The 288,358-nt window shown below is 41.7% G+C and overlaps 1 protein-coding gene, 1 long non-coding RNA gene and 1 pseudogene across 3 annotated transcripts; 1 reads left to right on the forward strand and 2 right to left on the reverse strand.

Moving 5' to 3' along the window:
• Window positions 1-5,969: 5,969 nt before the first annotated feature.
• ammecr1 (AMMECR nuclear protein 1) lies at window positions 5,970-119,337 on the reverse strand. Of its 2 annotated transcripts, XM_080187938.1 has the most exons (6): window positions 119,051-119,337; window positions 54,574-54,684; window positions 32,831-32,945; window positions 28,857-28,947; window positions 28,521-28,617; window positions 5,970-10,520 (listed from the first exon to the last, which is right to left on the reverse strand). In XM_080187938.1, exons 1-6 carry the CDS (start codon window positions 119,335-119,337, stop codon window positions 10,406-10,408), a joined length of 816 nt encoding a protein of 271 aa, XP_080044064.1. In that variant the 3' UTR covers window positions 5,970-10,405. The 2 variants fall into 2 exon arrangements, with proteins under 2 accessions (XP_080044064.1, XP_080044065.1); XM_080187939.1 differs by lacking the exon at window positions 54,574-54,684 and having other exon boundaries at window positions 119,051-119,301.
• A 238-nt stretch (window positions 119,338-119,575) lies between these two features.
• LOC145342719 (uncharacterized) lies at window positions 119,576-127,972 on the forward strand. The gene is made up of 3 exons (XR_013886593.1): window positions 119,576-119,706; window positions 123,438-123,559; window positions 127,647-127,972. It is a non-coding gene; the product is annotated as an uncharacterized LOC145342719 (long non-coding RNA).
• Window positions 127,973-286,345: 158,373 nt separating this feature from the next.
• On the reverse strand, window positions 286,346-286,519 carry LOC145342788 (U2 spliceosomal RNA; annotated as a pseudogene).
• Between the last annotated feature and the right edge of the window lie 1,839 nt (window positions 286,520-288,358).

Here is a 288,358-nt window from a genome sequence, read left to right on the forward strand (position 1 = left end):
AATCTTAAATGTTTCAATAATAACTCTCATTTTTCTAAACACTAACTATCTGTCCAGCCTGCATAACATTTCCTTGCAAGACAACCACCTTCATCCCAGAAATCAACTTGAACCTTCTCTGAACTACCTCCAATGCAAGTATATCCTTTAAATAGTATGACTAAACTGGACCCAGTACCCAAGATATGATCTCACCAATGCTCTATACAGGTTATATTCCAGTTGCCTTCCTAATTACTTGCTGTACCTGAATGCTAACTTTGATTCATGTATAAAGACCCTCAGATCCCTCTGTACCTCAGATTTCTGTAATCTTTATTGAAACAAAATTCTGTTTTTCTATTCTTCCCAAAGTGGACAACCTCACATTTTCCAACACTGTACTCCATCTGCCTAATTTTTGACTGCTCACTTAACCTATCTACATCCCTTTGCAGACTCTGAAACCAACTATCCTTTTTAATCAGTAAATTTGATTACTATACACTCGGTTCCTTCATCCAAGTCATTAATACAGATTGTAAACAGTTAAGGATGCGCAGCGATTCCCTGTAGCACCACATTTCTTAAATTGCCAAACTGAAAATGACCCAATTATCTCTGTTAGTTAGCTAATCCTCTATCCATGTTACTGTCACCCCAATACTGAGATCTTATATAGTGACTTATACACCACTTTACTGAATGCCTTTTGGAAAGCCAACAGCACTGCTTCTACAGGTTCCCTTCTCTTGTAACTACAGTAACCATATGACACAACAATGCTACTCCAGCTGTTAATAGGGGGCAATTCAACAATAGTAATCTGTTGAATGTCAACAAAGGTGCTTAAAATCTCTATGGCAATAAAGATGGACATTGGCAGATGCCTGTGGGGCATGAATGTTGCTCGAATGCCTTTGCATTCATACTCCAGCCTGACACCACCAAACACATCATTCCCTCACCTCCCCTGCCAGCATTCCATAGGGAATCGCTCTGTGACACTCCGGTCCATTCATCTATCACCGCAATACTCCAGCCCCTTCCCATACAAATACTTCCTGCAATTGCATGGGAAGGTGCTAACGCCTTTATCTCCTCCCTGTCCAAGGCCAAAGACACCCCTTGCAGGTGCAGTTGGAATTCACTTACATTTCTTTTAATTTAGTTCACTACTCACACTACACAGTCTTCTCCACAGACTAGAGATTGCTTTCACCAAACAATTTCACTCAGTCCACAAATATGACCTCACTGTCTCTTGTTATTTCAATTCACAATTTTGCTTTCATGTTCACATTTCTGTCCTTGGCCAGTTATAATGGACCAGTGAAGACCAGTGCAATTTGGAGGAACAGCAACTTAGGCATTTTACAGCCATCTGGATTTAACATCGAGTTCAACAACCTGAAAGCATGAACACTCCGTTTTATTACATTTCTCCCCCACCCCCGTGCCAACCCCTCGCCCAACAGGATTAATCTATAACTTATGCTGTGCTATCAGAGAACACTGACCTTTATTCAACTGTTAACACACTACTATATGACCTGTATGCCACTATTTGCACTTACCTTAGTCTTTAACACTATCTTTACCATTTTGTCTTGTGTCCATGATATTTTTTCAATCACTCCTGAGCTCCCACCATTTTGCTCCACCTCTTCTCTTCAGCTGCATAAACCCATCACATTTCCACCTCGCTTTGGCTCTGAAGTCAAATGAACTCAAAAGTTCATTCTGTTTCTCGCTCCACTGTGGAGAATACCACCATCAGCTTTTGTACTAGGCTGAAGTAAGTGATCTTGCCTGTTAAAAACTTATTTTTATATTCATTCGTGGGATATGGGCACTGCTGGCTGGCCAGCATTTATTGCCCATCCCTAGTTGCCTTCTCAAGAGCAGTGATGAGCTTCCATTGAGTCAGACGTTTAAGTATGGAAAAAAGGCTCTTGTCTATATCACACTTTTTTTCCACCACTGCCTGTCCCAATTGCCTGTGTTTGGCCCATATCCCTCTATATCTATCTTACCCATGCAATTGCTTAAATGCTTTTTGAAAGGCAAAATTGTACCCCCCTCTACTACTGCCTTTGACAGCTTGTTCCAGACACTCTCACCATCCTGTATGTGAAAAAATTGCCCCTCTGGACCCGTTTGTATCTCTTACTTCTCGTCTTAAACCCATGCCCTCTGGTTTAGACTCTCCTACCTTTGGAAAAATATGTTGACCAGCTACTTGCATAACATGAAGGCCCTAAATATCTAATTTGGGAGTCACTAACTGAGCACAGGAACATACTAACACATCATGGGCTGGTATCCAGCATATGGCAACAGACACCAGCACTGGAATTATACCAAATAATTGTGATAGAACCTGCCTCTAAGGATTAGCCTCTTCAGCCTTCAGTAAAGGTGTGCAGTATGAAGACATCTTGTCCGAAATGGATTGTGCGTCCATCATCTTTTGTAGGTGGAAGGATGCAGCCGATGTCAATATATTTTAAGTGCACAAAGGCAAACTACATTGTAATAGTGCAGTGGAACTAGGAAATGAATACAAACAATGTCTTTTTTTTGCTTTAAAAAGTTCTGGCATGCTACTTTTCCTAAGGCAAAATGCAGCAATATCTGACTTTGGTCTAAACAATTGTGAACAAGCAAATGGCCACATTTCCAAAACATTCACCTCAAAATAGATGATAGATTTAATATAAAACATATGTTCAAACATGACTGCAGCCAACTTTGTGTTGTTTCTGTAATAACTTGAAGGCGACTCATTGTGGCTCGAAGTTATACAAGGGCTGATTACCCATGATAAAAGGATATACAAACAAGATCAGCCAGAATTAAACACGCGACTGTTCTCCACTCCTCCTTGACCCTGAACATGCACCCCTGCACCCAATTTGCTCAGCTTCCCATGCTGCCACTCCAACCTGATCACATGCACCTCAGGGTATTGCCCCCTTTAAAGAAGCCACACTACCACATTCCTCCTCCCTGCTAACTCTTGAGCTCACCTATGGATGAAACAAAATTAACATTGTAACTTGCATGCCAATAGACATCAGGAATACCCAAGGAAAAAAATCATAAGTTGGTCCAGGGACTTCCAGATCCTAGTAGAATGTCTCAATTCTGTCAGGGCTCTTCAGAACGTGAAGAATCGGTTTGGAAGGATGGATGCAAAGACAAACTCACCAATCTGGACTTGAGATCCTCCTCTGTAGCTGCTGTCTCCTCAGTGACAAACTGCTGGTTGCTCCGGTTCTACATTTATAATAGGGGTCCCTGTAACCATCACTGGTGTACCTGACCCTAGAACCATAGAAAATTTACAGTACAGGAGGCTATTCAACTCATCTTGTCCACACCAGGCAAGGTCTGTCACCTTCAATTACCCAGACATGTGTTACTCCTCATTCAATCTCATTAAGAGTTTAGAAGGATGAAGGGGGATCTTATTGAGACATGTAAGATGATGAAGGGGATAGATAGGGTAGAGGTGGAGAGGTTCTTCCCACTCAAAGGACAGCAGGACTAGAGGGCACAGCCTCAAGATAAGGTTGGGGGGGGGCGGGGGGGGGGAGAGACAGTTTAGAACAGAGTTGAGGAGGAACTTCTTCACTCAAAGGGTGGTGAATCTCTGGAATTCTCTGCCTGTTGAAGTGGTGGAGGCTACCTCACCAAATATATTTAAGATGTGGGTAGATAGGTTTTTGGTAGGCAAGGGGATTAAGGGTTATGGGGAGAAAGCGGGAAAGTGGAACTGAGCCACTTCAGATCAGCCATGATTTTATTGAATGGCGGGGCAGGCTCAAAGGCCTACTCCTGTTCCTATTTCTTGTGTTCTTAATCTCAATGGTTGGAGGCCTTTTTGAAGATAACAAAATGCCTGCTCCCCTTACTGTGACTGCAGCTCACAAAAGTTGACTTCTGCTTTTAGAAATCTGCTATGCGTCATCAAGACTCTCTCTGTCAGGGCACTTAATTAAGTTGGACCTGGATTAAGCTATACGGCTGGGGTCTCTTGTCAGGGCTCCTCAAACAAACCTTTTTTTGTCCTGCAATGTCCTGACTGCTTCACTCTGCACACTTATAAAAATAACTTTTCCTGTTACATCTGTTACATGATTTCTGCATCAGCAAGTTTCTTGAGTGCCCCCAACCCCCCCACCCTCCTCCCAACCACATTGAAAAGAGGCCTCCACCCTCATTTGTTGTACTTCCCCTTCTCAGGCTCTGCTGACTGCATCCAGGCTGTTCTTTCCCACCACCAGTGGTTCATCTTGCAACTCACACTCACCCTGCACTTAATCACCTGGGCCACTGCCACAGACTTTTCTGGAGATATTTCGGTCTCAGCCTGTAACATCAGCTGTGTGACAAGGCTGCTTATACTACAGACCAAATGATCTCCTAAAACTGTGCCTAATTCACAGTACTCTGCTAACGCTCTCAATCTGCTCACAAAACCGCACTCTCCTAGCTACCAAGTGAAATTTATACCTCAACATAATGATTGAGGGTGGGGTGGGGGTAGAAGAGGGTAAAATAATTTTTGACCAATTCAAATAGCTGGTCAAAAGACTGTCTGGAGTGTTAGACAAAATTAACTTCTCACTAAGCTGTACATTTGTGGGCCGGACCGTGAGCAGTTTAACCTTTCACTTTTCCTCTGCTGTAATCTCATTCACTACAAAGAAATGTCTTTTGATATTATGTCCCCAGTTTTCCAATCAAGTCAAATGGTTCACTCTTTCCGATCAAAGGCATTTTTAAGTGCGCAGGTACCTTGCTTCTTCATTGTTTCAATACAACTCTCCTCCCCTCTAGCTGCACGCTGCAATCCCAGACAACCATCTAAAGATTTTCCTTCTCGCCAGTGGCCAGTATCATAACTTGGTGACTTGTAGCTTTAAAGAAGGGTTTATTATAAACAAGGGTCTGACAGAACTAAAATTCAGAATGAATATTCCTGATGGTGGGGGGCGGGGGGAGAGAAAGAGTCTTGAACTAGGGGTCATATTTGAGGATAATGGATAAACCTTTTAGGATTGAGGTGAAGAGAAATTTCCTCAAGAAGATGGTGGATGTGTGGAATTCACTACCACAAAGTAGCTGAGGCCAAAACATTGAGATTGCAAGAAGAAATTAGATATAGATCTTGAGATTAAAGTGATCAAGGGATATTGATTGGGGCGGGTGGGGGCAGGCAGGAGGAAGGAGGAGGAGGAGGAGGAGGAGGAGGAGGAGGAGGAGGAGGAGGAAATCAGAATATTGACTTTGATCAGCCATGATCAAAATGAATGGCAGATCAGGCTCGAAAGGCCTATTCCTGCTTTTAGTTTCTGTATTTCTAAATACATGGCTATTCTCCACTCCTTTCCAGCTTCAAGTGAGGATCCTCCAACCTTGGACAGGGGGCTCTTACACCCAACTGGCTCAGCTTCCCGTGCTGCCATACCATAGGATGTGGCTCAAATTACGTGGCCCTCAGGGATCACTCCCTTAAAAGGAGCCACACCACCACAGTTTAATTTCAGTCATTAACTGGAAGGTCTCAGATTTGATGACTGGTTAGTTTTGTCACCTGATCTTAGTCTGGACAGCAGTGATCAATTAGTGATCCCTAATTGAAAAAAAATTTTCAGAGACACAATAAACATCAGCTGTAATGCACCCCCAAAGCCGACATACTCTCCCTACACGTGGAGAGTTCAATCAATTGAACTACACTCTACCATGAATCAATACAGTGGTACTGAAATTAGGAATTATTTTCCAGAAGCAGTGGGTTACAAAAAAAGTTTGAAAGAATACTTGCACATTTAATAGCTTATGAGACTATTCAATAAAAGGAGTCATTTGTTTCAACACTTACATGTGCTTTTATTGATAAAAAACATTGTGGGGAAAATGCCCCACATATTTCACTAAATATTTTTATAGATTTCACCCCCCCACCCCACCCCCCATCCAATAATCTCAAGAGTTTAGAAAAAGTCACTGTAGATTTCTGCAGGTTGGAATTCACGTTCTGATTGTAGGTGGACTTGCTTCACAGAGCATCAGTAGGTGGATTCCCCTTGCTGTAAGTCCATTTGGATCCACTGGTACTGTTCATACTTTGTGAAATGGTATCATTCGCGACTTGAGTGGAAATACTTTTCAGTGCCTGCTACCTCCACCATCACCTACGGTACAACATTTAAAAATAAAGTCCATTCCATCAAATAAATCTCATTTCTAATCCACTAAACTCACAATATTTAGCCATTGTGAGATTTTCCTTGAATCTGTTCGTAACTAGTATAATATACATAGGCACATGAAACACTCATTTCATCCTGTGTACCAACATAGAGACCAATTAAGTATTAATTTTAATATTTTATTGGGTAAATGCTTTAAAATGTAACAATAGTGTTAAAACTACTACATTGTTCCACAATCCATGTCTCACAGACCCACTGATCATTTTTATTATAAAGTCCCTCCCCCCACTTTTTGACTTACAACCATACTATAAATGCCCATTTCAACAATCATCACACTAATAGCAATTGTAAAATTTTCAATGTGGAAGGAGGATCTAGTCATAATGGAAGGGGTTCTTCACATATATTGTGGTGCCATTATTCAACAGTTACTAACAAGAAAAAAAACATTTTTGGGCATGAGCTACTCCAGGTAGCTGTTAAACCCAACATCACTGTAGCATCAGTAGGTAAATCAGTCTGCTGGTGACAGTGTTAACTCATCTCATCTTTAACATATAAAAAAAACACTAAAATAACTTAGAAACTAGATCCAAAAAATTCTGAAAAGAATTGATTTCAATGTACAAAAACCGTCATACATGTGTTATTACAAAAGTTTGAAACACAACTCTCTCGCTCTCTCAGTGCGATTGACAGCCAGTGCAGTTACTGGGTCCAGAGTAAAATTAAGAAACAAGAGTTCAAACAACAATGGTAAAAATAATTAAACACATCTTTAGTATAAAGATTTCCTGCTGGTCTCTAAGATACATATTAAAGAAACCCTTAGGTCTGAGAGGCACACTATGGGGCTTCTTCGATACAGCCACTGCATGGCAAAGTTACCAGTCACCAATGTTCAACAGTGCTCATTGAGAATCTTCAAATTAAACTTAATTGAATCAATGCTACTAGCAAAACCAGTTAGAAATTGTACAAAAATAAAAAACAAATTGTTAAAACCTCCTGCAGTAGCCTTGAAGGACTGGAAAGCAGGCTTAATTCACAGCAGCATTAGATCATGGCTGGAGGCATCTTTGGTTCGGTCTGAATAACAACGTGATGTAACCTCTACTGCACAACAGTATATAAAAATTGAACATGTTCAAGAGGTGGCAGGTAATGTAACAGCCCCATAAAAATATTAAATATCTAATGCTTCAGTTTAAACTATTTTTCTCAAAGGAAAAAAATGACCAGCATGGACACACTGTCATGCTTCTATAGCTACACACGACGAGATATGTCCCGTTCCACCACGCCATGCAGGGAAGTATTGCTGACCTCGTCCTTGCAAGGCTGCAGGATTTTATTTATTTGTTTTCATCATTATTACACTGGTAGCAAAGTTTTGTATAATATCTGCATATATCAAGATTATTCCGATATGATTTCGGAGTCAGCATGACCAGTCACGTGACCCATTCAGAGTCATATAGCACCATTTTTTTCTCCCCCCACTAGTGGTGAGCTCAAGGAAAGGATGAGCATGCCGAGATGAGGGACATGATGTTCAGAAAAATTCAGTAAACTAAGTTCCACTTGGCAGCCAACAAGATTGTTCAGTTTGTGCTATTTTTTTTGTCAAAATTAAGGCAACACAAGTGAAATATAAACCATCTTTTTTGGACAATTACTGTGGATACACAACTCAAATTCTTTCAATGTGAATAATGGAAGGAGTCCTCTCAAGCTGTAAATTCATACACTGAACTGGCTCTCTCAAGATGAAGGCAAAATCTTACCAAGTCTATGGACCAACTTTAGTCATAATTTCATCTGGGCATTTGAGGATATTCAAAAGAACAATTAATGGCCATCTTCCAAATGACATTAAATTTATAAATCTGAACATATCCAATAAAATAAAACATTAATGCATATTTGATACAGATTCTTTATGAAGACCGTTTTTTTAACTACATGATCTCAAACTTAGCCAATCTTACTTGCAAGTTAGAGTTTTAATAAAATTGCCTTCAAGTGAAAACTGAAGTTACAACTGACCTGAAGGTCCAAATATATAATTAAAGTTGGTGTATACTTAATTTCAAAATTATATAGCCATATCCATGGCTAAAAATTTAGAGGTTCAAAGTTAATGAAATAATAGGTGGAAATGCTATTGAGGTATTGCCTCCGATTTAATTCAACTGTGTTTTAATAACCATCTAAAACAGCTCAATCTAGTCTTCAAACCTCTATAAAGAAACCGTGTCCTTCAACATCGATTGTACAATAATCCAATGTACATGTAATCTAAATTCTCAATTTAGAAAGTCACCTGCAGTCTTCTGTTTCCTGATGCAGCGCTTTCTTTTCAAAAAGAGCAGCAGACAAAAGTAGAGGTCAACAAATAAAACCATGATGTTAAACTTTGTATTTCTATTTTACCATACTAAACCAGAATTTGCTGATCTGAAGTCTGAACGTTCCAGGTTTAACTGCTGGATTTGTGGCAACTGAGAGCAGACATGTAAATTAACCCACACCTGATCTGATTTCCTGTTAATTAGAAAATTTATACCACCATAAAAATAACTTTGCTTATTTAAATTTCAAAGTGGCTGAGCAAAATAGATTTGTTGGGAGCCTCAGGTTGCACAGGTACTGTGCTTGAATATTTCCTGAGTTATAGCACCATGTTTGCCCAGTCACCTTGAGTCTCAACTTCCTCTTTTCCAATATACTTAACAGTCTCTTACTTTGGCTAATGCAATCATATTGAAGCTCTAAATATTGAAAACAGAAGTTGGTATAGCTAATCTATAAACTAAGCATCTTAACTCAAAAATATATTTTTGTTTTACCAAAGACTACAGGTATATAAGTAAGTAATAGAACCAAAGAATCACAAAGTCTAGCAAATAACTGGAAGTCAATGTTTACAGAAATCCACATCTGTAATGTTTTCTATACTAATGCAGTCAAAATTTGAGCTGGGAGAATTTTTTTTTAGGAAATGTACTGCTAAAGCTAAACTGAAATTTAACAAGCCATGAAAGATGTTTCTGATAATTCAAGGGTGTGTATATTGGGTATACCCATTTGCATGGAAAGAAATTATGAATGTTATCCCAAAGGAATATATATTGCCTCCAAGATGGTCTTATTCTACCTTTCTTTAAATAAAAAGCTTCCCCCATTACTCCTGGGGAAAACAGCAAGTAGATTCAGACCAAGGTTACACAAATACAATTATAGTGTTGTGCAACCTTGATTTGAAATGGTATATTCATGCACTTTAGCCCATATATCTAATTGTTAAATTTATTTTCACTTCATGCAAGTTTCTGAAAAAAAAACTTGACAAATTTGTCTCCAGCCTCACAATGGAGAATCTTTCCCCACAAGGGAAAAAATAAAACTGCATATATATTACATATATGCATATATACACATATAATACACACTACTCTAGGGTATGAGGCGATTTTGATTAACTTCCACTTGACAAGTATACCCAATAACAATTCTATGGTGGAAAGTTTTGAAAAATATCAATCGCGAGAAGCTAAGTACCTATTTGAGAACCACACTTAACACTTTGATACTTGAGTAATTCAATGTAGCCCTTTTCATAAATTCTTTGTTGTATTCTGAAAACTGCATTTTAAAACAAAGTTAAAATCATTTATATAAATTGTTGAGTATGAAAAAGGGTTTTTACTTGAATCAAAAGCAGCAAAGCAGCAATGATTTGCATCTCCTTTACAGCATTTGAAATTACTTTATAGTGTACTGACTTTTATGAAAAAGTATCCAATCACTGAAGAAATGTAGATCTAATATCTGCTCAAGAAGATAATATTTGAAAAAACCTGTTCTTGCAACTTACAGCCTAACTCATTTCAACTCTCCTTCCATTCATCCACAGATTTAGGATATTTTGGGAATGCAAAAACAAAATATGACAATTTCATTGGAACTTATTTTAAAAAGGGCATGCTGAAAGAAAATGTATTGATTCATAATTGAGATGTTACCACCCGTTGCCAAATTGACACCAGCTAACAGCTGCATGCCACTATGGCAACGGAAACTATCATCATAAAATGGTACAGTAATAGAGATAGCTAGACCAGGAAGGGGAAGGGTCCCCTGGGAAGAGGTCTGCTGAAAGATCAAGTGACTGGTCATGCAAGTCATTGTCAGGAATAATGGTTGTACGGTGGTAGAGGGTGTGCAATGCCATTCTGGTAGTGGTGATGCTGGCGGTGAGCTAGATAATCTGAGTAACTCAGTGTCATCTTTTCACTATGGTACCTGTAGAGAACAGAAAAAAAGTTAATTAGAGACAATCAAAAAAGCGCTTTGTAAAGGCACTCATTCAACATTACGTGGATTTATACTGCAAGATTATCCTGGGCTGCAGGATTCCTCTTCTATACGACAAGCCAAAAAAACTAGATTCTGGATTCTTTGAAAAAAAGAAATATGCAAATACACAGGCATAAAGATACCTCCATAAATAAAACTACAAGTTTGATTTTAGGAAAAGCAAATAATGATTGGCACTTACCTCAAATTCTTAGACCAAGACAGCAGTTAACGGCTCTATATTCCAGGTACTGTACTCAGGTGCATTCAAGCAATTTGATTCTCTTTTCTGCATCCTCAGTACCACATCCAAATGTTCTCAAAGTCTACTCTGGGACTCTAACCTGACTGGCTCGGTTTTGAGTGTTAGGTTGGTGCTGTTGAAAACTTTTGAATGAAATGGTAAACTGAGATCTGAAGTGTAGGGAGGTCCCCTTGTCATATTTAGCCGTCAGCCAGCACCACTAAAAACATATTAAGCCACTGTTTATTGCACAGTCAGGCTTGTTGTGCATGAATGAAATACCATCACAGATTACAGCACATCTAAAGTGGTGATGGATAAATATTTGATAGATCGAGGAATAAAAGAACGATGGGGAAATGGCACAGAAAAGGAGTTGAGGCCAGCATGGATCAGCCATGCTCGTATTGAATGATGGGGCAGGCTTGAGGGGCTTGGAGATCTACTCCTGCTTCTGTTTCTTGTGTTCTTGTATTGACTGAACTGTTTGGGGAATCCTGAGGGCATGGGAAGTGTTATATAAATACAAGCTCTATTTATAGAAAGCTGGAATTAAGCACTGAAGCATAACTTTAACCTCAAAAGATTGGAGGATGTTTAAAATGAAGGATAATTCCCCAAACACATCCAGGTCTATTTTACTCATCACAATCATCCTTGACGTAATCAACCTTTACTTTATCAAGTGTCTAACCTTTGCAGTTCTGATAAAAGATCTGATAAAATTTAACTGCTTCCTTTTCCAAAGCTGCTACCCAACCTGCTGAGTACGTTTAACATTCACTTTTTATTTTATATGCAAGTATTGTAAATCAGTAAAAAGATTTTAAAATCTGTTCAAAACAGCACTAAAATTATATCAAGGACAAAGAACTACTGTGAATTTGATGCTCCAAACTCACTGTACAGTCCCTGTCACTCTGGAACTAGAAAGGAAAATTTCAATTCAGAAATTACTACAGCCAATTAGTATTTATGTCAACACTTACAAAAGACAGGAAACAAAAATACATGAGTTAGATTATTTGAAACCCCTACATAGTTCTTAATGTAATCTAATGAGGGCAAACCTCAGGCTAAAAGGATGATTCTTTCAAACAAAGACAAGGAGGAATTTCTTTAGCCACACAGAGTGGTGAATCTGTGGAACACTTTGCTGCAGAATGCTGTGGAGGCCAGGTCATTGAGTGTCTTTAAGACAGAGATAGATAGGTTCTTGATTAATAAGGGATCAGGGGTTATGGGGAAAAGGCAGGAGAATGGGGATGAGAAAAATATCAGCCATGATGGAATGGCAGAGCAGATTTGAGGGGTTGAGTGGCCTAATTCTGCTCCTATGTTTTATGGTCTTAGATCCCTCTATCCACAGCCTCACCCTGCCCCCATCTCCATGTCAGTGCAAAGGAAAGGCTGAAGAATTTTGCAACCATCTTCAGTCAGAGAGGCTGAATGGATGATCCATCTTGGCCTGCTCCCTAGGGCTCAAGCATTACAGATGCCAGTCTTCAACCAATTCAATTCATTCTGTGTGACATCAAGCAAAGGCTAAAAGTATTGGATGATGTACAGGCCATGGACCCTGAAAATATTCTGGCAATAATACTGAAGATGTGATTTACAGAGCTTGCTGCTCCCCTAGCCAAGCTGTTCCAGCACAGCTACAACACTGGCATCTACCCGACAATGCAGAAAATTGCCAAAATACATCCTATACACAAAATGCAGGTCAAACCCAAGCCAGCCAATAATAGTCCCATCAACCTACACTCAATTAACAGTAATAGGTGGTAGTCAGTATCAAGCAGCACTTGCTTAACAAGAACCTGCTCACTGATGCTCAGTTTGGGTTCTGCCAGGGCGACTCAGCTCCTGATCTCTGGTTCAAACAGACACGATGACCTGAACTTCAGAAGTGAGGGGAGTGTGACATCAAGGCAGCATTTGACCGAGTATGGCATCAAGGATCCTTTGCAAAACTGGAGACAATGGAAATCAGGGGAAAAAGACTTTCCGTTGGTTGGAGTTCCTGGTGCAAAAGAAGATGGTTATGGCCATTGGAGGTCAATCATCTCAGTTCCAAGACATCAGTACAGGAGTTCCTCAGGGTAAAGTCCTTCGTCCAGCTATCTTCAGCTGCTTCATCGATAACTCCCTTTCCATCATGAGAGAAGTAGGACATTTGCTGACGATTGCACAACATTCAGCACCATTTGAGATACTGAAGGAATCCATATTCAAGACCTAGCCAATATCCTGGCTTGGGTTGACAAGCAGCAGAAACATTTTGCCCACATCTGGCCATAAACTGGATTAGCCATATAAATACTGTGGCTACAAGAGCAGGTCAGACAATAGGAGTCCTGCAGTGAATACTCCTCAAAGCCTGTCCACAATTTACAAGACACAAGTCTTGCAATATCCTCCACTTGCCTGGAAGAATACAGCTCCAACAATACTCAAGAAGCTTGAGACTCGCAAGGATAAAGCAACCTGCTTTATTGGCACCCCATCCACAAACATTCACTCCCTTCACTGACAGAAATGGCATCAGTGTGTGACATCTACAAAATGTACTGCTCCTTAGGCAGCAGCACCAATTCCACAATCAGTACCATCTAGAAGGACGAGGGAAGCAGACAAACATGGATGCACTGGTAGTCACCTTCCGAGATTCTATAGACTCTAACCGCTCCTACAGATCGGAGGGTAGCTAATGTAACCCCACATTTAAAAAGGGAAGTACAGAGAAAATCAGCAAGTCTGATGTCATTAGGGGGGAAATTCTAGAATTCATTATCAAAGATTTTATAGAAAAACATTTGGAAAGCAGTGGCGGGATTGGACAGAATAAGCATGGATTTATGAAAGAAATCATGCTTGACAAATCTGCTGGAATTCTTGGATGTAACTACTAGACTTGATGAGGTGGAGCCAGTGGATGCGATTTATTTAGAATTTCAGGCAGCTTTCAACAAAGATTAGTGTGTAAAATTAAAGCACATAGGACTGAGGATAGTGTATTGAGATGGATAGAACATTAGTTGGCAGACAAGAAACAAAAAGAATAGGAATAAATGTATCTTTTTCCAAATAGCAGGCAGTCATCAACAGGGTGCTGCAGGGATCAGTGCTGAGACCCCAGCAACTCACTATGTAGAAATGATTTAGATGAGGAAATTAAATGTACTATCCCCAAATTTGCAGAAGACACGAGGCTGGGTGGGAGAGCAAGCTGTGAGGAGGATGTAGAAATCCTCCAGTTTGATTTGGACAAGTTGAGTGACTGGCAGATGCAGTACAATTTGGATAAATGAGGTTATCCACTTTGGTAGCAAGAACAGAAAGACATTACTATCTGGATCACTGAAGGTAAGCATACAGGTGCAGCAAGCAGTTAAAAAAGGCAAATGGTGTGTTGCCTTCATAGCTAGAACATTTGAGTGCAGGAGCAGGATTCTTAGTGCAATTATACAAGGCCTTGGAGAGGCCACACCTGGACTATCGTGTACAGTTTTGGTCTCATCTGTGGAAAGATGTTCTAAGCTTTAGAGGGAGTGCAGTGAAAGTTTACTAGACTGATTTTTGGGATGGTGGGACTGAAATGCGAGGAGAGATAGAGTTGGTTAGCATTATATTCACTAGTTTTGGAAGGATCTCACAGTAATCTATAAAATTCTAACAGGACTAGGCAGGATAGATGCAAAGCGTAAATTCTCAATGGTGGGGGTGTCCAGAACAAGGGGTCACAGTCTGATGATATCTCCACAATCTCTTCTCTCCAACTCCCCCCACTTCCACAATCTCTGTTCTCCAAATCCCCTCACCTCCACAATCTCTGGGTGGGTGGAGGGGATATTCAGGATAACAGGAGAACAGGAGTTAAGAAATACACCAAAAATCAATTCAAGATCAGTGGGTTGACAGTGTGCTCACATACACATGGAAGAAGCCACAGGTAGTCACACAGGACAGTGTCCTTTACATAGGACACTACAGCACAAACAGGCCCTTCGGCCCACAAGTTGTGCCGATCATATCCATACCTACCAGGCCATAGAACTACCTATAACCCTCAATCCCATTAAACCCCATGTACTCATCCAGAAGTCTTTTAAAAGACCGCAGCGAGTTTGCCTCTACCACCACCGAAGGCAGCTGATTCCACCCACTCACCACCCTCTGCGTGAGAAACTTACTCCTGACATCTCCTCTGTACTTGCTCCCCAGCACCTTAAACCTGTGTCCTCTCGTAGCGACCATTTCAGCCCTGGGAAATAGCCTCCGAGAATCCACCTTATCTATACCTCTCAACATTTTATAAACCTCTATCAGGTCGCCTCTCAACCTTCATCTCTCCAGGGAGGAGACCTAGCTCCCTCAACCTATCTTCATAAGGCATGCCTCCCAATCCAGGCAACATCCTTGTAAATCTCCTCTGCACCCTCTCAATAGCTTCCACATCCTTCTTGTAGTGAGGCGACCAGAACTGTGCACAGTACTCCAAGTGGGGTCTGACAAGGGTCATGTAAAGTTGCAGCATTACCTCTCAGCTCCTAAACTCAATCCCTCAATTAATGAAGGCCAGTACATCATGCGCCTTCGTGACCACATCCTCCGCCTGCGAGGCCGATTTAAGAGTCCTGTGGACCCGGACCCCAAGGTCATTCTGCTCCTCAACACTGCTAAGACTCCTACCCTTGATATTGTACTCCTTCATCCCATTGGTCCTGCCAAAATGAGACAGAAGAAGCAGGTTCAGACATTGCACCTTTTCCAACTAAATAAAATCTTGGGGGACAACCATTCCCTTGTTCAGGTACACTGAGGGAGAAGTTAGCATGGCCAGTGCACTTAACCAGCATGCCTTTCAACTGTGGGAGGAAACCAGAGCACCTGGAGCAAACCCACACAGACATGGGGAGAACATGCAGACTCCGCACAGACAATTAACCAAGCCCAAAATCAAGCCCGGGTCACTGACGCTCAGGCAGCAGTGTTAAACACTGTGCCACCCATGAAAGAAAGTTCCAGACATTGGAACGAGACTTCAATTTCCAAAAATACCCAAATTGTCAGTGTTAATAAGGGAGATCATTTTATTGAAAATTAAACAAAGGGATGTATTTTAGTGATTAAAACTGAAGAGAAAGTTCTTCCAATGAATATGGTAGGTTGCCTGAAGAATATGTAATGGCAGGTTAAACAAATTCAAGAATTGCTGCACCATTGATAACTGGTAGACTGTCAGGCTCTGAATACAGCAGTCTCGTAGAAATGAAAAAAGGGCTAATAGTCTAGGCCTGCATACAGTAAGTCCTAAACAACATTCAGGTTTGGGCTAAGTGACAAGTAACATTCATACCACACAAATGCCATGACCATTTCCACTGGACATGACCATTTCCAATGAGAATATAACTACCTCTCCCTTGATATTCAATAGCATTACCATTACTATGCTCCTCGTCAACATTCTAGGGATCACCACTAACCACATACTATGGTTAAAATGTATGTTAGAGGCAGAGGATTTTGCAGCAGCTGGCTTGCCACTTGATTTCACAAAGCCTTTAATTTTATATGTACAAGGCACAACTTAGGAAATGCGATGGAATAATCTCCATTTGCAAAGATAAGTTCTGTTCCAACAATCATGTAGCTCAGCATCATCCAGGGCAAAGCAACATGTTTTATAGGCATCCCATTAATTCAACAGTAAACATTTATACCTTCCACCACTGGCACAAGTGGCTGCAAAGTATACCATTTACAAGATGCACTTCAACTCACCAAGTTTTTTCGAAGCACCTTCCAAACCCGTGGCCTTAAAACACCTAGAATGGCAGTAGGTGCTTGAGAACCACCACCTCCAAGATCCCAACAACTGCATGATGGCAAAGCAGGCCAGGACTAGGAGAGTTATCCCAATAAAATGGAGACCAAGTTAAAGTTTAGGCTGGAAAACAACAAGTACAATGGAAGCGCTCAGAAAGGTGGATTTTCAAGGGAGGGAGCAGGGTGAGATTCTCAAAATCAGTCTGGCCAGCACTGTTAAAAGGACAAAGAATAGATGAACATTTTTAGTAATATTTTATACAGAGTACAAAAGCCATGCACAGCACGAGGGAATGACACCAATGTGTGCAACAATGGAAACAATGATTAAAAGGAGAGCAGAAAAAAATTACTGATGATTAAAGCTACAAATAGCAAAGTGAACCAATAAAAAAAAGTTAAGAGGTCAAAAGATTAGTTAGGACACCTAAAATAGAAAATGAACTTAGGATCGTGCAACTACAAAAATAAATTAACATTTCTAAAAATATATCTGCAACAGGAAATGGTGTGACCATACAGTGACCCCAACATTAGAAAATATATTTCATTCTTTTTTGCGCAGATCTTAAATTTATGGGACTGATGGAAAAAGACACTCACTAAAAGGAAACAAACTTCAGATATGGCTGTCACAAATTAAAGTAAGACATTATTCTTTCCTGGTGGACTTCTTACATGGACAAAGTGACAGCTGGAAAAATCAAATCACGTCCTTGTCAACACCCCTTGGAAATCATTAGCGAAAACAGCTAACTCAAAAGGTGGGAAAATATTTAAGGTTAGCGCAATCTTTAAAAGGGAAAATACGGACAATTTAGGAATATGGACATTACAGCAGGATGTTGAAGTATTAAAAGATCCCAAAAATATAAAATAGGTAACAAATCCGTGGTTAAAAACAAAATCTGTAGCATTTTTTTGGGAAGGGAGACTTGCCCAACAAATTTACTGGATTTATTTTTGAGGAAATGACCAGCCTTCCTGACAATGGAAACTGCATGGAAGTAAGGTATTTATATTTGAGCAAGACTGTTGATATCATGCCAGGAGATCAGACCACAAGCTAGAAGGCCTAGAATATAAAACAGACTTCTGAGGTACATTAAAGAAGGTCTAAAACAACAACAAAAAGCTGATGTGAATGGAGCTGCAATGAGGGGACAGTTGTTCAACTTACTAATCTGATCCGTGCTGGAGTCATTACTCTTTAGATTATATACATGCAATTGGGAACTGGGGACAGAAACAAAATTGCTGAATTTAAAAAAGTGCCATAAAATTTGGTGTTTGAAGGCATGAGAGGTAAAGGAGATGGTAGAAACTGGGAAACAAAATAATCTGGATTGATGAGAGAGATAGGCTGGCAAATGCAAATGGCATTGAATCTGGGCAATGCAGAGTAATGGTCTTAAAACTGAAATAAACTGTAGGAATTTAAACAAAAACAGAAAATGTTGGAAAATCTCAGCAGGTGTGACAGAAGACAATAGAGCCAACGTTGAGTCAGGATGATCCTTTGTCATCCAGCTCTGACGAAGGGCCATTGTGACTTGAAACATTGGCTTTATTCTCCTTCCACAGACGCAGTCAGAACTGCTGAGATTTTCTGTTTTTGTTTCAGATTTCAGCATACACAGCATTTTGCCTTTATCTGGGAATTTAAACTAAACAGTCCTCGGTTACAGTACATGAAACAGGATCAATTTGGAGTGTTGATGTACAGCTCAATGGAACCAGCAGTGGAGTTTGGAGCAGAATAAAGGAAAACCATCTGGATTTGCAAAAGGACTGTCTTACTGAATGTGGATGTGTTTGCAATTAGTCCAAACTCTAGAACCAGGGAATGTAGACTTAACCCTAGAAGAGGGCAACCACACACAAGTGGTTTAGATAAAGTTTACACAAAGGATAATGATTATGGGGGGATGGATTGTCAAGGGTGACAGTATAGAAAACTTTAATGGCAAATTAGATAGATATTTGAAGGAGGGCCCAATTGATAAATCAAGTTTTACAGTCTGGCCAGATGGTCTCATGGAGTTTATGTGAGAAAATAGAGAAAAAAATAAAAAAAAACAAGAAGGATCTCTAATACAGCAACTCTGAAGACAGAAGCGGCAAAGATATAAAATGTTCTCATTAGCTCAGCAAGTACATTATTTGGAGCCACATGAATCAGGAAGGTCCCAAATATACTCCCTAGTCTTTTCTAAATTAGTATCAGTAGTTGGAGCATTACAATTGTCTCCAATGTTTCAAGGCCACACAAGGGAATTCTAATAGATTCAAGCTAAGCCGGAATGGCTGCTGCAGTCAAATAACTTGCTAACATGAATAATACCCACTTGGGTGACTGCCACCTGCAGATCTGTAGTTCAGGGAGCAAAAACCCAATGGAGAAGATGACAAAGGAAATAAGCAAGAATGCTGCAAAGAAATCGTGTCACATTAAATTCAATGAATCGTGAAAATTTTTCTTGGTGTTACATATTCTGTGAAAATTTTGGCTCAAGAAACTAGGAAAGGGTGTTTTCAAGAGGGTTCAACTTGCTTAATGCCAATGATATTGACTGCATACTGTAATTATAGTTATTAATTTTCAAGATAAATAAAAACAGCTTCATTTTGGCATTGCGCAAATATGTTGCAGGAGTCAATATGGCAGAATGTTTGGAGGGGCCTTACTCAAATTTCTACATTTGGGCAATTTTGCTTTAAATCTTAAAATTTCCATATGAAGTACATTATAGAAGTTACGAAAGTATTGAAAAGCAGTTTAAAATTACAACTGAATAGAAATATTGTACAGAAAATTTAACAGTTGCTTTCTACTGAAATCCAAGAGCAAGCTGAAAAGTTTTGATAGCTAGTTGAAGCCACAATATGTAGAACACATTTTCGCAGAGAAAAACAAAATTTTGCACAATGTCAACAAGTAATGAGTGCTCATAATGGTACCTGTACTCCAACAGTACAGTCACTCCTTTGATTTCAAAACTTATTCTACTTTAGCTACTGTGAACATTTCACCAGCTTCATATTTTTCTGATCGAGGTGCTTCAAACCTTATTTACTCAGGTAATCCAAGTTGCTTGCAAGTGAGACATGCACTTGAGTGCTGCTGCAAAGTTCGCAGGGGTTAAAAAAAGTTGGAAACACACCAACAGATCTCTTATGACATTGGAAGCGTGGATAGTCAGGTAGAACAGAGTGCACAGAAGAATGGAATTATCAGAACGGAAAACAAGGATGCCAGTGCTTTGGTTAGGAAAACAGGATCCAGGCATCCAGCTCTGAAGTGCTTTGAGTGGCCAGATTTAGCAGTAATCCAAACTCTTTGTACACCCTGAACTTGCTGTTGAAAGTTTCCAAATCTTTATCCCTTCAACTGCATTTTGAAAGTAATCCCTCACCAAGCGACAAAAGCACATTTTGCCACTACTGTCGGCTAATAAAACTGGCTGTGGCATCAGTGGCAAGTACTTAAAAACTATTTGCCCTTTTACGTAAGGGGAGAAACTTCAAACACACAAAAGGTTCATTAAGCAATGAGCAAGATTAACAATTCAGATCTCTTTTTTCAGTCATAGGTCCAAATTTTAATTTTATACTTCAACCTTATAATCCAAAATGCATCTTAAGAAAATAAGTTATTTCAATGACTTTCATTATCAGAAAGGAGGCAATGCACAAAATACTAGAGACACAGGAGGGAGAGCTATTGCAAAGGTGAAGATAGGGGCAAAGTCATCAAGGGGTTGAAACACAAGGATGAAAATTTTAAACTGGTGGCACTTAGGCTTGGAACCAAACCACAGCCAGAACAGAAGGTTGGTACTAGGTACAGAATGGAATACATGCAGTAGCGATTTTGATAATTAGATGCTTAAGGGTAGAGAATGGTTGAGGCTGGAGGTAGCAAAGGTATGAAGGAAGAGACAGACCACTAATTTTGGAACTTTAGTGTACAGAATCAGGGCAGGTTGATTAGTAATTATGAACAGCATGGCAATGCTGTGGGAAAGCCTCAGGCAAAACCACCTTGTACTCTAGGTCAAGCAGAAGACTAGGTATGGATTTCGTAGAAGCAATATATGGCAGCGAAAGAGATACACAGTTAGTGGATAAGTCAATTCTGCTCCAGCAAACTTGAAGATAAGACTCCCTCCCTTTTTCCTCCTCCCGAAAGCCAAGGTGGATAAGGCATATGAAATTTGGTAGTGTTGCTGAAAATAGAGACATGCTGTTGAAGCTTTTGTATTCCACTTATCAGGACAGATGCAAGAATACCCAATTTCAAAGGAAGACAACAATTTATACAGCATGAAATAAAAGGGTGCTGATTGGTTGAGGCATTGCCATGGGGAACGCACTAGGGACCTGAATTCCATATTGTCTTTCTTTAATTGAAAGCAGCAATGCTTGGACAATTTATCTGCGTGAAAAGAATAGGGCTGTGTATATGACGAGTTCTGAATTTTGCAAGCACCAGCTGATTGTGTGGTCACTACTCTGCCTGCAGCGAACAACCAAAGAGGCATGCTGTTTGATATGATCCACCAGGCCTACATACCTGGTATCATACTAGCACTAAAGTTCATATACACATTACTCATTTGTGTGGTAAACAGAACATCTTTTGGGCTCGACAGCAGCATCCTGTTGGTGGAGAATACCACTCATGTTAATACTGCACAGTGGCTGCATGAAAGAGTTAGCTTCACCTGTTGCTCAAAGATTCAAAGCATTTACCTTGGATTACCCTGTAAGGGGTTAAGACTAGGCAAACTACAGTACCGAAAGTGGCAACTTTTGCCTTAATCATGAATTTGCGTGCAGTAATCTAATAGGGATAGCTGTCTTTCCACAGGATGGCTTCACTGCACCCCATTTCAGCATCAAGCTTACATGGTGACCAAGTGGCTCTGGCCATTTACAAGGCTGCCAATAATGTGAATCAAGCATGTGGAGCTATACAGATCCCAAAGAATATACTGACTCGTGACAGGTGGGTTTGTGGTAGAAGTAGAGAACCTATTAGTAGATTTTTCAACTAGCACATTTTAAAGTTGAATTCCCTTAAGTGTGATGTTCTTCTATCTGTCCTGATGTGTGCAAGACGAAAAGCTTCAACATCATATCTTTTTTTCCAGCAATAATCATACAAAACTTCTAAAATAAGGATGAACACAAATTCCAAATGCAAAGGACTAAAATGTTACACTTACATGAAATGTGGGTAAGCATTCACTAAGCATAGAATAAACATTCCTCGCATTTAGCAGAGAATTGAAAATAGAGGAAATGTGCAATATTCATTACAACGGCTAATGACACTGGGATGTGATTACAGAAATTGGATATAATTTGTGCACCTAAAAATAGGACTGATATAGAATATTAATATGCAAGAAAACATTCAGGACAAGACTAGTGTGTGGGGATTGAAGGCAGATACCTTGCACTGGTAATTGAGTGATAGGCATGATACTGAGAGAATTTTAGCAAGATCCAAGACTTCTGTAATGAAGGCCAGTGATTTTGTTATGGACCTGATTTATTAGATGTTGGTCTGTGTTTCTGAACCTTTAACTAAAACTTCTCAAACAAACTGATCAGGATGGCTGTCCTAATGTATTCAGCACCATGATGAAAGTATTTACATATACTTGTACCAAAAATATCACAGAAAAATCAAATAAAGCTTTCTACATTTTAGTTAGTAGATTGCTGCCCAGAACTGCAGTTTTCAGGGTTTTCATTGAAGAAACTGTTGGATTTTGCAGAACAATTTCAAATGAAGTTATGTGTATAGATGATTCAGTTGTGCTGAAAGTCATTCATGAAAATAACTGGGAGGATAAGAACACTTTAAAAGTCTAGTGAGAACAGTGCCTGCTTTTACTCAATTGCTTTCTACTTAAAATGGAGGTTATAGCAACCAGTCTGTTTCTAAAACAGATAAGTTATTTTGGCTCGTTTTTCCAGAGGTTCCAAATGACTGTTACTACATACACAAGTTTTGCCTGCTTGAAGTCCTGCATAGATGTGGGATTTGAATAGGGTTAAATTACCCAACTTGATTCTACTGACAGCTAGCCTTCAGTCCTAATTCTGTGCAGACAGTTATTAGCCTTCACGTGGCTGCTTTACAATAATTTTTGTTCTTATACTCCTTTGTTGAGATTGCAGACTGGATAAACTAGTATGGAATCAAGGTTTGATTAGCTTCAGATGTCAGATAAAGAATGAGCATTATGTTTCCAAACTTTGAACAATGGGTCCATTTTGTTTGTTTAAGACTGTAGGCAATCGGCAATGCTTACCTTTCATCCAGGAAAATTTGTTAAAAATCCAGCTTTCATAGCCATAATCAGCAGTGGTTAGCACTGCTGCTTCACAGCTCCAGGGACCTGGGTTCAATTCCCAGCTTGGGTCACTTTGTGGAGTTTGCACGTTCTCCTCGTGACTGAGAGAGTTTCCTCCGGGTGCTCTGGTTTCCTCCCACAGTCCAAAGATGTGCGGGTTAGGTTGATTGGCCATGCTAAAAATTGCCCTTAGTGTTCTGAGGTGCGTAGGTTAGGGGGATTAGTGGGTAAATGTGTAGGGATATGGGGGTAGGGCCTGGATGGGATTGTGGTCGGTGCAGGCTGGATGGGCTAAATGGCCTCTTTCTGCACTGTAGGATTTCTATGAATTTGTGATACCTTAAGAATATCTTTCCAATCAACCAAGATTGTGCGTCAGGAAGGATCTGACAGAAGCAATCCCTGACCACATTCATGGAGATCAAAGTATGCTGGTGCACTTGGCTTATGCCATGTAGGTAGCTACAAATCAAAAATCATTGCTGCAAAATGTCGAGTGGAAATTCAACTCCCACAATGTTGCTTTCCAGTATACATTTGAAGTGCCTTCATCCTCTTCAATCTTAAAAGTTCCTGCTGAAGCAACACCTGTGCCTCAGATAAGTTACTACTTTTTAAAAAAAAATCAACACAACATTTCTGCTTCACTGTCACGAGCTTCTACAGGATATTTAAGTATGCCCAATATGGTTAACAAACCGATCCCTCTATCAGATGTTTTCTCAAGAGCTAATCCATTCTTAAGTGTTTAAATAATCAATGAGGTTATACTTAAAAGGCACAAGAGATTTTTTTATTCCCAACTGCAAAGACACAACAATCCTATTAATTTTAACGCATACATTGTTAAATATAAGCCCCAGTTTCTTTCCTTGAACCCTATCATCTATCAAGCGCAGGCAATGGTATAGTGGTACTAGCAACGGACAAAGAATCCAGAGACTCAGGCCAATGCTCTGGTTTGTATCAACCTGGGTTTGGATCAATGAATCAAATGTGAACTGAATAAAAAATTGGAATTAAAAGTCTAATGATGACCAGAGGTTCATTGATGTCCTTTAGGGAAGGAAAAATGCCATCCAGCCAACTGTGACTCCAGATCCACAGCAATATGGTAAACTCTTAAAAGCCCTCTGAAATGCATCAAACCATTAAAAAGAATGAAACCAGATGCACTACTTGGCTTTGACCTCAGCCTTTGCAGGCCTGTCCATTGTGCAACTTCCCCTTTGCATCTAGCATGGGGATAGTGTGAAAACTGGGAGAGCTGGCCCCCAGTTCAGTCAAACAACAGCCTGACAGTCACACTCACTGAGTCGTACCTCATGTCTCAGACATCACCATTTCTGGGTATGTCATGTCACATCGGCAGGACAGACCCAGTAAATGGTAAACCCAACAGTGGCACAGCGGCATAGTCAGGAAATTACTCTGGGAATCCTCAACACTGACTCCCGACTCCGTGAAGTCTCATGCCACCAGGTCAAAGCTACTAGACTGAGTCTGCAGCAGACAGTGAGGGAACCAAGAAGGAAAAACATATTGGCATCATGGACACTATGCCTGCCACTAATGCATCTATGATGGTGCCAGTCGGAGTGACTACCATACAGACTTTTTGGAGACAAAGTCCCATCTTCACATTGAGTGGTGTTGCATGACAACATAGGACAGATTTCAAATAGATCTAGCAGCTCAAGATTGGGCAACCATGAGGCATATAGATCCCAGCAGCAGCAGAATTATACTCAAACACAATCTTGTAAAGTTGGGCCCAGTCCAACTTTACCAGTATCATCAAGTCAGGAGATCAAACCTGAGTCAAAGAAGAGTGCAGCAAGGCATGCCAGGAGTAGCCCCAGACATGCCAAATAATGAGGTGCCAACCTGGTGAAGCTACAACACAGGACTACTTACGTGCCAAACAGCATAAGCAGCAAGTGATGGAGCCAAGCAATTCCACACCCAATGGATCAGTCCTGCCACATCTAGTCATGAATGATGGTGAACAATTAAACAACCTCGCTGGAGGAGGAAGTTCCAAAAATACCACCACCCTCAATGGCGCAGAGCTCAACACATCAGCTGAAAGGGTAAGCTAGAAGTGTTGAGAGGATGATCCAGCTAGGTCTCCTCTGGAGATCCCCAGCACAGATGTCAGTCTTCAGCCAATTCGATTCACTCCATGTTTTTTTTTAGTTCCATTCGTGGAACATATGCGTCACTGGCTGGCCAGCATTTACTGCTCATCCCTAGTTGAGCTTGATGGTGAGTTGCCTTCTTGAATGCTGCAGTCCACATGCTGTGGGTTGACCCACAATGGTGTTTTTGATAGGATTGTGTGATAGCATTGTGGGTTGACAATGCTATCACACAATCTTCCCCATGCAAGACTTCTTGAGAAGGTGAGAGGGCATGGGATCCAGGGAGCTTTGGCCTTGGGGATCCAGACTGGCTTGCCTGCAGAAGACAGAGTGTGGTTGTGGATGGGTCTTTTCCTGCATGGGAGGTCAGTCACCAGTGGAGTGCCCCAGGGATCTGTTCTAGGACCCTTGCTGTTTGTCATTTTCATAAATGACCTGGATGAGGAAGTGGAGGGATGGGTTAGTAAATTCGCAGACAATACGAAGGTTGGTGGTGTTGTGGATGGTCTGGAGGGGTGTCAGAAGTTGCAGCAGGACATAGATAGGATGCAAGACTGGGCGGAGAAGTGGCAGATGGACTTCAACGCAGGTAAATGCGTAGTGGTCCATTTTGGCAGGACCAATGGGACGAAGGAATACAATATCAAGGGTAGGAGTCTTGGCTGTGTTGAAAGGCAGAGGGATCTTGGGTCTGGGTCCTTAGGACTCAAATCGGCCTTGCAGGTGGAGGATGTGGTCAAGAAGGCGTATGGCGTACTGGCCTTCATTAATCGAGGGATTGAGTTTAGGAGTCGGGAGGTAATGCTGCAACTTTATAAGACCCTTGTCAGACCCCACTTGGAGTACTGTGCGCAGTTCTTGCCGCCTCACTACAGGAAGGACGTGGAAGCTATTGAAAGGGTACAGAGGAGATTTACAAGGATGTTGCCTGGACTGGGAGGCATGCCTTATGAAGTTAGGTTGAGGGAGCTGGGACTCTTCTCCCTGGAGAGACGAAGGTTGAGAGGCGACCTGATAGAAGTTTATAAAATGTTGAGAGGAATAGATAGGGTGGATTCTCAGAGGCTATTTCCCCGGGTTGAAATGGTCGCTACGAGAGGACACAGATTTAAGGTGCGGGGAGGAAAGTACAGAAGTGATGTTAGGGGTAAGTTTTTCACTCAGAGGGTGGTGAGTGAATGGAATCGGCTGCCGTCAGTGGTGGTGGAGGCGAACTCGCTGGGGTCTTTTAAAAGACTTCTGGATGAGTATATGGGGTTTAATGGGATTGGGGGTTATAGATAGGTTTATAGATTGGTAGGTGTTGATGTGATCGGCGCAACTCGTGGGCCGAAGGGCCTGTTTGTGCTGTAGTGTTGTATGTTCTATTCCATGTGATAGTAAGCAATGGCTAAAAGAACTAGATAATATAAAAGACTATGGGCCCTGACAATATTCTGGCATTAATACTGAACACTTGTGCTCCAGGGCTTGTCGTGCCTTGTCAAATCCACCACAGCTACAGTGATGGCATCTATTCAGCAATACGGAAAATTGCCCAGGTACAGCCTATATACAATGAACAGGACAAATCCAACTAGGCTAATTAGTGCCCCAGTCTACTGGATAATCAGGAAAGCGATGGAAGGACTCACCAACAGTGCTACCAAACAGCACTTGCTAAACAATACCCTGCTCACTGGTGCTCAGTTTGGATTCCACCAGGGCCATTTAACTCCTGACCTCATTTCAGCCTTGGTTCAAACATGGACAAAGGAGCTGAACTCCAGGGGTGAGGAGAGAGTGACTGCCCTTGACAACAAGGCATATTTGACTGAGTATGGCATCAAGGATCCCTAGCAAAACTGGAGATAAATGGAAAGGAAAGCTCTCTCATATCTTGCACAAACTGAGATGGTTGTGGTTGTTGGAGGCCAGTCATTTCAGTTCTAGGACATCATTGCTGGTCTTCCTCAGGGTAAGTTCCTAGACCCAACCATCTTCAGCTGCTTCATCAATCACCTTCTGTCCATCATAACATCAGAAATAGGTATATTCACTGATGATTCACACAATGTTGAGCACCATTTATGACTCCTCAGATTTTGAAGCACCGCATGTCCAATTGCATCAAGATCATAGAATCCCTACAGTGCACAAGGAGGCCATTTGACCCACTGAGTCTGTACCAACTCTCTGGAAGAGCATCTTAGAGTCAGAGGTTTATAGCATGGAAACAGGTCTTCAGCCCAACTGGTCAATACTGCCCATTTTTCTAAAGCCCGTAAGCTAATCCCAATTGCCCACATCCCTCTATGCCCATGTAACTATCTAAATGCTTTTTAAAAGACATTTGTACCTGCCTCTACCACCACCTCTGGCAGCTTGTTCCAGACACTCACCACCCTGTGCGAAAAAATCGTCCCTCTGGACACTTTTGTATCTCCCCCCTCTCACCTTAAACCTATGCCTTCTAGTTTTAGACTCCCCTACCTTTGGGAAAAAATTTTGACTAGCTGATCTGTGCCCCTCATTATTTTATAGACCTCTATAAGATCACCTCTCAGCCTCCTATGCTCCAGAGAAAAGTCCCAGTCTATCCAGCCTCTCCTTATAACTCAATCCATCAAGTCACAGTAGCATCCTAGTAAATCTTTTCTGCACTTTTCTAGTTAATAATATCCTTCTATAACAGGGTGACCAGAACTATACACAGTATTCCAAGCGTGGCCTTACCAATGTCTTGTACAACTTCAACAAGGCATTCCAACTCCTGTATTCAACGTTCTGACCGATGAAACCAAGCATGCTGAATGCCTTCTTCACCACTGTCCACCTGTGATTCCACTTTCAAGGAGTATGAACATGTGCCCCTAGATTTCTTTGTTCTGTAACTCTCCCCAGTGCCCTACCATTAACTAAGTCCTGCCCTGGTTCAATCTACCAAAATTCATCACCTCGCATTTATCTAAATTAAACTCCATCTGCCATTTGTCAGCCCATTTTAAAAAAGCAGGCAGCACACCACTTTCTCAAGGGCAATTAGAGATGGACAATAAATGCTGACCAAGCCAATGATGCTATATCCCTTGAATAAGTAATTCGGTATTTTTTTGTGAAAGTATGGCAACTCCATTAATTGTTCTGGGCAGGGTTTACATAGGAATTGCAGAACAAACGTGACCCAACTTAGCAGTTTAACATTAATGGAATTGTTTGAATCAGGATCCAAGTAGCAAGCCTAATGTAATAGCAATAAAACTGTTGAACAGTTTTTGGAAAATATGCAGCATATTAACATTGTTCTGCATTTAGCAATCTAACAAATCTATATGGAAAATTTTAGGGCAGATATAGTTAGGAGTGTACTTACCTGGTCAGCTTAATGGTTTTCCTGAAGTCATTAGTGATGGGAGGTTTGTAGCCTCCCTTTCGCAACAAGGAATCTATGGTTTGAATGTGGTCCCAACCTGTAGAAAAGTACAAGGCAGGCCAGATCTTAAAACATGGCGTAAAGTTACCTCCCTCAGAAACAAACTGAACAGTCATAGGAGCATCAGGTCACAGGTTGGAATCCAATCACTATTTTATAATAAGCATATGGAGTACAGCAGTATGGTTAAATGCAGAAAAAGCTACTAAAAATGTTACTTTAAAATTGGGAAAGAGGGAAATCTGTGTTATACTGTACATAAAGCACAACATTGACCTTGCTCCTTCGCAACCTCCGGCAGGTATGTGGCGGTGCGTTTTGATCCTTTTTCATTGATGAATTCTATTCTAATGCCATGTACACCCACCTGGAAGAAATTGGCAGCTTCATTAGAATGAGATATGTAAAAATTAAACTATGAGGTTTTAGTACTTTATTTAGACTTGACCTTCCCCGGGGTATTTTTTTCCTCAAGAGATTATATGGCTTTGCTCAATACAAATTATACCTCCAAAGTAGCACCAATGAGTAGTACAACACTACACGAGGAAAGGTGATTCAAGAATGAAATATAAAGGCAAGTCAAATCCTGATGGAGGAAATTCAATAAAGATTTGAAGATAAATACCAAACTGTGTGGAATAGAACAGGGAAATAGAATTAGAGTAGAAAGCACAGATGTGGCGGGAAGACTGACACTATTATGTGGAAGAATGTCATTGGTAAATTGAAATAAGCAACAATAATACTTTGCTATACCCTTGAGCTGAGTGGAGACATAAAAAATCTTTATGGAGCAACTGGAAAATAATAACGATTACTGATGTTTGCTCAAAATGGATCACAATGGTTACAGCACACAGCTTGTCCATTCAGCCTTCCTGTGTTGGCTCTCTGAAGGAGCAATTCCCTTGCAGCCCTACATATTCTTCAGTTTCAAAACTAATCCAATTTCCTCTTGGATGCTACCATTAAAGCTGGCTCCACCACACTGAAGCAGTTGAAATCCTAACCTCACACTGCATGAAGATGATTTTATGTCTCCACACTGCTTTTATTTTGCCAATCACCTCAAATCCTTCTCCCCTGGCTCTCAGTTCTTTAAAAGGGAGGTTTCTTTCTATCTACTTTGTCCAGATTTCTCATGTCCAGATTTTGAATACCTCCATCAAATCTCCTCCCAACCATCTCTAATCCAAGGAAAACAATACAACTTCTCCAATCTATCTGCATAACTGAAGTTCTTCTTCCCTAGAAGCATTCTTACAAACATTTTCTGAACTCCCTCTAGAATCTTAACATCTTTCCTAAAATATGACACCCTGAACTGGGCACAATAATCCAGGTTGAACCAGTGACTTTAACACAACTTCCTTGTTTTTGTACTCTTTGCCTCTATAAAAATGGAAAGTTAATCCTAATTAATTTGTAGGAAATAGCTGTACATTGATCTAAAAGATTATACAAGTGCCAATGCAGATTCAAGCTTTGCCTGGATAATACAAGTAGTATAATATTGCCAAACTAAGTGGTATACACATTTTTAAATGTGCTTTAAAATTTATGGAATATTTCATGACCAACATTTTTGATAATAAATAATCATTAGAGGAATGATGAGAGCTTAAGTTAGTAAATTTATAGGGACTAGATATTAAACTAAGCTTCATTCTCATTGCTTTAACCACTCTGAACCCCAAAATATCAAACTTTTACTCACTCTAGACATCTTTTCTAATAGCATTCAGAGGTCATTTTATTTTTCTATTTTATTGATGTTGCACAATGTAGGAGAATTAAAGATGTACTCATTGCCTTTCAGAATGGGCAAAAGTCGATTTCTTGCCTTAAAATTAAACAGCAAAGTTCAATTACATTAGCATGATTTAAAAAAAATCCATTTATATAGTACAATAAAAACAATCTTTCAGAACACATTAAGGGAACAGCAATGGGAACTGAGCAAGAAATGGGAGGAGGGGAACAGATTGAGGCAGAGGTAACATGACAGATGAGGTTGCAGGTGAGATATCCAAAGCGCTGGAGCATAATTTTCAAAGGCTTGGGTAATAATGCACCAATGATGTAATGCAATCAAGAGAGGGGCAGAAACAGTCAACCGTAGTTGGATGAGCAAAGACTATGTTGAGTTGGAGGGTTGGAGAAAGTAATAAAAGCAAAACAGTGAGGCAAATGAATGGATTTGAAGATCAGAGTTTGGAAGTTAAGACTATGGGGAGCAAATGACAATGGAGAACAATCAGTTGTGGGACAAACTGCAGATCTATGCTCAGCTGAAGTGGTTGCTTTTGTACAACATGCCGCCCTCATAAAACCCTAAATGTAACTTGCCTTTATTACTTTTCCTTCATACACAAGCACTTAAATGATGTATTTGCAACGCTGGGTGCCTGTTACTCAAGTTCCTCATACTTTTCTTGGAGTATCAGCTCATACCTATCTATTAAATTCTATTTCTCAGCTGTCATTCCATCATTTACAGTCCTCCTGAAATCCAATACAACTGTCCTTGCTTGGTTTATTTGTTATCTACCAGAGTGCAGTCTACATATCTCCAGCAATGGTTCTCTTTCCTCTGTCATCACTGTCATTCCTTAAAGATTTAATGTTGCCCTTTTTTATCCACATGCTCATCTTTGGGCACATTCTAAATAATTATTTCATGGCATGTGAGCATCATTAGCAAGACCAGCACTTATTGCACATCCATAACTGGGCTCAAGAAGGGCATCTGGAGGCACGGGCAGAAATATTGCCAGGTACACAAATGATATCCAGTTCTATCTTTGTACTGATAGGTTGTTTGACGTACACCAAAGCCTAAGATGAGTCACAAATTCAAAGCTTAACACTGAAGCAATTGGTTTCGGCCCTTACCATACATCCCACTCATTTTCACTGATCCTCACCTGTTTGCAGTCTTGGTGCTTTGTGAAACCCTGAGCTGAGCTTTAAAGCTACTTTAAAAGACACCTCACACTGTGCTCAGTGTCTACCTCAACTATTCAACAAAAATGTTTTACACATGCATTTTTCAACTCCAAATTCTATGGTTCTAACTTGGGTGTGATCATGCCAGCCATTCACATCTGCTGCTGCAAGTGAGGCAATAGAATTTGGTGCTCAACAAATCTCCTTTCATTGCAAAGGGACCAGAAAATCCTGCCAGTGTGAATGGCTGGAAGATTCTGCCCCTTGCCTTTTACATCCTATAATTTTCACAAACTCCTAATTTTCCAAAACTTCCACAACATGGATTCTATCGTGCACCAGATCTCTCTTGCATCACCTCCCACGTTTATTGGATTACACTAGCTCTCAGATCAACAATACAGTTCAAAAATCCTATATAGAAGTCCTACCCAATATCTCCGCGACTTCCTCTGGCTCAATTTCTTTTCAAACACTTAATTTCCGTCTATAAAGCTTCTAATCATCCATCTTAATATTTCCTTTGTCAATCGTTACCTATTCATGCTCCTCTGAAACATCTTAGGATGTTAAATTTACATCACAAACACAAGCTGCTGTTGTAATCATTACTGCTTCAAGAACCTCAATGTGACAACTTTAAAATTAGACTCAACTCAGTCTATAGTGAAATCAGGAAGTGTATTTTTCTTGCACAAAAGATAGGGGAAAGGTGGGACTCTCCTCAAATACAGCATGCAAGCTGGATCAACTGAAATATGGGATATGGAGCAGCATGGATTAATGGCACTAATGATCCAACAAATGGTGGGATTTGCCCAAACAGCTGTTTGACTGTTCCAATGGTGTACATTTTCCAACCTTTACTGCAACATTTTTTAAACTCCCATGACGGGAAGTGGAGATAGCAATACCAACTATCTGAGATAAGGCACCACGACAGTAGTGTACAAAACCTCCTGCACTCAGCAATATACAATAAATGCTGACCAGCCAGAAAGCACTAAGATACTACATGAAATGCTGCATAATGTGGATGCAAAAAGGGGAAGGTCATGGGGCATGTCAAGTATGCATCCAGTGTACGTCCATCCCTCTTTATTCCCCTGCCCAGGTGGGCTACAGTGGCTTCAAATTATTGAAAAACCACCCCAAAATTTCCACTAAACAAACAAATTACTTTTTGAAAATTGCTGCCACAACCTCAGGAGAATGCAATTCGAACTTATTTTGAACTACATTAGTACAAATTTGAGTTAGTTTTTCTAGGATATACAGATTCAGTAACAATTACTTACCTCCCAATCTAAATAATCTCCAACATCTTCAAAGTTGGTAAGAAGGGACACTGAGCAGAAAAGCCGTGGTAACTCTTCCCTCGTCATTGGAGGGAAGCGACTGTCTTTAAGGGCACTACAACAGACAGAAAAAAATCCTCAATGAATTTGAAATTCAGACCATTACAAAATCATGGATTTATTGACTGGGATTTTGAAGTTGGTAGTGGAAATGACCTGAAAGAAAGCTGAGAGATCTGTCTCTTTCCTGACATTGCTAAAGTCAAGGGATCTCCAGGTGATGAGCAATATTGATGTCAAATGGGTAGGCAGCTAATCACATTGAAGTATTTGCATAAATAGTGAACCAGGAGTAAAATGCACCAATTCTGCTTTGTTTTGAATTACATTTTACAGAAATTCACGATTAGGACATATATATGGGATTAAGGCAGAGGCTGAAATAACTAAAAATATGGTATTTATCATTAATGGAGAAAATTGATAAAGTTTTACCAGAGAGGTTTTTCAGCTATAATTATGAACCCAACTTCCATTTAAGAATCCAGTTATACTTCATTCAACAAGGTGCAACTTGTGTTTTTACAGTAAGGCTAACAGTATAAAAGAGCAAGTTACATCAGTTTAGCAATTTCTATTTGATTGCAGTCTGCAGGGCAGAGGATACCCAATGGAGAAGTGCAGAGCAATTTCTGGATTTGAGCACTCAACTGCACATGTGCAAGCTCCAAAAGTTGCTGTCAGTTTCAGAGGAGAAATGATGGTAAGTGATGCAATACTACCAGAAAATCTGGTCCTTCCTTAGAGTTTATGTAGCATAATGGATCAAAGTGGGAAATGCAATCCATACTAGAATTATCAAGCTTGGTGAATAAACCAAGTTACAGTAGCATGATACAACATTTCACTCTCAACTTTTCAGAATATTGTTCCTACAAGATCAAACTGCACAGCTCTTGCAAAATTCTGCATTCAAGCATGGGCAAAACAGGTACAGTACCCCAAATTCAGCTATCTGAAAATTGGCAGTGTCCAAAACCTTTTTCAAAAGCGGGCAATGCATTAATTTAATAGCTGTTAAAATTCTTGCAGAAAACATACTGGCTTGTTCGGGAAGTTGCATGGTGGTGTGCCCAATAGTTACTTGCTTTGTGAACCTGCTAGATCCTCCACTCAGAGGTCAGAGAGAACCGAGCTCCCATACTCGGCTCAGAAATATTCAGAGTTGTATTTCTTTGCACAACTTCCATCTTGAATGTTTCTCTAGTGGTGCTGTGACCCAAGGTGAACATTACTTTTTAAGATTGTGGCCTTAAAGCACTATCCAGCTTCAGTGTGGCTGCCTTAGATTTAGGCTTGATCTCTAAATCTTTATCTAGTTACACTACGGGTACTGTAAAATGCTTCAGGATGTTTTACTGAAAACTAGCAAGATCCAAAATCCAACAGACTGAAGTTGCTGGTTGAGACTCTATCTGATCCTACTTTCATAGAATTCTTTTAAATTTCCCACACAACCTTTGGGAACTTGAACCAGGAAATCTGAACAGTATGTAAAACTGATTTGTTTCTGTAAGTCTCTTTATATAATATTAAATATTTATCCTATTAAATGAAATTGTTGCACTGCCATTGTGTCAAAATAGCAGACCATAGAATTAAAATAAATCAATGTAATACATTATAAACGCACACAAAGTAGCAACCATCGTAGGTTAAAAACACAGATCATGAGTTTCAATCATTTCTAGTATTCCAATGTGCCACATATAGAATGTGCAGAGAATCATATGCTAATTGCTATGCTTACTTAAGGAATAGTATGGATTTGTACTCTGATTTGCAATGAACATCAAGAAATAAATGAAACCCACAATGCTTTTTTTAAATGACAAAAGATTGTCAGAGTTGGTAGCTAACCTCTTGGTATGTTTCTGGCAGGTGAAGTGTCATGTCTGGAGCACAATTTTGCAAAATTATCCCTCCATTATTATTAATGTATAGTCATTTGACTTTTGGCTATTCATAAAAGATCAGATCAGAACAGGAGCGAGAAATGATCTTGGTATGGAAGATCAAGATGTAGACTCAGTTTTGGTGGAGATAAAAGATAATAAACAAAGTCATTACTGGTGGGAATAGTTGAGAGGCTAGCTATTCCATAGCACAGGAATACAAATCAAATGACAAGGCAGCACAATCATGGGAGATTTTAATCTTTATAAGGATTGGACAAATCAAATTGGCAAAGGTAGCTTGGAGAACAGGTTCATAGAACGTATTTAGATGGTTCCTTCGAACAATACATTCTGCAACCAAAGGATCAGGGTATTTTAGATCTACCAATGTGTACTAGGATGGGATTAATTAATGACCTCAGGAGGAATGCACTCTCTTGGTAACAGTAATCATAACATGCTAGAATTTCACATTCAATTTGAGGGCAAGAAACGTGAGACTAAAATTTGAGTCTTAACAAATAAAAACAATTACAAGGTATGAAGACAGATTCACCAAAAGTGGAAAAGAAAAATTAGTGAAATTGTAGGGCAGTAGAGAATCAATGACAGATATTTAAGGAAACATTACAAAAAACTCTCAAAATTATTCTCCATTGAGAAAGAAAGACTTTGCAACAAAGGTTCACCTATCATTGCATCCTTAACTTAGTTAGCCAATGAAATTGAAAGAAAAGGCATACAATGCTGCCTAGGTTAGTGGCAAGTCAGATGGGGCAAATTTTAGAAACCAACAAAGGATGTCTAAAAAAAAGAGGAGAAATTGGAGTACGAGAGAAGGCTAGAAATAAATGTAAAACAATCAGTAAAAACTTTGACAGATATATAAAAATTAAAGAATAGCTAAGTGAGCATTGATCCCTGAGAAGGTAACAGTGGGGGAATTAATGGGAAACAAATGAAATGGCAGAATCTTTGAACAAGTGTTTTGTATCTGTCTCTGTAGTAGACAACATTAAAAGCAACCCATGAATAGTGGGAAATCATGGAAAAAAAACCCCAAGACAGGAACTTAAAACTGTCACAATCTCCAGAGAAAACGTACTACGAAAACAAGCAGACAAAGACTGACAAATCCCCTAGACCGAACGGCCCGCATTCTAGGATCTTAAATGAATTGGCTGCATTTAAAGTTTATTTATTAGTCACAAGTAAGGCTTACATTAACACTGCAATGAAGGTACTGTGAAATTCCCCCAGTCATCATCGTCTGACGCCTGTTTGGGTACATACACCTAACTAGCACGTCTTTCAAAATGAGGGAGGAAACTGGACCACCCAAGGGAAACCCATGCAGACATGGGGAGAACATGTAAATTCCACACAGTGACCCAAGCCGGGAATTGAACCAGGTTCCTTGCGCTGTGAAGCAGCAGTACTAACCATTGTGCCACCCTTATTGAATTTAATGAATGCATTAATTGCAACCTTCCAAATTCTGTCATTGGGAAATGCTAGGATTCATTATGGAAAAAGTAACAGTAGGACATCAGAAAATCATAATACAAACAGACAGTCAGCATAGTTTAGTGAAAGAGAAATCCTGTTTGACAAACTTATTGGAGGTCTTTGAGGATGCAACAAACGGGGTGGAGAATGGGGTGCTAATAAATATGGCGTATATGATGTTCAAAAGACATTCGATACAGTGACAAGTAAAACGCTACTGCACAAGGTGACATCATGGTGTTGGGGGTGTTTTATTAGCATGGACAGAGGATTGGTTAAAGAACAGGAAACAGCCAAGATAGATGGTCATTTGAGAGAAGTGCTGGGGCATCAACCACATATCACCCAATTCATAGACAAAGGGACCAAATGTATTGTAGCCAAATTAGATGATACACACACAGGTAGGAAAGTCAACTGAAGAGGATATAGATAGGTTAAACAAGTAGGCAAAAATCTGGCAGTTGGAGTGTAACATGGGAATATGAGAGATTGTCCACTTTGACAAGAACACAAATGCAGAATATTATTTGAATGGAGAAAGGTTATAGACTAAACTGAAAAATCTGGATGTGTTTGTACATGAATTTATGACATGCAGGGACAGCATGTAATGAGGAAGGCAAATGAAAGTTGGCCTTTATCTCAAGGGTGATGGTGTATAAAAGTATGCATGTCTGCTACAATTGTACAGGATATTTATGAGCATGTATCTGTTGTACTGTGCGTAGTTTTAGTCTTCTTGAGGAAATACTTGCAGTTCAGAGAAGGATCACTAGGCTGACTCCTGGGATGAAGGAGTTGGCTTACGAGGAAAGGCTGAACAGGTTGGGCCTATACTAATTGCAGTTTAAAGGAATGAGAGTGATCTTACTTAAACATAAAAGATCTCAAGGAGACCGGACAGGATAGATGCTGTAGGGAGCAAAGGTTCAAAATAAAGGGTCTCACATTTAAGACAGATGAGGAGGGAATTCTTCACTCAAACTTCTTTCCACAGAGCACAGTGGAGGGTGGATCACTAAATATATTCAAGATTGAAGTTACAATTGTTATTATTGAAGTTTTCTTCAGACTTTATACAAGTTATTTCTCTAAATGAAAAAACTGACCGAATATTAAACAAATAATCACAATATATTTTTACCTAAAATTGAATAAAATTACAAATTTTTTTACATTCACAGCTCACAGCACACATTGGAAAGGAACAGCTTGCATTGTCTGTAGTCATTTAGTGCGCTTCAGGAGATTGGAGGGTGCACATATAGCATAGCTAATCACCTGAATCACCATGGCTCTTTGTAATGGGCATTAAGGTTCAGTCATGCTGGCCTCTGGCTACATGGGAAGCATGTTGTCTGTCTGGCATCAGCACGTGCTCTCCCTTTAGTGTTAACTGTTCTGTTCAGAACAGAAGGACAATGCAGAAGTACTTTTATAGGTCTAAGGGAAGGTTATATCCTCACCAACTGCCCATTCATTACACAGGTACTTATTTGCAAAGAGATAGGGTTTAGCTCCAGTCAATGCACATTTGAGTTATGCATTATGAGTGAACTCTGTGCCCCAAGGATAGACGTAACATAAGTGGTCTGGAATTTATAAAAAATTAGTATCATGCCAAACTAGTTTATCAGGTGTCATCTGTAGAGATTCAAGTTGGAATCTTGTTATCAAATGGATTATAATTTGTCTGAAAGTTAGGATCAACAAATGGAAAAAGAGAATGATCTGGAATAAACAAGAATTCACTATTCTGAGTCATGTTGGTTTGGGAACATTAATTCTGTTTCTCTCTCCACAGATACTGCTCGACCTGAGTTTTTCCAGCACTTTCTTTTTATTTCTGATCTCCAGTATTCACAATACTTTGCTTTCATTTCAGAAGTCACTTGATCAATTTCAAGTTTGCATGTAATATTCCAGTAAGCTTGAAGTCAAAACGCTGCTGTCCATGTCTTAACTCATAGGAAGTCCTGTTCCCCCCTCACTTCTATGCTCATTGACCTACACTGGCTCCCAAACAATATCTTGGTTTTAAAATTCCCACCATTATCTTCAAATCCTTGCATGGCCTCAATCTCCCACTAATGTAATCCCCTCCAGGCCCACAGCCCTCCATATGTGCACTCCTCTAATTCTGGACTCTTCTGCATATCCAAATGCAATGACTTCACCACTGAAAGGTATGCCTCAAGTTACCTAGGCCCCAAGCCTGTAAATAGCCTGCCCACGTCATTGCTTCATTCTGTGTTGGACTAAAGAGAGGAGTCTTTATCTCCTTCTGACTTTGATTCAAAATCATTGCTCTTGTATCCACTCCCAAGCTATTCCCTCTCTCTGGGAATAGAGGGCGAGATTTCTCAAACTCTGCAGTGATATTCCACCGTTATAATCCAAATTGCTGATAATACTGGACCAGTCAGGTCTGAAACCCAACTTAATGCATCTTAATTTTTAAGAAACCTTGGAGGAAAGAGATAATGCTGCAGCTGTACAAGACCCTGGTCAGACCCCACTTGGAGTACTGTGCTCAGTTCTGGTCAACTCATTACAGGAGGAATGTGGAAGCCATAGAAAGGGTGCAGAGGAGATTTATAAGGATGTTGCCTGGATTAGATGGCTAGCCTTATGAGGACAGGTTGAGAGAGCTCAGTCTTTTCTCCTTAGAGAGACGAAGGATGAGAGGTGATCTGATAGAGGTGTATGAGATGTTGAGATGTACTGATGAGTAGATCTCAGAGGCTTTTTATGAGGGCTGAAATGGCTGCCACAAGAGGACACAGGTTTAGGGTGCTGGGGAGTAGGTACAGAGGGGATGTCAGGGATAGTTTTTCACTCAAGAGGGTGGTGGGTGCGTGGAATCGGCTGCTGGCAGTGGTGGTGGTGGAGGTAGATTCAATAGGGTGTTTTAAGAGACTTTTGGATAAGTACATGGGACTTAGTAAGATAGAGAGTTATAGGTAAGCCTAGTAGGTGGGGACATGTTCGGTGCAACTTGTGGGCCGAAGGGCCTGTTTGTGCTGTAGTTTTTCTATGTTTTATGTTTGAAAGTTTCTGAACAAATTTACTCAAGTCTGATGGAACAGTTAGTACAAAGAATAAAATATTTTATTAAAACAATAGAAGTGAATTATATTACACCAGACCAAAAAAATTTGGAGATTGTTATATGAACATAGGAAGGCAATTTAAATTCCCACTACTCCTTTGCCCCAGCAATACCCATACAGATGCTTAAACTAGAGAAGAGTTACCACTAGCTTGACACAAAGGCTTCTCTCTTGGGACTAGGACTATTGCTAGTTTTCTTCCAGTGAGTTCACAATGCTTCACATCCATCTCTTCTCAAGACAACCAAAATCACCCTCTAAACCTACTATTCTTCAACTTCAATCAGTTCCCTAAACTCAAGAGTGAGCTATTTTAGCAGAGGTACTACTACAAAAATTGGACATAGCTTAACTACTGTTCCAATAGCTTCTCAGAGTTTGAAAATCCCTGTCTGCAATCTGACACATTCCCTCTCTCTCAAATTGTCTTTTTCTCCTGGTGTCCTTGGCACAGGCACACACTCCTATCGAAACTCATCTCAATCCTGATTTTAAGTCCCAAGCCAGGGAGCTGACAGTGGGAAAGATGACAACAGCTTTGCAAAGGGATCCAAGCACAAACTCAGCAGCATGCTGTGCTTCCAGCAACTTTAAAACCCAGTAGAACATACTTCAACTAAATGTAGCCAACATCAAGTCTAATGGTAAAGTCAATGTAAGTCACTTAAAAAAAAATCCCATTTCTTCATTGGTGCATTTCTGATACTTAAAAAATGCACACATTATTATTACACCTTACTAAGCTGATTATTTTACTCAAAAAACTACGCAACAGGCCATTGTCCTTTGATATCACAGATCAAGCATTACAAAGGCCAATCTTGCTAATCTAGCTAAAAGATAAAGTAGCAGAAGGCAAGAAAATTGGTATCTCAATGTTGGAATGGAGATGGAAAAGTTATGCCGGAGCCTCCAGATCTGGACGAATAATTGGGCTGAATTTTGGTTCTAGCAAGCTAGGTTTGAAGTTGGGGAAGCTGAAGTCAGAGGCCTCAAAGCCTCAGATGGACAAAACCAGTGTTTAGACCTGGGTAACCAAAGTACAATACAACAAATTTATATAGTGCCTTTAACAAAATTAAACATTTGAAAGGAGGATTATGAAAAGGTGTGACACTGTCACCTGAGGAGATTAGGTCAAAAGATCAAAAACTTCGAGAAAGGTAGTTTTTAGTGATTGGCTTAAGGGGGGAGTTGGAGAAGTGGAGAGGTGTAGGAGTGTTTGCCTGACTTAGCTTCGGGGCAATAGGTCACCAGTGGAGGAGTGATTTTAAAAAAAAAATCGGGATGCACAAGAGACCTGAATTAGATATTGCAGAGGAGATTGCATGGATAGACAGGGATGAGGCTATGGGGCGGGTAAGGAAACAACGACTTTGAAAACATGCTTGAGAATTTTCAAATCATGTTGCTGCTTGAGCAGGAGCCAACACAGATTAGCTAGTATAGGTGTGATAGGGGAACAGGATTTGCTGATAGTTAAGACACAAGCAGCAAAGCTTTGGACAATTAGTTTTGATTTTGTTCCATGCTCCTTGCAAGTTGTTGCAGTGCATCTTGTAGATGATGCACACTGCTGCCACTGTCCGGTGCTAAGGAAAATGAATGTTTACAGTACTGGATGGAGTGGTGGTCAAATTGGCTGCTTTGTCTTCAAAAATGCCTCAAAGGAAATTTTCACGTGTTTAATTGGGACCTTGACTTGTTTATTTGCCTAAACCAAGGTAATTTGCCATTCTAAGTGGTAATGGTTAAAAAGATTTTTAAAAAATTGATCAACTGGACTTCTGCGAATATTCTCACTGGTTGTTTACATGATCGTTAAACAAAAGGAGCAACGAAAAGGAGACTATTTAATTACCAATTAAGCTAAATACAATTAAATGCTTGAAAATGTCCTGTGACACTTAAGCAGCCCATTTGATTGGCACCCAATCCACTAATTTAAATATTCACTCCTTCCACCACCAACATAATGAATGCCATTGTGTGCCATCTACAAGATGCAGTGCAAATTACCAAGGTTTCTTTCGCAGACCCTGTCAGAGTCGTGATCTCAACCACCTAGGACAAAGACAGTAGATCCATGGGGACATAAGTTCCCCTCCAAGTCACACACCATCCTGACTTGGAACGGTATCACTGACCCCTCATTCTTGCAGAGTCACAAAAGGATGAACAGCAAATAGCAGATAACAGTGAATCAAGGTTCTATTCTCAAAACTTTTATGGTGCAACTTTTACAGATGCATTCTTTCTGGTTGTATCACAAGTTGGTATGGCTCCTGCTCTGCTCGAGACCGCAAGAAACTACAAAATGTTGTGAATGGAGCCCAATACATCACGCAAACCAGCTTCCCATCCACCGACTGTTGACACTTCCTGCTGCCTTGGAAAAGCAGCCAGCATAATCAAGAACCCCACGTATTCCGGACATTCTCCCTTCCACCTTCTTCCATTAGGAAAAGGATACAAAAGTCTGAAGTCACGTACCAATCGACTCAAGAGCAGTTTCTTCCCTGCTGCCATCAGACTTTTGACTAGACCTATCTCACATTAAGTCAATCTTCTCAACATCCTAGCTAATGACTGCAACACTACATTCTGCCTTCTCTCCTTTTCTTCTCTATGAACGGTATGCTTTGACTGTAGAGCACAAGAAATAATACTTTTCACTGTATACTGATGTGACAATAGTAAATCAAATTCAAATCAAAATTAAAAAATGAAGGCATTGTAGGCTCTCTCTAAACATTGCCTTTCAAAGATAAGCTTAGCATTTGCACTATGGAATAGGTTTCTATTTAAAGTTAATTTTTTTTGTGCTGGTCAGCACAAAATATTAGTACAATACCTAATACAGACTGAAACATGAAGTATGCATGAAGCTCAATATAAAAACATAATGGAGACATCACTGGTCACTAAGCTGTACGTCAGAGAACTGCAACCACTGATCCTGCCTCTCTCAAAAGGTCTTGGTCAATCAAATCCAATAAGCCCTTCATGTGTATCAAGGTGGTTTGAGACTTTCAATGCAAACCATGCAAATCCATTATATGCAGTAGCATAAATGGATCGCTTTCTCAAAAACTATTCATTGATCCCAACAGGAAAACATAACTGGGCTCAACACTGCCCAGTGTATGTTGTCCAGGGCCTCTAGCTACATAAAATGCCAAAAAACCTTACAATGCAAAATAATACATAATGAACAACCATTTGGACAAGGTACAAAGAATCAATTACTTGTGGAATTGTACTCTAATGTGCAATGGGCAGAAAATTAAAAAGGAATAAATAAAATTGTTCAGATGAGAATGTATGTGATACAGATCCGCAGAGTGCCCCAACAGCATATTTTAAACGTATAAAATCCACGTTTGTGTTTGTAAGACACTCACTCAAGTTTAATGTTAAAATATCCAAATCAAAACTCAACATGAAAGTGAAAAGTTTAACATCAAGGTGAAATTTGGTTCCCCATTACCTTATTACGGCAATAATCATTTCTATAAAATTTTATTACAGGGCCATTTGTTTCACACCAAAAGAAAACAGAAAGGGGATAGATCATTGTACTTTACTCAAAGTTGTATTCAATATTCCATGTGGAGGCAAAAGGAAAACCACTCAAGTTATTTGGCAAAGTGCAAGGATAGCTAGACAGAACAATTCACTTCTGATTAGTAAAAAAATGTAAATAAGCATGATGTTTCTGATAAGCAGCAAAGATAAAATACATTTCAGGCAGTTTTGTTTACAGAACTTAAAATATACAAGTAATTTTCATTGCAAAGCTGTTTTTCATTAATTAGTTTTAATGTAATAACATTCAAGAATCAGAGAACCACTTTTTTTAAAAAAACAGGCTATCTTGGAAATAATGAAAAATGTTTATTCCCTAGTTGATCTTGTAATTATGCTCATTGTCTTCACTTGTCTACATCTGTCTTTCATCTATTTCCTTCCTCTGCAAGTCCTTCTTCCTGTGGTCATATGCATTTCACAACTTTTACTGATATTGAAAATTACATTTTTCATATTTTTAAAGGCTAAGTGGTACAGTAAGACAAGCAACAAAAATAGCATTTACTTGAACAGAAATAAGAATGGAGTAGTAAGGGATGAGGATGGATTGATTGTACTGGTACCAAGAGAAACTTTGATGCTAACCTGATTTGTAATCGAGTTCCAAGAAGGAGTGCGTGCCAAATCACTGATGGGAACAGGAGAATCTCAAAGCTTGCTACTTCTCAACGTTAAATTTTTAACGACGTACAAGAATAGCATCTATTAGAGTAACTTATCTTGATATTGAATGCAGTGGTTTGTCACTCAGGACAGGCACTGCAATATGCAGCACCCTACCATTCAATTTTGATGCTGAACCACTTTTAAAACCTCAGAGGAAGGAAATAGGATTAGAATACTGGGTCTCGACGTCAAGATGATGAACATAATCAGTAAGATGCTCGGATTGAAGAAAAAAAATGATAGGCAAAATAAAAAATCTCAAATGTATTCCAGTGTGATGCAACTTGTCCCAGTTAACTCCAGCCCTTACTTATCAACCAAACATCGCTTCAGTTTCAGTATATCACAAAAATACAGAGAAAGCACAATTCTTTGCTACACCAAAAAGACAACAGCCCAATAAAACTCTGCTTTCAATAGGTCACAAATAAATTCTACAAGTCCAGTAATTAAGTAATCTGTAGGGCCAAGCTAAGTAACTTTGTACAAATGCAATATTTTGATACAGTAAATTCATGTGCTCAAACAAGGGAGCAGCCAACAAGATATTACCACTTGACCAAACCAGATCAATTAATGAAAATTAAACATTTTTACAGAAAGTTACGTTGAGTAACCTACAACATTTGATCATGAAAATTCATTGTTTAAAGATAGTAAAGTTACCATAGTCCCAGATGACCATTGGCATTGACTGGTGGTTATTTAACCTGAGAATCATCACACCTTAGACAAGGGGCAAGGTTGAAAAGGCAGGCCTTCATGAATAACCTCAGTTGGTACAGGAAAATAGTTTAAAGATATGCTTTACGCAATTAAGAACTGCTGACACAGTTCAATAATGTAATTGCTAGTTTGCTCTTCATCTCTAATTCGCTTGAACCAAGTGTAAACTTGTTCTTCTATGTCAGCATTCGGTTTGAAGATGACTTTAATAAAAGCAGGTATGGCTTGACCAAAAGCTGCTTCTGTCCATTATCCGCTTATTGTATGAGAAAAGGTTGAGGACTCTGGTTCTGTACTCATTGGAGTTTAGAAGGATGAACTTACAGGATACTGAGAGTCCTGGATAGAGTGGGCATGGAGAGGAGGTTTCCACTAGTAGAAAAGCCTAGAACCAGAGGGCACAATTTCAGGCTAAAGGGATGATCCTTTAAAAACAGAGATGAGGAGAAATTTCTTCAGCCAGAGAGTGGTGAATCTGTGGAACACTGCTGCATAAGGTAAGGTCATCGAGTGTCTTTAAGACAGAGATAGATAGGTTCTTGATTAATAAGGGGCTACGGGGAAAAAGGCAGGGGAATGGGGATGAGAAAAATATCAGCCATGATTGAACAGCGGAGCAGACTTGATAGGAGCAGAATTAGGCTATGTTTTATGGCGATAAAGATGGGAAGCATTGCAGTCTAAAGTGACTTTTGTTTAAAGATTTTAATCAGCTGCAGTTTTCCATTATGTTAAGAACAATTTTAAAAGGTAAAGTGACATGTCTGACAGGCCCATAAACAGACAGCCAGTTCTAGAAGTGAAATGGCAATATAATTTGTGTTAGTAAATTAATAAGAACTTCAGTATATGGCCCAGGAAGCCTGCTCTGCCATTCACAGCTGTCTGATCTTGGCCCCAACTTCACTTTCCTGCCTATTCCACATAACCCTCAATCTATCATGGTTTAAAAATATGCATCTCAGCCTTGAACATATTCAAGAACTTGGGTCTCCACTCTAGCTCTGTGGTAGAGAATTTCAAGTTTAAATGATTCTGAAGAAATTCTTCCTCATTGCCATCTTAAATAGGAGTCTTCTTTGTTGAGACCCAGGCTAGAAACTCCAAGTTATTTTGAGAAAATTACCTTGATCCCAAGTTCTACATTTAATTCTGGCACGGTTGAGCAAAGGTGTTGCACTTCAGGTATGATTCAAGTGACCCACTAGGAAGCTTTCATCAAAAAAATTAAGAGTACGGTTAAAAGATAAAGATTTAGCATTACTTTTATCAATTACAAGAATTAAACACGGCACAGTATAAATCCTAATAGCTAGTTATCTATGTTGTTCCAAGTCAACACCACCCCACAGACTTGGCACAAAACGTATGCTCACGTGATGCTAGATTTTCAGCTTTTTTTTTAAAACACCTGCTGGGAATTGGTCCTTTGAACGTTGGATGAAATCTGAAGCTTCCTAGTCCTGGAATTTTCAGAAAGCCTCTCGGTGGAGACAGAGGCACTGCCTTTTTCCACCAGCTTCTAGCAGCAACTGAGAAAATGAAACTAAAACTGGACTTTTCTATGGAAAAACTGTCCCCATATCACCTGTCCCGTCAATCATCCCCAAATCAAGCTTCACTTGGCAATCCCCAAAAGACCATTAAACCACAGAACACTGCATCAGTTCAGATTAAAACCTACATGTTCATTATATTGCTTCAGTCACAGACATCATGGCACCAATAAAATGATAAAGGAACGTGATTAAAATACATTTCTTAAAGGCACAGTATTGTCACACTGTATTCTGAAACTATGCCACCCCCATTCTAAATTCCACATGGGAGAAATATTCTGACCATCTACCTTATCAAGCCTCAAAATCTTGTAGGTCAATTCTCATTTCTCTAAACTCCGACGAGGAAAGGCTCAAGCTGCTCAACCTTCCCTCATAAGAAAACCCCTTCATCTCAGGAAGCAACCCGAGTGAAATTTCGACAGCCTCACGTGCAAATATATCCCTCCTTAAATAAGGAAACTAAAATTGGATGCGGTATTCTTGTGGTCTCATCAGCATCCTGTACAGTTGTAGCAAGACTTCCCAGCTTTTATATTTTATACTCCATTCTAAATTAGTTGATGAATGACTAATCAATCATTAATAAAGCACTTAGAGTATACATTTCAATTAGAAGCTTAAAGAAATTGCTGCAGTGGTTGGAAAAATTGTATATCACCGAAACAGGAGGGAGATAAAGCTGGAACGTAACAAACTCTATTCAATGAGCACATTATAAAATCAATTTCCATTTCAAAGTCCTGGTTTTGCTATCATGCAAGTGGTATTGAAGCTGACAGGGCTGGGGAAAAAAAGCACATGGAGCTATGGTAATATTTATGAAAATTAGATCTGCTTGTGGCTCATTTCAATTATGTGCACTAATTGTAATTAAGTGCAATTACGTAGAATCACAGAATCCCTTCTGTACAAAAAGAAGCCATTCAGCCCATCGAGTCTGCACCGACAATAATCCCCCAAGGTCCTGTCCCCGTAACCCCACATAACTACACTACTAATCTCCTTGACATCAAGGGTCAATTTAGCATGGCCAATCCACCTAACCTTATTTGCTGTTAAACAAACCACAAATACTCACTCAAGAGTAGGAATCAAATCAACAATTCATTGAAAATAATCCAAGAAAACGGAGTAAATCGTACCAAAACTGCTGCAGGTATGTCCTGATATACATGAGCTGATTTAACTTGGGTACAATTTAAAAGCTTTTCTCTAATATCCCTAATTCAAAGATTTCCCTTCCCTAGCCCTTACAGCCAAACCTTTGCTTTATTTTGCCCTTTGGAGCCTGAATTGCAGACAATGTTTACACTGCTGCTGGTTCTACTTCTGAGTCGGCATGTGAAGTCAGCATGACATTGCAAATGCTCACAAGATCATCTTTAGCACTGCATCAAAGTGGAAACTGCTATGCTGCAGTGCTGACTACATGAAAATACACCTTAAATCGCATCACTTTGCAATACACACCTTGGTGTTTCAAGCAAGAAACCACTAATATGCTTACGGTGTTCACAGAGGTATAATTTGTGGTTTGCTATTTCTCTATATAATTAGTTGAGAGCCTATATAACTGGTAGAATGGTGATGATAAAGCTACTTCATGCAGCAAGTGTGGAGCTGCTGCAGTTGAGTAAAATCAAAGAGAGAAAAACCCCAGAAACTGAATGGCATGCATCCATACCATAATCCTGAATGGTTAAACGAACCAATGTGGTTAAATGTTATCACTCCGTCTGTTAAATATCTTTGCAGTTAGGATGTCAAAACTGGTACCTAACTAGCCTACTGACATTTAGGGATTATGTTATTGAATGGAAATAAAAACACCATGTGTGCATGTGCATCCTAATTTGTATCCTAAACATTCACAAACCCCCAGCACTGGATAGCGTGGCTGCAGTGTATACTATCAACAGTGTATTACTGCAACTCAATATACTTGGGCAGAACTCTGACATCTTAAAAAGAGCAGCAAGTGTGCAAAAACAGCATTTGTTCAAAGGTGACCTGGATGTTACACATCATCCTGACTTGCATAATGTTGATATTGCTTCATTACCACAAAGTCAAAACCCCAGAACTCCCAAACATCATTACCATCACCATATGGATAGTAGCCGATTTAAAAAGGTGGCCCATCAGCATTGTCTCAGAGCAAACGAGGATCAGCAATATTAAGGTATCCTTGTTTACCTTGAGTGAATGAAATGAAAATAGAAAATGCCATCAAATACAAAAGCTTTTGTTTCCATTGTAGCAAGGGGCAAAATGAAGTTTTGAATTGGAGAAAAGAGTTTTCAAATCCCATTCAGTTCAGTGCTTAAAGCTACAATGTCCCTTCTACTCCCTGCACTTTCTCCCTAGAAATTCAAAGTTATATGATACAATAAAAAAGGTTGAAGTTATGCAATCTCTTGCTCTTCATTTAATCTGGCCACTCCTCTTTTTAAAAAGGCATATTTACAACTGCAGTAATGTTACCTAGTCCCAAGAGGTCAGTAATGCAGTCCTAGAACCATTTAGTGGAAACTAAATACCAAAATGAGACATACTTAAAGACATTAATTTATATAGCACACGCTTCATGACCTCGAAAGTGTCCCACAGTGCTTGACAGACAATGATGTTTACAGTCAATGAAGTAACCTTTGAATTGCAGTCACCAGCCTGCAGCATTATCTTTTACTTCCAGTGACAATTTGAAAACAAAATTTACAGAGACCATTAAAAAATGCTAGTACTGACCAGAATACCTCATTTTGGTTCTTAATGACCAAAAACAGTACATCACTTACACTGGTACTGGCAAGTTTGACTGCTTTTAATCTCCATGACTCCGTGCTAGGTCACTCAGGTAAATTCTAACTACTCATTTTTGCAGTAACCTTTAAAACAGGACATTGGCCAAGGTACTTCACAGGAGTATAATCAGGAAAAAAAAATTATAAAGTTACAAGAGATGGGTGACTCACAAATCTAGAGACAGGTTTTAAGGAAGGTCCAAAAATGGAGTTAAGGATGGAGTGGCAGAAAGGTTTTAGGGAGGGGATGCCGGAGGTTAGAACCATGGTAGAGGATGGCACAGCAAACAACGGCAGGATAAAATAAGTGGGAGGAAAGAGAACAAAAAAAAAACATTTGGAGGAATGGAGAGTTCCAAGAGGTTAAAGAGATAGACAGATGAGGATACTGAAGGATTGGACTAGGAGGATGAGAATTTTAAAAATCACAGCATTGGTGGATCAGGGCTAATGTAGGTCAATGTGTACAAGTGTGATGGATAGATTTGGTACAAATTGGGATACAAAGGCAGCAAAGTTTAAATGTAAAATGAGTGACATTGTTTTTTTTCCACCAAGAAAGATTCTTCTAAAAATAATTATTCATCAGAAACATTCAGGCTTTTACTGGGGCCAAGAATATTCAATGTTATATTTTTAACCTACAAAAGCAAATTGGAAAAAAGACACCTCGACATTAATTTTTGGCCTCTGATATCCAACAAATTAACTCAATTAATGCCATCAGCAGCATTTTTTTTTCCAAAAAACAAGAAAAAAATGGAGCAACACAATAAATTCCAGTTTATCAATTTCCTTCATGCCAAAGAATTTTTAACTTGTTTAATACAAAACTGTTTAAAAAGACTGGAAATGAGGGAGACTGTGGAAAGCAGTGCCTTTGTTAGACCTAATGTATAGAACTCAAATCAGAGAAAGTCCAATACAAACTGTCCTTATCACGAGGTCACTGTACGCAGAAGGATGATCTTGATTCACCCATCCAAACACTGTAGAGTTTCCCCACATAGTCACAATTGTTTTGTTTTATTTATTCCTTTTTTTTTTAACCTTTATTATTCTGCAAGTTTACTTTAGTATTTATGACATATTTTCTGATTCAGTCCTGAAATTTCCTTTTAGCAACTGAACCAGTTTCTACAATTTTATTGCTGATTTTAAATTTAATGTAATATTTGTTTTTTTTAAAAAAATTACTTTATAATTGGATATACCTCATGCAAGGTCATTTTCTCAGGTGCCTGTTTTATAGGATGAAATAACCAAGTTTCTCTAGTCTCTTTTCAATTCAGATCCATAACACCAGATATCAGCATCTTCCTCACACTGCTTCCAGCACTTTAAAGTCCCTGGTTTCTTATCAACCTAACTGAACGCTGTACTCGAGCTGAAGTCTGACAATAGAACCATCAAAGCTTGATTATTACCATCTCCAACGTATTGTGCTGCATTCTTGAGTCTCTTTCAACTTCATCCTTAACTATTTCGTCAGTCATGGCGTGTACGTTGTCAGATTTTCCTTCCTATGTGAAGGCTTTACAGTAGTCTGCATGAAATTGCATCCAACGTTATCAGCTGACTTGCTTTGCTCAACTTCTGTACTTTCTAAACTGCCTCCTCCAATTGTATGCACACTTCTGATTTGAAATCAAGTGAAAATTTAACCACAGTACATCAAATTCTTAAATCCAAATAATTTTTATAGTTTAAAAAAACAGGAGTCCCAGCAGCAAGCTAAGCTCTTACAACCGTTCTAAAGAGCATTCATTACGCGTGCGCCATAATAATTGCAGTATATTACACACGGGAAGTCGCAAGGCATGCTCAAAATTTCATATGATAGAAATACCATGCCAGCAGATAAGTGAATTTTACAGCAAGGAAGATAATGGTCAATGTCTGTGCTGGTTAGTTGCTGAAACAATTCAGAAAGAATTCTATTGTTCTCTTCCTCCCCCCCACAAACACGGAATGCATAAAGATTTCACTAACTTGACAGTGTACTTGCAAGTTAAATACACAAGAGCCACATAACAACAAGACATTAAAACAGCCCAACTTGAGTATAAAATTGGATCACGTCTACAAAAGGTAGGATTGATTTTTGGCTGGATGGATGGATTTTTAAGAAATATTTTACCAGAATGCAGCAGGTCAAATTCAGGGAACATTAGGTTTGTATGGATGAAGTTCAAAAGTGGCCTTCTCTTTATGACTTAAGCAGTAGGACAATTAAGTGAAAAAGTCCTTCACAGATTAATCATTTTTTTTTTAAACGTATTATGCAAATTTCCTGAACCTTTGTATATCTTTCCACAACTAAAAATGCCGTTTGTATATTTTGCCATAACTAAAAATGAGGGGGAGAATTCCAATTTTTAAATATAGTTTTAAGAGTCTCCACCTACAGTTCTACATGCTAAAGAACAATTTATAATGACTTATCTTTTGCCAAGGCCCCAACAATTAACAATTCAATTTGCACCTAAAAAGAAAGCACATGCTTCAGTTTCACATCAGTTAAATGACATCAGCTTCAAATCACAAGTACACCCATGTGACAGTCCATATAGAATATGCTCAAGAATAGCTGCAGGACTCTTGGACTCTGACAATGTAAATATGCATCTTCTGCTTTAAGACCACTGAAGACACAAACTAATAAAATACTCTTCCTCTTTCCACTCAGTGCTCCAAGTGTCTCTTGGTCAGCAATCCCCAAGGGAATGAGTATAAAAAATTTGCTCCAAGTAACATCACACAGATGTCAGGTGCCTTCCAAACTTACTCATTATGTGGAGAGTGGGTTATGTGGGAAGTAGAATGATCTAGCCTTCATACATGCAAGGTCTTCTATCTGCTATTCATGGTGACAAAGCAAAATATATCCCAGTAGTCAATTCATGTAATTGTTCCAATGAAGCAAAATTCAAGTATGAAATACATTGGGCATAAAAATGACTAACCTAGGAAGCAAATTTTATTCCACTAATATGGAACTGAATCTGATCATTCTGGAGTTTAGGTAGAAAGGAGTATGATACCAGTACAATTAACGCCGGTTATAATTTCAGCTCTAATACATTTGATTTCCATTCCAAAAATGGTAGTTGGCGACAGTCAACTGGAGATCAAAAACTCCAGGTACTGCCAAGACTATTAACAATGCAGTCTTACCAGATACCAGAATGCAGGTCAAATTGAGGGAACATTAGGTTTGTATACATGTGCTTCGAACAAACTTTGAAAAATTGTGCATTATATGATAATGGATGTTATCTGAGGTCATGATCTTATAAAATGTTCCTAATTCACAATAAAGTCATTCTGTAACCTGTAACAAGGATCTACGATTGCCATTAATATTTTAATTAACTTTACTTTTAATTTTTGTAAAAGGAAGAAAATAGTGCAATTTCAAACATTGGGAAAACTAGATGGAGGAGATGAGCAATGAACAAATAAGTATGAGGGGATTTTCTCAAAGGCTTTTTTTTAAAACAAATTACTGAACAGCACTGGCATTCTTTGATTATTATTTGCAATAGGGTCCAAAATGTTCAAGGATTGACTCATGCAAGTTAATATTCTTTCACTGGCATACCTGTGAATTACCAAGCTACAAGATTATACTACCAGAACTACTGGCGGTTTTTTTAAAAATCTGAATCTTTGCATTAACTCTGCACTTGATAGTAAACTTCTCTCTTCTTTTTGGCACTGTTCTAGCTATCCACGCTCTATACCAGCCATCACACTCTATACCAGCAGCCATTTACAAATTCTGCACCAAAACAAGCTATAAAGCCTGCACAACAACTGAGTTGTTGGGGATGAGACTAAAGAGAAAGAAAAGTACTGTTAATAAAATGAGAGAAGTGCACGTATTGCTCTGTTAACTCAAGACTTAACAATACAGACAATGGAGCAAACTGCTGTCAAAAACTACTGTAAGCTACTAGACAGTGGATCAGAGAGGCAGACAGGAAGGGAAAGGAGGAAACTGTGTGGCTGTATTTACATCTGGGTCACAATTGAGTCTCAGGTACAAGTGAGCTACCTAAGCATCTCAAAAAAGAGGGTATTAATAGCTTTGGTGGAAATATAAATATCTATTTTAAAGCAGAATGTCACACTAAGCTAGCTTTCAAAGAAAGGCTTCTACTTTAGAACCGGACACCATTTTTCAACTTCCCATCAATTTTTAAAAATTCATTCTCTGGATATGGGTATCACCTGCAAGTTCAACATTTATATTGCGCATCCCCCGTTACATTGACATGGCAGTAGTTTCATTGATTGTATCTTTTTGGGAGAAGTTTTTTTGGGAAAAAAGTGCTGGCAAAAAGGTCCAGTCGCTTCCTACTTCCCACTGCTAACCCCAATTTAGGTCCTTACATTATGACCTGCCAATGTCTGCAGAATGTTTAGTTTATTTACTAGTGTCACAAGTAGGCTTACAACAACACTGCAAAATTACTGTGAAAATCCTCCAGTCGCCACACTCTGTGCCTGTCCGGGTACATAGAGGGAGAATTTAGCATGACCAATGCATCTAACCAGCACATTTTTCCGACTGTGGGAGGAAACCAGAGCACGTGGAGGAAACCCATGCAGAAATGGGGACAATGTGCAGAGTCTACAGTCAGTAACCCAAGCCGGAATTGAACCCAGGTCCCTGGTGCTGTGAGGCAGCAGTGCTAACCACTGTCACCATGCCGCCCACGAGCTTCAGAATGGAAGATTTACATTGTTGCTGAACATTTAGAGCAATATTTACAGCTGATAGCTGGGCACAATAGATTTCAGTAATCAATGCAAATGCTGTTCCTCCAATGCATCTAATTCAGATATTAAACAAATAATTTTCAAACTATAGCATTTAAGGATATCATTTATAGCATTTTGCCTCTTTCTTCTCCCAGTAGCAACATAGTCACTTATATACAAAAGTATAGAGTCCCAGAGAAGGTAGTGATTTGTGATCAACTAACATTTTAAGAATAAGCCAGTTCAGTATTTGTTCTGCAGAGTGAATATTAGAAATATAAATAGCTCTGATTTCCTGTACCTTCAAGGGAAGTAACAGGTGCCTCTGAAGTAATTGACCAAGTGGTGATTACAAAAGTACACAGACAATATTGAGAAACTAAGTGGGTTTCTTCTGGGTGTGGATTTAAGCCTTCAAGATGTACCATGGCCAAATTCCTTAGAAGCCTTGCTTGCACTTTAGTATTAAGCTTATCTGCATGAATCCAATCTGATTCTATTAAAAAATCTATTCCTTTCCTTCCCAAAATTGAAAACATAGGCAATGGTACATAATGCACCCTCTGAAATGAATTAGCATTATACAATTGCAGAAAGCAAATATGCTATGATTATTGAACTAAATAGACAGTATCTATGTGCAGAACTGTACCATAGCTTACTGTATTTAGCCTACTAGAGATTTCCAACTATATAAGTGACAATCAGCACCTTAAGTATTAGGGATATTTTAAGAAACTCTTGTAAATCACACATTTCCATATGCTTACCCAGTAGTTTCACGCTCAAATTCTAACAGTGGCAGAGCCGTTCCAAAACAACAAACTAGGTTAACTTAATTAGGTTTGTATACAGCCCCATATATTATCCAGACCACTTATTACACTAATTACCCATTTAATTTCCTTCTTGCTCTTTAGACAGAAAGCAGAGGGCTTCAAGTAAATATATCAGTGTATGTAGCGTTGGGAGTAACTGGCAAACAAGTGGCATTATACGAGTGCTGAAACAATACAAGAAAACAAAGCCTCAAAAGCTCACCTGGTAAGAGTGTACTCCCTGAGTCCTGAATGTAGGTTCATGGCAGAAAAAGTACCTATGCATCCTCGCAGCCGTTTATCACGGCCAATCTTCCATGTCACAAATAATGGGCTGGAAAATAAATTAAGCACATAAGCACTAGAGTAATAAATGCTTTTTGCACAAGTTTCATATCTCAAGTAAAGTACACACGTTTTGCCCTGATTCAAAAATTTGAAGCATCGCAGATAATCTGACTGTTCTTTTAATAAACTATTTGTTCAACTGTTATACTTCACTTTTAAATTTCAAAACACTACCACCAATTGTACTTACGAACATCAGCTACATTATGTTACCATTTAAGTTTTGCCATTAACACACTTGTCACCTGACTTAGGTACAATCAACACCTTTAGTCTTTAACACCATCATCAACACTTCCTTTGTTTTGTGACTATGTCATCATTGTCAAATCTCTCCTGAGCATCTACCTATCTGACGTTTGATTTTGCTCCACCTGTTCCACAGTATAGAATCCATCACATTCCTAACTCCCTTCAGCTCCGAGTCATCTTTTATAGTTAGTTGGCTAAAATAATCACCTCAAAGTTTAGTGCTTCCGGATAAAAAAAGACGCAAAAAAATGAAAATTAGTTTACTTTCCACAAGGTACTTAACACATACCAATTTATGCTGGGTAGTATGCAAGTCTTGAAAAGCAGCATGAGGGAGCAAAAGAGAGAGACCCTACGAGAGTTGAGAAAATGGCAGGAGGGGGAGGTCCAGCAAGATCTGAAAAGGGGCAGGACGAGGAGAGGCTTCATGAAGTAAGCCTTATAGGCAAGCCTAGTAGGTAGGGACTTGTTCAGCACAACTTGTGGGCCGAAAAGCCCGTTTGTGCTGTAGTTTTTCTATGTTCTAACAGCAGAACTGCAAGGTGGATGAGCAAACCAACTATGGCACTGGTCAGCAATCTATTCTTGCAGGAGAGTTAAGTGGAATGCAATGATAGTAAAGTCAGAGGGATAGGCATAGTTCTCTGCACTCAAGAACAAGATTCAGGAGGCCACGTCACCTGCCCAGGACATAGGTTTGAGGCACTTGCTCAGGACTGGACAGAAACTTGCAGTGGGAGAAGATTCAATTCTCAGGGTCCATGTTCATATTAATGACATAAATAGGACTAGGAAAGAGGTTTTGAGGGAGTATGAGCAGCCAAATTAAAAAGCAGAAGTTCAAGGATAATAATCATCTCTGGATTATTATTTGAGCCACAAGCAAACTGGTAGAGAGTAAACAAGGTTAGAGAGTTAAATGCATGGTTCAAAGACTCTGTGGGAGAAATGGTTCTTGATTCATGGCACCTGTACTGGGGAAGTGGGAGCTGATCGTCACCTTAACCATGCTGCAACCTCTGGCATGTCATATAGTTAAGGCAGTAGAGAGAGCTTTAAACTAAATATTGGGAGCAAGGGATCAAGTGTGGGAAAACGTGATAAGTTAAAAACAGATAAGAAACTAGGAATACAGGTCAATTAGTTGAATGTCAGAGAAAATGCTGGAACCTATTTATTAAAAAAGTTACAGCAGGGCACTTGAATAAGCTCAAGGCAATCAGGCAGAGTCAACATGGTATTGTGAAACGGAAATAGTGTATAATTAATAACTGGTGGATGTGCTATGCTTTGATTTCCAGGAGACATCTGACAAGGTGCCTCAAAGGTTCCTATACAAAGCAAATACTCATGGTGTAGGGGGTCACATATTAACACAGATAGATGATTAGTTCGCCAGCAGGAGACAGTCAGCAGAAATGGGTCATTTCATTACTATGAAACAGTACCACATGGATCAGTGCAGGGGCCTCAACTACCTTTATATTCATTGAGGGGATGCAGGGTCACTGCCAAGACCAGCATTAACTCCCCATTTGTAGTAACCCTCGAGAATGTTGCATTGCTTGCTTGAACCATTGCAGACCTTATTGTAGGGACAATCACAATGCTGTAAGGTAGAGAGTACCAGGATTTTGAATGAAGAAATGGCAATATATTTCCAAGTCAGGATGGTGGGAGGCTTGGAGGGGTATTTGATGGTAGTGTTCCCATACATCTGCTGAACTTGTCCTCTTAGTAGTAAAGGTAACAGGTTTGGAAATTGCTGTCAAAGGAGTCTCGAGTTGCTTGGTGCATCTCATAGATGCGCCATGGTTTGTTGGTGCTGGAGGGAATTAATTTTGAAGGTGGTAGATGGGGCATCAGGATTGCTTTGTTCTGGGTGTCATTTTTTGTTGTTGGAATCACATATCTGTGAAAATGGACAGTACTATTTTCATCATACTCCTGACTTGTGCCTTACAATTGGTGGATAGGCTTTGGGCAAATCAGGAGAGTTACTCACCACAGAATTCCCAGACTGCTGTTGCAGCCACAGTATTCATATGGCTAGTCCCGTTCAGTTTCTATTCAATGGTAATACTCAGGTTGTTGGTAGTGAGGAATTAATCCCATTTTCCAGCCCTTGGCTTAGGTGGGCAGGTCAGGACCTTTCATGCATTGGGTGTAGACTCAGTGGGTCAAAGGGCCACATCTGCAATGTAGTATTGAGAGATTCAGCAATGGCATTGCCACTGAATGTCATTGACAGATGGTTAGATTCTCTCTTGTTGGAGATGGCACTTAAGTGACAATTAACATTCACGCCATTAAACAGCCTGAATATTGCCTGCATCTTGTTGCAAGTGGGCACTGAGATTCAGTATCCAAGGAACTGCAAATTGTGTAATCATGACCAAACATTATAACTTTTGACCTTATAATGGAAGGAAGATCATTGATGAAGCAACAAATTTACAATCGATATCAATTGGCTAGCTATAGTTGCCAATTTCGCTGATGGCCTGAAATAGGTAGGAAAACAAGTTGTGAAGAGAGTGCAAGGGGGATCTGCAAACAGATATTGATAAGTTAAGCGAGTCTGCAAATACAAAAAGACAGGTGTAGCATAATGTGGAAAAACGTGAACTTGTTCATTTTGGTAGGAAGAATAGAGAAGCAGCATATTTAAATGGAGAGAGATTGCAGAAGCCTGAGGTACAAAAGCCTGGGTATTCTAGTGCATGAACAGCAGAAGGCTAGTATGCAGGTACAGTAAGTGATTAGAAAGGCGAATGGAATGCAATTGTTTATGGAGGAGAGTGGAATACAAAAATGGGAGATCACATCTGGAGTACTGTGTAGAGTTTTGGTTTCCTTATTTAAGGAAGGATATAATTGTATTAGAAGTCATTCACGAAGATTCACTCAACTGATTCCTGGAGTGAGCAGTTACGTTATGAGTAAAAGTTGGACAGACTGAGCCTGTATCCATTGGAGTTTAAAAGAATGAGAAGTGTTGATTTGATTTATTATTGTCATGTGTATTAATAGTAAAAGTATTGTTTCTTGCGTGTTATATAGACAAAGCATACCGTTCATAGAGAAGGAAATGAGTGTAGAATGTAGTGCTACAGTCATAGTGAGCGTGTAGAGAAAGATCAACTTAATTCAAGGCAGGTCCATTCAAAAGTCTGATGGCAGCAGGAAGAAGCTGTTCTTGAGTCAGTTGGTACGTGACCTCAGTCTTATACCTATTTCCAGATGGAAGGTGGTGGGAGAGAGAATGTCTGGGGTACATGGTGTCCTTAATTATGCTGGCTGTTTTGCTGAGGCAGTGGAAAATGTAGACGGAGTCAATGGATGGGACGCTGGTTCGAGAGATGGATTGGGCTACATTCCACAACCTTTTATAGTTTGCAGTCTTGGGCAGAGCAAGAGCCATACCAAGCTGTGATACAACCAGAAAAAAATGCTATGGGGCATCTATAAAACTTGGTGAGAATCGTAGCTGTCATACCAAATTTCCTTAGTCTTCTAAAGTAGAGGCATTGGTAGACTTTAAGTCTAGTGTTGGCATTGTGGGGTGGAGGGGGACAACCAGTCAGGTTGTTGGTGATCTGGACACCTATAAACTTGAAGCTCTCAACTTTTCCACTTTGTCCTCATTGATGTAGACAGAGGCATGTTCTCCTCTATGCTTCCTGAAGTCAATCACAATGTCCTTTGTCACCACACCAGTTCACCAGATTCTCTCTCTCTCTCATTCCTGTACTCTGTCTTGTCATTGTTTTGATATCTGTCCCACTGCAGTGGTGTTGTCAGCAAACTTGAAAATCGAATCAGAAGGGAATTTGGCCGCACAGTCAAAGGTGTATAAGGAGTATAGAAGAGGGCTGAGAATTCATCCTTATGTGGCAGTGTTGAGGCTGATCATGGGAGGTGTTGTTGCTTATTCTTACTGATTGTGGTCTGTGATATTATCTAGGTGATTATTAGATTTATTAGGTGATATTATTGAAATATAAAAAGACCAAGGGGGCTTGACAGGGTAAATGCTGCAAGGACATTTCCCCTTGGACAGATCAGAATCAGGTGACAGTTTAAAAATAAGGGGTCTTAAGAGATGACAAGAAATGTTGTGGGGGATATTGGCCTGTGCATCTCTCTTCCCCAAAGAGTGATTGATGCAGATTGAATATTTTTAATAACTGCATAACCTCAAACAGGTCACTGTCCGCAGCAAACTACCCAACCTTCAGGAAAACAGTGACCACGACACCACACAACCTTGCCACAGCAACCTCTGCAAAACGTGTGGATCATCGACACAGATGCCATCATCTCACGTGAAAACACCATCCACCAAGTACACGGTACATACTCATGTGACTTGGCTAACATTGTCTACCTGATAAGCTGCAAGAAAGGATATCCCAAGGCATGGTACACTGGGGAGACCATGCAGACACCATGACAAATGAATGAACACCGCTCGACAATCACCAAGCAAGAGTGTTCCCCTCCAGTCGGGGAAGACTTCAGCAGTCACGGGCATTCACCTCTGATCTTTGGGTAAGCGTTCCCGGCACACGATAATGCAGAGTCGCTGAGCAGAAACAGATTGCCAAGTTCCGCACACGAGGATGGCCTCAACTGGGATCTTGGGTTCATGTCACACTATCTGCAACTCCCACGACTTGCCTGGGCTTGCAAAATCTTACTAACTGTCCTGGCTGGAGACCATACACACCTCTTTAAACTATGCTTAGCTCTCTTTCCACTCATTGTCTGTATCTTTAAGACTTGATTACCTGTAAAGACTCGCATTCCAACCATTATCTTGTAAATTGAGTTTGTGTCTTATATGCCCTGTCTGTGAACACAAGTCCTCACTCACCTGATGAAGGAGCTTGAGGCTCCGAAAGCAAGTGCTGCCAAATAAATCTGGTGTTGAGACACTTCTTACTGTGCTTACCCTAATCCAATGCCGACATCTCCACATCATAGAACATAGAACATAGAACACTACAGCACAAACAGGCCCTTCGGCCCACAAGTTGCGCCGACCACATCACCTACCAACCTACAGACCTATCTATAACCCTCAATCTCATTAAACCCCATATACTCATCCAGAAGTCTTTTAAAAGACCCCAGCGAGTTCGCCTCCACCACCACTGACGGCAGCCGATTCCATTCACTCACCACCCTCTGAGTGAAAAACTTACCCCTAACATCACTTCTGAACCTCCCTCCCCGCACCTTAAATCTGTGTCCTCTCGTAGCGACCATTTCAAACCGGGGAAATAGCCTCTGAGAGTCCACCCTATCTATCCCTCTCAACATTTTGTAAACTTCTATCAGGTCGCCTCTCAACCTTCGTCTCTCCAGGGAAAAGAGTCCCAGCTCCCTCAACCTAACTTCATAAGGCATGCCTCCCAGTCCAGGCAACATCCTTGTAAATCTCCTCTGCACCCTTTCAATAGCTTCTACATCTTTCCTATAGTGAGGCGACCAGAACTGCGCACAATACTCCAAATGAGGCCTGACAAGGGTCTTATAAAGTTCCAGCATTACCTCCCGACTCCTAAACTCAATCCCTCGATTAATGAAGGCCAGTACACCATACGCCTTCTTGACCACCTATCATGAATATTTTTAATGCAGAGGTAGATAAATTCTTGACCAAGGTAGTCAAAACAGTATCATAAGGTAGGATAATGGTATTGAGGCCGCAATCAGATCAGCAGTGATTCTACTGAATGAGGGGTCAGACTTGAGGGACCGAATGGCTTACTCCTGCACCTAATTAGTATGTTTCCAAGTTGAGAGAAAACGTATTCTACCTTAATTTAGAAATTGAACTACAAACACAAAATAACAAATGAAAACACAGCCAAATTTAATGGTTACATCTGGCAATGACAGGAAATGGAACAATTACACTGAAGAACAAATGAACATTATCCACATTTAGCTGCTCTTTTCTGCAATTGACAAGTGGGCTCTGTAGCAGGGGATACAGATACTCCTGTTTTTTGAAGACTATTAAAAATAAAGTAGAGTGGTTAAAAATAGGAGCCACAACATGCCTTATATATATCAAAGGCATCACAATGTGCCTCACATATATTATACAAAATATTGTCTATATAAGCATCTAAGCAATCATTTTTGAACAAAGTATTACAGATTTAAATTTTTGTATTTTCTTGTGAGCTTTGGCCAAGCAACTTACTCCTAGGCATAATGCAATACAAGCTTAATTAGACAGACCACATTCTTCTGAAACAATGAAGCAAACAGCATGGATTCTATTATTAGGGGCTGGCCAGGCAGCTACAGGCTACCAGGGTTTTTGAAAATGAATAGGAGGATTCCACTGCTAGCTACAAGGAATAACGTACTCAGCCTCCACTGGTGAGGGGATTGAAAACAGGTAAGGTAGATAACTCTCTTATGAGCAAAGAACAGTACAGGAATAGGCCCTTCAGCCCTCCAAGCCTGCACCGCTCATGCGCCCAACTTGACCATTCGTTTGTATCCCTCTATTCCCAGTCTGTTCATGTGGCTATCTAGATAAGTCTCAATGATCCCAGCATGTCCGCCTCAACCACCTTGCTTGGTAGTGCATTCCAGGCCCCCACCACCCTCTGTAAAATACATTCCCCTGACATCTGTGTTGAGGACTGCAGGTATTAGGAGAAACTCCTTGAACCTACTGGATTTGCATAGTTAAGGTTACGAGGCAATTGGGGATGGTGGAGGGGAGGGGGAGTAGAAGAATTTCTGGGTTTGGTTGCCCAATGAATTCCTAATTTTGCTGGAAGGTAGAATGCTATTAGCTAAAGTAAATAAAAAATGTATTAATGTAATTGGACCATCCAGCTTGGGTGGGAAATTCAAATCTTCAAAAATGTATCTGTTGTGCTCACATGATGTAATGAGAAAAGTTGGGATCCTCTGACTCTCTCCTAATATATGTTGGTCAAATAAAGAACATCTTTAACTCCATACTGTCTTTCGCCAGTCTATGTATTAGCTGAAATCAGCTGAACACAAACCCTGCCCCCCCCCAAATTCCCCAGAGGGATGCCCCGAGTAAATCCCTGTACGAGCTTGCAAGGACCAAACCAATTCTCATTTTTGATAAAATATAAACTGACTTGAAAATGGAAAATCTATGCATTTAAATGACAGACAAAAGCTTGTTATTTATAAAGAGATATGCAAGTAAGCAATGGTCTAAAGATCATTATGGTACAGTTCCATAATTAGGTGATGGGTTATTTTTAGAAAAGTAATGTTCAGATTAAGATTTCACATCATTTAGATTTGGTAAATGAGTTTGAACAAGGACAAAATCAGGTTTCTTGAGGGAGCTAGCAGCAAGATTCCACTACCAAAAAGAACTACAGAGTGCAATCATCTATTGAATGATGCTAATTGGCAAACAATGAATCATTAGAAAAGCTTGCTCGAATGACAAATTTCACAACTTAGTGAATATGCAATACTGAAAAAATGCAAATATTAAAAAACTTCAAGGGGTTTGAGTATTGCGGGCGGAGACATCATTTGTTGCCCATCCCCAATTGCCTTTGAGAAGATGCTGTTGTGTTCTTGAACCTCGACAGTCCATGTGATACAGCTATACTCAATTCTGTTAGGGTGGCAGTTCTAGCATTCTGACCAAGCAACAGTGAAGGAGCATAGCTCCAGGTCAGAAGGGTTTTGATTTGGAGGGGAACCATATGTACTGATTCCTCGAAATGAATTATAGTCCCAAGCAAATAAATATTGTATTTGGGGAAAAAGTGCTGCGTAATTTTTGAAACATTGTGGTATGGTTGTTGAGAATCCCAACTTTTAAATAGGAGAGAAGGAATTTGAAATTGAATCATCAATTGCTGGATGTTTCTCAAATTCTCTACAATGGCTGGCCCCACTTCACTGCAACACAGTTGAAATCAGGAAGATCTAATGTGGCCCACACAAACAGGTAATTTGATATCCTAATAACATTGAACTATTTGAATATTGCCATAGTACAGGAATGAGTACTGCTGAAGGAAAGAGAAACATGCTGTTGAAGCTTTGTGTCTTGACTGAAATTCTCTGGTTGTTCCCACCAGCAGAATTTTGCTGGCCAATGGTGGGCTGCTTCTGTCACTGTATATTTCGCAGCAGGTTGCGTGGAAAATTTCATCTTTTATAATGATAGACGCAAGAATTTCAAATGAATAACGTGGTATTATCAATTTTAGTGTTGATGCGATGCCAGTGTATCTCAACGACTGGAGGATGGTAACAGTGCTTGCTTGCAGAACTCGGACATAACGTCTAACGTTAGATGTGATTCATTGATTGGACAGCACTTGCTCAACAATTCTGTGCGTGCCAAAAATTACACTAACAACCAATTTATGATCAACAGTTTGGCTTGCATTCTGATTCATATACACTTGCTAGTAGCGACATATTCACATGTAGGAGCTTGTTCTCTGAAGGCTAAAGACACCTACACAGGCATTGCATTTCTTCTGAATTAATCAGAGGTATGGAAGACCAACTCCCCGGTGCACTCTCCTTGGCAATGCCTTGACCACAGTTGATTTGCCACCAGTCAGCACCCTTTTTGCATTCAGAAGAATTGATGTTCCCTTGCTTCTGTCCTGTTGAGTACAAGACAAAAAGCTGCAACAGCATGTTTCTTTTCTCAGCAAAATAATTAAGAGTTCTTCAAAATGAAACCCATAAATTCTTAAGAACACTACCTATTCTACCTATCCATCTAACTCAAAATCAACTGTGTTAAAAGAATGAAATGTCACGCAAGAGCATGAGAACGAGAGAAAGGGAGCAAAAAAAACTTTGAAAGTCAGTAAAAGTAACAAAGTTCAAAGTTTTGATTCAGCCCTTTGAAGCAATTTTAGCCTATTCAGATCATTCACAGTTCTAATTAACTTGTGTGTCTTAAGTCCAAGACTGCCTAGGCTCAATTTCAGCTGAGACCTTCAACTTGTGAAATAAACAGCAATCTTTTAACATTGTAGAGTGGTGATAACTGCATGCCTGCAAGGATGTTAGTCAGGAGGTTACAACTCTTGGTACCAATTTTTGATAAAGAGCATTTTTTTTGGAGTTGGAGCTGTAGAAGCTCTGTGCCGCCATGTCCAGCATTTCCTGAATATCACCTGCAGGACAGACTACTTTGTGTATTTCACAACCTATAAGACCAGTTGCCTAGAAAAAAAGAGACAAAATGGGATCCACCAGAAAAATCGCAAATGATAACCATACAAAACAATTACAATGTCAGTGCAGGGGGAGAAATAAACTGACAGCTTGGAACTGAATCCAGGTCAGGAATGTCATTGATATACATCGTTTTGCATGGTATGAAGCTCTGATATGAACACATTACCCAGATGATTCGGCTATACATTGGGTTTCTGTTATACATTGAAAGAGCGCCTTATTTCAGGAAAATATTGGGAGTAATTACATACGTGGAAACCAAAAGACTTGTGAACGCAAGGTCACTGGTCAATTTTTAACATGCTCCCCATCATTTAGTTCAAAAATGTTCTCCCACTTTATTGATCAAACATTCACATCAAATATACTCAGTAATATCTTTTAAAAAAAACAACTTTATGAAAAGATCAAGAACTGTGTGTTTTTTTGCAATGCAATATATCAGTAATCTGCCAAATATAAACAGGCTGCATGTCACTAACTTCAAACTTTAACACCTCTTTACAAGCATTTTGGTCATTTGATTCTTTTCAAAACAAAGAGCAATGCTGAGAATACATCACTACTTTCCTGAGCCAGCTGCCTAAATCTGACTACATAGTAGTGGATTAATCCAGGTCAAACAGTTGGGGTTAATAACTTCAGATCTTAGTTGAAAAATAAAGGACATTTGAAAATAAAATCCTTTGTTTTGAAGTTACAAAAACAAAATGGAATGAGACCAACATTTCAAACAGGTATCAGTGAGGGTTTAAAAACCCTGGGTTTGGTAGTCCCAAATATTCTTGTGTCAGCTTCACAATTTTGAAACGGTTCGGCATTCTTGTTTCTTGCATATTTTAATGCTTTGATATTTCTAAACACACTGCAACATTAGCGAAACAAGATCTGCAATATGAATATAAATTGACAATTAGAATAGTCAATTATACATACAAGACAAAACTGTTCCAGTTTGTAGATCAGCACCTGCATTTCTATTACTGTGTAGGATTGCTAGCTTCATACATAAAAGGAAATTTCATGTGTATTTCTGTTTGACTTCAATGAAGATTTACCCATTCTGACAGAAATGCAGATCAGTGAAAATCCACTTAAACATAGCTATGTCAGACACTGCAATGTGCACCTATTATGCTGATAAATTTATTCTTTCCACCCACACAATGATCACCCTTCCCAAACACTTCACAAAGTGGCTCCAGCTATCATCTCCATTTTTGACCAGGCTGAATATGTATTCATAGGGCAGCATGGTGGCAAGTGGTTAGCACTGCTGCCTTACAGCGCCAGGAACCTGAGTTCGATTCCCATCTTGGGTCACTGTGTGTGGAGTTTGCACACCCTCCGTGTTTGCGTGCGTTTCCCCCAGTTTCCTCCCACAACCTGAAAGACGTGCTGGTTAGGTGCATTGACCCGAACAGGCGCCAGAATGTGGCGATTAGGGGAATTTCACAGTAACTTCATTGCAGTGTTAATGTAAGCCTTACTTGTGATTAATAAATAAACTTTGCAGCACCAAAGAGACTAAAATCATTGAAACTTATGTTTTAGATATCTCTGCAACAAGCTTCCTTTCAGAGGCCTACCAGTTCCGTTCCAGACCCATGAATGGAAATCTCACACCAAGTCTTAGGTGCTGGGGATATCCAGTCCATAGACAAAAATGATTTATCGTTTTTACCTTGTTCCTGTGGAGCCAGAATACCCAGAGCATAACACTTCCAGTCACTTACGACCAGGTAGGTAGAACACTTATAAATCAGCTAAGTGCAAATAGCTGGGATAATGGTTGGGGATGGAGCAGAGAACACATTAAAAATATCTATGATGATCAAACCAGGACAGACAATTCCTGGTTTGAAGGGCTTAGTCAATGAAGAAAAGTTGAACAGGTCAGGCTAACACCTGTTGGAGTTTAGAAGAATGGAGAGATATACTTGTTGAAACAAAAGGATCCTTTGGGGATTTGATAGGGTGGAAACTGGCATGGGTTTCCATTTGTGGGCGGAGGCTAGAATAGCAGGGGGGGGTGGGGAGGAGAAGAGTTTGAGTTTAGAGATCTCCTTAACACCATGATTAATTTTTTTATAAGGGGTCATTAGAATGTTGAATTTTCTTCCCCAAAAAGCAGTGAAGCCTGGGTCACTGGATTTATTCAAGGCAGTGTTAGACAGATTTTGGATTAATAAGGGAGTCAAGGATTATCATAGAATCACTACAGCACAGAGAGAGGCCATTCAGCCCATCAAGTCTGCACTGACCACAATCCCACGCAGGCCCTACCTCATAACCCTACATATTTACCCACTAATCCCTCTAACCTACACATCTCAGGACACTAACAGCAATTTTAGCATGGCCAATCAACCTAACCTGCGCATCTTTGGACTATGGGAGGAAACCGGAGCACCTGGAGGAAACCCATGCAGACACGAGGAGAATGTGCAAACTCCACACAGTGACCTGAGCCAGGAATTGAAACCAGGTCCCTGGAGCTGTGAAGCAACAGTGCTAACCACCGCGCCATGATTATGGGGAAGGCAAGGAAGTGGAGTTGAAATTGCAAACAGATCAGCCATAATCTCATTGAATGTCAGACCAGGATTGAATGGGAAATGGCTTTCTGCTGAGTCCTATAATATTCCTTCTACCGGATCTGAATTTTGATCCAAGTCAATTGGTGACTTCATTTGGTGGTCACAGCCTAGTGCAAGGACACATGGAGCATTGGAGCACATGACACATGCGACTGCCAACAGTTGCTGGTGGCGATGACTATTGTTGTGGTGAGAGTGTTGGAGGAGAACAAAACCAACAGAAGGCAAGGGGAACTAAAGAACAAAGCTTTTGTAGTTGGAGAAATGGGGTTGGCAAGAACTGGGATGGGTGGTAACAATGATGAGGGAGCTGTTTTCTTCAATAATAGGTGTTGAAATCATTGCAGAAAGGTTTCAAGCAAATGAGTGTTTATTCCTTGAATAATAGAGCCCATCAGATGCAAGTCTTCCTTTTAAACATGATAAAGAGTTCCCAATTATATTTTCATATTTAGGACTAGAAACATATCACAAAGCCAGATTCTTGATAAAGTTTGTATTCATCTTCCCTTGGCCCATTCTTATTCATAGACAACTTCATGTAGCTTCTTCAGAGTGAGAAGTTTTGATTACTTCTTTTTTTAAAACAATCTGTATTTAAATTAGTATTGTTGCAATAAGATACTTACTCGACAGCAAATGTGTTGCCAGTCTGTGCTGTTTGAAAATGAATTCTTAGCTGAGATTTTTGGTGTTGTGGGAAGGTAGCAAATCAATAAGGATGGAAAGTGAAAGAATTGGTCTTGAAAATAGACAAAAGGAACTGTTCTAGAAAACAGACAATAAAACAGGAATTGCTCAGTGACTAGTCGTACATATTTGCATGCAAAGAGACCATTGAATAAGGCAGATGAACTGAGGGTACAGACAGATATTTTGGAAATGTATCAATTATTACTTGCACTAGGCTGTGCCCACCAGATGAAGTCACCAATTGACTTGGATCAATTATTAAACATGGTTTACAGAAAAGTAGGAGTGGAAGCTCAACTTTCTTGGTCGCAAGGCTTTCAGGCCAGAGGGATGATTATAAAGGAGGGCTCATCAAGAAATAAATCACAGCATTGAAGAGGCATGATATGCTGGAAGGATCAAACAAATGTTGGAACAGAGAAACAATGAAAGGAACAACCACACTGAGGATTTCAGCTATCCTTTTATGAAGTGCAAAGATACATACGGAACAAATCCTTAAATGCAATCAGAAGAATTTTTGTTAGCCAACGTGCAATATGCCTAAAAGGGAAGCAACAGTTCTGAACTTAGTTTCAGGGAACGAAGATGCGCCAAGGGGCATCAGTGATAGCATATTTTGGTGGTAGTGATTGAAATCTCAATCCATTTAGTGTAGTAATGGAGAAAAATAAATAGTTCAAAAATAAACATTTAAAATTGGAGAAACATCAATTTTCCTAAAGAACAAAGAAAATTACAGCACAGGAACAGGCCCTTCAGCCCTCCAAGCCTGCACCAACCACGCTGCCTGACTTAACTAAAACCTCCTATGCTTCTGGTGGCCATACCCCTCGATTCCCATCTCATTCACGTACTTGTCAAGATGCCCCTTAAAAGTCATTACTGTATCCACTTTCACTATGCCCCCCAGCAACAAATTTGAGGTACCCACCACTCCATGTAAAAAATCTGAGAAAACTTTAAAAAACCTTATTCGCACCTTAAGTGAATTTCTAAAGTGGTAGGCAAGTATGATTAATTTGTTCACAGCAGGCATCCTTCAATATTAGTACAGAACTTAAAAACCATGCAGCCATCCAAATATATTTTTCATTTATGTTTGCTGTGAACAAGTCTTTAGGTTACCACAGGCAAGGTGTAGTCATCAGAAATTAATACCAATATTGTTGAACACAAAATAAAATAATTCTAATTTAAATCTGTGTACTCGGTGAAAGCACAAAATGAATTTACTGTAGATTTATTGGTCATTTGTTCCATCATGCTGGCATTGGCTATTTGGTCAAACTATGCAATCGGACCCACTCCCCTGCTCTTTGCCCACAAGCACGGCAATATTTTTCCTCAGAATTATCCCAGTTTTCTTTCAAAATGGGACTACTGAAAGTGCTTTCACCGCCACTGAATTCTGGATGATAACTTACCATGTGAAAGTCACCACCTCTGCGCTTGCCTTAAATCTATGCCCTTAGTTACCAACTCATGTGACACCAGAATCAATTCATTTGCATCTGCTCTTCATAAATATGAACATCGCTATGAATTCTTCACAAAACCACACTCTACTCCAGAGTTTCAACAAAACTGATTTCCCTCTTCTCTTGAACCACTCCATTTCAGCACCCTGAGGCCCTGACATTCTTCCTGACATGTGGGGGCCCAGAACTGAACATATCACTAATGGGGCCCAGCTAAAATTTAAAAAGGGTTTAGCAAAACTTTCTTGCTTTTGTAATCTCGGCCTTTTGGCTAAGATCAAGTGTAGTATTGACACTTGGTTGAAGTCATTAGGTTACATTTCAGCTTCATTTCAAGCAAATTTTTAAAGCTGCATCTTGGCCTTCTGGCTAAGATGCAAATAAGATCAGCCTTGGAGGAGGAGCTATGCCTACTCCAATCAGCTTGGATCACGTAGATCAAGCCCAAGACAAGAGGTGAGATCCCTGTCTTGTCAGCTTGGATCGGGAATGTCCCAACTTGTTGGGACTCTGAATTGGATTTAATTTGATTGGATTGGAATAAAGTTTAAAAAAGGCTTTCTTACAAATGTACATGGAATCCTTGGCTTTAGTAACAAACTTGCCAAGCCATCTTCAAAGACTATACATTTACACCCATTGTTCTTGCCTTCTACACACGCTTGAAAGATGCAATTTGTATTGCTCTCCTTGTTCATCCTAATGTGTTGTCACTTCTAGTTCTGTGTCCAGCTGGCAGAAGTAATCTTGGCACATAGGCTCTTTTGTACCGATTTTCCACAAGACCCAGCCACTTGTCAACCCCATTCTCATTTGGGATGTGAGCCACCCAACTTCTCTTCCTAGCCCCATGGTTCCCATTCTTCAATTACTGTACTCACCCTTTTCAAAACTGCCATCACCTGCCTCTAAAAATTCTGCTCCAACTCCTTTATCTATGCAGTTTTTTAAACACATCAGTAATTTGTCTTCAATTATTCTGCAAATAAAACTTTTGTTCTCAAATCCTGAGTATGCTGTCACCTAAATCCAAGCCCATCCAAGTTTTGATCTCGTTAACCATGTTTACCGTGGTAAACCACTGCTCCAACTGAACACTGGAAAGACCAATACTATTTTTGGCCATCACTATAAACTCTAGACCTTTTCCACTGATAGGTCAACACATGAGACTGAACCAGAGAACAGAATGTTGAGAATCTAGCCTCCCAGGCTGCAAAATTTCAGTTCATCTAAAATTATGTGCCAAGTGCCACTCAACCATAATTCCTCCCTTTTTTCCACCTCCCTGTTGTCCTTTGAAGCCTTCCTTAAAATTAATCTCATTAAACTTTGTCAACCCTTCGACAACTCCTCCCTTGCCTCAGTTTTGTTTCATTATACTGATGTGAGCACCTTGGGGTATTTTTCCATGTTAAAGATGCTATACAAATCCAAGTTATTGCTGCTCATCTCCTGTGGCTTTATAACAAATAAGCAAAGGCTAGCAAAACTTCCTGAAGCAACAAATGAGATGCAAACAAGACACTTAAGCTTTTAGTCAACTGACAATTGCAGGCATTTATCTGGATTAAATGAGCTTTTGTGCTTAATGGCTCAAAGAAAACAAGAATACATAAAAGCTATCACGCTTCAAAATAATATGTTAACTAAAGTTGAAGTCCATGCAATTGAAGGCAAATTACTGACTTGGTTAGAAAATTGGCTGAGTGTTAGAAACAGTTGATAGGAATAACGGACAGGTACACTAATTGGCAGGCTGTGGCAAGTAGTGTTCTGCAAGGATCTGTGGGAAGTCAACTAATCACCGCATTAATGAATGTTACTTATGAGGAAATAGAAACTCCCATGTCTGAATTTGCCAATGACAAAGATAAGTAGCATTGTAAGCAGTGTAGATGGAATAATAGAATTGGAAACAATGATAGATTAAATGGGCAAAATTTTGGCAAATGGATTTCACTGTAGGCAAATTGGAGGACACCCAGAGATAGAAGTCACGCTTAGCTAATCATGCCCTGGTTAGACAACACTTTAGTACTTAGGGGTACCAACACCTTGGGAAGGTGATATGCAGCCTTGGAGGAAGTGCAGCACAAGTTTAATAGAACAGAATCTCAACATTAAGGGTGAAACTAAAAAGGTGAAACAAACTCAGATGCATTCTTGAAAATTAGAAGATTAAAAGTGTGATTTAATCAATGCTTCCAAGATACTGAAGGAGTTAATAGAGCCAAGAACGAGAAATTTTTGGTGGTTGGAGCATCTTGGACCACACGGCATAGCTTAAAACCTGGGTCTATCCTTTTCAGAAGTGTACATAGGATGGTCGAAATCTGGTTCTCTTCTACAAATGGAATTGATACCACATCAGTTATTTTAAAACAGATTTATTAAGTGATATGGAGCTAAGGCAGCTACACAGGTCCCATATCAGCCCTGGCTTAATTTAACAGCAGAATCAATTTGGGGAACTAAATGCCCTATTCTTATTATGTTCACAATAAATGCTACACACAGTGAAGCACAGAACAACTAGGAAAAAAGGAACTTCTTTGATGTAGCATTGAAATATCTTTTATGGTCTGAAACATCCCAAAGCACACCACCGTCAATTAAATATGAACAAAGGGAAATGCAGAAGACAATTTGTGCATAACAAGGAGATAGCTAAATCTTGATGACTAAAACAGGTTAAGATATTAAAGGGCCATGACAATTTGCTAATACCCATCAGCAAATAACGAAGGCTCCAAAAGAGACACATCTTAGAACCTTGAAATTATACGCGAACTTTCCTAAAGTTTGCAAAAGTTTTATTTACACCAGTCGATGACCATCTGGAATGAAGAGCTACTATAGCTTTTGAAATTTTAGGACAAGGTAAAACGGCCAGGATGCGCAGAGACAATCGGATTTCCATTTTAAAGATGTTTCTTCTGCTCACATTTTTCATACAATACTTTGACAAAATTTACTGCCATTTGGAAAATAACTACTCTCAGCACAAGTTTCTTTCAACACTGTTCGATAATCTCTCATTCTATTTTTCCTATCTAGATTGAGGGAAGCTGTTAAATGTTACTGGTGTTCAGAGAGATTTGAATGTCCCAGGGGCAAATGCAATTAGGAAGGCATGGCATGTTGGCCTTAATGGCAAAGGGGGAGCTAGTGGAACACAATAATGAAGAGCCAAATCTGGAAAATCATGTACAGTTTTAGTCTTCATTCCCAAGGAAAGATATGCTGATCTTAAAAGGAGGTGCAAAGGTTCGCTGGATGAATTCCTCAATTGAGAAGATTGTCCTATGAGGGGAATTTGAGCAGAATGGGCCACTTTGGTAGGAAGAATGGTAGGAAGGACTATTACTTACGTGGCGAAAAACTGCAGCAGGCGACGGTGCAGAGGGACCTCGGGGTCCTTGTGCATGAGTCGCAAAAACCCAGCCTGCAGGTGCAGCAGGTGGTCAGGAAGGCAAATGGGATGCTGGCCTTCATAGCGAGGGGGATTGAATATAAAAGTAGGGAGGTCTTGCTGCAGCTGTATAGGGCATTGGTGAGGCCGCAGCTGGAGCACTGTGTGCAGTTTTGGGCGCCGCACCTGCGCAAGGATATTTTGGCCTTGGAGGGAGTGCAGAGGAGGTTTACTAGGCTGATACCGGAGTTGAGGGGGTTGAGCTATGAGGAGAGGCTGAATAAACTAGGCTTGTACTCGTTAGAGTTTAGAAGAATGAGGGGAGATCTCATTGAGACGTATAAGATGATGAATGGGATGGATAGGATAGAGGTGGAGAGACTCTTCCCGCTCAAAAAAGACAGTAGGACTAGGGGGCACAGCCTCAAGATAAAGGGGGGGCGTTTTAGAACGGAGTTGAGGAGGAACTTCGTCACTCAAAGGGTGGTGAATATCTGGAATTCTCTGCCCGTTGAAGTGGTGGAGGCTGCCTCGCTAAATATTTTTAAGAAGCGGGTTGATGGGTTTTTGATAAGAGAGGGGATTAAGGGTTATGGGGAGAGGGCGGGAAAGTGGAACTGAGCCACGACAGATCAGCCATGGTCTTATTGAATGGCGGGGCAGGCTCGAAGGGCCAGATGGCCTACTCCTGCTCCTATTTCTTATGTTCTTATGTTCTTAAATGGACAGCACGGTAGCAGAGTGGTTAGCACTGCTGCTTCACAGCACCAGGCACCCAGGTTCGATTCCTGGCTTGGGTCACTGTGTGGAGTTTGCACAGTGTCTGCGAGGGTTTCCTCCAGGTGCTCCGGTTTCTCCCACATTCTGAAAAACATACTGGTTAAGTGCATGGACCTGAACAGGCACTGGACTGTGGCGACTAGGGTATTTTTACAGTAACTTCATTGCAGTGTTAATTTAAGCCTTATTTGTGACTAATAAATAAACTAAAACTCCCAAGAAATATAGAGGAATGATAGGTGATCTCATTGAAACCCAAGATTCTGTGGATGAGAGGGTAAAATGCTGAGATGCAGTTTCTGCTGACTACAGGATTCGGAACAAGGGTTATAGCCTCAGTCTAAGGGGTTGGACATGGAGAAATATCTTCATACAGAAGATTGAGAATTTTTGGAATGCTGTAACCCAAAAAGGTTGAGATCGATAGGCTTGAGAATCATAGCTGAAAATCAGCCATGAACTTATTGAATGGCACAGCAAGCTTTCAGGAGGGGGTAACTGAAGGTAATAATTCATAACGGTTTTCACTACCAGTAACAGAAGGCAATAAATAATAACTTGCACATCTAAAGTCAGACTCTGCCAGCAGATTAGCTTCGTAAAGGTAATGCATTCTGACTTGAATAAAACCTGAATGATGGATTGAACAGGAATTATTCAAATACATTTGGATTCAGCACATTTGACAGAGATCAGATTGTTATTTATAGGCCAAAGATTTCCACTTAAACTGTCAAGTATAGTTAGTGAGTTGGGTTCTGCACCAATGCTAGATATCTGAAGGCTTGGATCAGAGGTGCACAGCCACTGCACAGGAGTATACTGGAGGCATAAGGCATATCAGTAATTGAAATCCAGATGCTGCAAGTGAACGTTTGCTTGGTATGAGCAAGAAAGTAATTTTCTTAAAGTTAACTCCAACTGCTGGCTTTGTACACTTCAAACTGCAAACAAATTTCTTTAAGCACAGAACTAAATAAATAGTTTTGCACAAACATTAAAGCTGCCATACCAGGGTATCTTCAATGTAAAAAGATGGAATGCCAAGAGGATGCAAACAACTCTAGATACAATGTTGGTACTACAACAACAAAACAAATCAAGAAATAAGCAGTTTTTGGTAATCAAAGATGCCAGAATTAATGCTGGATAAAATATTCTATACTGTATCAGTTACATTCTTAAGTCTCTTCTAACCTTCTTACCCTAAATTGTTTTGGCTCATTCTATTTTAGATCATTCGCCTGGCCAAGTCCCAGCTCCACAAATTTTTGAGTCTCTATCCTTGTCTGGAGCTCTAGGTAAGCTTGCGATATCATGCCTGGGAAACGAATAACTCTGTCCGGCAATTGCTTTTTGTTACTGAACTTAAGCCTTCATAAGATCACATTCTGACCTTTGGAAAAGCAAGAGCATTACATCAGATTTAATTTTTACATTTAAAATATCCAACAAGAAACAATCAAAATATCTATTACACCTACATGCACCCCACACACTTCTTTCATCACAAAGAAATTAGACCACAGAAATTAGTTTCAGGGCCAGGCAAGTTGCTTATTAGTAATTACAAATTAGAATGCCCATTATTTCACAGTAACTTCATTGCAGTGTGAAAGACTTGCTTGTAACTAAACTTTAAAATTACATCTCGTTCAAAAAAGTGCAGCTTTTTAAAAGATGTGTGTCAAGGCCAATAGCTTAAAACTAAAATTTTGCAGTTCAATGATTTCTGATTATTACAAATTAGGGCCATTACAACTGTGTCCCATAAAGGAGCGCAGAATGACTGAAAGCAACTTTTGGATTTCCTTGTTTAACTGGGGACGTGCAGGCTCAAAACGTTGTCAGTTTCAGCAGTAATGATCCTGAATGACATTTCTGGTAGACAGACTTGAGAAAAAAGTTATATCTCATTGAATTAAAGGGACAGTAGCAACTGGGATATAAAATTGGCTGAAAAATAGGCAGCAGAATGTAATGGTCAATGGGTATTTTTCAGGCTGGAGGAAAGTTTACAGTGGTGTCCCCAGGGAGGAACCTTTTCCTGATATGATCTAGATCTGTGTGTGCAGGGGACAATTTCAAAGTTTGAGGACAGCACGAAACTTGGAAGCATTGTAAACTGTGAAAAGGACAGTGTAGAATCACAGAAGGACATAAACAAGTTGGTGGAATTAACAGGTAGTAGATGCTAATGTGGGAAAGTGTGAGGTGATTTTTTTTTGGTAGGCAGAACAAAAAAAGAGGAAAATTCTTAAAGGGGTTCAGGAGTAGAAGAAGGGGCTGGGTGTATATGTGCATAGATCATTGAAGTACAGGTGGAGCGAGAGAGAGAGAGAGAGAGAGAGAGATCAGTATCCTGAGCTTTATTAATAGGGGTACCGTACATAAGAACATGGAGGTTATACTGAATTTATACAAGACACTAGTTAGACCTTAGCTGGAATATTGTGTACAGTTCTGGGCAACACACTATCGGAAGGAAGTGAACACATTGGAGACAGTACAGAAGAAATTTACAAGCATGGTTCCAAGGATGAGTAATCACTTGATGATAGATTGGAACTGTTCTCTGAAGAAAATAAAGCTAATCACAAAGGCTGGACAGAGTAGATATTGTGAAAATGCCACTCCCCTGCCTTAAGCTACGGTGTTTTCTTGGAAAGCTTGTGCAGACATGGGCCAAACAGCTTCCTTCTGTGCTGTAGCAATTCTGTGATTCGTTATCATAAAGTCCAGCCCATTTCATTTTTTTTTTAAAAAAAAATCAAATATCTTGTTAGCACTGATGCTTCACAGCTCCAGATACCTGGGTTCGATTCCCAGCTTGGGTCACTGTGTGGAGTTTGCACATTCTCCTCGTGTCTGCGTGAGTTTCCTCTGGATGCTCCGGTTTCCTCCCACAGTCCAAAGATGCACGGGATAGATTGATGGGCCATGCTAAAATTGCCCCTTAGTGTTCTGAGATGTGTAGGTTAGAGGGATTAGCGGCTAAATATGTAGGGAATGGGTGGGATTGTGGTTGATGCAGACTCGATGGGCCAAATGGCCTCTTTCTGCACTGTAGGGTTTCTGTGATTCTATAATGTGACTGGTCATTTCTCAAGATTTTAGATAGTTTTCTAAAATACAAATAGTTTTATTTATATCCCTGCAATGAAGTATCAGGATTTAACCAATTAAAATCACAAACAGAATTTGCTGGTTTTGTACAGATTGAGCCACAGAAGTGGTGAAATTTGTAATAAATTTTGCTACAGGTGAATTTCTCTCCAATCCTGCAACAAGATTAACATTTTATGACAGTGTCTTGGTAAAATATTCAGATTTAGCTAACTTTTAAACTCCTTGGGATATAAAAGGACAGTCACCAATTGGATAATGTTTTCATCACAACCAGAATAATAAATAAATCACAAGGTGAAGAAAGAATGAGACAAAGATGATCATGTTTCTGGCATTATACTTGGGACTCTTCATGCTCTGGCATCAAGTCAATGAAGGGTTACTTTCCAGGAGCAAAGCACATGGTTACATCTCCATGCTGCCAGCTAAATCTGTCTGAATAGGGAAAAGACCTAATCGTTGACCCTCAGGTGATATTATCTTTGCATGCTAGTCAGAATCCAAATTGCAGCAACCTAGTTATTCAATACAACGTCATATTGGGGTGAGTCTTGAAAATGTCATTCTGAAAGTCAGGTTTTGCACAAGAGAAAAAAGGATAGCTTACACCATTCTTACTTGAAAAATAGTGCAACTTCTGTTCCAAAGTCTTGAAAATACATTTATATGGGGAATCAAATCAGCAATGACCTCAGTTAACTCCCGTGCTGCAAGTTTTTAATTTCAATAATGCAAACAATACTGTGAATTCAAAGGGCAAAGTAAAAACCACCTTTGAAACCAGTCATGCAGACCTGTACTAAATATTAAAAATGCAAATAAAACATCAAAATACTGATATTTTTAGAAGCAAAAGAAAACATCTGTAGTGGGTACAAAATAAGCTAAAAAACTGAAACAATGCTCTCCAATGTCTATGCAAGCTGTTCAGCCAAACATCCCAATGTCTCGTACTGCATCGTCTGAGGCACAGCCTTTTGGGCGTTAACTGAGGCCACATTTGCCTCAGATGGACATAAAGATTGCATGGTGCCACTATTCAAAGGGCAAGAGGGAAGTCCCCATACTGGAATGGTCAATACCCATCCTGAAACACAATTAAAAACTGGTCAGTCTTATTGCTGCTTTTGGAACCTTAACTGTGCACAAATTAGCTGCCACATTTCCTACATTTACAGAAGCGAGTATTCATCAAACTTTCCACTGGTTGTAACATGCTTAGGGATATTTTGAAAGGTGCTATAATAAGATTCCTTTTAAAAAATACTTCAAATTGGATTCACAAATTTTTGAAGTACGTGGGCACATTCTTGGGGATATGGCAATGTGCGAGATATAATGGAATTTGCTTCCGGTCAGTTGGTCATAATGGAATCTCGCGTCAAGTTTTCCAGTGGATCCTGGAATAAGAACTTCATAGTGAGGCAAGGTTGAGTGCGCTAAAATTCATGCACTGCATTTTCCACTTCCAACTCCTGCAACTGCACAGTGCTATTCCAGCTAATAAATTCTGAGAAATAGCTTAAACTTTATATTCTAATCTTGGGAGTGAGCTTGCACTCACCACTCCTAATCTACCACCAATGCTTCTTCTAATTTAAAAAATCTCCTGCACAAGTTTTAAATGTGATAATATATCTTTACAGTGCAAGACGGAGCAGAATACAGATCAGGAGCTGAGTAGCTCAGGAATTAAGGTCTGACAGCAGCAATGGAGATGGAACAGAGCTAGTGTTTCAAATTTAGCTCTGTTCTCTTCCCACAGATGCTGTCAGACCTGCTGAGATTTAAGCATTTTCTGTTTTTGTTTCAGTTTCCAGCATTCGCAGTAATTTGCTTTTAGTGTAGAAATTTAACTTTGGATAGCAAGAAAAAACACAAAACTGGAAGAAACAAATTAAAGTGACCTGATCACACTTGCATCTGCAGATAGTAAATCCCACCATCTTAAGGACTGGGGGGGAGAGGTAACTAAATGATAATGTGAAATACTGTATGACTAAAAGGCTTCAATATGAAAACAAGGGCAAAGGGAAGCCACTGAGTCTTACAATAGGTAATGAAACTTGCTAATTTTGTGGCAAAGTGTTTATATTACAGAAGTAAAGTTAAATTTTAATATGCAAGGGGGTTTGTTTAGTTTTAACATCGTTGTCCAAATGGCCAGAATTTCAATTCCCTAGGATAAATAGAGGCCCAAGGATTGATAGCTGAATATCGGTACTAAGAGTTACAATCGTTGGGTGTTGGTAATATTTATTGAAGACAACAGTCAAAGTAGATCTCATCTTTTTGAAATCATCCACCAAATGACAATGAGTTAGATGTATTATGGAAAGCTCTAGAAGTTAAAATAAAGTCTATCACAAATTTGTAATTCCAGCCATTGTAGACTTAGGACCTACTGCCTTTATGATCCCCATAAAGACCAATAACTTTCAGAGAGATACCAGAGGGGTGAGTCATGTGATATAAGGGCAAAAATAGCTGTTTCCAAGTGCTCTGGCACCACTATTCTTTAATCCTTTCATTTATTGTGCTCATGCAGCCCATACTTACCTAAGTCAAGGAACGAGAAGTCCGTATTACGTCCCTGGAAGATTCCTGTCATCAGCTAAACACTGGTGACGGAATACAGAGAAAATATTAGGAAAATCATCGACAAAAGGGTGTAGTCAGAAGCAATTGGGTGGAGCAGAATCCTCAACAGGATGACTTAGTGAACAGGCTCTCAATCCACTCTAAGGCATTACAGTTGATGACCACTAATGTTACGCGGGTCACTGATGAAGAATTCAGCTTATTAGCACAGAATATCAGCGCTCATACGATAGAGTTGCAGAATACTAGTAAAAGGCTTGAAGAGGAGAACCTTTACTGTCGCAAAGGTAACTTCCTCAAGTGAGGCCTGCTTACAATCCTTGGAAAAGCAGATACAGGATGGGAATTTGTGCAATGATGTTAGGAAGCTACTAAATATTATTCAGGTTTTTCAGAAGCAGACAAAGATGGATTAGTGGTCTCTTTGGGTGCAGAGGAAACTTTTGACTGGGTGGAACAGAATTACTTATTCTACATGTGGCTGAAGTTTGAATTGTGAAGGGGGGGCTCACAAATACTTTACAAGAACCCACTGGCAGCAGTCCTTACTAACAGTTATGGATCTGATAAATTTTAGTCTTCAGAGAGGGACTATATAGGGCTGCCCAATATCCTTGTTTACAATAGCTATTGAACATCTAGGAGGAAGCAATTAGACATGACCCCCTTGGTACTTGGGCTGCTCAGTGAAGGAAAGCAACATAAAATTAAGCTATATGTGGAAGATGTGTTGCTATTTATATTTAAGCAGGTTGGCTCTGTCCCTGCTATTATTGCTGTGGCAAGTGGATTCAGCTTCTTGGGCTATGAAATCAACTTTACGAAGTCCAAGGCTATGTCTTTGGGAAGGCTCAGAGGTTCACTTGTTGAGTTTGTGTTTTATAAGCACTTAAACAAGACAAATTCCACACCACCTCCCCTCCCCCCCCTGCCATTTTGCTATGTTTTCATGGCTTTTTTTTAATCCCTCAGTTGCTTTGCAATTGGGAATGCTGATTAAAATGAGTAATCTGAACAAACTATGTTACTGTTCTCCTGTCTTTTTCTATACTTGTGGAAAAATGTACTGTACCAGTTTTGACGGTTTGTTGTGTTATTTGTAAAAGGGAAAAATCTTAACATTTAAAATATACCGTAATTTCTAATGACTGACTGGAAGGATTACAAAGAGGTTTCAAATTAAGACTTTTACTGCACCAAAAACAAAATTAAAAGCAATGTTGGTTAATTATTATTTAGTAGGCAACATTTAGAATTTACAGAAAAGTTCCCCCATCTAACTTTTTAAAGTGACAAAAAAATCCCCCTTTATGGTTATACATTAGTCTGTACCTTCAGTAGACACTATTCTCCAGGAACTAGTCCAAAGCCATTCTCAGCTCTCACTGGCTGACTTCCTTTTTCAGTTGATCAATTTCTACTCCTCAAACTGATTTTCAAAGTGAGGGTTACCCTGGTGATAGCTCCCTCTAGCCAAAGCTAGGTGAATCTTCCAATTTCGTCAAAGTTCTGACAACTTGGGCTCTTAAACCCAAGCATGGATGATAGACTTAGCTGCCTCTATCTCTGCTCTCTTCCTCTTTCAGATTCTTGGAGACTGATACGTTTGAGGTGTTTGCGGGTCTTTTAAGAAATATTCCTGTAACACAATAGTATAATGTTTTACTATGATCTCTTGCCTTCTCAAAACCCATCTCCATGGCAATGTGAATCAAAGGCCTCACACTCTGGTAGAAATGCCAATCGGCTACCCTCTAGATATCCAATGCCATTCTATTCTGGAATTAAATAGACGGTTTAATACCTGACACTCCTAACACCATCCTGGGACTTGAAGACTAACCATCTACCCATAATCAACACAACTGCTCTTAGCCTTGTCTGCAGATGTGCATATCTTCCACTTTTATCTTAGTAAGGCACCCGAGCTTATTACTTGGCAGAATTCAGAACAAGTCAATGACCCCTTTATTCTTCCATTTTAGCCTAAATTAGAAGAGCAGTTCCAATAAACTTTGCATTTGTAATATCTTGCCTGTAAATGGGAGGCAATGGCAAACCTAACAAAAGCTTTTAATAAAATGATTCAGGATGAAACATCAGCAGACAATGAGCCAATGACTTGCTTTCAGCAGATCACACATGACATAGCCAAGAGCAATCTTTATTTCCTCATCTCATTCAAACTCCCAAACTTACTGTAATGCCTGAAGTTTTGACCAAAACTGTATTCATTAGGTTTTTCCCTTCCGTTCATTCTTAACCTCTCTACAATGCAGCCAACATTAGATTTTCACCACTTCAACATAGCCATTTCAAAGTTAGGAAGTTGTCTTACTTCACACAAGCTTTATGAATTTATTCACTGATATGCTTGCTGAACACCAAATCTTTGTATAAGTAAGCTATTTTAGCACCATTCCTCAATGCAATATTACTGGGTTTTTGACTATCCTATAGATTCAGTAATTTGCTAGAAAGTTGCAAACTTGGCAAAATTATCTACAAATCATTGGTCAAAATGCCTACACATTTCTGTAAACATTTGAAACTTAATGTTTTCAAGTTAATTCCAAGAACTCAATTGTATGGCAAATACTAAATGGGACATATTTGCTTGAATCAAGTCATCATTCATCCAATGCAATAACCACAGAGGACAGAAACTTCAAATGAATTCAGAACTATTCTATTCAGGATTCCTTCACTATGAATGACATGGACATAAAATAGTCTAGTTTAAAATAAACTAGGCACTATTTGAGAAACAAGCACAGACCAGACTTTGTTCTTCCCGATTTCTTGTACAATTTATGGCTAGGAATTAATCATATGGCAATGGTCTTTTTGCACAAGCGATTTTGACATTACTCTGGCTAAAGTTTACCATTCCTGGCTACAATTGTAATTCAACTGGGTCACTGGTCTGGACCTCAGCTTTGTTAACAACTTTTGCTCCATACCCCCCAGTGCCATTATCCAACAGAAATCTATTGATTGTAGTCTTAAAATGTCCCAACATTTCAACTTTTCAGAGCAGCATTTTCAGATTTCTATCATCCTCATATGAAAAAGGCTTTCTGGATATCATTCCAAAGTGATACATCTCCAATTTTATTATGCATTTTATTCTGGATTCTCCCCATCAGAATAAATAATTTCTCTGCATAAAACCCACTGAATCTATCATTTAGAAACTATTCAATACTTCAACCTTAAGCTCAATAAAACAAGTCAATTTTTAGCAACCAAATAAAATCATTTAACTTGAAACTTGACCAAAAGAAAACTACCTCCAAAAGTCAATACTATGCATTAAAATAACAGGGTGCACTATATAGCTAAAAAGTTTTCTTCTAAGAGTTCTGCCTAAAGGAAGGTTGGATCCAAAGTGCCACAACCTCCACAACAGCTAGGGCCCAGAGGCAGTTCCCAAATCTATACACGACACAACAGGGATCAAACCGTGTGCTATTGGCAACAATCTGACCCAGAATCCATTTCGGTAGGAATAACAGATGTGTTGAGTATAGGGCTAACGGGAGGACTTTGAATAGAGTGGAGGAGCAGAGGGATCTAGGTGTATGTGTACATAGATCCCTGAAAGTTGGGAATCAAGTAGATAAGGTTGTTAAGAAGGCGTACGGTGTCTTGGCGTTTATTGGTAGGGGGATTGAATTTAGGAGTCGCAGCGTCATGTTGCAACCGTACACAACTCTGGTGCGGCCGCACTTGGAGTACTGTGTGCAGTTCTGGTCCCCACATTACAGGAAGGATGTGGAGGCTTTGGAGAGGGTGCAGAGGAGGTTTACCAGGATGTTGCCTGGTATGCAGGGGAGGTCCTATGGAGGAGAGACTGAGGGATTTGGGGTTGTTTTCACTGGAAAGAAGGCGGCTAAGAGGGGATCTTATAGAAACATATAAGATGATTAGAGGTTTAGATAGGGTGGATGGTGATAGCCTGTTTCCTCGGATGGAGAAATCTAGCACGAGGGGACATGGCTTTAAATTAAGGGGGGGTAGTTATAGGACGGATGTCAGGGGCAGGTTCTTTACCCAGAGGGTGGTGAGGGACTGGAATGCCCTGCCTGCTGCAGTTGTAAATGCGCCTAGTTTGGGGGCGTTTAAGAGATTGGTGGATAGGTTTATGGACGAAAAGGGATTGGTTTAGATTAGTAGGTCAATGTTTTTTTTAAAAAATAAGACTGGTCGGCGCAACATTGTGGGCCGAAGGGCCTGTTCCGCGCTGTAATGTTCTATGTTCTATGTTCTAGACCAGCCATACAACTCAGGTATCTGGAGTTGCTCAGGCAACATGCATACTGTCGTGAAGAGTTATGAATAATAGTAGAAGCTCCAATTTTTTTCCCCCAATCACACGGCATCTCTCCTGCTCTTACCACCTGCCATTGACATAGCATGGATTTACAAGTTTATTCAGCTTGTTTTGGCTTCCTTTCCATCAACTCCGGCAGTGGGACTTGAACCCAGAGCTTTTGGCTGAGGGGCTGGGAGATTACCCACTGTGCCACAGGTCCCCCACTAAGAAGCTACTTATTTTATTTAACAAGTCTAGAAACTGTGACTAGAATTGACCTATATCCACACATTTAGGAGTACTAGTAAATTAGGACAAAGTGACTAACCTTTGGCCAATTTTAACATCTTGATACCAACTTCCAAGTTACGGAGTGCCTCATTCGGAAAGTTACCTCTAATAATATTAAAAGTAAAGGAACTTTGAAAATACTTGATTATAACAAATAGTTGCATCAGCTAAGAATTTTAAACAAATCAGCTGAATAACAAGTGCCATTTTTGCTACTATTATGCTGATGATCCAAACTTGAAATTTGAACAGTAAACTATGATATTCCTGAAGAAATTAATCTTATCCACAATAGCTGTCATCTAGTGTTTGAGAAACGTTCTCAATTAACTCAATCTATATTTTATTAACACAATGAGTGCAATTTAAATAAGTCTAATTCTTTCAGAAAGCCTGGTTTTATTATGCTCCCACTTACATATTGATTTCCAGCCATCTCCTCTCCATTCTCCCCCCCCCCCCCGCCAAAAGCCAATGTGAATTCAATTAATTCCTATGGTGCCTCAAAAGCCAAATTCCATGAATTGAGACCACGATTAGATATTTAATTAATTTTGGCTGCCCCGATGCCAAGTTAATGCTGAGGTTGTATCAATTTAATTAATTCATGGTTGCCTGCCTTTACCAAAGCCTAATTTAATATTAGGAAGTCCCATTGTTTCATTCATTTGAAGCTGGCCGTAAAAAGTTCCGATAACTATAATATTCAAAAAACGTTTTGCAGTAGTGACAGGGGTGCTGACCATGGCTGGGGAGGGGAGTTGAGGTAAAACAGGACCAGCTAAGGTAGCAGGACTGCAGTTAGTGTGGTATGAATGGATTAAAATTTTTATATGTAGGCAATGCTCATTAATAGGAAGATTCATTTTTCATAAGTACACAATACAAAGAACAGCAATATCAGAGATTAGTAATATATGGTGGAATAAAGCTTTAGTGTGGTCTTCAGATGAAGTGAGGACAGAGAAAGGTGTGCATGCGTAGACACAGTAAAAAGTCTGACAACACCAGGTTTAAGTCCAACCAATTTATTTGATAGTACACTCACTAGCTTTCGGGGTTAGTCCCTTCATCAGGTGAATGGAGTGTTCTGGCCTCAGACGGAGCATATAAAGCACAGACAGTTTACAGATTACTGATTAGATTAGGTGTAAAGATTCACATTCTAATCAGTAATCTGTAAACTGTTTGTGCTTTATATCTGGCCTCTGTCTGAGGCCAGAACTCTCCATTCACCTGACGAAAGGACGAACCCCAAAAGCTAGTGAGTGTACTATCAAATAAATCGGTTGGACTTAAACCTGGTGTTGTCAGACTTATTACTGTGTTTACCCCAGTCCAACACCAGCATATCCACATCATGCATGCGTAGATACAGGTTAGCCCACATTTGATGTCATTCTTCGATATTTTTAGATAATGCTTTGGCTTTACATAGCAAAATTAATCTAAATTGAGGAGCAGAGCCTGCAGCCATAGGAGGTTTCCTTGCAATTCAAGAGGAGCTGGAAGATGCAAAGCAGACGTTATGATGTCACCAACAGCAGGGAGCCAGAACTGGGGCAACAAGTTTACACAAAGAGTTCAAAGAAAACTGTCATAAAAAAGTTGCAGAATGTTGATCACAAATTGTAATTTTACGCAGCTGTAGAAATTAAATTTATTCAACAAAATCAACAAAAGTGAACAAGTTTGAACCAAATATGACAGATTAAGTGCAAAACCAGTTCAAGATGCATTAAAAAAACTACAGGCAAGAATTTTCTAAAGAACTTTGCAGTGTTTGACTGAGCTCACTACAGCCAACACAATTATTATAACATCATATTTATAAAGCTGTCGATTGATAATTTTCATGAAACTGGAGTGTCTCAGAAGCAATCTTGTAGGTCATCACCAACAGGATTATGGAGCTTTGGTACAGTTTGCTTTGAGAAACAAGCTTAGCTTAATGTGATGCTGAGCAGAAAGATTCCACCAGATGCGGAAACGATGCATGATCAGATTAGAAAGATGTAGCTCAAGTATCAATTTTCCCTTTCCAAAGCAAGTTGATTAACATACATATCTTGTTGCATGAGAAGGAAACAGCAGTATTCACACATTTAGTATTGGTTCAACAATTCAACTTCCAGATCTAGGGCAACTTCAGTTTGCCAGAAACACATTTAAATTAAAATCAAATAAATCAGGATATCAAAGGTAGTAAAATCACAATATTTTAGCTTAATCTGATTCTCAATTTACACGAGCACAAAGCATTAGTTAACTGTAAATTCCTTGCACATCTAGTCTATTTTCATTCACGTGCAACATATCAGATTATACTATAGAGCAAAGAAAATTACAACATAGGAACAGGCTCTTCGGCCCTCCAAGCCTGCACCAACCAGGCTACCCAACTTAACTAAAATCCCCTACCCGCCCGGGGATCATACCCCTCCGTTCCCATCCTATTCATGCATGTGTCAAGACGTCCCTTAAATTCTACAGAACAGTATAGCACAAGAGGCAGTCACTTGGTTCAAAGGTGTGCCATCTCTTTCAAAGACTAATGCAGCTTATTCCCATTCCCCTGCTCTTTCCCCATGCCTACTTTTTTCCTTCCTCCTTTAAATAGTTACATATTAGCCAGTGTTACCAGTCCTGATGCAAGGCCCCCCAGTTTATGATTTTGGATGAAGTACCCCTAAATTGCAATGCTCCTGGCTGAGGTGGTGGGGGGTGGTGGTTGGGGGGGGGGGGGGGGGGGGGGGGGGGGGGGGTAAACTGGCTCACCTTCTACATTCAACCCCCTTGATTAGTCCCAACAAGCAAAGGATCCCTTTCCTCATGGATACCCTTTCCTAGTCCAAACAATTGTTTTAAAAGGAATCAATTTAAAATCAGGCTTTGAGTTAGAGTTTTAGCTATTGCAGCACGAGTAGAAATTAAAGTGCAACATACATACAGATTAGAAATGACAAGCTAATCAAAGAATTACAAAAGATATATGAATCAGTTCTAGATGTGTATGTGAGTAAATGTTGAAATGCTGCAAATGTTATGTTGGACGATTCCTGCAGTGCTGTCTTTTTCAAAAAGATACGTCAAGATGTCCATACGTAATTCAGAGCTTCAATTCATTTGTCACAACAAAGGCCATTATAAAATATGTACCATAATGTAGTGTATTCAAAATCTTATTTCTTGTGTAAAAAAGCTTTTCTTCATGTTGTCTCTGATTCTTTTGCCAACCACCTTAAATCTGTGCCCCCTGGTTATCAACCTTTCTGGACACCTAGAAACTAGAAGCGTGCGACCATTTCCACCATCAGAAACAGAGGTGTGCCCTCCACTATGCTTCCTGATGTCGATTACTATTTCCTTCATTTTACTGACATTGAGGGAGAGATTGTATCACACCAATTCACCAGATTTGTTTCCTGTACTCTGTCTCAAATGTTTGAGTGGCATCAGGAAACTTAAAAGTGGAGTTGGAGTGAAATTTAGCCATAGGTGCGAGAGTAGAAGGAGAATAGTAAGGGGCTGTGGGGATAGCCTCATGGGGTACCGGTGATGTCATGGAGATTGAACTAGGCAGAGTCACTAAAACTGCCTATGCATGACAAAACATATTTTTCACATCAAAAATGGCAGAGGTTACAAAGTTCTGGATGAGCCTCAAACAGTTGCCAGGGAGAGGGATGGAGTTGGTGGCAAAGAAGCAAAGCTAGTAGTGGAACTAAAGGTAATGGCCTAAATCTCCCCAGTATTTAATTGGAAGAATTTTTTTTTAAAAACAGGTTTCCTCTAAACTACTGAAAAGAATTTTAAGTGGACTGAAGAAACTATGCAATCCAAATATGAAATGCGGAGGAATGGGCCATTAGCCCCTCAATCCTGGTCCACTATTTGCTAAGATTGTAGAACTGAGATGGGGGGAAATATGAAAAGTAGTATGAAACAGAAAATAGGAGTAGGCCATTCAGCCCGTCAAGCCTGCTCCACCATTTGTGATGGTCACGGCTGATCCAATTCAGTAACCCCATATCCTTTGATTTTGTTAGCCCCAAGAGTTACATCTAACCCCTTCTTGAAAACATACAATGTTTCGGCCACAACTGCTTTCTGTGGTAGAGTTCCACAGGACCACCACTATGGAAAAATAAATTTTCCCTCATCTCAATTCTAAATGGTCTACCCTATATACTCAAGACTGTGACCCCTGGTTTTGAACTCCCTGCCACTGAGAACATCCTTCCTGCATCTAACCTACCTAGTACTGTTAGAATTTTATTCAGTTTCCACAAGGCCTCCCCACCCTCCCATGCAGTCTTCTAAATTCCAGTGAATATAATCCTAATCAACTCAATCTCTCTCCATGTGTCAGTCCTGCCATCCCAGGAATCAATCTGGTAAACTTTTGCTACGTTCCCTTTGCAGCAAGAACATCATTCCTCAGATGAGGAGATCAAAGTGGCACACTGTATTTCAGATTTGGTCTCATCAAGGTCCTGTGCAACTGCAGCAAGCTATCCCTGCTCCAGTACCTAAATCCTCTATGAAGACCAACGTACCATTTGCCTTTTTCACTACCTACTGTGCACTTACTTTCAACTGATGTACAAGGTGTTACACATTGTATGGGGCTAGCCTCTGGAATTGTCAAGAGGCTTCAGAATTCATTAGGAACAAAGTGTATTTATTGATAAAAGAAACAGGAGATTTGCAGCTTTAGGGTGCCCTGGAGCAGAGCTTTACATGCTTACTCCAAGGCTGCTCAATGATTCTGCCTGAAAGAGGATTCCATTCTCTGATGTGATCACTCTCAGATTCCATTGGTCCCTCAGTTCTGCTGTACTGTCAGACACCTAGGGGATTTTCAGTAACTTCACTGCAGTGTTAATGTAAGCCTACTTGTGACAGTAATAAACAAAAACAACCTCATACAAAAAGACACCCAGGTCTCATTGTACATTCCGCTCTTGATAATCTGCCTTCTAGTTTTTGCTACCTCACTTACCTACAATACACTGCATCTGCCATGTATTTGCCTATTCACTCCACTTGTCCAAGTCGTACTGCAGCATCTCTGCTTTTTCCTAAACTCACTCTCCCACCCAGCTTTGTGTCATCTGCAAATTGAGATATTACATGTTCCAACCAAACTTAGAAATATGCAAAGATGAATTAATTGCGCTAACAATAGCGTTCAGATCTCAAGGACATATTCAAGTTTGGTTTAAACCAAAATGCCGCTTTGGCAGGGTAAAGTTGGCTGGTGCCACACATGTACTGTGTTTAATGAAACAGCAATTCAAAATTGCTTAAAAAATGCTAGAACTACTCATCAGATCAGGCAGCATCTGTGGACAGAAAATTAGTCTCAGAACTGCATACATTTCCAGTTTTTATTTTAGGTTTCCAGCAGTATTTTGCTTCCCTATTACTAACAAATTGTCATACAAGTACAAATGAACACGAGTTCACTTCAAAAAAAAAATGGGTTTATTTAATAAGTACAAAAACAAAGAACATAAGAACATAAGAAATAGGAGCAGGAGTAGGCCATCTGGCCCCTCGAGCCTGCCCCGCCATTCAATAAGATCATGGCTGATCTGTCGTGGCTCAGTTCCACATTCCCGCCCTCTCCCCATAACCCTTAATCCCCTCTCTTATCAAAAACCCATCAACCCGCGTCTTAAAAATATTTAGCAAGGTAGCCTCCACCACTTCAACGGGCACAGAATTCCAGAGATTCACCACCCTTTGAGTGAAGAAGTTCTTCCTCAACTCCGTTCTAAACCGCACCCCCCCCCGCCCTTTATCTTGAGGCTGCGTTACCAACTTAACAGCATTCATTGATCTTCTTTCGCATACAATAGGCCAAAAAGGTTTATGACGTAATTTGGGGATCTTGATATTACAATATTTACAACGTTTTTGTTTTGAATATACATCCTTGGCTGATAAGTTGCCCTTCCCTTATTCTTTTCACACATGCAATGTCATCCTATGACCTTGCGATGTGAATCATTTTTATTGGGGCTAAGTTTAGATGTTTGGAATACTAACATTGTTCAACCGGAAGCATTGAATTTCCAATCCACAAAGAGCTATTTTAGTGATCATGTTTTTATTGCAGCAGCTTTGCCATTAGTCACAAGTTCATGCACTTGCACCAGGTTTTTCCAAGATGGCGCTGGAGCAGGGCCGCTTCTTGCAAGCTGTGTCCAGCATACCCTCTAACTCTTATCTTTTACTCTTGTTCTGTGCTTCTAAAACTTTATTCCAACTCTTAACACTACATTCTGTACTCTCCTTTCCTTTTCTATGTACGATATGCTTTGTGTAGTGCGAAAGAAACAATACTTTTCACTGTATCCCAATACATATGACAGTAACAAATCAAATCCTTTGCCCGTTCTATTCTTTTTTGCCTATTCTCCATAATGATGAAATGCAAAGAAATCAGATGTCACATTTGCAGAGTACCACTGATTTTTGTTTGTATAAAGAAACAAGAGTTAGTTGTATGAATACATGTTCATTGAGTTTAAATTTATGGCAAAACTGAGCCCAAGAGTTTTCCTCTGTCAGCAGTGAACAGACTGGGCTTCCAAACCAAACGTTGCTACAAAAAAAGGTTCTGGTCTTTTCCCCATAATTTGCTATGTGTAAAAATCACTGCTACTGATAACATGACAACAATGATTTAGATATTCTGAAAAGCATCTACATCTTGTTAATGCAGCAAGACACAGAATCACAATTTACTCCTAAACACAGTCACCAAACTCCTGGAAAGAGTATACACCACGCTACTGATATGTGGTTCTTGGGGAAGAAAACAAATTAAGAACATAAGAACATAAGAAATAGGAGCAGGAGTAGGCCATCCAGCCCTTCGAGCCTGCCCCGCCATTCAATAAGATCATGGCTGACCTGTCGCTGCTCAGTTCCACTTTCCCACCCTCTCCCCATAACCCTTAATCCCCTCTCCTATCAAAAACCCATCAACCCGCGTCTTAAAAATATTTAGCGAGGCAGCCTCCACCACTTCAACGGGCAGAGAATTCCAGAGATTCACCACCCTTTGAGTGAAGAAGTTCCTCCTCAACTCCGTTCTAAACCGCCCCCCTTTTATCTTGAGGCTGTGTCCCCTAGTCCTATTGTCTTTTTTGAGCGGGAAGAGTCTTTCCACCTCTATCCTATCCATCCCATTCATCATCTTATACGTCTCAATGAGATCTCCTCTCATTCTTCTAAACTCTAACGAGTACAAGCCCAGTTTATTCAGCCTCTCCTCATAGCTCAACCCCCTCAACTCCGGTATCAGCCTAGTAAACCTCCTCTGCACTCCCTCCAAGGCCAAAATATCTTTGCGCAGGTGCGGCGCCCAAAAATGCACACAGTACTCCAGTTGCGGCCTCACCAATGCCCTATACAGCTGCAGCAAGACCTCCCTACTTTTATATTCAATCCCCTTCGCTATGAAGGCCAGCATCCCATTCGCCTTCCTGACCACCTGCTGCACCTGCAAGCTGGGTTTTTGCGACTCATGCACAAGGACCCCGAGGTCCCTCTGCACCGTTGCCTGCTGCAGTTTTTCGCCTCGTAAGTAATAGTCCTTCCTACCATTTTTCCTACCAAAGTGGACCACCTCACACTTGCCAACATTAAATTCCATTTGCCATTTCCTGGCCCATTCGCCCAGCCTATCTAGATCCTTCTGCAGACTCTCCACACCCTCCGCACAATTTGCCGTTCCCCCAATCTTGGTGTCATCAGCAAATTTCGACACTCTACACTCGGTTCCCTCCTCCAGATCATCTATATAAATGGTAAAAAGCTGAGGCCCCAGCACCGACCCCTGGGGCACTCCACTAGTCACCATCCGCCAATCCGAATAGCACCCGTTGACCCCCACTCTCTGCCTCCTATTTGACAACCAATCCTCTATCCACGCTAACACCCTACCCCCAACTCCATGTCCCTCGACCTTCTGCAATAACCTCTTGTGAGGCACTTTGTCAAACGCTTTCTGAAAATCTAGAAAGACCACATCCACCGGCTCTCCTCTATCCACCGCCCTAGACACATCCTCATAGAACTCTAGTAAATTTGTCAGACACGACTTCCCTTTAATGAAACCGTGCTGCGTCTGCTCTATCAAGCAATTCCCTTCAAGATGCCTCGCAATTTCCTCCTTAATGACAGATTCTAACATTTTACCTACCACAGATGTTAAACTAACCGGCCTATAATTCCCCGCCTTTTGCCTGGCACCCTTCTTAAACAACGGCGTAACATTAGCCGTTTTCCAATCATCCGGCACTTCCCCGGAATCCAGCGACGTTTGGAAAATAACCACCAAGGCATCCATTATCACCTCCGCCATTTCTTTCAGAACCCTCGGATGCATTCCATCCGGTCCTGGGGACTTGTCCACAATCAGCCCCTCCAGTCTGTCGAGCACCGCCTTTCTAGTAACAGTAATGTCATTAAGACCCTCCAGTCCTACCACCTTTCTATCGCTAACACCCGGCAAATTATTCATGTCCTCCTCCGTGAAGACAGAAACAAAAAAGTTATTCAATACCTTAGCCATATCCCCATCCCCTACCACTAGGTCCCCTTTCTCATCCTCTAAAGGACCAACATTCACCCTAGCCAGCCTCTTCCTTTCTATATATTTATAAAAACTCTTGCTATCTTTTTTATATTAAGCGCTAGCCCAGCTTCATAGTTTCTCCTACCCTTCCTTATCAACTTCTTTGTCAATCTTTGTTGACATTTAAACCTCTCCCAATCCTCTTCTCGCCCACTACTCCTAGCTACTCTAAATTCCTCCGCTTTTAGTTTAACACTTTCCTTCACCTCCTTCGTTATCCATGGCTTATTACCTCTCCTCCTACTATCCTTTTTGACCATCGGAATAAATTTCCGTTGAGCACCAAGAAAGATTAAATTAAAATTAAAAATTAAATCTGAAAATATACAAAGAACTATCAGTTAACAATTCAAGAAAAGATCCACTGGACTTCACCATCACAGTAATTCTGGCCATAAGTACCAAAAGCATCAAATGTAATTTACAAATATGCTGCATTTAAAGCTACAATACTTTGTTCTATATAGTTGAACTTTTCATACAAGTGAAAACACTAATAATATTGTCCAACAGATTAACACCATACTGGAAGCAAATTGATCCTTTAAACTTGAAATAGAGAGGAAGCAGAAACCAATTACCAAGCAATAAGATTTCAGAAATTAATTATGGGACAAGCAAAGCTGGAACCTGTAAGTGCAAGTTCTTCAGAGGACGAGGAAGACCATAAAAGTAGATGATTAATCAATGTCTCAAGACCTGGCAAGTGCTCAAGTGCACTTTTTCAGTGCAATACACTTGATTATTTGGCGTAATAAAATTCTGTGGTGCTTTGCTAAAGTGCAAATTGCTTTTAGTGCAAAGTTTCCATGAACTTTTGCACTGGTTTGAACACATTCTTAGAAACAGGTCACTTGCGCAAAAACTACCACTGGGAGTGCCATTAACCACCACTGGGAGTTGCTGCTGATTGAAAACCTATAAATGAGCCCAAGGAGTAAAATGACGTGAAGTGTTTCATTTTGGTAAGAACAACATGGAGCAACAATGTAAAAGAGATCTAAAGAGGATGTAAGAGCAGATCAACCTATGGATTTTTGTGCAACAAATTATTGAAAAGGACTCTGACTACACTTCCCACTGCCTTGGGAAAGCAGCCAACATAATCAAGGACCCCTGCACCCTGGACATACTCTCTTCCACCGGAAAAGATACAAAAGTCTGAGGACACGTATCAACTGACTCAAGAGCAGCTTCTTTCCTGCTGCCATCAGACTTTTGAATGGGCCTACCTCACATTAAGTTGATCTTTCTATGCACCCTAGCTGTGACTAACACTACATTCTGCACCCTCTCCTTTCCTTCCAAATGTATGGTATGCTTTATCTGTATAGCACGCAAGAAACAATACTTTTCATTGTATCCCAATACATGTGACAACAACAAAAAGACAGACTGAGAAGAGTTAAAGTAAATGGGATCCATTGATGTATAGATAGTAAAAAAGCAAGGAAGTTATGATAAACCTATGTAAAACACTGGCTTGGCTATGAGTTCAGTTTGGTTCTGGAGACCACACGATAAGGGGCGCAAAAAAGATTGATATAAATGAGCGTGCTTGTGGCACAACAGTAGCACGTCTGACTCCAAATCAGAAGATTGTGTTCAAATCATGTCAGGCTCACAGTTTTTTGTGTTGTTTTTAAAGGGGTGTCAGAATGGCTGACTGGTCTAAGGCACCAGAGTCAAGGACTGAAGTCCTTCCTAGAAAAGTTAGGTGTTCTGGTCTCCAACTGTAGGTTCAAATCCCACTTCTGACACATACTGGGCAGTACGGTGGCACAATGGTTCGCACTGCTGTCTCAGTGCGAGAGATCTGGGTTTGATTCCTGGCTTGGATCACTGTGCAGAACCTGCACATTCTCCCCATGTCTGTATGGGTTTCCTCTGGCTTCCTCAGTCCGAAAGATGAACTGGTTAGGTGCACTGGCCGTGCTAAATTCTCCCTCAGTGTGCTCAAACAGGTGCTAGTGTGGCAACTAAGGGATTTTCACAGTAACTTTATTACACTATTAATGCAATTTTACTTGTGACAAATAAATAGACACAAGTAGATTGGAAGCACTGGAACTGATCTCCTCAGGAGGTTTGAGATTTGCACTGAAATCATCGATTGTCCCAATTTAGAACATATATCAGGCAATGTAGATTCAGGCACTTGAGAACTCAAATATCCAAATCAACTTGCTAAATTAATGTGCTTTTCTTCAGCTTCATGAAGGCATTCCAATTGCTGTGTAGCTTCCCCACAGTGTATGCAGAGACAGATTTGTCTGTTGGTACAGGAAACTGCCAAAGCATGAGTTAAAGTGGCTCCACCTGCCAAAGAAATTCTGCTTGGCTCAAAGACATAACCTACATTCCACTACCAAAGTGATTAACACCCTGCTGATATTACTAACATAGGGTTTTATTCACATATATGGTAATTTCTCAGAAGGTGAATAATCAGCATAATATAGCCCTTTGTATAATTAACCATCCCTTTCAACAGACATTGCAATTAAGTATAATTTTTGGTAGTCCAGGTCTTACAACTGCATTACCCATCCGATTCATACAACAGTGGCTTGAGTGAAGCATGAAGTTCTATTGTACTACATGCTCAGATGACTGATAACAGGAGCACTTTCTATGGTCAAAAATAAAATATTACTTGAAATAATTCAACCACCTTGTGTCTGATTGGTCTGCAAACTATTTCCTTTCAGCTTTCATTAATCTTGAGGTCACAAGATAATTGCTAATCTCTGATAATAGGTATGTGATAATTTGCATGGCAAATTATCCTAAATGAGTTGGGCCATTTTGTGTGTGAACAGGATAGCTGAACTACTCCCAGTATTGCAGTTGTGGTGTCAAAATCAGTTGAAAATAATGTCCCCAGAAAATGAAAAGCCTACATAGTTAGACATAGTCCCACAAAGACAACAAAGATCACAATTACACCTAATCCTCTGCATAACAATGGAAGAATATCGCGATCCTCAGTGCTGTAAAGGCCAAATCTAATTTTATTCTGTCAAAGAGGTTGTGACAAATGCTACCATCTGGTTAAGATTCTCTGATCTTGGCACAGGGAGAAATTTAATCAGACTTGATTTGTCTATTCACAATTGGCTTCCACTAGATTTCAGTCACATTTGCCCTATTGAAGATTATTAAATGCTGCTCTTGAAAATTAGGCATGTCCAAACCACTTTAAGTATAATCCATCAAACTGGACATGTGTCAACAGAATCTCAATGTGTTTTCCATCCTGAAAATGAAAGGATGAAAGCTCTGAAGTCTGAACTAAGCTGCCATAAAAGATCAACAATCATGCAGTTAAATCATGGGTTAGTAAGTTCGCCGATGACACGAAGGTCGGTGGTGTTGTGGACGGTCTGGAAGGATGTCAGAAGTTGCAGCAGGACATAAATAGGATGCAGAACTGGGCAGAGAAGTGGCAGATGGACTTCAATGCGGATAAATGCGTAGTCGTCCATTTTGGCAGGACCAATGGGACGAACGAGTACACTATCAAGGGCAGGAGTCTTAGTAGTGTTGAAGAGCAGAAGGATCTTGGGGTCCGGGTCCACAGGACTCTTAAATCGGCCTCGCAGGTGGAGGATGTGGTCAAGAAGGTGTATGATATACTGGCCTTCATTAATCGAGGTATTGAGTTTAGGAGTCGAGAGGTAATGCTGCAACTTTATAAGACCCTTCTCAGGCCTCACTCGGAGTACTGTGCGCAGTTCTGGTCGCCTCACTATAGGAAGGACGTAGAAACTATTGAAAGGGTACAGAGGAGATTTACAAGGATGTTGCCTGGATTGGGAGGCATGCCTTATGAAGATAGGTTGAGGGAGCTGGGGCTCTTCTCCCTGGAGAGACGAAGGTTGAGAGGCGACCTGATAGAGGTTTATAAAATGTTGAGAGGAATAGATAGGGTGGATTCTCAGAGGCTATTTCCCCAGGTTGAAATGGTCGCTACGAGAGGACACAGATTTAAGGTGTGGGGAGGCAAGTACAGAGGTGATGTTAGGGGTAAGTTTTTCACTCAGAGGGTGGTGAGTGAATGGAATCGGCTGCCATTAGTGGTGGTGGAGGCAAACTCGCTGGGGTCTTTTAAAAGACTTCTGGATGAGTATATGGGATTTAGTGGGATTGGGGGTTATAGATAGGTCTATGGATTGGTAGGTGTTGATGTGATTGGCGCAACTCGTGGGCCGAAGGGCCTGTTTGTGCTGTAGTGTTCTATGTTCTAAACATCTCATGTTATTAGCATTTTGAATTTTCCCTTCAATTTTAAGTCAAGCAAAAGTGAAGCATCGAATAGGTGGCACGGTAGCACAGTGGTTAGCACTGTTGCTTCACAGCTCCAGGGACCTGGGTTCAATTCCCAGCTTGGGTCACTATCTGTGTGGAGTTTGCACATTCTCCTTGTGTCTGCGTGGGTTTCCTCCAGGTGCTCCGGTTCCTTCCCACAGTCCAAAGATGTGCGAGTTAGGTTTGATTGGCCATGCTAAATTGCCCCTTAGTGTCCTGAGATGTGTAGGTTAGAGAGATTAGTGGGTAAAATATGTAGGGATATGGGGTAGGGCCTGGGTGGTATTGTGGTCAGTGCAGACTCGATGGGCTGAATGGCCTCTTTCTGTATTGTAGGGTTTCTATGATTTCTTTTACTTGGCCTAATGGTTTGAATCAATGGTATATTAGGTAAAAGTAGCTAGTGTAATGCTACAACAGAAGGTAGCAAGTAGGATGTCCAGTTGATATTGAATTAGCAAATCACTGCCAAGGCTGTAATTGTACAGTTACAGTAACAAACCTGGGAAAATGCAATGTTTAGCCATGTCTTATTTCCAAGGTGTACAATTTAACAGGCTACACTATAAAAGTGAGAATGCTTTCTAAACAGTTTAAATTTGCTTTTTTAGGTCAATTGTAATCTATAGTAATAGTTTGTCTGTACATATTGATTGGCTGATGTTGATTTGGTGGATGGGGCCTGGTGCATGGTATGTAGGCATGCAAAAAGGACTGCATGATGCAAGTGCAGCTGTCAACAGTGGTGGTAATAGCAAGGGCAGAGTGGGGATTTGTGGAGAAAAGAAATAGAAAGTAAAAGGAGACAAAGTTACCCTTCTGGAGGGATTGATGATGGAAAATGAGATAATGGAATTGGTGAAGTATACTAATTAGACCACAAGTGTTTTGAAGGTATTTGCTAGTTAAGATGTTTTTTTCAGAGAGTGCAGGCTTGATGGGCCAAATAACCACCTCCTGCACTGCGGGGATTCTATGAAGTGCAAATTCCTTTTGGTACTGTTTGTATCATTCAACTAATGTTCTTGAAGGTTGTACCATACATTATTTTGAACAGTTCTACCAGCGCGGACTTGTAAACCGCAGCAGGTAAATTAATAGACAACTTAACATGTACTGGATGTACTAAGGGAATTTTCGCCTTACAACAAGACAAAACTTTTAACCAAGTTTGTATATTGTACTGGCAGATTTCAGGATATGCACAATATACTACTGAGCATCAGAAACTAAAAGGTTTATAGTTAATTAGCATGTTTGTACTCAATTCAACAGTCCTTAAGCGCACGTAGATGGTCCAAAGTTTAAGTTACAGATTGGATTGTCATACCTCAATGTAATTGAAATATACTAAGAAACAAAAAGTAAAAGGCGGAAACAGCAAAAATGTATTCATTTAGTACTCCAGATTCATGCAAAGTGACTTGGCACAAAGATAATTTATTTTACACTGCGTTTGAAATAAGTTTTCCCCCAAAACTTTAGGGCAAACATTTGAATTGCACTTCAATTTTCAGCCAGCTCTTCAAATACAATGTACTCTCCCATTGTCCTGACTGCCAAACCATGAACAACGATGTTGTTCTTTAAATCAAAGTCCCTACAAAGAAAACTAAAACTTTTCTTCCCCTTATTTTGAAGGCAAGAAGGTCAAATGTGATTGGCATGCTCTTTCCAAGTGCTTCAAAACGGACTTTAGACAAGACCGGCCCAAGACAATCCAGATGTCTCGACAAGTTGATGATTAGGCTTGCCTAATCAGCAATTACTCAGCTTATAATTCATTTAAAAAAGTGGTGGGGGCGGGGGGGAAGCAAGAGAGGAGGAAATGCAGAAATGGTTTTCCACCCCTTTAAAAACATTCAGCACTATTCTTCCTATGTAGGCCACCATTAAAGATTACTACAGCTTTGTAAAACAAAGCTGATTAAAGACAGCCCCTCTATCATACAAGCAGATCATTTTGTATCATGAAGCTAAAACACAGTACTCAAATGCTTAGAGTATTATTTGAAGGTTAACATATGCATAACTGATTTACAAACCTCAAGATTTTAAGAAATGTATGAAATAGAAAACATTTCATTGCATGTGTGTTTAGGAGTGGGATCTCTGCTTGGAAATGCTATCCTGCCATCTGCCCTTACAGATCCTGATAAAATATTGGGGATAAGTACAAATTTATTTTTACTTCAGAATGTTCTCTTGATTTTTTCCAATAATGCAGTACAACGTAGGGACACAACACAATTGGGGTAGGCCATTTAATCTGTCGAGTCTGTTCCAGTATTCAATGACATTATGGCGATTGGTAACCTAACTCATCTACCTTTTCCCTATATCCTTAATGTTTGGCTAACTAGATTCTACCAATCTCAGATTTACAATTAACAAATGATCTAGTATCAACTGTCGTTTGAAGACAGTTCCAAACTTGCATGTAGAAATATTTACTAATTTCATGCAGAACGTCTCGCTTTTAAATATGTCCCCTACTCCAGACTTTTCATCAAACAAATAGTTTCTCTATACAATCTGATCTGTTCCCCTTCATATCTTGATAGCTTAGATCAAATCACCCCTTAATCTTAAATTTCATGGAATATAGCTACAGCTAATATAATTTAACCTTTAGAATTCAGCTATCATTATGGCAAATCCATGCCTCACCTCCTTCAAGGCCAGTATGTCCAGAACTGCTCAAAGTATTCCAGATGTGATCTAACCAGAGCTTTGCATTTGACACAGGGCTTCTACCTCCTCATATTCTAATCCTCGAGATATAAAGGCCAGCATCCACGAGAGAACGAGGGGAGATCTCATTGAGACATATAAGATGATGAATGGGATGGACAGGATAGAGGTGGAGAGACTCTTCCCGCTCAGAAAGGACAGTAGGACTAGGGGGCACAGCCTCAAGATAAGGGGGGGGCGGTTTAGAACGGAGTTGAGGAGGAACTTCTTCACTCAAAGGGTGGTGAATCTCTGGAATTCTCTGCCCGTTGAAGTAGTGGAGGCTGCCTCGCTCAATATTTTTAAGACGCAGGTTGATGGGTTTTTGATAAGCGAGGGGATTAAGGGTTATGAGGAGAGGGTGGGAATGTGGAACTGAGCCACGACAGATCAACCATGATCTTATTGAATGGCGGGGCAGGCTCGAAGGGCTAGATGGCCTACTCCTGCTCCTATTTCTTATGTTCTTATGTTCTTTCATTATGTTCTCAAAGACAATTTGGGATGGGCAACAAACGTTGACCATCCCAACAACAATCACATCCTACAAAAGAATAAAAGAAATGCTGATGACGTTTTAATGATTTATGTACCTGGACCTCAAAGTCCTTCCAACATCTATGATATCTAAATTTGCACCATTTATTTTTGCCTCCTCAAAATCCTTTTACCACAATTTTATCCATTTAGAATTAAAAAATCATGGGTTGTGAACATCACTGGCAAGGCCAGTGCTTCTTGGCTATCCTCAGCTTCCTTTGATGGTGAGCTGCTTTATTAATACCTTTGTAATTTGATGTATTGCTTTACACAGCTTGCAACACTGCCTTCCTTTATATCAGCAAATCTGCATGTGACTTTTTATTCCATCATTTAAGTTGTTAACAAGTAGTGAATAATTGACAGCTCAATACAGTAAGTTCTCACTTAATGTAGCTATGTTAATGAAACTATAAATGAAGCAACATTAAGCAAATCAGATTTTCTCATTAAAACAAATGTAAAAGGTGTAGTTTGATTCTGCATGACCACTCAAACTTTACATTGGTAAAATTCCTAAATTCATAAATGTAACAACTTTTAAAATAAAATGTAAAACTACAAACTGAACTAACTTTTGCTACTGATTCTGGGGTTGCCAACGTTCCCTCACCAACCCTGCCTTTCCCCCAAACTTTTGCTACTCATCAGCTGAGCTCTCACCACAGCAAGAGGCAGGAGCAGCAGCTCTGTGTTAGGATTGCAGAAGTTAGCAATGGCCAGTTCTGCTGGCTAGAGGAAAGGTCAGTAAGCAGGGTGTGTCACTCCAAAATTGTGTCAATCAGGTCACACAACCCTGCTTCAGACCTGCAGTGGAATGATGCCAAGACAAAACACCTGGCATTAAACATGACCACAGTAAGAAGTCTCTGAACGCCAGGTTAAAGTCCAACAGGTTTATTTGGTAGCACAAGCCACTACCTTTCAGAGCGCTGCCCCTTCATCAGGTGAGTGGGAGCTCTGGTCACAAACGGGGCATATAAAGACACAAACTCAATTTACAAAATAATGGTTGGAATGCGAGTCTTTACAGGTAATCAAGTCTTAAAAAGGTACAGACAAGGTGAGTGGAGAGAGTGTTAAGCACAGGTTAAAGAGATGTGTATTGTCTCCAGCCAGGACAGTTAGTGAGATTTTGCAAGCTCATGCAAGTGGTGGGGGTTACAGGTAGAACATAGAACACAAAACTACAGCACAAACAGGCCCTTTGGCCCACAAGTTGCGCTGATTATATCACTACCTACTAGGCCTACCTATAACCCTCCATCCCATTAAATCCCATGTACTCATCCAGAAGTCTCTTAAAAGACCCCAACGAGTTCGCCTCCACCACCACCGACAGCAGCCGATTCCACTCACCACCACCCTCAGTGAAAAACTTACTCCTGACATCTCCTCTGTACCCACTCCCCAGCACCTTAAACCTGTGTCCTCTTGTAGCAACCATTTCAACCCTGGGAAATAGTCTTGAGAATCCACCCCATCTATACCTCTTATAAATCTCTATCAGATCACCTCTCACCCTTCGTTTCTCTAGGGAAAAAAGACCCAGCTCCCTCAACTTATCCTCATAAGGCAAGCCTCCCAATCCAGGCAACATCCTTGTAAATCTCCTCTGCACCCTTTCAACAGCTTCCACATCTTTCTTGTAATGAGGCAACCAGAGATGCACACAGTACTCCAAGCGGGGTCTTATAAAGCTGCAGCAGTATCTCTCGACTCCTAAACTGAATCTCTCGATTAACGAAGGCTAGTACACCAAATGCCTTCTTGACCACATCCTCCACCTGAGAGGCCGATTTAAGAGTCCTATGGTCCCAGACCCCAAGGTCCTTCTGATCCTCTACACTGCTAAGAGTCTTACCCTTGATATTATACTCCTTCATCCCATTGGACCTGCCAAATTGGACCACTACACATTTATCCGTGTTGAAGTCCATCTGCCACTTCTCCACCCAGTCTTGCGTCCTATCTATGTCACACTGCAACTTCTGACATACCTCCAGACTATCCACAACACCACCAATCTTCGTGTCATCGGCAAACTTACCAACCCATCCCTTCTCTTCCTCATCCAGGTCATTTATGAAAATTACAAACAGCAAGGGTCCCAGAACAGATCCCTGGGGCACTCCACTGGTGACCGACCTCCATGCAGAAAAAGACCCATCCACAACCACTCGCTGCCTTCTGCAGGCAGATAGTGTGACGTGAACCCAAGATCCCAGTTGAGACCATGCTCATGTGTGCGCAACTTGTGGGCCGAAGGGCCTGTTTGTGCTGTAGTTTTGTGTTCTATGTTCTACCTGTAACCCCCACCACTTGCGTGAGCTTGCAAAAACTTGGCTATCAGTGAACTCTGGCGTGTCATGAAGGCCGCCATGGAGAACGCTTACCCAAAGATCAGAGGCCAAATGCCCATGGCCGACTCATCGATCAACAGTTCCAGTGCGCCACAGCAAAAAAACTGCACCGACCTCCTCAGAAGACAAACACGGGACATGGTGGACAGAGTATCCTTCACCATCTAGTACTTCCTTGGAGCTGACAAGCTACAACATCTTCTCTGGAGCCTTCAACAAGTCATTGAAGAACATTTCACCTAGGCTATCCTCACACCCCTACTTCTTGCCTTCAAACAACTGCGCAACGTCAAACAGATCACTGTCCGCAGCCAACTACCCAGTCTTCAGGAAAACAGTGACCATGACACCACACAATCCTGCCACAGCAACCTCTGCAAGATGTACCGGATCATCGACACTGATGCCATCTCACGTGAGATCATCCTCCACCAGGTACACAGTACATACACTGCAGGAAAGGATGTCCCAAGGCATGGTACATGGAGAGACCATACAGACGCTATGACAACAGATGAATGAACACCACTCGACAATCACCAGGCAAGACAGTGTTCTCTTCCTGTTGGGGAACACTTCAGCACCCACGAGCATTTGGCCTCTGATCTTCGGGTAAGCATTCTCCATACCTGTGAAGGCTCGCATTCCAACTATTATTTTGTAAATTGAGTTTGTATCTTTATATGCCCTGTTTGTGACCAGAACTCCCACTCACCTGATGAAGGGACAGTGCTCTGAAAGCTAGTGGCTTGTGCTAACTCAACCTGTTCAACTTTAACCTGGTGTTGAGAGAGTTCTTACTGTGTTTACCCCAGTCCAACGCTGGCATCTCCACATCGTGGTTAAACATGAATACAGGCTCTATTAACTGAGCAACATTAAAGCAGAACAACTTGAAGTGAGACTTTCGGTACAGATCCATGGAGTACATTGTACACTCACAGATGTGAGTAGTAGTAGTAGTAGTAATCTCTAAACCCACTTTTTCCTTCTGTTCATTCAACGTCCAAATCAGTTCAATTATTTGCATTCAATGAGCTTCAGCTTTAGCTAAGGGACATTATCAGAAACCATCTGGAAGTCTACACAAACTGTGCGCAGACATTCACCTCTTAAAAAAATATTCAATCTGGTTTATCAGGCATGATCAACCATGGATAAATCCATACTGGTTTGCTCTGATTAGTTGAGATTAGGAGTGTTTAGTCACCATTCCCTTAATTTATAAGACTTTAGCAATTTCCTGACCATAGGTGCTTTCCTCCAATCTTTGTTGCAAAACTGTGCAAGTCATGCTGCTTTTCAGTACGAACAAACATTTCCCCAAATCAAAAGGTGTTTGGAAGATTAATTAAGACACCTGCAACGTTCTCACTTAATTTAAAACCGAGGGTGGAACTTATCTGGTGCTTGCAATGTCACTTCTTAGTATTATTTTAACTTATTTTTGTTAATATTAACTTTAGAGAAGTCCTGCGCTGCCACCCCCCCATCCCAACTCAAAGTTAATTTCCTTTGGACAGGCAGCCCCAAACTGGGATCTGCAGACCCCTGGGGACGAGGGGCTCCATAAAGGCCTCTAGGGGACCATGAAGCATGGAGCGTCGCATGACCAATGAATGCCAAGTCAAAGTGTAAACTTTATTTTGATAAGCAACAATGTTTGCACAGTTTGATGCTGTCTATCTGGTGCTGCCTCTCGAAGAGGGATCGCTTGTCCAAGTACATGCCTGGAGGTCTTCACCAATGGGGCTTCAGCACAGAAGAATATAAAGTCAGGTCAATCCTCCTCGTCTTCTAGCTGAGTACTGACAACCTCACGGTGTCAACTAAGGCAAAGAGATGCAAACTGGGCAGCATTTCCCATCTTAGTTCATTCCCAACTGAATTTTAAAAAGTTCAAATCTTAAAACTTACGTCCATCAAATGATTTCCAGTAAATCACTAGACATCTGCCTTTAAGAGGTTGCTTAGATACAGCACTTGGGACAAATGGGATCAAAAGTTATGGGAAGATTTGAAACTAAAATTCAAATTTTAAATTCAAAACTTTATTTTTGAATAAATCTGAAATTTTCAAAAATTTGAAATTTTGATTTCAAAAATTTGAAAATAGTTAGAGAAATCAAATGGACCAGGGCAAGATCTCGTGTTTGAGAGAGTGCGAGGGTGATCGAGAATTGCACATATGTGAATGTGATGGAGAAGTGAGCCTGTGAAAGAACATGGCAACGAACGTGTGAACATGAAAGAGATGCGAGTGTGTGGGAGGGAGAATGAGATGCACGCGTCTGATATTAGAATAAGTTTTTCCCATTAGAAATAGCAGAGTAAGACTTACATATTTTAAAATCCGAGAACTTTTAAATTACCAGATTAATATAAGCATAGATATAGCCAGAAAAGACTTGTAACATTTTATTTTGTGTTCGCACCTATTTTGTGGCAAAAAGCAGCACGTCAACATTATACAAATGCTTGGGCTTCCCTGGTGCTCTTAGGAAATCATTAGGGCTCCACGACTCAAAGCTTAGGAAACCCTGATCCCTTCTCAGTTGTAAATACTGGCAAATTAATTATTCAACAGTTCACTAATTCTCAATTAACAATATCACCATTATCAGTTCTCAGAACCAACATTTTTCCAAATACCTTTTTTTTAACCAATTTAGTTGTAAAAAGAAAAATTAAGATTTTGATATGCCTTACAAGTTTCCTGTCATTCTTCCATTTTGTAGTTCTGTTAGAACTATACCATCAAGGACTATTTTCTTTTAAAACTTTGAAGCACAGTGCATTATTTGGACACTTGGAAATTGACCTGAAGTTTTTCAAAGAGATTGTAAGCTCATCTTGGACTGTCGACAAGCATGCCTTTTCTAAGAAATCACCTGACTTCAGCTAACTGAAAAGTATGACTCTCAAGGCGGGGGGAGAATAGCTGTGCGCTTGCTTACACTGCAGTTACTTTAACTATTGGGGTAAAAACTGTTTAACGTAGAAAATAGGAGCAGGAGGCGACCATTTGGAGCTTTGAGCCTGCTCCGCCATTCATCACAATCATGGCTGATCGCCCAACTCAATAGCCTAATCCTGCTTTCTTTCCATAACCTTTGATCCCATTCGCCCCAAGTGCTATATCTAAGCAGCCTCTTAAAGGCAGACAGTGATTTACTGGAAATCATTTGATGGACATGAGCTTTAAGTTTTGAACTTTTTAAAAAAATTCAGTTGAGAATGAACTGAGATGGGGAAAAGCTGCCCAGTTTGCATCTCTTTGCCTTAGTTGACACTGAGGTTGTCAGTACTCAGCTAGGAATTCTCATTTCAGGAAAACGCGAGAGACTGAGATGAGGAGGATTGACCTGGATTTATATTCATCTGTGCTGAAGCCCCATTGGTGAGAACCTCCAGGCATGTACTTGGGCAAGCGACCTGTCTTCACAAGAGGCAGCACCAAATAGACAACAAACTGTGTGCAAACATAGTTTTTCCATGTAAAATTTACATTTTAACTATGTGCATCCTGGGGAGTTTTAAAAGGGATAGACAGGTATATTTACAGGTTATGGCTGTGTTAACTAGTTCTTGCAACTTGCTTTAAAAAAGTTTTATTTTAGAATAAGCTGGATTGTGGCAGCCAGGGGATTTTCACAGTAATTTAATTGCACTGTTAATGTAAGCCTACTTGTGACCCTAATAAATAAATTTTAGCAACCTGTGGAGTAAGTAGGGCTAGATAAACGGCACACATGTCTTTGGGGCTCATCCAAGATTTTGAAATGCCGCCTTTAGGTGACTGGACACAAAACATTGTAAAGTACAATGAACAGATTTCTAATCAGGTTTCCAATTCATTAGTAAACCAAAATGGTTTGGGAACTTGAAGACTTTTCCAGAAATGGAAGATTTAATGCAGGCTGATTTACAAAAAGTAACCGAAACTAAACTTCTGTCACTCTTTGTTGCACTTAAGGAAATGGATTAAGAGATCCACGTTTATGAAAAAGGAATATAGAAATTCAGTTAAAATTACAATTTACAGAAAACCAAAGTATCATTAATCCATTAATGTTTAATATTTGCATTTTTTCCTGAGGGGAGAGAGTGGAGTAAAAAGAAGGAACAATATAGTGGAGAAGCAAATGATCAGCGAGTCCAAGTCTATGAAGTTTATACAGTGCAATAGGATTGGACACTGTTCAGGTAAAGATAAGTTTCAACCAGTCAGATCAAAAAACCAACAAGGTGATATTTTTACTGAATTTTTCAAAGTTGTTCCACCTCAATAATGTCAGCGCACTATTGATTGCAACAGAGTATAGTTCTATTTCAAAGCACAATTTGTGCCCTGACAGAAGTCCTCAAATAGTCAATGTGCCCTTTACCTGAAAGGTCCTGCATACTGACCACTGTGGAATAGCACACAGCTAAAATTTAAGGCTGTTGATTGTATACGTGACTTCTGATTGGAAGCAGTCTACCTGAGCAGTTCTTCGTCAGAAACTCCAGCAATGGAGGTGCTCCAATTTCTCCCACTCAGCACCACTGCAGCCAGAGAGCTAACGCAGCTATCTGTTCACACTGCTGTCACAATACACTACCTGGCTTCATTTACTAATGCTATTGTTATGTGACACTGTTAGAACTGACAAGAAAACAAAAGTAAAGAAAATGATAATAAAAAGAAAGTTTGCAATCAAACTGTTATATTTCCTAATGTTTTGAGTATCTCCAGTAACATAATTTCCACCATCCTCAGTTTTTCAGAATAGCAATGCTCAAAGAATTTAATTAAAAAATTTCACTGGCTTTTCTGAACCAAGATGTTTAATCCAGATTAGATAGTGAAGAGGAGAGTGTGAAGGAGGGCATGAATAGTAGCTTAATGAAATGAAAATACAAAGCTTTCAGGTTTCTGCAACAGAATTTTGTTTTTAGCTATGCATTACACAAAAAGAAATAATGGGCAGCATTTCTGCCTCCAGCACCAGGGGCCCAAGTTCTATTCCGGCCTTAGATGACTGTCTGTGCTGAGTTTGCATATTGTGTCTGCATAGGTTTCCTCCAGGTGCTCCGGTCCCTTCCGCACCTCCTCCTTCAGTCCAAAGACGTGGTTACGTGATTGGCCATGGGAAATGTGTGGGGTTATGGGGCTACAGCAGAGGGGACAGCCTGGGTGAGATGCTTTTTTTGGAGAGTCAGTGCAGGCTTGTTGGGTTGAATGGTTTCTTTCTGCTCTGTAGGGATTCTAGACAATTTTTTTTTTCTCATGTTCAATTTCAACTTCACTAGAATCACTTTAGGTTTTCTTGATAATTTTAATCTTTACAGCCACGTACAATTCTACACACTTCTGGTTATCCTTTCTACATATTTCAGAAGGTTCTTCATGTCGACTCAGTGCCACTACTCCCACCTGTCAGCTTTTATTGTTTGAGCTTTCAATTTCTCAGTTGATACATTTAAAATACTTTCTTGGCTTGTGCTCACTAATCCAAAGTATGCACTTATTCCACAGTACACTTAATGCATTGCCTTTGCCTCCCATGGAGATGTGTTATTAAAAAGTACTCCCCATGCCGGTCAATTTGTTTAAGCACTTGGTACATTCATTTGATGCTATTTTTTAAAAAACGTTGTATGCTTGAGTACTGGTCTCTGGTTGTGCTGAAGTGTAAAATCACAAAATTGATCATACAGTCATCACCATTATTCAGGAGCACCACACCTTCTATTCCCTGTATTTTAGTTGGTCATTTCTCTTTACCAAATTAAGACGTTAACTGCCTCTTGAGGCTTCTCTGAAACTTCAGGCCACACAAGTAACATAACACATTAATACTGCAGACTCTAAACTAATTCAACCAACATAATGCAGTGTGAAAGAGCAGAATACTGTGTATACTGGAAATCTGAAATAAACTGGAGCAACATAATGCACAGTGGTTAGCACTGCTGCCTCACAGCACCAGGAACCCAGATTCAATTCCTGGCTTGGGTCACTGCCTGTGCGGAGTCTGCATATTCTCCCCGTGTCTGCATGGATTTCCTCTGGGTGCTCCAGTTTCCTTCTACAGTCCGAAAGACATGGTTAGGCTATGCTAAATTTTCCCTCTGAGCAGGCAATGGAACACGGTGACTAGGGGATTTTCAGTGACTTCACTGCAGTGTTAATGTAAGCCTACTTGTGGCTAATAAATAAACTTTAAAAACAGAAAATGCTGGAAATACTGAGTCAGGCAGACAGCTGGGCAGCAAAACTGAGTTAACATTTCAGGTCTATGGCCCTTCACCATAATTTGGGACAGCTAAAGCGCTTTGTCAACATTTCCTCATTTCTTTACATAGTATCTTCCTTGGTACTAATGTACCAGTAATTAGAAATTGCATTATTAAACCAACTGCATTGTTAGGACAGGTGATAATCATTAGCTTAATCTCAGAAATAGCATAATTTGGATACATCAGGAACAGTGAAAATGTGGGGAAGCAGAGATAGCTGCTATGCTGAGCTGCTCTCAGGATAAACTTGCTTAAGCAAAAGACAAGCTTCAGACTTACTCCTTCACCATAAATTTCTACTGGAATTAATACCTGAAAGCTTGTAGAATTAACATAAAAGTCCAAAGCCATTTATTAAGCAGCTTCTGATGCTCCAAGTGTAATTTTTCCTGCATCTCCCAAATATTCATGAGGTATAAAGCTAAAGTACCCCTCATGCACTATTCAACCCAACTTTCCCCATATATTTTATGGTATACTTATCAATCTTCTACAAACTAATACACTACAATTACTTCCTGGAATGGCCATCTTTACTTTAGGCTTCTTACAACATACTTCCAGTATTCATGGAAAGAAATTGAAGCCAGTGAGAATCAGGGAAAACTCTCCACTGACTCATCACTCCTAACCTAAAGAAAGATGGTGAGGCTGTCAGAAGTCAAATCATCTCAGCCCCAGAACATTGCTGCAAGAGTTGCTCAGTTAGTCACATCACCGTTTCAAAGACATTTCCTCTCTGACAAGGTCAGGAAATGGAGATGTTTGCATATTCAGTCCCATTCATAAACCTTCAAATAACAAAGCAGTTCATACCCATCTACAGCAAGACCTGGACAACACTGGGCTGATAAACAACAAGTATTAGGCTACAATTATTTCCAACACGATTCTACCCACCTCCCCTTGACATTCATGGCATTACCGTTTCCGAACACTTCGCCAACATCACAGGAATCACCATTAACAACAAGACTTAATTGGAACAGCCAGTTTAATCCTGTGGCAAAAAGTTTAATATTTTGCAGTGAGTAACTTACCTCAACTCCTCAAACATGGATTATTTTGCAGTTGCCCAGATGAGTGCACCTCATCCAGGGCAAAGCAGCCCTCCAACCATCACATAAAACATTCACTCCCTCCACCACTGGCACGACATGACAGGAACGTGTGCTATCTACAAGACACTCTATAGCAGCTCGTCAATGCTAAGTCAAGTCTACTGCCTAGAAGATGAAGGCAGCAAGGGATATGAGAATATCACCACCTTGCAAAGTCACACACTATCCAGACTTGTAAAGAGTTCATTGATATCACTAGGTCAAATTTCTAGAAATCCATATACTCACAATGTTGTTAGATATCTACAGAACAAGAGCTACGGACAGTGATATAAGAATGTAGCTGGCTCATCATTATTATCAAGGGCAATAAATGCTGGCCTGGTCAGTGATACAGACATCCCATGAATGTAAAGAAAATACAATTATAAACTCTTTCAGCCCTCAACATCTGTTCAGTTGACACCCACTTGTTGATCAAATTCCACACATTGGTCTTACGTTGAGTTCTACTAATTCCCTAATCCGACGAAATTTAAAAAATGATTCTTAATATTTGCCTTCAAGTTCCTCAAGTCGATTTATCCCACATTAACGCTTTCTGCTCTGGGACAGTCTGTTCTTTATCAACGCAGCATTATTCTTTCAATTTTCCAACCATTTGCACTGGCCTGTCAAACCAGGATACCTCTACCCAACATGAGCTTTTGCTAAATTAATTGCATGCATATTTGTGTATGGAAAATGGACAATTATACAGAATTTGCAGAAAGTGCTAGGGAAAAGTAATAAGTATCATTTCCCTACAAATGAAGTTCCATATCTGGCCATCTGCCACAGATGAATGAATCACTGATTTAAAACTCAAGCTTATTCTGTGCTGTATATGCTCAGGCACTCATTGCACTCTCCTTTGGCCAACAAGAATAGTGTTTTATTTCACAGCAAAAGTAGGCAGAGTTGAAGAAACTCAAGCACATTTAAGAGTAACAGAATGATTTGTACATCACTGCTTAGAACCGGCAATTGTGCGAGACTATTCAACGTAGACACATTTTGCTAAGCATCAATACATCCAAGATGAAAATGAGGGCATATGGATAAATACAATCAGTTCAGGTATTTCACACTGCTAGCTACAGAGCTTGGAAACAAGATTTAGCTTACTTAAAACTGTAGTCCAATATAAGCTTTACAGTTTTAATTAGAATTAACAATAGAACATTGCCTCAATCCTGAACAGTAGAATGGAATAACTTCATTAAACTGGACAGATACAGCCAACCCAAAGTCATATTAAGCATTGCAAAATGTTCTGACAAATCACTTCTCACAGTCAGAACAAGTTTTGAAAGATAAAACATTTTGCCAAGAGCATGTTTTCTGATCAATACGAGTACTATGCTATGGAAGCTGCTAAACATACAGGCTCAGAGTTTCCACTGTGGAAACAGTGTTCTGGATGCAAATTACACCAGTTTTAGAAAAAGTGAATACTTCATGAGTCAACATATCTGGGCAGCACATTTTAGAATTTAAAAACTGCATTAAAAATGCTCTTTCATTTTAAGAATGGTTACATGCAATTACTACAGCTGAAAAATGATTTAAAAATAAACATTTCAAATCAAAAAAAGTGTCTAGCTCACCACCTCTGAGTAACTAGAGAATAAAATAACTTTCAAAACTAGAACCATTACACAACTTACATTGGCTCACATGGTCAGTTTTTAGTAAATTTAAAAAATTGAAACCTTTGACAAAGGTTTTTATTAGTGCCTGCATGTCTGAAAGGCGGCTTAATTTTAAAGGGCCTCAAGACCAGTAAACAGATGCAATTAGTGGAAATTCACCATGGTGATTAATTTGATCTGGTGACATGGTCAGTCTCCAGCATGATGTTTCTTTTAAAACCAGAAACTCGATTTGCACTTGACATAACTTGCGCTAAAATCTATTTGATCTTTTGTTCTGGTTTAGCAGATTTCTGACAAATTGCGCTGCAAAATTTCCATACAAGCTTGTGGCAACTCAAGTCACAATGTTTTGCACTGTATAAACCTATTTACACAACAAATCCCACACATTACTGAGCACAGATATTGCATTTCAAATTGTTGAAAAAACTGCAATATACAAATTTATAGATAAAGGAATAATGCCTTGGTTCAATGTCAGCTATGGGTTGACTGTTTACACTGAGCACCAACATTCAGTGCTCCAAAAATAGACATCCATTCAAGGAATTAATAGGCCATACTACAGATTTGAGAAACTGCTTTTGATTACGAGTACTATCCAGCGTATTATGAAATCAATGAAAATCTTGATTACTAATGCTGCTTGATTTAGAAAGTGAAAAAGCTTTCAGAGTTACAGTTATAATACTGAATGTTAAGGCCACCTTTTCCAATTTTATTAGCAAACAGCCAATTCTCAATATAGTTGAAAGCTGGTGTGTCACCATATTAACATCACAATATTTTCTAAAGAAAATGTTTCAGCTATAAGGGTAATCATGCCTATTGCTAAGACATATGCATTTAAAGTTACATTTCTTTGTGGTGGAATTCTCCTGATCCTTACATGTGGATGCTATGTTAGAAAAGCCTCTACTTTCTCAGGAGACTAAGGAAATTTGCATGCCCGCTACAAATCCAACTTCTACAGATGCACCACATAAAACTTGGCATAGATCCTGCTTTGCCCAAGACCACAAGCAGCTACGAACAGTCATGAGTGAAGCCCAGTCCATCACTCAAACCAGCAAAAGGAGCAACAAAAAAAAAAGACCTTATTTAATTACAATTAGATGCTTGAAAATACCTTGTGACAATTAAACAGCCCATTTGATTGGTACCTAATCCAACTTAAATATTCACTCCTTCCACCAATAATGAATGCCATTGTGTGCCATCTACAAGATGCAGTGCAGCAAATTGCCACAGTTTCTTTCACAGAAACTTTCAGAGTCATGACCTTGACCACCTAGGACAAAGACAGTAGATCCATGGGGACACCACCTATAAGTTCCCCTCCAAGTCACACACCATCCTGACCTTGGAACTGTATGGCTGTCCCCTCACTCTCACCATGTCACAAATGGATGAACAGCAAGTAGCAGACAACAGTGAATCAAAGTTCAGTCCTCAAACTGTTATTATGTAACTTTTACAGATGCATCATAGAAAGCATTCTTTCTGGTTGTATCACAGCTTGGAATGGTTCCTGCTCTGCCCAAGACCACAAGAAACTACAAAAGGTCGTCAACGTAGCCAATCCATCATGCAAACCAGCCGCCCATCCATTGACTCTAACTTCCCACTGCCTCGGCAAAGCAGCCAACATAATCAAGTACCCCATGCACCCCGGACATACTCTTTTCCACCTTCTTCTATTGGGAAAAAGATACAAAAGTCTGAGGTCACTTACCAGCCAACTCAAGAACAGCTTCTTCCCTGCTGCCATCAGACTTTTGAATGGAGCTATCTCACATCAAATTGATCTTTTGCTACAGCCTAAGACTGACACTATTCTGCACACTCTTTGCTTCCCCATGTACATTATGCTTTGTCTGTATTGCAAACAATACTTTTCACTGTATACAAATACATAAGACTATAATAAGCCAAATCAATTCATTCTTACTTTTTTTGAACATGAGTATAATATTCGTAATGCTCATGTCCTCTGGCACCACCTGTTTCTAAGAAAGGCTGGAGGATTACCACTAGTTCCCCTTCAGTTTCCACTCACTTCTCTCAGTACCTATGGATGCATCTCATTGGTCCTAGTACCTGACCTATTGAGTGAAGTGTTTCTAACATCTCCTTTTCAACTGTAAATTCCTTTAGTGTATAGTCATCCCCTTCCTCACCCCAGCCTGGGTTGCACCATCCTCCTTTGTAAAGGCAAGTGCTAAGCACTCACTCAATGGTTCTGCTTCTTCTCCCATCCCCAACTCCCTTTTATCCCTAATCAATCCTACCCTTTCTGTTGCCACCATTTTGCTATTCATACGCTTATAGAACACCCTCAGGGTTATGCTGTTAGTGATAGGGAAAAATTTAACAATGGTAATGCAATTAAATGTTACAGGCTGATGCCCAGACTCCTTGTTGATGGTTGTCATTGCTATGCACGAATGTTGCATGTCACTTATTGGCCAATTCCTGAATGTTGCCCAGGACTTGCAGCGTGCTCATGTTGGATACCCTGTAATCTGAGGGGTTGCAAATGAACACTGCACCTGCATAGTGAATAATATACTAAATAAGGAAAATAAACACGCAGTAAACAGTGATTTTTCAACAAACACCACTGATTCTATAAGATAAACAGTTTGCTACGAGGTGATAGGGCCAGTAAACAAGATCACTAAAAATAGGCATACCAAATGCTTAGTTCAGCACCTAAATGAACTGAATACAATACCAAGCCTGTAATGTTGAACTTGCATTTAATGTGGTCACATCTAAAAGTATTGTACAGGTTTTGGGCAGTCTAGAGAAACAATGGAAAAGATTTGGTGGTCACATTTTCCTACACTAAAGGCAAGTTGTTTTTGTTACTTTTCCCTTTTAAGATGCAAGAGGGATAATGGAAAATTGCAGTGTTAGACCTTTGTCCTTATTAGTGTGGAGACAGTGGATTAGGTGACCCAATAGGGATCGAGATTATGAAGAACTAGCAGCAAGTAAATAGTGATAGATTTTTTTTTACTGGTTGGTGAAACAATAACAAGGAGTAAATCTACAATAATCACAAGAATTAGAAGTTAGAAAGGACATACAACTTCCTACTCCAATCTGGCAGAGCAAAACCCATAACTTATTTCGTAACAGGAAATAGATACTTGCCTGAAAAAGAGGGTGTGAGGGGGTTGGAAGTTGGGGGAGGGCGCGGCACGAAGGCCACCCAGCTGCACAAGTAACTGTTGGAGTTCAAACTATTTTGACGACAAGTTAATGAATGACAGTTGAAACTGACCAGTTATATTTTGCCTGATCTGCACTGTGTTCTTACTCAAGGTCTCCATGCCAATGTTCCTGTGGTCAAATAATGAACATTTCTCTGCCCCAAATACTTTCTGGAATTTGTGTCACCCCTCAATGTCTCCCTTACCACCCCATCCACTTTTCAAACATATTCATGTAACTGCTCTTCTCCAGATTTAGCCATTCTACAGAAGTCAATTATTCAATGTTTCCATCATGTCACATGCCAAATCTGGAGCCAATTTATCTAGTCTTCCATTGCTTCAATCTATGTAGTCTGTCATGTTTTGTGTTCCTAAGTCCTGATACAGAGAAACTTTAATTACTACCATCAGTGCTGATGAACATTCTTGTTCATTGGTGATTTTTCATAAAATCATCTAGTACGCCTCTAGTTTTGTATCTAGTTTGCACCAATTCCACACAGTCATAAGTGTCATTTATGGTAGTCGAGGCAGCCATTTGGCCCATCATGTCCATGCCAGCTAACAACAGAGCAATCCATTTCCTTGTGCACAATCCCTGTAGCTTGACAATTTAATTTCTTCTGAGTGACCATATTTTCTTTTAAAATCATTGATCATAACCACATCCAACCACCTTGTGTGGAGCAAGCTTCAGGCCATTACCACTTGGTGCAAAAACATTTACATCCCCTCTGCATCACTTGCCCAAAATCTTAAATCTGTCTCCTCTCATACCACCAGTTAATGGGAAGAGATTTATCTACCCTATTTAAACCTGTCATAACTTGTGACCTTCATCAAGAATCCCTTCAATCTTCAAGGAGAACCTTTTCAAACTAACCTTGCCAATACTACACCCCCATCTTTGGAATCATTGGAAGATCTCCTCTGCACCCTCTCAAGGAGCTTCACATCTTTTACCAGAACTGTAAGCAATAACTAATTGAAGCCTAACATAAATGCACCACAGCCTCCCTGCTTTATACTGAATGCCTTTATTTATGAAGTCTAAGACCCCTTATGCTTTGTTAACCACTCTTAATACATACTGCCAAAGATCAATTCACACACACTCCAGGTACCTCTGTTCCTGCACAATGCAGAATTGCGCTACTTAATCTATACTGCCTCTCCCCATATCGTCTGCCAAAATGCATCATCTCACATTGCTCCCTTTAAAATTCTATCTGCCACTTGGCTGCCTTTTCTATGAGCCTATGTAACTATGGAGTTAATTGTATCATTTTCATATCTTTCACTCCTCCAGGTTTGGTGTCATTAACAAATTTTGAAATTTCACTCCCTTCACAAAGATCCAAGTCAATTATATATAGAAAAAAAAGCAGTGGTCCTTCCACTGACCCTTGGTGTGAGTGTGTGCTGGGGGGAGGTGGTGCCCACAAAAAGACCACTAACTACCATCCTGATGCTGTCTGAAAAACAACTATCAATTGCTGCCCCCTAAGCTGATTTTTTTTTTATCCAATTGCACACTAGTCCTCCTGTTCCTCAGCTTTGTTAACCAGCCTTTTATATGGTACCTTGTCAATCACGCTACATCCATTCAGGCAAATCCACCACATTCCCTTCATGAACCTTTTGTTACTTCATCAAAAAATTCAGTTAGATTAGTCAATCTGCCTTTTACAAATGATGCTGGCCTCATTAACTCATACCTATGACTGTAATGTTACATTTCCTTCTCTATGAACAGTATGCTTTGTCTGCACAGCACACAAGAAACAATATTTTTTACTGTATGCTAATACATGTGACAATAATAAATCAAAACTATCCAAAGGCTTGTAGATTTCTCCCCGATTAAGACTTCCAAAACTTTACCCAATGTTAGATTAACTGATCTGTACTTACAGCCTGTTTTGAATGAAAGTATCTAACCTGCCACTCTGCAATTATCTGGCACTTACCCAGCATCCAGAAAAATTTGAAAAGCTCTTATCATCTCCACTCCCACTTCCTTTAGCAACCTGGGATGCAAGTAATCAGGACCAGGTGACTGGTTAACCTGAAACAGAGCCAACTTTTCCAGTACAACCTCATTTTCAATTTTCACACTATCCACTGCCTCCACTGATATTTTGTCATATTCCTCTTCCTTAGTAAACATCAAAGTTCTAATGTAAGGGGAAGATGGTGCCGTAGTGGAAATTCACTGGATTAGTAATCCAGAAGTGCAGGCTACATAGCTGGTGGAATTTAAATTCAATTAAATCTGGAATTGAAAGATACTTTCATGGTCACCTTTACCTAAACTATCACTGTCATAAAAACCTATCTAGTTCACTAACGTCCTTTAGGAAAGGATATCTGCCATCCTCACTGGTCTGGCCTACATGTGACTGCCGACTCAGGCAGCGCGGTGACAATGGCTAGTCCTTGTCACGAGCTAAACGAGTAAAAACCAACTCAAATTAACTTAGGGACAAATTAAGAGGGGCAGCCCCCCAAAAAGGAAGTGGGGGGGGAAACGGCCCAAACAGAAACCAAAGTCCAAAGGAAACTTAAAACATTAAATCAAAATGTGATTGAAGGGGTCTACAATGCACGCCAGCCCCTGCAGTGCCCAACGGGCACGGAAGGCCCAATAATAGTATAAAGAAAACAAGACTCAATAAGTTTCCTTTCCACAATCCTTGCAAATATATTTTCAAATTTTGTGCAATATTTGGCTTGTGCTGATTTTGGAAAAGAAACTCTGAAAAGTAAACTTCACATTTTACATCAACTCACTTTATAACACAGCAACCTCTTAAAAATATTAAAGTTTTAATTTCATATGACAACATATGCATCATTATTCTTCAGTTCCCCTCAAAATGTTTTATTAAAATAGCTTACTCTTGCTAATTGAGTGAGCAGTTTCCTCTGTTGGTGAAACTAGAGTGTTTCCAGGACTGAGCACACGTGACACAACTCAACCTATAGTTAGTATTGAAAGCAGCTTGTTATGAAAAGGATAAGGGAGTGATTTCAGGATAACAACTCCAGCACAGATCAACGGTTGGCGTTAAGCAGAGAAAAACATTTGGAAAAATTGAGGGTCACATGAAAAAAATTAATTCATATTTTGACATTAGAATTCAAGACTAAATTTTGCTAATTTAGAGGAAAATTTAATGAAACAATTTGTTAAACTCCCCACAATTAGCAAGCTTATACCCCATTCACAAAATCTCCTGACAATGGTACTGATGACCAAGGACACTCCGATTCCAGCACATTACATTCCACATCCAAAATCTCTTAATGCCAACTACATAACAAAGATTTTACAGTCGAATGCCAGTTACATTGAAGTGCCCATTCATTTTATGATAGTAATCAATAAATAACTTTTTCAACTTGCTTACACCACAAAAGTTGCAAATGTTAGTGTTTTTCTGCTTTAAGCTCTTCACACTATATTCTTGATGATTTAAACATGTTTTCATTAATCCTCTCACCAGTTTCATCCTATTAAAATACAAATGGTCAAATTAAAATCACTTCAGAACTGCACACTAGCTACAACTTAGTACAAAAATCCAAACTGGGCAATTCTTAGTTTCAGAGCAGTTGTTTTAATGTCCATTAAATACCTTTAAAATTTGAAACAAACACAAATCAAACTCAAATGTTGTGCGAAAAGTGCAAACAGATTCGCTAAATTGGACTGTCCAGAAAGCAAAGAAACACTTTTAAGTCATAAATCGGATTGTTCAAACGTCCAGCACAAAACACAGCCGGGTGACGAAAAGAAAAATCTCCTTAGCCAAAACATCTGAAGCTGCGATATTAAAAAGTTCTTGGAACATAACCTACTTTATCATCAGGCTGCAGATCGGGACAAGTACATTATTAGCCTCTGGATAAAGTAACTTGCACGACGCCCGTCAGGCTGAAATTAACTACATCTACATTTTTCCCTTATATTTGCTTAAAGCTGGACTTGTAATATTGACAAAAATAAAAAAAAACGATTACACGATACTCCCCTCCGGGAGTAAACACCAGAGTAGAATCGTTCCGAAGTTACTTTGGAGAGGAAAAAAAGAAATCACAACCGACGAACGGGGGGATTCACTTCATATTCGAAACTATTAAGTTCCGACTGGATTGGCGAGGTGTTAGATTAGCTGCTCAAACATACATTCTGGAGAAAGTCATTCAGTAGTAACATCATTTGGAAAACGCCGGCAAAACCTGAAAAAGTTAAACTACAGGAAAAGTATCCCGTTTCCGCCCCCCCCCCAAAAAAAACACCACACACACACAAATCGGGATTGGAAATGCTAAAAAGTTGCAGGGAAACAGGCTGCGGAGAGTATGCTGACAAACTTGGAGAAGCTTACAAGGATCTTGCGTGCTGTTTCCTTTGTTTGTGAAGTTCACACAGAAAATTTTCTCGAAAACGAGGAGAGGGGAATTGCATTTCTTTCGACTTATTTAGGAAAGATTGACCGGTGGTTTGGCGGGGGGGGGGGAAAAGAAAAGAAAAAAATGAATTAAAAAATAATTACAAATTCAGATGGCCACTGGATCGCACTTGAGCCAAAAAAAAATCACCAACAAGCAGAATAAGTAAAGTTGAGGGAAGAATCGCGGCGACGCCGTGCCCAGGGAGTTTGGGTACTCACTATGGGTCGTTGGTGAATCGTGGGCTCCGGGGCGGCTGATATCCGTACAGATGGCAGTACAGGACGTCGAAGCAGAAGCAGCACATCTCCGAGTTGACCACCATGCTCCGGCAGCCGCTGAAGCCGTTGGCGCGGCTCACGTCCTTGCAGTGGTTCTCGCTGGAGTTGTTGGAGGAGGTGGTGGAAGAGGACGAGCAGCTCGACAGTTTCTGCTTCTTCACTCCACAGCAGCCCGCCGCCATCTTGGAATCCACCGGCGCTTCCGCGAAGCCCCGCTTTCTACCCATACTCCTCCGCGGTTAGAGAGAGGGAGGGAGGGGGGGAGGAGGAGGAGGAGGTGGGACAGGGAGAACGGAGGGGAGGGTAAGTGGGCGGGGCTGGGGTTCGGTTGGGGGGGGCGGAGTCGAAGAGAGCGCGCGAGCGTCCGTCCGTAGGTCCTGCAAGGGGAAGGGAAATAAAAACAGAGAGAAAACTGGATCAGAGCCTCCACGCACCAAGGTCCTGTCACAGCAACAACACCGCCGCTGCCATCGCCATGGCAACGCGGCCTACTCCAGTCCGCAGGCCAACCACAAGCGAAGATTTGGATGCCGCCACCAACAATTCACCACAGTCATCTACCCATCTGATCGACGATACTTCCCCGAGATTAATAGGTACCCCGCCCCCCCCCCCCCGATGTTTTGTTTAAAATGTTACCAACCCCCAAGCGGGACCGTTCTTTTCGCCAGCCGCCGGGCCTCGGAAACCGGGGGGACATTCCCCCAGACACGGTGCCACCCTGGTTAGCACTGCTGCTTCACAGCGGCAGGGATGCGGCTTCGATTCCCGGCTTGGGTCACTGTCTCTGGGTTCTCCCTGCGGGTTCCCACAGTCCGAAAGACGGGCAGGTTAGGGTGCACTGGCCATGCTAGATTCTCCCTCAGTGTACCCGAACAGGCGCCCGAGTGTGCCGACGAGGGGGATTTTTCTCAGCAACTTCATTTGCAGTGTGAACGCAAGCCCTCTTCTAAGACACTAAGAATCATAGAATCTCTACAGTGCAGAAAAAAGGCCATTCAACCCATCAAACCTGTACCAACAACAATCCAATCCAGTCCCCATCTCTGCCTATATTTACCCTGTTAATGCCTCTGACACTAATGGTCAATTTAGTATGGCCAACGGGCAGCATGGTGGCACCTCACAGCGCCAGAGACCCAGCTTCAATTCTGGCCTTGGGTAACTGAGGCGTTAGCACATTCTCCTTGTGTCTGCATGGGTTTCCTCTGGGTGCTCCAGTTTCCTCCCCCAGGCCAAAGATGTGTGGGTTAGGTTGAATGGCCGTGCTAAATTGACCACAGTGTGAGGAGATTAGCTGCATAAATGTGTGAGGTTATGGGAATAAGGCCTGGGTGGGATTGTGGTTGGTGCAGACTCATTGGGCCGAATGGCCTGTAGGAATTCTATGATTCCATGAATCCATTTAACCTGCACATCTTTGGTAGTGTCAGAGGAAACCAGAGCACCTGGCTCCCTGGCACTGTGAGTTAACAGTGGTAAGCATTGTGCCGTCCTTTAAACTTTAAACAGACAATAAATTATTTGATGCCAGAAACTTTGTCTAGAACAATGGAAATATTACAAAAAACACACACATATAGGACCGCTTAAAATACCACCTTGAGTGCCTTAAGTACAGCCTCTTTGGATGGGATGGATTGATGGGATGAATGATCTTGCCCATCTGTCATTATGGTGTGAATAAAAACAAACTGCATTTGTGTCCTTAAGAGATGCAGGCTTGGTAGAAATGGGAGAAAGAGGCAAGACTATAAGATAGTTTATTTTTTAAATAGCTGACAAGTTAAGAGAAGAAACATGAAACAGAAGAAATCCTTTTCCACCTTTTATTCCAATAATAGATGAACAAAAGTCACATTCACAAAACCTGAAGCTCCAGTAAAATATGTATTATTTTCATATTTGTGAGTCATAATTTAGACTGGATTAAAAACTCCGTGAATCCTGCAAATTGCAAAGTACATTGAATGTGGTCGCACAAGTTACATGACTAATTCATTAGGACGAGTTCACTCAGTTGAAGTGATTCATAAACAGAAGGATCTTGGGTTGAATTACAATTCATGCAGTAAATGAATTTTTAAAAAGACAAACCTGTAAATCACACTATTACAAAGATTTAGCTGGTGAGATTGAGTTCAGCAAATTAAAGGGAAGTTCTTGACAGCTAGAAGCTGTACGAAAGAGAACAGAACACCATACAGATCAGTAGGTTCGAACTATGTTATAGGCAGAAATAAAGAGGTAAGATAAAGTCACATAAGTAAAGAGATGATACATTATAAAAAAATTGCTGATGGCGTCCAGAATGAAATCAACTAGCCATAGGAAAATGATTATCTGCAAGGACACAAAGCAAACTGACAATTTCACAGATCAGGAATTTAAATCATGAGGAAAGTTTTAAAAATTGGGCTTGTTTTCTTTAAAAAAGAGAAATTGAAGTTTGAGACCACAAAGATAATTGATAAAACTGATCCAGGCAATTGCAACAAGCTCATTATCTATTCAATACATTTTTTTTCCGTTGCCACCTCACAAACAAGAATAACTTTCTGGGATGGAGAGAAGGGATTTAGCATTATTAAGACTGAGACACTGATGAACCAGCACATGGTGTATGCAAAAATTCTGGTTCACCAGTTAGGTAAATAACAACTGTGATGTTTACTTAGATGTAACTATAATATAGAGGCTTGCAGCCTCATGGCTGCCAGTCAGCTTCTGAGAAGGTGTGGAACAGAAACCTGAGCTCATCACCCTGCTCCTTGATTGAACCAGAGAACCATTCAACCCTTACTTTGCAGATGGATCCTTAAAAAGGACAATAACCACATCCTTCCTCCTCTAACTCCATTTATACAAATATCAATACTCAATTTACACAGTCCAAGATAATGAAACATTCAGTATATGAATTTAGTCAATTATAAACTAAGGGTGCAATCTTACCAGCCATTCATATTGCGTTCCTGCAGCAGCAAAGTCGGAGAATTTGGCACGCAACCAAATCCCCGTTTACTGCTGTGGGATAGGAAAATCCCACCAGCGTGAGCAGCTGTAACATTCCGGCCTAAGTTTTCAGGGGATTTCCGAATGCTCGGGGAGCAGCGTAACTCACGTATTTGGGGTACTTCCACATGATTCCTGTCAGCTGAAACCACGATGATTCTTCAGGCAGAGGTAGTTCAGTTCTATCTGCTTCCATGGAGATATCAATTCTGTTTGCTACAGGACGACTAGGTACTTCAGTGCTAGGAGAATTGACAACATTCCTAGATGGCAATATAACTCCTGGTGTCAGTATTAGCCACTAGGGCAACTCATGCTCTCAAATGGTCTACATGTTTCCAGATGTTTCTTCCTTCTACGTCTGCTTGGTTGGGGCAGGGGTCCAGTTTTGCATAAAATGACTCCAGGGACCCAACTCAACCCAATTCCAAAATTACCCACAGACACGGCTTCATCCAGCAAAAACAGTCATGTTGAATTACATGAATCATGACTTGTTTTCTGGCTGATTTGGCTGGTCTCAACCCTCTCTGGTAAATTTGGAAACACGAGGCTCAGTCTCTTTCTGAGACAAAGCTGGGATTCCCAATGTGTGTGGAATGGTTCCATAGCCCAGAAAAAAACTGAAATCCAGTCTCCAGGGACCTTCCTGAGTGCTTCTTTAGGCCAGATTTAAAGGTTTGGATGGCTCATTCAGGTAGTCTGTTGGATGCTAGGTAGTAAGTGCTTGATACCATTGACATCAGTGATGTTCCGAAACTCAGCACTCATGAAAGCCGTTCCATTATCAGGTCCTATAACTTTAGGTATTCCGTGGTTGTAAAACATTGGTGTAATTTCTCCACTGTAGTGTGCGATATTGGAGACTTCTTCTCAAACACTTCCATCCACATTGACTTTGCATCGACAAAGAGCAAAAACATTGTGCTCATGACTGAACCAACATAATCAATATGGACTTGTATCCATGGCCAGCCAGGCCTGTCCCAAGGGTGCAGTGCGCTGCAGCAGGCAACTTTCATTACACTTAGCACAGTTCATAATGCTTGACTAGGCCCTCAACGTCAGCATCAATGCTAGGCCACCAGACATAACTCCTGCGAGCATCTTCATCTTCAATATATCCGGATGGGCACTGTAATTCAGCAAAGAAAAACGTTCTTCCTGATACAAAGACCATTACTCTTGCTCCCCAAAGTATGATACCATGTTGGGAACTTAACTCATCTTTTCATATAAAATATGTTTCAATCTCTTAAGAAACTGGCTCATTAACCAAACCCATTGTTATCTTGTGCTTCACTTTGGCCAGTACTGGATCCCAACTTGTCCAGTATTTGATCTGTTTCGCTGAGACTGGCAACATGTCTAAGATATTCAATGCCATGACAATTTCCTGTGGTCCTGAGAGAGGTGCAACAGTTCTTAGCAAAGGTAGATGACTAAGTGTATCCACACTTGCTATATGTGTTACAGGTCAATGCTTGGAAGTATGTTAGTAAATGGAGAGGATTAATACCCAACACTGAATTCTTGCCAATGTGATAGGCAGAATAGTTTTGCCTTCTTTAAAAAGACCCAAAAGCAGTTTGTGAACAGAAACAATGGTACAATGCTTACCAAACAAATACTGGTGCAATTTCTTGACACCCAAAACTATTGATAATCTTTCTTTCTCAATTCATGGGCACAACATTTTTTGCTCCTTGATCATTCACATTCTCAAGCCTTTTTCAGCTTCCCTGTTGCCTTTCCAGAATAACACTGCATTGATGCCATATAGAGAGGCATCACAGGTTAACACCAATTCCTGAATTGAGTCAAAACTCCATGAATGTAACAATTGCTTCACTCTATTAAAAGCTTCTCTCTCACATGAGATATTTTCCAAAACCAACACTTCAGCGGCATATGCAAGAGAACCAATAATGTTGACAAATTTGGTTGAAAACTCCCATAGTAATTCACCATTCCTGAGAATAACTTGAGTTCAGATGTGTTTCTGGGGGCTGGTGCTCCTTTATTGTTCTGAAGTTATCTTGTATGGAGTGTAATCCTGTACATCTACGCAATACCCCAGACAGACTATCTCACTGTCTGGAGGTGAACTTTAGCTCTTGAAATCTCTATCATCTCTTCTAAGTTAGCTTATGCCGATTCAGTTGTCAAAAGATCATCTAGGTATACTACAACTCATGGCAGTCCTTGCAATAGATTTTTCATTGTTCTGTGGAAAATAGAATATGGTGACAACACCCCAAAGGACAGACACATATACTAGAACAAACCTTAGATGTGTGTTTATTGTGACATAAACTCAAGTTGCTGACATGCGTGACTTATATCCAGTTTTGTATAAACTTGACCTCTGGCCGGTTTTGCGTACAGATCTTCAGTCTTCGGGGTTGGATATTTATCTACTTTGGCAGCATGATTAACTGTGAACTTGTAGTCTCTACAGACGTAGAAAGTCTTCTCAGGCTTTATCATGGGGACTAGAGGTGCTGCCCACTCTGCGAATTGAACTGGCTGGATAATATCCAGTTTAATTTTTTGGCAAGACGTATGATACTGGTCTTGCTCACTAAAATAACGAGGGGTTGCCTCTGAATCACATAAATCTTCATCTGGAGTTCCTTTATTTTACCTAAGTTGTCACAAAAAACATTCTCATACTTGATTAGCTCAGATAGTCTCCCTTCCCGTACTTGGAAGAGCTCCATTCAAAGAACAAAAAGAACAAAGAAGATTACAGCACAGAAACAGGCCCTTTGGCCCTCCAAGCCTGCATCGATCATGCTGCCCAATTGAACTGAAACACCTACCCTTCCAGGGACCATATCCCTCTATTCACATCCTATTCATCTATTTGTCAAGATGCCCCTTAAAACTCACTATCATATCAGCTTCCACTACATCCCCTGGCAGCGAGTTCCAGTCACCCACCATCCTCTGTGTAAAAAACTTGCCTCATACATTTCCTTTAAATCCTGCCTCTCACACCTTAGACTTATGCCCCTAGTAATTGGCTCTTCCACCCTGAAAATGGAAGAGGCAATTTAGTTTAACTTGGTTACCTTTTGAGCCAATCAAGACCCAAAAGACTTGGTCTGACACGACTGTTACTGGGAGCTGAGTGGACCACTGCCAATAGCTTATAAGTACTTTATCACTTTATCTTGATGGCTTCTCCTGTGTAAATTGTTAGTTTTGCTGCACTACCCCTCAAACTCAATGACTGTACTCATTGTAATTATCAAAATGTGTATTTTCTTATCCTCATGGCAAAGATTCCTGTTTCAACTTTCATCTTTAAGGGCCTACCATTTACCAAAAGCTTCGCAGTGATAGGGGCTACCTTACCTGCGTTCACGTTGTTAATGAGTGAATATTTAAATTCTTAGTACTGGACTCTTCCATATTATGCATTTGTGATGTATTACTAACTCTGTTACTGGGTAGACTTGACTTACATTGGTGTCTTAAGTGATCTTTCCTGTGGCAGAAAAAACATTCAGCCTCTTTATACCTGCAGGCTTCAGGGGGAGTGACGAGCCCCCACAAGGGTAACATTCTTTTTCAATCTTAAGACGATTGATTGTCCCTTTTAATTCTTTTCACTCTACTTGTGGCTGAATTTGCCTCCCATTTTAAAATTACATCTTTGTTTTTGGCGCCATTACTGACTGCAGCTTCCTGCCCTAACTGGTGAACCGTGCCATTTTGTGCACTCTGAAGATCCTGTGTGCCCTTCTTCGTGCTTCTTCTTAAAATGTATATCTGTCTCTGCTAGTAGCTTCCTTTCAATGGCCTCATTATTTACTCCGCAGACAAAACACTCGCGTAGCATATCTCTGAGAGTGATTCTGAACTCTCAGTGCTCTGCAATCTGTCTAAACTTGGTGATACAAGTTGCAATAGTCCCCCAGGGGCTTTCCCAATTGAGTTGAACTTAAATTGTTGCAATTTTACTGATGGGTTCGGGTAGTAGTGTGTTATCACCAATTCAAGTATCTCAGTGAATAACTTAGAGTTGGGCATGCTTGAGGATGTGAGGCTACATATTAAATTGTAGGCACACACACTCAGAAGGATTGCCTCTTGTCCTCCTCCTCCTGTATTCCATTGACCTGAAAATAGTAGCCTAAATGTTCAATGTATTGTGTCCAATCCTGCACAGAGGCATCAAAAGGATCTACCCATCTGAGGAAACGCATCTCTGCAAACACTCCTGTTTCTCAACTTGAAGTGAACTTAAAAGACAATCACCCCTCTGCATTATGGTTGATATGATATCTTGTTTTGTTATTGGCATCAAGACAATAGCCATTTGGAGAAACATCGATTCTATTGGTCTGGTGGGGGAAAATAATTCAGCTACTGAAGGTTGACACCATGATGAAAAGAGTCATCAAAATTTAGATCAATAGGATGCAATATATAGGAGAAAGAAATAGAAAAGGTGGAACTTGAAACACATGCAATAAAGAATTAGGAAATCCATACTTAGATAGGGGCTGGATAGAATTAGGGATTGAGTGGAATTAGGAGACCAATTTGGAAATGAAGAGAGCAGTTTGAAAAAAAAACAAAAATACCACTGGCAGAATAATGAGAGATACACAGGTTTTCTCTGCAAAACAGAATTTAATCAGCTCAAGGATGTAAAATTATCCCTGTTACTGAAAAATCCATCAGTTAAGATGTAGACTTGTGGATAATGATATCCTCAGAGCAGAAAACTTTGTAATAATCACAGGAGTTTCTAATCATCATTTCTGAATTATTTAAATGGGTACTATCCATTTTTCTTTCCTATTCCAAGAAGAACCATTCTGTTTTGTAGAATTTGTAGAACAGTGTCTGATCAATTGCAGCATATCATGCTATCATATATAAATTCTCAGAAGTCTCAGAAATAATCATTCCCTGTTAAATTTAACAGTAGTTGATACAGGAATGTCTGACAAAATTCTTCGTTATTCTATGAGTACACTAGTTGTACATTTTCAGGCTCCATGTAAACAATGTCTTACCACTTTTGAAGTTTATAGAACGCCTCACCTTTGTTTTAATGCAGTTTTTTTTCCATTATTTACTTTATTGATATTAAATAATCAGGCACTTGATTGTTGTACAAAACTAGAGATTTGATTTAGTCCTAGACACTAGCTGAAGCCTTGGAGCAATGCTATATTTAATAATTAAAAAAAGATGTATCTCAAATAGATCACTATTTTACTGTAAAAGGCTTTTTATAACAAAAGGGTTTATGCATTTTATAAAGACAAAAGATAAATTATTAACTTAATTTAGAACCTAGGGCTAGATTTTCAACCCATTTATAATGAATGAGCAGAATTTAAATTCAATAATCTAATAGCTCTTTCAATATAGTCTATTTCCTTCATTCTCAGAATGTTTCAATATAATCAGCCTGTATAATTTCCAGTTGTATACATGAGATACTTTTTAACAATGAACATGTTTGTTCCTTCATTCTTTACTTCTGTATCTACAGAAAGATCCTGAAGGTTGAAATAATGCATCAACTGTGTTTTGAATTGAGGAAATTAGGAACAAAAACAAAATTGACCTGCAAATTCTTGATATATTCAGACATTTCAAAAGGTATGGAGGTGCCCTCTAGAATTGTGTAGCATGCACAAAATGACATCAGAAGCTTGTTATAGAATGTATGTCTTTGCAAAATCTCTGCATGAACAAGATACACCAAGAGTCACTGATCATTCTGCGCCACTATTACAAATACAATATTAACAAAATGAGCTATTGAGTGCTTAAAATTAAAACTTTAAAATATAACAATGACAGGGTTCTTACTGCAGGAAAACAAGGTTATTGATAAAAGTTTTATCAGATGTAGTTATTTCTTTCACTTTCTTCTTACAAATTATACTGCCTTGTTTCTAATAAATGCAAAAGCAATGTTATTGATTTATTTTCTGTTGACTTTTTTGTAAATGCAGTAATTTTATCCTCCATTATGATCTTTCCATCCATTTCAACAAGACATCTTGTGATGACTGAGCTTCTTTTTCAATGCTTAAGTATATGTTTCAGCAACTTTTCACTCAGAGCGTGAGTGGAATCGGCTGCCGTCATTGGTGGTGGAGGCAAATTCGATAGGGTCTTTTAGAGACTTCTGGATGAGTACATGGGACTTAATAGGATTGAGAGTTATAGATAAGCCTAGTAGGTAGGAATATGATCGGCTCATCTTGTGGGCCGAAGGGCCTGTTTGTGCTGTAGTTTTTCTGTGTTCTAACTTCAGCTAAAATATCTCTAACCTACTTTAATAAACATGTGATATATGGGCAAGGACAAAAGACTGAACCATAGCTAGAAAAAAAGAATTTCACTTGTATTGTGCTTTTCACAATTTCAGAATATCGCAAAGCTCTTAAGTACTTAAGCAAGTGTGGTTACTGTTGTAACCCCAGCGCAGCACCTGGGGCGGCACAGTGCACATTGCCTCACAGCGCCAGGGACCTGGGTTCGATTCCTGACTTGGGTCATTGTCTGTGTGGAGTTTGCATGTTCTCCCCATGTCTGTGTTAGTTTCTTCCCACAGTCTGAAAGACATGCTGGTTAGGTACATTTGCCCAAAAAGATGCTGGAGTGTGACAACGGGGGGAATTTCACAGTAACTTCATTGCAGTGTAGTGTAAGTCCTACTTGTGACTAATAAATAAACTTTAAATTTGTACACCATAAGACCCCAAAAACAGCAATGTGATAATGACTAGATAACCAGATAATGGAAGTCAAAAGCAGATCATATCTACTATATTCTTGTTACCTTCCATATATTCATGAGACTGTAGCTCATATTAACAAGAGTCAATGACAATATTACTAAGATTAGGCAGATGTTGAAAATCAGCAGAGAGTGTTGGAGAAATTGGTGAAAGGTCACTAACTTGAAAGATTAACCATGTTTCTCTCCCCACAGATGCTGCCTGACTTGCTGAGTATTTCCAGCATTTTCTGTTTTAGGTCAGATAGCATCTGAAGGGAGGACGAACAAGGTAACACTTAGTATGTGGACCTTTCATCAGAACTGGAAAAAATATAGATGGGCAATATTTAAAGGAAAACAGATGTGAAAGAACACACACATGTGTATATGGGAAAAGAAGTAGTTTGACCTGTACTGTGCTTAAATGGAAAAGGGGAAATGATAAAAGTAACATCAATACGAGGCAATATGAAGAACATAAGACATTAAAAACAGTTAAGAGAGATAGAGAGTATGTGAATAGTTGAGGTGATGGTGGGGATTGGCAGCTTTGAAATAAAACATCATCCAGGATCTGAGGCATCCTACACCATTGACCCACCTTTTGCATGAGACAATTTCTCCAACCCCCTCCAGCCTTTTATATTTTAGCTGCTGCTAACAGTGTGGTCCCTTCCTAAGGATGGGGTACCCTCTACATTAGAAGTACCAAACACAGTTTAGCTACCCACTTTGTCAAACACTTTTGTTCTGTATGCAAATCTAACCTAAGTTTCCTGTCCTGTGCTACTTTAGCTCCCAATTCTACACTTGTCTTTCCGTCTTTGGTCAGCTATGCTGTCCGAATGAAGCTCAAGGAATAACGTTTTAATAACATTAACAAGGAATAGACAAAGAATTCCAAAGACCCACTGTGCTCCGAATGAAACAAAAATCCGCCTTGTCTCAGTTTTAAATGGCCTGCCCCTTATTCTGAAATTAACACCCCACATTTTAGACTTACCAGCCAGGGAAAAGATCCTACCCACATGTACCCTGTTGTGCCCTGTAAAAATACTATAAGTTTCAATGGGATCAATCTCTCCTCATAACAAATCCCTCTACCTCAGGGATTAGTCTGGTGAACCTCCTCAGCACTTCCTCTATCGGATGTATATTCTCCCTTAGATAAGGAGACCAATACAGTTGCAGTCTCACCATGGCTCTATACAATTGCAGCAAGGCACTTTTACTCCTGTACTCAAATCTACTTGCGAAGAAGGCCAACATACCACTTTGGCTTCTTAATTGCTTGTTGCACCTGCATTTAACTTTCAATGACAACTGATATTTACATAATATAGATAGTAGATATTGGCTACTCCTCATGATTTTTGAGAGACACATACTTAAGTTTTCTTTCTTACGATTTCTTTTGCAGGGTATTTCTCAGTGTTCAGTTTTGGTAATTAATTAGAAATTAGCATGTAACAGAGAGGCTCATGTGGTAGTGGTGAAAGGTCTCAAAATATTTGCTTGGCTTGACACATCCTGCTGGACAGATACTGCTGGGGTACCCTGGCACTGTCTAGTGCTGCCTGATTAATGAGGTTTCATTTAAAGCTTTCTATTGTCCTCGCTCTCCAACTTGTATATAATGTAAAGTGGGATTCCTATTTGAAAGCTCCTTTTGTGAGTTTTCATATATTCATTCCCTGATGCTGTTTTTAAATACAGTGCCGTCCAAGGATAATGCAGAGTATAGCTTTCCAAAGTACAACTATTTTATTTATACAAATATTTTTAAATTAATTGGTCCATCACAAAATGTGGCCAGGTGTCTCCCTTTAAAAAATACTCTGCCAGGATGAATGTGTCCCAACAGAGTGTGCCTTTCAAATATGGAGGCACAGTCTCAAGGGCACTTGGGGAGGTACAATCACTGTGTTTCAGATGGGTGATGATATCTCCATCCTAACTGACTTACATAGGACTGCTATTGAAAGAATGGGTGCATACAACACCCAAGACTTGTAAATATTTGTAACATGGCACTTTTGGGATGAAAACTTGGGGATCTTGGGTCTACACCAAATTCCTGTCTTTACAATATTGACTTACAGCATCCCCCAAACTAGAAATCACAGAGCCTGACTATCCAAATTCAATATGTTATACATAAAAAGTTCTTGGGAAGTTTAACTTCTTTGCATCAAGTATATGTTTTTCTGAATGTTAAAGGAACAAAGTGACAGTTTTACATATTTATCTAGTGCCGTCTCATTCTAAGCCAAAACCAACCAAAAGTTAATTTCAAAAATGCACAAAGGTTATTTTCATTTTTGCTGTACAGCACACTTCAAGGTCAAGAGATATTGTCAATGGGAATAAATGGAAACAATGTAAAATTTTACTGAAAAGTGGCAAGAAATGTAACTTTTGTATGATCTCTGCTGTATCCTGGAAAGGATTTTGTACATACCCGTCAGAAACAACAAATGCACAAATTCCATTTTTTCCTTCTTAGTCACTGAACATTTCATAAATATTTGAGATGTACTGGAATCTTTAGTATTGACACAAAACTATGTATCCTAAAAAAGCAAAAGAGCATAACTTGTATTATGTTCAAAGTTGGAGATTCCACATGTCATGAATTACTAAAACTTTATCCAAACTATTTTATTTGTGACCTTTTAGTTAATCCTCAGGCTCTATAACTAAGTCATAAATGGTCTGGCTTGTGTGTTTAATTCTAAAAAGACTACGTTTGCATTTACAAAAATTATGCTTCATTTAAGAATGTCAAGATTTTAAATTTTAAAATGCATATAAACAAAGCGCTGAAGAATTGTGGAATCTGATGTTTTATGAGGCTCATCTTTCTTTGAACAGAGAAAGTTGATATCTGATAGACATTTTCAACGTTTTGAAGAATTTTAAAAGGATACATCCTGAAAGATTGTCTCCTCTCCTTGGATGCCGGGGGAATAGATCAAGATGGGATGGACTCAGGACTCATTACAGAAGAATGAAGGGGGAAGTTAGAACATTTTTCACATGATGAAGCTTGATTTTAACTTCTTTCCCAACCTCCACACACAGACCCCATCGCCCGCCCACCCCTGCCCCCCTCCCTCCCAATCCACTGGAAACCTGGCAGTGGCTGGAGATGTGTAACTAAAACACAGTGCAAAAGTTGCCCACGACTTCTCTGCCCTAATCTGACCAGCCTTAATTGTAAATTTTGGGCAGAAAGAGCTGCCACTCTATAATGGCAGGGTCCAATTTAAATAATGATATAATCAAGGCACAAGCTGTAATTTTAACCTGAGTAGTTTATTGCAAGGAACAAATTTACCAGGAACAAAAGCCACAGCCAGAAGAGGCCCCAAACTGCAAATTTATATGCTTCAGGTTTTTATTCTCTGTGGTGCAGGAGAAGCCAAAGTGCCCCTTCATACTCATAAGAAAACCAGGGGTTGCCCCATTTTGCGTGATGACAAAAGTCCTGCTACTACTGGTCAAACAGCCAGTATTTTCCACCGGATTCAGTCTAAAATATGATCGTGAATATAAAAAGAAAACCTGGGAACAGCAATTTCACTGGGCCTCAGCATGCGAGTTTGTCATTCATCCTGGCTCCCTCCTTAGACCATAAGATATAGGAGCAGAATTAAGCCACTTGGCACAGAGTCTCCTCTGCCATTCAATCAAGGCTGATAAGTTTCTCAACCCCATTCTCTCACCATACTTTTTTCCCTGTAACCTTTGATCCCCTTACCAATCAAGAACCTGTCTATCTCTGCCTTAAATATACCGAATGACATGGCTTCCACAGCCATCTGTGGCAATGAATTCCATAGATTCATCACCTTCTGCCTGAAGAAATTCCTCTTCTCTCAGTTCTAGGGTCATTCCTTTGTTCTGGTCCTAGTCTCACCTACTAATCTTCTCCACATCCACTCTTTCCAGGCCTTTCAATATCCTGTAAGTTTCAACGAGATCCCCCCTCATCCTTCTAAATCCCATCAAGTACAGAACCAGAGTCCTGAAATGCTCCTCATACGGCAAGCTTTTCATTCCTGGGATCACTCTGGTGAACCTCCTCTGAACCCGCTCCAGGGCCAGCACATCCTTCCTTAGATACAAGGCCCAAAATTGTTCACAACACTTCAAGTGTGGTTTACCAGAGCCTTATAAAGCCTCAGACCTACATCCCTGCTTTTGTATTCTAGTCCTCATGAAATGAATGCTAATATTGCATTTACCTTCCTAATTACCAACTCAACCTGCACGTTAACCTTAAGAGAATCCTAAGCTAGGATTCCCAAGTCCCTTAGCCCTTCTGATTTCTGATATCTCTTCCCATTTAGAAAATGGTTTTGATTTGATTTATTATTGTCACATGTATTAGCATATAGTGAAAAGTATTGTTTCTTGTGCGCTATACAGACAAAACATACCATTCATAGAGAAGGAACTGAGAGAGTGCAGAATATAGTGTTACAGTCATAGCTAGGGTGTAGAGAAAGATTAAATTAATGCAAGATGGGTCCATTCAAAAGTTCGATGGCTGCAGAGAAGTTAACGCCTCTATCTACCAAAGTGCACGACTTCATACTTTCCCACATTGTATTCCATCTGCCACTTCTTTGCCCATTCTCCTAACCTGTCCAAGTCCTTCTGCCCATTTCCTAATACTACTTGCCCCTCTACCTATGTTTGTATCCTCTGCAAACTTAGCCTCAATGTCTTCAGTTCCTTCATCCAGATCATTGATGTTTCAAGTGAAAAGTTGGTGCCAAGACTGACCCTTTTGGAACTCCACTAATCTGTGGCAGCTATCCTGAAAAGGACCCTTTTATCTCCACCCTCTGTCTTGTACCAATCTCACCCTGACTTAAAGTCAAGACCACAGTTATTAGAACATGAACTATAAATACTTGTTGAGACAAGACTGTTGTGTAATTTAAACGTAATTGGATAAGAACTTTAAAAAATATGAAATTACATAACAAATAGTAACAAATATAAAGAACAAAGAACAAAGAAAATTACAGCACAGGAACAGGCTCTTCAGCCCTCCAAGCCTGCACCGACTTAACTAAAACTGCCTACTCTTCCAGGGATCATATCCCTCTATTCCCATCCTATTCATGTATTTGTCCAGACGCCCCTTAAAAGTCACTACTGTATCCACTTCCACTACCTTCCCTGAAACCCACTACTCTGTGTAAAAAATCTGCCTCGTACATCTCCTTTAAATCTTGCCCATTGCACCTTAAACCTATGCCCCCTAGTAATTGACTTTTCCACCTTGGGAAGAAGCTTCTGACTATCCACTCTGACCATGCCTCTCATAAATCTTGTAGACTTCGATCAGGTCGCCCCTCAACCTCCGTCATTCCAATGAGAACAAACCAAGATTCTCCAACCTCTCACAGCTAATGCCGTCTATACCAGGCAACATCCTGGTAAATCTTTTCTGTACCCTCTCCAAAGCCTCCACATCCTTTTGATAGTGTGGCAACTAGAATTGAACACTATATTCCAAATGTGGCCTAACTAAGGTTCTATAAAGCTGCAACATGACTTGCCAATTTTTAAACTCAGTACCCCGGCTGATGAAGGCAAGCATGCCATATGCCTTCTTGACTACCTTCTCCACCTGCATTGCCACTTTCAGTGACCTGTGTACCTGTATACCCAGATCTCTTTGCCTATCAATATTCTTAACAGTTCTGCTATTTATAGTATATTTCCTATCTGTATCAGACCTTCTAAAATGCATTACCTCTCATTTGTCCGGATTAAACTCCATCTGCCATCTCTCCGCTCAAGTCTCCAACCAATCTGTATCCTGCTGTATCCTCTGATGGTCCTCATCATTATTCACAAATCCACCAACCTTTGTGTCGTCCACAAACTTGCTAATCAAACCAGTTACATTTTCCTCCAAATCATTTACATACATTGCAAACAGCAAAAGTTCCAGCACTGATCCCTGAGGAACGCCATTTATCACAGCCCTCCATTCAGAAACGCACCCTCCCACTGCTACTCTCTGTCTTCCTTAACTGAACCACCTTGCCAACTTACCTCTGATCACATGCGACTTCACCTTCTGCACCAGTCTGCCATGAGAGACCTTGTCAAAGGCCTTACTGAATGGTGGGCATAGAACAGGCTAATGTCATTGAACAATAATGCAACTACTGTCAATGTAACAATCAAACAGAATTGAAAGATGCATCCTGACGGTATATTGGAGACTTGTTATATGTGATGTGGGCAATTGTACACTGTACACTTACAGTTTTGGAAGTGGGGAGAATATATTTCCACATGACAGCACTTGGAACCCAATGTCAATGGAGCACATATTACTGTAAAAAGTATATCAAACACCTGGCCATTTTTTTCAGCTAGTAATATTAATTTACAATGACATACGTAAAACATACCCACTTTGCATGTCTTTATCACAGACAAATATAAAACACCTTTTGTCAGCAAAAGATATGTTTTTCTTACAGCTTTCTTCTCCATTAGAGACTTATTTGCAAGTAAAATATCACCCATGCCGTGCTGCTGTCACCAACCATCCTCTGTTTTCCACCCCCACATTTAGTTTGAAGAATATCTATTAATATAGAGTGGGATTTTCCATTCTGGAGACCAGGTGTGATGGTGAGCATGAATGTTGGCGTGATTCCCATTGCATGGCAGGGTGTATTCTTGCACCAGATCGCCCACTTTCCAGCTCATTATTTATGCAACGAGGAGCTTATTGAACCTTGTGGTGGGAGAGGCTGGGATTCATCTTCCCCGTCGTTACCTCATAGGATCGAAAGTCTCTGTGTCATATTTAAACGATGCCCACATAGACGCATTCAACTCACTGCAGGACAGGAGAGATTTCACCAGGCAATCCAGATCCAGCAGGAGATCCTCTATCCCAGAGATGGCAGCAGGAGATCCACTAACCTGACTAAGCTAGCTTGCAAGGAAGTTGTCGGGTGGGGTGGTCAGCGCATGTGGGCCACAGGAGAGGATCAGCGTGCAGTACAAGAGAATAACAAATGATCTCATCCACTTAGCCATGGCAAGTCAACTTTCCCCTCACTCCCAACCCCCAATTGGGAGGTAGTGGTGTTGTGGAATTGTCACTGGACTAAAGTCCCAGAGGATGAGGTTGCAGATCCTGCCATTCACAGAGCTGCAGTTCACAGGAGTCTTACACACCACCAGCAGAAAAGACATCAACACTGATTGTCTGACACACATGTTAACATCATCCCTCAAGTCAGTCTTTAGCCCTTACTGGGAGTACTCAGCATCAAGCAGGCAGGCATGATTATGACTTGCTCTTTCACCCGTATGCTCACAGTTGATCCATCTGTCATTATGCAAGACAAGATCACCCAGAACAAGAGGCAGAGATCTAAGACTGGAGTGAAGGGCTGGCAAAGTTGAGGCCACTTGCCTCTACGAGGGAACCAGGACCAGTTCTGCATGAAAGGTGAGATTGGCGTTTCTCAACAATGATGTGGGTATGCCGGCGTTGGACTGGCGTAAACACAGTAAAAAGTCTGACAACACCAGGTTTTAGTCCAACCTGTAAACCTGGTGTTGTCAGACTTTTTACTGTGTTTCTCAACAAGCCAGTCAGGGTCCACGTCATAGCTAATGGCCATCCTGATATTGACAACATTTTAATGTGGGTGACTGCCTATCCAATCACTAATTATGACTTCTCTCTGTTACAGGAACGAGTAAGAAAAGGAAGAGGCAGAACACAAGCCAACTTATCAGGTCGGGCTGGGTCACGTGGATCCACTCAGGCAGGGGATCCAGGTCCACTTGTAGTGGGGGATGGTCCATGTCTGCTCAAGGGTGTTGTTGGGGGGGGGGGGGGGGGGGGGCGCTGATCTGGTAGAGGTGTTATTTTCCTGTCTCTATTCACTTCCCCTGAATTATGCAATTCAATACTGAATTGGGAGAATAAAGCTGATGAACGCACGGCTGGAAAGATGGTACAGTAAGAAGCCTGACAGGTTTACTTGGCACCATAAGCTTTCGGAGTCTTGCTCCTTCTTCATTGACCTGAAGAAGGCGCGAAACTCCGAAGGCTTGTGCTGCCAAATAAACCTGTTGGACTTTAACCTGGTGTTGTGATACTTCTTACCCTGTTTATCCCAATCCAACGCCGGCATCTCCACATCATGGAAAGGTGGTGCAGGAAGGACGGCTTTAGATTCCTGGGACAGGCTTTGGGGAGGTTAGCACCTGTACACATTAGATTGGTTGTACTTGAAGAGAGCTGGATCTGAGTTCCTTGCAAGGTATTTTGCTAGTGCTATTGGGAGGGCTTTAAACTAACTTGGTAGAAGTATGGGAACCAAGACAGAATATTAGAGGGGAATATCAAAGTGCACAAAATACTGGGAGAGTTGAATTGAAAAGTTTATTTATTACTATCACAAGTAGGCTTATGTCAACACTGCATTGAAGTTACTGTGAAAATCCCCTAGTCACTACATTCCAACACTTGTTCAGATGCACTGAAGGAGAATTTAGCATGGTCAATGCACCTAATCAGACTTCCTTCGAAATGTGGGAGGAAACTGGAGCACCCAGAGGAAACCCTCACAGACACTGGAGAATGTGCAAACTCCATACAGAAAGTCAAGCATGTTGGGAATTAAATCTGGGTACCTGACACTGTGAGGCAGCAGTGTTTGCCACTGTGCCATCATGCCACCCTATTGAGGCATTCAAGAGGACATTAGATGATTATTTGATTATAAACAGACTGGTATTCTCTTGTCTTGTATGCCTCGCTGCTGCTACCAACATGAACAGAGAATTTGACATTTAGCCAAATCTCTGTTCATCACAGCGGAACTGGAGAATCCCAGTCATGGACGAAATCAGAGAATTCTAGCCACAATTTGCAGCAGTATTAGGAAGAGGCAGAAATTGATTTGATCTGATTTATTATTGTCACATGTATTAGTATACAGTGAAAAATATTGTTTCTTGTGTGCCACACAGACAAAGCATACTGTTCAGAGAGAAGAAATGAGAGAGTGCAGAATGTAGTGTTGCAGCCATAGCTAGTGTGCAGAGAAAGATCAACTTAATGCAAGGTAAGTCCATTCAAAATTCTGATGGCAGCAGAGAAGTTGTTCTTGAGTCGGTTGGTATGTGACCTCAGACTTTTTTCCAACTGAAGAAGGTGGAAAAGAGTATGTCCAGGGTGCATGGGGTTCTTAATTATGCTGGCTGCTTTGCCGAGGCAATGGAAAGTATAGACAGAGTTAATGGATGGGAGGCTGGTTTGCGTGACGGACTGGGCTTCATTCACGACTCTTTGTAGTTTCTTGCGGTCTTGGGCAGAGCAGGAGCCACACCAAGCTATGATATAACCAGAAAGAATGCTTTCTATGGTGCATCTGTAAAAGTTGTTGAGAGTCATAGCTGACATGCCAATTTCCTGAGTCTTCTGAGAAAGTAGAGATGTTGTTGGGCTTCCTTAACTATAGTGTTGGCGTGGGGGGACCAGGACAGGTTGTTGGTGATCTGGACACCTAAAAACTTGAAGCTTGGGACCATTTCTACTTCATCCCCATTGACGTAGACAGGGGTATGTTCTCCTTTACGTTTCCTGAATTCAATGACTATCTCCTCTGTTTTATTGATATTGAGTGAGAGATTATCGTCATCACACCAATTCACCAGATTCTTGATCTCATTCCTGTACTCCGTCATGTCATTGTTTAAGATCCGATTGGATCATCAGCAAACTTGAAAATTGAGTTGGAGGAGAATTTGGCCACGCAGCCATAGGTGTTTAAGGAGTATAGTAGGGGGCTGAGGACACACCTTGTGGGGCACTGATGTTGAGGATGATCGTGGAGGAGGTGATGTTGCCTATCCTTACTGATTGTGGTTTGTGAGTTAGGAAGTTCAGGATCTAGTCGCAGAGGGAGGAACAGTGGCCAAGCCACGGAGTTTGGAGATGAGTTTTGTAGAAATAATGGTGTTGAAGGCTGAACTGTAGTCAATAAATAAGAGTCTGGCATAAGTATCTCTGTTATCTAGGTGTTCCAGGGTTGAGTGCAGGGTCAGAGAGATGGCATCTGCTGTGGACCTGTTGTGGCAGTAGGCAAACTAGTGGATCCAGGCCATCCACAAGGCTGAATTTGACTCATGCATGACTAATCTTTCAAAGCACTTCATAATAATGGATGTCAGAGCCACTGGATGATAGTTATTAAGGCACACTTCTTGGCTTTTCTTTGGGACTGGGATGATGGTCGTCTTCTTGAAGCAGATTTTTGAAAAGAGAATTTTTGTAATTGGCACTCAGTCATTAATGTTCGTGAAGAGCCAGTGCAATGATAATGGGCTGAATAGCGTCCTGTGCCATAACACTTTGAACTCTTCCCCAACTATCTGTTCTCTCCTCCGCTGTCGCTGTGTACTAACTATACCTATATATGCAATGTCGTGTTTGGATACAACTTTGAACCAACAGCTGGCAAATGTGGAACAGAGGCTAAGGCACAGAATCTCTGCACACCTCTTCAAGCTTTCTGCTCACCCAGCCTTTTCAGCCCAATTTCTCCCACCTATTTTGTCCCATCTGCCTATATATCTACCAAGCCACATACCAACCGACTCAAGAACAGCTTCTTCCTTGCTGCCGTCAGACTTTTGAATGGATCTACCTTGCATTAACTTGATCTTTCTCTACACCCTAGCTATGATTGTAACACTACATTCTGCACGCTCTCATTTCCTTCTTTATGAACAGTATGCTCTTTCTGTATAGCGTGCAAGAAACAATACTATATTTATTTTGCCAGTTAGTATTTTGCTAATACATGTTGACAATAATAAATCAAATCAGATCAAACTCACTTGACCTGTATGTCTCAACTGCACACTTTCCTCTCACTATCCACCTGTGTTTATTCCCAGCCTGCCTTCTGAATATTGTGCAACCAATACATCATGAAATAGAACATATGGTTTTAAAAGTCTTATCACAAATCTTTCAATCTATATTTTAGCAATTGAACATAAAGTCATTTTATGTGAAAATTATTCAGAATTTAACAGGGAAATATGTGTATTTTACAATGTCATCATACATGATTTATACGAGGGTAACTCTGATCATTGATATCAGTCATCCTATACTACTATGTTTTACAATTTGAAATCATGATTTGAGAGACTTCCGAAACATGCATATTGTTTAGAACTTGCCCTGATAACAAAATAAAAGAAAGACTTGGACAAGGATTTTCCAGCCCTGCTGCTGTGACAGGCCATCCAAAATTCCACTGACTTTCAGCGGGACCGGATGGTCCCAATAGGAGACAGGTTCAGAAAACCCTGCCCTTGGATAATATGATGTTTCATGACCCCTGAGAGTCACAAAGCAACATACAAATAGAATCATAGGTATTTTAAAAATGTAATCGCTATTATAATGTAGTGAATATGTGCTGTCATGATGATGGAGAAAAAAACCCTGAATTACATGCGGACATACTGAACTTTTAAAAAGGATATGTGTTTAAAAGTGGACATACAAGCCAAAGTTGCCTGAGGGTGCAGTTTCTAGGAATGTAAATTCAGTCACTATTTGGGTTGCTCCAGTGTGCAGATACTAAGAGAGAAGATGAAATATCGTATCCTATTTCCAGACAGGAATATATAAAATGACACAGAATTCATATAGAAATTAACTACTATCTCCTGTGGAGATAATGGAAGCAGATAACCATCTCAGCAAGAATGATATACTGTAGTGATGTCCCAGGTTTGTGAATTTTTGCTTTCCAAGTATACACAAGGGATTGGGATAAAATTTTGTCAGGGTGGACTGGTGCTGCATGTGTTGAAAGTATGAGACATAGAATCAATGGAATTGAATGGAAAACTGTGAACAGTTTTGATCCCCTTACCTAAGGAAAGATATACTGGTATTGGAAGCAGTCCAGAGAAGGTTCACTCGGTTGATTCCAGGTATGGAAGTATTTTCTTATGAGCAGAGTTTGAGTAGGTTAGACCTGTTGGAGTTTAGGAGAATGAGGTGACATTGAGACATATAGGATTCTGAGGAGACTTGATAGGGTAGATGCTGAGAGGTCATTTACTCCTCATGGGAGAGTCTAGGACCAGAGGGCATAATTTCCGAGTAGTGGGTCACCCATTTAATCATGATGTGGGTATGCCGGCGTTGGACTGGCGTAAACACAGTAAAAAGTCTGACAACACCAGGTTTTAGTCCAACCTATTTATTTGATAATAGACTCACAAGCTTTCGAGGGACACCCTTTTCGTCAGGTGAATGGAGAGTTCTCCATTCACCTGACGAAAAGGGTGTCCCTCGAAAGCTTGTGAGTCTATTATCAAATAAATAGATTGGACTAAAACCTGGTGTTGTCAGACTTTTTACTGTGTTCACCCATTTAAAACAGAGATTATAAGGAATTTCTTCTCTCAGAGGGTAGTGAATCTGTGGAATTCTTTTTTACTACAGAGATCTGTAGAGGTTGGGTCATTAAATGTGTGTTCAAAGCTGAGAGACAGAGTTTTAATCAGTAAGACAATCAAGGGTTATGGGGATAAGGCAGGAAAATGGAGTTGAGGATTATCACATCTGATCAGTCACGATCTCATTGAATGGTGGAGAACACTCGATGGGCCAGATGGTCTACTTCTGCTCCTGCATCTTATGGGCTTAAATAAACAGCAGCAGTCACCCGTGCTGCTCTGGCAGGTAAAAATAAAGGTCTTTTTCCCTCTCTGATTGCTAAAGGAAGCCTAGTCAGCAAAGCCACAGCTGAAAAGGAAGCAGGATAACTTCTCAGCTAAACTGCAGCACCCTGAAATCCAACTGCTGAACTCAGCGTCACCAGAATCTCCAACAGCTGCAATATTTCACCTCCTCACGGACAAGGCAAAGACTATTTTGAACCCACTTCTCATTTTTAATCTGTGCGAATGTATTTGCATATTTTATTATATTCCTCATGGTTAGTGGTTGATATACTTACTTTTTATGGAACTCATAAAAGCCTGGTGAAATTGATCATTTTAAATCATAATTATTGGAATGGGATAAGTTATCTTCTTGAAGTCATCCTCTTGTGACCAATTGAGGGAGTTGAATAAAGAAAGGGAGACAGTTCATCTCTCCTCACCTGGGGGCACAACAATTTCAGGATATCCCATCCGGAATTTAATAAACTGGGGGAACTCGTTTAGAAACAGAAATCTGGGGAACCTTGCCTGGGAACCAAGCATAAGAGTGCAGAAGAAGAACTGTGTGGAAGAAGAAGAAGAACTTAGTTCTTCTAAGAACAATGTGTTTTTTTGATTTTAACTAAGAGGCAAATAGTGGCCAGAACAATTGAAATAAATCCCCTGCTTTTCTTTAAAACTGATGTGGAGATGCCGGTGTTGGACTGGGGTAAACACAGTAAGAAGTCTCACAACACCAGGTTAACGTCCAACCAGTTTATTTGATAGTAAACCCACAAGCTTTCGGGGTGTGCCCCTTCGTCAGGTGAGTGGAGAGTTCTGGTCTCAAACAGAGCATATAAAGGCACACACTGTTTACAGAATACTGATTAGAATGTGAGTCTTTATAGCTAATCAATTCTTAAAGCTGCAGACAATGTGAGTGGAGATAGCATTAAGCACAGGTTAAAGAAATGCATATTGTCTCCAGACAGGACAGTAAGTGAGATGTTGCAAGCCCAGGTAAGTCATGGAGGTTACAGATAGTGCGACATGAACCCAAGATCCCAGTTGAGGCCATCCTCATGTGTGCAGAACTTGGCTTTCAGTTTCTGCTGATAGCCAAGTTCTACCCAGCCTTTAGGAGAACAGTGACCACGACACGACACAACCCTGCCACAGCAACCTCTGCAAGACATGCCGGATCATCGACACGGATGCCCACATCTCACGTGAGAACACCATCCACCAGGTACATGGCATGTACTCTTGCAACTCGCCCAACATTGTCTACTGATACGCTGCATGAAAGGACGTCCAGAGGCATGGTACATTGGGAAACCATGCAGACACCACAACAACGGATGAATGAACATAACTCGACAATCACCAGGCAAGACTGTTCCCTTCCTGTTGGCGAACACTTCAGCGGTCACGGGCATTCAGCCTCTGATTTTTGAGTAAACGTTCTCCAAGGAGGCCTTCACAACATACGACAGCGCGGAGTTGCTGAGCAGAAACTGATAGCCAAGTTCTGCACACATGAGGATGGCCTCATGTCGCACTATCTGTAACCCCCATGACTTGCCTGGGTTTGCAACATTCTCACTTACTGTCCTGTCTGAAGACAATGCACATTAACCTATGCTTAATGCTATCTCCACTCACATTGGCTGCACCTTTAAGAATTGATTAGCTGTAAAGACTCGCATTCTAATCAGTATTCTGCAAACTGTGTGTGCCTTTATATGCTCTGTTTGAGACCAGAACTCTCCACTCACCTGACAAAGGGGCAAACCCCGAAAGCTTGTGGGTTTAATATCAAATAAACTTGTTGGACTTTAACCTGGTGTTGTGAGACTTCTTACTTTCTTCAAAACTGTCAGGGGATTTTTATTTCCAGCTCAGAAGGCAGAGTAGACCTCCCTCAGTCTGCCTTATCCAAAAGGTGGCACCTCCAACAGTGCAGCGTTCCCTCAGCACTAAGCTGCTGTGTCAGCCTGGGTCTTTTGTGTCTAACCCAGCTGGGGTGGAACTTGAACCCACAACTTTCTGACTCTGAGGCTAGAATGCTGCCAGCTGAGTCACAGCTGATATACTGGTGTGGATTTTCACTCTCGGTATCAGTGTACAAGGTCAGGAAATCTGCTGGCTTGCCACACCCACCTCAGAGACAGGTGCCTTGAATAGCAGGATCTCTGATCCAGGAGTTGATAGATTTGGCATGGAGCCGGACTGCTGGCCTCAGACTTGGCTGCAGAGCCTGCCAAGTTGGGCTGTTTTAAAGGACTGCTTCGGTTTTCTGTGACTTCATTCCAATTGTTTTCTTAAACATTAGTCCTTCTAGCCCTCACTCCTCAAATCCCCACCCACTCCCCATGCCTATACATGCTAACCTATGCTCTCCACCCATCCCGATGGACCTTCATATCCTGCATGTCAACCCATGCCTCTGAACCACCCCATACCGACTTAGCATTAAGTTACACCAATTCATGACCCCCACCCAACCGATGCTCCTTATGCCAATGTAGTGCCAACTCAGGCCAACCCATGATCCAACTGCTCCCATGTCTCCTTATAGTCCAATGTCAACTTCAAACCCATTCATGACCTTCACATATTTTCCCTTGCATGTCATGCCAACTCGCCCAGTATCCACAATGGTCAGACCTCAGGACCCATGCTGAGATTGAATAAAGTTCTAAATATCTATTACAGACTCCACTATATATAAAAACAATTTCAGTCATAAAAGTTCAACACATTTAAAATCCACTTAAGTATTTAGTCCCTTATAAAACAAGTATTTGCATTCATAACCCCATATCAAAGACAGCTTATCATTTAATAACCTCTTTGAGCTTTCAATCAGACTGTGAACTTATAGCTCCCTACTGTGATGATAAGTTGCAGAAACAGTCAAGTGTTATAATGTTGCAATTTATTGATTGTTGTGTCAATCAATAGCTATTGAAACTGATAGAACAATTTATTTTCACCTCTCAGGCACAGGTAGATGTTTCCAATCTTTAAAAGAGCAAGGGATTTAAATAACTTGACACTTTGTCACGTTGACAGACCTTATCCATCATTCAAGAGCACGTACATCTACTATAAAAATTTGTAACTCTCACATTGTGGTTTAGGGACCTCACTCCAGAGAAAATGAGTCTGTTTGATTTCAGCATTCAGTCAAATTGCCTTGTTGATTTTAATTTTCTTTCACGCGTGATTCACACCATACCACCCCCTGCAACAGTGAAAATTCTATCTGCAAATTATGGGGGTGGAAACTCTGGACTGGGTTTTTTTGGATGTTTCATTTTGGATATTCCAGGCCATTCTGATGCAATTCCTAACGAGTCTCCCCATGCATGAATTAAAATATTCCCAATTTTCAGATATCAGAAGCAGTTATGCACAAAATGACAAATACCCACAGGACTTCTAACAAACTATATCCCAAGGTAATAGGAAATATTCACAGATCAGTTGGTATTCACCACTGTAGTAATAGGTTCAACAATTCCAGAAAGGCTGAAGATTTTCTTTCATTTTCAAGTTTTATTGTGCCACTACTGTATGACTTTTTCTGCTTAGCTTCCAGCTAACTGCATCTTTACTTTGTGTTTGTAAATTAGACGCCCCTCCCTGCAGATCTGTATGGTCAAGGTCTCTTTGGTTTTTTGATAAGATTGATTTTTCAATAAATTCATCAATGTGTAATGTTAATTATTGGAACATAACTCGAATGCATTGTGAAGCCACATCCATTCCTCACTCTGCTGCATTGCTTTATCTACAGGCAAAGACAATTTTCTGTTTCCTTTTCCTTTCTCAAGAATGGCACTTACAAACATCAGAGATAATGTTGACTATTATTTTTCTTGTTTTTTTTTAAGTTCACTTGTTCTTCTGTAGATCAGCAGTTTTTGTAGCAGGATTTGCATGTTGTTACTTCCTTACAGTGCCTAATACAATATACATCACCAACATTTAGTGATGCACCATAGAAAGCATCCTTTCCAGTTGTATTACAACTTGGTATGGCTCCTGCACTGTCCAAAATGGTAGGAAACTCCAGAGGATTGTGAATGAAGCCCAGTCCATTACGCAACCAGCCCCCCAACCATTAACACTGTCTACACGTCACCCTGCCTTGGAAAAGCAGCCAGCATAATCAAGGGCACCACACACCCCGGACACACTCTCTTCCACCTTCTTCCATCGGGAAAAAGATACAGAAGTCTGAGGTCACATACCAACTAACTCAAGAACAGTTTCTTTCCTGCTGCCATCAGACTTTTGAATGGACCTACCTTATTTTAAGTTGATTTTTCCTCTATACCCTAACTATGACTGTAACACTATATTTGCACTCCCTCCTTTTCTTCTTTATGAACGATATGCTTTGTCTGTATAGTGCGCAAGAAACGATACTTTTCACTGTATATTAGTACATGTGACAATAATAAATCAAACATCAGATTTTCAAAATAGGCCATGTTCCATCAAACATGTTAATTCTGTTAAGCTGTAGATCATCACTGATGACCTCAAACCCTCTCCTTTCCTTTTCTAGGTACAGTATGCTTTGTCTGTTAAGCATGTAAGAAATAATACTTTTCACCGTACGCTAATGTGTACATGACAATAGTAAATCAAATCAAATCAAATGATGCAAAATGAAAGTCAGCTTTATGCCATATTGACTTCTTCCATTTCTGTTCTTTCCTTTTTCAACCTCTCCTGCTGAAATAGCCTAAACAAGCCAGAAATATATTGATTTATATAACACTGTGTATACTCACTTAAGTTATTAATTTTTCAGTGTTTGTGGCCACAATGAATAATAGTTAGAAATCCTTTTGCAAAGCAATACCATTCATGATGTGAAAGTTCAGTTTGTGTTGTACGCTATGTTTCTGCAATTTTGTACATTTACTTTTCTTTCACTAACATATTTGTTCAATTTTTCACACGTGATGTAAAGAATCAATCGGATCCAGAATCAATTCCAGGTTTTTAAATTCCTTTCAAGAGATTGGTATCCTCAGCACGGAATGTTATGTTTTGAAATCCTGTTTGCATTAATTTTATTACAAATTTTCTAATGAATCACATACTGTTTGGAAATAGGATGCTTAATATTTCTTTTACAGATTATGAGTGCTGGTAATGATTTAAGGAATAATTGAACATCATTATCTGTGTGAAACCATATTAAGATGTATAGAAACATGCAATGCAGAGGAGGCCCATCGAGTCTGTACTGACATGCAAGCCACACCTGAACTCTCACCTAATCCCATTTACCAGCACTTGGCCCAAAGCCTCAAGCAGAAAAATGTTTTAAATATAACTCTGAGGAGAGCAAAGTTTTTCTTGGGAAATGTTGCTGTTATAAAATGTTCCACAGAATTTCAGCTTGATCCTGTTAAAATCTTTGGAACTAAACCAAAGTACTTTTTTGTAACTATTTGCAACATACACACTATGTTTAAATCATGAAGCCATTTTGTTAACTGATAAAGCTTTGTGCTGTGATTATTTTCTGTAAAAACAGACTTCCACGTAAAGTAATGGAAACAAAAATAACTGAAAATAATCAAGAAGCAGATTCAATGTTTTGGGAGATGGAGGACAACTGCAAGCTGAATGAGAGGTGATGGCCTAGTGGTATTATCGCTGGACTATTAGTCCAGAAACTCAACTAATGCCCTGGGGACCCAGGTTTGAATCCACCACGGCAGATGGTGGAATTTGAATTCAATAAAAAAATTCCGGAATTAAGAATCTATTGATGAAACCATTGTCAATTGTCAGAAAAACCCACTTAGTTCACTAATGTCCTTTAGGGAAGGAAATCTGCTGTCCTTACCTGGTTTGGCCTACATGTGACTCTAGAGCCACAGCAGTTGACTCTCAACTGACCTCTGAAATGGCCTAGCAAGCTATTCAGTTCAAGGGCAACTAGGGATGGGCAATAAATGTTGGCATAGTCAGTGATGCCCTAGTCTCATGAATGAATAAAAAGTTAGAATGAGCCAAATGATCATATTCATCTCTAGCTATTTTGTAATATTTCATGTATAACTTTCTATTCATTCCTCAAGCTTTAATCCCCCATACAAAAATTTCCACAGATAGAAGCACAGTAATAAGCAGTCATAAAATGCCTTGAAGACAGAAACTTTCCCAAAGTGCTTGTTGGAGACAAAGGACAGGATTTTATGGCCTTGCTCAGGCAAGACTGGAAAGACCCGCCTGAGGTCAACAGGGATTTCCACTGTCGGTCCCTTGCCCACTCTGATTCTGTGGTGGGTAGAGCTCTGGCATAACTGGGTCAGATACAATGCTGAAGTTCTGAACAGTCAGATTCAGTTCCTATCAATGACTGGGAGGAAGTGACAAGGTGAAAAAAGTGAGATGGGGCTGAGGATGTTGACTTAAGTCTTCCCAATAAAGATTCCCCACAAAATCAATGCTGCACCAAGGAAGGAGATTTTAGATGATGTGATAAAAGCCTGGTCAAAGCAGTAAATTTTAAGGAGAATCATAAAGTACCCCAATGAAGTGGAGGGATTCGAGAGAGGGCATGAAATCGCTGAAGATATAGCCACTAATGGTAAAAACGAAGTTAGTGACGCAGAAGAGGCCAGGGTCAGAGGAGCATTGAAAGGCAAGAATACAAACATGGTGAGCATTTTAAGGTGGAAAGATGAAGGAGCAGATGCCAATATAAGTCAGCAAGGACAAGAATGAAGGGTGAGTTGAATGGCGCAAGAGAGGATGTGTGGAGTAGACCTTTGGATTGGACCATAGAAAGCATTCAGGAGAACATTGAAACAGTCAAATCTGAAAGTAACTGCTGGATTTTACAAGCCCTCATCCACCAGGCATGTTTTCAGCAAGGGAGGACATGGAAAATACGTTGGGTGATTAGCCCACCACCTTCTCAACCACCCCTGAGCTGGCCCCCAATATATGCTAGGTGGGTTGACACCAAAATTGGCAGCATGCTTGCCATATGATTAAAGGTCAATTAGGCTTGTTACCAAGCCTATTGACTGGAAAAAGATGTTGCCCACCCACAATACTGTGGGTGTCCGAAATAGGATAAGTGTTGATATGTGGCCATTGGTTATGGTCTAGGTATAAAAAACATGGGAAGGAAGGCATGACATCTCATTAGTGGTGCCCAGGATGTTACTCTCCCTTCCTTCCTTGCTGCTTGCCCTCAAACCCCCATCCCACCCACCCCGCCCTCTCCACTGCCTGGGCTCACGGATTCCTCCCCACCCTAAAGATCTGAGACTTCCCTTTCTACAACAACCATCATTAATCTGTGCGCTGCTTCTTGTAGTCCTGGTAATTAGCTGTGCCACTGCCAGGGTGACAGAGCCAGGGGGCAATCAAATGAGCCGGCAGCTCTTGGCGGAAGAGCTTTCTCCCACTGAGGGACAGAAATCCCACTCTGTCCGACCTGAGCACGGAGCAGTTGTGAGCAGAATTATTTTCGGAGAGTTGGTTGCCGGTCAATCTTCCTTCCAGAGGTTGAGCAGGCGAGCATACTCCCATGAAATTCAGCCCAAAGACAGGGGCTGAGGTTGATTAATAATGTCATGGAGATGCATGTTGGTAGTCTTCCTGGTGTAAAGGAAACATGGATTGGAGTTGAGCTCTGGGTCAGACACGATGCTAAAGTTGTGAATGGTCAGATTCAGTTCATATCAGTGACTGGGAGGAAGTGGCAAGGTGAAAAGAAGTGAGGTAGAGGCTTAGGAAGTTGATTGGAGTCTTTCCAATATTTAGCCGAAAGACTGATATCAGATAAGCATTCTGACCACATGACTTTGGGTCCGATTCCCTACGTATGCTGATGTTGCCATATTTTTTGGATGATATCATCAAGGTTCAGCATATCGAAATGAATCCTTTGGGACTTTTGTGGTAATTTTGCTAAGTCAGAAATAGATGCTAGATGCTAAAATTGGATAGGTGAGAATGGACCAGTCAAGGGCAGTTCCACTCAGTTGAGCATTGGAGACATATTGGGAGGATGGTTGATCCACTGTACCTAAAGCAGAATTCAAGAAGGAATAGGATAGATAATGTATTCTAATCATAGAGAAGACCATTTGTGATTTTGATTAATGCTGTTTCATTGGTACGTTGGGAATGGAAACCGAATCACAGAAATTCAAACATATTTAAAGTTTAAAGTTTTTAAAGTTATTTTATTAGTGTCACAAGTAGGCTTACATCAACACTGCAATGAAGTTACTGTGAAAATCCCCTAGTTGCCGCACTCCAGGCCCAGTTTGGGTATATTGAAGGAGAATTGAGCATGACCGATGCACCTAGCCAACACATCTCTTTCAGACTGTGGGAGGAAACTGGAGCACCTGGAGGAAACCCACACAGATACAGGGAGAACGTGCAGATTCTGTACAGGCAGTGACCCAAGCCAGGAAATGAACCTGGGTCCTTGGCACTGTGAAGCTGCAGTGCTAACCACTGTGCCACCATGCTGTCCACATGCCACCATGCCGCTTTGGAATTGTTAAAAAGGACTTAGATTTGACAGGTAGTAGCACCTGCAAAGTCTTTGGAAAAGTAAATGAGGCTGGAAATTAGGCTTAATTTGTGTCACAGAAGAATCAAGAGCAGGTTGTTTAAGTTGAGTTGATGATGGTGATTGTGAAGGGGAAGCGCATTGGCTAACAGACAGAAAATAAAGAGGAGGAATAAAAGGATCATTTTCCTTTTGGTTCCCTTACCTCAGAAAGTATATTGTTGCCACAGGAGGGGTGAAATAAACATTCACCAGACTTGTTCTAGTCTTGGCAGGACTGTCTTACGAAGAGAGATTCAGTAAACTAGGCTTGCACTCTCTAGAGTTTTGAAGAACGAGAGATAATCACATTGACATTGGCAGGCTATGGCTTGTGGGGTACCACAAGGATTAGTAGTTGAGCCCCAGCTGTTCACAATATATATCAATGGTTGTATGTGGGAACCAAAATGTAATTTTTCCAAGTTCGTGAATGATGCAAAGCTAGACGGGGAATGTGAAATGTGAGGAGGATGTAAAGCGGCTACAGAAGGATTTGGACAGACTTAGTGAGTGGGCAGATGGAATATAATGTAGAAAAATGTGAGATAATCCACACTGCCAGAAGAAACAGATGTCCATAATATTTCCAAAATGGAAAGAAATTAGAAAATGTACATGTACAAAGGAATCTGGATGTCTATGTCCATAAGTCACTGACGGCTAACATGAGGTACAGTAAGCTATTTGGAAGGCTAATGAAATGTCAGGCATTATTGCAAGATGATTTGTGTACAGGAGTAGTGAGATCTTGCTTCAATTGTATAGAAGCTTGGTTAGGCTGCACCTGGACACTTTTGGTTCCCTTACCACAAAGTATATTGTTGCCATAGAAGGAGTGAAATAAACATTCACCAGACTTGTTCTAGTCTTGGCAGGACTGTCTCATGAAGAGAGATTCAGTAAACTAGGCTTGCATTCTCTAGAGTTTTGAAGAATGAGAGATAATCACATTGAAACTTACAAAATACTTTAGACAGGGTAGATGCAGGCAAGATGTTTCCCCTGGTTGGGGAGTCAAGAACCAGGAGACACATTTTCAAAATAAAGGGGATGCCACTTGGGACTGAAATAAGGAGAAATTTCTTTGTGCAGAGGGTGGTGAATCTTTGAAATTCTCCAGCCCAGTGGAGTGTGAAAGTTCAGTCACTGAATATGTTTAAAGCAGAGATTGACAGATTTCTGATTAATAACATAAAGGAATATGGGGATAATGTGGTAAAAAATATTTGAAACGTTTGATCAACCATGATTGTATTGAATGGCGGAGCAGGTTCGACAGGTGCAATGGCCTACACCTGCTCCTAAACTTAAGGAGAATTAATTATTTAAATGTTAATGAACATGGGAATGTGGAATGTAAGTTGGGTGGAGAGCAAGTTATGTTTATTTCACACAGTCATATCCTATATCTGAGTTTTTTTAAATTCATTCATGGACATGGGCAAAGCTGGCTGGCCAGCATTTATTGCCCATCCCGAGTTGGAGGGCAACTGAGAGTCAATCATTTTGCTGCGGGTTTGGAGTCACATGTAAGCCAGACCAGGTAAGGACAGAAGATTTCCTTCACTAAAGGACATTCGTGAACCAAATGGGTTTATATTTCCTTCACTAAAGGACATTCGTGAACCAAATGGGTTTTTTTGACAATCTCCAATGGTTTCACGATGATCAGTAGGTTCTTAATTCCAGATACTTTTGCAATGCCATAGCATTTTGTTGCAATTTCTTTCTAACTATTTACTATGAAGGCAAACATGACTCGCACAAGATTTTACTCAATGCATAAACACAGAGCACAATTACATGATTATGCCTTGGCTGTATTTGTACAAACAAAAAATATAATTTAACTTATCTCGAGAAGTAAAAAAATTGAGGGTGGAAATGATATTTAACTGCTGACTGGGATTAGAGTCATGGGAACAGGAATTTGTCACAGGGTTTAGGTGAATTCGAGTGCAGTCACGAGAAAAGATAGTGGGGGGTAGTGATTCTCCAGGAGAATCTTGAGGAGTGCACTGGGCAGGAGGCATCAGCGTGCAGCCTGTGATGGGGCTCACAACCGGCATCGGACTGATCGCAAGTCTCCCAGGCTATGTTTTTTGACATAATCAGCCTCACGCAGAAATCAGCATGTGACTAATTACAAAACGGAAATACACATTTCCATATCATTAGCGAGTCTGGGATGGTCATCTCCAGTAGCTCCCCCACGCTCCCCCCTCATTGGGACAGACTCTCACCAGCAAGGATTAAAGCTGGTCCCCATCAACCAAGACCAGGCGTGATCACCCCACAGGTGGGGATAGAGGCTATTGAGGCCCACCCCTGGGAGGGCAAGAGAAGTGCCAGCCTGGAAGTGCCAGTCTGGCACCCTGGCACTGCCCATTGGGCATCCTGACACTGCTTATTGGGTATCAGGCAGTGCCAAAGGGGTGAAGCCGGTGGCGGGGGGGGGGGGGGGGGGGTGGGGGGGGAATCCTCCTTGGGGGGTGGGGAGGTGCAAAACAATGGTGGTGTTGGGGGGAGACCCACTGCACACTCTGTATTAGAGATTGATGGGAGTGGGAGGGAGGAGACATTTGGGGCTGCTCATGGTGGGGGGAATCAGGCCTTGTGGGGGGGGGGGGGGGCTGGTGTTGGGGAGGCCAGTGATTGGTGGGGTGTTAGGAAGCATTTGGGTGCCGATCCCCCCACTGACAGGTCAGCGAATGTGCAGTGTCCCACTGAGCACCACGCTGCCAGCCTCTCAAGCAGGTTCAGGCCCCGTCCTCCCCCACTTACCACCATGGATCTCCCTGAGGCACTCTGCAATGCACACAGCGTCGGAGACTCGTTCAACTAAACAGACCCAAAAAACGGGCAGGAAAGTCTCCAGTTTTCCCGCCTGATAGACACTTAGTTTTTTTTTGGGAGAATTACCCCCAGTTCATGAACTAGAGAAAGATGAGGCTTCAGGGTTAGACCAGAGGGGTAGCTTTAGTTTGCTGGGCTTGGAGAAGAAAGGGATGCTTGCAGCACCTAGGCGTTGACCGGATTATTTGAACCTTCGTAACAAAGATATCTCCTTACACCTGTTATTGGAGGTAAACACAATGCAAAATTGTCTACCACTTGCTAAAAATATCCAACAAGTGAATCATCTTGGTACCACCTAGTAGGTAAAAAAAAAACGAGTTTTGAAAGAATAAAATTGTTCAACGGTTCATTTGCATTTCAGTCATACCCTGTATCTGAAATATTAGGGGCGATTCTCCCAAAAGTGCTGAATTGGTGAGAAAACTGGTGTAAATCACAACTGTTTCTTCAGTTCAATTTCAGACCTGAGTCTCCAACACTCTGCGCAATGCAGAGCTCCCGATCGTAAATATCATTAAAAGCTCAGGAGGCAGTGCCTATTCACGCTGGAGTCTAACAGTTCCGGGCCTCTGCGCACGTGAGTCTCCCTGTTTGCTGGCCAGCTCAATTGCTGGCTAGCCTGTGACCCCCGAAGTGCTGCCTCCCCCCAGACCCCCTCCCCGATGGCCCAGAGCGCTCGATCTCCAACACATAAGAACATAAGAAATAGGAGCAGGAGTAGGCCATCTAGCCCTTCGAGTCTGCCCCGCCATTCAATAAGATCATGGCTGATCTGAAGTGGATCAGTTCCACTTTCCCGCTTTCTCCCCATAACCCTTAATTCCCTTGTCTGTCAAAAATCTATCTACCCGTGACTTAAATATATTTAGCGAGGCAGCCTCCACCACTTCAACGGGCAGAGAATTCCAGAGATTCACCACCCTTTGAGTGAAGAAGTTCCTCCTCAACTCCGACCTAAACTGCTCCCCCTCCCCACCCTTATCTTGAGGCTGTGCCCTCTAGTCCTGCTGTCCTTTCCAAGCAGGAAGAATCTCTCTACCTCTACCCTATCCATCCCCTTCATTATCTTCTACATCTCTATAAGATCCCCCCTCAGCCTCCTAAACTCCTTCTAAACACCTCCCCCCCCATCCTCCCAACCACAGCAGATGCCCCTTGTGACCCTCCTGACACTCCCCCTGGGAAGCAGACCCTCCCTGCAGACTACCCCCCCCTCCTGGAGGCAGAAACCCTCCCCCTGGGAGATGGACCCCCCCAGCAGACCACCCCCCATAACCCGCCCCAATCGCTGACCTCCCTCCACTCCCACAACTGATCCGAATTCAGAGTGGCAGTGGGAACCCCTCATCCCACCAATCATTCCAAGGCACAATAGGCTCCACTCCTTGGTTCCACCCACAACTGGCCCAGCCCTTGGCCTCATCCCTCCCCCAGGACCTCCCCCCAGTCCCTGCCCTCTTGCCCCTTGGCCCCGCCCCTTTGCCCTCTAGGCCCCACCACCTTAGCCGTACACTCTTGGCACTGCCCGATGCCCAACAGGTGCCAAGGTGCCACTTGGGCAAGGACACTTTGCCCCTTGGGCAGTGCCAGTGGGCATAGGCTGGCAGTGCCAGGGTGCCCATGCCCAGGAAACATAACCCTCCCACCGCCAGGCCCTCAGGGCCCCCCAGTGCCTCCCTTCCTTCGAGCAGGGTCTCCTGCATGATCTACACAAGTGGGTGCTATTCTAAACACTGCTGGAGTGAAATACTCCTGGCAGGATGGGAGATGCTATCGGACCTGGAGAATTCCATGCCATGCCCGATAATGACATTTAAAATACATTAAAAAAAAGACTTAAATTACTTTCTTCCCGCCTTTCCAGTACAGTCCTGCCTGCGCCTGTTCTCTCAGTGTGGGAGACACGCATGCATTGGGAACGCATGCGCAAATGTTGTGAAATGGCCGACACAAGATTAAGAACATAAGAAATAGGAGCAGGAGTAGGCCATCTAGCCCCTCGAGCCTGCCCCGCCATTCAATAAGATCATGGCTGATCTGTCGTGGATCAGTTCCACTTTCCCGCCCTCTCCCCATAACCCTTAATTCCCCTGTCTATCAGAAACCTATCTACCCGTGACTTAAATATATTCAATGAGGTAACCTCCACCACTTCAATGGGCGGAGAATTCCAGAGATTCACTACCCTCTGAGAGAAGAAGTTCCTCCTCAGCTCTGATCTAAACTGCCCCCCCGCTTATTTTGAGGCTGTGCCCTTTAGTACTGGTTTCCTTTCTAAGTGGAAAGAATCTCTCTACTTCTACCCTATCTAGCCCCTTCATTATCTTGCAAGTCTCTATAAGATACCCCCTCAGCCTTCTAAGCTCCAACGAGTACAGGCCTAATCTACTCAATCTCTCCTCATAAGCTAACCCCCTCATCTCCAGTATCAGCCTGGTGAACCTTCTCTGCACTCCCTCCAAGGCCAATATATCCTTTCGCAAATAAGGGGACCAAAATTGCACACACTACTCCAGTTGCAGCCTCACCAGTGCCCTGTACAGTTGCAGCAAGACCTCCCTGCCAAGAAAGGTGTGTGTTGGGATGGGAAAATTTTGTTGCAGTTGCTTCCTAACTATTACCCAAGAAGGTATCACCATTTTGTAAACATGACCCACACGTGATGTTACTAAATCCATAAATACAGAGCACAATTACATGATTATGTCGGGTGGCGCGGTGACACAGTGGTCAGCACTGCTGCTTCACAGCGCCAGGGACCCGGGTTCGATTCCTGACCTGAATCACTGTCCGTGTGGAGTTTGTATGTTTTCCCTGTGTCTGCGTGGGTTTCCTCTGGGTGCTCCAGTTTCCTCCCACGGTCCAAAGATGTGCAGGTCAGGTGTTTTGGCCGTGCTAAATTGTCCTTTAGTGTCCCAGGATGTGTAGGTTAGAGGGTTTAGCAGGGTAAACATGTGGGGTTATGGGGATAAGGCCTGGGAGGGATTGTTTCAGTGCAGACTCGACAGGATACATGGCCTCCTTCTGCACTGTGGGGTTTCTATGATTATATCATTGGCTTTATTTGTACAAACATAAATATAATTTAACTTATTTCAAAAAGTAAAAAAAAGATGCAGGAACTATATTTAATTTACCACTAGCTGAGATAAGATGGATTTGAAATTGAATTTCAGAATTATAGAAATACATCTACAGAATAGAGGGAAGCCATCCAGCCTAATCGCACTTTCCAGCTCTTGGTCCATAGCCTTGTGGGTTACAACAGTTCAGGTATGTTTTTTAATATGAAGGTTTCTTCTTCCCCCGTCCTTTCAGACAACAGGCAGGATTTTCTAGACGCTCTCGCCCCGAAACCGGACTATCCCGCCCATGGTGGGGGGAATGGGAAAATTCACCCCAATGAGTTCCAGGTACCCACCACCCTCTGACTGAAACAATTTCCCCTTGAATCTCCTCTAAACCCCCCACCTCTTCACCATATCTATACTTCCTGGTTATTGATCTTATAACCAAGGGAAATAAGGCCTGCCTATCCACTCAATCTGGGCTCCTTATAATTTTACATGTGTCAATGAGGTCTGCTTCAAAAGAAAACTCTCACCTATCCAATTTTCCCTAATAATTAAAGTTCTCCAGCCCAGGCAGCGTTCTTGCAAATCTCTGTACCCTCTCTGGCATACTCACATCTTTAGATATGTTTGCACACAGTACTCCAGCTGTGGAGTCTAATAATGGTCAATTAACTGAGCAAACTAATAGCTCCCCACTTTAACAGTCACAATAATTTTAGAAATAGCCACGGCAAGACAAGGAAAATGGGGGCATTTCGCGCACACACACACACCTATTTTTGGCAGGGATCCTGATAGATCATATTGTGAAAACCTTTCCAAATGACCATGAAATGCAGTCTCCATAAATGCATAGAATCCCTACAGTGCAGAAGGACACCATTCAGCCCATCAGGTCTGTACCAACTCTCCAAAAGAGCATCTTAACCAGGCTGGAGCACCCAGAGGAAACACGCACAGACACAGCATGCAAACTCCACACCCCTAGTCACCCAAGGCAGGAATTGAATCCAGTCCCTGGAGCTGTGAGACAGCAGCGTTAACCATTGTGCCAATGTCTCCTCTGCACTGGGGAGACTAAACATAGGCTGGGCAACCACCTTGAGGAATACCTTTGTTCAACCCACAAGAACGACTCCAACCTTCCTGTTGCTTACCATTTAACTCAGCGCCTTGCTTTCATGCCCACGTGTCCAGCTTTGGCCTGCTGCAATGTTCCAATGAAGCCTGGTGCAGACTGGGGGAACAGCATCTCATCTTCTGATTAGGCACATTAACAGCCCTCTGAGCTCAACATTGAGTTCAACAACTTTAAACTGTGATCTTTGCTATTTTAACCTCTTTTTTTTAAATGTCTCATACATTTTTTGTCTCAGTGTAAAAACCCTCCCTTCCTCCCCCCCAACTCCCACACTGAGCCATCTGTCTCTGTTCTTGCTACACCTTTGTTGCAATCTTCACAGCAACAGCAGAATATCCAACACATTTTCCCTCTCTTTTACTTCTGACGAAGAGTCAGATGAACTCAAAAAGGGGGCAATTTTTCTGCCCTGCCCGTGATGGAAATCATAGTGGACAAGGGGATAATCTGTTGAACCTAGGCAGGATTTTCCATTTTTGGGGCAAGCAAAATCCCACCCACAATATTAACTCTGCTTTCTCTCCCTACAGACGCTGCCAGATCTACTGGACTTTTCCATTGTTCTCTGTTTTTGTTTCGACAGTGTTTTGTTTATTGATAATTAATACTTGGTAATAACGACAACTTGGATATCAAAATGGGGATTCTTCCCATATTTCTATGGGACTACGAGAAGGCATAGAGATATGGGCAAGGAATTATCTAATTCATCCAATCTGTGGGATATCTAGAGGCTGATCAAGATTTTCAATAGCATCAGATGGAAATACACAAGACTGCCGGCGTTCTCGACTCATTCCATTTTCAGTGATTTATAAACCACATGGCTAATTATGTCAGTTCCTCCCACAGGATTTTCCAATTCCACCAAAGTCAATGGACTTTTGAATGGCTTGCCGCATTCTCTGACCCCACCCCCTGCTGTAACAAAGACGAACGAGAATAAACAAAACACTACCGGAAGTAAAACAAGGTGACAGCAGAGGGAAACTGCGTAAATTGGAAGTTGGAAAAAATAAATGGTCTCAGGCAGGATCCACAACACACACCTGACTGCGGTGTGAACAGACAGTTGATCTGAAGCTTGAGTACAGCTTTCAAATTATTCAGGTAAACTGTTACCTTCAACACAGCAACTGGTAAATCAATACAGTCAAATCACTTGATAGGTGACAGGTCAACTGGTTTCCATTGGAGTATAAAAATGGAGAAGTGTTGTAGAGTTTAGAAGAATGAGGGGAGATCTCATTGAGACGTATAAGATGATGAATGGGATGGATAGGATAGAGGTGGAGAGACTCTTCCCGCTCAAAAAAGACAGTAGGACTAGGGGGCACAGCCTCAAGATAAAGGGGAGGCGGTTTAGAACGGAGTTGAGGAGGAACTTCTTCACTCAAAGGGTGGTGAATCTCTGGAATTCTCTGCCCGTTGAAGTGGTGGAGGCTGCCTCGCTAAATATTTTTAAGAAGCGGGTTGATGGGTTCTTGATAAGAGAGGGGATTAAGGGTTATGGGGAGAGGGCAGGAAAGTGGAACTGAGCCACGACAGATCAGCCATGATCTTATTGAATGGCGGGGCAGGCTCGAAGGGCTAGATGGCCTACTCCTGCTCCTATTTCTTATGTTCTTATGTTCTTATGTTCAATTGTATAGGGAGTTGGTGAGACCACATTGGGAGTATTGTGTCCAGTTTTAGTCTCCTTATTTGAGGAAGGATGCGACTGCATTGGAGGCAGGTCAAAGTAGGTTCACCAGATTGATTCCAGGGGTAAATGGGTTAACGTATGAGGAGAGATTAAACAACTTGGGTTTATACTCACTGGAGTTTAGAAAGATAAGAGGGGTCTGATTGAGATTTTTAATATTTTAAAAGAGATTGATAAAGTAAATGTAGGCCAAATGTTTCCTCTTATGGGGTAATCTAGAACAAGAGGTCAGAGGGATAAATTAAGAGGTGGTAGATTTAACACTGAGATGAGGAGGAACTACTTCTTGCAGAGGGTGGTGAATTTGTGGAACTTGCTGCCCCATGGCACAGTGGAATCTGAATCATTGAATGGTTTAAGAAAGAAATAGATATATTTCTGATAAAAAAGCGATAAAGGGATATGGGGAACAGGTGGGGAGGTGGATGTGAGACCAGGGAGAGATCAGCTGTGATCTGATTGAATGGCGGAGCAGGCTCGAAGGGCTGAATTTGCCGACTTCTGCTCCTAATTTCTATGTTCCAAAGTCCAATTCACCAAGACTGGCAGATGGCCTCACAGAAGATTTCTCTTTCTTTTTCAACAGAACTTATATGTTCATAGCATCTTGTATGTAACAAAGGCAAAGAGCGTACAGTGGCACAGTAGTTAGCACTGCTGCCTCACAGCACCAGGGACCCGGGACAGTGAGTCACTGTCTGTGGAGTTTGCACATTCTCTCTAGCAATGTGGGGAAAGATGTGAAATTGAACGCCGTACCAAGTTAGCCATTCTCCATGCTTACCCATCCCTCTCACCCCACTGCAGCAGTGGAGGGGGTACCAGGATGCCACGCGTGGGCCCCACCACTGGGATTTTATCTGTGGTAGGGAGAGGTAGCCTTTAAGTGTCCAGCCTTCTACTTTCACTAGATGGGGTGACGACTGGGCGAGGGGAATGCCTCATTTATTGGGTCGCGTGCCCTTTGAGGTTACCAACCTCCCCAAGGATTTTCCTCCCACCCATGTTTCCACGTCTCCCCTACTTTGTTCAGACTCCCCACAGAGTTTGCCAGCTTGGCCCCAGCAAGATCCTGGACTTTGTTCATAATCCAGGATTCATCGTAATAAGCTCCCCAATGATACTGGGGACTTTATTCGCCGGCAGCACTTGGAGGTGGGATTTCCTGCTGAGATCAGAGCAGAAAGCCTGCCTCAAGCCAATTAATTTTAATTGGCTGCAGGTCTAGCCAGCCACGTAGCGGTGGGCTTGCTCCTGACATTTAGCCCAGGGTAAAATTCAGATGGTGGAGCTTACGGGTTTGAAAGGTGGGCCAGGAGCCCCAGTCTGGCAATGGCAGCTAGATGTGTTCTGAATCTATTCTATTTAGCATACGGTAATGCCACACAACACAATGGAGGGAATCCTCAGTATGAATACATGACTTGCTCTCCACCAGAACTGTGTGATCACTCCTGCCAGCCCTGCCAAGTATCTAGCAGGTAGGTTGTGAGGACAACTTCAAGCAGTTGCTTCCCTTCTATTGTTTTTTGTCACCACGCTCAGCCAGGCAGCTGTGTCCTTCAGGGCTCAGCAGTTCAGTCAGTAATGGTATTACTAAACGCTTTAGTGAGCCTTGAAGCTTCCCACCCAGAATATACTCTGTGCCCTTACTATTCTCACAGCTTCTTCCAATGTTTAACATGGAGGAGTTCTGATTCATCAGCTGAGGGAGGGCAGTAGGTGGTAATCAGCAGGAGGTTTCCTTGCCAACTGAACCAAAATAAATTCAGTCGCATCTTTTACTATAGTTTTGCTTTTACTCTTATTATGATAGAAGCATTATTCCTCAACTGCAATTAAATGTTTATCTCAAATGTCTTTCCTGTGCTTCTTAGAATAGGAACTAGCTTACTCATCATCATCATAAGGACATCCTGACAATGCAAATTCCACATCTTGTTGCTATTGCTTCCTTAGTCATCATATTGTTATAGTTTGAATAGTTGGTCAAATTGTCAACAAATTCTGTGCAACCTGAACTTGGAGTAAGAGCATTTGGTCTAATTTTTAACCACATTCCTTTTAATTATTCAGCTGCTTAACTTGAATGTTTAAATAATCAACGTGAAGTGGGAAAAATTTAAATGAGGGGATAGATCTTGCTTGACAAAAATAGTCTAAGCAGGTGTGAGGAGCAAAGGGGCCTCAGACACACAAAGCACTAAATACTTCATAGCAGCACAGATAAATAAAGCCCTAACAAATTGATATTGCTTAGATTTAAAGCTTTGTAGATGGTACGTTTCAGGACATTGTCACCCTGTATCTCAAGGATAGTCAGGGAGAGAAGGCATGGGTGATCACTTAACAGTCAAGAAGAAACAGGGCGTAAGTGCAGGAATTCACTGAGTGCATCTCTCTCTCTCTCTCTCTCTCTCTACAACAAGTATTCATTTCTGAATATTGATGAGAATGATGATTCATCCGGGGAGTGTAACCGGAGCCAAGTTCATGGCACAATGGGTGGCTCAGCAATATCGGGTGGTAGTGGAGGAGGACAGGGGGTGGGGGGGGGAAAACAGGAACAGCAATAGTGATGGAAAATCGATCGATAGCAGAATGGCCCACAGCCGTGAATCCAGGATAATATGTTGCCTCCCTGGCACCAGGGTCAGGGATGTGACTGAATGGCCATGAGCGTTCTGAGAGAGGGTGATGAATAGTCAGCAATCATAGTTGATACTGCAGTGCGAGGTAACACGACAAGGAAGCCTTGAATCATGATGGTGATTTACTGAATGATCTATATACAAACAAGCTCAGTATAGACACAAGTCTATTCCCACCGACTTCCAGGCTCAGACTGCAGGTTTCCACCTACCTGGACCCGAACCCTAACTCCCGATCGGCTGAGAGTTACATGACTTCAGGAAGCATAAAAGAAAACATGCCCCTGTCTACATCACTAGGGACGAAGTAGAAAGGGTCGAGAGTTTCAAGTTTTTAGGTGTCCAGATCACCAGCAATCCGTCCTGATCCTTCCACGCCGACACTACAGTTAAGAAAGCCCATCAATGCCTCTACTTTCTCAGTAGACTAAGGAAACCTGGCATGTCAGTTATGACTCTCGTCATCTTTTACAAATGCCCCATAGAAAGCATTCTTTCTGGTTGTATCACAGCTTGGTATGGCTCCTGCTCTGCCCAAGACTACAAGGAACTACAAAGGGTTGTGAATGAGGTCCAATCCATCACGGAAACCAGCCATGATTTGCTGGTTTCCATTCATTCACTCTGTCTACACTTCCCGCTGTCTCGGCAAAGCAGCCAGCATAATTAAGGACCCCAGACATCCTCTCTTCCACCTTCTTTGGTCAGGAAAAAGATACAAAAGTCTGAGGTCATGTACCAACCGACTCAAGAATAGCTTCTTCCCTGCTGCTGTCAGATTTTTGAATGGACTTACCTTGCATTAAGTTGATCTTTTTCTACACCCTAGCTATGACTCTAACACTACATTCTGCACCCTCTCATTTCCTTCTCTATGAACGGTGTGCTTTGTCTGTATAGTGCATAAGAAACAATACTTTTCACTGTATGTTAATATATGTGACAATAATAAATCAAATCAAAATTCAGATACGCCCCAGAAGTGTCAAATAACCCGTCTCTTAAAGGGGCTACACTACCAGAGGTGACAATAGTATCAATGACATATTTAGCAGAGATACTGGCATAGTGGTATTGTTGCTGGACTAGTCAACCAGAGATCAAGGGATAATGCTCTGGGGATCTGGGTTTAAATCCCAACATGGCAGATGGTGGAATATGAATTCAATAAAAATTCTCAAATTAAAAAAGTTTAATGATGACCATCAACCCTTGTCAATTGTCATAAAAACAATCTAGTTCAGTAATGTTCTTTAGGGAAGGAAACCTGCTGTTCTTACCTGGTCTGGCCTACATGTGACTCCAGTTCCACAGAAATGTGGTTGACTCTTAAGTGCCTCTGAAATGGCTTAGCAAGTCACTGAGTTGTATGAAATCGCTAAAATGTCTCAAGGGAATGAAAACAGACAAACCCCGCCCCCCCCACCATCAACCCAGGCATCAGAAACAGCAACAGCAAACCCAGGCCTATTGATCCTGAAAAGCCCACTTTACTAACATCTGGGGGCTTGTGCCAAAACTGGGAGAACCGTCTCGCTAATCAAGCAACAGCCTATCATAGTCCTACTCTGGGATTCAAAGCTTAGAGACAATGCCTCAGACGTCACCATCACTGTTCCTGTTCCTTTGGCGGGACAGACCCAGCCAAGGTGGCAGCTCAGCAGCATGCAGACTGGAGGGAGTTGCCTTGTAATCCTCAGCATTGACTTCGGACCCCATGATGTTTCATGGCAACAGGTCAAATATGGGCAAGGAAATCTCTGGCTGTTTACCACATACTGTACCCCGTCCCCCACCACCGCCTCAGCTGATGAATCAATACTCCTCCATGTTGAACAGTGCTTGAAGGGCACTGAAAATACTTTGAGTGGGGGACTTCTTTGTCCCACCTGGAGTGGCTTGGTAGCACCACTGCAGGCAAAGTTGACAGGGTCCTAGAGACTGGTTTAGCAGCAAGTGGTGAGGGAACCAAGAGAGAAAAACATACTTGACCTCATCCAAACCAACCTGCCTTCCACAGATGCTCTTGTCCAAGAAAATCAGTAGAAGGTGATCACCACACAGTCCTCGTGGAGACAAAGTCCTGTCTTTACATTGAGGATACCCTCCATTGTGGTGTGTGGTGTTACCGTGTTTAATCATAGAATCCCTGCAGTACAGAAGGAGGCCATTCAGCCCATCGAATCTGTACCCACCACAATCTCATCCTGGTCCTATTTCTGTAACCCTCATTTACCCTGCTAATCCCCCAGACACTAAGCATCAATTTAGCACGGCCAATCAACCTAACCCGCACATCTTTGGACTGTGGGAGGAAACCGGGGCACCTGAAGGAAACCCATGCAGACACGGGGAGGACGTGCAAACTCCACACAGACTGTGACCCGAGGCTGTAACTGAACCCTGGGTTTCTGGTGCTGTGAGGCAGCAGTGCTAACCACTGTGCCGCCCTTTGGGATAGATTTCAAACAGATCTAGCAACTCAAGACTGGACATCCTTGAATTGCTGTGGGCCATCAGCAGAATTGTACTCAACAATCTGTAACCCCATGGCCTGGCATGTCCCCCACTCTTCCACTCCCACCAAACCAGGGGTTGAATGAAGAGTACAGGAGGAAATGCCAGAACTAATACCAGGCATATCCAAAACTGAGGTGTCAACTTGGTGAAGCTACAATACAGGACTACATGTGTACCAAAAAGCATAAGCAGAGCTCTGTAATCCTGCCACATTCTGCAGTGAACGGTGACGGACAATTAAGTAAATCATTGGGGGAGGAGAGATTCAACAAATATCTCCACCCTTAATAATGGGGGAGCTGAATGCAGAAGGTAAGGCCAGAACTGCTTTCAGCCTTCAGCCAAGAATATCGATACATTTCAGCCTCCTCTGGTGGCCCCAGTTTCACTGATATCAGGTTCGACCAGTTCAGCTCACTGCACATGATACCAAGAAATAGTTCAAGGCACTGAATGCTACAAATGCTATGGGCCCTGACAATACTCAGGCAATAATATTGAAGACTTGTACTCCAGAACTTGCTGCACCCCTAGCCAAGCTGTTCTGTAATCTACTACATTGGCATCTACCTGGCTATTTGAAAAATTGCCCCCTTTGTCCTATCCACAAAAATCCAGCCAGTTATCACCCCATAACCGTACTCTCGGTCATTAGTGAAGCAATGAAAGGGGTCACCAACAGTGCTATCGAGCGGCACTTGCTCCGTTTCTGAATGGAGGGCTGTGACAAGTGGCGTTCCTCAGGGATCAGTGCTGGGACCTTTGTTGCTTGTAATACATAAAGGATTTGGAGGAAAAATGTAACTAGTTTGATTAGTAAGTTTGCAGCCGACACAAAGGTTTGGTGGATTTGCGGATGAGGACAATCAGAGGATACAGCAGGATATAGATCAGTTGGAGACTTGGGCGGAGAGATGGCAGATGGAGTTTAATCCGGACAAATGTGAGGTAATGCATTTTGGAAGGTCTAATACAGATAGGAAATATACAGTAAATGGCAGAACCCTTAGGAGTATTAATAGGCAAAGAGATCTGGGTGCACAGGTACACAGGTCACTGAAAGTGGCAATGCAGGTGGAGAAGATGGTCAAGAAGGCACACAGCATGCTTGTCTTCATTGGTCAGGGCTTTGAGTTTATACGTTGGCAAGTCATGTTGCAGCTTTATAGAACCTTAGTTAGGCCGCACTTGGAATAGAGTCTTCAATTCTGGTCGCCACGCTACCAGGGGGATGTGGAGGCTTTGGAGAGGGTACAGAAAAGATTTATCAGGATGTTGCCTGGTATGGAGGGCATTAGCTATGAGGAGAGGTTGGAGGAACTTGGTTTGTTCTCACTGGAACGATGAAGGTTGAGGGGTAACCTGATAGGAGTCTACAAGATTATGAGGAGCATGGACAGAGTGGAAGAGTCAATTACTAGGGGGCAAGGTTTAAGACGCGAGGGGCAAGGTTAAAAGGAGATGTACGTGGCAGATATTTTTACACAGAGGGTGGTGGGTGCCTAGGACTTGTTGTCGGGGGAGGTAGTGGAAGTGGATATGTTAGTGACTTTTAAGGGGTATCTTGACAAATACATGAATAGGATGGGAATAGAGTAATAGAGGGTCCCCGGAAGAATAGAGGATTTTAGTTAAATTGGGCAGCGTGGTCGGTGCAGGTTTGAAGGGCCGAGGGCCTGTTCCTGTGCTGTAATGTTTTTCATTTTTTGTAATAACCGGCTTGCAGGTGCTCCATCACAGCACGGTGGGTGTACCTATATGACATGGATAGCAGTGATTCAAGAAAGCAGCTCACCACTGCCACCTCAAGGGCAATTAATGATGGGCCATAAATGCTGCCCTAGGCAGTGACACCTACACCATAAATGAATAAAGAAACAGAGAGGGATGTGTTCCTGCAGTCAGAATTTGGGGAGCTTGATAAGAAATTAAGAAGCAGGCACTCAAAAGCAGTAATCTCCAGATTCCTCCCAGCAACACTCACAGTGAGTATAGAAATTGGAGGACAGAGCAGATGAATGCGTGATTGAAAAGGATGTCCAGAAGGGAGGGCTTTAGATTCCTGGGACAATGGGATCAGGTTTGGGGACATGGGACCTCTACAGGTTACACCTAAACAGAACCGAGATCGATTTCCTTGTGGGTTGATTTGCTAGAGCTGTTGGGGAAGGTTTAAACTAATTGGGCAGGGGTGTTGGAGCCAGGAGGTAATATGAGAAATGAATATCAGAGTGCACAGAATACTAGGAAATACAGAAAGCACTAGGAATTAGTAAGTAATAATGTACATTCAGGGTAAGGGCGAAAGTAATAAATTAACATTATTGTGCATGTGTGTGAATGCAAAGTGTGGGAGGTAAGATTGGTGAGTTAAAGGCACATTTGGTCACATGGATATATGATGTTGTGGCGATAAGAGAGTCCTGGCTCATAGAAGGGCATGGCTGACTATTTAATGTTCCTAAACGCAAGGGGGGTGCGATTCTTCCCAAAAGAATTCTAAGGATTGAATTTGCATGAAAACTGGAGTAAATCCTGCTGGTTTTTTCACAGGAGTTTCAAAATGAATCTCCCACAGTCTGAGCACTGCAGAGTGCACTGCCGGGAATCACTCCGGAAATCAGTGGGCTGAGCCTATTCCCGCTGAGGAGCGCGCTGTGTGGGCCACTGCGCACGTGCACATCTCTGGACAAATTGCCGAACAAATCCCCCCCAGCACTGAAATCGTTGACCTCAACCCCCATGGACATCACTGACCTCAACCCCCATGGACATCACTGACCTCAACCTCCCCCCCCCATGGACATCACTGACCTCAACCACCCCCCCCCATGGACATCACTGACCTCAACCTCCCCCACCATGGACATCACTGACCTCAACCTCCCCCCCCCATGGACATCACTGACCTCAACCTCCCCCCCCCATGGACATCACTGACCTCAACCTCCCCCCCCCCATGGACATCACTGACCTCAACCTCCCCCCCCCCCATGGACATCACTGACCTCAACCACCCCCCCCCATGGACATCACTGACCTCAACCTCCCCCACCATGGACATCACTGACCTCAACCTCCCCCCCCCCATGGACATCACTGACCTCAACCTCCCCCCGCCCATGGACATCACTGACCTCAACCTCCCCCCCCCATGGACATCACTGACCTCAACCTCCCCCCCCATGGACATCACTGACCTCAACCTCCCCCCATGGACATCACTGACCTCAACCTCCCCCCCCCCCCATGGACATCACTGACCTCAACCTCCACGCCCCCCCCATGGACATCACTGACCTCAACCTCCACGCCCCCCCCATGGACATCACTGACCTCAACCTCCCCCCCCCCCCATGGACATCACTGACCTCAACCTCCACGCCCCCCCCATGGACATCACTGGCCTCAACCTCCCCATGGACATTGCTGACCACTTATCGCCTTCTCCTCGCCAAAACAATTGCTGACCCCCCCCCCCATCCCCCATTGACCTGGACATTGCTGGCCTCCTAGTATCCCATTCGCCGCTGGCCTCCCATTCCCCGCTGACCCGGACATCGCTGGCCTCCCGGCTTCCCCATCCCTCTCCCCCACTCACACAGAGCGCATGCACACCCCCTGCCTGTGAACATTCCCCTCATTGAGTGAGAACCATAAACATTGCAGCCCACTCCCTGACACAATATCTTGTAGAGTGAGAACCCTGAGCATTTAGTTTATTTATTTATTTATCTAACCAAAGATGTGCAGGTTAGGTGGATTGACCATGCTAAATTGACCCTAATGTTAGGGGAATCAGCAGAGTCAATATGAGGGGTTACGGGAATAGGGCCTGGGTGAGATTGTGGTTGGTGCAGATCCGATGAGCCAAATGGCCTCCTTCTGCAGTGTAGGAATTCTATTTTATAATTCTATGATTAGTTTATTTATTAGTGTCACAAGTAGGCTTACATTAACACTGCAATGAAGTTATTGTGAAAATCTCCAAGCTGCCACTCTTTGGCGCCTGTTTGGGTTCACTGAGGATGAATTTAGCATGGCCAATGCACCTAACTAGCACGTCTTTTGGACTGTGGGAGGAAACCGAAGGACCCAGAGGAAACCCACGCAGACATGGGGAGAACATGCAGACTCCACACAGACAGTGACCCAAGCCTGGAATCGAACCCGGGACCCTGGCGCTATGAGGTAGCAGTGCTAACGTGGGGCGGCACAGTGGCACAACGGTTAGCACGAGTTTCCTCCCATAGTCTGAAAGACGTGCTGGTTAGGTGCACTGGCCATGCTAAATTCTCCCTCAGTGTACCTAACAGGTGCCAGAATGTGGTGACTCAAGGATTTTCACAGTAACTTCATCGCAAAGTGAACGTAAACTGACTTGTGACACTAATAAGTAAACTTTAAACCACTGTGTCGCCATGCTGCCCCAGGAGGCTGAGCATTGCACACCCCCACTAGCACCGCACCCCCCCCACTTCCCCAAACACAATATCTTATTGAGCTAACCCAATCAGCACATTTGGAGATGCCTCATTCTCTGTTGAAGCCTGGTTGCCTGTATATTATTCTCAAGGAAATTTATCTAATGGACCCAAACTGACTGCGCCTGGACTCCCTTAACAAGCCAGAGCTGTATATAGGCTGCAATTATGGACACACAGCCAGGAAAATGGCCCCAAAGAAAAGCGCACTGAGATTTGTGGAGAGTGAGCAGACCCACCTGTGAGATGTGGTAGAGGAGAGATGTCAACTGCTCTACCCCACTCAGGACTATCACCCAAGGGGTCACATAGCAAGCGCATTATGGGAGGCAATGGCATCATCTGTAAATGCCAAGACATTGACCTCTCAGTCTGGGGAGGGGTACCACAAGAAAATGAACAACTTTCTTCAGGCTGCAAGGTTAAGTATGCATCCCATTCTGAAACCCGTACATTTTCTGTGCCTACAAATGTCAAAAAATCCCACACACTTCAAGGGCAGCCACAAATGCCTCTCCCCCACCCAGTACTGCCTCCGACCAGGTCTCCCCCCCATCAGCCCCAATCCAATGTGGACCCAATTTCCAGAAATGTCCACTACAAGTTTCCCATCCCGACACACATTGCACCCCATGCCTTTCCATATATCATGCTTTCAATCCCCTTTATGACCCCCCCCAGAAGATGAACACACACAACTGTCATGGGGGAGAGAAGACTGGCTGGGGTGTCCCAGAACTGCGGATGTTCACAGTGTATGAGCAGCCTGCCCTGGAGCTGACAGGAGGGTGGGGGATGCATCTCGAATTGTCACCGGCAGCAAGGCTGACATCTGGCACGCAAGTGAGCATCGGCTGAACCCTATTCCTAGGTCTTCTTTGAAGTAAGTGCCATGCTGTGTGGGCTGCTTTCCCTCCTTTCCCCTAATGTGTGCTCTTTTTTACAGTGCTCGATCCTGAAGCACCAGGCTCCTCTGGTATTGGCCCCACCTCCTCCTCCTACCCCCCCCCAAGCGCCCCCACCTCCCCTGTGCTCCTGAAGATAGCCCTCTGGACATCTCGGACAACAGCTCGGAGGGGGGCCCTGAGGAATCCTCTGAGGACAGCACTAGTGAATCAGCACTGGCCTCAATCACACAACCCACCAATACAATAACTTGTCACGATGGTGGGGCATGTTAGTACTGAGGCTTCTGGGTTACTAACTGGTCAGACATCCCAGCTCCTGATGCACAGCCGGGTGGAGGCGGGCACATCCGAGGGCTCAGCACACAAAGTCTGCCGGAGGTGAGGATTCAGCTGGCCTCAAGCCAGATGCCTCAGGGTGCGTTCATCCCAAGGCTGGTGGAGATGCAACAGCAAACCCAGGAGTTGTGGGGGGGGCTGTCAGCAACAATACTGCTGCTGCAAGGCTGTTTAGAGGAATTAGACAGAGTGTTGACGCAGGAGGTGGTGCCTGCACAGCGTGCAAACCAGGCCAAAATGACAAGGGTGCCATCTGCAGTGGGAAGTCTGGCATAGGGATCTGGCCTCATAGGTGATAGACCCCAGGCCATCCTGGAGAGACAGCAGGCCATGGCTGAGGGTGTCTGGGGCATGTTGGAGATACTATGATCATGGCTGGTTCTCTTGCTAGGATCTGGAGACACAGCAGACTCTGTCTGTAAGCCTCGAGAACTTAGCCCAATCTCAGAGGGCTAATGCCAAGGGGCTCCAGAACTTGGCGCACTCTCAGAAAGCTATTGCGGACGGGTTCCAGAGCTTGGCACAGTCTCAGTGCGCCAGGGCTCAGGGATCACAGACCATGGGGTAGATGCTTCTGGGCCTCCTGGACTGGAAGATCAGCGTGGTGCTGGAGTTTCTGGAGCTCAGTCCAGCTACCCTGGTGTCCTAAGGAATGTCCCCAGGACCTTTGGGAACCCTGAGGGAAGAGGAAGTGAGTGAGCAAATGCATGGCAAATGCTGCATAACATAGTTAAGTGTGAAATTATCCACTTCAGTAGGAAAAGCAGAATGGCAGAATATCATTTAAATGGAGCTAGATTGGGAAATGTTAATGTACAAAGGGACCTGAGTGTCCTTGTAGACCAGTCACTGAAATCAAGCATGAAAATGCAGCAGGAAGACAAAAGGTATGTTGGCTTTCATCAGGTGAGTGGGAGTTCTGTTCTCAAACAGGGCACATAAAGACACAAACTCAATTTACAAAATAACAGAATGTGAGTCTTTACACGTAATCAAGTCTTAAATCACCCTTTAAGTCTAATCTATAGGCCACCAACTAATGAGAAAAATGTAGAGAAATAAATTTGCAAGAAAATTACAGAAAGGTGCAAGAATTCTAGAGTAGTTACAATTTAATTACACAATTATAGATTTGGATAGCAGTCGTATAAAGAGTTGAGAGGAGCAAGAGTTCGTTGGGCACAATTTTATTGGCCATTTATGCCATGCTTCTGCTGCAGCAAGGTCGGAGAATTTGGTGCCCAGCCATATTTCCCTTCACTTCAGTGGGATGGGAAAATCCCGCTGGGATGAACGCTGGTAACATTCTGACCTTAGAGTGTGTTCAGGAAAATTTTCCACAGTAACATGTTTTCAGTCCAATGAGAAAGGAGGCATTGCTGGTTCTTGGTCAGTGGGTGAACATTTAAGGGATAGTGCTGGGGTTTAGGCCAGCAATGGAAAACAACAAGGAACAGTCCAGATTAAGAATAATAAACTGGGGGAAAACCAAGTTCAATGGGGTAACAATAGATTTTTTTTGCTTTATTTTTTCATATTCTATGGGCATAATCATCAAGCTGGGCATTTGTTGCCCACTTCTAATTGTTTACTGAATGGCTTGCTTTTAGACATTTCAGACAAGGTAAGAATGTACCGTTCTGCTATGGATCTGGAATCACACGCAGGCCAGACCAGGTTTTATTCCCTAAAGGACATTAGTGAACCCAATGGGTTTTTGCAACAGTCAATGATAGTTTCATGGTCACCATTACTGAGACTAGCTTTAGATTCCAGATTTATTAATTGAATTTAAGTTGCACCAGTTGCTATGGTGGGGTTGTGAACCCATGTCCCAGGACATTAGCCTGCACGGCTGGGTTGCTAACCCAGTGACATTACCACCATGCTAGCATCTCCCATCTGGGCCTGACAAAATGGTAACTGAACAATGGGTCACCTTTAAAGAAAAGGTAGTTTAGATACCGAGAGGAAAGGCTGACTAAATAAATTCAGAGTTCTCTGGATGATGAAAGATATAAAGTCAAGGAGAATGGCATCTTTTTAAATCTACTTTTCAAATTGACAAGTAATTTCATCTCAGTTGCTTTTGTGAGCAATATATATGTTTAATTTTTTGCAGATCCAAAAGCAAAATAAAATAAGTTCAATGATTTGAAAATATAAATTATAAATAAAGATGATGCTTCTAACAACCTGCATATCTTTCAGAATAAATTACTGGAGAACCTCAGTTGTCATTGCCTTAAGAGTAGCTTTTTCATTCATCATCATGTGCCAGCCAGCCAATTTTCAGTCCAGCCAGTTAATTTTTCATTCATCGGCAGGATTTTCATTTTGGGACATTAGGGTCCCAAAGCGAATCCTGACCCTGTGCCCTCTTAGCACTTTTGAAATAATTGAAATAAAATTTGGCCACAATTGCAGAGTCACCACTGTGGTCAGGAATCCCGCTGCAGAGTGAGCTGTGACCACAACTCAGGCCAGTCGGAGGCTGGGATGGTCTCACAGTGACCCTGAAGCACTGACCCCCTGGTCTGCCATTCAGGTCAAGAGCATCGAGGGACGGGCAATGGATTTTGGCCTTGCCAGCAATCCCCACAGTCCAAGATGAATAAAGAAAAAAAGATGCTGCATATGCCAGTCGGGCTGGGAGAGCACTGCTGGAGGTCGAAGTATGTTTGTATAAGTTAAGACACTATAGTTAAGAAAGCCCCACCAATACCTCTACTTTCTCAGAAGACTAAGGAAATTTGACCTGTCAGCTACAATTCTCACCAACTTTTACAGATGCATCATGGAAAGCATTCTTTCTGGTTGTATCACAGCTTGGTATGGTTCCTGCTCTGCCCAAGACCACAAGAAACTACAAAAGATCATGGATGTAGCCCAACCATCACACAAACCAATCTCCCATCCATTGACTCTGTCTACACTTCCCGCTGTCTCAGCATAATTAAGGACTACCACACACCCCAGGCATTCTCTCTTCCACCTTCTGTGGTTGGGAAAATGATACAAAAGTCTGAGATCACGTACCAACCGACTTTCCGGTTCAGTCCTCAGACCCTGCTCCCTTCAGAAATTAAAACGTGTTGCAAAACTTCCAATGTCAACAAATCCAGCAGTAAGGGACAAAGATACAGAAAACTTGTGATTCAAACCAGATGCACAGGACGTAGAAAAATTAGTTAAAAGTATAAAGGTAGGCAACACTGATTATATCGATGTTTGGTGCTTAGAAACAGTATTTAGCGTCAGATGGCAATATTTTAAAGTTGTGCTACTCTATGCGACTGATAACACAATGCCTGATGCTCTGTACATCAGTGTCTGAGGCCAACAATATATTGTCAAACTCAGTGACCCAAGGAAGCTAACCGTCTGAGAGCTAATTCAAAATCTAATGGGAGCTAATGCAAAATCTTTAATATTAACAGCATATTAAAACTGCTGTTAATATTAATTCCCTTTCAAATTCTCCTCCAATTCGATTTTCAAGTTTGCTGACGATACCACCACTGTAGTGGGTCGGATCTCAGAGTACAGGAATGAGATAGAGAATCTGGTGAACTGTTGCGGCAACAATAATCTCTCCCTCAATGTCAGCAAAACAAAGGAGATTGTCATCGACTTCAGGAAGCATAAAGGAGAACATGCCCCTGTCTACATCAGAGGGGACAAAGTAGAAAGAGTCGAGAACGTCAAGTTTTTAAGTACCCAGATCACCAACAATCTGTCCTGGTGCCCCCATGCTGGCACTATACTTAAGAAAGTCCACCAATGCCTCTACTTTCTCAGAGGGCTAAGGAAATTTGGCATGTCAGCTACAACTCTCACCAGATGCACCATAAAAAGCATTTTTTCTGGTTGTATCACAGTTTGGCATAGGTCCTGCTCTGCCCAAGACTACAAGTAATTACAAAAGGCTACGAATGTAGCCTAATCCATCATGCAAACGAGCGTCCCATCCACTGATTCTGTCTACACTTCCCGCCTCCTTGGCAAAGCAGCCAGCATAATCAAGGACCCACGCACCCCGGACATTCTTTCTTCCAACTTCTTCCTTCGGGAAAAAGATACAAAAATCTGAGGTCACATACCAACTGACTCAAGAACAGCTTCTTCCCTGCTGCTGTCAGATTTTTGAATGGACCTACCTTGCATTAAGTTGATCTTTCTCTACACCCTAGCTATGATTGTAACACTACATTCTGCACTCTCTTGTTTCCTTCTCTATGAATGGTATGTTTTGCCTGTATCGTGCACAAGAAACAATACTTTTCACTGTATGTTAATACATGTGGCAGTAATAAATCAAATTAAATCAAATCAAGATCAAAATTCTGGCACCTCCTACAGTTACATGACCAGAGCACCCTGAAAGCACCGCAGTTGATCATCCCTCGGGAACTGCAAATTTCCTGGGTGAGCCTGGCCATACGCCACGGCCACGCAACCTACCTTCCATGTTAGCATTGCGCCTCTAAAGGCCAATACTTTCTCTATGTACTGTCCCTCAACCTCCCCTCGCTGAAATGCTGCCCACAAACTCAGCATAATGTTATGTTTGCTTTTGCTTCAATATTCAGTCCCCTGTCACATTGGAGTCAGTTTAGCTCAGTTGGCTGGATGGCTGTGTTGTACAGCAGAGCGTATGCCAACAGCGTAGGTTCAATTCCCAGACCAGCTGAGGTCAGGCACTTCTCAACCTTGCCCTCCCTGAGGTGCGGTGATCCCCAGGTTAAATCACCACCAAAATATTGGCCTTTAGAGGCCAATGCTGGCATGGAAAGTAGGTTGCATCATCTGGGACTGTGGTGACTTTATCTTTCACTCAGTCCCCCCTGCTCTCCCTGCAGAATTGTAAAATTTCCAGTGCCTACAAACGCAGCAGTGAACAACAGAGGCTATCATTCAGAAGCCTGTGACTCAAACCAGATGAACTTGGAAAAAAAGTTACAAGAAAAGGTAGGCAACACCAAAAAGACCAGCATCTATTGCTTAACCTGCTATTTAGTGTCAGTTAACAATATGTTACAGTTGTGACAAAGTTGTGCTTTTGCTTAATGGAGCCAATAAATCAATAAAAATTGCTAATGAGTAAAAAGACTAGGCCTGAATTTTTGCGATGACAAAGAGCCTCTCCATTGTTGCGCATATGGTTGAAGAGGCTGAAATACAGAAGTGCTGCACCCAAGGATGGCACCTACTCTCTTCACAAGGAGGGGAATGGGACCAGGACAGGATTTGCACATGCACATCTTGCAGAGGCAGCTGCCTGTGTGAAACAATAATTGCTTCCAGTCATGTCTGATTTTATTTAGTCAGGAGTGGGAACCACAATGGCCTTTAACTTCCTCAGAGTGGCAATCACTGGCAGGCTTCCCCTCGCTTGAAATTTACAAGTCTCTGTCTCACCCGACCTTCCTCCCTCAGGCTGGGCGAAAACATAACAGCAAAGTAGCTCAGAGGCTCCATCCAGTCAGTGAGGGGGGGCTGGGTCTCTGGTGTGAGGTCAGGCCATGGGGTTGGGTGTTGGGCTGGGCAGGGTGTTAGGTGTCAGAACAGGGTGGGAGTGGGGTGGGCGTGGCATTTCTTGAGCGTCAGGCCAGGATGGTGGGGGGGGGAAGAATCAGGTCCAGACATTAGGAGTTGGTGGTCGGATTGGAGGTGGGGAGCAGGGGTGTAGAGTTGGATAGGTAAGGGGGGTATCCTCTTTAGGGTGGTGTAACAGGTCCCCTGCTGGGGGTGGGGGAAGAGGGTGAGATTTGGAGGGTACCCTGTGTGGGGTTCCGCCAGGGTCATTGAAATAGATACTCTGAAGTCAGAAGTGTTTTTTTCCTTTCCAACTATTTCAGAGTAACTATTGGTGTAAATGGCCAAACCATCTGAAATCAACAGTTTAAATTGCTTTATCAGACGTTTCCCAGCCCAGCACAATTGTCCAGAGGAAGTTAGTCCTTCCGGACAGTTGCCAGGTAAATCCACTTCCAAGAGGGATCCCCAGCACATCTTTGGAGTATCCCCCAAATCTGATGCTGGAAGTTATGGCCCAATGTGTACAGGTTTGACCTGGTAGGAGCAGATCTAAACTTTGCAGAGTGCTTTGGAGATGTGGCATACCCCTCAAGGACAACTTTGGGTGAGGTAAGCTGCCCTGTAGGAAGAGATAATTTGCCCTTTGAGATTGTTAAAGATGGACACAAATGCATAAATTCATTGGAACTGTCAAGAGCAACTGTCATGCCCTCAAAATATTTAAAACTCCTGCCTTTGAAAAAACTGTCTGGAGTGTTGACTCTTTGCTGGCTATTTCGCTGTTGACATGACTGGATTCGTGCTGCATGACTTATTTCACAAGGTTACATTATCACAGTGGGGTGCTTTCCATTTCTGTTTAACTGACAATTCTAAGTTACTATAGATTCTTTGAAATGGGACTATGAATTCGAAACCTTGTTTTTAAAGGGATAATGCACTGAAATGAAATGTTTATTCTTGTAAGGGGTTAGGTAATTAAGGAAATGGAAATGTAGTGAATGAAGACAAAAACTTTTACAATTACATTAGGCATTATAATTACAAAGTAACGTGATCCCTTGAAAACTGCTAATAATGTTGTTGCCACTGAAAATAAAGAAATGGCAGATGGACTTATAAACCTCAAAAGATCACCCCTAAGTCTCCTACACTCCAGGGAAAAAAGAGTGTTGTGTGTCATGCATTGTTCTAAATGAGATAGATTCAGTACAAACCAGTTTGCTCAAACTGTGGATCCATGAGTTGTTTGATAGCACAAAACTTGAGTATTGCTGAAAAAGACATTTTGCCAAAGTTTTTTTGTCTTGTATTCATCAGGACAATCGTAAGAATACCCACACCAAGAAACAACAACTTCATTTTGTATGACAAGTTGGTAAGTGGACTCTGTGATTGATAGAGGCATTGTCATGGAGACTGCACCAGTTGATGGTGACTGACAGTTAACTGCTAAGCAATGTTTGAAATTTAAACCAGGCAGCTTCGTTCTGATTGATCAAGACATTGCCCCGTGGAATGAACCAGCAAATAGCTATCACTACTCATTTAGCTGAAACAGGCACAATATATGTTCATATTATTTCTGTCTACAAAGAACAGGTCATTGTGTATTAAGATATACAGTTTCCCATACACATGAGCCCAACTAACAATTTTAAATTGGTTGTCAATGTAATTTTCAGTACTCTGTCAAACTTTAGCAAATGTTGTCCAATCATGGAATCACATTTAATTTTGGACACTGTTTTGCAAGCAGAGGCTGGTTGGGTAGTCTGTACTTTGCCTGTTTTGTACAGTGGAAGGGCCGGCAACTTCAGCGGAAGAATTGCTTTGCATCATAACTTACTGTGGAGGAAGAGCTTAACTTGTTCAACCTCTCAAGGAAACTATTCTGGAATCAGGAATAGGGATTTACAAAAACTAACTTAAGCAAACAAAAATGGAGAAATTAATGCAGTAAGGAGTGACAATCCCCACGAGCCTTCCTAGAATGTTAAAAAAGTTGGGTGAGATCGCTGTAGATGCTTTTATTATAATCTGCATGAACTTTCTTTATTTGGGCACCCTTCCTTTAGTTTAGAAAATTACACATCACTCCATTATTTAAGTGGAGTGAAGTGGGAAGCCAGGAAATTACACACCAGCCAACCCTACTCCTATTACTGGGGAATCAGGCAAAATTTCAGCTGGTCACAGAAAACCAGCATGAAATTGTAAACAGCGGGTCATGCCTGATAAATCTGATTGAATATTTTGAAGAAGTGACAAAAGTAGTGGGCAAGGCAATGTCTGTGGATATTATTTTTATTTACTCAATGAAGCATACCTGTTCCAGATTCCACATTAACTATTTCTGGGAGTATCCTGCTCCACTGACACAACAGATGCACCAGTGGTTTACAGTCAGGAGGCACTGGGCATCCTCAAATTTCACTCCAGATCTCATGAAGTCTCATGGCATCAGACCAATTATGGACTCAGAAACCTCCTGATGACTGTAGTATAAGGGTCTGGCATATAAAGGGTGGGACTGAGTAAATTACAAAAACACAGTAACGTAAGGAAAAACAGGACCCACACCCAGGTGTCAGTGTTGTGTTGGACAGAGCTGTGTGTAGAAGCAAGCATGGAAACTGCTTCTAATTTCAAACATTACAGTACCTAAGCATTGGGGCAGCACGGCGGCACAGTGGTTAGTGCTGCTGTCTCACAGCGCCAGGAACCTGGGTTGAATTCCCAGTTAAGTCACTGTCTGTGTGGAGTTTGCACATTCTCGCTGTGTCTGAATGGGTTTCCTCCAAGTGCTCCTGTTTTCTCTCAAAGTCCAAAGGTGTGCAGGTTAGATGGATTGACCATGCTAAAATTTCCCCTCAGTGTCAGGGGACTAGTTAGGTAAATACATGTGATTATGGAAATAGGGTCTGGGTGGGATTGTGGACGGTGCAGATTCAGGGGATCGAATGACCCCTTTTTGCACTGTAAGATACTATGATCCTAAGTTTATAGTTTCTGGTAATTAATAAATACTTACTGTTGACCTACTTAAGACTATGAATACCCTCAAATGAACAACTGAACTATGCCAACATCTTAATCCTGATTAATCTGATTGTTTATCACTGCTTCAAAAACTTCACAGTTGCAGGGGAGTGGCTGCAAATGGTATTTTCATTTTTTCAATGAAGCATGCCTTACAACTAATGTCCCAGGCACCTCCATCACCATTTCTGGGTCCCAACAATAGGACAGATCCACCAGAGGTGTCGGTATAGTAGTACACAGTCAGGAGGGAACTGCCCTGGGAGTCCTCAAAATTGACTCCAGACATCATGAAGTCTCATTAAATCAGGTCAAATGTGGGCTAGGAAATCTCTTCCTAATTGCGACCGACAATCTTCCTTCAGCTAATGAGTCACTGCTTCTCCCATTTGAACAGCAGTTGAAAGATGCACTGAGGGTAGCAAGGACTAACAGATGGGATTTGCTCATGTATGATGCAGATGATAATGTACAACTGATGTCATTCAGTCACATGTTATACTTGGGAGAGAGAGAAAGAGAGAGAGATTGAAATCATGCCTAGGTTCCAAGCCTACACTGTAACCTGTTTAGATGTGGTACTAATATACAAGTGTTAAGCAGACACCAGGGTATAGCTATAGTATGCCCAAAGGGGAGGTGATAGCCTAGTGGTATTATCACTATTAATATTGATCCAGAAACTCAGCTAATGTTCTGGGAACCTAGGTTTGAATCCCACCACAGCAGATGGTGAATTCAGTAAAAAATATCTGGACTTAAGAATCTACAGATAACCATGAAATTGTCGACTGTCAGAAAAACCCATCTGGTTCACTAATATCCTCAGGGGAAGGAAATCTGCTGTCCTTATTTGGTCTGGCCTATGTGTGACTCCAGAGTCACAGCAAATGTGGTTGACTCTTAAAAGTGCCCTCCAGGAGCAACTAGGGATGGACAATAAATGCTGGCCAGCCAACAAAGACCTCATCCCATAATCAATCCCAAAATCAGATCCTACAACTGGAGTCCAAGGTAGAAGGGTCCATGCCAGAACAGCAAGTACACAGAGTGTGCTCTGAGTGAGGGACTGCAATGTCCATCACTAAAAATGGCTGGGAATGATGATCTTTGACCTGAAAGCAGTCCAGTCAGAAAAATTAAATAATTTCATTAAAATGTCTGTGGAATCTTTGATTGTATGAAAAGGACTTTTAAGGATTTGCATCAACTGTAAAAGGGATCAATTTCAATGTTCTTGGATAATAAAAAGTATTGGGCCATGTGATCTGATGACCCTTGACCTGGAGGCAGTGCCAAATAGGAAGGCAATTAGAAATAAATCATGTGACTTACAGACTCAAAAGGAGAGCTAAAAGGAGAGGATGTGAAAGTGATCAGTGCACAGCTGCAGTCACAAATAGAAAGCAGACAGAGACAGAAAGAGGAACACAAAATTCCTGCTAGGAAAAGAAAGCGGTCAGATTTTCAGTTTGGCAGAAGGAAACATAGAACAGCTCGGAGATGTGAAAGAGCTGCGAGAAACACGGCCAAACCGTGGACTATTGGCTGGTCGGTTCAAAAGGAATTCTGGAAAACTACACCATCAGGCCTCTTTTAACCCAAGGGAGAGAAAGATTCATCGACGAGCATCTTGCTGATGATAAACACAACTGTGAAACTAGAAGATGAAACCTGTTGTCAGATCGGACTCCTGACGTACCATATGAATAATGGGCAGAATATTGTGCAACTGTTCCAACTGCATAATGCCACATTAGTGCAGCGAGTGATGCAAATGCTTATAATTGGATAAGATGTATCCTTGTTAGAATCATAGAAACCCTACAGTGCAGGAAAAGGCCATTTGGCCCATTGAGTCTGCACCGACCACAATCCCACTCAGCCCCTATCCGCATATCCCTAAATATTTCACCCACTAATCCCTCTAACCTAAGGGGCAATTTTAGCATGGCCAATCAACCTAACCCGCACATCTTTGGACTGTTGTATCAACCATTTAAAATTAAATTTACCTTTTTAAAAGGTATCATTTGCCTGTTAATTCATGGCTGGAATTCTCCGACCTCGCCCACAGCTGGGTTTCTCCAGTCCTGCTGCAATGAATGAAGGTTTGGCTGAGTGCCAAATTCCCCATTTACACTGGCAGCGGTGGTGGGGTATACAAGACCAGAGAATTCCAGCCCTTATTTAATTTATATTGGTTCCAATTTGTGTGAAAGTAAAAGGGAAATCTTGTTGGCAATTCCTTAATTTGGAGATTGTTCAGGAAATTTGATTATTTTTACAGTTCCCACCTGAAGGGATCACAGCATTTACCACTGGCCAAGTCTTGAAGGTTCTGAGAGAACCAACAAGAGGTAAAAACCTGCTTGATTATCTTTACCAATCTATCTGTTGTAGATGCATTGTCCAAGTAATTATTAATAGGAGTGATCACTGCACAGTTCTTGTGGTCTTCACACTGAGGTGTTGTCATGGAGGTTTACAGCATGGAAACAGGCCCTTCAGCCCAACTTGTCCATGCTGTCTTTTTTTTCTATCCACTAAGCTGGTCCCAATTGCCTGTGTTTGGTCCATATCCCTCTATACCCATCGTACCCATGTAACTGTCAAAATGCTTTTTAAAAGACAAAATTGTACCCGCCTCTATTTCTATCTCTGGTAGCTTGTTCCAGACACCACCTTCTGTGTAAAACAAATTGCCCCTCTGGACCCTTTTGTATCTCTCCCCTCTCACCTTAAACCTATGCCCTCTAGTTTTAGACTCCTTTGGCAAAAGAGATTGACTTTCCAGCTGATCTGTGCTCCTCATTATTTTATAAACCTCTAAAAGATCACCTCTAAGTCTCCTACACTCCAGGGAAAAGAGTGTTGTGTGTCATGCATTGTTCTAAATGGGGTAGATTCAGAGCAAACCAGTTTGCTCAAACTGTGGATCCATGAGACACTGTGGGTTCATCATCAGCAACTATGAAACTATATCCAACCACAACCTATAACTCTGTGATTTGGCATATCCTTTATTTTGCCGTTATTATCAAGCCAGAGTGACACCAAGCAAAACTGAGCTGTCAATCTGGTGGAGCTAAACGCAGGCCTGCATGCATGCTAGTCAATGGAAGCAGTATGCTATAGACAGAGCTAAGTAATCCCACACTTACAGCCTGGCTGTAGACTTGTGCTCCAAAACTAGCAGTGCCTCCAGCCAGGCTGTTTCAGTATAGCTACAAGACTGGCACCTACAGACAGATATGCCCTCTCAATAAAAAGCAGGACAAATCTAGTCTGGCCATTTATTGTCACACTACTCAACTCTCAGTGATTAGCAAAGTGATGACTGGTGTAATCAATAGTGTTATCAAACAGCCGTGTTATAGTAATAACCTGCTTATCAGTGCTGAGTTTGGATTCCAGCAGAGCCTTTGACATTCAACTGCATTACTATCACTGAATCCTCTCCCATTAACATTCAGGAGGGTTGCCATTGCCCAGAAACTTAACTAGACCAGCCATTTGAATATGGTGGCGACAAGAACAGTCCAGATTTTGGGAATTCTGCAGTGAGTAAATCGCCTCCTGACTCTCCAAAGTCAGTTTACCATCGAGAAGGCATAAATTGGAAGTGTGATGGAAAACTCCCCACTTGCTTGGATGAGTACAGTTCCAACAAGACCCAAGAACCTCAACAGCATCTAAATTTAAAGGTTATTTATTAGTGTCACAGGTAGGCTGACATTAACACTGCAATGAAGTTACTGTGAAAATCCCCTAGTCACCACACTCCGGTACCTGTTCGGGCGCACTGAAAGAGAATTTAGCATGGCCAATGCACCTAACCAGCATGTCCTTTGGAAACCAGAGCATGCAGAGAAAACCCATGCAGACATGGGGAGAATGTGCAGACTCTACACAGGCAGTGACCCAAGCCAGGAATTGAATCTGGGTGCCTGGCGCTGTGAGACAGCAGTACTAACCACAGTGCCACCACGCTGCCCTAGGGCAAGGCAGCCTGCTTGAATGGCACTGTACCCATTTAACATTCCCTTTCTCCACCAATAACACACCGGGTGGAATTTCCCATCTCGCCCGCCACGGGAATCGTAGTGGGCAGGACAGAAAATTCAGTACACTATGCAAAGGCGGGAATTTCCGGTCTTGGGAATTAGGGATGGGCAATAAGTATTGGCCTTTCTTAACAACCTTCACATCCCATGGACAAAAAAAATAAACATTATATGGACTCCCAGAGGCCTTTGATACATTTTCTTATAACAGACTGTTAGTTGAAATTGGATATCAAGGAATTGAAGACAAATTATTGACCTGGTTAAGAAGTTAAGTGAGCAGAAGGAGACAGAGTAGGGATAATGAACAGGTTCTGTAATTGACAAGATGTGACTGGCAGTGTCCACAGGGATCTGTGTTAGGGGCTCAGCTATTCACTGTATTCATTAATAACACAGATGATGGGATAGAAAGCCACATGTCCAAATTTGCCATTGACATGAAGTAGGGGATCCCAAACCAGGGGTCCGTGGATCATCAGGAGTTTGTGAAGGGTCTCCAAGTTGTTTGCAAAGCTGGCAATCACTACGAGACCGGTAAATGTCAGTTCATCTAGCTCGAAGGGCTAGATGGCCTACTCCTGCTCCTATTTCTTATTATGTTCTTATCTTGTGTTCAAACGCACAAAATTTAAAACGAATTAGAGAAATGAATGAACTTTTGAGTGTGGCACGGCAGCACATTGGTAGCACTGCTGCCTCACAGCGCCAGGGGCTTGGGTTCGATGTCTGGCTTGGGTCACTGTCTGCGGAGTTTGTATGTTTTCTCCATGTCTGTGCGAGTTTCCTCCCACACTCCAGCCTGCGCGGGTTAGGTTGATTTGTCATGCTAAATTGCCCCTTAGTGTCAGGAGGATTAGCAGGGTAAATAAGTGAGGGAATGGGGATAGGGCCAGGTTGGGATTGGTGTCGATGCAGGCTCGATGGGCTGAATGGCGTCCTTTCACATTGTAGGGATTGTATGAAATCGAATGCACTGATCAGAGCAAGACCTCTTGGAGCATTGGATTCTGATAGACTGGGATTCTCAGCCTTTGTTGCTCAGCTAATTTGGGCACAGGTAGGAGCAACAACTTAATAACGGTGTTTCTGATGCCAGTGTATGAGAGCCATGTTACTAGTCCCTATGTGTAACTATAACATTTTAATTGTTTAAGAACAAATCATTTTTATTTCCTGTTAAAAGTATTGGAAGAACAATTTTAGAAAGCATCGTGGACCCACTCAGATCAAACCAAATTACTGTGGATACTGGAATCCGAAACAGAAAATACTGGAAAATCTCAGCAGGTCTGACAGCATCTGTGGAGAGAGAATACAGCCAACGTTTCAAGTCTAAATAACCATTCATCTGACAAAGGATCATCCAGACTCAAAACGCTGGCAGCATGGTGGCACAGTGGTTACCGCTGCTGCCTCACAGCGCTAGTGTCCCAGGTTCAATTCCAGCCTCCAGTCACTGTCTGTGTGGAGTCTGCACATTCTCCCTGTGTCTGCGTGGGTTTCCTCTGGGTGCTCTGGTTTCCTCCCACAGTCCAAGGATGTGCGGGTTAGGTTGATTGGCCGTGCTAAATTGACCCTAGTGCCAGAGGATTACCAGGGTAAATGCGTGGGGTTACAGGAATTGGCCCTGCGTGGGACAGACTTGATGGGCTGAATCACCTCCTCTGTACTGTAGGGATTCTATGACCCACTGAGTTGTGTGATGTTAATTAGAACTAACTGATTTCTTTTTACAAATTTGAGGCTGATAAGACTTTGTTCTGTGTGTTTGCCACTGAGCCTTTGACTACTTATCTAAAATTGTCTTTCTAAGAGGTTTGATTTTGAAGGCTCGTTTTATTTATTCATATTCAGGGATTTTTATTTCACACATTCCTGTTTCATCAAGACGGCATTGTCATACATGTCACTCTTACATTGAGATGTTCCACCATTTCTCAAATCAGCAAACCAATCTTCTTCAACAGCCAATCTTCTTGCCTGAAGCCAGCTCATAAACAACTCTGCTGCAACTGGCACATAATAAAGGCAAAACATGAAATGAATCCCATTTGCGGTTTATGCATTTGCATTAAATTGGCTGTATCATTTAATCTTCAAATGCTAGAATTTCATCTGCACTCCAGGAAAGATTTATCTTCACAGCACAATATAAATAATGAAGTCCGTCCTTGCTCTATCCAAGAAGGATTAAAAAATATATAGCAGTGGGATCATATTAAAGTACGTGAGCAGATTTTTAACATAGAAAATGCCTTTGTAAGCAGAACTAGTGGACTAATCAGATGAAAAGAGGATATCCATCCCAGTAAATATCACAGCTCAGTTCCATTATTTTAGTAGCACCGGACAGACATACAATAGAACAAAGAACAAAGGAAGTTACAGATCAGGAGCAGACCCTTTGGCCCTCCAAGCCCGCACCGACCATACTGCCTAACTGAACTAAAAATCCCTACCCTTCCAGGGATCACATCCCTCTATTCCTATTCTATTCATGAACTTGTCAAGACGCCCCTTAAAAGTCATTTGTATCTGCTTCCACTACCTCCCCCAGCAGCAAGTTCCAGGCATCCACCACCCTCTCTGTAAAAAATATTTGCCTCGTACATCTCCTCTGAATCTTGCCCCTTGCATCTTAAACCTATGCCCCCTAGTAATTGACTCTTCCATCCTGGGAAAAGGTAATGCCCAGGAACAAAATTTATCTTGAACCTGAGACCCAGGGTGACCAACTATTATGGAGAACGGGAGGGGGACTAGTGTCTTAGCAGGGAGGTTAGCTGGGGTGTTCAGGAATGATTTAAACTAATAGGGAGGGGGGGTGGGGAGGTGGCTGGGAGAGAGACGGGTGAAAGGAAAATTATAAGGGAGAAGGTGGTTCCGAGGGACATTTGTGGGTTGAACTGTGTCTGTTTCAATGCTAGGAGTGTGGCAGGGAAAACGGATGAGCTTAGGGCCTTGATGTTTGTGAGGCAGTTGGATGTGGTGGCTGTAACGGAGACGTGGTTACGGGGAGGGCAGGACTGGCAGCTGAATGTTCCTGGGTACAGGTGTTTTAGGTGTGACAGAGGAGGGTTGAAGAGAGGTGGAGGGGTGGCACTGTTAGTCAAGGAAAACATCACAGTAGTGCGGAGGGAGGGCGATATGGAAGAGATAGGGATTGAGTCGCTGTGGGTGGAGTTGAGGAATAAAAAGGGAGAGATCACACTGCTAGGGGTGTACTATAGGCCACCCAACAGCCCAAAGTCAGTGGAGGAGGGAATTTGCAGGGGCATTTTGGACAGGTGCAGAAAGAATAGAGTGGTTGTAGTGGGTGATTTTAATTTTCCCGGAGTGAATTGGAGGGGGCCTAGAGCTGGGGGTACGGAGGGAGAGGAGTTTGTGAGATGTGTTATGGAAGGGTCGCTAGAACAGTATGTAACTTGCCCGACTAGGGGAGGGGCTATACTGGATTTAGTGTTGGGAAACGAGCCAGGGCAGGTGGGTGAGGTAGAGGTAGGCGAACATGTGGCGAACAGTGACCACAAGTCCGTCTACTTTAGGATAAAAATGGAAAGGGACGAGTGCCGTCCAAGCGGGAGTGTGCTGAACTGGGGAAAGGCGAGCTATGGCAGGATTAGGAGGGAGCTGCAGCAAACTGACTGGGAGGGACTGTTAGCTGGCAAGTCCACGGTTGGCAAGTGGGAGGCTTTTAGGGACAAAATGAAATGGTTGCAGGGGAGGTTTGTTCCGGTTAAGCGAAAGGATGGGAAAGGTAGGATTAGAGAGCCGTGGATTACGGGGGATATTGAAGACTTGGTTAGGAAGAAGAGGGAGGCGTATGATAGGTCAAAACAAATGGGTACGGAGTGTGCGCTGGAGGAATATAGAGAGAGTAGGAGGGAGCTAAAAAGGGGAATTAGAAGGGCGAAGAGAGGGCATGAGATGGCTTTGGCCGGTAGGATTAAGGATAATCCTAAGGCATTTTATTCCTATATTAGAGGCAAGAGAGTAGTTAGAGGGAAAATTGGTCCTCTTAGGGACAAGAGTGGAGAGTTGTGTATTGAGTCGGAGGGAATGGGGGAGCTCCTGAATGAATACTTTGCGTCGGTATTCACGAAGGAGAGGGGTTCGGAATCGTGCGGTCTCTTGGAGGGAGCGGAGGTTCAGTTGCAGGATATAGTTATTACGAGAGAGGAAGTGCTAGGGCTTTTAGGTAGCGTAAGGACGGATAAAGCTCCGGGGCCTGATGGTATTTATCCCAGGCTGCTTAGGGAGGCGAAAGATGAAATTGCTGGGCCTCTGGCGCACATCTTTGTCTCTTCTTTGGACACAGGTGAGGTCCCAGAAGACTGGAGGGTAGCAAATGTGGTCCCGTTGTTCAAAAAAGGTAGTAGGGATAACCCTGGGAATTATAGGCCGGTGAGTTTGACGTCGGTGGTAGGGAAGTTAATGGAAAAAATACTTAGGGGTAGGATGTATGAGCATTTGGAGCGTTGCGATCTGATTAGGGATACGCAACATGGCTTTGTTAGAGGGAGGTCTTGCCTTACGAATCTGGTGGAATTCTTTGAGGAGGTGACAAAAACGGTTGACGATGGGAGAGCCGTTGATGTCATCTACATGGATTTCAGTAAGGCGTTTGACAAAGTCCCTCACGGTAGGCTGGTAGAAAAGGTTAAGGCGCATGGGATACGAGGCCAGGTAGTTAGGTGGATTGAGAACTGGTTGGGAAATAGGAGACAGAGGGTAGTTGTGGAGGGTACCTTGTCGGGCTGGAGGCCAGTGACCAGTGGTGTGCCGCAGGGCTCGGTACTGGGACCTCTCCTCTTTGTAGTCTACATAAATGACTTAGAAGAGGGAGTAGGTGGTGTGATCAGCAAGTTTGCTGATGACACCAAGATGGCAGGGTTGGCGGGTACAGAGCTGGATTGTCAGGTGATACAACAGGATATAGATAGGTTGGTGCAGTGGGCAGATAGGTGGCAGATGGCATTTAATCCTGACAAATGCGAGGTGATGCATTTTGGAAGGAATAATGCAGAGAGGAGTTATGTGATAAAAGGTAGGCCGATTAGGAGTATAGATGTACAGAGAGACCTGGGAGTGCAGGTCCACAAATCCATGAAGGTTGTGTCACAAGTGGAGAACGTTGTTAGGAAGGCTTATGGGATGTTAGCCTTTATAGGAAGGGGCTTAGAGTATAAAAGCTGCCGTCTAATGCTTCAGTTATACAGAACGTTGGTTAGACCGCATTTGGAGTACTGCGTCCAGTTCTGGTCACCTTATTACCGGAAGGACGTGGAGTCTCTGGAAAGGGTGCAGAGGAGGTTTACCAGGATGTTGCCTGGCATGGGGGGACTGGGTTACGAGGAGAGACTGAAGAGACTGGGGCTATTCTCCTTGGAAAGAAGGAGATTGAGAGGGGACATGATAGAGGTATATAAGATACTGAAGGGAATAGATAGAGTTAATAGTGAGAGACTGCTCCCTAGACTGGGTACGAACACAAGAGGTCATCAATTAAGGGTGAGGGGGGGGAGGTATAATTTGGAGGTAAGAGGAAGGTTCTTTACACAGAGAGTTGTGGGGGTCTGGAATGCGCTACCGAGTAGGGTGGTGGAGGCAGGCACGTTGGACTCGTTTAAGATGCAGTTAGATAGGCATATGAGTGAAACGGGAATGGAGGGATATGGTAGGGGCTATTAAATAGGGTAAACCTCGGGAGACACCAGAAGGGCAGGCTGTATAACTAATATGTTTTGTCTTTATTCCACAGGTGGAGGTCCACCTCGTGTCAAGCGAGGGGCATGCACACGGCAGGTTGTGCGTGGGCTGCTCTTGGAAGTCCAGGAGTGGCCTAGTACTTCATGTCGGTGTGTGTGCTTGATCCTGGACCGATAGACGGGCACCGCAACAGCTCAGTGACTAGCACTGCTAGCTGTGCAGATACATGGATTTGGGCCTGTGTCTGTGGGAGTTTGCACATTCTCCCTGTGGTTGCGTGGGTTTCCTCCGGGCGCTCCGGTTTCCTCCCACACCCCAAAGATGTGCTCTTAGGCTAATTGGTTTCCACCAAATTGACACTATTTCTTCCCTGAATCTGACTGAGTAGGGTCCCATTCGTAGACATGCAGGGTAGAATAGGTGTAGGGCGATGCGGCGGCGCGGGCTCGTTGGGCCGAAGGGCCTGTTTCCCGTGCTGGGTTGTTCTTTGTTCTTTGTTCTTTGTAGAAAATTAAGGGCAGCCTGCCATAAGGTCCATCGGGTTGGGGGGGGGGCGGAGGTGGAGGTTTGCCGCCAGTGATGTGAGAATGGGAGGGCTGGGGTTAGTAGTAGGTGATGGGAGGGGTTACTGCCAGAGATGTTAGAGCATGCAAATAGAAAGAGAGCAGGTACTGAGCATGCGTGAAATTTAAAGGCTCAAATTATAGGACAAACAGCACCTCGGCACCATGTAGCCTGGTTAAAGGAACAATAGACTCATATCTGGGACGGTCCCATAAAATAAAGGACAGTTGGTCACCCTGCTTAGATCATCCGTGCAGAGTACTGTGAGAAGTTCTGGTCTCTGAATGGGCTGGAGAAAATAGAACAGAGATTTCCTAGAATGACTCTAGAACTAAGAGGTTATCAATATCGGGAAAGGTTGAATGCGCTGAGGCTCTTTGCTCTAGAAAATAACTGAGTAGGCATCTGACAGAGCACTTTAAGAGTATGCTTAGACATGGAGAAGATAAAGACAAAATTGGATCGCTCATGAAAATGGAAATGGGATAGGCGATGTAAAGTTAAACTGTAGTGATTTATTCCAATGCAGGCAGCGTACAAACCTTGTATTTCCTGCTGATTTGCATGATTGCAAGTGTACAACCAACACTAAGCACACTGTTGGGTGACTTCATCCCTGAGCACAGGGGCTCAAAATCGTCGGAGGGTAACACAAGTTCAAGCAATCTTGCACTACTTAAAACTGTAAGCAAATGGTGTATAATAAATACAGAAAATCTTAAGAAGTGTATTGAAAATTATAGGAATCTCCCTTTCTTTTACGAAGATGTTATTTCTGACATCTTACCAAATACTCCTACATGGCAAACACTTATTATTGCACCTGTGTCACTTTGCTTTACTTTCTTGTGAGATGGCTTGAGTTGGTGCTAATTAGTCTTGAATGTTAACACTCCTGTTGAAATGTCTGGCACTGTGCTTCTTGGGACAGTGTAGATCTGTTATTTCTGCTAAGGACATGTCTCCAGCATAGGTTTTGGAACAAGAAATTCCTAAATTTGGTAAGGAGGAATGACTCACATGTAGACCAACTCACTAAGTAAAGGTTAATCAGGATATCTTGGTAAGTCACAAAGTGACTACTACTGGTCTCATTACAACAATCAAGGCTGACATTCAAGTGCAGTGATGAAGGAGTGCTGCTGTGACAGAGGTGCATTCTTTGGGCTGTAATGTTAAATCTAGGCTGTGTCTGCTCTTTCCAATGTAAAAGATCCTGTGACACTATTTCAAAGCTTTTACTGGGAATCCATCCCATGTATGGACCTTCTGTCACTGGTAGAGTATCAGCAGGATGAGGCCCTTAAGTAGCTATCAGTTGGCACTTTATCATCCTTGACCTTCCCCATCCTGTAATCAGGGGAAATTGGGAAGGCAGATCCATCTTCTGCCCTTGCTTCTGATTCTAAAGCTTGCCCCTATCTCCCAACCTATTCCTGAGTGGGGGGGGGGGGGGGGAAATAAAATTCCACCCACTGTATGAGTGAGAACTTATTCAATCTATATATAATTTTAGGGTTCTTTCTCATTTAAAACATTTTTCTAGTTGAACTAATCAAAGGGAGTGATTTTCAACTGACACTTGCCCATATCTGCAAAATGGTCACTGTCTCTGGCTAAACTGCATGGTTCACATCTGTAACTTTGACTCTGAACTGTGTGCCTGGTGCTGTATCTTCTCCACCACAATCACTGCTTACTTCTAATTCTGTGATATGGCCGTCATTGCCCTTGCTGAGCTTCTATCCTGCTGAAACCCTCCGTGATTTTGTTATCTTGAGACTTGACTGTTTCTTCACTCTCCCAGGGCAGCTTCCCAGCTTCCTCCCTCCCTATACTGGATCTCATCCAAACTTTTGCTGCTCAGACCCTGACTCACATCAAATCCTATTCACCCCTCACTCTTGTTTCATTGATATTCACTGGCTTCTTTCCAGTGATGCATTAATTCTAAAATAATTATCTTCCAACCCATGATCTCACCCCTCCTAAACTTTCTAATCTGTTCCAGCCTTACAAACTTCCATCATCTCTGCAGTCCTCTAATTCTGGTCTCTTGCGTATCCATCATTTCCTTCATTACACTATTAAAGGATTTTCCAGCTATGCTCGCCTCAAGAACGGAAAATCCTACCCAAGGTCAATGGACCTTTGCATAGTCTGTCCCTGCCCGCTAAGATTCCCATGGTGGGCAGGACAGAAAAATTCCACCTTCTGACTTCAGCCACTTAGTTCTTAAGCTTCACAATTTCCTCCCCGGAGTTCACTGGCTCTCTCTGCCCTTCTCTCCTTCAAGGCATCCCTTAAAACATGTCTTTCAGATCAGTCTTTTTAGGCGCCATTCCTAATAGCACCATCTTTGAAATGCTATCAACTCTTGTCCGATTACACTCCTGTGAAGCACACTGGAACATGAGTCGGTGTTTATTTTGAATGGCCATTTGGCCCACCCCCATATAGCTGCTCCCTAACTGCAGAAATGGTTATGACCCAACCCTGAATTGGCCCCATCACCTTCCCATTTCTTACACCACCAGCCGCCCAGAACCGTTCCTTGCTTCAGCCATATTAGCGATTCCTGCTTCCAATATATCCACCACAAACTTTGCTAGCATTAACCACTGACATCCCCTCCCACAGTTGTCCTTAGAATATAAATGCGAGAATATATGTTCTTTATAACACTGAATTAAATATGTATTGTATATATTAACATGTGTTATTGGTTTGGGTATCGACCCTAATATCAGAACGCTGACCCCCGCCTTGTTCTAATTTCCCTTGCCAACTTCTTAAACTTCCTTAATCCCCTTTCTGACCCACTTTACTTTTACTCACAACCCTTGCTGTTCCAACTTTCCCCTGTAACCTACGAACTAATTATTCTCCAACCTGTATCCTGGGTGCCAACACTTAAAGTAACTTTTTTTAAAAAATTACTGAACTCAAAAAGAATTGCACCACAGAAGGAGGAAGAAAATAAATCTTCGAGCAAAAACAGGCATCAAGTTTAGTCCTTCTATATACCATGTGCAATCTTTTTTATTCTTTTAAACTGTAAGCATTACTGGCAAAGCTAGCATTTGTTGCCCATCTTTAATTGCTCCTGAGGAGGGCAATACAGTTAATCATGGGTTCTATCTACTCATGCAATCTTCTGATAACTACTTCTGCAAAGTTTCATCCCATCTCCATTTATAGATGAATCTAATGGAATTCTAGAATATCTAATCTTCCTTCCCTATTCATCCTTGACTGTTTCCAGCAATTTCAATGGTTCCTTAATCTCTGAAACCATGGCGTTCTGTAGAAAATTCATACATCTCTCTGTCTGTATTTTACCATATAACCCTCCCTTCAATTATTCCTCTAATTCTGAATTTGCTCAGTCGCCACAAAATTAATCACTTTACCTGAAAGTCTATTTCACATATGTATAACTTTGGGGGGAAAAAAAATCATTTCAACCTCAAGATTTTCCCGATCTTTGCACAGTTGATGCTCTTATTCTCATTCTGTTTACGCATTCCCAAGTTATATAGCCAGCTAATATCTACATTATGCAGATTAAAACCTATATCGAGAGTTTCAAATGAAGGTAAACAGTATTGGATATGTAATATTTAGATATGAGCAAAGGATCTGTACTGTTAACATATTCTTCAAAGCCAGTCTCTGTGTGTCAAGGATGACTTGCTTCCATTCTGCTTTGACGGGTTCTGAGGTCCAATGTGCAATCAGCAGGCTGCCATACAGAGGGTGATTGGAGATTGGGTAGATGACTTGTTGAGGAATTTGTATGCTCTCTGACACTTCGAGTGTGCCTCTGTACATTCCTGATAAAATCTCTCAATGTGTTTGGTACCTCTGTACCTTTTCCATTTTGATTGGCCATAAGTTGGGGATTCCCATGAGCTGGCAGGAATGTTTGACCTCTTCCAGGATGTGTTAGAAACACCCCTAAAGTGTTTCCATTGCTGAGAGTTTCCTGCCATGATTGAGTTCTGAGTAGAACAGTTCCTTTGGGAGTCTAATATCATGCAGAACTGGTTTTGAGTGATTAGCACTTTATTGCTGGGACAATTGACTTGGCACAGAATGCCACTGTTGCCCCACCTTTCTTGCCACTCCCTCTATGAGCAACAACTTAATCAAGCGATCTAGTCTGATGAGAAGGAGAAAAGTAAGGAATTTCTCAATGATAATTAAGTTGAATGCGAAAGTTAAAAATTAATGAGAGGCAACAATCTTTAACTGTTATGATAATTAGCTTATAACTCACCCAACATGTCTCCAAACATGGTATTTCTCCCCTAAAGCTCTCTGTCATCTCCACCTCTCACTGCCACTTAAGACCCTCCTTAAAACTTACCTCTTTCACCAAGCTTTTCATCCCCCTTACTAATAGCTTCTTATTTGTCTCGGTGTCCACTTTATTTTCTGGTTACGCTTCTGTAAATCACATTGGGATTTTTTTACATGCTAAAGATGCTAAATTATGTTAATGGGTGCTGCATATAAGAACGGTGACTGTAATTCAAAGAAACTACGTATCGGTCATAAATTGCTTTGAGATATTGTTTGAGTGTGATAAGGTGCAATATAAATCTATTTTAATTTTTCTATAGGTCAAAATGATATCCAAACTAGGAAGGATAAGAAACATTCCTGATATATTCATCAGAGTCATAGAGGTTTACAGCATGGGAACAGGCCCTTCAGCCCAAATTGTCCATGCCACCCTTTTTTTTAAACCACTAAGCTAGTCCCTCAATATCCATCTTACCCATGTAACTGTCAAAATGCTTTATAAAAAACAAAATTGTACCCGCCTCTACTAATACCTCTGGCAACTTATTCCAGACACTCATCACCCTCTGTGAAAAAAATGCCTCTCTGGATCCTTTTGTATCTCTCCCCTTTCACCTTAACCAATGCCCTCTAGTTTTAGACTCCTCTACCTTTGAGGAAAGATATTGACTATCTAGCTGATCTGTGCCCCTCATTATTTTGTAGACCTCTATAAGATCACCCCTTAGCGTTCTACACTCCAGAGAAAAACATCCCAGTCTATCCAGCGTCTCCTTATAACTCAAACCACCAAATCCCAGTGGCATCCTAGTAAAACTTTTCTGCACTCTTTCGAATTTAATAATATCCTTTCTATAATAGGGTGACCAGAACTATACACAGCATTCCAAGTGTGGCCTTACCAATGTCTGTACAACTTCAGCCACGTTAGTGATTCCTGCTTTGAATTTATCCGCCACAAACTTTACCAGCATTAACCACTGACATCCCTCCCACAGCTGTATTTAATGTCCTGACCTTCATTATATGAAGATAAAACATTATATTTGAACAAAACATTCTTTTAACGCTTGTTACATCTACCAAGTTTCAGCAACTCAGCAACTGTTCAGAAATATCATAAATCCTCCTCCAAAACACAGATATTATGTAGTTCCAGCAGCCTTTCCAACTAAAATCTATTTGATAGATAAATATTGCACTTCAGCAGAAATGATATGTAACAACAAGAAATATGAGAAGAATTGGCTACATTGGAAAGGAAGTACCAAAAACAAAAATACTTCTAGAAAGTGCTAAGCATTGATTTTGTGATACAGAATGCACCAAGTTATTTAAAAATATTGTTCACCTCTTAGCTAGTAACGTTCCCAATTGCAAATAAGTATACATTAATGGTATATACTAGTTAGTAAAAGAAACCACAAGATCATAAGACATAGGAGCAGAATTAGGCCACTCAACCCATTGAGTCTGCTCCGCCATTCAATCATGGCTGATATTTTTCTCATCCCCATTCTCCTACCTTTTCCTCATAACCCTTGATCCCCTTATTAATCAAGAATCTATCTATCTCTGTCTTAAAGACACTCAATGACCTGGGCCCCCACAGCCTTCTGCGGCAAAGTGTTTCACAGGTTCACCACTCTCTGTCTGATTCCTCATCTCTGTTTTAAAGGACTGTCCCTTTAGCCTGAGATTCTGCCCTCTGGAGACTTTAGATATGAGTGACTAAAAACAGTGATCATAATAGAATGGATGTGTTTTCGCAAATGTTTACCTTCTTTTGAGCAAACGTACCAAAACTCATTTCTAATGATGAATTTTGTAAGAGAATTTTGAGAGTATTTTCACAGCTGATTGATGGGTGTGGGATCAGGAGGGGTACAGGGGAATGGGAGGGGGGCGGTTGGTGGGGGGAGAAGAGAGGGGTGTGAGTCCCAGCTTGATTCCTGTTCTGTGTTGATTTGGATGCTTTATGCGGGGCCTCTGGTTAAAATGTCACAATTGACTTCAATACCCGAGAGATGACAAAGTGGCGAAACAACCCTTAAAGTTACAAAGCCAATGCGCAGAGTGGACTGGAGGGCGAGCCTGTAATCCATATCATTGCTTGCTCCAAATTCAAACTGAATCCAATTTATGATTCCCACAAGAGAGAGACACTCAAGATCCAAGATGACAAAAAAAGGCATTACACCTAATCTTAGGCTTGATCTGAGCCAAAAGGCTGAGAAGTGTACCCCTACCTTTCACCCCTGCCAGCTCTGTGTTCCTCTTACAGTAACAATCCAGTGAGCCTTATAGACCAGAACAGGAATGTACTGAGCAGTGGTCCTCTCTAAAGTCAAAATATCTGCCAGAGTTCACCACTGGGGTTCATGAATGTAAAGGGCCACTCTGGACCCTGTCTCTCTTTCCACAGAAGCTGTCAGAGCTGCTAACTTTTCCCAACATTTTCTGTTTTTATTTCACTTTAGTGAGGTATCAGAGAGCTGCTGGCACCCTTCAAACTGTATTCCAAAAACAGAGAAAGTCACCGAGACAATAAGTAAAACTCCAAAAGGCCTTATTGGTTTTGGTAAGTAAGGTTGAAAAAGGTTTCATTTTTTTGGACAGTTTTGAAATACAATTATGGTTCACTAAAGTCAGGGAAATATGGTTTAAGATACATTATGATTGTCCTTTATGGTTGACTTAGCTGTTTCCATTAGAGTATTCTCTGTGCAGGCAATAAAATATTGATGATAAAATTAAGACCTTTATTTTAAAAATAAATTTCTGGTTTCAATAATGCCTTCAATCCAAAAATTCCACTGGGAAAATACTGAACGGTAACTTTAATGAAGTAAAAATATTTGGATAGAAATCTATCACAGACTAATTCATGGAGCTATCAACAATATGAAAAATCCAATTTAAAATAAGAATGATTGAAAGTGCCATAAATCTAAAGCTGCAACACATTAGCTTTGTTGGTCTAGCAATTTCAGATTTATGCCTTTTATATCTTCTATTGGCAAATCTGTTCTATAATGATGACGTGTAGCTCGATTAGTAACTTGTCACTTGTACTCACACAACAAAAAAATCATTGCATTTCAAAGTGATCCATTTCATATGCCGTGCTTTCACATGTTTCTGAGAGACATAATGAGGGTCTATCTAATTTCAAGTATGGTTCCCAACATCTTTCTAGAACTGTCATCAAATATATATGCATTTTTATCTGTATAGTGACCTTAAGATTGTGGGATTTTAGCCTTTTTTTAATTAAGTGTCTGAGAGGGTGACAAAGGATATTGCCTCTATCATTGTCATTAACAAGACTGTCATTTTCTGTCATAGGAAAAAGATTTAGAAGCCTGGCTGTCACTTCCAGTAGTGTGGAATAATAGCTTTGAGCCACAGCTGCCATCTCATGTACTGTGCAATAACATTTAAGTGGTCGATTCATGTAATGAAGAACTGGGTCTAAGAGACAAGGCTGTTTCATTTCATACTGTGAAGCCATATTCCTCTACTTTCTATTGCAACCTACTTCTCCTTCATTTCAAAGTCATTACAGAGCCCCATCACCAAATGAGAAAATATAAACATAGGGATCCCACGCAAAATAAAAATAATTCTTCCTACGTCTAAGTCCTAAGGACTTCTTTGTGTCATGCATGTTCATGTTTTCTTTATGTGCTGGGAAGCATACAAACAACAAAAACTTCATGTGACATGTGAAGTGATGGTGGGGGGTAGGAGGGGGTGGGGGTCAGGTTTTTGCACCTATTTCCAAGAGATTCTCAGCATTTCAGAATATTGGGAGGGTATTCATTTCCTGATTAGCTGTAAATTAGTAATAAAATATACTACATTTATCTTTAATTGTTCTATCATGAACATTTGTCATGAATGATTGTAGGCCTGATATGAAACTCATTAAGTAAATAATTTGCATTTTTCTAATTTTGTCATGCCTTAGAATATTCCAAAGTGCATTGCAATCAACTGATTCATTTTCTAAGGGCAACCAATGTTGTTATGAATTGATCCAGCCTTGGTGGCTATGCCTTTAGCTGTCAAAAACCTTGGCTGGAATATTACCACTGTTCACATGAGTGAGATTTTCCCATCCTGCTGCAGTGAACGAGGATTTGGCTGGGCGCCAAATTTTCCAACCTTGCTGCAGCAGGAGCGTGGTGTAAATGGCTAGTAAGATCAGTTCTTCCTTACACCTCTCCATCTCATTCCACCATTAAGAGACTCCTTCACACCTACCTCTTTGTCCAAATGCTTGGTCACTACCTCCCCGCCACCTCATCACCACTACCTCCCCAACTAATATCTCCTCATATGTCTTTTTGTCAAATTTTGCCTCATGAAATATTGAAATATTTGAGGGTGTGTTATTACATTAACAATATTACATAAATACCAGTTGTTGCTATTATGCGCAGTCCAGGCTCAAAATGTTAGCTCTATTCTCTCTCCACAGATACTGTCAGACCTGCTGAGATTTTCCAGCATTTTCTGCTTTTATTTCAGATTCCAGCATCCGGCAGTAATTTGCTTTCACCAGATAATCAGTTTGTTTGATGCATTGGTTGGGAGAAGCATTTTGGTCAGGAAATAATCTTAATGTTCAAATAGTGCCAATGGATATTTTACATGCAGTAGACTAGGTTTGGATTTAAACTCCTTGCTCAAACGATAACAATGAGAACAATGCAGAAGCTTTTTGGTTGCAACAAAAAGTCAGCCTAGATTATGTGCTTAAGCCGAAGAATGGAGCTTGAACTTACAATGTCAGATGAGTCTGTCGACCGAGCCAACCTGACACTAATTGGTATTACCAATTGAAAGAATGGACAAAATGCATTACGCTTTTAAGTTAAGCTTCAAGACCTCATTGTAAAATTTGTGGCATAAAATTCAATTCACTGTATCAAACATATTGATTAGATTAGCTCCATATTATTCCATATAGGCATGTCCTTAATAATAAATCTTCACATCAGTGATTATTAGTTATTTTAACATAGTTTTAACATAGAAACCAGAAGCAGGAGTAGGCCATTTGACCCCTTGAGCCTGCTCCGCCATCCATTTTGATCATGGGTGATCATCAGATCCAAAATCCTGACCCCATATCCCTTGATCCCTTTAGCACCAATAGAAACATAGATGTGAATTAGAAGTGGACAAAGAAATTAAATATTTCTATTTCTGTAAAACAAAATCAAATGGAGAAAGAAGTGAAAAGTGAAGTCTGCATTTTTAAGATAACATCTATGACAGTGATTTACCTTTTGTGCCTTGATGAAGTCAAAATGTTCCAAGGCACTTCACAGGAGTGTTATAAAATAACATTTAACCACATATAGATATATTAAGTGAGGAAAGTTGGTGAAAGAGGTACATTTTAAGGAACATCTTGAAGGTGAAGCGAGAGAGGTAGAGGCAGAGCAGTTTAGGGAGGAAATCCCAGAGCTTCTAGGGCCTAGACTGAAGGCTCAACTGCCACAGATGAGCAAGTAAAATCAGGGATGTTAAAGAAGCCAGAGTTAGAGGAACAAAGATATCTCAGAAGATTGTAGAAGGAGCAGGTGAATCCGTGGATGGACCTGAAAACACGGATTAGATTTAGCAGACTTGGAGCCAGTGTCGGTCAACAGTATGGCTAACTGGGAATTGATGCGAGTTAGGATACTGGCAGCAGAGTATTGATGGAGATCCTGTTTTTGGAGGGTGGAAGATGGGTAGTTGTCCAGAAGAAATCGGTGCAGTGAGCGGTAACAAAGACATGATGAGCATTTCAGCCACAGCTGAAGAAGGATCAGAAACAGGCCACGTTAGTCTAATGGATTCCAGCAGTCTAAATGATGAGGTACTCGTGTCATGGTCATATGTGACTGAATATTTTTTGTTTTGTAATACTCACTAAAATAATAAGCATTTTGAAAATAATGTTTGCTGTTGTTTTTACTATATGAAATTTAAATAACAAAATGTAACTTCTCCATTGGAGGGTGACATATATGCAGCCTGCTCCTTTCTAATCTCAAACTAGGGTTGGTAGTGTAAGAGCTACAGTTAGTCCCTTTGGTCTTGCTGAGGGTGGTGGCAGGGGGAGTAGTCATGGTTCTTGCTGTATTTACTCTCCCCTGACCCCTACTGGAATGTACTTGTATGTGGATGGTGGTGAGTGCAGCACCAAAACTCAGTTGCGAGGTCTTCTACAGTTCAGAGACCTCCTAATTTCATGGTGCAGGCTCGCAAACAAAAATATTGTAATTGTACCCAGTGAATTTGTTATTTTGGTTGAAAGGGGAGAATATGAAACCATAATTATGCTTCATCTGGAGTTACTGGTAATTGATTAAACCTGCCCTGATTATATGCAAGAGAGTTTAAATGAAATCTGTAAATAGGAAACAATCAGTTTATATGTATAGTATGTAAAATTTTGTTTTCAGAACGCATTTATGAATCAAGGCATAAACATTTATCTCTGCAATTAGCTTTATTTGGTTATAGAATCCCTACAATGCAGAAGGAGGCCATTCAGTCCATTGAGTCTGCAGTGACAACAATCTCACCCAGGTCCTATCCCCATAACCCCACATATTTACCCTAGTTAATCCCACCTGACACTAAGGGGCAATTTACCATGGCCAATCAAACTAATCCACACATCTTTGGATTGTGGGAGGAAACCGGAGCACCTGGAGAAAACCCACGCAGACATGGGGAGAATGTGCAGACTCCGTCCACAAAGGGACCCAAGCCAGGAATCGAACCTGGGTCCTTGGTGAGGCAGCACTGCTGACTACTGTGCCACCCTGATACATTAATGATATATTTAGGTACATCATAAAAAGACAGCTGCAGGTGTCTGAGAGGCATGGTCAATGTTTTACACCAGTTCAGACTACAAAGATTGATCCCAATGTCCCTTGTTAATCTATGCCCGAACAATGGTTGGAGTTACACAGGTGGGCTAAGTGAGGGGAAAACTGTTCAGAATTCCCATTCCATAAAGCTGGAAGTTCAGTAATATGAAGTCGGAGGGAGGAGAGAAAATTGTAAAGCTAAAAGATGACATCACCTTCCACCGCAACAGGATTCTCTTGTAAACGGACCCAACATTACTAATGGCCCTTTAAGAGTCAAAAGAACTCTTTGCAGCTTGGAGCTAAAGACTGTGTACATCGCAAATGGGAAGCTATGCTTCAGCCACAGAGACACGATTCGATGAAAGGCCTGCCCGGTAAAAGGCTGAAAATTAGGAAGGCTTGGAGCGGGCTCCTACTTTCAGCCATTAACCCAACCGAAGGTAGAAAGCAAACAGTGACAAGGAGACAGGCAGACAGACAGCCGGGATTGGATGCTAATAGATACCGGGGCGCCCTGAGCCCCCACAAGTCAGGGGGGGATGAATTATTTGGAGATATGGAATACCATCAACCCGAATGTAAAAACCGAAATGCAAAACAAAAATTGTAAAGCATAACTAAAAGCCGGCCACTGAGCAAGGCATGCACAGACACACATTCCTGATTTATTAATGATTTTTTTTGTTAAATAAACGCCAGGCTGATGAATGGACCAAGACTTACCGTGTTAAGACTGACAGTCACACCGGGATCAAACGCCGTTAGATCCAGCCACTGAAAGTGCGTGGAATCGGTTCCAGGGAGGCAAGTAATCCGGCGTGATTAAAACACAGCGAGCAAGGAGAGAGATCCGCTGAGTCACCGGCAGCTCAAATCTTTTAACATTCTCGCTGCGTTACCGTCCGCATCTGCAGCACCGAAATGCTCCCAAAATAGCGCACCCTCCAAATTACTTGCTAGTGACGACTAGAGAAATCTGAGAAGGTCTTTAATATACATCATGCCCATGGAGCGAGAGGGTTTATGGAGAAGCGATGCCTACTGTTCAACAAGGAAGGGGGGGGAAGAAAAAGGTGTTAGTGTAAAAAAAAATGCAAATTCGCAAAATACAAAGAACATGGCCACATCTTTCAAAGTGGCCTTTTTTAAAATTAAACCATGACTTCAATCTACCTAATGAGATGTCTGAAGAGTCCTATCTGTCATCTTTTCTCATTATTAATGGTTTTGGTTGATGAATCTATGAATACAGGAGGCAATTTGAAAGATCCCAACAAAGTATTCTGGACAGGAGAACAGTCATTGGTTGCTTCTTCAGCTTCCTGGAATTTCTGGATACTATCAAACCATGTTATTGCTGCAAACTACCTTCCCCAGACCCCCTCCCCACCTCAAACAAAAAATTCCCGGTATAATGAGATCCCATTGCTAGGACCGTCCCTCTAATCAGCTAAAACAAAAACAGGCACATTCATATCCCCAGTACACAGACGACGATCTAACACAAACATATTCTCGCCAAATGTGTTTCAGACATCAGAGATTGTAACTGTACCGCATGATGTAATAGAAAGCCAATCAAAACACTGTCAGGATCAGAATCATTATCTGTTGATATCCTCCCTCGACCAGTAACCCAGCTGGGCTGTCTGTGTCTGAGATGGTACCCAGTCGGCGGAAAACATGGCAGGTAATGACTACTCTAGGTACCACGCTTTATGAAGAAGGTCGATTCTCAGTCCTGAACCTCTGATTATTTATCTTCTTCGGCAGAGAGGACAATATAAACCGACATTTTGGAAGGAGCCTGGACCCAAAGTGATTTTCTGGTGTTCCATACTTCCTTGTATTTTTTTAAAATAACAATATGTGGAAAAAACAAAGCATTTCTATTACTTATAACAGGAAGGTTCCTTTATTTGGTCTGCAGCAAGATCATAACTTTAATCAGATCATTTGCACTCTGATTATATCAACAGTGCTTTTAAAATGTGGACGCCTGGTGTAATTTTCTTTTTTTTCTTCTTGTTTAGACGTGGACAAAAGGTTAATGTGAAACGCACTGTATCTTTTCAGGCTGACACACTGACATTTTTAAAGATCCTGCACTAAGCAAAACGCTGTGGATGCTGGAGATCTGGAATCAAAACTGAAAATGCTAAGGCTTTCAACGATCAAAGGAAAAAGAGGATCAAAGAGTTTAGTTCCCCTCCCCATGAATAATTCCACTTGTTGGACTTTGAAAGAAGCCCATATCCAATCCCTTGGTAGCACAGAGTTTGAAATTTGCTGTTGCTGAAATTTGGCCTTTTGCACTCATTAGGACAAATGCAAGAATTCCAAATTTCAAAGAATTACAACAATTCACACTATAAGTTGTGATCTTTGAAATGTGCCATTCTTTTGTTTGTCCTGATGAATGCGGGATGAAAAGCTTCAGCAATGTGTATCTCTTTCACCAGTAAACCAATATTCCTTGGGCAAAACTAGACATTTAATCAAAGGGGAGTGCATATGCAACCGGGCAATGTTATTCACTCATTAGTAATATAGCATCATTGCTGTTTACACGGTTAATAGCAGAGCATGACTGCTTTTGAATGTGACTTTAGGTCACTGAAGTATTTTCCAAAAGTTTTATTTCATTGCACCCTCTCTCCCTTGTTCAACCTACGCCTGGCAGAATGAATAAATGTTGTGGCATCTCGCTGCTCTCTTTTGAGACACTCGTCAAATCTTTCTAATGGGTTGAGTAACTATAATTAAATATGTTTGGGGAGAGATGGGTGGCAAAAATGTGCGGTTTGCTCTAAGCATTTCTAATTTGTTTAGAAATTACCTTTTATAACCCCTCTGCTCTTTATGCCTTACTTCCAATATGAAGCAGATCTCAATTCCAATAATGCACAACAGTCTGTTCCATAATGCTCAAAAAGGTTTCTCAAGTGGGGGCTATAAGTTTGCATCATAATCCAAAATAGTCTTCCGTTAATAGGTTATCCACAAATTTACTTTCTGCAGAAGGCTGTTCTAATATTACAAATGTACCACTTTGGGACTAGCTGGCCTTACATTGTAATGCGTTCACATTCAATTTTATTGTTGAGGATCCAAGTTGAACCACCCACCCTATAAGTAAGATGTTGCACATTTTTCAGATATTGGGAGAGGATAAGTTAGACTGTATGAAATCATTGCTTTCTGGATGATATAAAAAGAAAGGCATTGCATTTTTGTTTTAGAATTGTGATGAATCTCACATCCTCTATTCAAACGAAGGCAGAATCCAACAGTCTCTCTCCATCTGGAATAAGGAACTCCATCATTTGAAGTTCCACATCTTTGGATAAAAACAAAATACTGCGGATGCTGAAAGCAAAAGAGAAGACGCTGGAAAATCTCAGCTGGTCTGGCAGCATCTGTAAGGAGAGAAAAGAGCTGACGTTTCGAGTCCAGATGACCATTGTCAAAGCATCTTTGGGGATCTTTGTGTTTCACATGATGTAAAAGAGAAATGATTCCAGGGAGATTGGCTTAGCACAGTTGTGCCTATCTACCTGGAAGCACCGACATTATCTCATCTTAATCACCTTGACTTTGTGACAAATATTTCTTCTCCCTTCACTCAGACCAGAATAAGTGCTCGTGGATTTTGAGAAATAAGTACATATTTCAATCTAATCACGTACAGTTTCCGCAGCGGATTATTGTTGTATTAATACTTTAATGAGATTGTAATCACGGCTTTCCAACCGTGTACATAATTCATGAAATACATTAACATATCGCCAGTAGATAGAGTGTAAACTGTTAACCCCATCAATCCCTTATCCCCACCACAAAGATTCCTTTTCACCTTATTTTCCAAGGAGAGACACTTTGTTAAAGTTTAGACCGAAACAGCAGATGTAAAAATTAAAGTGCGTTTATTTTTGTTCCATACGGTAGAAGTTCCACCCCTCCTCACACTCGGTTGGCTTGGGCCGGGTGACTTTTCCTCGGAGCTGATCAATCAGAGCCCGAAATCGATCCGTGCGGCGTCATCAGGAATGGCTGGCGGATCGATGAACTATTTTACATACTGCTATCGACGCCCTTCATCAATTAGCAATCCCTGGGAGCCTGTGGGGCTAGAATTGAACATTCCCAATCTTAAAGTGACAACATTTATTTGTTCTGAAGACTCAGAATCAATTTGCAAATAAATCTATCATTGCTTAACAAGATCCTGTTAGTGCTTCTTAAAGGGATGCTGACCAACCCTTGTCCAGTAATGACCTCCTTTACATTTGCAATCCGTGTGTAAAGAATAGTTCTGTTATGTCTGTATGCCAAGTTGGGCTATCCTGCAAATGCCATTCTTTTCAATTTACACGTTAGCGTCACAAGTAGCCTTACATTAACAGTGCAAAGAAGTTACTGTGAAAATCCCCTAGTCACTACATTCCAGTATCTGTTCAGGTACACTGAGGGAGAATTTTTTAACATGGCCAATGCATCTAACCAGCACGTCTTTTGGAGTGTGGGAGAAACCAGAGCACCTGGAAGAAACCCACGCAGACATGGGGAGAATATGCAAACTCCACACTGACAGTGATCTGAGCCAGGAATTGAATCTGGGTCCCTGGTGCTGTGAGGCAGCAGTGCTAAACACTGTGCCACTGTGCTGCCCTAAATGTAATATTAATATAGGAATTAGGAGCAGGAGTAGGCAATTCAGCCTTTCAAGCCTGTTCCACATTTAACACGATCATGGTTGATCTTATCCTGGTCTCAACTCCACTCTCCTGCTTCCTTCCTATAGCTCATTTTCCCACTTTCCATCAGAAAAAATATCTATCTCTTTCTTGAAACAGTTGATTGATTCTGCCTCCACTGCTCTCTGGGACAGTGAGTTCCACTGATTCACAACCCTCTGAAAGAAGTAGATTCTTCTGTCTCAGTTTTGAACCTACCACCTCTCACACTATATCTTGTTCCAGACAATCACACAACGGGGGACATCTGCTCAAGGTCCACCTTATCAACCCCCTTTGGTATTTTATATCGCCCGGTTAGATCCCCCTCATTCTTCCAAAGTCATGCGAGTACAAGCCCAAGCTATCCAATTGCTCCTAGTATGACAGCCCTTTCTTCCTTGGAATCAATCTGGTGAATCTCCTCTGAACAGCCTCCAATCTCACCACATCCTTCCTCATGTCAGGAAACCAAAACTGGACACAATGCATAATTAAAGAAAATACAATTGCATTTCCATCTAGCCAACATCCGAAAGGGAAAGACAAGTTAATATTTCAGATGTGGCCCATTGTCACAGTTGAATGATTATATCCAAGGTAGTAATTTGACTTTCTCCAATTGACTTGATCCAACTGTGATCATTTCCAGAATTTTCTGTTTTAATTTCAGCATATGTAGTTTTTCATCTAATCGACACAAATGTGACATATTATGGATAGTGAATTCCTACATTGACTGAGATTGCAAAGAACTTGTTTATGCCTGAAAAGTTTTGAGAGCCAGTGAATATAGTCAGTCACAATTTGCGTTCTTAAACATATGGACATAAAAATCTATTTTATTCAAGAGTGTCCGAGAACTCTTTCTTGCTGGACAAGCTTGAACACCAGACCTAGGCACAGGCAGCCACTGGAGGGGAAAGCCACACTTGGGTGGCATGGTAGCACAGTGGTTAGCACTGCTGCTTCACAACTCTAGGGTCCTGCGTTCGATTCCTGACTTGGGTCACTGTCTGTGTGGATTTTGCACATTCTCCTCATGTCTGTGTGGGTTTCTCCCATGGTCCAAAGATGTGCTGGTTAGGTTGATTGGCCATGCTAAGAAATTGCCCCTTAGTAACCAGGGTTGCACAGATTAGTGGGTGTGATATGGGGGTAGGGCCTGGGTGGGATTGTGTTTGGTGCAGACTCAATGGGCTGAAGGGCCTCTTTCTGCACTGTAGGGTTCTATGGTTCGTTCATGTATTATTCTCGGTTTAGGGATGGGTGATGGTTGATGGACTAATGTCCAGTTGAGGGTACCAAGTAAACAGAGTGGGCATCAGACTTAAGAGGTTGGCCATTTAGGATGATCTTGTGTTCATGAGAGGCATGAGCATTCTGCAAGCGAAATATGGAAAATACTGTCTTCGGGGTTTGTGATTGATGAAGTCATTTCAAGTAATAATTTCATAAGTTTTAGATCATCAGTGAGTGTGCTTTTCAGAGTGAAAAGTGATTAGCATAGGTGACTTTTCTTGATCAGGTTGCAGGCAATTGTTCACATTCAAATTTAAAAAAAGAATGATACAAAAGTGACCCCTGAGGGAAAGACCATTGATTTGATATCTCTTTGAACTGGTGCAGTTGACAATGTGTACTCTGAAGCATCAGCTCTTAGCAATATTTCCAATAGTAATAATGATCCAGTTTGGCAAAATTGTCTATATATTCTACACAAAACTAATCTCCAATTCCTCAGACTGCTGTTGAATACAAAGCCATTTTCAATGAGACTGCTTAGAATGAATGCTGAGCCACAAATGTAGCAGGTATTGCATTCCAGCATTGCCCTGGGCTCAATATAGCAACAATTACTGGAGATACACATTGAAGGATCAGTTGCCCAAGCATCCCATACCAAACATGCAAACAGGAAATATGTCAGTAGCTGGCTGGTAACTGGGTCCTTGCTTGGCTGGCTGAATGGTCTTCACCTAGTGTGTCATGCTAATGGAATTTGGCCTTGATGGATGGCACAAATGAAGAAAAATGATAGCCAATTACAACGTTGAGAATGAAAGTTTTTTTTAAAATAACACAGGATATATGTTGCCATGTCCAATCGCAGCATCAGGTTTCGTATAACGCCCCATACAGTCATGATTTGATGGTCTGAAAACTGATTTGGTGGCAGGGTGGTGGGTTCTGATTTAGAACATTTAAACCAAAGTGGTGCCATTCATCATGTACTTTCCATTTGAAATGGAGATGCTGGCATTGGACTGAGGTGAGCATAGTAAGAAGTCTCTCAACACAGAGTTAAAGACCAACAGGTTTATTTGGAATCACAAGCTTTCAGAACACTGCTCCTTCATCAGGCGAGTGGTCCATGCACTTGATGAATGAGCTTGTGATTCCAATTAAACCTGTTGGACTTTAACCTGGTGTTGCGAGACTTCTTACTGTTTCTTGTGGCAGAGGGCTCTTGCCAATATTCATATGTGACTGATGACAGCTTTGACTGACGCAGATTGTCAAGTCTGTGCTGGTGAATGTTCATGAGCACACAGGTGATGGACGAGGCCCTCACATTTTTTAACCCAAGCAGGTGAAATCCCTCTGCGAGATTGACTTTTCCCAAATGGGCTTGATAAGTATCATGAAGTAATGCAATATCTGGGTGGGCAGATTCTTTGTAGTTTCAAAAGTGCAACACACTCTTCATCCGGGAACGCTGTGTACAAGGAGTGAATGTCGAATGGGATTGGGGATTATGTCATTTTTAGAGGCAAGTTTCTTCCATTGGGATTTTGAGCTGTGGGAGGTAACAATAATTAATTTGTCAGCCTCAGTAAACAAAGTCCAATTAGCTTTACTGAAGTTCCTCGCAGATTCCTTGTAATTTTGCTGCATGTTGGTTGCAGGCTGATGGCCAGTGTTGGTTGCATATAAATTGTTCTGATTATCATACCATGATGCTGGTGACTGTTGATTGATGTGGTCAATGAAGTCAGGGAAGCAGCCTTGACTCCGTCTGTTTAAGTGGAAGATGCCACATTGTTTGGGGTAATGAATCAAGGCAAGCTCATATTAGAGACCACATTTGTAACTGGGATAGGACAAACATCCTAAGACATTATACACCTGATGGAAACAGTTACATGGCTCCTTTAGCGATTATTTAAAAAGTGAATCTGTGCAGGAAAGACAATATTAAATGGACGATACTACCTGAGTAGTTGTACAGCACCTCCTATTTTCATACTTGCTGATACTCTGTATAGTTTCAAGGCTAGAGAATAGCAGAGCCAATTATTAACATTGCTCCAGTTACTTCAACATGTTGGGGTTTTCTCTATCAGAACCCTTTCTTTGTGGTTTGTGCTGCTTTGGCACAGAAACACACAAAAAATAAAAGTGCAATTAATGACTACATAATCACCTGAAATACCGGACTACCCCTGGCCAAGTCACCATCTCAGTATGAATGAATTGCTAAACCATTTGGATTGGCAGGAATCATTTCAAGCTGAACAGCTAACCATTTTGTGGGAAGTTTTATTTTTATAAAAGGTAAAGTGGCCACCATCCTAGATGACCACAAGCTGCTCTTTTCTTTGGGGGGGCGGGGGGTGGTGCTGACAGGTGGTGATTTAACCAATGGTGGTTTAACTTTTATAAAATCAAGGACTAATGAGAAATGGGACAGAGGTGATAGCGATGCTTTACATGCTACTTGACTGAGGATGCAATTGCTGAACTGATTCTTTGATGCCTTTTATGACGCAACAGTTAATATGTATGCAAAGTTGATGTAGAATTATCTTAATTCTAATGAAGTCCTTCCCATCAGCCCCAGGTTTAATTGACCTTAGACATTGCATTCACTTGCTCTATTGTCTACGCCCATTGATCTTAAAGCTAAAATTTAACAGAAGGTACCTTTTTGACTCCAAAAACACCAACCACCATTGCTCTACATCCATTAGCATTTCTCTTAGTAAATCATCAGTAAGTGTTTCCCAACACTTTTATTATACAATTTCAAATCAAAGTATACAGTCTTTATATTAACCCCACTCCAACACAGTATTTAAGTAAAGCAAGTTACTTACCCATTAAAGGTAAGCAGTATCTTTATAAGACATATTGCATTGGCTAATTACCTTTGAACAATTGCATATTTCCATATTTTTCTTGCTCAAGTAACGCTTATTAAAATTAGATGAGATTCTTACATTATGAGAATGGCCCTTCCTATTGTTGGCCTTTACCTCAAAATAATTCAATAATAAGAAAAACAAATTGTCATGTCCAATATTCTTCAATCTTAAACTGTAAATACATTGAAGATTAAACATATTTATAATGATATGTATTATATTTTCACTACTTGTTTCCATTGCATGTTATGATGAAATCTGAACCCTTCCAGTTTCATGCCATTGCTCTCACTGCATCTTACTTGTCTGCCATTTTACCTGGCACCTGTCCTTTCCTGAGCATTAGAATCATAGAATCCCTACAGTGCAGAAGGAAGTCATTTGCCCATTGAGACTGCAGCGACAACAATCCCACCCTATCCTCATAACCTGACATATTTACCCTCCTAGTTCTTTTGACACTAATGGGCAATTTAGCATGGCCAATCCACTCTTTGGAGTGTGAGAGGAAACTGGAGCACCTGGAGGAAACCCTGGAGGAAGCAGAATGGGAAGAATGTGCAAACTCCACACAGGCAGAGGGCTGAGGCTGGAATTGAACCTGGGTCCCTGGCGCTGTGAGGCAGCAGCACTAACCACCATGCCACCATACCGCCCAACCGTTATGATAAAGTATTTGGCAAATTCATTGGGTAATTTTTCTTACAAACATTTAACAAACAGATGGGTGGCACAGTGATTAACACTGCTGCCTCATGGCACAAGAGAGTTGGGTTCAATTCTGGCTTTGGGGACTGTCTGTGTGGAGTTTGCACATTCTCCCCATGTTCGTGTGGTTTCCTCTGGGTCTCTGGTTTCCTCCCACAGTCCAAAGATGTGCAAATTACGTGAATTGGTCATGCTAAATTTCCCTTATAGTGTTCAGAGATGTATGGGTTGGCCTGATTAGCCATGGTACATGCACGGGGTTTCAGGGATAGGACAGAGGGGTGGATCTGGGTGCGATTCTCTTTCAGTGAGTCATGCTGACTCAGTGGGCTGAATGGGCTCCATCTGCAGTGTAGAGATTCCATGATTCTATGAGTTATCATTAGGACTGTCAGATTGTTATAAAAAGCCAACTAATTTATTAATGTTCTTTAAGGAAGGAAATCTGTCCTTACCTGGTCTGTCCAATGTGAACACCAACTTGATTGATTCTGAGCTGCCCTCTGAAGTAATTTAATAAAATATTCAGTTCAACTGATAGATAATAAATTCTGGCCTAGCCAATAATGCCCATGTATTGACAATGAAAATAAAAATTGGATATGTTGGCACTAAAGATTTCATCATGTATTCTTTGCATTTTATGATGAGAAGAATTGCAGATTTGACCTTTACCTTCCTTAAGAACAATCACTGATTTCATTTTATTTTCACTAACAAAACCACATAACACAATGCAGCTTAAAAACAAACTGTTCAGGCCCGATGAAGGATGAGTGAAAAAGTATTTAACTCCGAGGCATATCTTACCTTTTAGTTTTTTGTGAGTTATGATGATGAAAGGTAAACTGTACAGTCATTGAAATCCAGCAGCTTTGAGGACGGTGCATGGTTTATTAGAATTGGCATTGGTGAGCTGCGGTTTTGGGTGTCCACGTTATAAAAAAGGGCGTTAAAATTGGTGAATGCGCAGAATGATATCAAAAATCGAAAACTGTCGTTATAAAGAGGAAGAGGCTGGCACTGTTTACATCGGGGCAGACGAGAAAAGATTTAGTCGAAGTATTTTTTTAAAAAAAACAAAATATGAAAAGTTTTGATAGGATAACTGGGGTGTGGGGGAACTCCTCTGTTAGCGGTGTTAGTTAGGGGTGGGGGTGTTCACAATTTAACCACGCCACTGTGAGGCTAGACGTTTTGTTTGGAAGTTTGTTGGATTTGCTTAGCCCCAGGAAGTAGCAGAGACAGCATCTTATAAAGAATAAAGACCTGAAGCAGCGCAGGAGGTCACGGCGAGAAACGGAGGGAAATGGGCTTAAATTGGGATTGCTCAATAAAGAGCGGATGGGTGGATGCAATGAACTAAGTGGCCCGTGGTTTGGTCTCTGGCAGGATGCCTGGTGGATTGCAGGATTGCAATGAGCACATTCGGCTCTCGACAGCCCTGGCGCTGACCAGGGTGCTGAAAGTGAACCCTGTTCGCTGCAGTACCAGCCTGTACTTAGACAAACAAGGAGAACTTTCCCTCTGATTCCCAACGAATTCTTAAACAAAGAACCACAACGCTATATTCAGTGTGTTCAAGAGTCACCCAGACTCAATCATTTCTAAAACAGTGCTTAAAGCTTTGCGTCTCAAAGGCAAGTTTCATCGCCTGGATGAGAGGCGGCGCCCTGGTACTGTGGTTAGCACTGCTGCCTCACAGCGCCAGGGTGTTAGGATACCCTTGACAAAGTTTCGACAAATAGCTCAAAGGACTGGAAACGTTAACCCTGCTTTCTCCCCCTACAGATGCTGCCAGACCTGCTGAGTTTTTCCAGCAACCTCTGTTCTTGTTTAAGATGAACCATCTATGTGGGCGGTACGATGGTACAGTAGTTAGCACTGCTACCTCACACTGTAAAAAGTCTGACAACACCAGGTTTTAGTCCAACCGATTTATTTGATAATAGACTCACAAGCTTTCGGGGTTAGCCCCTTCGTCAGGTGAATGGCGAGTTCTGGCCTCAGACAGAGCATATAAAGCGCAGACAGTTTAGAGATTACTGATTAGAATGCGAATCCTTACACCTAACCTGCTGTTCAAGACCTGAAGTGGCTGACAATGTGAGTGGAAGGAGCACTGATCACAGGTTAAAGAGATGAGTATTGTCTCCAGACAGTACAGTAAGTGAGGTTTTGCAAACCCAGGCAAGTCAATTCCTGGCTTGAATCACTGTCGGTGTGGAGTTTGCACGTTCTCCCTGTGTCTGCATGGGTTTCCTCTGGGTGCACTGGTTAGGTGAATTGACTCGAACGGGCACCAAAGTGTGGCGACTAGGGGAGTTTCACAGTAACTTCATTGCAATGTTAACATAAGCCTTACCTATGACTAATGAATTAACTTTAAAAGAACACTGATGGATTTTTTAAAATTTAAGTTTCATTTTAGTAGTGTCACAAGTAGGCTTGTATTAATACTGTAATGAAGTACTGTGAAAATCCCCTTGTCGTTACACTCTTGTGTCTGTTCAGGTACACTGAGGGAGAATTTAGCGTGACCAATGCACCTTATCAGCACGTCTTTCAGACAGTGGGAGCAAACCAAATTACCTGGAGGAAACCCAAACAGACACAGGGAGAACATGCAGATTTCACACAGACAGTGACCCAAACTGGGAATTGAACTCGTGTTCCTGGCACTATGAGGCAGCAGTGCCACCCTTCTGCCCCCATACCACCGTATCTTTTAGTGGAAAATGCTTTAGTTTCAGTATGTGGCATTGATAAGCTGTGTAATACATTTGATAATATTTTACAACATTCTGATATTTGGAGCTATTCATCTTTAAAAGAATTTAGAAAGGATTTTCCTTGAATGCAGTGTTGGGGAAATGTGAATAAACTTTTCCAAGTTTTGAATATTTCTTATCCCAGTTCATTACCTTTACCCTTTGCTATAATGGCCACATTATTCCATTGCTATTTGGAGTGTGAAGTCTTTGAATTGACTTAAGTTTAAAGTCAATTCCAGTGTTGATGTTGTTTAATGTTAGGCTTGACTTAAGGCAGTAGAATTTGGTATTTTAGAATCTCTACAATGCCAAAGGAAGCCCATTGAGTGTGCAGCTAATCTACACATCTTTAGAAATCAAGGGGTCATTTAGCATGGCCAAACCTCCTAACCTGCAAATCTTTGAACTGTGAGAGGAAACTCTCCCAGGGGATAATGTGCAAACTCCACACAGATAGTCACCTAGGGCTGGAATTGAACCCAGGCCCCTGGTGCTGTGAGGCAGCTGTGCTAACCAATGTGCCATCAATGTCTTGCCTCATTTGACAGTGACAATTGCTATTTAGATTTAGGTTTGTGTGCAACTTGATCCAGACACTAAGTGGAAATAACACTGAGCCATTCCTGTACAACTCTTGGTTTGACTCACTGCTTGTTAGCCTTTGTCTCCTGTAATGACCTGATCACATACTGTCTCAAAACCAAAAGATACAGCAGGAGTTATAAAAATGAACATGTATGTGCCTGCCGGCAGCAGACAACAATTAAGAGCTGCTCAAAGTGTGAAATAGAAAGTGTTGAGGCAGGCCTGAAATCAGAGTTAAGAAGATAACAAAACCTGGACTGAGAAAAGCATGTTTGCTTATCAAGCCCTTCCAATTTATAATGCTCAAACATTGACTCCTTTCTCCCATCAAGATATCTATGCTCACTTTCTAACACCCAAGTAAATCCAACAAATCAATTAATAGCTAAAGCCTTCAATCCCTTTCACAGGATATTTAGTACATTTCACAGTACCATTTTAAAAGGGCTTACAATATTTTTGGTGACATACTCCACTCTTCTATGGAAAAAAATCATAAACACAACTTCTTCCAGAGGCTTGTACATTTTGTTGATGTGTTCTTAAGCTTCATAGTTCTCTCCTGTTGCCCAAGATAAATAACTTGCCCTAAATACTTTTCCCGTTGTTAAGGTGAGGAAAATGTCACCCCTCAGGCTTTACAGCAATGACAAAAAGGCTCAAAAACACAAATCATTCACATTATGTACACAATGTAAACTTTATCCATAAATAGAGGAATAGTCAACAAGCCTACCTGGAGCTCAGATGTTCAAAAATCTCACATTGAAAACACAATTTAAAATATAGCCAAAGAACTTTGAAGAAGATAGTGGTCAAAAATTTGAGCTTTTTAGCATCCATTGTTTTGGGTTTTATGTATGCCCTTGGTTGTAGGGTCCACAACTTATTTGGGGCGGATCATACAGAACACCACATTGGTTCAAGTATCAATACACATGCTAGCAATATTCAGGACAGCAGAATGTGACATAAATCAATGCAATGTGGTTGATTCTCAACTGCCCTCTGAGCAAGGGCAATTAGGATGGGCAATAAATGCTGGCCAGCCAGCGATGCTCACATCCCACAAGTGAATGAAAGAAAAATCAGTGTGCAATTCTAATCTGACATCAGAGCTACCATGATGTGGAGATGCTGGCATTGGACTGGGGTGGGCACAGTAAGAAGTCTCACAACACCATGTTAAAGCCCAACAGGTTTATTTGGAACCACGAGCTTTCAGAGCACTGCTCCTTCCTCACCAGATCAAAGTCCAACAGGTTTATTTGGAATCATTAGCTCCGAAAGCTCTTGATTCCAAATAAACCTATTGGACTTTATCCTGGTGTTGTGAGAGTTTTTACTGTGACCAAGGCTACCATTTTAGAACTCAATAACCCAGTCAATGTTCTCTCTGAATCTCTCACAAGTTTGAAGAGCAATGCTATTTAAAAAGATCATCAACTATGCTCATGTTAATTTCTGGTTGATTTCTTCCAGCTAAAATTCTACATGCATTTGGTGCTTTCTATAGTTGTTTCAAGTTTCAAAAGTGTACACGGAATGGTCTGGTGGGTGTTGAAGGATTTTTGGCTGACTTCAAGTCTTGTATATCAATCAGCTTCTCCTATGCACGGGTGCATTGTATCCATTTCCCTTTGAACATATCGTAACTTGGAGATCCACAGAGGTCATGTCAATCAGGGCAAACTATTGAAAGACTAAAGAGGAATAGAGGGGGATGGGCTCAATGCTGATGATCAAATTTGTCCAACAAGATAAAGGAACAAATCTTCTAGAAGAACCTCAGTGAGGAACACTGGCCAAAATTTGACATACAGAGAGAAATTCTACCAACACACCCAACACAGACGAGGGGAGGGACAATGGGAAAGTCCATTATCCTTGGGCGAGAATTTATGATTTCAGGGTGAACAAGGCTGTAAAGTCCCATCTATAAAGTTTGACCCAGAAGTACGTGAAATTATGTTCTGACATCATCGCACCTTTGCATGTCGGGCACTGCAGACCAGAGTTGGAAGTGTGCTCACCCACAATCAAGAAGCCAATTTAAATTAATTAAATATCTATTGCCTGGTATTTTGTATTGTCTTTCTGCCATTATGGTTGGCAGGTGAGATAGTCATTATGTTTTAGCTACAATGTCAACCACATGTTGAAAGGTCAGGGCTCTGGTAAAATTAACAAGTGCCTGGGGCCTGCGTACGATTGTGCTGCCTAGATACTGATGCCATAGTTTTAACATTGCAATTTATTTTTCTGGGATCAGTAGCTCCCTGAGACTGCTCTGCAGCAGCTGTCCCCCTGAGGGAGCACATTGGAAATGCCAGCCCACACTTTCCCCTTCCCAGGCACCCACTCTCCCTGGCAGAGCTCAACCTTTCACAGTACGTGTTCCATGCTGGCTGACCATTAACTTGCCAGTCAAGGTGAAATTGTACTTTGGAGCTGACTGCAGCCGGGAGTGTTTTGCATGCCCGAGTGTGCATGCCCGATAAGCCAAAAAATCAGGACATCAACATTTCCCCAAGAACAATTTCACTGAAATTTGCCACCTGCTGCAACCAGAACTCTAACCTCAGGGTACGGCAATGAACAGGACTGTGGAAATGAACTTTTACGCCACTGATTATTTCCAGGCTAATGTTGGAGATATTTGCACATCTCACACTTTGCCATCCACTGTTGCACTGAGGCTCTCTATTCAAAGGCAGTGAACTACATTTTATTCTCTCTTGCCAGAAAGAACAGGGAGTGTGAACATTTCCTAGAATTGTAGGTATCCCCATGGTGCAGGGTGTGATGCATCCATATTGCTTTGTGGGCACTGCATATCAATTCTGCCCTAAATTTGAAGTGGATTCTACTCCCTGAATGTACAGCCAGAATGCAACCATTGGCATCAAATTGTACTTGTCAATGTCCGATAAACTGGCAGCAGCCATGATGCCTTCATTCAGGCCGTCTGCTGTGCCATCTGCATTTGAACGTGGCAAGCCAAAAGATGGCTATTGAGCAGCAACACATGAGCTATTGAGCTAGGTGCGCAACATGCATAGAATGAAAGCTATGCTGGCATGCAAAATGTGATGGAACAGATGATTACCAATCTCAAATACCCTCCTTGCTGCCTGGGTGGTTCTGGAGGAGCCGACAGTACTCAGCAGAGCAGCTGCCATGATCCTCAACAGTCTGCTGCAGGCTGTACCAGCTTACCATCTTGGAGGTACAGCCTTCGTCACCAGTTACATGGTGAGCAACTGAGAAGCAGCAGCATGAGGAGGAGGTCGTAGAGCAAGAAGGAGAGGCAGAGGGTGGGAAGAGAACTTTTCCATTTCAGCATAGGCTGGCAGCAGTCTGGACTAACTGGCTCACAGGAACGGCAAGGGCACTGCTAGCGATAGGATGCATGCTGACTTCTGGGCAGCAGGTTTATGCTCCATGCCACTACAGTGTGAGGACAGATTTCCGCAATGCTGTGACACCCAAAAAGCAATCCACAATTCTAATGGCAGCAGCCTGAAATTGTGTAGCAGCAAGTTGATCTTTCACGGCAGCAGTCTGAGTTCCACTGCTGCACTCAGATGGTTGGTAGTTGTTGCATGTGCAGCAACGAGAGCTGCAACATCAGCTGCATGATTGCTGGCTCCACATGTGTTTGAATAGAGTTGACCCCCACTGCCATGCTGGAAAGGATGGGCTCCAATCTTTGTGCAAAGATCTCAGCCAAGTTGGTGTTGGGTTCTTCCATACTCCTTGATGTTGACTGTAAGCTTTCTTGCAGGCTTTCCAATGCACCAAGCATTTTGTTGTGCATACCATTCAGCCTTCCTCTGATGGCTGTCCTATTGAAGTGGTTCAATAGATTAACATGGGTAAGCGACTTCAGCCTCCAGTGAGCTGGCACCTGTGTGCGTACCTACATGACAGGGACTGCAGCAGTTCAAGTAGGCAGCTCACACCATCATCTCAAGGGCAATTAGGGATGGGCAATCAGTGCTGGCTTAGCCAGAATACTTTGCTTGTATGACTCTATGTGCTTGATTATATAAATTAAATTCCTTTATGCACTGCCTGGGAGGGTGTTGGAAGCGGGATGCCTCACATCCTTTATAAAGAACCTGGATGAGTACTTGGCACATCATAACATTCAAGGCTATGGGCCAAGTGTTGGCAAGTGGGATTAGGTGGGCAGGTCAGGGCCTTTCATGCATCGGTGCAGACTCGATGGGCCAAAGGGCCTCCTCTGCACCGTTGTATTCTGTGATTCTGTGATACGGTCCTTAGTCTAACTGAAAATACTTAATAATTTTATATGATGATTATAAGAACATAAGAACATAAGAAATAGGAGCAGGAGTAGGCCATCCAGCCCCTCGAGCCTGCCCCGCCATTCAATAAGATCATGGCTGATCTGTTGTGGCTCAGTTCCACTTTCCCGCCCTCTCCCCATAACCCTTAATCCCCTCGCTTATCAAGAACCCATCAACCCGCTTCTTAAAAATATTTAGCGAGGCAGCCTCCACCACTTCAACGGGCAGAGAATTCCAGAGATTCACCACCCTTTGAGTGAAGAAGTTCCTCCTCAACTCCGTTCTAAACCGCCTCCCCTTTATCTTGAGGCTGTGCCCCCTAGTCCTACTGTCTTTTTTGAGCGGGAAGAGTCTCTCCACCTCTATCCTATCCATCCCATTCATCATCTTATACGTCTCAATGAGATCTCCCCTCATTCTTCTAAACTCTAACAAGTACAAGCCTAGTTTATTCAGCCTCTCCTCATAGCTCAATCCCCTCAACTCCGGTATCAGCCTAGTAAACCTCCTCTGCACTCCCTCCAGGGCCAAAATATCCTTGCGCAGGTGCGGCGCCCAAAACTGCACACAGTACTCCAGCTGCGGCCTCACCAATGCCCTATACAGCTGCAGCAAGACCTCCCTACTTTTATATTCTTTTATATAAAATACTTTTATATTTTATATTATATGCATTTAAAATCTCATATTTTGAGTATTTACCTGATACTTGATCAAATTTCTTCCATATTAGTGCAATAATACATTTGGGTACATTGCCATGAACTGACTATTCAGATGGATGCATGTAGATTAAACTGCCTCTTTACATTACTTGGTTTCCATTGGTTGACTGGAGGTTATTTGTACATTCGCGCAGATGTAATTCTGTTGTAACATATGTCACTTGTGGTAGATTCCCAAGCCATCATTTCCGTTTATTTTATATACCTGGAATGCAGCAGTTTCAGTGCATTAAACAGATGTTTCCTCCAAATAAAACCTGGGAAGGCTGAAACCATCGTTGTCTTCGGTGTCTGCTCCAAGGTCTGTTCCATAGCCACTGACTCATTCCCACTCCTTGGTCGCAATATAAGACTAACCAACTCATGTTCTCAACTTGGTTTTATCATTAACTCTTGATGAATTTCTCACCATAACTCCACCTAGTCAGTGAATATTTCCAGCTCCATAACAACACCAGATTTCTTCCTTGCCGCAGTACATTTGGTGCTAAAGCCCTCTTTCTTTACCTCTGGACTTGACTATTTCATGACTGCTTACATCCTGCCATTGAATTGAAGCCATCCAAAATTTGGCTGTCCACATGTCCTTACTCACAGGATACATAGGAGCAGGAGTAGGCCACTCGATCCCCGAGTCTGCTTCACCATTCACTCAGTTCATCACTGATCTGATTGTAACTTCAACGCCATGTCCCTGTCCCTTCCCTAATAACCTTTCACCTGTGGCCTATCAAAAGTATGTCTACATCTGCCCTAAAAATATTCAAAGACCCTGCTTTCACTGCCTTTTCAGCATGACTTCCATAGACTCACAACCCTGTGAGAGAAAAAAAATTATCTTCATCTCTGTCTTAAATGGGCAACCCCTTGTTTTTACACAGTGAGCCTTAGTTCCTTATTCAAGAGGAAACATCTTCTCCACATCAACCCATGTCCTGAACCTCAGGATCTCATATGTTTCAACCAAGTCACCTTCAACTGTTCTAAAGTCCAGCCTAGCCAGCCCAATCTTTCCTCATAAGACAACTCGCCCATTCCCAGTATTAGTTTAGTAAACATTCTTTGAACCGTTTCCAATGCATCTACATCCTTCCTTAAATAAGGAGGCCAATACTGTACACAGTACAGATTTGATTTCACCAATGTCCAATATAACTGAAGCATAACCTCCCTACTTTTGCATTTAATTGTCCTCACAATAAATAATAACACCAAGTCCTGTTCAAACATCATCTCCTTTGATTAGTCACTTACATTGTCTCTTGATCAGTGAACATGTCAATTTTAAAATTCCCATCCTTGTTTTCAAGTCCCTTCCTGGCCTGACCTCTCCCTATCACTGTAATGTCCCATTACCCTCTAGGTTACCAGTGCTCATCTGGTTCTGACCCCTTGACTTTAATTGCTTCACTATTGGTAGCTATGCCTTCAGCTGCCTTGGCCCTAAATTCTGGAACTCCCTAAACCTCATCACCTTTCTACTTCAATTTCTTCCTATAATCTGCTCTTTCAAACATCCCTGGTTGACCAAGCTCTTAGCCATCTGCACTAATGTCACCTTCTGTGCCTCAGTGTCTACTTTTATTTCATAATGCTTATATAAAGCTTTTATTATGTTATGTGAAAAACCTGGGAAATTTTACTCCATGAAAAATGCTGTGTCAATCGAAGTTATGTTGCACAGTAAAGTTAAAATTGTGGCTGTAAATTTAATACTTTATAAAGTATTGAACTTTGTTTTTTTCAAACCCAGTGACATGCGTAACAGTAGAATTACATTCATGCAAATATACAAATAATCACCAATCAACCCACTCAAATGGCTGGGAGGGCAGCTGTGTGAACTGCTCAAAGGCCCTTGCAACGCCATCTTTCAATTGGCCTCCAGACAATGCAGAACCTTAACTTAGATTAATTGGAGTTCTGATTTTCTAATTTCCTTTGACTAAGCATTGACCTACACTCTCCCTTCCCAATAATCAGAAGGCATTAACTAGCAACATAGGTGGTCTTGCAATATATATAAGAACATAAGAACATAAGAAATAGGAGCAGGAGTAGGCCATCTAGCCCTTCGAGCCTGCCCCGCCATTCAATAAGATCATGGCTGATCTGTTGTGGGTCAGTTCCACTTTCCCGCCCTCTCCCCATAACCCTTAATCCCCTCTCTTATCAAGAACCCATCAACCCGCTTCTTAAAAATATTTAGCGAGGCAGCCTCCACCACTTCAATGGGCAGAGAATTCCAGAGATTCACCACCCTTTGAGTGAAGAAGTTCCTCCTCAACTCCGTTCTAAACCGCCTCCCCTTTATCTTGAGGCTGTGCCCCCTAGTCCTACTGTCTTTTTTGAGTGGGAAGAGTCTCTCCACCTCTATCCTATCCATCCCATTCATCATCTTATACGTCTCAATGAGATCTCCCCTCATTCTTCTAAACTCTAACGAGTACAAGCCTAGTTTATTCAGCCTCTCCTCATAGCTCAATCCCCTCAACTCCGGTATCAGCCTAGTAAACCTCCTCTGCACTCCCTCCAGGGCCAAAATATCCTTGCGCAGGTGCGGCGCCCAAAACTGCACACAGTACTCCAGCTGCGGCCTCACCAATGCCCTATATAGCTGCAGCAAGACCTCCCTACTTTTATATTCAATCCCCCTCGCTATGAAGGTCCGACTATGAAGCTATATGTGTCCGACCACTCTGCACGTTCAAGGACTAATGCACTAACCTCATGAGATAGTGTTTACATGTTAATAAATGAAAATGTACACATTCTGTTACAATTTGTATATACTGTCCAACAGTTGAGTTGGACTATCCATTCACTATCCATTCATTCCCTAATTGATTGCTCACTCTTACTCGCCATGTTAAAGATAATGTCCAACCTTGATCTCAATGTTCTTGCCAATTGGCTTTTTTTTCCCTACACACCCTCTTGTCCTACCAACCATTGGTTATTCGTATCATAATTGTTGATAATTTACTTGTTACTTTATTTTTGCCAAAAAACACATCTTAGATAATGAACCCACATAATCCAATTCCAATTCCACTAAACACTTGAGCGCCATACCTCTATCATAAACATTTTGTTTCTTCCTTCTTCCAAGCACAAGAACAAAGATTGGGAGATAATTAAAGAACAAGTTCAATTGAAGTACATGTTTTTCTGCGTGTCATCATTTTCACAGCTTTATAACATTAAACTCCTTTTTTTTAACACTTCTGCAAGGCGATCATTAACAAAAATGCGTACTCTTACCTTTGTTCTGTAGCTGAATTGCTAATGGCTTCACTTTGGGTATTTTTGTGCTTGTAGGTGGAAATGACGTGAATCAAAGAATCTGTTGCTCTAGCAACATTTGTTTATGTTCCCATAGTGGTTTCAGAGCATAGTTTAACTGTAACAATGCCAAGTTACTGTATTGTGGCTCAATGCAGGAAAATAAATCAGGATAGCTTTGCTCTACAATCATTATTCAAGGACCCATTATTCATTGAGGAATTAATTTGTCCTGTAGATAAACAGGTGCCACATTATGTGGTTTCTATTCTTCTACTGTCTGCAGCACAGGTTTCGAACCTGATGATTTTGGTGTTTATGAACTACAGCTTTTTTAAAACATTTCCACATTGTTGACTAAAGGTACAGGATGCAACATTGTTCTGCATACAAGTCCAACTTAATTAAATAGACTCTAAATATTTAAATGAACCTATTATTCCCTTTCTGTCACTTTGAAACTCATGTCTTTTTTTTAACATTTTGATTTGTTTGCCTGGTAATTATAATACAGACTGAATGGAAGTTAAGATTCTGGATATTTTCTAATTGCTCCTCAATGTCTATTAAAGTGTTTGCTTATCTGTCATTTTAATTCTTATCTGTTGGCTTTCTAATTTAAACTCTCTCTTTTTTAAAAAGTTCTGAGTAAATATTTGCTCCTATGATAGTTTGCAGTTCCTTGTCAATAAATTACACAGTGCCAGAACTGGAGTGCAATCTGGGAGTGGCGCATATTGTCTTATCCAAAGAGGAGAGTGGCAATTCTACAGCAAACTGGCATTATTTGTTTGTTAAAATGAACTGCGGGCTTTAAACTGAGTTTAAATTCAATTGATAAATTGGTAATTATAAAGCTAATCTTACTGACAGTGACCATAAAACTGTAACTGATTGCTGTAAAAACCCATCTGGTTCGCTAATGTCCTGTAGGGCAGGAAATCTGCCATCTTTACCTGGTCTGGCCTACATTTAAAGTTAAAGTTTATTTATTAGTCACAAGTAAAGCTTACACTAACAATGCAATGAAGTTACAGTGAAATTCCCCTAGTCACCACACTCCTGTTCAGGTCAATGCACCTAACCAGCAAGTCATTCAGACTGTGAGAGGAAACCAGGGCACCCAAAGGAAACCCATGCAGACATGGGGAGAACATGCAAACTCCACACGGACAGTGACCCAAACCAGGAATTGAACCTGGACCCCAAGCACTGTGAGGCGGCAGTGCTAATCACTATGCCACTGTGCCGCCCATTACTGCAGATCCACAGGCGAAATGTTTCACTTTTAACTGCCCTTTAAATGGCCTGGCAAGCCACTCAGTTTAAGGACAATTAGGGAAGGGTGACAAATGCTCGCCTTGCCAGCAATGACCATAGCTCATGAAAGAGTTAATAATTAAAATAGTTAGAAAAAATGAGTTGTAAATGATTTTACAGCCTTGTTTGAAATCTTCTTTTGCTACAATGATGATGGAGACAGTAACACCCATAACTAACCAAATCAAAATTAAGAATGAAATGAAACAATCCCTTGCAACTCAATTAACATTATTCTCAAATTCCTCTTGATTACCTTGGAAATAAAGAGTTTGTTGTTGGTTAATCTGATTGAAATTGAATCTGATTGAAGAGTCAATGTCATGGTTCTTGCTTCTGGCAACAATATTTCTTTTGTGAGTAATGCACATCTAGGTAAAGTCAATAATTCAAGATGCTTCAATTATTTTGCAATAAACTGGTTTTTAAATCGATATCGAGACTATAGGGTTTCATTTGACACTTAAGAACAAGTCAATTCTCATACTTTAAGACAATCCATCACCAAATAAAGAAGTAAATCGTATGATGCTCAGAACACAGTATCATTTGACACCGAAACTAAATTAATGTGAAGTTTAATTGAGCGCAATGTGGTATCACAGTTCAGGCTAGCAACTTGTTATGACAAATCTTGTTTCTTTGTAATTGAATATTTTGCCCAAAATTGCATAACTTAAAGCAAATTTAGTGTAAACTTATACTTAAGCGCTGGGACTGTCTTCTTTACCACAACATATCCAAAGATGTGCATATTAGGCGCATTGGTCATGCTAAATTGCCCCTTAGTGTCCAGGATGCATAGGTTAGAGGGATTAGCGGGTAAAATATGTGGGGTTAGGGCCTGGTTGGGATTGTTGTTGGTGCAGACTTGATGGGCCATATGGCCTTCACTGCAGGGTTTCTATGGCTCTGTGGAATCAGATGTAGTTGTAGTGCAGTATGTGACTAATGCTGATGCAAGGCAGTACCACTTACTAATCATTCTGCTCAAATCTAAGGTATTGTTTCTCATGAGAGACACAAATCGGCAGTCAATATTTTCAATGACAGCAGATTTTTTAAAGCAAGTTTCTGTTGAATTATTTTCACCAGTCCAAAAATCATATTTAATTTCAGCATAGATATCTAGGGGGTGGCTAGCCCACTGCTTTCCTGCCCAGCCCTGAACTGTTACCCCAAAATGTGATTGCAGGAAGGGCATCTACCAACCTGCAAGTTCTAAGGTCTATTGAGGTCCTTAACCGACGAATTAAAGGCCTCTTAAGTGCCCAAATACGCCTCCATGCCACAATATAGTGGGTGGTGGAAGGTGAATGAGAATGAGCAGGCTGCTTTGTCACCAACTCATGATGACAAGGAAAGGGAGGGATCACTTCTGGGAGGTGACCTGAGTGCATCACCACCCTCGCTCCTGGAAAAATGTTATCCTTCCACCCTACCCCGCCCCCTGGCCTCCAAAACCCACCTCACCTCCTTCTCTCCTCTTTAGGGTCCTCAATCCCGTTCCCCGACTAAAAGGCCCAATCTTAACCGAGTTCGGCAACCATGGTGTCTTCTTCCCTGACCCAGGAATTACTTGTGATCCCAACGGAAGTCACTGACTAAGTACTGGCACTGCTGGAATGGCTCAGCTGTTGGCAATCTGATTGGCCAGCAGTTAATGATAGCAGGATCATAGACCCCCTACAGCTCAGAAGGAGGCCATTCAGCCCATTGAGTCTGCGCCAACAAGAATCCCACTTAGGTCCTATCCCTGTAACCCTACATATTTACCCCACTAATCCCTCTAACCTACCCCAGGACACTAAGGACAATTTAGCATGGCCAATGCACCTAACCCACACATCTTTGGACCATGGAAGGACAGTGACTCAAGCCGGGAATCGAACCCAGGTCCCTGGAGCTGTGAGGCAGTAGTGTTAACCACTGCTCCACCGGATATCCTGTTCCTGAGGTGAAAGTCCCACTCTCCACTTGTCAAGGTTGCTCTGAGTGTATTGTTGCTCCAGATCAACCTTTCTCAAAGATGGTTGGCTCATGGCTGACTTTTATTCTGGGGGATTTTCACCAATTGGGGGGTGGTGGGGGTTCAAAAAAAACAAATTGATGTGGTGGTTCTCCCAATCTCACACTAACCTGGGTGGAGAAAGGAGCTCCAGAGAAACCTGCTTTTGATTTAATTTGATTTGATTTATTATTGTCATATGTATTTGTATACAGTGAAAAGTATTGTTTCTTGTGTGCTATGCAGCCAAAGCATACCATTCATAGAGATGGGATGGAGAAGGTTTAGAATGTAGTTTTATAGTCACAGCGAGGGTGTAGAGAAAAATCAACTTAATATGTGGTAAATCCATTCAAAAGTCTGATGGCAGCAGGGAAAAAGCTATTCTTGAGTCGGTTGATATGTGACCTTAGACTTTTGTATCTTTTCCCCAATGGAAAAAGGTGGAAGAGAGTATACCTGAGCTGCATGGAGCCCTTGGTTATGCTGGCTGCTTTTTAAGGTAACAAGAAGTGTAGATAGAGCCAATGGATGGGAGGCTGGTTTGCATGATGGATTGGGCTACATTTACAACCTTTTGTAGTTGTTTGCAGTCTTGGGCAGGGCAGGAGCCATATCAAGCTGTGATACAACCAGAAAGAATGCTTTCATAGTGGACATGCCAAATTTCCTTAGCCTTTTGAGAAAGTAGAGGCATTGGTGCCATGTAGTCATTCATGCTTTTTCTACCAAAACTGCAGTGAGAGGTTAGAACCATAGAAAATTACAGCTCGGAAACAGGCCTTTTGGCCCTTCTTGTCTGTGCTGAACCATTTTTTGCCTAGTCCCACTGATCTGCACTTGGACCATATCCCTCCACACCCCTCTCATCCATGAACCCGTCCAAGTTTTTCTCAAATGTTAAAAGTGACCTCGCATTTACCACTTTCTCTGGCAGCTCATTCCACACTCCCACCACTCTCTGCGTGACAGTTGGGCGAAACTCTACAGAATTTCTTCAACCAGGCCTATTATGTCAAATTTGTCAAGGCCAAACAAAGTTAAAGATGCGCTAAGCTAACAGCAGTAATTAATTGGTGCCACACTTGGGATTCAACTGCTTGAAAATTACAGGAGCAAGAAAAGATTGAGGCAAGTAAATTTCATGGATCATTTTTTTACATAATGATAGATCATTTCAGGCAATGAAAGTCAAGGAATTCAGAATCCTAAAACGGAACATAAGAAAGAATGAACTATAAAAACACCAGCTGGGCTATCTGCTTGCTGCATGAATTCCTCGTGTTTAATCTTCTGAGGAGTATGAATAATGAGAGGCAGATATTCAAAAAGGCTAAGCTTCTCTGAGAGTGAAGACTATTGAGGAAACATCGCAAAATGATAGGCTCGTATAAAAATTTACTGTACTCAAGCTTAAATGTTTGCATTTCACAGATGACATTTCCATAATCGCAGTGTGATGGGAACCATAGCACTGCAGTTTCCAAACTGACGGATGCTCAGATTACTGCACTGTTTGCAATATAAAGATTAAAAAAAAGACATTAGATCTCCTTCCTCGAACTGTTAAATTTCTTTCAGCTGTAGTGACAGACGATTGTTTAACAGGGCGAGAGGCTGGAAAATTAATTATTAAAATGTGAAAATGCCACATTGTACAAAATCAGCCTTGGCGCAGTCCAACAAATGTTAGTGAGATTGCCAACAGAGCAGCTGTTGAAATGATTCAGAAGAACAGGATTGACAAGTTATTGCAGAACTATGGCTGCAACAGTGAAGATAAGAGCTTTTCGGAACAGGAAAAGACATTAATCTCTGTAAACTTGACCCATTTTAATAGATCAGCCCCACCTCCTGCTTTCTCACTAAATCCTTAATCCTTTCTCCAGAAGTGAATGTAATCGCCTTGAACCTATTTATGCTATTAATCAGTCTTCTCTGCTAATTTATTCCACTGTATTTGCTGCTCCCATTACAGTCTCCCCTACACTGGGAAAACCGAATGGAGCCAGGTGATCACTTTGTACAACGTCTTCGTTCCGTCTGCATGCACGATCCCAACTTTCCTGTCGCTTACACATTTCACCTCGGTATCTTGCCTTCATGCCCACATGTCCATCCTAGACCTGTTGCAATGAATCCCTTATGTTTAGAATGTTCCAGTGATGTCCAACACAAACTGGGAGGACATCATCTCATTTTCCAATTAGGCGCATCAACAACTTTAGATAATAACTTTCACCTCCATCAAACAACCCCTCCCCACCACAGTTTTGTAGTCTGCTGTCCATTTAGCCCCCTGGCCAGCCCCAACACAACTCTACCCCTCCCCCATTTGGCCTCCTGGACTTGGCTCTTCAGTTTTGCCCCCATTAACACATCCTGCCATCTCATGTTTCGCCACATTTAGCACTCTGTATCCTTTTTTTTTAATTCATTGGTGGGACATGGGCATTGCTGGCTGGCCAGCATTTATAGCCCATCCTTAGTTGCCTGAGGGCAGTTGAAAGTTAATCACTTCGCTGTGGCTCTGGAGTCATATGTAGGCCAGCTCAGGTGAGGATGGCAGATTTCCTTCCCTAAAGGACATTAGTGAACCGGATGGGTTTTCCAACAATCCACAATGGTTTCATGGTCATCAGTAGATTCTTGATTTCAAATATTTTTAATTGAATTCAAATTCCACCATCTGCTGTGTCAGGATTTGAACCCAGATTCCCAGAAAATTGACTGAGTTTTTGAGTTAATAGTCTCAGATTAATACCACTGGGCCATCGCCCTCCCTCACCTGTTAATGGCACCATTAACACTCCCCTTGCTTTATGTTCATGGTGCATTTGCCTCAACCTATTACTGGTCTTTTATTCTGCCTCACTCCCTTCACCCCCTTTCCAACTATATAATTCAATACATTTTTACTATGCCTCAGTTCTGTAGAAGGATCATTTAGATCCAAAATGTTAACTCTGTTCTCTCTCATCAGGTGCTCCCAGATCTGCTGAGTTTATCCAGTATTTTCAGTTTTTATTCCACTTCCCTTTGTACTCTAGCTTCCAATTTTTAATCTGAGTTGGCAAATATTTAGACCCTTCTGGATAGTGAAAAATTTGTCTGGATCAATTTTGTCTTTTTTTTAACCCTTCTACAGCAGCAGGAGATAATTTCTTTCAAAAGACTAAGGCAAGCGTTGGCTTTGCATGAAACAGGTTAATTTACAAAGATAATGTAATATTATTTCAACTACTGATTTCACAGCACACTTTAAAGTGGAGATGCATATTCATCATGGATTTACTCCAATAATTATTCATACTTGATGGTAAATGTAAGTGAAGGATTTCCTAACTCTTAGGCAGAGGCTGAAGAGAATAAGAAAGGGCATTGATAAATCAATTATCTCTCATTAACTTCCTCACAGACTGTTTGAAATAAACAATAAATAAAGAATAAGTGGCCTGCCTAGCTTCTTGGTTGGAACACTTAAATGGTCTTGCAAAATGACCTTATCAAATTGTATGACTGATGAGCACTGGGATGTAGTATTTTGGTTGCTCTGCTTTCTAATAAAACAAAGGAAGAGAAATGATGGAAATTCTGCCACAGTCTGCACAAGAATGAGATAAAAATCTTTGAGGGAAAAGACTCCAACTGAATACAGGAGAAATTCTAGGCTGCCTAGGTACAATTCTTTTGCAAGGTGGCCATTGGTGGCACCCAGACAAGAAGGAAGGGTCTGTTGGTCTGTCTAGAACTCAGAGAGCCCCAATGCCAACCTAAAAATCCCACTTAATCTCCTTTCAGTGACCTTAATATGGCTGCCTGCCTGACAAAGATGGACTTCTGTATCAGTCTCCAAACTAATCTTGGACGAAACGGCCAGTGCTGGTAATGGGGTTGAGAAGCTGGCGTGCTGGCTGGCACCAGTATTTGTGAGTTCCACCTACCTCATTGCTAACCCCAGCAGGGCCCGAAAATTCTGCTGCATGCCCCAGTTACTGATCTGTGGGGTTCAAACACACCCATTGATCTGCAAGACAGCGGGCTCAGGGGGCAGGATTTTCTGGCTGAGTTCGCCCCAAAATCCCACCCAAGGCCAATGGGTCTTCCCATGGTCCGCTCTTTGCCCACTACAATTCCTGTCACTGGCAGAACGGGAAAATTTGCCCCAAGGAGATGAATGATCTCAGTGAAGCCCCTATCTATTTGTTCTCCCATGTACGAGGCTGAGAAGATATTAAGCCTACAGCACCCTGAAAGATGCAATTATTGGTATCCAGACTCCAGGTTGAGTGTTTGACTGCAATGAGCCCTGAGGTGATCATACGCTCCATGGGTGATGGCAGAACGTCATTGCCATGTTTGAGAACTGCAACCTATTTTTCGACATGGTTTGAAAACTCCCTGGAAGACATTCATCTCGCTGGGATGTGAGTTAACTTCCCAGTTAGCATTTGCCTTGTCTTTCTTTGACATTTCTATCTGCCCCTCCTCACTGGTGTTTTTGTTTAATCTCCAAGAGCAGTTCCCTCTAACTCACTACCTAAATCACTGGGGATATCAGTTTCTGTGTTGTTTCTTGGTGAAGTTACAATGTGGGTTTTCATTTTCAATCTGACTGTTCACGGAAAGTAGAACAGGGGTTAGGATTCAAATCTTCTCTTGAACTTGCAGCACTCCGTTCCCTCAGGTCTCACCCTAGCATTACCACTAACCCGACTAACAAACATGGGATTGCTGTTTAGTCACCTGCTCTTTACCTAGCAGAGACTGAATGTCAATTCATTGATACTTCCTCCTCTCTTCCCCTGAACTATGACACCACCCCCCATTCTGGATGTGAAACTGTTGTTTTTAAGGCTGTCACTGATCTCATCTTCTCTGGAGATCTTCTCTCCATGATATCTGACCCCATAGCCCCCCCAACCCCGCACAGCCCACTTCTACCTCTTCCCAAGATCGCAAACAGGTTGCCCTGGTAGATCCATCATGACAGCATATTCTTGCCCCACTGAATGGATTTCCTCCTAATTCATCTCAATTCATTCTCTGAATGTCCAGCCTCTTCTCACTGACAACTGGCTCCACTTTAAAAGTTTCCTAATAGTCTCGCTGGATGTCCAATCCCTCTGCCGCTCCATCCTGCGGCAGGAGAGTCAGAGAGTTCTCCAATTCTTCCTGGAATGGGGTCTAACTAGTTCTCATCCACAGCCGCCCTGTCTGCCTGAACTTGTATCAACTTAAACACCTTCTTCTCTGACTCCGTGTACTTTCTCCAAAGAAAAGATGTTGTGACAGGAATCCATATGAGCCTTAGCCAAGTCTGTCTTTTCATGGGACTGATAAAACAGTTTTTTTTCAGTCTCTGCTCTCTTTATTGTTACAATGATGGCAGCGTTAGTGTATCATAGAGTTATAGGCCCTTTAGCTCAACCACTCCATACCAACCACAGTGCCCTTTCAGCTAGTCCCAAATCCTTCTAATCCTTTCCCATCCGTGTACTTATCCAAATGTTTTTTAAATGTTGCTATTGTAACATCCTCAACCACTTTCCCTGGCAGCTAATTCCATACACACACATTCTCTGAGTGAAGAACTAACTCCTCAGGTCCCTTTTAAATCTTTCCCCTCTCATCTTAAACCTCCGCCCTCTAGTTTTCAATTTCCTTTCCCTGAGAAAAAGACTATGTGCATTCATCCTATCAATGCCCTAATGATTTTATACATCCCAATAAGGTCACCCCTCATTCACCTACGTTCCAAGGAATAAAGTCTGAGCTTGGCCATCCTCTCCTTATAACCCAATATCACTCTCAACACAAAATGGAAAATTTCATCAATCTTTCTTCCTTGTCTTACTTGTCTATCTCCAAGGTTTTCCTTTTCTTCTTTGATTCCTGGGTCTCCATTTCTGTCGATCAATATTCACTAACCGATGTGCTATTAGGCTGATTGGCAGTAATAAATTGTCCCTAAATTAGTTTCCCTCAATGTGGATGGCCATAAAACAATACATAAGGGTCATGGGTGGAGGGGGGGGGACTGGTAGTGTTAAGATGGCGGCGCGGGCTCATTGGGCCTAAGGGCCTGTTTCCCGGGCTGTTTTTGTTTTTTGTTTTGACTCCCATAGCAACCTTGACTGTACGTCCTCCCATTGCACTATCCCACCAAATGCAGAACTTAATCTGCGACCTCACTCTCCAAGGGGTTGGCACCTGAGCTATACTTTCTCACTGCCCTGGCTGCAGACCAGAGCCTGGTGATTCACCATGTGCAGATCCCACCTCTATGCTGCCCTCTCGAATACACATCAGATTGGATTTTACCCTCCCCTGTCGGGATGTTTGAAGGTGTGGAGGGGAGGCGGTACGTAAAACCACTAAGTGACCTTGCTGCCACCTTCCACTCCAATCTGAGTGAAATTTTATGGGTGATGGGGCGGACATTTGTCAGCCCACTCACCTGTCCACCTGTCCTTGGACCTATTGAAGCTCTTCAGCTTCCAATTAAGAGTTTCATTCCACCTTTGCTGAGATGTTATCCACGGCAGTGGGAGGTCCAGGACAGGCAAGAAGCCCACCAGCTTTAGCTGCCTGTTCTGCTGGGGTGACCTCTGTTGTGCATCTCCTGAACACATGGGAGTCACCCACCCTCCATATCACTGCCCACCCCAATCCCACTCCAGCCTCAACCACCACCTTAATCCCCAGCCCCACCCCATCGAATCCCCAGCCCCACACCAATCCCCAACCCCACCCCCAGCCAATCCCCGCCCCCACTCCAATCCGCAGCCTCACCCCACCCCAATCCCCAGCCCACCCAATCCCCACTCCAATCCCCAGCCCCACCCCAATCCCCAGCCCCACCCCAATCCCCAGCCCAATCCCTTCCCCCGCCCCAATCCCCTCCCCCACCCCAATCCCCTGCCCCACCCCAACCCCAATCCCACTCCAGCAGCATGCACTGTGATCCCAGGGAAAATTCAATTCAATTCCCTTTATCTCTCTTGCCTTCCCTCCTATCTCACAGTTTTTCCATTTGATTTTCCCGGCTCCTCTCTCCCCTTCCCCTGCCTCGGTATTTGCTCAAAACCAGCACCGTCTCTAATGTTCTCCTGTTCTGATGAAACTTCACTGCCTTGAAATGTCCACCTTGTTCCTCTCTCCATAGCTGCTTCCGGACATGCTGATCAATCCCAGCATTTTCTATTTTATTTTCAGAATTCCAGCACCTGCAGGACTAAGCTGCAGTTACAAAGTGAACCACCTGCAGATAAATGGCAAATCAATGCAACACGAGGTTATCACAGTCACTGGGTGACAGCACCTCCACCCTGGAAATCATCAACTTCAGGGAGAATAGTGGAGAACGTGCCCCTGTCAACCTACGTCAATGGGGATGAATTGGAAATGGTCTTGAGCTTCAGATTTCTCGGTGTCCAGATAACAAATAACCTGCCCTGGTCCCTCCATGCTGACACTATAGTAGAAAGCCTTTACTTTCTCAGGAGGCTAAGGAAATTTGGCGTGTCCGCTATGACTCTCATCAGACTCACCATAGAAAGCATTCTTTCTGGTTGTATCAGAGCTCGGTATGGCTCCTGCTCTGCCCAAGACCGCAAGAAGCTACAAAGGGTCGTGAACAAAGCCCAGCAACTTAGCACGGCCAATCCTCCTAACCTACACATCTTCTGGACTGTGGGAGGAAACTGGAGCAGCCGAAGGGGAACTCACGCAGACACGGGGAGAATATCCAAACCCCATTTAGCCACCCAAAGCCTGAATCCAACCCAGGAGAGATCATGGTGGGGGGAGGGAAATTGTGCTGAGGAAGATTGTCCCCTGATCCCCATCATTAAATTATGATGGTATATTTGGTGGATCAGAGCTACATAAAATGCTTGAATAATGATTTTCAACTGGGTTTTTGAGGTTTATTGTATTCTAACACACTTTTTTCCTGCTGTTTTACATTCTGCCTCTCTACAGTAGGTGGCAGCATTGTATTGTCTAATAGCACCATGTACCTTAGTGCTAAAAACCAATTTTAAGGATGAGGAATTCAGTATGAGATTTGAAAACAGTTTTGCCGCAGGGGTTGAGCAGTAGGGTTTCTGAGTTTAGGTTGAAGTATTTGGTGCAGTTCACAAAGTACATTGTGCAGTAGAAATATTTTTCAGAAAGCAGGCTATTATAGCAAGTTCGAGCATTGAGATGTTTTATTTGCAATTTTAACATTGCAGACTATCTAAAAAAAACTTGAAGTTTTCAGAAAAGTGTGTTTTTTAATCCAATCCAATATCCAATGTTTCATGTGCATGAGCATTTGCCAAATTAATTGCAAAATGAAAATAAAAGGTCGCAGAGTTAAGCCACCTTTGGGATGTGGGAATTAATTAAATAACACAAAGAAGAGTTTCCAAATGATCAGTTTTGCTGAGAAATATATTTATAGTTTTTAAACATCTCACAACATTAAGTATGCGTTAATGAATATTTTGGGCTTGATCTTACTGGCTGCTCCTGTGTAGTGAAGCTTGAGGATTTGATGTCCAACCAAATCTCCGTTCACTGCCGCAGGAGGGGAAGGTCCCGCCAGCGTGAATGGCCGTAACATTCCAGCCTTAGACTCAATGAGTCGTAGAGTCATAGAGCCTTCCAGCACAGACACAGGCCCTGCGGCCCATCTGATCTGCACCTGTCAAAGGCAAACCAACTAATTACTTGAATCCCATTTTCCAGCACTTGGTCCACAGCCTTGCGTGCCTTGGCATCACAAGGGCAAATCTAAATACGTCTTAACTGTTCTGAGGGTCTTTCCCTCCCCCACCCTTTCAGACAGTGAATTCCAGACTCCCACCACTCTCTGGGTGAAAGAGTTTTTCCTTCTATCCCCTCTCAACCTTCTGTCCCTAACCTTAAATCTATTCTTCCTGCTCATTGATCTCTCCATCAAGGGGGAAAGTTTCTTCCTGAGTGCTCTTTCTGTGTCCCTCATAATTTTATACATCTCAATCATGACCCCCCTCAGAGTCCTCAGCTCCAAGGGAAACAACTACGGTCTATCCAAACTCTCTTCATAAGGGGCAGTATGGTGGCACAGTGGTTAGCACTGCTTCCTCACAGGAAGAAGCCTCAAAACACCAGGTTAAAGTCCAACAAATTTATTCGTTACTAAACCCACAAGCTTTTGGGGATTGTCCCTTCGTCAGGTGAGTGGAGAGTTCTGGTCTCAAACAGAGCATATAAAGGCACACACAGTCTACAGAATGCTGATTAGAATGCAAGTCTTTACAGCTAATCAATTCTTAAAGATGCAGACAATGTGAGTGGAGATAGCATTAAGCATAAGTTAAAGAGATGTGTATTGTCTCCATGCTATCTTCACTCACAAACCCTGAAAGCTTGTGGGTTTACTATCAAATATACGTGTTGGACTTTAACCTGGTGCTGTGAGACTTCTTACTGTGTTTACCCCAGTCCAACGCTGGCTTCTCCACATCATGACTACCATCAGCCTCACAGCACCAGGGACCCGGGTTCGACTCCTGGCTCGGGTCACTGTCGGTGTAAAGTTTGCATGTTCTCCCCGTGTCTGCATGGGTTTCCTCTGGGAGCTCTGCTTTCCTCCCACAGTCCAAAAGATGTGCTGGTTAGGGTGCATTGGCCATGCTAAATTCTTCCTCAGCGTCCCCTAACAGTCTGGCGACTAGGGGATTTTCACAGTAACTTTATTGCAGTGTTAATGTAAGCCTATTTGTGACACTAATAAAATAAACTAAACGTAACTAAAACTCTCTAGCCCAGGCAACATGAATAGAATAGAATCCCTACAGTGCAGGAGGAGGCTGTTCAGCCCATCAAGCCTGCACTGACCACATTCTTACCCAGGCCCTATCCCTGTAATTCCACATATTTACCCCATTAGTTCCCTGACACTAAGGGGCAATTTTGCATGGCCAATAAATCTAACTCCCAAAGCTTTGGATTGTGGGAAGAAACCAGAGCACCCGGAGGAAATTCACGCAGGGGAGAATGTGCAGACTCCATACAGACAGTGACCAATGCTGGAACTGAACCTGGTGCTGCGAGGCAGAAGTGCTAACCACCGTGGTAATTCTCCTCTGCAACCTTTCCAGCGCTATCACATCCTTCCTATAATATGGATTCCAGAAATACAGACAATACTCTAGCTGTGAATCTTGAACCAAAGAATGCCTTTCCCCCCTAATCTTCTCTGGTACCACCACTAATTTCCCCACCACTTACATGTTGCAGGTCACCAAAACTCAGAGGCCTACCTGGATCAGTCATACCAACACCACTAGTACAAAACCAGAACAGATTAGGGGCAGTCTGCAATTATTTCCTTCCAGGTCCCTCAAAGCCTTTTGATTTGATTTGATTTATTATTGTCACATGTGTTAGCATACAGCGGGAAGTATAGTTTCTTGTGCACTATACAGACAAAGCATACTGTTCATAGAGCAGGAAAGAAGAGGCTCTCACCTTCAACAAGACTCAGATGTGATGTGGACCAGATCTGAAATTTAGGACAAGGCATGTGCTTTTCACTCACCCCATTCCCTCGCTCTGTGATATAATTGATCCTCGTAAATTAATTCTATATTTTTGTTTTGCATATTTGCTCTCGCAGTCTTTCTGTTGAGAAATGGCAGTGCAAATACAATTATGTCACAGTGGTCGCTGAAGACAGGTTACATTTAACAAGTTTCTTCTTCAAAAAGTTAAAATAAAAACAAGGGGGTATATAGGAGCCTTTGTTTATAAATACCTCTGGTCAGAATTGGACAGAAATGACAGTATTCAGAGGGAAACCAATTCAAAAAGGCATGTTCAAGAATTTACCAGAAATAGCATTAGAGGAAATCAGTTCACTACATCCACAACACATAACAGCAAGAAAAGATATTCTTCCATTTTTGGGAACTACTTATTACATCTGCATTGAGGCTTGTTTGACTAAGGAATGCTTGTTGCTGACATTTATAAAAGCTTTTTTTTTAAAATATTCAAACCCCAACGCTAACATTCCCTACCCTGGTGGGCACGGAGTTAGCCAGATAGAAAACAAAATAGTTTTCTTGGGTTTCACACTAATTCTTTACAGAAGTTCCACAAAATTTTTCACGAAATAATCAGAATCATTTCCCTTGCAATTTTTTTTTAAGATGGTAATTTAAACAAAAACCTTTCCTTGGGAACTGAGTTGAGTGCATGATTTTTTTTGGATGCCGGGGTATTTTGGACTGGCAGCAATTTGTAACTGGTATGCTTTCTCTCTCTCAAGATTTGGCAGGAGCTTCTTGCTGCCAGTGCTGGAAGGTTAGAAAGAAATTCCAATGTGGACACAGTTTTAATGCAGTACCAGGTGCAAAATAGTATTTGTGCTGTAAGTGCCAATTTCCAAAATTGCTTCTTACAATGGTGATAAAAGGCTGAAAATTGGTTGTTGCGGTTTTAAAATCAAGATAGACAATTGTGATTAAATATTGCACGCAGTCCCTCCTTTTAATCAGTAACACTTGGCTGAACATCAGCGCTTAGTTGTTGTATGCTAATCTCTTATTTAAAAGTTGACAGACTGACAGATGTATCCCATCGAAACCCACGGCTTCTCAACAATTGATATCTTGTTTCCAGAAAAGACAAAGTAAGTAGACACTCTGATTAATTAAGCGATGGTAGGTAGTTTATATCTCATTAGCAGTGTGAAAGCCTTTGTGCATTTCATAATTGGTTCTGTTTGAAGTGCCCCTGTTTAATGTTGTCCGTCATCACATTGCTATTTGTTCTGTTAGGGCAGAACGGATGGTTTCACAAAACAAAGAAATTCAGATGTGGCAAATGCGGCATGAGAATCACTGGGCAGGACTATATTATTTAAATAGTGGTGGGAATTTGTCCATTTTCCACTGCATCTGATAGGATGTTATGTATTTTATGCCATTAAACTAACACACATTTGTTACACGTCTGGACCTAGACACTGGCTGTTATGCTTAGGATATTTCCACACAATTGCCAATCATTTCACTTCTGGTTAGTTGAGCTTCCTATTCCCAAAGGAATGAAGTTGGTGTTAAGCAAAACAGATGATAGCAAATTTGCAGCCTGCTCTACATCCTGCCCAGTTTTGTTTGCCATTGGCATTCGTTGCACTGCTTCCCAAGACCAATTTCACTTCTACGGTTTGTTGGCAGGCAATTTGGCACACTCTTTCTGCCGAAGTGTATGGCCAGTTTGAAGTAATGATGTGTTGGTATCACTCTATTAAAGTGCAGGAAAAGATTTTTTATGCTGTGCATACAATTGATTGCTATTATGGGAGATGGTAACACACATACTACAAGACCCGACTTAATGTGCCCTCCCCCCCTTAACCTGAATGCAAAGTGTAAAGTTCTCTGTACAGCACTTAGAGGTTGAAGAGTTCCCTAGTACCTGAGATTGCAAGTAAGGGAAATGGAGAATGGTCAAACCTTGTTTGTCTTGCTGAGATTACTAAATTTCTAGTGGCACTAGTCTACTCATGAATGGGAGAGTTGACATAGAGTACCGTCAGACTTTCTTTTTGTCAAGCAGTTTATAGAGTTCTAATCCATGGAACAAACAATGCAAATGAAAGATTTCTGGAATAAATTCTTTTTTCTTAAAAATAAACAGGTAAGTATCTGATACACTTGTGTATTGTAATCCCAGATTACATGCATCTACCTCTTTACTTTAAGGACAAGTGACTATTAAAACCTTAGACTATTGAGGCTACCTCGCAGAATATACTTAAGTCACGGGTAGATAGGTTTCTGATTTAAGAATTAAGGATTATGGGGAGAAAGTGGGAAAGTGGAACTGATCCACTTCAGATCAGCCATGATCTTATTGAATGGCGGGGCAGGCTCGAAGGCCTGCTCCTGCTCCTATTTCTTATGTTCTTATAAAACTTCGTACGTATGAAAACCAGTCAGTAATAAATTCTGCACTGTCTCGACAAAGCTTACACAGTAGTCAGCACTGCTGCTTCCCTTTGCCAGAGATCTGGGTTTGATTCCCAGGTTGGGTCACTGTCTGCTGAGTCTGCGCTTTCTCCCCGTGTCTGTCTCCGGGTGCTCCGGTTTAGTCCCACAGTCTGAGAGACGTGTTGGTTAGGTGCATTGGTCATGCTAAATTCTCCCTCAGTGTACCCGAACAGGCACTGGACTGTGGCAATGAGGGAATTTTCACAGTAACTTCATTGCAGTGTTAATGTAAGCCTATTGGTGACACTAATAAATAAAGTTAAAACTTTAGCTCTTTAATGACAAGATGCCCTCTTTACTGCAGCAGTGAATGTTTTTTACAACATCCTTTATACATATTCTGCAGGAGGGGCCCTGAAGCTTATACTGATAGGACTTTATTATCTCTTCAAAGCACTTAATATAAAATATCCAATAGTGTGTTAGGTTTGCTTAAAGCCATGGATTAAAAGCTTGCCCTCAAGTTTATTTCCTGATTAATAAGAGTAATAGTCAAGAATTAGAGTCATGGAGTCATGGAGTTACAGCATGGAACCAGGCCTTTCAGCCCAACTTGTCCATTTTAACATCTAAGATAGTCCCAATTGCCCATGTTTGGCCCATATCCCTCTATACCCATCTTACCCATTCAATTGTCTAAATGATTTTTAAAAGACAAAATTGCACCAGCCTCCACTACTACCCCTGGCAGTTTGTTCCAGACACTCACCACCCTCTGTGTGAAAAAATTGCCCCTCTGGACCAACTTGTATCTCTCCCCCCTCACCTTAAACCTATGCCCTCTAGTTTGCCCCCTACCTTTGGGAATATATATTGACTATCTAGCTGATCTAAACCCCTCATTATTTTATAGACCTCTACAAGATCATGATTCTCATCTACCTTATTAGGCTTAGCATGCCTTGACAAAGTTCTGACAAAGAGCCCAAAGGACTGCAAACGTTAACTCTGCTTTCTCTCCTTACAGATGCTGCCAGACCTGTTGAGGTTTTCCAGCATCCTCTGTTCTTGTTTAAGACGTACCACTTATGATCCCAACAGTTTGCCCCTGCCCACGGTTTTCATTATCTGTGACAAGCAGCTCGCGGTTTTCCGCAGTACAATTTGACTTTACTTCCAGCCTTACGAGGCATGCAGATCAGATTGTGGTCAATTATTAAATTTGGTCAAATTATATCAATTCTTATAATTCCAGAGCCCTTCCATATGACAGAAGGGATTTATTTTTGAGGTGCCTGAACATGGAAACCAAGCAGTCTGTCTCTGCTCTGAACTATTTCAACAAGGAGGACTTGTCAGGTTTGCCTCATTAAAATTGTGAGCTCTGCTTTTATGCTTCTGTGCTTTGCCCTTGTGTCATCTTTGGTTTGTCTTCGCTCCAGTGGTAGACATTCTTGAAAAGTGACACGGAAACACTCGAGGGACATCCAGTCAAACTCGCCGACAATAAACTCAATCAATCCAGCACTTTGATTCCGACGTGTTGCTCTTGTAATCTGCTACTGCATTTTTCAACCAGACTCAGCTTTTTACAGGCTGCACTCTAACTTCCAAACAACTCAGCTTGTCACTCCCATTTTATGTGGGATTTATGCTCACAAATTCTCCAATGCATATGTAAGTGAGCTGACCACATAATGTCGGCACAAACAGCTCTGCAGACCATTGGCATGCATGATTCATTTCACAACTGACTGCATGAAAATTTGGTGCCAATTTATCTACTATTTGTCCTTGATTATCTATGCATTTTGAAATACTCAGTAATTTATTTTGATTTGATTTATTATTGTCACATGTATTAGTATACATGGGAAAGTGTTGATTCTTGCACACTATAGAGACAAAGCTTACCATACATACAGAAGGAAAGGAGAGGGTACAGAATGTAGTGTTACAAGGTGTAGAGAAAGATCAGCTTAATATATGGTAAGTCCATTCAAAAGTCTGATGGCAGCAGGGAAGAAGCCGTTCTTGAGTTGGTTGGTACGTGATCTTAGCCTTTTGTATATTTTTCCTGATGGGAGAAGGTGGAAGAGAGAATGTCGGGGGTGCATGGGGGGTCCTTGATTATGCTGACTGCCTTTCCGAGGCAGCAGGAAGTAAAAACAGAGTCGATAGATGGGAGGCTGGTTTGCGTGATGCACTGAGCTATGTTCACAACCCTTTGCAGTTTCTTGTGGTCTTTGTCAGAGCAGGAGCCATACATAGAACATATGGGATCATAGAACATTTCAGCGCAGTACAGGCCCTTTGGCCCTCAATGTTGCGCTGACCTGTGAAACCAATCTAAAGCCCATCTAACCCACACTATTCCAATATCATCCATATGTTTATCCATTGACCATTTAAATGCCCTTAATGTTGGCGAGTCCACTACTGTTGCAGGCAGGGCATTCCACGCTCTTACTACTCTCTGAGTAAAGAACCTACCTCTGACAACTGTCCTATATCTAACATCCCTCAATTTAAAACTATGTCCCTTCTTGCTAGCTATCACCATCCGAGGAAAAAGGATCTCACTGTCCACCCTATCTAATCTGATCAACTTATATGCCTCTATTAAGTCGCCTCTTAACCTTTTTCTCTCTAATGAAAACAGCCTCAAGTCTTCAGCCTTTCCTCATAAGACTTTCCCACCATACCAGGCAACATCCTGGTAAATCTCCTCTGCACCCTTTCCAATGCTTCCACATCTTTCCTATAATGTGGCGACCAGAACTGTACGCAATACTCCAAGTGCGGTCGCACCAGAGTTTTGACCTCATGGCTCCGAAACTCAATCCCTCTACCAATAAAAGCTAACACACCGTACGCCTTCTTAACAACTCTACCAACCTGGGTACCAACTTTCAGGGATCTATGCACATGGACGCCAAAATCTCTCTGCTCAGTCACACTACCAAGTATTTTACCATTAGCCCAGTACTCTGTATTCCTGTTACTCCTTCCAAAGTGAATAACTTCACAATTTTCTGCATTAAACTCCATTTGCCACCTCTCAGCCCAGCTCTGCAGCTCATCTATGTCCCTCTGTAACCTGCAACATCCAAATGCACTGTCTACAACTCCACCAACTTTAGTGTCATCTGCAAATTTACTATCCCATGCTTCTACATACTCATCCTGGTCATTTATAAAAATGACAAACAGCACTGGCCCCGAAACAGATCCTTGTGGCACACCAAGCTGTGTGATACATCCAGAAAGGATACTTTCTACGGTGCACCTGTAAAAATCGGTGAGAACTATAATGGATGTTTAGCGACATTCAGTGGATTCCAGGTGTTTCAATGTACTGATCTTCGACTAACTAGATTATCATTTCATGGTTAATTCTTCTCTCCTTCCTCAGCAGGTCATTACATTGGCTAGAAGCTAGTTTCATTTTTATGGAGGACTGAAAATTGTGTTTGACCTTTTAGCTATCTTTTCACTGATTTCTTTTAAGCAGTGCCTATTGACTTTTGAGTTCTGCTAATTCTTTTCCATTTCTACCCTCTGACAATTCTAGATGAACACCCTATTCCAGCTGTCTTGGTGCTGTACAATGTTTGTTATTGATTTTCTCTTGCTATAGCTTACAGTTGCTCCTACCAGGAGATCAGCTGTTGTGGTATGTCACACTTGTCTGTCTTGCACTATTCTCACACATCTGTCCGTAACTCATCTGCAAAAGCTCTGTGATGCCCGCCATCCAACTGTATCTAGGTTGACCCCTCTTTCTGCCACTCTCCACTTTGGATGGCATGGTGGCACAATGGTTAGCATTGCTGCCTCCAGAGCCAAGGACCCAGGTTCAATGCCAGCCTCAGGCCACTGACTGTATGGTGTATGGACTGTGTCTGCGTGGCTTCCCTCCGGGTTCTCTAGTTTTCCCCCACAGTTCATAAGTGTGCAGGTTAGGTTGATTGGCCACGCTAAATTGCCCCTGTGTGCCAGGGAGATCAGCAGGGTAAATACGTGGGGTTATGGGGATAGGGTCTGGATGGGGTTGTCGGTGCAGGCTCGATGGACTGAATTACCTCCTTCTGCACTGCAGGGATTCTATGACTTTGCCCTCTAGAAGAGGTCTCTCCAGTTTTTCAGTTCTGATCAATTTGCCAAAACACTGACATTTTCTTGTCTGGATGTTACACTTTAGAATTCTTTTTGCTCTTGCAATTTCATACACCTCTACATTTTTCTTATGGATTGTGTATCAAATTTTCCCCTGCAGGAGAAACTCTGACTGATAGAGTTACTTTGTTTAATGCAAGAAAGATTTGAAGGGCCATTGTCATCAGGTGGAAAGTTTATTTGTAGGTAGAATTCAACCTATGGCAATCCTATTATGTTAGCATAGTTGGAAAATGCAAATATCAGCAGACACTGTAACTATTATAGAGAAAATGTCCTGTCTACCACTTAGTCTATCCAGTAACTGGGGACCCTTGATACACAATTTATCACCACCTTTTATAATGGCCTGGATTGTTTAAATGTTGGGTGGTTAGGGCCAGAGAAATAACATTGTCAGCTCACATGATTCCCACACTAACCTGCCCTAATGGGTAGTACAGTGGTTAGCACTGTTGCTGCACAGTGTCAGGGACCCAGGCTTGATTCTTGACTGGACTGTTTGCACATTCTCCCTGTCTTTGTGAGGTTTCCTCCGGATGCTCCGATTTTCTCCCACAGTCCAAAAGACGTGTTGGTTCCATGGAATCCCTACAGTGCAGAAGGAGGCCAGTCGGCCCATCAAGTCTGCACCGACCACAATCCTACCCAGGCCCTATTCCGGTAAACCCACATATTTACCCTGCTAATCCCCCCGATACTAGGATCCATTTAGTATGGCCAGTCCACACATCTTTGGAGTTTGGGAGGAAATTGGAGCACCTGGAGGAAACCCACACCAACATGGGGAGAATGTGCAGACTCCACACAGACAATGACCTGAAGGTGGAATTGAACCCAGACCCCTGGTGCTGTGAGGTAGCAGTGCTAACCACTGTGCCACCATGCTGCCCATGGTTAGGTGCGTTGGCCGTGCTAAATTCTCTCTCGGTGTACCCGAACTGGCGCCAAAGTGTGACAAGTAGGGGATTTTCACAGTAACTTCATTGTAGTGTTTGTGTAAGCCTACTTGGGACACTAATAAATAAACTTAAAAAAAAAAATTCCTCCAAGGGTCCTCATTTACAATGCTGAATAAGTTTGGAGTGATAAGCTGTTCTGGATGGATTTACTGCTGCTGGGAGGGAGGGAGGGAGGAAAGGGGGGGAGGGAGGGAGGGAGGAAAGGGGGGGAGGGAGGGAAGTACAACCCTGGTGCAGCCTTTAAAAAATGACAGCCTATTAAAGCAGTATCACTTTCTGTAAGAAAGACTAAATCGGCAGGCAGTAGCAGCCTTGGGATAGGGCTCTCAGCTGGCAGGGCTCCCAGATTCTTGACATATCCAAACGTTTCTGAGTACCACAACAACAATGATAACAGTCCACAGATAGCGTTCACTGAAAAGTGAGCGTCCGCCAGATGTCACATGTAGTGATTTTGGAAAAGAGGAGGGCGGCCAACAAACTTGTCGATGTAATGAGAAGGACATAAAACCAGAAATTGCCGGAAATACTCAGCAGATCTGGCGGCGCCTGTGGAGGGGGAATCAGAGTTAACCTTTCAGCTTGATGACCGATGGTCAAAACTGGGAGAAGTTTAGGAATACAACATGTTTTAAACAACCACAAAGGCAGGGAAAGGGGAGAGGATGTTGTGGCAGTGTAGGTGAGGTTGGAAGTCGGGAGGGTCAGGGTTCAGGTCGGGCGTTGTGATGAGGGGGGGCATTTAGAGTTGGCTCTGCAGGTTGACGGGGGAAAGGGAAGTCCCATGCAGTTGGAAATCCTGGTGTTTATTCAGGTGGTGAATAGGGCCAGGAGCAGAATGTGCTGGGCATCCCCTGTGGGGCTCAGCCTGGGTATTTACAATAGGTATTCTGAAGTTTGAAATTCTTTCATTTCTTCTCACAGTTTCAGAGTAACTATTAGCGTTACCCTAACAGAGCCATCTGAAGTTAATGATTTATCTCACTTTGTCAGGAAGTTCCCAGCAATTGTCCAGGGGAAGTGAGCTCACCTGCACAATTGCCACGTAAACCTTATGTAGGAACTTCCAAGAGGGATTTCCCAGTGCGTCTTTGGAGAACCCCCTCCAAATCCAACACAGGGAAGCATGGAAGTTAAGGGTCCACAGTATAGATGAGGTGTGAATGGATATGGGCAGCGTGGCAGCACATAATTGGCTTCACAATGACCCAGGTTCGATTCCGGCCTAGGGTGACTGTCTGTGTGGAGCTTGCATGCTCTCCCTGTGTCTACGTGGATTTCTTCCAGGTGCTCCTGTTGCCTCCCACACTCCAAAGATGTGTGGGTCAGGTGGATTGGCCATGTTGAATTGTCCCTTCGTGTCAGGGGGATTATTAGGCTGAGTACATGGGGTTACAGGGATAGAGCCTGGCTAGGATTGTTATTGGCGCAGGCTTGATGGGCTGAATGGCCTCTTCTGCATTGTAGGAATTCTATGGTTCGGTGGTGAATGTGTATTGCAGCATTATCAACAATAATTCCCATATGAATAAATGGGGACAGAGATTACAATCTGAAATGATTGAATTTAGTGCTGAATCTAGAGATGAACTGTGAGGTGCTGTCTCTTGAGCTTACCTTCATTAAAGTGAGAACTCTTTTTGTCTTTAGACCTTGCATTCTTCTGCATTTTCTGTGCAGAGTACAGAATGAACCATCTGATGGGCAGGATACCAAGTCCAGGGCAGAACTCCCTTGACCTTCTTAATGGAAGAAAATACAGAGAACCCTGTGAGGGGCACACAATCTCCCCATCAGATTTTCCTTACTGCACTCCTCCCAGCGATACTTGGAGGCAAAGCATAAAAATGTCAACTCAGAGCATCACCTCAAGGGCAATGAGGGATGGGTAATAAATGCTAGTCTAGATAGTGATGTCCATATCCCATGAACAAATTAAAGACAAATAATCAGTTCAGGTGGCAGTAGGGACCTGAACGTATGTGTCATGGTGACAAAATGGCCAAGGATTTGCATTGGCATGAGTGAACTCTGCAGAAAGCCATTCTCACATGTGCTTTGGGTTAAGATATATTTGAGTTGGCTGGATTGGTTTAAAAGACAAATAATACACACACTGTCAAGGCTGATATAATGGGGCACGATCCTCCGGCCATTTACAGAAGCGGGATTCCCTGGTGCAGTGAATGGAGATTTGACTGAGCGCTAAATTCTCTGCTCTCTCTGGTAGTGGTCCTGAGGCATGAACAGCCGGAGAATTCCGACCAACATCCAAGAGCATGGATGTTTGTGAAACCACTGCAAAGTCATGCTTCGGGAGAGCAGAGTATTGAAAATATAGAAGTAGAAGGAACAGAAATTTGACTTCTGTGTGATTATTGATTTTTTTAAAAAAAGGATTTAACATTTGGTTAAAGAATCAGTCAATTGTGACTCCAAAAGAGAAAATGCTGGAAAATCTCAGCAGGTCTAGCAGCATCTGGGAGGAGAGAAAAAAACTGACATTTCGAGTCCAAGATGACCCTTCTGTAAAAGCCCGCTTTCAGTTTTGACAAAGGGTCATCTAGACTTGAAATAGCAGCTCTTTTCTCTTTTGGTTTCAGATTCCAGCTTCTGCAGTAATTTGCTTTTATCCAGCCACTTGTGACTAATGTGTTTATTCAAATAATGATACACTGAAGTTATATAATGAGAAGCAGCTTATTTAAGTGACAGGCAAACAAAAATCTTCCCAAACTTATACTTCTTAAATTTTAAAACTTACTTATCTCCTGTATTGGAAATATAAAAATGAATTCTGTTCTAGGTTGCTTTAAATGTTCTGACTTAAGTTTGGACCAGTCTAATGCCTTAAGGGGAGACAGTATCCACTACAGTTGGAGGCTTATCTGAATCAGGGCTTTCCTGTCTGCTGAGCCAAATTAAATTACTGGTTCCCCAAGAAAGGAATTGGCAGTTTTCCATTTGACTGAGGAAAATTCCTATCCTATTCCCTGCGCAGTAGGTTTTGATTTGCTAGGCCATAAAATTTAGATATTGGGATATTTGCAAAACGGCTAATATCTTGCAGTTTTGGTTTCAAAATCTAGCATGGCAAAAAGAAAACAGAAGATGCTGAAACGTCTGGTGCAATTTCTACATTTGTAGATGATAGAAAGCTGAGAGTATTGTGAACCGTGAGGAGGATAGTGAAGAATTTCAAGAGGATCCAGGGAGGTTAGCAAAATAAGTGGACAAGTGTATAGTTCTGGTTACTCTATTATAGAAAGGATAACTGTATACAGTTCTGATCGCCCTATTATAGAAAGGATATTATTAAACTAGGAAGAGTGCAGAAAAGATTTACTAGGATGCTACCAAGACTTGATGGTTTGAGTTATAAGGACAGGGTGGATAAACTGGGACTTTTTTCTCTGGAGCGTAGGAGGCTGAGGGGTGATCTGATAGAGGTCTATAAAATAATGAGGGGCATGGATCAGCTAGATAGTCAATATCTTTTCCTAAATGTAGGGGAGTCTAAAACTAGAGGCTGTAGGTTTAAGGTGAGAGGGGACACATACCAAAGGGCCCAGAGGTGCAATTTTTTCACATGGGGGTGATGAGTGTCTGGAACAAGCTACCAGAGGTAGTAGTAGGGGCAGTAACGATTTTGCCTTTTAAAAAGCGTTTAGACAGTTACATGGGTAAGGTAGGTATAGAGGGATATGGGCCAAATGCAGGAAATAGGGACTAGTTTAGTGGTTAAAAAATGGGACGGCATGGACAAGTTGGGCCAAAGGGCCTGTTCCCATGCTGTAAACCTCTATGACTGTAAGTGGCAGATGAAATTCAGTGCAGAGAAGTGTGAAGTGAATCAGTTTGCTGGGAATAATGCAAGAGACAATATAAAAATAAAGTTAAAGTTCTAGAAGAGGTGCAGGAGCGGTGGGACTTGGGCATATATGTGCATAAGCCATTGAATGTGGCAGGACAGGTTGAGAGAGTGGTTAATTAAGCATACAACTTTCTGGATTTTATTAATAGGGGCACAGAGTACAAAAGCAAGGCGGTTATGTTAAACTTGGATACACAAGTTTGCTTCAACTGGAGTATTACGTCCAGTTCAATTCTGGGCACCACACTTCAGAAAAGAGGTAAAGGCATCAGAGAAGATGCAGAAAAGATTCATGAGGGTGGCCCAGGGTTGAGAATTACAAAAATTAGGCAGGAGAAGTTAGGACTGTTCTCGTCGCAGAATGGAAGGTTGAGAGGAGATCCGATAGAGATATTCAAAATCATGAGGGGTCCAGACAGAACAGGGGAGGGAGAAAACTGTTTCCACTGGTGGAAAGATCGAGAATGAGATGGCACAGATTTAAGATAATTGGCAAAAGAAGCAATGACAACATGAGGAGAAATCTTTCCACAAAGTGAGTGGTTCAGATCTGGAATGCGCTGTCTGAGAGTGTGCTCATGGTAGGTTAAATTGATTCTTTCAAGAGGGGGTTGGATTGTGATCTGAAAAGGATAAATGTACAGGGAGAAGGTGTGGAGTGACATTAGGTGATTCAGAAAATCAGCGCAGACCCATTCTGTGCTGTGGCAATTCTGTGATTGATTAGAAAGGGGCAGGATTTTCATTCTGGGTCTGAAACTTGACGCTGATGCCAACCTGAAAGCACTCTAATGACATAAGATTGGTAAGTGGTACCTGGGTGACAGACCTCTAACTGCGTTTACAGCAGCGTACACACTAGCTCAGCAAACCATGTGAGAATAATGCTCCCTAACATAACCAGAGCAAACACCCAGATCCATCAGGGAGATGGACCTGGAGCAGACACTCTCATGAGTGGGCCTAAAATGAGAAGGAGATACCAGTGAGGAGCTCAACAGCTCAAATTAATGTAATTGCTTTGAAAGATGAATTTCAGCAGCTTACTCATGCATCATTCTCCCTTCACCCCGCAGAAGTGGCCACTGTTGTAGGATATTGATAGGTCTTAACAAAGTCTTTGTAGTGTCAAGTAGGTGAAGGGTTAGTATTCATTAACGACAATAGCTATCTACGTTACACAGTAAAATGGTGCAAGCAAGGAGCCTCTGTCCATGCTCACTTGCACATATTGTTCTGTCCAACAGTAGGTGTGGGCCATGTGTCTCTTATATCACTGTGTGGGTAGCACTGTGTTAACCCTATATGTTGTAAGAAGTCTCACAACACCAGGTTAGGGTCCAACAGGTTTATTTGGTCCCTGCTCCTTTGGCTGGTAAGTGGGAGTTCTGTTCACAAACAGGGCATATAAAGACACAAACTCAATTTACAAAATAATGGTTGGAATGCGAGTCTTCACAGGTAATCAAGTCTTAAAGGTACAGACAACATGAGTGGAGAGAACAAGTTGCAAGAGTATGTACTGTGTACCTGGTGGATGGTATTTTCACATGTGATGAAGTCATCCGTGACGATGATCTGGCACATCTTACAGAGGTTGCTGTGGCAGCGTTGTGTGGTGTCATGGTCACTATTCCCCTGAAGGCTGGGTAGTTTGCTGTGGACAATGGTCTGTTTGAGATTATGTGGTTGTTTGAAGGCAAGAAGTGAGAGTGCGGGGATGGCCTTGGTGAGATGTTCGTCTTCATCAATGACATGTTGAAGGCACCGGAGAAGGTGTCGTAGCTTCTCCGCTCCACTTGTCCTTAGGGGGTGGCTTCTTTAACATGTTTAGGTTGGAAGCCGGAGAAGTGGAGCATCGTGAGGTTATCTGTGGGCTTGCGGTATAGTGAGGTGCTGAGGTGACTGTCCTTGATGGAGATGCGTGTGTCCAAGAATGCAACCGATTCCAGAGAGTAGTCCATGGTGAGACTGATGGTGGGATGGAATTGTTGATGTCGTCATATAGTTGTTTCAGTGATTGTTCACCATGAGTCCAAAGGAAGAAAATGTCATCGATGTATCTAGTGTATAGCATCGGTTGAAGGTCCTGTGCGTTGAAGAGGTCTTGTTCGAACTTGTGCAATAAGACATTAGCATATTGAGATGCAAATCTGGTCCCCATGGCTGTTCCATGTGTCTGGATGAAGAACTGGTTGTTGAAGGTGAAGACATTGTGGTCCAGGATGAAGTGGATGAGTTGTAAAACTGCATCTGGAAACTGACAGTTGTTGGTATTGAGTACTGAGGCAGTTGCAGCAATGCCATCGTCGTGGGGCATGCTGGTGTAGACATCCATTGTGACGAGGAGTGCTCCTGGTTCAACTGCTCCATGTGTGCTGAGTTTCTGTAGGATGTCCGCAGTGTCGCAACAAAAACTTTGTATAATGGGTTTCAGGATGCCCTCGACGTTTCTGGAGAGGTCCTCGCACAGGGTTCCGTTGCCCAATATGATGGGACCGCCGGGTGTGTTTGCCTCGAGGATCTTCGGGAGGCAGTGGAGATCTCCAATGCGGGGAGTACGTGGGATGAGAGCATGGAGGGTGCTCTAAGGTCCGGATCAAAGGTCTTGATCAGTCTGTTGAGTTGACGGGTGTGTTCTTTGGTTGTATCTGCTGGTAACTGTCTGTAGTGTTCCTCATTGTTCTTTGCAGTAATCCGTTCTGGTCAGTATGGCGTTGGCCCCTCCTTTGTCTGCTGGGTTGATGACAATGTTGCAGTTGGTCTCGAGAGCGTGGATGGTATTGCATTGTACCGACACCTTGGCATTTCACTGTACCGGAAGCTCACAGATAACCTCACAATGTTCCATTTCTCCAACTTCCACCCTAAATACATTAAAGAAGCCATCCCTTATGGGTAAGCCCTCCGTGTACACAGGATCTGCTCAGATGAAGAGGACAGGCACCTCCAGGCGCTGAAAGATGCTCTCATAAGAACAAGATATGGCGCTCGACTCATCGATCAGCAGTTCTGATGCACCATAGTGAAAAACCGCACCGGCTTCCTCTGAAGATAAACACGGGACACGGCGGACAGAGCACTCTTCGTCATCCAGTACTTCCCCGGAGCAGAGAAGCTATGACATCTTCTCCGGAGCCTTCAACATGCCATTGATGAAGGGACATCCCCACACTCCCACTTCTTGCCTTCGAACAACCGCACAACCTCAAACAGACCATTGTCCACAGCAAACTACCCAGCCTTCAGGGGAATAGTGACCACGACACCACACAAACCTGCCACAGCAACCTCTGCAAGACATGTCGGATCATCGACATGGATACCATCATTTCATATGAGAACACCATCCATCAGGTACACGGTACATACTCTTGCAACTTGGCCAGTGTTGTCTACCTGATACGCTGCAGGAAAGGGTGTCCCAAGGCATTGGTACATTGGGGAGACCATGCAGACGCTACGACAACAGATGAATGAACACCGCTCAACAATCACCAGGCAACAGCATTGTCTTCCTATTGGGGAACACTTCAGCAGTCACAGGCATTTGGCCTCTAACCTTTGGTTAAGCATTCTCCAAGGCAGCCTTCACGACACACCACAGCGCAGAGTTGCTGAGCAGAGACTGATAGCCAAGTTCCGCACACATGAGGATGGCCTCTCACTCAAAGGGTGGTGAATGTCTGGAATTCTCTGCCTGTTGAAGTAGTGGAGGCTACCTCGCTAAATATATTTAAGTCATGGGTAGATAGGTTTCTGATAGACAGGGGAATTAAGGGCTATGGGGAGAAAGCGGGAAAGTAGAACTGATCCACTTCAGATCAGCCATGATCTTATTGAATGGCGGGGCAGGCTCGCAGGGCTAGATGGCCTACTCCTGCTCCTATTTCTTATGTTCTTATGTTCTTACTTATGCCTCAGCCAGGGTCCTGGGTTCATGTCATACTATCTGTAACCCCCATGACTTGCCTGGGCTTGCAAAATCTGATTAACTTTCCTGTCTGCAGACAATACACATCTCTTTAACCTGTGCTTAACGCTCTCTCCACTCACATTGTCTGTACCTTTAAGACTTGATTACCTGTATAGACTCGCATTCCAACCATTATTCTGTAAATTGAGTTTGTGTGTTTATATGCCCTGTTTGTGGACAGAACTCCAATTTACCTGACAAAGGAGCAGTGCTCTGAAAGCCAGTGGCTTTTGCTACCAAATAAACCTGTTGAGCTTTAACCTGGTGTTGTGAGACTTCTTATTGCGTTTACCCCAGTCCAACGCCGGCATCTCCACATCACAACCTTATACGTGTCAGATCATTATAATAAAACCACCGCGCCCTGCCTGGCGTCTGATTGACCTGCTGCTCTTGGGGATAGGATATATGCCCCGCACTAGGATTTCTGGTGGAGGAGAATGGAGGTAATTAATTGTGGGGGGGGGGGTGGTAGGTGTTTGGGAGGGGGTGGGGTGTCGGAGTTCCCCTCACAGGAACTGGGTGGCCCAACCACGGGAAGGTAAGTGCCCGATTAGGACTTAATCCCATCAGTGCTGTTGCTACTAGTTTTCCAGACAGTGCCACAGCCATTAAATGCTGCCCTGGAAGTGTGTAATGCCTTGCCTTGTTATGACAGGAAGATTACAATTATGAAGACAGACTCCAGCCTCTTGACCATTATTGATTTTGTCTTCTTATCTGGCTTCTTTTTCCGTTTTGCTAATGATTTCCATTCTCTCTTTAAATTTTATTGTAACATAATGTTGAGGAAAGGCTGCCTCAGAAAGACTGGTAGGTGATTTGCTCGCTGACCTTTGCCAGTGCTGTTCTGTCGATATTAAAACGAGTGTTGATGTATACTCAGGATTCCAGTGCTCTGACATTCATTAAGAGTTTTGAGGTTCTGTGGAATTTTGTGAGATATAAATTTGGTTTCTCCTCGTCAAGTTTTCCAAATTCAGCTCAGTTACAAAATCCGGGATTTTCCGGTCCCATCTGCCGTGAGACTGGAAATTTCCACCCGAAGTTAACCGTTCCAGCAAATTTTCCATCCTGCCTGCAACAGTATTCTTATTCTGTGGCTACTATTCGTATAATGGTATGATGCCTCAGAGAAGGAGGAATATGTAGAATAGCAGATGATGTGGGGTCTTAGTACAAACACATCTGTGGCCTCAAGTTGATCTTAGGCCAACGCGTACTTGTCTGTTTTGAGCATAAAATTCATTTTTAACAGAGGCCATCGCCTCTTCTGTACGCTTCTCCAATTCATCTGTTGACCAGCTGTAGTTTTGTGTAACTTATTTAGAGTTTGCTCTTTTCCCCTTGTTCCCATTCTTAAGGAAAAAAATTTGGAGTCACATTTGCCTGCAGTTTTCCAACAAGGGCAATCTTTACCCAGAGAGTGTTTAGAATGTGGGACTTGTGAACACAAAGAATAGTTGTAGGGAATAGCTTGGATGCCTTTAAAAAGTTTTATTTTATTTTATCAGTCACGAGTAAGGCTTACATTAACACTGCAATAAAGTTACTGTGAAAATCCACTAGTTGCCACACTCCAGTGCCTGTTTGGGTACACAGAGGGAGAATTTAGCATGGCCAATGCACCTAACCAGCACATCTTTCGGACTATGGGAAGAAACTGGTGCACTCGGAGGAAACCCACACAGACATGGGGAGAACTTACAAACTCCACACAGACAGTGACCCAAGCCGGGAATCGAACCCAGGTCCTTGGCATTGTGAGGTAGCAGTGCTAACCACTGTGCCACTGTGCCGCAAAAAGAAACTAGGTTAAGTATGTGAAGGAATAGAATGTTAGGCTGATGGGGTTAGATATAGAGGCTCATATGGAGCAGAAACTGTGGCATAGAACATTTGAACCCAACGGAGTCATACAATTGTACAGCACAGAAAAGGCCCTTCAGCCCATCGAGTCTGCGCCAACCATAACCACCACTAAAATTGCTCATCCCATTTTTTCTGCACTTGTCCCATATCCTTGAATATTATGACATTTCAAGTGCTCATCCAAATACTTCTTAAAGCTTGCAGGGTTTACTTCTGTCTTGTAAATCCTGTTTAATTCTATATAACTTGATCTGTATCCTGTTTTGTAAATGTTCTGCTTGACAGGTGCTGTTAGCCATTTCAGATTTTTTCTTTGGTTTTTATTCTACATATCAAGATCACAGTGTAAAAAAATCGGTGTAAACCCTATTTCAGATGCGTTTGTAAAAGCAAAATACAGCAGATGCTGGAATCTAAAACAAAACGAGAAAATGCTAGAAAATCTCAGCAGTTCAGACAGCATCCCTGGAGAGAGAATAGAGGCAATGTTTTGAGTCTGGATGACACTTCATCAGATGTGTTTGTTGTGTTTAATATAATATTGGCACTGGGTGCAAAACACACTTTGACTAGGTAGAGTGGTAAGAACAAAGGCTGTCCAAAGGTTTCCCATCTTCTCAACCTTACCGCTGAACCTTGCTGTTTTTTTTGTATTTTTAGCCTCAGTGATGAAAGAGTAACCTCATTATCTTTGTTCCATAGAGGTTAAAGAGTTGATTTTAACCCTACCTGACTGGAGGAATGACTGGGGGGGCATTAAGGTAGTAAAGTATTACTCTGTGATCGCAATGTGTTCCTATCCATTCTCCCAAATTCTCCCCACTATCTTACCTAGTGTCTAAGAAGGCAGAGGAAGGCAGCCTGTCCATGTTTACATTGGAAAGTCGTGGTCTGATGATATTATTGGCACTGCCACTCAGCTGTAAATGAAAACCTTAGACATTTTGTCTGGTGCCATCTCAATATTCTGGAAAACAGTGGGATGGGCGGGTGAAGTTAGGCGTGTGTCAATATTTTATGTTTATATGGAATCCCTGTGGATCGGCCGAAGCAGGGGTGCTCCCTGAGTCACATAAGAGATCCTGGTGGCTTTCTATCCTAGTATTCCCCACATTTCCTCTCCCAATCCAGTCTTGCCTGGCACTGCCCTTGCTTCTCCCTCTTCATCCAGCCCAGCCTGGCACTGCCTCCTCCTCCCAGCCCAGCCTGGCACTGCCTCCCCCTCCCAGCCCAGCCTGGCACTGCCTCCTCCTTCCAGTCCAGCCTGGCACTGCCCTGCCTGATGCTGGCATTTTCAGTTACAGCCTCTCCCCAGGACCAGCTTCATCAGGAGACAGTCCCCTCATGCTTTCACCATCACTGCTGAACACTAAGCCAATTCTTTCATAGTTTTTGATGCCATGGAATTTTCCTTTCATTGCTGATGTCTCTTATTTCAAGCTATCCTGGACCTACTGTCTGTACATTTACATATTTTAACTACCCTGTACAATCTGCTTCACTAAGTCTGTGACCAAATAATGTTATATGTTCTGTGAAAGAGGTGTAATGACCTTTTCCTCTCTGCATTCTTGTATACTTCCAAAGACGTGTGTGTTAGGTTGATTGGCCGTGCTACATTGACCTGGGTTAACAGGGTAAATATGTGCAGTTATGGGAATAAGGCCTGGGTGAGATTGTGGTTGGTGCAGACTCGAGGGACTGAATGATCTCCTTCTGCACTGTAGGGATTCTATGATACACAATCTTAGATGATAAATGTGAAATTCATGTTAAAAACTAATGTTTATTAATCCACCGCTGATTTATCTGTCCAATTACTTTTAGAAAGGCTTGAAACTGCATCACTAAACCAGCCTCATTCATGCCAGGCTCCCACTGCAGCGAGGTCAGAGGTCAGAGGTTGGAGTCAAATCTCCCTTTACTGCAGCGGGACGGAAAAGTCCGACCAGCGTAAAACCCAAGCTGGACATCAAATGGTCATTTTGATTTTGTGGACAACAGTTTCACGCACACTGTGTTCATTACAAATCAATCATAAAACCAGCATTTTTTCCCCGTGCCATATTTTTCCCAATTCCTTCCAACTTCTTTTGACAGTTCTGATTCTGTTGAGAAAGGGTTTGGCAGTCTCCTTTCTTCACTTCAGCAACAACAACTTGTATTTATACAGCATCTTTAACGCGACGATCAGTCCCAAGGCACTTCACAAAAGTGTTATTAAACAAAATTTTGAAACAGAGCCATGCACGGAGGTCTTGGGGCAGATGACCAAAACCTTGGTCAAAGAGGTAGGTTTCTGAGGAGCGTCTTAAAGGAGGAAAGAGAGATTTGGCCAGCATACAAGGTGAATACAAGAGGGAGTTTTGTATTCGTAGCAGAGATTTTAGTTCACATTAGACGGTTTGTGCTTCTACATCCCTTAAGACTCTACAAATACAGAGCCAACAGCAACTGAAGCTGAACTCGAAGTAAACAATAAACCCTGTCAAATGCCTGGCCATATAGGTGTAGCAGGTTCAGTATGGCTCAGAGAAGAAGTAATGTAAATCTTAGTGGGCTCCACACAGCATATAACATTTTCACTCCACCTCAGGATTAGAATGCAACATTTGGTGCCATTATTGAATCTCGGGCATCCTTTTCAAACTTATTTTTATAGTTTTGTTCAGTTGAAAATATCATGCCACAGGAATTCAACACATTTATCTTTGATAAAGTTGCACAACTTTGTCCAAGTTTTTTTTTTGCTGTTGTTCTATAATACTAATAACAGACAGCCGGGCAGCCAGGTCAGTAATGCTTTTAAAATTGGCACTCTTGAATGTTAATTTATGTCAGTGTGTAACAACCTTTCATACTGAGTGTGTAATTTAGAGATTTTCTTGTCAGTCGACATTTGTGAATGCAATAATTGGATAATCAGTTTTGGACGAGCTTAGGGTCTAAAGAAAATAATAACACTGCTGCGTATGTTCTTTTAAAATAACGGGCAGGATTTTATGGACCGTTCCACCAGGTGGGATATTACGGTCCCACTGAATTGAATGGAGGTCTAAATGTCTCGCCGCGTCTGCCTGGGGGAGACATACTGCAGCAGGAGAATAAAACTCTGGCCAACGTTAGCCCTTTCCAACGCTATACAATAGGAAAGAAACCTAAAATGATTTCACATAAGGAACCATGTCTCCCGTGGAAGTGACTGGTGTAAAAAGAGCTGCAGCCACGCTGGGAGTTAAGAATCAGTGCGAAACGAAACTCAGGCAGTAAAATACAACAGAGGAGGACGTTTCTCTCTCAGAAAGCTGTGGGTCTCAGGGACTCTCTTCCTCAAAAGGCAGTGGAAAAATCCTCTTTAAATATTTTTAAGGCAGAGCTAGGTGGATTCTTGATTGACAAGGTGGGGGGGGGGTGGTCAAAGGTTATTTGGGGTAGGTAGGGATGTAGTTACAATCAGAACAGCCATGATCTTATTAATGGCTGAGTAGGCTCAAAGGGCTGATTGGCCTATTCCTGCTCCTAATTTAGAACATAGAACATAGAACATAGAACATTACAGCACAAACAGGTCCTTCGGCCCACAAGTTGCGCCAATCATATCCATAACTACCAGGCCATAGAACTATCTGTAACTCCCAATCCCAGTAAATCCCATGTGCTCATCCAGAGTAGAACATTTGAACAATAGATCATTGTGACAAATTCGTATATTTGTGGAGTAAAATGGCCTTGTGGTGCAGTGGGTAACATTCCTGTTCTGAGCCGAAAGCTCTACAAAGAACAAAGAACAAAGAAAATTTCAGCACAGGAACCTGCCCTACGGCCTCAAAGCCTGCATTGGTCATGCCGTCCGACTTAACTAAAACACTCTACCCTACTGGGGATCATATCCTTTTATTCCCATCCTATTCATGTATTTGTCAAGACGCCCCTTAAAAGTCACTACTGTACCTGCTTCCACTACCTCCCCCGGCAATGAGTTCCAGGCACCCACTTCTCTCTGTGTAAAAAAATCTGCCTTGTACATCTCCTTTAAACCTAGCCCTGCCCACCTTAAAACTGTGCCCCCTAGTAATTGACTCTTCCATCCTGGGAAAAAGCTTCTGACTATCCCACTCTGAGGATGCCTCTCATAATCTTGTAGACTTCTATCAGATCTCTCCTCAACCTCCGTCGCTCCAGTGAGAACAAACCAAGTTTCTCTAACTTCTCCTCATAGTTAATGCCCTCCATACCAGGCAACATCCTGGTAAATCTTTTCTGTACCCTCTCCAAAGCCTCCACATCCTTTTGATAGTGTGGCAACCAGAATTGAACACTATATTCCAACTGTGGCCTAACTAAGGTTCTATAAATCTGCAACATGACTTGCGAATTTTTTAACTCAGTTCTCCGGCCTGCATCCCTGGCACTGTGAGGCAACAGTGCTAACCAGTGTCTCATCATGCTGTCCCATGTTATGCACTAAAGCCTGGGTTCAGGTACAAGGCATTTCGCTCAGTATCTAGAGGAATACTGACAGTAACAGAGGCGCAGACCTCTAAAAACTAATGTGGCTCATGTATCGTTAATATTGCACCCCAGAAATTGTTACAATTTTGTTTTAAGATGCTCTAGTTCTCAATGAACTCTGGTAGAAAATTGATTATATCTTGTGTTGAGTAAAAAAGCATGAAATATAATTCTTGACCCAAGTGCAAACAATGTAATAAACAATATTTTGTGGCATTGGAATTCAACGAATGTGTTAGGTTTGCCTTAACTTGCAGTTGGCTGTAGTGCTGACTACATTTTATAGGCCAATGTTCCTCATTATAGAACCTGGGGAACACCCAGTTCCTAGGCACTGCAGAGAAGGAGGGGGGGCAGTGCCTTTTCCTTCTGCATTGCCTCAGCACTTTCAGCCCTTTTTAAAGTTGGTCTGCTTGGATCTGCACATGAAACAATGTTCCGATAGAACATTGAGGCAAAAGAGGCAGCATGGTGTCACAATGGTTAGCACTGTTGCATCACAGCGCTGGGGACCTGGGTTCAGTTCCAGACTCGAGTCACTGTCTGTGAATGTTTGCACATTCTCCCCATGTCTGTGTGGGTTTCTCCGGCTGCTCCGGTTTCCTCCCACAATGCAAAGGATTGCAGGTTAGGTTGATTGGCCATGCTAAATTGACCCGAGTGTCAGGGGATTAACAGGATAAATATGTAGGGTTATGGGAATAGGGCCTGGGTGGGATTGTGGTTGGTGCAGACTTGATGGGCTGAATGGTCTCCTTCTGCACTTTAGGGATTCTAAGAGGGTATTACTCACCATCCCACCACTATCTCTTTTACACGGGTACCCTAGTTTCAAGTCTGCATTGGTGCCCCAAAACAGCTGATGGTGGGGCCTTTCTCAGACTGGAGGGTCGCAGTGGAGCGGAAATGGACGTTGACAAATATTTTGATGGCGTTTTGCTTGACTGGTTTCAAATATATTCCTACAGGGCAATGAATAGTAGGTTGCTCTATAGGGTCAGTGAATAAAATGGGAAACAGTTTCTCCGTGTCTGTGTGTCAAAGCAGTGAAAGGACCAATTGCCAACACTTGCTGAAAGTGAACAATTTGCAGTCATCATAGAGACTTATAAAATTCTGGCAGGATGAGATAGGATGGATGCAAGGAGGCTATTCCCGATGGTGGGGGAGTTCAGAACCAAGTGTCACAGTCTGAGGATTCAGGATAGACCATTTAGGATGGAGGCGAGGAGACATTTCTTCACCCAAAGAGTGGGGAGCCTGTGGAATTCATTACCACAGGAAGTAGTTGATACCAAAATATTGAATGTATTCAAAAGGCGGCTGGATATAGCACTTGGAGTGAATGGGATCAAAGATTACGGGGAAAAAGTGGGATTAGGCTATTGAGTTGGATGATTAGCCATGATCATAATGAATGGCAGGGCAGGGCTCGAGGGGCCAAATGGCCTCCTGTTCCTATCTTCTAGGTTTCTATGTTTCTATCATTGTATTAGCACTGAGAAGAAAGCAGGGCAATATGTTGCTTTTTAATTCATGTTTTCTATACAGTTTATTAGATGGTTATATCGAATTTCTGCTGATGTGAGTGCTGAACCCTGGTGTGTTTCATGTCAATGATATATGATGCCACATTGAAGAATTAACTATTGGAGGCCACTTCTGCCAACTTATGGAGAAGTGAATTGCGGTTGGGTATTCGGAAATGATGTGGCAAACATAATACGACTCTGATTAATCTCGGCTACATTTGGGAAAGGAACTGATACTTTAATGTGATGTTACCACAGAGACCACAAGGAAGGGCCTTGAGAGAAATCTTTGTATCTTCACTGGCTCCCGGGGAGGTCCCAGAGGATTGGAGAATAGCCAATGTTGCTCCTTTGTATAAGAACAGTCGCAAAAATAATCCAGGTAATTACAGGCCGGTGAGCCTTACATCAGTGGTAGGGAAATCATTGGAGAGGATTTTTCAAGACAGGATTTATTCCCACTTGGAAATAAGTGGACGTATTAGTGAGAATTGGTTTTGTGAAGGGGAGGTCGTGTCTCATGAACTTGATCGAGTTCTTTGAGGAAGTGACAAAGATGATTGAGGAGGGTAGGGCAGTGGATGTTGTCTACATGGATTTCAGCAAGGCCTTTGACAAGGTCCCTCATGGCAGACTGGTGCAAAAGGTGAAGTTGCATGGGATCAGAGGTGAGCTGGCAAGGGGGATACAAAACTGGCTCAGTCATAGAAGACAGAGGGTAGCAGTGGAAGGGTGCGTTTCTGAATGGAGAGCTGTGACAAGTGGTGTTCCTCAGGGATCAGTGCTGGGACCTTTGCTGTTTGTAATATATAGAAATGATTTTGAGGAAAATGTAACTGGATTGATTAGTAAGTTTGCGGATGACACAAAGATTGGTGGATTTGTGGATAGCGATGAGAACCATCAGAGGATACAGCAGGGTATAGATCAGTTGGAGACTTGGGTGGAGAGATGGCAGATGGAGTTTAATCTGGATAAATGTGAAGTAATGTATTTTGGAATGTCTAATACAGATAGGAAATATACAGTAAATGGCAGAACTCTTAAGAGTATTGATAGGCAAAGGTATACAAGTCACTGAAAGTGGCAATGCAGGTGGACAAGATAGTCAAGAAGACATACGGCATGCTTGCCTTCATTGGCTGGGATACTGAGTTTAAAAATTGGCAAGTCATGTTGCAGGTTTATAGAACCTTAGTTAGGTTGGAATATAGTGTTCAATTCTGGTCGCTGCACTACCAGAAGGATGTAGAGGCTTTGGAGAGGGTACAGAAAAGATTTACCAGGATGTTGCTTGGTATGGAGGGCATTAGCTATGAAGAGAGTTGGAGAAACTTGGTTTGTTCTCACTGGAATCAAGGAGGTTGAGGGGAGACCTGATAGAAATCTACAATGTTATGAGAGGCATGGACAGAGTGGATAGTCAGAAGCTTTTTCCCAGGGTGGAAGAGTCAATTGCTAAGGGGCACAGGTTTAAGGTGTGAGGCAGATTAGTGGGTGCCTGGAACTCATTGCTGGGAGTTGTAGTGGAAGTGAATACAGTAGTGACTTTTAAGGGGCATCTTGACAAGTATATGAATAGGATTGGAATAGAGGGATATGGCCCCCAGAAAGATAGGGGGTTCTAGTTAAATTGGGCAGCATGTCGATGCAAGCTTGGAGGACCAAAGGGCCTGTTCCTGTGCTGTAATTTTCTTTGCTCTTTGATCTTTGAATTTGAGTTTTAATAGTTACAATTTCTGCATGCGTTGAGTTACTTGACTTTGGTAAAATATGTTAATTTGTGTAATCATGTTTCCTGCTTCTTTGAACTAAAACTTTCTAATGCTACAGTCAAAATAGCTGGGAAGAAAACTGGCTTCCAAATGAGATTTACATTCCAACAAGTGTTGTCTAATTTCACGGAGGAATTAACCTAATTTTGAATGATTGTTTGTTAAATCTAGCTATGTTAATGCCAGACCAAACTGATTAATTCCACATTGAGATCTTTTACGATTATTTAATCAAATTTGGAGGATTTTATGTTTAATGCTTTGACAGTATCTGGGGAGACAGTGGCATAGTGTTAATGTCATTGGGCTAATACTCTAAGGACGTAGGTTCAAATCCCACCAGGAAATTTAAATTTAACCAGTAACACCTGGAATATAAAAGTTAGCCTTACTAACAGTGACCATGACAACTATCATTTCTCTTATCTTCATTTAAAATGCATCTGGCGCACTAATGTCCATTAGGGAAGGAAATCTGCTGTCCTTACCTGGTATGACCTACATGCAACTCCAAACCCACAGCAATGTGGTTGACTCTTGAGGCAGGATTTTCCAGCCACGCTCGCCCAAGGCCCGCCCAAGGTTAATGGACCTTTGCATTCTCTGTGTTCTGCCCGCTATGATTCTTGTGGCGGGCAGGATGGGAAAATTTTGCCCTTGGTCAAGCAAGCCACTCAGTTCACGGGCATTTAGAGATGGGCAGGAAATTCGGGCCTTGCCAGTGAGGCCTACATCCTATCAAAGAATATGAAAGTATTGAAATATTATGGAATGAAAGAGGTCAATGCCAGCGACACCAAATTGGTGGAATGGCAGCCTGTTTTCTACAGTGTCTAATTTTCAACTGCAGGAAAGGAAATTGATTATGGTGACTTTGGTGAAAGGTCACAGATCTGGAACATTGGGCAGAATGTTTCTGAGGAGTTCTGGCACTGTAGGCGAAAGAGGAGCTGATGGGCACTGGCAGATAGAGCGAACCTAGGTTGGCATTCTGCTGCCAGTGGATAACGAACAGGGAGCACCTGTACAAATGAGATGAAAATCTTTGACAAGAGTTGCCAGCCAAGACAGTGGGCCACTGGCACAGCAGATTCACAGACAGTGGAGGCCAGTGCTTGAGGTTGTATCACCAGGAAGAGTCAGCTCAATGGTGAGGTATCCTCAAAGCCATCTGAGTTGTTTTAGGCTATCCAGGACCAGGAATATACGCTCCAGTGATTTGGAGGATAAGATGGTATGAGTTGTTATGATGGGACATGGACATTACTGGCTGGTCCAGCAGTTATTGCCCATCCCTAACTGCCCTTGAAGGGGCAGTTAAGCCTCAACCACATTGCTGTGTATCTGGAGTCATATGTAGGCTGGACCAGGTAAGGCCAGCAGATTTCCTTCTCTGAAGGGCATTAGTGAACGAGATGGGTTTTTACAACAATTGACAATGGTTTCATGGCCATTTTAGACTTTAATTCCAGATTTTTATGAAATTCAAGTTCCACCATGTGCAGTGGTGGGATTTGAACTTCGAACCCCAGAGCTTTATCTGGGTCTCAGTGACAATACCACTATGTCACCGCCTCCCCATTCCTGCTAGGAGGCCCTGATGTGAATTATAGAATGGTTATTAAGGAGGGCCACCTTATTGGGAGGCCATCAGGGCTTATCTGGTCATCTCCCTATGTGACAGTGGGAAAAAGCCCAGGGGAGGCATGAGATGGCTCTTTATTGGGCCTTTAACTGATTGGTTGTAAGTGGACTCTGATTGATAGAAGCATTGCCATGGAGAATGCACAAGTTGATGGTGACTGACAGTCAACTGCCAAGCATTGTTTGAAATTTAAATCAGCCAACTTGACTCTGGTCAAGGCGTTGCCCTGTGGAATGCACCACATAACACAGTCATACAGTGCAAGTTGTTTTCCCATACATTGATATTGTTATGATTGTCCTGATGAGTGCAAGATGTAAATCTTTGACAACATGTCTTTATTTCAGCATTGTGATTGTTGTCAAAGCTTGGGATTGGGGAGTGGGATAAGCAGAGAGGCGTGGGGAAGCAGAAGGGGTAAGGAAGGTGTAGGGGTCTCCTGGCAGGAATGGGAAGGCAGTATTGTCACTGAGACACAGATAATGCTCTGGGGTTCCAGGTTGAAAGCCCACCACCGCAGATGGTGAAACTTAAATTACATAAAAATCTGGAATTAAAGTCTAAAATGGCCATGAAACTATTGTCAATTGTTGTAAAGTAAGAGTCTGCAAACGGTTCAGAACATACACAAGAAGAATTACCAAAAAAGCCTGAAGAAATGCCAGATGACTCAGTGGAAAAGGGGTAGTGTAGCATGTCCAATTTTGTCATTAAGTAAAAAATAAAACTCATAACCGCTGACCTGTATTTTCCTTTTTTTGTGTAGTGTAGCCAGTTAATATTTCTTATCGAGCCTCATCTTACTCAGTGCTAACTCTGGGTTGAGAAGATAGACGAAGTACATTTGTGTTTAAGTCACACCACAATGGGATGCTTTGTTACAAAGTTATGCCCTTGCGCAAGGAGACCCATGGCCATGGGAGTCAATCTTCGTAAAAGTACGATGTTCAGATTGGCTAAGGAAGCAGCTAAAACAGTAAATTTGAAAAATGCCAAGTTTACTCTTCTTGTTTTTTTTGCTTCTCCAGTGCAAATATAAAACACTTAATGAGCGTGGTAAACTGGTTTTCTTTCTCCCTCTAAACGTGCATCTAATCGCAGCTGCTTGGTGTCAATAAAGATTTCGCTTGCATTCTATTTCATTGTGTTGAATTTCTGAATATGGGAAAGCATAAAATTAAAGCTTGGCTCACCCCGAAACCCATTGCCCTCCAACAGATTTTTAGTCAAAACTCAACTTCTGGTTGAACGCCAGTTATCCATTTTGACTTTTACAAGACGGACGCTTTACACAATAAGATAAAAGAAAAGGCATTGATAATTATTGCACCAAGTATTTCTGCAGCTGATTAGTGCCAGGAAATCGACACTGATGTTTGTCCGTAAACATTTCAGCTTTCAAAGCCTACAAGACTATTCCCACAGATCAACCTGTTTACAGTACAATTGGGGCAGTATCAAGAATATGTTCCTTGGCATGTAGCACATTGTAAATAGTTTCAATCTGTAACCAGCAACTATTATGATTCATATTTTTCAGAATATTGAAGTTATATTAAGGCTGGTAGGAGGACGTGGTCTAATTTCTGCCTGGAGTGGGGAATTTGGGGGGCTGACACAGTTCCACACCATGGGACTTTGGTTGGCTTGCAGTCAGGATGGCAGGGTTGGGGTGGGGAGGGTGATGATTTGGGTGATAATGGCTGTTGTGGGTGGATCATCTGCCTACATTTCTCCATCCCATGTGATGAGGCTATGTTGGTAAAAAATTCACCATTAGTGTTGGAGACAGATCAGGCTTTGCGCCTTAGAAAGGGCCCCGATGAACCCACGTTAGTGGAGAGCTGGTTTGAGTCCCTCTGAGGTCTTCTGAAGGCTGCATATTTTGACCGAAGCATGGCAATTAATCCTGGGGAACGGCTCCAGTGGAAAACGAAAGCTAAAAAGTATAACACAACCCCCAACTTACAGGAGTTGCTTGAATTTAGGGCAGATGCCATTGATATAGTATTTATTTATTTAGCAGTGTCACAAATAGGCTTATGTTAACACTGCAATTAAGTTACTGTGAAAATCACCTAACTGCCACACTCTGGTGCCTGTTCAGGTACACTGAGGGAAGATTTAGCAAGGCCAATGCACTCTAACCAGCTCGTCTTTTGGACTAGTGCATAGTAATAGCAAACCAATTGTGTGCAGAGTTAATCTAGTGTAAACTTTGCAAGGGAAGAAAAGCTTGCATTTATATAGCACCTTTCACCAGCACAGGAAATCGTACAGCCCTTTCCAGTCAATCATTTTTGAAGTGTACTCACTGTTGAAATGCAGGAGGTAAAGGACAAGCTGCTGTGTTATTCTTCCATCATGCACTAACATCTGATACTAACACCTTCATCTCACACTAACTTCCACTTCCAACCCTATATCCACATCAATCCTACTATTCAACCAATGGTTCCATTTGGTCTCCTCTTTGCCTTCTCTTGGGGCTGATTGCTGTTGAGGTGGTGCAGCAAGAGGCTCTGAAATTCACAGGGCTGTGCATGCACAATCCATCAAGCTTAGCTTGTCCCACAGCTACATCACTGTAGCTGTATGGCTCTATCTTTGTGCACATGTCTGGTTATGTGCTTTGGACTTGCTTGTTGTGTACCAATACTTCCTTGTGAAGAGATCTAGAAAAAAGATAGAACACCATCTTGGCATGCAGGAGGTTTAAGGGGTGTTAAAGTGACAGCTTGTTATCTTGAGAGGGTTTACAGTCATTGCATGTATCCTTCAGCAGACACGAAAGCTGCTTACTGAATCAGTAGGCTGAATCAGAAAGTCTGTTTTTCCTGGCAACAGATTTTTATGACTTTAAATTGCCTTTGGGTTCTACCCAGAATAAACAAACACAAGTCAGTTTGAAAATACTTACCTGACCTGTCCTCTCTAACCGCTGCATGTAAAGGTTTAGCTCCATCCTTTGTAACACTCCATTACAATAACCAGTCTTTTCTTGTTTTGCTTGATTAATTTGGGGTGGGGCATGGCGATACAGGGATGGCACAGGGGTGACACAGTGGCACAGTTGTTAGCCCTGCTGCCTCACAGGGCCAGGGACCCGGGTTCGATTCCAGCCTCGGGTCACTGCCTGTGTGGAGTTTGCACATTCTCCCTGCGTCTACTTGGGTTTCCTCCGGGTGCTCTGGTTTCTTCCCATACCCCAAAAGATGTGCAGGTTAGGTGAATTGGCCATGCTAAATTCCCCCTCAGTGTACCCAAATAGGCGCTGGAATGTGGTGACTAGGGGGTTTTCACAGAAACTTCATTGCAGTGTTAATGTAAGCCTACTTGTGACTAATGAATAAACCTTAAAAGCTTTTAATAAAACGGTGAATTCTGAAATAGTTGAACAATCAAAGACAGTTTATCCTGACTGTACTGGATAGTCACAGTAATTTATCTTTCTTTATCATTGAAATGCTCCAGCCCAGACAACACACATCCTGGTGATTCTCTTTAGCCCGCTTTCTAGTGCAATAACACCCTTCCTACAGTGTGGTGACCAGAACTGTACTCAGTACTCTAACTGTGGTCTAACCATTCTTTTATACAGCTCCATCATAACTTCTTCCTGTGCTATAAAACTTTATGGCCCTATGACTTTATCTGACACTGATCAGCTGAGTGTGGCCCCCTCTCTCCACACTATCTGGCACATCCTCAGAGATCCTTCACCCCTGGAGTCGCCGCCTTTGTGCAAAAGTTCTGCCCCTTTCTTGATTCTTCTGTGGAAAAGAGAATATGCTGATGCTAAAAATCAACTTTACAGCATCTTAAAACAATTTTGAACTGAAGTTCTCTCACTAAGGTTCAGAACAGGCAGTTTGTGCACTCAGCTCCTATTGGCAAGACTCAAGCTAAGTTATAAAGTTTGAATTTTAATTTAATCCCACCATTGGGACACTGGTGAAATTGGGTGAAATAATTTACCGCAGAGCTCAGTGCATTGTAGTCAAATCGATTTTCCAGAAGATGTTGACAGAAGTATAGTGCGAGATGAATGGAGAGCAAACACTTGATAAATGACATATGTCGAGCTTAATTCCAGAAAATTCCTTGCCAATGGCTTTTCTTATATACTTCTGCATTTTGTTTTTGTTTCCTAGGATTCTCCAAGTTGTCGAACATAACCACATTTGCCAATGCTGGCTCTTCATCTTAGCCATTTATTTACATGTGGAGAATTGTTTATCTGTCATATATTAAATATCTTAATGTAAAAGCTTTTTCATTAAATTCTTCAAACAATTAAAACTGTTAATACTTCAAGAATGCTGACAAAGCTTACCCATTGATACCTGATCAACTACAGTTAACTCAGATGTCGACAGATACTGACAGGTGAGTCCAGGAAGTGAGTGTCGGCCTGTAGTAATCACATAGGGGAGAGCATGTAAGTCTAAACATAGAATCCTTACAGGGCAGAAGGAGGCCATTTGGCCCATTGAGTCTGCACTGACAACAATCCCACCAACTCCCTATCCCTGTAATCCCGCATCTTTCCCCCTGATACTATGCGACAATTTAGCAAGGTCAATCAATCTAACCTGCACATTTTCGGACTGTGAAAGGAAGCCAGAACACCCAGAAGAAACCCACGCAGACATGGGGAGAACATGCAAACTCCACACAGGCAGGGACCCGAGGCCAGCATTGAACTGGGTCCCCGGCACTGGGATGAAGTAGAGGTAACCGCTGTGCTACCATGCCGCAGTTTGTTTCTATGGCTCCCCTTTAAAGAATGCTGGTTTAGTTGCAGAGGGTGTAAAGAAGTAAGATTCTGCACAGCACAAGTTCCAATTAGTTTAAACGTATCAAGCGCAGCCCTCCCCATTAGAAATTTTTTGTCGTTGAGCCTGTTTGACGCCTGTGAGATGATGCAGGAATGTTTTAGCGTCCAGAGACTTCAGCGTTTCACATGTGGCGCTACTGATGCAATGATAACTGGTATTAAAACCATATTGAAATAACTTATACTGTAAAACATCTAACTCGGTATCAAGCACAGCATTTTTAAAGCATGCTTGTTACCAGAATGAACCATGCCAAAATACTCCATTGCTATCTTTTAAATGGCAACTATGAAGGCTTTCAGTACTAAGGTTTATTAAATACTTTAACAGCAAAAGCAACAATGTTTTTTGGAATGACTGGGGAGTGTGTTTGTCATCCTCCCTCAAGTCACTGGCTTTTCTCTTGTCAAATTGCTTTGAAAACATATTATAAATCTGTATTTTCACTCATCATAAACCAGTCTGGAAATACACAGCTGCTGGGAGTGTGGTATAGTCTTCTATCATTGGGATGACACATTGGAGGGCTTCTGTTCTATAACATGTTTTAATTGTACTTGCATTGGGCTGGTCCACAAACAGACCCTGATGCATAAACAGTGCACCCTGGGGCAACTTTATGTTCATTTCAAGAGCTCAAAGGCTTTGAAATTCTTCTTGATTTACTGTATTATGATTTTCACATTAAATGTCATTGGTCTCAGGTGAATTCCTGCTAGGTTTTCCCAGATGGTTTTAGCAGGCCCCTTCATTGAAGGTAAAGGGCAAATTTAATTAACTATATGCATTAATAATTGACTTTCTTAACACTACTCCAGACTGAAATACGAGTACCTCGTGAAATCTTAATTTGCTTGCGATCTTTTTGGATTACAGTATTATAATTCATACAATTTGCAGAATTGGACAATCATCTCATAATGACTGAATAAATTGTTTTTAACTGTACGTTTCTTGACCTTTAAAGTTTTGCAAATTTAATTCTCAAATGAATCCCTTTGGTCTCAAGATTTTGATGATTGTTGTATATAAGTATTTTCAGTTTTAAAACTGTTTCATACTGAGAACATCACGAAATACGTTAGACGTTGGCATACGCTGACTCTGGTTAATAATTTGACCATTGAACTATATGAGTGAGTTGAACTATGTCACTGTCCAGTAAATACTGATAAGAATAGTGCAGAGTTTCAGTAAGTCATGTCACAATGAAAAAGTTTTACTGCATTGCATTAAGGAATAGTAAAAGGCTATTTATATTCTACAAGGAACCACAGTACTGAACGTAGCAAATTGTAATATCCGCCTGCCTTGGGAATTGGAGCGGGTGAAGGGTGGACCATGGGAAGGTCCGTTGGTTTTGGGCACAATTTTCCGGTTTCGGGGTGAGTACAGTTGGAAAATTCTGCCCAAAGTCTTGTTGTTTCACACAGTCAGAACTGACAGCTTTTCATGAGTTATTGCCTAAAATGTAAAAGAAAGTGTATTTGAAATTCTATCTAGGGTAATATTAGTGTCTAGGAAAACAAACAAGTAAGGCAATGCATTATACATATTGCTAATGTATACATACGTCACATGAACAATTGCTACAAGACTGATGGAAATGTATCCCATACACACAGTAAATTTTTCAGTAAATGGTCTCCTCCTCCCAGGTGGCACAATTGCAATTCTGGTGTAATGCCATATAATCTTGTGAGAGAACAAAGACAAACAAAGGCTGGAAAATTGGATCAGGCCTGATAAGGCAGGGATTGCAACACATAATTCATCTGCTGCTTTGGTGCAGGCAGTATGGATGTTTGTATTGCCTGCTCATTTCTGTGATTGCTGCCTGCACCCAGTGCTAGGTTACTGTTGTGTTGCTACCTGTCTGAGCAAGGTATGCATGATCCCTGTGATTAGGTCAGCACCACTCAAAGGTAAAATAAAAATAGAAAATGCTGGAAACACTCAGCAGGACTTGAGGTGTCTGTGGCCAGAGAAAAGTTTCTCACCACTGATACTGCCAGACCTGCAGAGTTTGTCTAAAATTCCTATTTTCATTTCAGCTTTTCAGCATCCACAGTATTTTACTTTTACCACAGAAAGCTAGCCTGCACCTCTTAAAAGGAGGTGCATTCCGGCTGCCGCAGGTGCTGAAACTGGTTTTAGAAGAGTGCAAATAAGGTACACAGAATGATGACTGTATTTGCCAGTTTGCTCCATATCTTAAAAATGTGATTTATCTCGCAGCAATGCAGAGATGAGACTAGTTCTAAGTTATCAATGGGTTTATTTACAGCACTTTAAAGTAGCTCAGCAATTACAAGATTTTGACACACATGACTGAATTTTTCAAATGGCAGTCCTGTCACCCAAAGAGTCAGTGGAGAAAATATTCCTGCTAAACCTGAGCACCTTGCGGCCAATTTATAAAGCTCCAGGACTGGATGAAATGCATCCAAAGATACTGGCTGGAATTTTACTATCCTGCTTGCTATAGGAATTAGAGCGGGCTAGGGGTGGATCATGGAAAGGTCTGTTGATCTCGGGCAGAACTTTACGGTTTCAGGACGAGTGAGGCCATAAAATCCCACCCATTGAGAGAAGCGTAAATGGAAATTGCAGGGATGCTGGCCATAATTTTTCAGTCTTCCTTCGACTCATGGGTAGTGTCAGAGGACTGGAGAATTGCAACAACTAGTCACTTGTTCAAAAAGCAGTTGAGGAAAAGTCCAGCAATTGCAGATGAGTCAGTTTAACCTCAGTGATGGGGAAGCTTCTAGAAACTACAATTTGGGCTAGAATTAATAGTCACATGAACAATTGCAGGTTAATTCAGTTTAATCCTACATGGATTTCTTAAGCAGAAATCATGTTGAACTAACTTGCTGGAGTCTTTCAAAGAGGTAACAAGGTGGATTGATGAGAGTATGCTGTTGATGTGGTGTACATGGACTTCCAAAAGGCATTCAAAAAAAGAACCACACAACACACTTGTGAACAAGGTTATAACTAATAGAATAAGAGAACAGTAGCAACGTGGCTACAAAACTGGCTGAATGGCAGGAAAGAGAGTGTAATTGTTAACGGACTGGAAAAAGGTTTGTTGTGGAGTTCTCCAGGGGATCAGAATTGTGATCCTTGCTTTTCCTGACATATATTAATGATCTAGACCTTGGTGTACAGGGAACAATTTCAACATGTGTGGATGATTTAAACTTGGAAACATTGTAAACTGTGAGGAGGACAGTGAAGAGTTTCAAAAGGACATAGACAAGTGGAATGTGCAAGTTTCCCCGTGTCTGCGTGGATTTCCTCCGGGTGCTCCGGTTTCCTTCCACAGTCTGAAAGACACGCTGGCTAGGTGAATTGGCCATGTTAAATTCTCCCTCTGTGTACCCGTAAAGACGTTGGGACTGTGGGGATTAGGGGATTTTCACAGTAACTTCATTGCAGTGTTAATGTAAACCCACTTGTGACACTAATAAATAAACTTTGAACTTTATCTATGTTTGGACCAAGGTTGTAATGAGATCTGGGGCTGGATAATCCTGTCAAAACTCAAACTGAACATCCGTGAGTAGGTCGTAATTGAATAAGCACTTTCATCAACACCTTTCATTACTTTGCTGATGATTGAGATTAGGCTAATAGAGCAATAATTGGCCAGGTTGGATTTGTCCTGCTTTTTGTGGTCAGGGCATACTTGGGCAATTTTCCAGATTGTCGAATAGATGCCAATGGTGCAGACATTGAGTTCTCCTGCTGCCAAAAGGATAAAGACACGTAGAAAGTGTGCAGCAAAATGTGAGAGCAATGATTCCAGGCCTTTGCAAACTAAGCTTCAATTTCCATGTAAATGTTCTTGAGAAAGCAGACTCAGATAAGGCACAATTGTGGTATTTGGAAATATAAAAACTGCAGATGAAGTTTACTTATTAGCATCACAAGTAGGCTTACATTAAGGCTACAATGAAGTTACTATAAAAATCCCCCAGCTGCCACACTCCATGTTCACTGCTGACCATACTGCATTGGTAAATATCGAAAGATCCCTTAGTGTTCGGATACCCTAAGGGACAACCTAGCACGGCCAATGCCCCGAACTGGCACATCTATCAGACTGTGAGAGGAAACTGGAGCACCTGGAAGAAATCCCACACAGACACGGGGAGAATGTGCAGACTCTGACCCAAGCCGGAAATAAAACCCTAGCGCTATGAGGCCACAGTGCTAACCTCTGTGGGGGTAAGCTGGGATGGAAAACATAGGATTAAAAAAACAGAAATAAAAATGCACATAGTCAAGGATGAAGAGAAAAGAATCATTGAATTCTTTATTCCACAGGATAGTGATGATGTGGAATTGAGTCCCAAAGAACAAAGAACAAAATCAGCCCGGGAAACAGGCCCTTTGGCCCAACGAGCCCGCGCCGCCATCTCAACACCACCAGTCCCACTCTCCACCCACGACCCCTGTCTAATGTTTTATGGCCATCCAGATTGAGGGAATCTGATTTAGGGACAATTTATTCCTGCCAATCAGCCTAACAGCACATCTTTGGGGTGTGGGAGGAAACCAGAGCACCCAGAGAAAACCCACGCAAGCACGGGGAGAATGCGCAAACTCCCACAGACACCGGCCCAAATCCATGTGTCTGCACAGCAATCAGTGATAGTCACTGAGCTGTTGTCTTGCCCAGTATCTGGTCCAGTTTAGGCACACACTAACGACATGAAGCACTAGGCCAATCTCGAACAACCAAGAGCAGCCCCAGTACGACCCATCGTGTGTATGCCCCTCGTTGGACACGAGGTGGACCGACTTAAAACCTGTGAATGAAAAGAGAAAAAACATTATTATCATACTATACCCGTTTACATTACCAGGGACGCCCCAATGCTAATGACCCTTATTTAAAACAATCTCCTATAGATTGTCCCAGAGGAAGTAATTAATTTGTAATGTGTTCAAAACCCATCTAAGAGCAAAACTACAGAGAAATGTGCAAGTCAATGGAAAGTCAAATTGGGAGTGATCTAAAGCAAGCTGCCAATTTATACTGTCATAGTCCCCCCCATAGACTGACTGGTGGCCATTTCATGCATGTTGGGATGTACCATACACACCTAAATCCAGATACTTTTGGGTTAAATTGACAGATGCAAGACTTAAGGATGTGGAGGCCTTGAAATCTGGCAGATCAGCACCTGTTTCTCAGGTAATGAATGGCCTCCTCAATCTCCAATTTGGTACTCTTAAATACACACTGAAGAGTCAGATGTTCACTGCTGACCATATTGGATTGATAAATATCGAAAGATCTGCTCGCTTTGTTCACACCTGAAACACAAATTAGTCTGATTGCATATGCAAATAAGATTTGATTTGATTTATTGTTGTCACATGTGTCAGTATACAGTGAGAAGTATTGTTTCTTGTGCACAATGACAAGGTCCCTCATGAAAGACTGGTGCAGAAGGTGAAGTCACATGGAGCTGGTAAGATGGATACAAAACTGGCTCGGTCAAAGAAGACAGAGGGTAGCAGTGGAAGGGTGCGTTTCTGAATGGAGAGCTGTGACAAGTGGTGTTCCTCAGGGATCAGTGCTGGGACCTTTGCTGTTTGTAATATATATAAATGATTGTGAGGAAAATGTAACTGGTTTGATTAGTAAGTTTGCGGACAACACAAAGATTGGTGGATTTGCGGATAGCAATGAGGACCATCAGAGGATACGGATCAGTTGGAGACTTGGGCAGAGAGATGGCAGATGGAGTTTAATCCAGACAAATGTGAGGTAATGCATTGTGGAAGGTCTAATACGGATAGGAAATATACAGTAAGTGGCAGAACCCTTAAGAGTATTGATAGGCAAAGAGATCTGGATGTACAGGTACACAGGTCACTGAAAGTGGCAATGCAGGTGGAGAAGTAATCAAGATGGCATACGGCATGCTTGCCTTCATCGGCCGGGGTATTGAGTTTAAAAATTGGCAAGTCATGTTGTCGATTTGTAGAACCTTAGTGAGGCTGCACTTGAGATATAGTGTTCAATTCTGGTCGCCACACTACCAGAAAGATGTGGAGGCTTCGGAAAGGGTACAGAAAAGATTTACCAGGATGTTGCCTGGTATGGAGGGCATTAGCTACGAGGAGAGGCTGTAGAAACATGATTTGTTCTCACTGGAACGATGGAAGGTGAGGAGTGACCTGCTAGAAGTCTACAAGATTATGAGGGGTATGGACAGAGCAGATAGTCAGAAGCTTTTTCCCACGGCCAATTACTAGGGGGCATCAACTACCTGAAGGCAAACCAATCTTGCAGCGAGAGTCTGTACAAACTAATCGACCCCTAACTCTGTCCACACTTCCTGCTGCCTCAGAATAGCAGCCAGCATAATTAAGGACCTATGCACCCCAGACATAGTTTCTTTCACCTTCTTCTGTTGGGAAAAAGAGTCAATTATTAGGGGGCACAAGTTTAAGTTGTGAGGGGCAAGGTTTAAAGGAGGTGAACAAGGCAGATGTTTTACACAGAGAGTAATGGGTGCCTGGAACACGTTGCCGGGGAAGGCAGCATAGTCAGTGCAGGCTTGGAGGGCTGAAGGGCCTGTTTGTTCTTTGTTCTTTATGTAGACAAAGCATACTGTACATAGAGAAGGAAAGGACAGAGTTCTGAATGTAGTGTTATGGTCATAGCTAGAGTGTAGAGAAAGATCAACTTAAAGTCTGACAGTAGCAGGGAAGAAGCTGTCCTTGAGTCATTTGGTATGTGACCTCAGACTTTTGTATCTTTTTCCCGACAGAAGAAGATGGAAGAGATTATCTTTGGGGTGTATAGTGTCCTTAATTATACTGGCTGCTTTTCCGAGGCAGCAGGAAGTTTAGACAGAGTCAAGGGTCTAATAAGAAATAAGAACATAAGAACATAAGAAATAGGAGCAGGAGTAGGCCATCTAGCCCTTCGAGCCTGCCCCGCCATTCAATAAGATCATGGCTGATCTGTCGTGGCTCAGTTCCACTTTCCCGCCCTCTCCCCATAACCCTTAATCCCCTCTCTTATCAAGAACCCATCAACCCGCTTCTTAAAAATATTTAGTGAGGCAGCCTCCACCACTTCAACGGGCAGAGAATTCCAGAGATTCACCACCCTTTGAGTGAAGAAGTTCCTCCTCAACTCCGTTCTAAACCGCCTCCCCTTTATCTTGAGGCTGTGCCCCCTAGTCCTACTGTCTTTTTTGAGCGGGAAGAGTCTCTCCACCTCTATCCTATCCATCCCATTCATCATCTTATACGTCTCAATGAGATCTCCCCTCATTCTTCTAAACTCTAACGAGTACAAGCCTAGTTTATTCAGCCTCTCCTCATGGCTCAACCCCCTCAACTCCGGCATCAGCCTAGTAAACCTCCTCTGCACTCCCTCCAAGGCCAAAATATCCTTGCATGAGTGCAGCGACCAAAACTGCACACAGTACTCCAGCTGCGGCCTCACCAATGCCCTATACAGCTGCAGCAAGACCTCCCTACTTTTATATTCAATCCCCCTAATAGTTGGTACAGACTCTCACTGCAAGATTTGTTTGCCTTCAAGCAGTTGATGTCAGTTCCAGCAGCATTCAGGAAAAGCAGGTTGATGTGTCCAGTAAGGTGGCAGCTAATAAGGTAAGTTTTTAAAATCAACACATCTAATTGCGGAGCCTGGAGGAGTGGGAAGAGGCTCTGATTATTATTAACTTGAAAATACAACTTTTCAAAAAAAAAAATTCATTCATGTAGGCATTGCTGGCATCTCCAGCATTTATTATCTATTTCATGTTCAAGAAATTGGTGATGAACTGTCTTCTTGAACCACTTTATTCTTTAAGAACATAAGAACATAAGAAATAGGAGCAGGAGTAGGCCATCTAGCCCTTCGATCCTGCCCCGCCATTCAATAAGATCATGGCTGATCTGTCGTGGCTCAGTTCCACCTTCCCGCCCTCTCCCCATAACCCTTAATCCCCTCTCTTATATTATGTTGTTGAATGTGAAGGGGTGGTAGTTAAACTCTCTCTTGTTGATGATTTCTTTGCCTGGGGCACATGTGTGACATATACATCACTTACCATTTATCAGCTCAAATGTGATGTTGTCCAGGTCTTACTGTTATGATGATACAGTGTCTTTAAGAAATGTTTTTTAATCATATTTCTTTGCAGGTTTTTCAAGCAGTCCCTAGCAATCTCTCTTGGCACTATTTTGTCTGTAGCTGGTGTCTCCAATTGTTACTGAAGCAATATAATGAACATCATGTTTTAAAAAAAAATCTGGTCTAATGCAGTGTCCTGGGGTTTTATGATCATTTGGGAATTGTTGGGTGGAGAATGATTGACAGGCCAGGTGGTGCCCAGGGATAGTTTTTCCACAGAAAAGTCTAAGATTTTAGTTTCATTTTTTCAGATGCAGTTTGGACTTTAGACAGAAAGCAGTGCCCATTCTTTTCCCCCCTCTCTGGAGTTGGAAATTCTGCTGTATGTGAGTTGATGTTAGAAGCTGGTGGAGGCAGGCAGTGTTTCTCTCTCTCCCTCCAGAGGTTTTTTGGAAAGTTCTAAGACTGGGGAGCTTCAGAAATTTAATCCAGCATTCAAAAGGCCAATTCACAGCAGGTGTTAAAAAGCAACAAAATCCAGCAACACGTGAGCACAGTTACTTTTTGTGCCACATCTAGAAAAGGGTGTCTGTTCCTAGGATGTTGTTTGACTTGGAAAATCAGAGGTTTATATTGTTTGATTTTTGTAATTAGTATGTTGTGCTAAATCTTTCTATTATATTTAAACTGTGTTCTCAAATAAACTTTGTTTGATAAAAGCTTCCTAGTGGGTCACTTGAACCACATCTGGAGTGAAACATTTTATACTCAACCATGCCAAATTTGAATGTAAAACTTAGAGTCTAGGCTAACTTCAGAAAACACCTTGGAGTTTCTGGCCTGGGTCTTAATGCTGTATAGAGGCACGGATGCTTTATTATCTGAGCATGGCACAATCATCAGTAAATATCAGATTTCCTGATGGAGAGAAGCTAATTTATAAAGCAAGTGAAAATGGTTGAGCCTAGGATGATGTCTTGAGGAGCTCCATGGCAATGTTCTGGGGCTGAAATAATTCACCGCCCACTCCCACAACCGTCCTCTATAGAATCCCTACAGTGTAGAAGGAGGCCATTCAACCCATTGAAGCTGCACTGAGCTCCCTCCCTCGCTCCATCCTCTAATTCACCCAATCTATACATTCCTGGACATTAACCAGTGATTTAGCATGCTCGATCCACCTAACCTGTGTATTTTTGAACACACAGACATGGAGAGAATGCACACAGTCATCCAATGCCAGAATTGGGTCCCTGGTGCTGTGAGACAGCAGTGCCAACTATTGTGCCACCATGCCAGTCCTTTCTTTGTGCTTTGTATGATTTCAGCCAAAGGAAAGGTTTTCCCTGGTTCCCATTGACTTTAATTTTATTAAATTCTATTTTAGTCTAATATTATTAAAGACTATTAAATGCTGCCTTGATGTTAAGGACAATCATTCTTACCTCTGGAATTCAATTCTTTTGCACAGGTTTGGACGAACGCTGTATGATGAGTTCTGAAACTGGATATTACCAGTAAAACTCGAACTAAGTATCAATGAGTAGGTCATTACTGAGTCAGCAACTTGATAGCGCTGTCAACAGCAGCTTTCAATCCTTTAATTGCTGATTGTGATTAGGCTAATGAGACAATAATTGGCTGGATAGGATTTATCCTGCTTTTAGTGGCCAGACTGTATATCCTGATCAGGAGAAATCCAATCCAGCCAATTATTGCCCCATCAGCCTAATCCCATCACGCAAACCAGCCTCCCAACCACTGGCTCTGTCTACACTTGCTGCTGCCTCGGAAAAGCAGCCAGCATAATTAAGGACACCACGCACCCTGGACATTCTCTCTTTCGCTTTCTTCCTTTGGGAAAAGAGATACAAAAGTCTGAGATCACGTATTAACCAACTCAAGAACAGCTTCTTGCCTGCTGTCATCAGACTTTTGAATGGACCTACCTTGCATTAAGTTGATCTTTCTCTACACCCTAGCAATGACTGTGTGCAGTTTTGGTTGCCGCACTTGTGGAAGGATATATTGGCCTTGGAGGGAGTGCAGAGGAGGTTCACTAGGCTGATACCGGAGATGAGGGGGTTAGCCTATGAAGAGAGATTGAATAGACTGGGTCTGTACTCGTTGGAGTTTAGAAGGCTGAGGGGGGATTTTATAGAAACATATAAGATAATGAAGGGAAGGGATAGGGTAGAGGTGGAGAGATTCTTCCCGCTTTGAAAGGATAGCAGAACTAGAGGGAACAGCCTCAAAATAAGGGCAGGGGGCAGTTTAGGTCGGAGTTGAGGGGGAACTTCTTCACTCAAAGGGTGGTGAATCTCTGTAATTCTCTGCCCATTGAAGTGGTGGAGGCTACCTCGCTAAATATACTTAAGTCACGGGTAGATAGGTTTCTGATAGACAGGGGAATTAAGGGTTATGGGGAGAAAGCGGGAAAGTGGAACTGATCCACTTCAGATCAGCCGTGATCTTATTGAATGGCGGGGCAGGCTGGAGGGGCTAGATGGCCAACTCCTGCTCCTATTTCTTATGTTCTTATGTAACACTACATTCTGCAGTCTCTCATTTTATTCTCCATGAACAGTATACTTTGTCTGTATAGCATGCAAGAACCAATATCTTTCACTGTATACTAATACATGTGACAACAATAAATCAAATCAAATCAAAGCAAAATCAAGTCAAATCAAAATCTCAGTAGCCTGTGTTATGGCTATACTGGAACAGTTTGGATAAGGGCCTAGCTAGTTCTGGAGCGCAAGTCCTCTGTGGGAAGTGGGATATTCTGGGAACCCATAACCTTTGCAATATCCAATGCTCTCTGCCATTTCTTAACATCATAGGGTGTGGATTGAATTAAAGAAAACTGGTGCCTGTAGTGAAGGAGACCACGGGAAGAGGCTAAGATGGATGAGGCACTCAGCACTCCTGCTGAAGCCGATTGTACTTGCTTCAGTCTTGTCTTTTACGTTGATATGCTAGGCTCATTCAGGATATAGATGATCATGGATGCTCCTCCTCCTGTTAGTCTTTTTTAATCGTCATTCATGACTGGATGTGATGGGATTGCAGAGCTTTGATCTGATCGATTTGTTGTGGGATTGCTGTCTATTCTGTGCTATTTCCACTGTTTACTACACAAGTACTCCTGTGTTGTTACTTCACCAGGTGTTTTTAGGTACGTTTGGTGTTGCTCCTGGAATGCACTCCCGCACTTTTCATTTAACTAAGATGTCTTTTTTTTTCTTGTGGCAATGGTAACTTCCAATAGTGTGTTAAAGAATAACAAAACCCTATAACTGTGGTTCTTTTTTGGGATGGAAATCAGGTTTCTTGGGAAAGGAGAGTCTAGAAATATCACTGCTGGATAGAAATCATAGAAATCCTACAGTGCAGAAAGAGGCCATTCAGCCCATTGTGTCTGCACTGACCACAATCCCACCCAAGCCCTACCCCATATCCCTATATATTTTACCTGCTAATCCCTCTAACCTACATGTCTCAGGACACTAAGGGGCAATTTTAACATGGCCAATCCACCTAACCCGTACACCTTTGGACTGTGGGAGGAAACTGGAGCACCTGGAGGAAACCCATGCAGACACGAGGAGAATGTGCAAACTCCACACAGGCAGTGACCCGAGCCAGGAATTGAACCCAGGCCCCTGCAGCTGTGAAGCAGCAGCGCTAACCACTGTGCTACTAAGGCACCTTATGATATCGGATCTATGATATTAAACACTGCCATGAAATAAAGGGTGTGCTCGGATCTTCTTTTATCTATGTTTCCTCCCAACCTAACATTATTTTTTGGGGTTCCATAGACTGACTCAGAAACCTCCGTGGATTTGGATCTATAATGCCCACCAGGGTATGATCCTCTGGGAAGTCGATATGCATTCCCTTTGGTGCTCCATGTTCTAGAAGTAGAATTCTAAATGACCACTCACAATGGGGGCTCACTAGCAAGGGGTGGGGGGGAGCTCAGAAACCTTCAGTGAATCAGGCCTGGAAAATCCTAACGATTGAACAGGTCCCCTAGATGCAAGCATTCCTGTAGCATTGCCACTGGCCAGACCCACCATTCCCAACATGTGGTTAGCCTTGTCTCCTGCTCCATCCCCAACAGCACTGCCAGAATTTCTACACAGTTTTTCATGTGTAACATAATAAATAAAAGGCAATTTTTGCAGATCTGATTGGCTAAGTAACATAAAGACTTAGAAGCTAGGAGCAAGAGGCCATTCAGCCCTCCAAGCCTGTTCCGCCATTCATTTGATCATGGCTGATTGTCCAACTCAATAGCCTAATCCTACTTTCTCCCCAAAATCTTTGATCCCATTCGTCCAAAATGTCTCTTGAATACATTCAATGCTTTGGTATCAACTACTTCCTATGGTAATGAATTCCACAGGCTCACCACTCTTTGGGTGAAGAAATGTCTCCTCATCTCCGTCCTACATGACCTACCCTGAATCATCAGACTGTGACCCCGGCTCTGGACTCCCCCCACCATCGGGAATATCCTCCCTGCATCTATCACTTTCTGCTTGCATCTAAGTTTATTTATTAGTCACAACTAGGCTTACATTAACACTGCAATGAAGTTACAGTGAGAATCCCCTAGTCACCACACTCTGGCGCCTGTTCAGGTACACTGAGGGGGAATTAGCATGGCCAATGCCTTTAACCATCGTGTCTTTCGGACTGTGGGAGGAAGCTGGAGCGTCTGGAGGAAACCCATGCAGACACAGGGAGAATGTGCACACTCTGCACAGACAGTGACCCAAGCCAGGAATCAAACCCAGGCCTTGGCGCTGTGAGGCAGCAGTGCTAATCACTGTGCCACCATGCTGGCCTGTTGTTAGGTTGTTAATGGATTAATTGAGAGGCAGATTTTTACACTGTTAACATTCTTAGCATTAAAACTGGGAAGCTGGGGACATTCTGTACTTGGATCAGCATTCCTTATTTGAATTTTATGCTTAGAAGAAATCCAATGCAAGAAGGAATGAAAGGGAAGTGGTTTGGTATTTTGGAATTCTATGCCTGGATTAGAACTATGCTTGGGATCAGATATGCCTTTATGTGCAGTCAACTGCCATAAGAAACATGGATGCAGATGGTTTAATTGGAAAAAAGTCTTACAGCTGGCAACTGCTCCATCATGAAATAGGAGCTCTGAAATAGTTTTTGTTTTAGGGATGTTGGCTATTGCAATGCAGTGGTGTCACTTTTAATAACATTTTTCCAGACGATTCATTGTATGCTAACACTTTTTTGGCTATGCCAGTCCCTACAAAATGCAAACTTAAAAGTACAATTCTATCATTTTATTTCCAGCTTTAACATGTGCGTTCTGCAAAAAAAAATAATGGCGCCAACTGCAGCCTGAATGGCTGCCAGTGACCTAGTGTCACCAAAGAGACCAGCACAGTTCTGGGAATAAGTTTTGATCATTTTCAGTCATTCATCAATCCTGATGCACAACCGCCTGGTTTGTGTCCTGCAGCACAGACTGAAAAAGCTATTTTCCGTCTCAGACCTTTAGCTCTGTCATTCTAATGTATTACAGCTAACAAATGATTAAATACTAAATCTGTGTATGTTTAGTTTCTGTGTGACTCTGCGGGCGTCAAGCTATTTCTGAGAGGAAAATGCCAAGAATATAGCCCCAGAAACATATTCCCTGAGTTTAAAAAGAGAGGGACCATGCTGGAAAATGAATAGCAGGCCAACCAGCGTCTGAATTTCAAGTTTACAGTGGCACATTAATCATTTTCAGCTCTCTGGGTGTGCAGCTTTTCAAAATTTGCCGTTTGGTTTTACTTTAAAACTTAGCTACAATCCTCTGCCGTGCAGTGTTTGAGGGTGGCACGGAGGCACAGTGGTCAGCACTGCTGCCTCATGGGGCCAGGGACAAGGGTTCAATTCCTGGCTTGGGTCACTGTCTCTGTGGAGTTAGCATATTTTCCCAGTGTCTGTGTGGGTTTCCTCTGGGTGCTCTGGTTTTCTCCCACAGTCTGAAAGATGTGCTGGTGAGGTGCATTGACCATGCTAAATTCTCCCTCATTGTACTGAACTGGAGTGTGGTGACTAGGGGATTCTCATTGTAAGTTCATTGCAGTATTAATGTAAGCCTACTTGTGACACTAATGAATAAACTTTGAACTTTATTTTGAACAAAGGGAATCTGCTTCACTCTCACTTAACTGCTTACTCTAATTCAGGGATTTGGAGCCTAACCCGACAGACACTGGGGCACTAGATGAATTCACTTTGCTAAATTTAACATTCTTTTGTGATTATCTGTTTCATCTTACTCTCCATCTCTTATTCATCCAGGGAGCTCTGACTTTGTTTGGCCTTGCTTTCCACCCCATAACAAAGCACTTTGACTGTACCAGAACGATCTCCAATTTAAAGGGAGAACTTGTTCAATTGCAATTTTTACCCATCAATTTTTGATTTCAGATCAGAACATAAGAAACTGGAGCAGGAGAAGACCGGACAGCCCACTGAGCCTGCTTCGCCTTTTAACACTATCATGGCTGATCTTGGGCTTCAACTCCACTTCCCTGCCTTTTCCCAATATCCCTGGAGTCATCAATCATTAAATAAGTTCAGTGAAGGAGCATCCATTATCCTCTGGGGTAGAGAATTCCAAAGATTCACAGTCTTTTGAGTAAGGAAATTTCTCCTCATTTCAATTCTAAACATCTGGTCCCTTTATCCTGAAATAATGCTTCCCTGTTCCAGATTCCCCAGTCTGGGGAAACAATCTATTCGTACCTGCCCCCATTCAATGCCTCAATGAGATCACTTCTCCTTCTGCTAAACCCCAGAGAATATAAACACAATTTACCAATGATTTTCATCATAGGATAACCTTCTCATCCCAGGGTCTAATCTCATGAACTTTCACTGTGTTGCCTCCAATGTAAATATACTCTTTCTTAAATGGAGACCAGAATTGCACACTGTACTTTAGCTATGGTCTCAGCAAAACTCTATACATCTGTAACAAGACTTCTTTATTCTTGCACTCCAATCCTCTGCGATAAAGGCCAACATAACATTTGCTTTCTTAATTGCGTGCTGTACCTGTGTATGAACATTTTGGGTGGGACTTTTTGGTTGCGCTCGTCAGAAACTGGAAAATTGGGCCCAGGATCAATGGACGTTTGCATGTTTCCCCCTCTTCCCCCCCTCCCCACCTCTCTGAGGTGTATTTTCTGGCAGTATCTATTTGGTTAGAGCCTGCCATGGATGTATCTTCCAGTCCTGGAATTCCATATAAACACATTGAGATTTATAGACCTATATTCCACAGTGCACATTCATTTCCTAATTATTTACCCAAAGCTGAAATTTCTAATTAGAAAGAAGCAGCCCTGTTGCTTGATAGAACAAAATTTGAGTATTACTGAAAAAAGAGACACACTGTCAAAACTTTTTATCTTGCACTCATCAGAGCAGAATTACAAGAATACCAAATTTAAAGGTAACAATAATTTATACTGCATGAGAAGCTGGTGCTGATTTTTTTGCAAATGGACTTTGATTGGTAGAAATGTTGCTGTGGAGAGTACACCTGGTTAGAGGAGTGCAGAGATCTCAAAGAGTTGTAGAGTTAGCAGAGGTAACAGAGATGGGGAAGGTTGAGACCATGGAGGAATTTGAAAAGAAAGATAAGAATTTTAAAATCAAGCCATTGTCAGACTTAGATTCACTGGAGGTGAGCAATGTATATTTTCTTAAACATGGAGATCAAAACTGCACACAGTATTCGAGAAGCTGTCTCACCAAAACCCTGTACAACTGTAGTTAGACTTTTATATCCACGGACTCCAAGCTCTTTGCAATAAAGGCCAATATGCCATTTGCCTTCCTGATTGGTTGCCGCACCTGCATCTTAACTTTATCCGTTCCTTCTATGAGCACATCAAGTCTTTTATCAACACTAAGGTTTCTCACTTTTTAAAGACTATTCTGCTTTTTTAATCATATGACCAAAGTGAATAACTTCACCCCTCCCTGTTATACTCCATCTTGTTGCCCATTCACTTAACCTGTCTATCTCTGCAGCCTCTCTGTGTCTTCCCCACAGCTTGCCTTTCCACCTAGCCTGGTATCACCAGCAAACTTAGATACATTACTCTCTGTGTCTTCATCTAAGTCATTAGCATAGCTTGTAAATAGCTGAGGCCTTAGCACTGATCCTTACAGCACTCCACCTGCTAACTTAAAAAAGCTCCATTTAAACCTGCTTTCTGACATTTATCCATTAGCCCATCTCTATACGTGCTTTATGTCACTCCTAATTCCATTAGTCCTCAGCCTGCCTATTAACCTTTTGTTTGGTGCCTTACTGAATGACTTTTGGAAGTGAAGGTATGCTACATCTACTTGTTTCACTTTAGCTATCCGTCTAAATACATCTTCAAAAAACTCTAAGAAATTTGCCAAATAGGATTTTCCATTAGGAAAACCATATTGGCTTGTTCTAATCACACAATGCTTTTCAAAGTGCACTGTTAATGATATATTCCAGTGTTTCTTGCATTTATTGTCTCTTCCTTTTATCAGTTTCTTGGTCCTCCTTCATTGAATTCCAAATTGCTCCCCAAGCTCAGGCTTAGCACTTTTTCTGACAATCTCATAGGCCACTTCCTTTGATCAAATGCAATCTTTAACTTATTTTGTCAGTCACTGTTGATTCACCTTTCCTCTTGGGATTTTGTATCTTAGAGGAATGTACATTTGTTGTAGATCACGTAATACCCCTTTAAATATTAGCCACTGCTTGTGAACCATCGAATGTTTTAGTGTATTTTCCATCCACCATAGCCAACTTGATAAAGGGGATTGACAAAGTGTTTGTAGGTGGGATGTTTCATCTTGTGGTGCAATCTAGAACAAGAGATCATAGTTTCAGTATAATGGGTGGCAGATTTAAAACAGAGGTCAGGAGAAATTACTTCTCCCAAAGGGTCATGAGTCTGTGGATTTCACTACCCCAAAGTGCGGTGAATACTGGGACATTGAGTAAATATAAGGCGGAGATAGATAGATTCTTAATTAGTAACGTGTTAAAGGATTATAGAGAACTGGCAGGAAGATCGAGTTGCGGCTGAGATGAGGTCAACCACGATTGGATACGATGGCAGAGCAACCTCAAGAAGCTTAACTGCCTACTCCCTACTCAGAACTCTTATGTTCTTTTTCTGCATATATTCCTCTGTTCAGATTTAAGACCCAAGTTTCAGAATCAACTGTATCGCTTTCAAATGGAATATAAAATTCTATCATATTTCCAAAAGAATCCTTTATACTAAGATTATTAAATGTCCCTTTCTCATTACGTAATGCTAAATCTAAAATCGCCCAATCCCTAGTTAGTTCTTTTCCAGAAACCTATCTCGCACACACTTCAGCAATTCATCTTCCACAGCATTAAGTGCTAGTTAGGGTTACCCAGTCCATATGAATTCACCCATTATTATCCGTGTTGCTCGCAGCTCTGATTTCCTGATTTATATCACGCGCAACATTACCAATACAATTTGGTGCTCTATAAACAATTTTGTTTGCTGCCCCTTGTTGTTTCTTAACTCCAAACTGGTCTACATTTCGATCCTTCGCTGTAAGACCGTCTCTCACGAATGTAATGATCTTGACCCTTATTAACAGCGCTACCCCACTGCCTCTACCTTTCTGCCTATCTTTCCTGAATGACAAATATGTTTGAGACTACCCCGGTCTCAGTCACCCTGTAACCACGTCTCTGTAATGTCAGCTGAATTACACCCATTTTCCTCTATTTGTGCCTTCAAATGATTTAACTTGTTGTGAATGCTGCGTGCATTCAGATACCCTTAACTTTGTCATTTGTACATTATTCCACACTCTAATTCTATTCCATTCTTTCCTTTGCTTTGTCTGCCTTCTAATTTTGTTTACTATTTTTCTATGTCCTGTTATCTGTTTTGCTTCCCTCCAGTCTGAGCTCCCTCTCAGTTACCATTCATCCTGCCAATCTAGTTTAAAGAACGTCCCCCCCCTTCCCCCCACACAACTGACACCACTGGCAAATTTATTTATAAGGACTCGAGTCACGCTCCTCTAAGGAGCAACCTAACGATCTTGCACAGGTTCCAATAGCCCCATAGCCCATCCCAATGCCTCAGGAATCTGATGCCCTCTCTCCTACACCAATCCTCCTGTCACATGTTCAATTACTCAGCCCTCCTATTTTTATGCTCACTAGCAAATGGCGCTGAGATCACTGCTCTCGAGGTCCTGCTTTTTAATTTCTTTCCTAACTCGCCTAAAATCTGCTTTCAGGATCTCATCCCTCTTTCTACCAATGTCATTGGTACCAATTTGGACCACCTTGTTATTCACTGTCCCCCCGGAGAATGCATTGCAGCTACTTTGTGACATCTTAGCCCTTGGCACCTGGGAGACAATGTACCATCCTGGAGTCAAGCCAATGGCCACATAAACCTTGATTCTCAATGTCCATATATCCACACAGAAGTCAGAATTGTAAATGATTTATCTTCCTCCTCCCAGGCACGGGCATCACAAACAATTGTAATTCCTCCATGATACTCCAGCTGTGCTTAACTAATAACGCACAGAACAGCTACTGTGTCCATTTTGCATAGTTTTATACCACACAACATGCTTACGATGACTAATGCACCTGGGATCAAAAGTTCAGCAGGGTAACATTAGAAATGACTGTCTGATATATTTCCAGGATATTTTACTCAGACATGTATAAGTCAGTTTTAATAGGAAATGATTCCTATGTGAGCAGTTCTGATGTCTATTACATGTGGTGAGTTAGAAACTTAATCCTCAAAGGTAATTTGAAAAAAGACTATCTGGTTAAATTAAAAAAAATCTTTGCTGACACAGGAGCATAAACAAGTCCACAGGGATATTTAAATAATATTCTATTTCCAGAATGAATTTCAGTTTAATAAAAAAAATATGGATTGACACTTCATAACTATTTTTGCAGGAACTTTAGAACTGGGACAAATATCATTGTTTAATAGTCAATGGTAAAGGTGTAACAATTTAATATGACTGTAAAACAACACTAACCTCTTTTGAGTCTGGTTTGAATGCAACAGTTGCACTTTATGCTTTTTAAGTCACAATTTTCCTTTAAACTATCTTCAACCACTGATACCATATGTTCCATGGTGCTTCAGTGCCCACACCACATCCATGGCCATCACCGTTTTGCTCTTGGCACGTTCAGTGTAGATCACCGAGTCCCTGGTGACATTGTCCAATCACTGAGTCCCTGATGACATTTTCGCAGATCAGGAAGGCGATGTGCTTAGTGTCCCTGCGAAGAGCCAGGTGCCAAATAGCTAGCTTAGAGATACCCAGGATGTTGGCTTTGCCTTTGACCAGCCCCTTACCACCTCCTCTCTACCTGACATGATCTGCATTAAGTAATCAACCAAAACAATCAATTACTATATGGTATAGGGATGTAACAGATATTAAACTGATAAGAACAGATACTATACAAGATCTTAGCTAAAAGGCTGATAACAATTGCATATTACATTCCATTAGGGAAGGAAATTTGCTGTCTTTACCATACAACCATAAGAACATAAGACATAGGAGCAGAATTAGGCCACTCCACCCATCGAGTCTGCTCCACCATTCAATCATGGCTGATATTTTTCTCATCCCCATTCTCCTGCCTTTTCCCCATAACTCCTGATTCCCTTATTTATCAAGAACCTATCTATCTCTGTCTTAAAGTCATTCATGATCTGGCCTCCGTAGTCTTCTGCAGCAAAGAGTTCCACATGTTCACCACTCTCTGGCTGAAGAAATTCCTCCTTGTCTCTGTTCTAAAGGATCGTCCCTTTAGCCTGAAGTTGTGCTCTCTGGTTCTAGTTTTTCCTAGTATCGGAAACATCCTCTCCATGTCCACTCTATCCAGGCCTCGCAGCACCCTGTAAGTTTCAGTAAGATCCCCCCTCATTCTTCTAAACTCTAATGAGTACAGACCCAGAATCCTCAACCGTTCCTCATACGACAAGTTCTTCATTCCAGGGATCATTCTTGTGAACCTCCTCTGGACCCTTTCCAAGGACAGCACGTTGTTCCTTAGATATGGGGTCCAAACTGCTCACAATACTCCAAATGAGATCTGACCAGAGCCTCATACAGTTTCAGAAGAACATCCCTGCTCTTGCATTCTAGCCCTCTCGACATGAATATTAACATTGCATTTGTCTTCCTAACTGCCGACTGAACCTACATTTTAACCTTAACAGAATCTTGAACAATGAATCCCAAGTCCCTTTGTGTTTCTGATTTCCGAAGCATTTTCCCATTTAGAAAGTAGTCTATGCCTCCATTCCTCCTTTCAAAGTGCATAACCTCACACTTCTCATTGTATTCCACCTGCCACTTCTTTGCCCACTCCCCTAATCAGTCCAAGTCCTTCTGCAGCAACCCCCTGCTTCTTCAATATTACTTATCTCTCTACACGTCTTTGCATCGTCTGCAAACTTAGCAACAGTGCCTTCAGTTCCTTCTTCCAAACTGTTAATGTATATTGTGAAAAGTTGTCGTTCCAGCATTGACCCCTGAGGCACACCACTAGTCACCGGCTGCCATCTTGAAAAGGATACCTTTATTCCCACTCTCTGCCTTCTTCCAATCAGCCAATCCTCTATCCATGCCAGGATCTTACCCTTAACACCATGGGCACTTAACTTATTTAACAGTCTCCTATGAGGCACCTTGTCAAAGGCTTCTGGAAACATAAATAAATCATGGTTCTCCTTTGTCTAACTTCATTGTTGCCTCCTCAAAGAACTCTAACAGATTCATCAGAAATGACCTCTCCTTGACAAAGCCATGTTGACTCAATCCTACTTGATCATGCATTTCCAAGTACTCTGCAATCTCATCTTTAATAATGGACTCTATAATCTTGCCAATGACTGAAGTCAGGCTAACCAGCCTATAATTTCCTGTCTGCTGCCTCCCTCCCTTTTTAAACAGCGGTGTTACATTAGCTACTTTCCAGTCCTCTGGGACCCTCCCTGCCTCCAGTGATTCCTGAAAGATCACCACCAATGCCTCCACAATTTCCTCAGCCATCTCTTTTAGAACCCTATGGTCCATCTGGTCCAGGTGATCTTTCCACCTTCAGACCTTGCAGTTTCCTCAGAACCTTCTCCTTAGTGATGGCCACTACTTAGTGGTGCCCCCTGACTTTCCTGGAGTTCTGGCATCTCACTGGTGTCTTCCACTGTGAAGACTGATGGAAAATAACTATTCAGTTTGTCTGCCATTACTTTGTTTCCTATTATTACTTCTCCAGCCTCATTTTCCAGTGATCCAATGTCCATTTTTGCCTCTCTCTTAC

The sequence above is a fragment of the Carcharhinus amblyrhynchos genome, chromosome 4 (assembly GCF_965287045.1).
Source record: "Carcharhinus amblyrhynchos chromosome 4, sCarAmb.v2.hapA, whole genome shotgun sequence".
NCBI lineage: Eukaryota > Metazoa > Chordata > Chondrichthyes > Carcharhiniformes > Carcharhinidae > Carcharhinus > Carcharhinus amblyrhynchos.

Excerpts from the sequence above, each read along its gene's own strand:
- ammecr1 (XM_080187938.1), bottom strand. The coding sequence starts at position 119,337 with ATGGGTAGAAAGCGGGGCTTCGCGGAAGCGCCGGTGGATTCCAAGATG. Across the intron at positions 28,948-32,830 it reads GAGATTATTTAGATTGGGAG|GTGGGTGTACATGGCATTAG; the intron begins GTAAGTAATTGT and ends AATTTCTTCCAG. Across the intron at positions 28,618-28,856 it reads GGAGGTTGCGAAGGAGCAAG|GTTGGGACCACATTCAAACC; the intron begins GTCAATGTTGTG and ends ACTTTTCTACAG.